Source organism: Bacillus rossius, chromosome 2, assembly GCF_032445375.1.
Source record: "Bacillus rossius redtenbacheri isolate Brsri chromosome 2, Brsri_v3, whole genome shotgun sequence".
NCBI lineage: Eukaryota > Metazoa > Arthropoda > Insecta > Phasmatodea > Bacillidae > Bacillus > Bacillus rossius.
The window spans coordinates 95,065,641-95,295,875 of NC_086331.1; the positions used below are offsets into that span (position 1 = coordinate 95,065,641).

At 35.9% G+C, this 230,235-nt stretch overlaps 1 protein-coding gene and 1 long non-coding RNA gene across 5 annotated transcripts; one reads left to right on the forward strand and one right to left on the reverse strand.

Moving 5' to 3' along the window:
* Nucleotides 1-20,205: 20,205 nt before the first annotated feature.
* Nucleotides 20,206-193,409, reverse strand: LOC134529485 (CTTNBP2 N-terminal-like protein). 4 transcript variants are annotated; one of them, XM_063363621.1, is made up of 13 exons: nucleotides 192,994-193,409; nucleotides 172,793-172,894; nucleotides 156,233-156,472; nucleotides 155,786-155,890; nucleotides 149,524-149,703; nucleotides 140,943-141,103; nucleotides 129,511-129,761; nucleotides 113,570-113,725; nucleotides 97,732-97,865; nucleotides 95,755-96,325; nucleotides 49,977-50,103; nucleotides 49,798-49,894; nucleotides 20,212-25,798 (listed from the first exon to the last, which is right to left on the reverse strand). In XM_063363621.1, exons 1-13 carry the CDS (start codon nucleotides 193,114-193,116, stop codon nucleotides 25,763-25,765), a joined length of 2,283 nt encoding a protein of 760 aa, XP_063219691.1. In that variant the 5' UTR covers nucleotides 193,117-193,409; the 3' UTR covers nucleotides 20,212-25,762. The 4 variants fall into 4 exon arrangements, with proteins under 4 accessions (XP_063219692.1, XP_063219691.1, XP_063219694.1 ...); XM_063363622.1 differs by lacking the exon at nucleotides 155,786-155,890 and having other exon boundaries at nucleotides 20,206-25,798; nucleotides 192,994-193,406; XM_063363624.1 differs by lacking the exons at nucleotides 20,212-25,798; nucleotides 49,798-49,894 and having other exon boundaries at nucleotides 49,991-50,103; nucleotides 95,903-96,325; nucleotides 192,994-193,380.
* On the forward strand, nucleotides 107,660-109,221 carry LOC134529486 (uncharacterized). Its single transcript, XR_010074612.1, has 3 exons — nucleotides 107,660-108,097; nucleotides 108,184-108,501; nucleotides 109,113-109,221. It is a non-coding gene; the product is annotated as an uncharacterized LOC134529486 (long non-coding RNA).
* Nucleotides 193,410-230,235: the final 36,826 nt, after the last annotated feature.

The following is a 230,235-nucleotide window of genomic DNA, read 5'->3' on the forward strand; positions in this document are numbered from 1 at the left end:
GATGGAGGTTGTACCATCGTCTACGGAAACCTTGACGACAGCTACGACGGAGAAGGAGCAGATTCCGTTGACAACGAGAATGTCAACATTGGAGGATACTTCATTAGACGTGATACCACCAGCAGAAGAGACTTTAATGCCGGTAGTGCTGGCTGTGCAGGAAAACTCGACGAACTTTGTTTCGCCCTCGATGGAGACTTCAATGGATGCCGAATCGACAACAACTAACGAACATCGGTGCTGTTACTGTGACAAGATTTTCTCAAACAGCAGCAATGCTCGACAGCATGAGAAGAGAGTATGTGCCAAGAACCTATATCGTAAAATGTTTGTTTGTGAGATATGTCATAAGCGGTTTGCCAGAAAATATAATATGAAAACGCACATGAAGACATGTAAAGGTCCTACTGTGCGGCAGAAAATAAAGGTTTCGGTGCAACAGCGATGCATCGATGTTCGTAAGAGTATGCCTGGAAATGGTACTACTACTGTTGCAACGTCCATATTTGGATCGGCTCTGAAAGGTTCGTCTTCATCACCACGGTATCCTTGCAGCTACTGTGATACGTCATTCGCATACTCTCATGATGCACAAAGACATGAGCGGAGCAAATGCAAAAAGAATCCTTCTCGTATAAAGTTTCGATGTGATTATTGTCATGAATGTTTTACTCGAATTGATAGTTTGCGACGACATGCGAAAATATGTAAAGGTGAAGTCCGTGTGCCTACTGCTGAACTACCTGCAGACATTTCGACTCCACGCTTTAGACTGAAGGCTCGTGAGCGTACAATCAAAGAAACAGATGCGCAGCAACCGATTGCTATGACGTCTGAACATGGACCTAAACCTAAGACTGTGTTCGGAGCATTACAAGTGAACGATAATGGCTTCTACTTGGCGCAGACTGCGTTTCGTGGAACATTGAAGGACTACTATTATCTAAATACGTTCGGTGAGTCGGAGGACATTTGTACTTTTCTTGATGATATCAGACAGGACATAATCAATCAGCTTACTGATGTCGTAGCAACAAACGGTCCATTAAAATATAACTTGTGGTTGGACTGTCTATATGGAAAGCCATATCCATTCGCTGACAAAGTGAAAAAGTGTGCATTTAAGACATCAGCTGCAGTAATTTACAGTTCTAACGATGTGAAGCAAACTGTTAAACACGGTGTCCGGAAACTGTTAAGAAGAGGAGAGTAGTATAGGAATGAGGCTACTGGGACTGGGTCCTGGGTGAGGATTGAGGATTGTCGGTCCGCCATATTGGATTGTGACGTCACGGCGGCCATCTTGGATGGTTGTGACCTTGAACTTTGACCTTGACCTTGACCCCGGCGGTCATTTTGGATCCGCCATCTTGGATCCGCCATTTTGGATGACGTCATTTTGTTTTCTCGAAAATTCCGGTGATGTGTTTTCCGCCATATTGGATGATGACGTCACCGTTTCAATTTCCGTTACGGCCGCCATCTTTAACTTTTTTATTTATTATCCGATTTTAATGAAATTTTTTTAAAATTTATAAAAAAAATTAAAATAATAATAAAAATTTAATAAAATATATTTAAAAATTGTACTTACGACACGGAGCTCGGAGTCCGTGGTTCGAACCCGGTGAGGGTAAAAAAAATTAAAAATAGCGACCGATCCTTCCCCCGTGGTGGATGCTGGCAGACTGACTCCCACCACTTTTTGTTCAAAGCATATATTACATCATCTAGTATGACGTCATGACAGCCATCTTGTCTTCGATGCTGGAAGCCATCATCATCATTGTATCGTCGGCTAGAGTGCGCTGATGACATGTTAGTTTAATTCTTATCCGCTAGAGTGCAGTAATCATTTATTATTATTGCTGTGACACCAGCCATCTTGAAATTTGGCCGTCATCATGAAAATCCATAATTTTTTAGCTAGGAATTCGGGAAAAGTTCCAAAATTCATTAAATAAAACACTCATTAATTTACATATTGATTCGATCGATTCCCATCCTCGGTTCGATACCCGATCGATGCAATAATGTTTAAATTTATGTAAAAAATAATAATTTCAATAAACCACGTTCAACATTCGTAAAGAGACTTTAAATCCTCTACTACCATCATCCTATCAGACATCAAGACTACCATATTGGAAATTCGTAATTTTAATGCTAGAGATTCGGGAAAAAGTTCAAAATTCAGTAAATAAATTTGTAATCTATATAATGAATTATTAGATCGACTAAGGTCCTTGGTTCGATCCCTGGTCGATAAAAAACAACATTAATATTTTAAAAAAGTACCACTAAAGTGTAAGGTTCGAGAAAATAAAAACACCACAAGTTCTTTTAAAAAATACTTTCATTACATAAATTCTACACAACTACAAGTACAAAAAAATACAAAGTACTAAAGTCTTGTGGATTTCTCGATTTCCGCATCAGCCACCCACGAATTAAAGCGAGGTGGAAAGCCCCACCACTTGACGTAGGACCGTCCATTTCTTCGTTTTATAATCTTCTCCACCAAGTACATATCGGGATACAACGTAGGCTGAATCTCTTCGGCATAGAAGCCTCCATGGATAGGTTTGTGGTCCAAATCTTCGAGGTAGTAGGTCCTAGGCTCTGATTCACGAACATGTGTCACACGGAAAAGTTCGGGACTCCAGTTTGCAGTGAAACCTTTCTCGAAGATACCTTTCTGCTTGGAGATTCGCACAACGTCACCGACGTTAGCTTTACGCTTTCGTGGATCTTTCTTCTTCGTGTTGGAAAACACTGTTTGAAGCAAGCGATTGTCAGTTACGTCCTTTGGCTTCATTTTCGTGGTAGAATGCACCGTGGAATTATACTCGCTTAATAGTTTCGGCAAGATGTCAACCCACTTGTAATTTCCGTTAGCCGTGAACTGCCGCCACATCTTGGAACGCAAAGTTCTGTTAAACCTTTCGACAACGGAGGCTTTGACGTTACTAAATGTAGAGTAGTGTTTGATGCCATACTTCTTCATCAAAGCCTTGAAGGTTGCATTGTAGAATTCTTTCCCGAGGTCCGTTTGCAGGTGCGACGGTACACGTCCATCACGCAAAATATTGTTCATGGCCTTGGCTACGTCAGTTGCAGTCTTTGATTTGACAGGTCTAGCCCACGCGAACTTGCTATAAACATCGATGACTGTCAACATGTACTTGAAACCTTTATTCAATCGGGAATACGGTATCATCTCAACAAGGTCCGCCTGGAATAAATCGTCAATTCCACGAACTGTGGCTTTGCGACGAAGGTATTTCCGTCTAGCAGGAGCATGAAGTTCGCGAGCGATTCCGGTTCGACTCATTGTATGTAGCCGGCTTCCTCAGTTCTTCAAGTATGGAGACTATTTCTTTGATGTGCGAATAGTTTCCTACGCTAAGCGAAGCATGTAGAATTCTAAGGCGATCAACTAATTCATTAGGGTCGTCCCAATATACATAGTCAAATATCTGACCACTTTCTAGCTTTTCTAAACCTTCGCCATGTATTGTTAGTTCACTGAAGAGATTAGCGAGAATGTCGATTTTTTCATGATCTACATCTTTATATACACCACTATCTGGATCGTTATCGCGAAAATGTGCGTTGGTTAGCTCTAGCAGTTTTTTGTACTCTTGTAAGTCTTTGTGAGAATATCCTTTAGGCTCCCTGCGAAACAGCATTTCGTACAGACCCGGAGTCCCGCGCGTTTTGAACTCTGCTACGCGAACGATGTTTCCTGGTAGAAAGTCTATTTCTTTAGCACCGAGGGACCACTTATTATATTTTCTGTACACTCCGTAGGTCGTGTCATTATTCCGGCTCGTAAACGATATCAGGTATGGTCGGACCATTGCATTAACTTGATGTCCCTTTTTCGGTATTTTTTTCTTGTGCATGGACTCTGTACTTGTTAAGTCCTCTTGTTCTCGATCTGGTTCATACTTTCTCTTCTTTACAGTCGGCATTTCATCTTCAACTTCTGTCTTCACAATGATGGCTGGTTCTTCCTTGTTTTTAAGTTCGCCGAGGCGACTAGTGATTGGTTTAAATATCTCCTCATTTTCCATCTCACGTGCAAGTCTGGTTCGTCTAGCAAGTAAATATTTTTCACGAACAGACTGTATAGCTCGATGAAGGTCACTGGCCAGGTCCGTAATTGTACTGGCTGAAAACTTATTGCAAGACCTCCTTATATACTTTTTTATTCGTTCGCAGAAAATTCTTTCTTGTGTTTGGCTAAATCTGATTTGTTGGCAAGTGAGATAGTGATGCTTTCAGACTACTTTGAAAAGTTCTCAGATCGTCACGTCTTTTTGCATTCGATACTTCGATCATGTTGCGAATGCGAGAATCCGAGGCTTCCACACGCTGGTCGATGGCAACGAGATACTCTAGTAATTCGTTTTTTACACTTTCCACCTTTTGAGCCAGTAGCGAAATGTATTTGCGGATATCGCTGTCATGAGACTTGAGAGCAGTACGTAAGTCTCGACTGCTGCGTCCAAATTTAGAAATGCTATGACTCATGTTTGGCGATAAACTGATCGAAACCTCGTCTGTACCTGCCCTTATATAGCGGCCAGTCCTTTACAATGACTAGAAATCCGTGCTCGTGTTTCCAACACAAGGAGCACATGTCTTTGAATTCCTGGAACGTCATATCGGTGTTTACGTGATCGTCATAAGCGTGGCGTAAATTAAGTTCGTCCATGCGAAAAAGTACTATGACATTCGCGTTGTCTCGTAGGAGATGTTTTGGTATTCTACTGTACGTCTGACACAGGTAAACGCAGTCTACCTTGGCGTGTCTGCCCATGGAAAAGTACTCTTGTATTATGCCTTGTTTCTCGCACATTACATCGTCGAAAACAAACACGGAATTGGCTTTTGCTTCGCTTGGAGGTACAACATCGGTATTATCGCTAAACGGAAAATACTCCAGACCATCCACCGAGCGTAGAACAGTTGCTAGGCGCTGGTACTTTGGCTGTTGCAACGACTTGGAATACAAGTAAACGTTCTCGAACCGAAGACCGTTTGGTTCCTCCAGTAAACTCAGTAAAACACACGTCTTGCCGCAGTTTGACGGACCCGCCATTATGCAACGTACGGCAGAAGGCAACAGTAAGCCATGTCGTGATTCACGCGCACTAAATACATCGTCTTGCGTAATGCGTACGGGCAAACACACGTCTTGCTTGATGACCTGCATTGTACTAAAGTAATTGTATAAAATCAAACACATTTATACTTTCCGGTCAGTTGTGCGTAATGACTCGAAGAGGAAAGAACAAAAAATACGTCGGCGTGGGACTTGTGAACTCGCTGATAAACAACCTACCATTCGAGCTACACATTCCCGGCTACAGATTCTGCGGCCCCGGCACTAAACTAGCGAAAAGTTTAGCTCGCGGTGACGTGGGCATTAATTCACTCGACGAAAAGTGCAAGCAGCACGATATCGCATATTCATTAAGCAAGGTTCTGGAATCCAGACACCGGGCCGACGAGATATTGGCACAGGAAGCCGAAGATATAAGTAAATCGTCGAACGCGGGACTCGGAGAGAAAATCGCAGCGTGGGGCGTATCTAAGATCATGAAGGCAAAGACGAAATTAGGACTGGGTGCTCGTCGAACCAGCTCCATCAAGTCAAAGACTAACTCACGCAAGACCAAGAAGCGCAAGACTGGTGCAGGCGTGCAAAAAGCCAAGCAAAAATTACAGACTCTCGACAAGAAGATTATAGGAGGATTTCTTCCTTTGCTTTTGCCTGCATTGGGTGCTCTCGGCGGCCTCATCGGTGCAACGAGCGGTATAGTGCGGTCAGTCAACACTTCGAAGAATGAGCGCAAGCAGTTAAAAGAAGCACAGCGACACAATGCCAGCATGGAAGCCATTGCCATCGGTAAAAAAAACGGCGCAGGACTCTACTTGCAACCTCACAAGACAGGACGAGGCATGAGGAAGAAACGAATGAAAAAATCCTAAGTTCTTTGCCGAAACGTCCGCTCACCAATTAAGATTTAATAAAGTACGCACGCAAACTAAAAATACCAAATTTCCGCGGCGTGTTTATGCGAGATACTTTGCCCAGCAAGCCAAAGACACGTGAGCGCGCCATAATTAATTTAGACACGTCGGCGGGTCGAGGCACGCACTGGGTGGCCTATGTAAAGTCTGGAAAAATGGCCGAGTACTACGATAGTTTTGGAAATTTACGGCCTCCGCCTGAACTGCGACAGTACCTGGGCCGGTCCACTACGTTGTTTTACAATTACGAAACGGAACAGAGGCCTAATCAAACAAACTGCGGACACTTGTCTTCGCTTTTTAACAAACAAAAATTAGCTGACAAATATAAATTGCTACTTAAAGGTTGTGCAGTGATGATAATTTATTAGTCATGTCGATAACACTTACCCTGACAGGTCACGCATCTGAACTGCGGGCGGTTCATTTCCCGCCTTTGGATTTAGACGGTGAATGGTGTATCGGACTCGTAGACTTTCAAACGTATAATGCCATACCTAATATCGACGAGGAAAACTGCAAGATTTGCTTCCTGAAAAGCGATGGGTCCGCTCATGAAATACAGTTACCTGTTGGCTCTTACGAAATTGACGACATTGCAAATTACATCAGGGATATGTTACCACAGGATGTAGACTTTCAACTCCGTGGAAATCCAAACACTCAAAAAAGTATTCTAACATGTAGTGAAAATGTCGACTTTACGAAACCTGGGACCATAGGTACGATGCTCGGATTCGAATCAAAGGTGTATGATACAGGAAGAACGTACGAATCTACGCGCGCAGTAAACATTTTACCTTTGAATGTCATAAGAATAAACTGTAATTTGGCAAGTGGAACGTACCTCAACGGAAGACTAAGTAACATGCTGCACGAGTTTTCGCCGATGGTCCCGCCAGGATATAAACTGGTAGAAGTACCGCAAAGTATCATTTACGTTCCAGTCGTCGTGAAGTGCGCACACGAAGTCGTCGTCAGAATTGTTGACCAGCGAGACCGATTGGTGAATTTTCAAGACGAAGAAATTACATTACGTCTGCACTTGAAGCGATGGGCATAAAGTTTGTAACACCGAACAGTTATAAAAGAAATCGTATTGTCGTGAATAAGAACAGTTCTCTACCAGACATCGGTGCATTAACACCTGACAGCATAAAGTATCTTCTCAGTATTGGACAAGTGCCGAATAAATATGGAAGACGAAATCCTCAACGTGGAAGATCCGGTCATTTTTGAAGACAGCATTACGAAAATGGAATTGCACGAGTACCAGCCTTTCCTGCTCGGACCGTACGCACTACCATCGGAAGTACGCATTGCAGTACAACACCAAGATATTTGTACTTTACCTTCGCAGTCATTTCTACGTATAAGAGGCACGCTTACAAAAGCGGATGGTACGCACCCGACAACGACATCAATATCCTGCAATGGTATTCTTCACCTAATCGAGCGCATTACATATGTACTCAATGGCGTCGAGGTAGACCAGACGAGAGATGTAGGCATAACATCTGCTATGAAAAATTACCTTTCGCTCACGCCAAATGAACTGTCTGCTGCAAAGATGGCCGGTTGGGCTCTCGAGGATGAATATAAGCTTCCGGTTTATGCCGAAGGGAAGTTCGAAGTTTGTGTTCCTCTGTCCATGCTTCTCGGATTCGCTGAGGACTACAAGCATATAATCATTAATTCGAAACAAGAGCTCGTACTGCTTCTAGCCAACACGCACATTAATGCAATTGTCGTCGCTGCAGAAAACCCTCAAGATGTCTCGCTAACACTACAGTCTATCGAGTGGATGCTGCCCCACATCCAAGTGAGCACCGTTGAACGAGTCAAGATGTTGAAGAACATAGAAAATGGCAAGAACTTCGATGTGCCATTCCGATCCTGGAGCCTGGAAACTAATCCTGGCTTGCCTTATAGTCAGCGTATCAATTGGATAGTAAAGTCCAGCTTCGCTACGGAAAAACCAAGATACATCATCGTTGGGCTTCAGACCGGAAGACAGCTCAATGCAGGAGTAAGTCGCTCCGTATTCGATAACTGTCAAATACGCAATGTAAAAATATTTTTAAACAGCGAAAGTTATCCGTACGTTGACATGAACATGGATTTTGAAAGTGGAAGATTTCTTCTAGCATATCAAATGTATGCCAAGTTTCAGCAAGTTTACTACGGGCGGAGACAGTCACCGATACTAAGTCCCGACAGTTTCAAGAACAAGGCTCCGTTAATGGTGTTTGACGTTTCCAAACAGGATGATCGAATAAATTCAAACATCATCGACTGTAGGATCGAGATAACGACTAGCGGAAATATTCCACCAAACACCTATGCTTTTTGTCTGATACTTCACGATCGGCTTGCATCGTACAATTGTAGAGACAAACTTGTGAAAATTCTGACATAAATACCGTTTCGTTTTCGATATTAATTTAGTTACGACCAACCGTTGCTAGCGACAAGATGTACTGCAACCTGCAAGGTTTCCAGAGTCAAAATGGATTCGTGCTCAAGGAAATTAGCATCACCTCCGGAGACAAGACTCGAACCCGCAGCTTCCGACCTCCGTATCCGTGGAAACTACTAGACGAAAAAAGTAAACGGTCGAATGAATGGCTATGTAAATATTATCACGGACTAGAGTGGGACGAAGGAAAAATTCCGTACCACCAAGTGAAAAACACTATTGAAGATTTACTAGTTCAAAACGAAATAATCTACGTTGCCGGACTTGAACAGAAGAAATTTCTGAGCAAGTTGTGTGATGCGTCAGTTGTAATTGTAGACCTACAGACCGACTACGGCTGTCCTTCCCTGCGCAAGCTTAGTGCAATATACGATGTGCAGTCACATGACAAGTTTTATCGTGTCTGTGCCTGTACAAACTCGCAGTTAATGCAGAAATGGCACACACAGTGTTAGTAGGAGCCTGCATATATAAATGGTGTACATCCGTACGTGCCTTCAGTTGACGTTCGACCTGCGAGAAGATGTTTACGTTTAATCCTGCTAACGTGTACGTGAGTGCAAGACCTAGCTTCAGCAGTGTCGAGTACAGCTACTGGGATTCCGGGTATCTACGTACATATACAGAAACCTGTGATGGAGGCGCTCAGCATTGGCGGTTTGCGCACTTTCCTGTGTCCTACGAACCGACTCAGCAGCTGGTAGATTGTTGCGAACCTGGAAACTGTGCCGTCTATCACATGAGACCACACACAATCCTTCCTGCTAGCATCGCTGAGGTAGTCGCCTCGTCTGCATGTGCAACACCAAACATGGACGTGTTGCAACCTGTTGCGACCTGTGATGCTTCTACGCAGATTTCCAAACAGCGTGCATCTCGTCGGCGCAGTTCAGGCAGTGAATCTGTCCCAACTAGCACTGAGCCTAAGCCCAGGCGTAGACGTGGTCACAGACGTCACCGACCATGTCTTGTCGGAGTTGTCGACGTCGCAGAAGATGACCAGCTGGAAACCTGTGTTCCTGATCGCGTGACCGGCGAACCAGTTGGAACCAGAGTCAACGAACCAGTTGGAACCGGAGTCGACGAGTCAGTTCGTGCGGCATTAAAGACTTTGCTTGTGAAAATGCTTGATTCCTTAACCTAATTTGTATTTGTGTACTCTTTATAAATAAATGTGTAAAACTTGAACTCGTGTGTTTTTTATTTCTACAATTTTTAGGTACCTAATAAAAAAATTTTTAAATACAGACAATATTTTGACTCATGTGGTATACCAGAAGACCACGGGTATATAAGCGAGGTTCAGACGACTGGACCCGCAGTTCACCTCTGGCCGCGGTGCAGTACGGACGTTCTCTCTCCATTAAGTTTCGTGAGATTTAGTTATGTCGACCGGGATAGACTGTTTACCGACAGCAGCAGGGACCTCGATGACAGCAACGATGATGGAGTCGGAGATTCCGATACCGGATGCAGAGGAGACCACGACAGCGAAGATCTCAATGGCTGCGGTGTCGACAGCTGCGGAGATTTCGATACCGACTGCAGAGGAGACTTCAATTAATGAAGAGCATTCATTGCGTCAGTGCAAATACTGTGGTACATCATTTTGTAGAACTTCAAATGCGCGCAGACATGAAAGAAGCAGTTGCCCAAATAATGTTCAAAGAATACAATTTCAGTGTATAAAGTGTAATAAACGAATTTCACGTCTCGATAACTTAAATCAACATAATATAAAAAGCTCCGAGACAGTTAAGTGCAAGTACGGTTATTGTTTTGACTCATGTGTTGAACAAGCTAATGAGAATATATAAGTGAGTCCCTGTCGATGAGAACTTCAGTCCGTCTCCGGCTGCGGCGATCAACGGATCGGATAGTCAGACTTGAATAATAGACCAGTATCTAGCTATTCTTGAGAACTCGATGGTATCATTACCAGTATCAACACCGACCTGGATCGAAGGTCTACCATCATACGTGCAGAGCCCGATGACAATGTCGTCTACAGCTACACCTACTCTCTCAGCACTACAGGATATTTTGACGCGTGCAACATCTTCCGCAGAGCAGAACTTGAAGGCTTCAGAAGTTAACATTTCGGCAATGTTACAGTGGTTGTCAACAGTACCAGTGTCATTGATGAAGGAAGGAGCTTCCAACGGTGTTCCATCACCCAGCTGTACGTACTGTGACAAGATCAAAAAATTGAAATTACGTGATTATGTAATACACAATTGTAATAATAACTCTGAATGCATTAAATATCAGTGCAACAGGCGTTTAAGACCGTTTATACACTATGGAAGATTAAAACGACACCTCAGGAATTGTGATAGACTGGCTGTACATTCATCAGAAACTAGCTGTATATTTTGTAACAAAACATTAGCAAATATTCAAATTGTAAAACATCATGAAATATATCACTGTTCTTTTAATGAAGTCGATAATTCGTTATTGTGTGTAAATTGTGGTGTACCAATGTGTCGACCTGATAAACTGAATAAACATTTACAGACATGTAAAGGACATAGTCCGTATAGTAAGAAGACTGTTTGAATCGAGAAATCCACAAGACTTTAGTACTTTGTATTTTTTTGTACTTGTAGTTGTGTAGAATTTATGTAATAAAAGTATTTTTTAAAAGAACTTGCGGTGTTTTTATTTTCTCGAACTTTACACTTTAGTGGCACTTTTTAAAAATATTAATGTTGTTTTGTATCGACCAGGGATAGAACCAAGGACCTTAGTCGATCTAATTAATCATTATATAGATTACAAATTTATTTAATGAATTTTGAACTTTTTCCCGAATCTCTAGCATTAAAATTACGAATTTACAATATGGTAGTCTTGATGTCTGATAGGATGATGGTAGTAGAGGATTTAAAGTCTCTTTACGAATGTTGAACGTGGTTTATTGAAATTATTATTTTTTACATAAATTTAAACATTATTGCATCGATCGGGTATCGAACCGAGGATGGGAATCGATCGAATCAATATGTAAATTAATGAGTGTTTTATTTAATGAATTTTGGAACTTTTCCCGAATTCCTAGCTAAATAATTATGGATTTTCATGATGACGGCCAAATTTCAAGATGGCGGGTGTCACAGCAATAATAATAAATGATTACTGCACTCTAGCGGATAAGAATTAAACTAACATGTCATCAGCGCACTCTAGCCGACGATACAATGATGATGATGGCTTCCAGCATCGAAGACAAGATGGCTGTCATGACGTCATACTAGATGATGTAATATATGCTTTGAACAAAAAGTGGTGGGAGTCAGTCTGCCAGCATCCACCACGGGGGAAGGATCGGTCGCTTTTTTTAATTTTTTTTACCCTCACCGGGTTCGAACCACAGACTCCGAGCTCCGTGTCGTAAAAGTACAATTTTTAAATATATTTTATTAAATTTTTATAATTTTTTTATAAATTTTAAAAAAAATTTCATTAAAATCGGATAATAAAAAAGTTAAAGATGGCGGCCGTAACGGAAATTGAAACGGTGACGTCATCATCCAATATGGCGGAAAGCACATCACCGGAATTTTCGAGAAAACAAAATGACGTCATCCAAAATGGCGGATCCAAAATGGCCGCCGGGGTCAAGGGTCAAGGTCACAACCATCCAAGATGGCCGCCGTGACGTCACAATCCAAGATGGCGGACTAACAATCCTCAATCCTCACCCAGGTCCCAGTCCCAGTAGCCCCATTCCTATACTACTGAGGAGAACTATGTCAGTAAAGGTTCTGGTTGGACTCTGCCCAGTATAAACCGATTGGAGCTAAGAATTAGTCATTTCACACTGATGCGGAACTAAATGATTGATTATAAATTTGCTAGCTTTCGTGAGTGATCCTGTAGTAGAATAGAAATTATGTAATAAATATTATGTTTGTAAAAGAACTTGCGGTGTTTAATTCCTCGAACCTGTTACTATTATTTTAAATTGATGTTATATTTAATTTTTTTTGCATCATCCTAGATCGTACCAAGGGCCTTAGTCGATCTAATTAATCAGTATATTGATCGGAAATTTATTTAATGATTTCAGAACTTTTTCCCAGATCTCTAGCAATATAATTACGAATTTTCCAAGATGGTGGTGTTGATGGCTTATAGGATGATGGTAGTAGAGGTTTTAAAGTCTCTTTAAGAATGTTGAACATGGTATATTGAAATTATTTTTGTTACATAAAATTAAACATTATTGCATCGATCGGGTATCGAACCAAGGACTGAAACAGGTCGAATCAATATGTATATTAATGAGTGATTTATTTAATGAATTTTGGAACTTTTCCCGAATTTCTAGCATTAAAATTACGGATTTTCAAGATGGCGTCGAAATGACAAGATGGCGGGTGTCACAGTAATAGATGATTACTGCACTCTAGCAGGTAAGAATTTAACTAACATGGCATCAGCGCACTCTAGCCGACGATACAATGATGATGGCTTCCAGCAACGAAGACAAGATGGCGGACATGACGTCATACTAGGTGGCGATATATATGCTTTGAAAAAAAGTGGTGGGAGTCAGTATGCCAGCACCCACCGCGGGGGGAAGGATCGGTCGTCATTTTTATTTTTTTGCCCTCACCGGGTTAGAACCGAGGACTCCGATCTCCGTGTCGTCAATGTTTGTTTTTTATTAATTTTTATTATTTGAATTTTTTTATAAATTTTAATTCTTTTTCCCGTTAAAATCGGATAATAAATAAAGATTTTAAAGATGGCGACCGTAACGGAAACTGCAAGTGACATCATCTTTCAAAATGGCGGTCATAATCCTAGATGACATCAGAGGCTTATAAGCGGCTATCTCTTAGGAGTTTTAAGCCTCTTTTAGGACTCTCTAGTCGCTGGGATTTTTAAGGAGTAAAAACGGGAATTTTTCCCTCGAAACGGGAAATTTTTCCCTCGAAAACAGGAATTTTAAATTTATCAAAATTTTTGAGATTTTTTGGCGGAATTTGTTTCCACAAAAATTGAAATTTTGGCGATTTTTGAGGAATTTTGGGCAATTTTTGCCCAATTTTGGCAAGTTTTGAGGATCAAATTCAAGGTCAAGGTCACAACCATCCAAGATGGCCGCCGTGACGTCACAATCCAAGATGGCGGTCAACACCACCGACACCACACCCAGATCTCGGATGCCCTATTATATACTACTAACGTACCGTCCGGACTACCACGTCCAAATCACTAAATTCGCCGCGTGCCTTTATCGTCGTCGCCGTCGCTCTCAGGATAGCCTGCGCCCCTCGAAGTGGTAGTCTCCCGGAATACCGCCAGACGCTAACCAGTACCGCCAATCGAGGGCCGTGTGAGCGGAGATGAGAAGGTAGACGATGATATGGCCAGTCACGTGAAGATGTACTGTACCAGGTGAAGTACTGTAACGTGTGATGCAGCAATAAAACCAGTTACGTTTACGTGTGTTTATCAATAGTACGGCGTCCTGGGTGGCCAAAACAACCCGGGGGGCCCTTTGTAGACGCGTCCCTGCCTGCAGCCACAAGGCAAAGAACCCCGCCCTCGAGACCAAATTATAGTTAACGTAATTTAATTATAATAATTTCAGGACAGGCAGCAGGGACCACGTCACCTTGTAGTAAAATTTCGCTGGAGTAGTCGGAGTGAAAGACAATTGTAGCCTACCATAAATATATGATCGATCGCATCGTACTGATTTGGATGTTTGTGCACATGTACATCCTTTTCTTTAAATGCACATAGTCAAGTCTGTAGTATCATATCCCTGTGATGAGATTTTATGCCTGTGGCGAGATAGTATCCATGTGGAAAGATAATATCACTGTGACGAGATCGTATCCATGTGACGAAATCGTATCCCTGAGACAAAATCGTACATCATTCCAAGTTGAATTTTCATCCAAATGTGCGTCCTTTTCGTTAAATTTGCTTCCTTTGGTCGAATGTAATTCCAAAATGAGCATCCAAAATGTGCTTCCAAATGGGCTTTTTTTTTTTTTTTTTTTTATAGAGAATTCTTCCTTTTTTGAATGTTGTTTTGACTCGTGTATTAATGTAAATGGTTCTTGTTTAAACTTGCATATTATTCCAGCACCCGCGGGGATATAAACTAGTCCCAGACGAGAGGAATTCCAGTCCACCTCTGGTTGTGGTACAGTGTGTATTGGCTAGTTTGACTCATCTGATATTATTCTTGAGAACTGTATGGTATCTTTACCATCTTTAACGACAAACTCGATGGAAGTTGTACCATCGACATCTGGGACCTTGATTGCAGCGGCGACGACGGCGACACAGATCCTGTTGGCATCGTCGACAACTACGCAGACCTTGATGGATTGTGTAACATAGACATTGGAAACTCTGATGGCAACGAAATTGACATAAACGCAGATCCCATTGACATCGTTGACGACAACGAATACCTTGATGGATAACTATTCTATTTAAAAATACATTATAAAAAAACCACTTAGTTTAAAGCGTGGTTTAAATCAGCCAACCCTGCCAGATGCGGAGGATGGCTTCACAGCATAGACAACAGCACACTGTTTCCTGTTTGGGACGACAAACAGGTTGAAGGAGGAGCAATGTTACGAGAGTTTATGGGAAACAAGGCCGCGACGTATAGCTGGTAACTGAGTGGGCCTTTCCGCGGTAATCAGGCCTGGTGGCCCGGCACAGGCACTGACATCACGAGTGCATACCTTTGGGGTTTAGAGCGGCCCAACTTCGCCGCTTCACCTGCTCCCACTCCCTCCTTCTCGGTGCTGTCATCTATCCCTTAGTAGCCTGGGAATTCTGGGAGCTTACAGAGAACGCCCGTGAATTGACATAACTCTGACGCGTTCTGAATTCTTGGGGTATCGGATCGGCCTGCGATGACGTGACATGTCACAACTCCAGTCCATTCCAGAAAGACGGCCAACTGGTATCGGGACACACTGGCCTCCGCAGGAGTTTAGAGAAAAGATGAGTGACGTACAAGTAGATGAGTGACGTACAAGTTCAGCGAAGAGGGAGAGAAGTCCCTCCCCCCCCCTCCTAAGCGAGCAGCACGACCGCAGAGCGACGGGACCATGCGCATGTGACCGAGTAGCGCGAGAGTGTGTGTGGACAGGTGTGACGTAAGAGGCGAACCACTGTTGAGCCTAGCTCCAGTGATTTGTGAACAGACATTAAATGTGGTGATTTAATTAGTAATGTAAATATTAGTAACAAATAAAACTGTATTAAATTAATTGAGCTACCCTTGTGAACCCGTTTTACCCACGCGTAACAATATTAAGAAATCATACTTCAAGGCTCAGTCCCAATATCACTGACTCAAGGCTGTTGTAAATTACAACTCTGTGTTCCCATAATAACATGGGACCTGCTACTCTTCGACTGGTTATTTTGTAAATTTGTTGTGGCACTTGTTGACAAGTTAATGAGGATTCATCCCCGATAGGCTGCTTCATAAACTTTAAACTGTAGTTCATTTATAAACTATTTCTCACAAACAGGAACTTTAAAGGTTGTAATGACACTTGTCTTGCAATTTTTAAATTCAGTAATTTGGATGTATCTTAAACCCATTGCATATTAGTTTATGTAAATAAGAGGCGATAAGACTACCTACAGTATCATGCCGCATATTTTTATTTGAAATACATCACATAATACAACAAGGTGAATTACTTATTGCTGGTTTTAAATGTAACTAACTTAACTTAGCCATCCATGATATTTAAAAAAATTTAAATGTAGCTAATCTAACTTAACCAGCCATCCACATGGTTTTAAAGTATTTTAGAACCACAATGGAGCCTCTGTTTTCAACAAATCCAAATTCTGAAGAACAAAAATCTCTCAAATCTCTAGCGGAATTGCGATTCGGTCAGCAAAGGCGGTACTAGTGGAATAATTCCAACAGTTTGTGGTATAATTCGGCTAGCGAGCGTTCAAGAATAGGGTTTAGCAAATCTATGTTGGATATAAGTCATTTCTCTAGACAAATTATCTGACAGCATCAAGAATAGGGCCCGGGAATTTGTAACTGTTTTTTCAAATTAATGTTAGTACCTTGTTTTTTGGTGGTAAAAATAAGGTAAACATAGCAGATATTAAAATTGATAAACTTAAAGGTAATGTTCAAGTTAAGGTTACATGGGGGATTAAATATAGTAAACCCTCGTTTTTACATATTTCAAGGGATCAGGTTAAAAATATATAAAGAGGGAAGTTAAAATTTTATCTTTAATTATTTCACTATGATGAAAACAATAAGAAACAAATATACACCACAATAAATAAAATGTCAGAGATGTAACAGTTTTATATGTTAACTAGAATTTCATTATCTCACTTTGAAAAAACAATATATTTATCCAATCTTGCAGTTCTTCACAATCATTAAAAGTTTAAATTGAAATTTTCAGTTCTTGAGTAAGAGATGTGTTTGTCAAAGCATTTCAAAATGCCCTTTTTTATGATATGATTTTCTTACACAATTATTTTTGGACTTTGCAAATAATCAGTTGTTGACTTCGAATTAATTTCAGATTTTTATTAGAAACAATTCTATTAAACGAACACAACTACTTTAAAAATTATTGTTTATGTTTAGGAACAGAAAAGCTACAAATGTTTCCGTAGCAATGTATGGAAATTCAGTGCTGCCAAATGTTTTTCCAAAATATTTCTAATATGACAAAACGGGCATCGCCTAACATGCACAAAGATACCATTTTTACAGGTATTTAGTTATGTTGCTTTAAAACTTATTTTAATATAGGCCCAGTAATCCACTATTTTTGTATAAAACTGCATTTATAACTATTTCATACATAATACATAAAAATTTGAAGGGAAGAGAGATAAAAATGAACTTATATTTCAAACTCACGTCACCAAAGTTTTTGTACATGGTCGTATGGTTTACCAAGGCTCAAAAAAAAGTTGTTTACAATGGCAAATAAAGTTGCCATTACCAATAAGTATAGAAGTAGCGAGATTTCACTCCCAGGCTAAACATAATTCCTTATTCTTTTCTCTGAAATCAGTCACTACTGATTCTTACACTACCAATGACATAGCATATATCCAAAAACAATTTAGTTTTGTCCCAAATTATATCAGGATCTAGGTCTCGTTCAGAAATGCTCAGGTTCAGGTTCTAGGTCTTATTCAAAATTGTTCAGGTTTAGGATCTAGGTCCCTTTAATACATTTGGATCTTCTCCTATGTAATACATTTATGCATTTTATTAAAATATCTTATAATTTGTATATTAGTGTTTGATATTAATAACACAAAAATTAAGGATTTTTATAAGATTATTAGAGGCGGAAGGTGGTGTTCTTTGGTGGTCTAGAACAATGTTAGGTTAACCAAGTTGTTTCACAATACATAAACTTTCTTTGGATAAAATCGCCATATTAATTTACATAAATGCCCATCTAATGCAATACACACAAATTGGCTTTATTTTAAGTGGTAGCTACAAACACTGCAAATATGAATATAATATTAACTAGTGCCTCCAAGAGTCAACTGATACATTCAAACACACATGGTCACACAAAATTAACATTACTGTTGGTATTTAAACCTAAAAATTTACTGAGATCTCTCAATTCCTTTACATTTAGGCGCTACACATTATTTAATAGCTATGCATCCTACTCATTATTTTTAATATAAGTATTAGACAAGCATATGCAAAACCCAACGATCTTTTAACAAGCGCAATTTAAAAGACAAGGACTCCAACCTGCAGGTGTAACATTTGTTGATTCGCAACTTTATTTAAAAACAAATTTTTTTAAGTGGTTCCTCAACAATAATATGTTGTACGAGTCAAAATAATTATATTAATAAAATAAAACCACAGTTTCTTCACAAGTCACATTATTAAAAATTATCTGTAATCCAGCTCTGAATAAGAATGACATTATGATGTTTGTATAGATGGAATCATTAGTGTTTAATATGCCAATCGTAGGCCCTATCTGGTGACAAAACTCAGTAATGTATAATGAATAACTTCATACTATTTATTTTCAACTTTTATTGTTCCATCTAAACTTTCTGATGGTTTGCTATTAAATGCAGTGCTGGTGCAACGTAAATTACGGGAATTGCTTTTGCATAAAACATTACTATATTGGGAAAATAATGGTGCAAGTGAAAAAAAAAGAAGTTAATTACAGTAATTTGTAAATCTTGGGTACGTAACAATAAGACTATACTATATGTCAAATCAGATATTTGAAACATTAATGAGAATTATGCAAATTAAACAGGAAACTGCACAGGGGCAACAAAAAATGGAATGCATGCCGCAGGATCATACTCGAAAATTTGAACAGAGACCAATAGAATTAAAACAGGACTTAAGGAAAAAAATACTCTAAACACTAACCACATTGAACAAATTGCACAAACATTTGAACAATGCCAAAGTGAAATTGAACAGCACAGGAACAACAAAGTCTCACACAAAGGCAACAAGAAACAGCATATTTATTAGTTTTTTCAACTGAGAAAAGTTCATTTGTATGTGGAGTTTTGTATTTGAATGGTTAGCCGAAGTCAACTAGTGACTTAAAGGGGTTCAGTTGGGCGTCCCTTACCTTTCAGCAGCTTGGGAGTTAAGATGATTTTGAATGATTACCCAAGGTTGACTAGTGGCCCAAAGGCTAGTTCAGGAGTTAGGAAGGGTAATTCAGAGGTATATTTTTCATTAATAAAGAAACTTACTTTTTAGATTATTTTGAACTTTAATATTTGTTTTCATATTTTCAAGAGTTTTGAGCTCATAAGGCGAGGTGATAATTTTTTGAATTTTACACTTTTGAGTATTTGTTATAGTTATTTACATGTGTAGTAGGGTGGTATTTCATATGTTGATGTATTGGAGGAGTCAGATAAGCTATTGGAGAGGCCTACCAATGCCTTAATTGCCATCCATACTGACCAATTCATTTTTGCAATTTGCCATTTTTAATAGTTAAATAATTTTTTCTATCCTTAATTATGTACAGATTTTTTTTTTTGGTGTTGTGTATTTTAAATAATATTGTTGGTTTTTGAAGACTAGGCAATACATAGCTATGCATTTATATATATATATATTTTATTACAATTACTTTTCAATAATTATCTTTTGTATACAGAGATTTGGTAAAGTCTATATGGTTTAGTGAACATGCTGAAGACACATCTTTTACTTTTTTATTTTGTTGTTTGGGGTATTGGCAAGGAAGTTTACAGTTTATAGGTTTCAATGCACATTTTATAAAGAACAGCTATGCTTTGTTTGGTTAATGTGTCATAGGAAAATATTAAATGGAATTTATTATGAGAGACTTTTTTTTTGAGGAGAAGCAAGAGAAAATAAAAAAGATATAGGAATGTTTTAAAAGTCCCATGGATGTTTTTGAAAGAAATATACACGAGTTGAGTTTTTTGAACATGATAATGTTGATGATTAATAGTTTGTTTTTGTGCTCAGTGTAAGTTGTATCTGCTATTTAAGTACATGTTGGAGTTGTTTTCTTGAAAATGCAAATTGTTATATTGAAGTGTTTTCACAGTTATGAAGCAGCATGAAATCCTTGAAAAGTTTTGCAGTGGCATACGTTGTAGTGTTCTTTCTTTTTTGTGAGGTAGCTGGGGGGGGGGGCAAGGAAGTTAAGTTTACATGTGTTTTTTTTTTTTGCAAGGGTGGTTGAGACCCTTCATTTTTAAATCTATGTTGCAGAGATGATGATGTTGCTTGCAGTACAGAGAGGAAGTAGTAACGAGTAATTAAGGGAATAATGTAGTGTATCACAGTTTTGCATCAGAGGATTAATTGACACTTTTGTGTGTATAAAGGTAACATTCAATGAATTTGAGAGCACAGAGCTGGAGATTGTTACGGTATTTAAAAACATCTTGCTATTTGATACGGAATTAAGATGTTTTGAATTAAATGACAAGAATTTCAACACACTATATTAAAGATGTGTATTGTAATGCTGAAACATACAGGGATATATTGTTGGGTTTTGAAACTGCAGGATCAGTTGTGTGCTCAGGGTGGCCAGAGCTTAGGTGCTTCCTGCTAGGAAGCATTTGTTTTTCTGATGTCGTTTGTGAGGCTAGCTGGGAGGCAAGGAGCTTAACTTTAAATACTGTTTTTACATGATACCGATTTATTTTTGCAAAGGCACAGAGGTCACTTTTCCTTCGCCGCTCCCATCCCTCATCATTGTTTTTGTGTATTGTTCGTCGCTACTGACCAGGAAGGTCCATTTTGAATCATAAGCAAGGCCAGTTGTTAAAGTAATATTTTTTTTGCACAACAGAAATGTACAACCATTTGTGTTTGAAGTATTTGCCACACCATGACTATAGAATTATATCAACTTGTTTATGGAAGATTACACAAACAAAATGTTTAGACATTTTCCAGTATTGGCTGATAGGTCGCACGTCGGGCGTTGGCTCAGATTTAACATAATAATGATGATGAGAGAATTTTGTGACTGTGGTATGAGCTCCACCGAACTTGAAACATTTTCAGAACTTTTTAATTAGAATTCGTTAGACCAGTCTGTAATAGTCCAAAACAATAATCAAGTAACTTCGTCTTTGTTCCGAAGACAGAGTCCTTCAGCTTGTACAGCGGGATTTACTCGTGAGCAGTATTTAATATTCATTTTTCGGTACCTACAAACAGTAAATTTATTTTGCATCAATGAAGTTTTTTGTGTGACCAATTTGTACTTTCACAATGTATTTATTTTATGGTCAGAAAATGGAGGCCATTGTGAATTGTGACTTTTTGTAAAGGAGAAATAAAAACATTTAAAATCAGTTTGTCTGAGAGACCTTGTTTCAGGAATCAATCATGAGCAGTAATTGTTATTTTGGAAATTATGTTTTTTTAGCACACAACTAATTTTTTCAAGTGTTCCTGTATGTGCACTCTAGACCAATAGCTAGTCGGAGGCTTGGAGTACGACATCTATTGTAATGTTATACTACAAAGTGTGTTTGTTTTTATCAGTACGTAACAAAAAAAGTTTTCTTTCAGGATCATTGTAAGGTTAAAATTATGACTGTGGTTTTGTATAATGATTAAATATTCATGAAATATTTCCACACTTGAAAATGGCACATTGATCAACTGTCTTGTATTTTTAATTTGATATATAACACTCTAAACAATAGGTTCGGCATCAAAAAACTGGAGATTAATATGGTGTTACACTAAGTAATGTACAAACATAACTTAAATAAAAATCTGACTTACAAAATAGACCAAAGAACATAATCCTTTTACAGTCGGGAAGTTACTGTGCAGAGGAAAATCTTATGTGAGTAAATGTCATAACCTGATGGTAAAAAAAATGTTTTAACACAGTACCTCAAGATTAAAAGACCTAAAATATGAATATTCCTTAAGTGATAAAAGAATATGTTTATGGGTAAAATGTCATAAGGATTTAGGTTGTACATTTGCAAAGTTATAATACGTATAACTCAAATACATAAGGGATTATTAAAAATCACTACTGAATTCAACTCAACTTATTTAATGTTAAACATTTTATTGCACATACAACAGTAATTATAGATACTACGCAATATTACAAGACTCAGAAATGAAATTCAATAAATGTAATAGATAAATATTAAAGCCTTAATAAACATTGTTAAACTATTAAAAGTGTTTTAGAGTTAAGGCCATAGCCAGCTAAGTAGGGGTAAGCGGCCCCCACGCGCATTTGTTCCAAATTTTGGCCAAAAGTTGCATCTGATGGGTTATAAACTCACCCCAAATTTCAACCTTGTAGCTTCACTAGGAACAAAGATAAAAATACTACTAGTATTTTTGGTGAAGATTTTTTTCCTCAGTATCTACTGCACAGATTTTTATGAAAAAAAAAAAATATATTTTGTAAATATATTCAAGGCAATTCACAGAACAAATCAAGAACCTAATCCCACTAACGTAACTACCAGAAAAAAATTATTTTAGTTTTCATTATTGACGTGACGTCTAATAAATTGATGAACGCCGGCTGCACGCACGAAAAAGTGTCTTGTAACGCACATTGTCCCACTACGATGTGTCCCGTTACACTCATTGTATGCTTGCGCCGCATCTATCTCTCTTCCACTCAATTGGAACAACCATCGATTTGACTTTTCAATCATGTTTTCGTCGTTTGAATTATTAATATTATGTAATTTAACGATCGTCCACCGATTTTCAGCACAATCAGTACGGTTATTTAAAAGTAATGTTAAATTTTCAAATACGTTTTTTTACGATTAATGGTGTTTTACAGTTACACATAATAATTTAAATTACACCCGGGATCTTTTGCACAATGTTTTAAAAAATATTGTAACACATTATAAATAAGTTTGGTGTATTTGGGATGCGTATTTGTTATAAAATCATATTATAAAAACGTAATAATATTATTCCCCTACGGTGCTGTCATCTACGGTGACGGACGCGAACCGAACGAATCGCGCTATCTATTCGCTTCCGCGACAACCAGGCACTCGTTAATACATATTTTCCTTTGTTTATCACGAGGGGCGTTATTATTAAACAATTATAAATAAAATTTCATGCCCGGGGCCACAAATGCATATCATTTTGAGCACTGGAAGACATAAAAACGTAAAATATTCTCGACGAATTTTAATCTCGGCCCCAGCGCACCACGAGCGTCTGGGTTGGAGATAAAAGCCTAAATTCTTTCTTAAACTTACTAATACTTATTTTATAACTGCAAGGGCATTTTTATTAAATTCTACGTTTAATTTCACGACGAACAAACTTCGTCGTTAAATGTGTAATTGCGAAAAAGTGTAAAACATTCTCGACGATCTTGAAGATAAATAGCTAACATGTATAAAATGTATAGTTAAAATAATCTCTTCGTTAAAGTAATAAACATATTTGAATAAATGAGTGAAAATAAAAGTAAATTTATCAATTAAATTGTAGATTTCATTTCACTCCTTCTTTGTATCCATACAAAATAGTGATAATTCAATAAATATGATTCAATTTTATTCATAAAAGTATGCAATCATTTCATCAATGTTTTGTTATGACGTTGTCACGTTAAACTACTGTCCGTCAACCGACTTCAAAGACAACCAATTTATTTTTTCGGTCACTCGCTCTCAAGATGCAATTACCAGTTTTTTTCTATAAGACAATTGGACTTCTTTCTACAACATATAATTTTTCCAAGTCAATCGAAGAGGTGGAGAATAGTTAAAAAAATTAAAATACACTTTCGTTCTGGATCATGGCTTTCATGATGTGAAATCTCACTTAGAATCGAAAGGTTTTTGAGTACTGATGCCAGCACTTAAAGGAAGACGTTCTCAGTTATCAGTTAAAGAATCGAATGAGTCGTGCTTCGTGACAAAAATTTGTTCGCCAGTTGAATCTGTTCATGGTATAATCAAACAGAAATATGAACGCCTTGATAAAAAATTAGATAATAAAATGTGGGTAGTTACTTTAGAATCACATCATTTCTGAACAATAAGTTTGGGAAGCGTTTAAGATCCCATGCAGAATGTGCAGATGAAGTCTTACAGAAAAAAGAAAATTCAGAACAGTGTCGAAAATATGTTAGCAATTGAGGTCGAAGAGAAAGGATGGTTTCGTAAGAAAAGTCCTTTTCAAAGTATTTCATCAGAGGATCTACTAGATATTCCGTAAATTACTGTGAGAAAGTTAAAAATTATGTTCACCGGGTCATACCAGTTTTCACAAGCCATATCATATCTTGCAAAAATGATTGACGAAGCTTGGAACGTAAATATACAATTTTTCAAAGATAAATCAAACATTTTGAAGCTTCAAGTTCAGTCTCGCCACATATCCAGGAAGGTTTATCGCTGCTTCGTTGAATATACCCATCACAGTATTGGCACAAATGAAATCACAAGACATAATTGTGAATGCGCCAATGGGGGGAGGACATTCGGTTGCTGTTCTCATGTAGCTGCAATCATATATTACCTGGCACATGGAAGATATCTGTCCAAGATTTTACGACCAGCTGCAATTCTGAGTAAATTGTTCGCAAAGAAGAATACAACCGGCATCATCAATGATGATAGCGATGATGATTAAGGGAGGTAGTGGAAATCTTCATCGGCCAGTAACGTAAATGACAGGACCAAAAATTGATCAAAAATATAATTATATTGTAAGAAATCTTAATAAAATTGAGATAAAATGTGCAAAAAAATTGTATTTTAATTTTTTAACTATGCTACACCTCTTCAATAGACTTGGAAAAATTATATGTTGTAGAAAGAGGGCCGATTGTCTAACAGAAAAAAAACTGGTAATTGTATCACATGAGCGAGTGACCAAAAATAAAATGAAAACTAAAATAATTTTTTTTCTGGTAGTTAAGTTCATGGGATTAGGTTCTTGATTTGTTCTGTGAATCGCCTTGAATATATTTACAATATATATATTTTTTCAAAAAAACAAGTTCAGTAGATACTGAGGAAAAAAATCTTCACCATAAATACTAGTGGTATTTTTATCTTTGTTCCTAGTGCAGCTACAAGGTTGAAATTTGGGGTGTGTTTGTAACCCATCAGACACAACTTTTGGCTTAAATTTAGAACGAATGCGCATGGGGGCTGCTCACCCTTACTTAGCAGACTATGGCCTTTTGGCCCATTCTACACAAAGCTAAGGTGAACATTGTTGTGTATGTATGTACACTGTAAAAAATTAACATCATTTCCCTCATAATTTACCATTTAACAATAAAAAATAATATTATGCCAGGACAGTAATAATTTAGGTAGTAATATTTAACACTGTTCGCCACCAACATAAAACAAAAATGAACATAAACTACTTTTAAAATAGAAAATACCATATACTTAGGAAAAAACACATTAAATAAGAAAACTTGCACTAAAATTATTTTTTGGATTTTTACACAAAGCAAATATAAAATTGGACATATTCCTGTGATCTAAATTATTGTCTTGTTATGCACACTACAAAACTATGCATTAAGGTAGCTGTTCAGCTGCCCTTATATAATTAAAGCTTTCCTTTACACAGAAAATATTAAAGTGCATTGTCACTGATCAATTACAGTCATGCCACTGACACCTTGCATATTTTCAAGTTGCACTTCAGATGCTGAAATGCATCATCATGTGATTTTATTTTGCCATTTCTTCTTTTGCAGGTAAACATGTCTGAAAAAAATATATTTAAAATTTAGTATGCACATATTTTATAACATATTTTTATTTATTTAATTTAGTGCCAGCCACACAGGTTGGAAGAACACATACAGAAAGAAACAAACAAAACATAAATAAAAAAACACACATAAAATCCAATTCTAGAGTAATAAGTGTAATATGATGAACTAATGCAAATATACAGTCAGCTATGCCACATTGAAAATAAAACCAAATAAAATAACATACACACAAAAATAATGCTTGTAGGCACATCTTTTCAAGGACACCAAATAACACTATATATTTTTTAAATTAAGGCTTGGCCTCACATGTCATGTTGGGTATTTCATTTTTTTGTCATTACTGTTATGATTTTTCCTGTACATTGACCACCATAGCTCTCTTGTACTTTATGTTTGGCCTCAAATGTTCTCAACAAATTTACTAAAATTTATCTAAAAGTGGTAAAATGTCACGCGAATATTCATAATTATAAGAACTTGTGTGATCTGTCACAACTTGAAATTAGCATTTAGTAAATATGTTGGTGAATAAATTTGTAACTGAGCAACAAATCAACAAGTGGAAAAGAGCTACTACACTAAATCTATAGAAAAATCCCTTAATTAATAGTAATAATAACTAACATGGGTTGTGTGATTGAGATTTAAGTTTATGAAATTAAACTTTTGAATGGAAAACAAGTCAAATGAACCTATGCAATGAATGTATCAATCATCTAAAAAAGGAAACATTCTTATACAGACATTTATTTAAATTCTGATGTATTAGTGACACATCTGAAAGACTTGCTTGCTTGCATGCCATTGATAGGTTATGCTTTTTATGGTGATCTGAGAAGTTCATATATGTCTTTTAAGACTATATTTTATTCATAAAAGTATGCATACTGAAATTAATGGATATTTTCTCACTGCCTACATATCTTGGAAAAAGTTACATGCTGCTTATTGTTTTTACATATTTTGTAAATGGGTGATCATATATACCCTACAATAGGACAACATTATAATTGGATTAAGTTTACCAGTTAAAATAAATATAGTTTTATATTTAAAATCTCTTACAATTCCTTACAAGAAAGAAATTGTAACAGGTGGTTTTAAATACCCTTGTCATACAACCCATTACACTAAATATGCATACCCAGTGACATAAATTAATATTCTGGAATAAAACATCTTACCTTTCTGCAAGAAACCACAAGAAATAGAAATAATGGGTGCATCTTGCTGAGCATTTGACAGTAGTTAAGCACCACAACTTTCTTTTATGACAATGGTAATCATATATATCTTCTGAAGTAACAATTAAAATAGACTACATCTGTTAACTGAAATAGTATACCAAGAATAAAATGTCTGGTTTCACCTTAGGAAGCCACTGAAAAATCATAGCATGCACATATCGCTAAATGTTTGGGGGCAATTTGGCATAAGTGAATTTTTTTGCTTCAATTGCAAGGTCCTTAACGTACAGTGGAACTACTTGAAATTTTTCCTGCTTATAACATATTTTCAAAGTCCCACAATTTTCTCCATAAGAACAAAGTATTTATTTCCTCCATATAACGTTTTACGAAATCCTGCTTATAATTTTTTCTTTATAAATTTTAATATATGCAAAAAAAAGTTTTAAAAACCTAACTATGCCAACACTTATATCATCTGTGAAGTTTAACATGTTAATTTTATATTCTATGTGCATTTTTGTTTACTATCACTGCTGTACCATAGAAGTAGATTGTTCAAATATGATTGTATCCAAAAACAAACTGTAAGTGTGCCAGAACACTAGCGGTACACGTTAGTAGTAGCTAATGCTGTGTATTCAATATATCAAAGGTATAAAAAGTTCGCAGTTACGTGTTTGTTGTAACCTTGTCTTGAAGAAAAAAATTACAAATCCTTCCATTCCTTGCCATTCAAGTGTTTTCAGATGTACGTATGTAGTCCTACAATACTTTAGTTTGCCAACTATCCCACAATGAAAAGAATAAAAAATTAAACGTTTTCTTTTGCTGATAAAGAGTTTAATTTATTTCATAATCATCGTCACAAAACCTGAATCTTTTACAGAAATGTGGCAGTGTGTCTTTAAAAACAAATAAAATAGAAGCTAGAAGCACAATGTAGTTGAATAATTGTTAGCTTGGTTAAGCATATTCAAGCATAGAGTGAATCCATCAGTGGTTTTAAATTTAAATTTGTTTATATAGATTGATGAGTCAATTGGTAAAAATTTCAAACACTGACAAGTGCTAAATTGATAATTCCTGCTTAAAATGTTTTCCTGCTTATAATGTTTTTTTCCTTACGCCCGCCCCTCCCCCCCCCCCCCCTTTTCCAAACTGAAAAACATTATAACTGGATTATACTGCATTTAAATGTTAAATGTTATTATTTCTGTCTAAATATGCCGGTGTATAGTACTTTCAGCAAAAATTTACAAGCGGAGGTATACCTCTTCAGGTGTCATCATTGGGAAGAGTGAGAGGAAGGGATGTGAAAATCTGTGTCTGTTTACTGGTGCTGGGAATAGAAAATGTTGAGCACTATTTATTCCCGTCTGTTGTTATAGTATTTGAGTCAACAATGTTAGCAATGTAACGTAAAATTAAAAATTATTCAGCACGTAATAGCTGAAAATTTACTCTGCAAATGAAAGAACATTCAAAAGTTAGTGCTAGTCATGAGTGACAAGAGCAATGTATCCATAAAGTTAACAGTCAGAGGTCTGTAAAAAGAGAAATATACATACAAAATTTGTTGAATGAGTTGAAGTATGTAGGGCTATATGATAATATTAGCAAACACATGCAATTAATCATAAGTAGAGTTGTGCATTTTAGTAGTTTTTCATAGACAAGTTTGAAAATTATATTGAGCCCATGTTATGTTTACAGGTAAATTCTTTAATAAAGTAATCATTACTGTCTCCTAATGAAAAGGTACAATTAATTATTAAAGGTCCAGGCCTCAGCAAAAAAACTCTTTTGTTTATGTTGGGATACTTCCTACCTACTGACGTGGACCGGGGCTACGCCCTCCCTAAGCCCGATGTGCCTCACGTCTCGCGCTTGCCGGCCCCTCCCACCACCACCACCCTCTATGACCCGGGTGTTTCAAACCACCCGCCGTAGTGCATGTATGTGTGTGTGTGCCTGTGTCGGCCCGCGCCCACCAATGTGACGTGTGCTTCACTCCCGAATGATGCCGAGCGTGGACGAACATTCCCGAGGCAGACTTTATTTAATATTAAATTAATTATGTCATTTTATTGTTTTCAGCCAGTAAGCTAAGTTAATTCAGGGTTTATGTACGCTTTATTTAAATACATGGTAATAGCCGTTGGCCGGATGTGAGTGTTGGACCTGCCTCGAGGGCTCGCCGGAAGGTAGTAGGTCACTGTCGCTGCCTGAGGAAGGAGTCTCATGCGCCCGTCATCTGCAACTCTCGACTATTACCGATCCGCGTCCATCTGGCTATTTCATTTGTATAAATCATTTTTCTTTAACTTCAGGACTTACCTCGAGCAGCGGATTGTTTTATTTACGTTTTATTTAATTAATATACCAGTGTGTTTGTGCGTGTGGCCACGCGGAGAGAAGACTGAGGCGTGTGGGCCACCTTCAAGAGCCTACCTTATTGTGTGTTTAATAAATAGCGTGACCCCCGCTGAGAGGGGCCGTAATTACGTATTTTTTTTGATACTGGGGGAAACGGACCTCGCTGCACACGGGCGACGTCACGGCCCTGAGAATAGAGTCGCCGGGTCTGCATGCCCGTAACACATGTGGTGGCGCCTTAGGCATAAAGCCAAGTACGTAAAATCGAGAATCTGAACCCCCTTTGCGACAGCAAATGGCGCCCAACAGGGGGCGAGGCACAACACGAAGCGACATGGGAATCAGGAGCGTGTGAGTTGTGGGGTTTTGGTTTGGGGTGATGTCTGAATTGTTACAGATTAAATAATATTTTTGTGTTTAGATAGGTTCACTACTCGATAAACTGCAATAAGCCAAACCACGGGTTAAGTTATGTCTTAAAACAACCACATTTTATTAGAATGTTACTGCATTTATCTGTCTACTGAAATATTTAGTGAAGTGACCCACATATTTGAAATCAATTTTAACTCGTTTCTTGCTGGGGAAAAAAAAGTATTTATTCTTGCTAAACTGAATTATTTTATAAGTATATAAGTCAAAGGTTTCTGGGATGAAATGCCAATTATTAAAAAAAAATATATTATGATTTACAACACCTATTGCCACCAAAAGTCAGTTAACATTAAGCAAACTCTTTATCATTCCTTTCTTGCAGCAAAATCAAAGGATTATTCACATAAATTTATTAGAATAGACAATTGCCTTCAGAATAAACTAATAATAAAAAAGGGCATGAATTAACAATCACCCAAAACACCAAAAAAGTCTAACCGAAACCACTGAAGCTTAAGCAGGTGAGATGCATTAACTATTATTATTATTGAAATTTAAATTTATTTTTATAAGTAAATATATATGAATATTCTAAAAAATTAGTTATTTCAATCTGTTTTGATATTTTCACCTGCAATGTAATTGGTGTTTGAGCTTTATGAACAATCAAAAGGTTTTTGAAGGTTTTGTGGTCAATCATAGTTGGGCAAAAACTTACAGCCTTGACTTCATACACTTAACTAAACTGAGGTGATATTATTTCTTGGATTAGATGGTATGAGCAGTTCTTGCATTACAAAAGATGGAAATTGCTTTCATTTCAACACATTAATCAATTTGAAAAAAGTTCCAGACATCAGACTTTTTATCAATTGACAGCATTATTAGTTATTATTCTAACTAATAAACTCAATACTAAATATTTCGAAGGAGAAACAATTTTTTATTGGATAGTCATTATTAATTTCAGGCATCCCATTAAATCATGTGCTATGCTTAGAGCCAAAATTTTTATATTAAAATTTTTTTCTGGAAACCAAGATCGGTTGTTTCAATTCCATATCCTTAGCTGCAAAAATTGAATATTAAATAAAGCTTTTGATAAAGTATAAGAAGAAATTCTAATTTAAGATTTTCCTACAATGTTCAAAGAACTTACCGAGACATTAAAGTGTCTACTAAGGGTAGTTGCTCCGAAGGTGGATGTGGCACCACATGTCTATAAAAAAAGGAGGGGGGGGGGGGGGGGGAGGTTGGCTGCCCGGCCACGTGGCGGCTCCTCAGGTGGTTGTGTGACGTGGCGGGAGCTGTCTGCTGTTGACGTCAAGGCCAGCGGCGGCAGCCATCTTGGTTCATATTTTCAAAGCTAAGGAGTGCTGGTGTGGAGCGCTGGTGTTATTTTTAGCAATAAAAATCTCTATTGCGGTGCGCGTGCCCTCAACCCAGGGACGCTAATCGATAGGCTGAGACGTTAGCGACTAGACCAGAGTGACTGTTGGAAGAGAGAGAATTAAATGAGGAATATATATTATGGTTGGAGGTGCCAAATTACAAAATAAAATACTGTCGTCTGCTAGGGACTGCCATATTGTGTACTGGTGCCAAGTTTAAACACCGCCAATTTTCCTTTGATACTGGCAACGCCTAAATGAAAAAAATATAGTGTCATCAGCTGAAGGCCACCATCTTTTTTTAATAGTGCTGGATATTTCGTCACTTTCAGTTATTCCAAATAAAAACAGCCATTGAGTTCATTTCCATCTAAATCCATTAAATAGTAGATCCAAGTATAACATGTATCTTCATAGCCTTGAAAATCTCATGAGATCAATTCACAGGATATCCTTTTTAAAAATTTCTTATTTCTAGAGATCCACACATGATCGCCTATGCGAGCCTTAGGCCGCCTAGGATAAATTTTTTTCACAACATCGTAAACGTGACGTCGCCCTAAGTGCTCCTCCCAGTCGCTTAGACCGTCGTTGCACATTGCCACCTCTTTGCCCCGATGTGCACGTGTGTGGAAAAGTGTTGATAAAGGGGGGAAATGAATGAAAAGAGGCGTGGGAACGTGGGCAAAAGATGCACGGGGAAGAGGGGAGTGATGGGGGGAGAGAGAATCTTGCGGGCGGCATTATCGTGTAGCAGCAGTATCGCGGGAGTGGCGAAAGTGATCATGTCGCGGGAAGTCGCGCAGCTGCTGCAGGAGTGGCAGCAGTGTTGCTGTGGGCAGCAGAGTCGTCGGACGCACCAGAGGCGCGTGCTCGCGGACGGACGCCTTAGCTGACGCGGGACGCAACCACGGCAAGGAAACTTCTCAGGTTTGTCATCTCGTTCCACGACGATAACCTGCGGTACTCTCTGGGACAGTGACACACAGCGGGACAGTGACACACCTGCGCTAGGCTAGATCCCCCAGGCCATGAGGCTCGAACCACTCTACCAGCCATCTGAGCAGCCGGGACTTCCACCACGCCAAACGGGATCAGCCCCAGTGACATCAAACTTTTTACCTCATTGGGGCTCATGCCAATAGTCCCACGAAATCTGCCGTTGTACATTTTCAATAACTTTTGACAAAAGCTTCCGGCATCAGTAATTTTCCAGAGCCAACATTTCTGTTAACAAAAGCGATTTTGCACTTCTACTAAAGCGTTCAACCATCAATTTCAGCTCACCGTTGGTAGAAAAATGATTTAATTCCATGTTTTTTCATTAAGGCCTGGAACGGTTTATTATAAAATTCCGTACCTCTGTTGGACTGCACATGGTTGAACGTATCAGAAGCCTTTAAAATACTTTTCATAGCTTGAGTCACAAACTCGGCAGTCTTCTGCTTGACTGGAACGACATAAGCATGCTTTGAGTATCAAAATATACCTGAAACCTTTATTCATACAATATTAAGGCTGCATTTCAACTAGATCTACTTGTAAAAGATCACCAAGGCCACGAGTGATTACCCTTCTCCGAGGAAACACTTTGTGTGCACCCTTGTGCAGTTCAAGTGCATCCCGCATCAACTAGTCTTTTTTTAAAAAGCTGTACTCATATTTTTATATACCCAGCTTCAATCAATTCTTCAATAATAGACAGTATTTTGTTTGTGCGCGACGTATTACCGGCTTGTTGTGATGCCAATAATAATCTTAGATGATTGACCAATTCATTAACCAAATACCAAAAAACATATTCTCTTCTGCGATTTAAATCAAGTTTTTGAACCAAGCCGCTGATTGATGTGTACCAATGTTAGGACAAAGGTCTTAAATAAGACAAATTTTTCATGATTAATGTTTTTATAGTGATTGGACGCAGGTTCGTTCCTTTTAAAACATGCTAATGATGACCAATTTAGATAAGGTGGTACTCAAAATCAAAATCTCATATTTTCGTGGAATATTCATGAGAGACTACTTACCTTTAAAACCAAGATGTTATGCATGCAGGATTATTAATTGGAATGTAGCTTCAGGTAAAGAAACCCATTGGATCCCCTATAAAAAATTTGGCTGCACAGCGGCACATCACACAGTAACGGCGATCTTAAACCGCCTCCAGACGTAAGAAAATATCTTAAAGGCACAAAGTTAAGTTATAATTACGACAGGAAACAGACAATTAACTAGTGGAATTGCAGGCATCTGTGTTCAAGATTTCTAGAGTCTGTATATAGGAATCAAAACATCTATTCTATACTAGAGTGCAAGCTAACCTGGCAGTTTATACTAGAGTACAAGATAACATGAAATGTCAATTTCATAGTATTAAAAGGAAAAAGTTCCAAATTGTGAGAAGTACACTTTCCACCCCTAGATCTTACAGATGGAAATTGGCAAATAGGGCTTATTGACTTTCAAACATACCATTCCATTCTGAACATTGATGGAAAAAAAATTTAAATTTTGTTTTTCAAAAAAATAATGGACCTTGATCTCAAATTACTATTCCCATCGGAAGTTATACGAAATATCTGATTTGGATTATTGGGTTATTTTATTTGTAGAGACTGGAAAAATTTGCGGATTCATTTTGCGATAGACTAGAATCCAAAGTTACATCAAATAGCAATTCCTGCTGATGCGAAGTTCGTTTTGAGAGATAACCCAAAAAATCTAAAATACATTTTGCATTGTAATTACGACATTAACTTTACGGAAAGATATACCCTGTGTCAGACATACAAATTAATAAGAATGTTGACAGCTCCAGCTATTTAAACATACAACCGAGCACAAGAATACGTGAATTTTATTCGAGCGTTCCACCTGGTTATAAGGTGATTGAAGTCCCAAAATCTATCATATACGTTCCTGTCATCATGAAACGAATAAACGAGTTATTGGTGAGAATCGCTGATCAAAACGGGAACCTGATTAAACTTCATAAATGAGGTAGTAACGTTATGCCTGCATTAAAAAAAAAAAAAATATGGTATTGAAATACTTTGGCATTCATAAAGGCTCTGGCGGTGTCGAAGCTAAATCCAGTAGTCAGCGAGACACCAAGCAGTTAACATAAAAAGCTAGGCTTTAAGGTGACATCGTTCGGGCCTATGACCATTCTAGCCCGATATGCCACCACCGTCCTACCCCTCTTTCTTCCATCCCATACATTCAAATCTCCCGCGGCCGACGTGTGCGCGTATGTGAACGCCCGGCAAGAGGCAGAGTCGAGCCAGTGCTTCGTTCCCTTCTAATTTATAACTAAGTATTATTATTGTATTTATTTATTGTGTGTTGTGTATTTAAGTTCAGGGCCTAACCCTGTAATTCATTTGTTTCTTCTCAGCAAAAATGCCAAAGGGCCGCTACACTCAGACTTGCCGAAGGCCATCCAGTAACTGTTATTTTATTTAATTATTTCTTGTGTAAATCAATTATTACATGGTTGCGGTTCATGAACCGCCAGGGTATAATGTTAAAGGGTTTTTTGTAATTTAATTAGTTTTATTAAATATGCCACGGTGCAATACGGCTCGGAATAACGGCACTATCCGTCTTGGCGCACAACGCCATTGTCCTGCCATCCTGGCGGCCATCGCTCGCCCCAGTCGTTTCGCATCACCACCCGAGGTAGGACGCGCTCTGCACGCCGAGGACTTCAACTTTGTTATACTGACCCGGTAATTCTGTTCTTGTAATTTTTTCTTAATCGTTTTCGTTATCCTCGGAGCCTACCTCGGGGGTCGCCTGTTTAATTAATTCAGTGTAATCCGTAAGGAATTCAGAAAGCAACACGAACGCAACGTCCGACCACGTGGTGGCCGGAGCATCCGTAAATCGGTCCGCCGCAAGGCTTTTCAGCAGTTAAAATCTATTTTGTAATTCTTTATGTAACACGCTCAAGCGGGAAGTGTAAGGTGTAGACTATAATAAATCACAACGTATCGGACTTGTCCTTTTTTCTGTTTGACCACGTGTGCACTCCAGGTTGGCGTGTGGGACGCCCTAAGAGCCCACGACGTTATTTCATAGCATGCCCGTCGCTGAGAGTGGGTCCAGGTTAATTATTTTGTAGGTAGCGTACGGGGATCGAGTTATGTCCCCACATGGGCGACGTCACGCCCAGAGTTACGAGTCTCATTCGGGTCCGTGCACCTTAGACATGGTGGCGCCCATCATAATTAACATTTCTCTAACGCGCAGACAACCCACGGCGACATCAAAGGTGTACCAAAAAGGACTCGAGCATTCTTCAAGTCGACCAGCCGGTATAGTTTGAAAATGATATTACTAAATCAGAAAACCACAGTTGTCGTCCTTTTATTTCTAGCCCATATAATTTGAGTTCTGAAGTAAGAATCACAATTCAAAATTATGATATTTACTACTTACTGCGGAAGTATCCTACGAATTCGCGGAAAATTCGTTAGGCCAGCTGCTACGTACGAAAAAATTATTAGAAATAGAATTTTGCACATGTTTAACACAATAGTGTACAAGGTTAATAATTTACAGATATACGAGTGTTGTGATGTCAAATCAGTGACCACGGTGAAAAACTATCTATTACTCACGCCCAATAAAAAGGCCATTTTCAAGATGGCCGGGTGGGAGTTGGCCGAAGACTACAGTGTACCCATTAATGCTAATGGGAAGTTTGAAATATGTGTGCCTTTGAATATGCTCATCGGATGTTTCGAAAATTATAAATATATTTTAGTTAACGTATGACAAGAGTTAGTGTTATTGTTGTCAAACTCTCAGAACAATGCACACATGACGGCGCAACCATTGCCTGTGAGACTGACACTCACAACCATCGATTTGCTAATGCCACATGTAACCGTTTCCACTGCAAAGAGGATTCGTTTGCTTAAGCTCGTTGAAAAAATGTAAAAATATAGACATTGCATTTCGCTCCTGGAGCTTTGAAACTTATTCGCCCCTGCCGGAATCTCAAATCTGTCCACTGGTCCATAAAAACATCATTCAATACGGAAAAGCCTATATAGTACACTAGAGTCCCGTTATAGCGAGGTGTCACGGTTCCGGGTTTGATCCTCACTATAACCGTGTCCTCGCTATAACTGAATTGGAAAAATTTTGGTCCCCAAAAATTAACTGAAAATAGCATAAAAATTGTGTTTAAACCTGTATAATTGGAAAATAACAGGTTATATTAACGAAATCTCTATTTCTGTGAGCAGATGTGTGAATTCTCTTTAAAACGATACCCCACAAGTACGGATGCGATCACCAATTGCGTCAAAATAACCAGAATACCCTACCACGCCACGTAAGTATAGCATCTCAGCCCGCGGCCGACGCAGCATTGTCCTGCTATCTATTGTCGACGTGGGCTGTCTGCTGGCGGCCATGTTGGTTCGGGATGTTGCTAACAGGTGGCGCTAGTATAGCGCGACGATTTAATTCCTTACAAAAAAGAAGGAGTGCGGCGACGTACCTACGCCTCAAACGAAATAGTCGCTGGAAAACTATACTTTTTTCATTTAAAGAAACCTGTCAACTTTTTTAGAAAATAAATTTGGGATTAAACTCAAACCATCACCACCCCTTTCCCGGACAGATACCACAACAACTGACCGAAACAAAAGTTACAAGAAAACTGTCCTAGCAATTCGGAAATAAATACGGTAGTGCCTACTATTTGTGAGATAGTAAAATAAATAACGTGACGTGTTTGTAAACGTGTCACGACTGAAATAATTCCAAACAAGTTTATAAATATTTGTGTATTATTAACGCGACCAATTAGCAACAAGTATAAAGACGGCTCTGACTTTTTTGGCCTAACAGTTATAAACAATGTTATTATTCGTTAATGAAAATGTCGCAACAAATTAATTAAGAGCATTTATATTAAAAAAAAGTGCACATTGTTATGTTTAATGGCGGGAAAAAATAGATTTTGTCTATTTTCTAAATAATAAGAAATGCGTACAAGTATATGTATATTCAAAGGCTTGGTTTATTCGACTCGAGCATACCTTGGCCTTGAAGCCAGCCAGTGATGCTGTGACTGTGAAGTCGCAGGCACAGATAACTAACGTAAGTTTGATAAAAGAAAGAAAGGATGGGATTCTATTTTTAAAGCCACGTACTTAGGTGGCGACTGCAAGGCTGAAGAATGTGACAGGCGTCAATGGCAAGATGTCTAGTAATGAGCCAGAGGGGTGGAGATAAAGCAGACAAATAACCAAAGCGCGCTTCAAGCGATCACGCCGTAAATTCCTCAAAAATACCTCGTTATAGCCGTGTTCTCGCTATAACGAGATTCTACTGTATATATAATAGTTGCCTTCCAAACCAGTAGACAAAATACTGTCGCCGGTGATAAATCAAGTTTGATCATGTTGAAATTAAGAATAAGGTTTTTTTTTTGAATTTTGAAAGTTACCCTTACACGAACCTGGAAAGTAATTTTCCAAAAGGTAGTTACTGGCTTGCCTATAAAATGTACACAGAATTTGAAAAAACCTATTACGGCCGTCAATCATCCCCATTTCTTGATCCGGAAAAATTAAAAGAAATGGTGTCTCTGTTTGTCTTTGGCGTTTCTAAACAGAATGATAAAATTATAAGAGGCTTTTTGGACCGCCGAATGGAGTTTACTGCAAAAAATATTCCCGCTAGCACGCAAGCATTTGCCATAATTCTGCACGACTGTTTAATTTCTCATGATCAGAGATAAATTTATTAAAATTCTAATGTCATGTATGTGTTAACTCAGTCTTCCCTTGGACGCCATGTTGTATGCTAATCACCAAGGCTGTAGCTCTCAGCAGGGGTTTATCTTAAAAGAGATGAGCTTGGCAGAAAACGAAGATCAAATAATTAGAAGAACATTTCAGCCGCCATTTACATCAAAATATCTCAGCATTAAACATCAGAATACTAATTCATTATTAACTAGAAACTTTCACGGCATTTAATGGGACAATGAACTTTTTCCGTATTCTTCGTTGCCAAACATCTTGGCTGCACATATTACTCACACAGTACTTGTGGCAGGTATCGAGCATAAAATGATGGCTTGCAAAATTTTTCAACAAACATGTTAAAATAGAAGACGTCCAAATGGAGCTCGGCTATCCGTCACTGAATGAATTCAATAAATTTTATACCCAAGATAATACCAGCGCACGGCACGTCTCATCGAGGCATAACGCTGCTCTTCTTAGGGTTTGGGCCCTAGAACATTGCCAAGTGTTGCCAGAACCGTTACAGACCCTGGTGGTTCCTATGGAGCTACAAATGGATGGCGTTACTCCTTGGGAAGCTAGTCACTATACAAGTCTCGCCTGCCAATGCAGTTCAACCCAGTTACATTTTATCAGGAAGTGTTGCTTGACTTTCGCCAGGTCAGCTTCACGACGGCGGATGGCCGAGACTGGCTTCACGTCTGCACCACTTTATGGTATGTGATCATCGGAGAACTCGACAATGGCACGCCCGATTACGTCGAGCTGCCATGCACTCGGCAGGAGTGTAGCGTGAGTTTACTGAAGCCAGGGACGTACCACCCCTGCTTCCTGGCGACGCTCCGGAACGAGGCTGCAGCAGAGACCATCCAGGGCCCGGCCAGAAGAGGGTTCTGTTGAGTGCCAGTTACGTCGCCCCAACGACATCGTGGTTGCCTGGAGCGAGTCGTGTGATGCTGACACACACACACACACACCCTTCCTCGACGAGGGCAACCATTCGTGGACTGCTCTCTGCCACGACACCGTGTGCAGAGCCAGTGACGTGGAGCCTGTGGTGGATGCCGACGACATCCACGAGGAGCCCGAGGACGCCGACTGTGGTGCAGTCGCAGCAGCACCAGCTAAGTAACCCCCCCCCCCCCCTCCCGCACCTGGTAAGTGACGCTGCCATGTTCCTGCCAAGGAAAAAAGCGAGTGCAGTACGCGGACCATATCCTCCAGGCTTAAGGCTTGCATCCGGTGAGCACCTAGACGTTGCGTGATTTAGATTACTTAGAACTCGTTTCAGGTGATGAGAACGATCATAACAGCACTGGTATGCTGCTATTGTTTGCTTCCTGTGTATAGTGTGGAAAGGCAAAGAGACAGTGACTTCCAGATCCCAGGCGTACTGAAATATTACCGCAAATAATGTACAGGAGACTATATACGTTCACGTGCACCCAAGCCTAAGTTGTGTCGAATATCGGGTTAGATATTACGACCTGGACAGAGACTGTGAACACCTGCTGGTGAACTTTGAATCATGTCCGAGAACATTCATTATGTCTTGAGATAAATCAATGACATATACTTAAGAATGGTGATTTTTCGTTTTCGCAAAATAGATGCGAAAATATGCTAAATTATATTTTTTCCGCTATAAAATGCGAAATCTAGACTATTCCGAGTTAAATGTGAAATCAAGGTAAAACACGTAGATTCGTCTTCACTCTACAGAATTTATTTACCGATTGTATTAAGTTTCAGTTCAGTATCAAAAGAAACCATCATTTTATGGTGTATTCAGCACAAGTATCTCATTGTCACGTCATTCACAACTATTGTTCGTAAATATGAATGAAGAATGGCCATCCGTGCCTCGCGATTGTAAACAAAGCAAAGAACAACTAGCTGGAAGATTGTTCGTCATCTTGCAGAGTACAAGTTTTTAGGCCACCATATTGCGACATCTCTGCTTCGCCGCGCCCATATTCTGGCTGTGTTTCACGTGAAAGCCGCGTTCTTGTGTAGTCTGTGGAAGGTGGTGTGTTTACAAATACGTGCATACTGGTGAATGTGTTGTATACTGTTATTTCTTGTGGTAAAAATGGGACGAAACGTAATTTCCATTCGCGATCGCAGAAATGAATACATAAGTGAACAGTTCTACGAAAGTGATACAAATATTTTAATGTGCAATTTATGTAATCGCCGTCTGGAATGGAAAAAAAAAAAAGATGTACTTGAAAAGCACATTAAATCTGAGGGACAACAGGCTGCAAAAAAAAAAAAACTCACCGAGAAATCGGATGAAGGAAAAAAGTCTGTAAAACGGCAAGCAACGGTTTCTGGCATGATCGAAAACCAAAAGAAGGCGAAAATTGAAAAAATGTAAAAAAAAAAAAAATTGAAAAAACAAGTTTCAATAACATTATTTGTGCACTCTACATCAACAATGGTCATGAACACGGCTAAAAAATATTTATTGTAATTTTAGGTATTCAATTTATTGCACTCATAAGTGCTAAAATGTTGTTTGGAAACCTGCCAAGATAGGCTATCTTTGTAGTTGTGCTAGATCTTTATTTCTGTGGTTGTTAATAATTAATATGTGGATAATTGAATGCTTTTTAAAAACATACTTTTCTTCAGTAATGTAAAATGAGAGAATTGGCTAAATCTTGTTTTTAAAAATGTTACAAAATGCTCAATTTCAAACTCAAAATGCTCAATTTCAAACTCAAAATGCTAAATGTTATTATTTTAAATGCTATAAATCACTATCTCTACATATACTACAATGAAACTGCTAACATCATTTCACTGTGAAGATAAAAACTGTTGTGTGCACTTATGTCACCCGCTTGCAATACTTCCCTGTACTGTCGATGAACTGAGAACGTCTAGATAACTTTTTTAATTCATTGCTGGAAACTCTCGCTGGCAAGCTCATGCCATATCAGTTGAAAATCACCCGTTCAATGTTTCCAAATGACGCACAGTTTGAGTTAGCTACAAGGAAAGGAGTTTTTCCTTATGATTTTGTGAAGTCCATGGAACATTTGCAGACCGCCTCACTACCTCCTAAGGATGCATTTCATAACATACTAAGTAGCACAGACATGAGTGATTTGGCACTACACTCTTGCCCAAAGGGCTTGGGATGTATTCCAATGTGCAACATTGCAAGAGTATGCACTTAATTACCTAAAGGTGGATACTTGTTTGCTGGCTGACGTATTAGAGTAATTTCATTCCGGTTGTTTACCGTATTAGTCAATAGATCCTGCTCATTATATTACCGCGCCCTTGCTTGCATGGGATGCGCTTCTAAGTAAAACTGGTGCAAGACTTTAACTCATAAAAAACGTAAGTCGGCGCCACACAAAAGTCAACAATATTTATATGTCCAGTTATGAACCCAGCCTTCCATCATCTTACATTTACAGTCAAACCTCTCTGAAACGACCCCTCACGGTTCCCAGGAATAGGGTCGTAATAGAGGGGGGGGTCGTAATATATGTTTTCCGAAATTTTCAGTTCATTTCAACCCCCCCCCCCCCCTTCCCAAACCGCTACTCGCTAACCAGCCGTACTATGGCAGGATGCTGTCACTCACAATGCTAAACGGCTTTGCTTTAAACCCACTTCAACCTTCATGACAAGTCCGTCGCCCTACATGCCACCTCTAAAGAAAATATGTGTTAGTTTACATGTATGTTTTCTGCTTTCCGTAGTTAAATACACTAGAACCCCGATGTCACGAACCCCGGATTTAACGAAGCTGTGATTTTACGAATACATTCTCTGGAACCGTCAAAAAATTGGACATTTTGACCAAAATGTGAAAATCAGAAAAAAAAATAATAAAAAAAACGAAATGAAAGATCATTAAAATCTGTTAATTTTAACACACAGCGTATTTTTGTGTCGGCTTTAATACAGTAGAATCCCACCGATGCGACCCCCCTCTGATGCGTCCATTCCGTTTATACGACCGTTTTTTGAGAAACCGTGAAAAATTTTAGCAGAGAAAGTTGAAAATTTGAGTAAAATCGGCTGAAAAACAAGTCTGTTACACTTTGTTGTGCGCTATGTGTTCACGTTTATCTTGGCAAGAGCTGTACTGTAAGCAGGCAGGCATACAAAAGACGGCTAAAAATAGATACCACCCCTCTAGACTGTCCACGCGGCAGTGTCTAGCCGAGCTCGGCGCGTCCACTATCACACGAAAAGCCGTCTCAGTTGTCATGTTATCTTACACCTTCTGCGTGAGAAACTGTCCGCATCCTCCTCCCCTCCCACACCGCGTGCGGCAAAAGCCAGGTTGTATAGTCCATTCTTGGTAAAATAAATATTTTTAGGGGCTTATAGGACTGTCCATCGCCGTTAATAATTACTTTATAAGTTTAAGTTATTATGATACAATTTGTTTATTAGTCACACAGCAGTTTCTGCTGAAAAATCATTAATACCTCGAATTTTATTGAATAGAAAAATTTAGCAGGGCAGTAAATATATTTATTTCACTGCATAGTTACTATTCCATCTGCATTCGAACGTGTTTTTTTTCTTCTTTCTTTTACGCTGTGAAGGGTCGTGGAAAAGATAATTGCTTGAGCTGTCAAAATAAACATCGCTGACGGCAAGGGCGGGAGCGCATCCTGTCGGTCTGTCGCTATGATTATCTACTCCAAAAACATGTCACAGCATTTCAGGATAGCATTGTTCTTATATCTTTCGTTTATAGCCGAATGTTTTCTACCTGATCCACACAAGTTCCTTCGCCACGTTTTGAACGAAAATAACAACCAGCCGGCTAGCATAGCCGAACTTGCGTGACGTGAATTCACTTAAGGAAATGGGTGTCGTGTGGGGCTGGCTTAAGCGCTGACAGCGGTCGTAAACACGTTGCCACAAAAACCTTTATCTGCACCCTGCCGGCAAAGGGACGTGGAATGGGGGTTGTTAAGCGCTTCAGCGGTCGACAGGAAGTGGTATCTATTTTTAGATATGCGCTGCCTACGGCTGTACAGCACTCGGCAAGAGAAACACAATAACACACTACTCACCACAAGAAACTTATTTTCTGTCCGATTTTCTTCGGATTTTCGGCAATTTTTCACGGATCCTCGAAATCGGGTTGTAATAGAGAGGTGGTCGCAATAAATGGGGTCGCAACAAAAAGGTTTTACTGTATTATGATATAAATGCAATGTATGCTCACACAATGTTGGACAAACTTCCTGTGGGTAATTTCCAAAAGGTTCCCAAGGATGAATAAGCAAATTGGAATTTCGGCACCAAGGACATAGATGGTGAAACATCATAATTTTTTTAAGTATATTTGTCCTGATGATTGTCATGATCGCCTCTCAGATCTGCCTCTGGCTCCCGAGATTGGCATACCGCCAAATAACTGAATGAATAAATTACTGTTAACACTAGTGCCAAAATTACGTTGTACATGCTAAAACACTGCAGCACTACATTCATTATGGGGTAGTCATCGGTTTTAAGGTATGAACAGGCGGCCTGGATAAAAAATTAAGTAGTCTTTAATGCTGAGTGCCATGCCAAGGCTGCGAATCCCTTCGAAAAATTGTTCTTCAAATTACTTTCTAATGCTGTTTATGGGAAAAGTTAAAAAATTTTCGAAGCATAATTTATATTTATGTTTTGCGGTATGAGTCAATTTATGGGGCAGCAGAGCTGATCGGTCATCTGACATACAAGGCCTGGCAAATCAGAGATGAAAATTTAGTACTCAAAGCATTGCAAAAAGGTTAGATAACCTTTGATAAACCTTTGTACACTGGCGTCGCCATTTTGGATTTATTAAAATTAGTTTTATATGATTTTCTTTATAATTACAAGTAAGAAAAATTCCCTCTACAGTCTTTGCATCTCATGTATTCAGATATTGATTCCTTAATTTACCACGTTGAGTGTGAAAATATTTATAATTAAATCTGTCCCAAATTAACTTCACGTTTAGATACCTCCAATTATACGCCAGGTAATGATCAACACTTCCCTTTCATCAACAAGGGTGTAACAGGAGTTATGAAAGATGAAGCCAATGGAAACATCAAAACCAAATACGTAGGGCTCCGCCCTAAACTTTATGCGTACAGATGGAGGATGGTTCTCGTATGCACAAAACTAAGGGTGTCAAGGCCAACGTACTGCAATCACTCCTGTTCCCTCAGTACCTGAATTGTCTCCTTCAAAATTCCCGGATACTCGGTAGCCAGTATCATTTGTGAGGCCAAACCATGATTACTGAGCGAGTGAACAAGGTAGCATTGTCTTCAGGAGACGATAAGCGTTGGCTTTCTGAATATGGTGTCAGCACATTGCCTTGGGGGCATAAAGATCTACGCCCTTCCCCAGCTCGGGCCTTGCCTTATCCCAACTAAATTCTATTTTTTTTTTTTAAATTTTTTGTCCTGATTTTACATTCAGCAGTTAGAAAACTGCTGACGTTGCCTTCGAGCAGTGGTTGTAGGAACACAACAGCGCTCTCCCATTCTCCCCTGCTAGGAGGGATAACTGGGTTGAAGGCACCCACTTACGCTTTCTTTTGCCTCCCCAGCTGACTCCTGAGGGTGGTTGTACGAAAACAACAGCGCTCTCTAATCCTCCCACCCTCGGTAGTTAGCCTTGTGTCACTGAATCCCTCAATTACTCACGTGGAGAATAAAATCATGTAAGTTTAACGTGCATAGACATTTTACTTGCTGGAACAAGTTAAACTTTACACGATAGCTTGCATTAAATGCTGCCCTGATTTTAAAAAGTAAAATTTACACAGGCTAGCTTCTTTTAAAGTAACATAAAAAATTTAAGGATAGCTTGTTTTAAATGCTAGCCTGATTTTAAAGTAATGTAAAATTTTACAGAACAGCTGGTTTTAAAGTACAGTAAAATTTTACAGGACAGCTTGTTTAAAAGAAAAGTAAAACTACAGGATAGCTTTTCTGAACGATAGCCCTATTTTAAGTAATGTATAATTGACAAGCTAGCTTGTTTTAAAGTTAAATGCTAGCTTGTTTTAAAAGCTAGCCTGCTTTAATGTAACACTTGCGATGCATCACCTAAATGATGTTCTACAGGTCTCCCAACAACATGGAGAAAATTCCTGACAACACTGTGGCATCCTTCTTCGTGGAGGAAGTGGAGGAGGGTATTCCACCGGACATCACGGCCTCCTTCATCACGGCAAACGTAAGGAAGGCTACATCGTCCTCCACAATAGTCGCCGGGCAGGACGCGGAGATGGAGGTGGTGGTGGGGCCCTCGGGGACTTTTCCCTGGGAACGGCCCCTCACCATGGAGGAGCAAGGGGGATACCGCCTCACCTCCAACATGTGCATCCCACTGCCTAAGTCTCCGGGTTTGGGGCGTGCCCGTCGCAATACAGATTTTCATTCTTAAAAATAACAGCAGAGCTCCACACCAGCTTCAAAAATATGAATCAAGATAGCCATTGCCAACTGTGACGTCAATAGCAGACTGCTCCCGCCACATGACACAAAAACTTGAGGAGCCGCCACGTGGCTGGGCAGCCATGCACACATGGTGCCACGCCCACCTGTGAAGCAACTTGCCTGAAGCAACTACCTGTTGATTTGTTTACGTTCGGTCTCAGAACTCTGGTGCTTACCCTACTTGTAACCTATTTAGGATGCCTAAAATTCAAAAAGTAATTATAGGCTAGTGTACAGTATACATTAAAAAATTACTAGGTATTCAAAGCTGAATAAAAACTAACAAAATGAATGAAGATGTCTGGTAAGTGGTAATGGACAATCATGATTGGACATAAATCCACTAACAAAACAGAACCAATTCTTTTGGTGGCCGATGCTAATTCCATCAGTACATTAAAAAATCAAATCAGTAAAACCAAATAACCAAGAACCAACTATGCCATACTTAGTTTTCACATGTTTTCTTTATTATATGCGTAACATTTTTTTTTCAGCTGTGGCACATTATCTAATTTAGTGCACAAGTTACGTGTTAGCATTTGTCATCAAGGGGTCCACTTAAATTACAAGCATTAATTTATAGATTTTTTCCTGCACGCACATTTATGAAATAAATATATGAATTTAAACACAACTTTAATGTAGCTCACCTTTTGCTGTTTTTTTTATTTTCTATTCTTAAAATGATGCTTTAACAATGGGTATAACAATGTATTTTTTTCTTTTCATAATTTTCTTGATAAGACTACTTTAATACACTTTCCTGTATTTTTTTTTTTAATAAATTTGTCACAGTTTTGACCATTTAAAAAATGAAATACTATATTTTATGTTTTAAAATATTTTTATATCATTTTAGAATTTAAATTATGTGCTAGTTTTTATCACATTAAATTTTGAAATCAAAAATTAACAAGAAAATGTCAATGAATGCCATCCGGTCCATACATGGATAAATAACTATACAAAAATATGAAGCTAAGTTTTGAGAACAATAAATTTTTCTCCCCCAAAATGTCAGATTTTTATTTTATAATTTCATGAACTAATGTCTAATGCTAAGAAAATGAAAAATGCTCCCCAGCTTCTAAATAATGATTTCTTGACTTCAATAAAAAAAGGTGAACAATCATAACCAAAAAATAAAACTCAAATAAATAATAGTGGAAATCTTCCCATCGTCACTAACATAATTACCACATACTATCCTCAAAATATAAGTGTCTGAATATAAGTGTCTGATAAACTGCAGGTTTTTGTTACCAGGACTTTAAATGAACCAATACATAATTTATCAGCCCATTGTTAGTTCCTTTACAGATAATGCACTACATTCTGTCAAAATATTAGGATTTTCTTTCAGCTCTACTTTATTTGAAGAGTTCATTTTGAGTTTATAAGTCTAAATAAATTTTTATCAGTAACACAGCGACCAACTATAAGGGGAAAATAACAAAATAACAGACTGGTAGAAATAACTGAAAATATCTGCTACTCTCAGAACCACTAATCAGAGAGCCACTTATCCTCCCCTTTCTCAGTTGACCTGAACATGAATGATTCCTAGAGATTTAATTTCATAAATAATTACCTTGCATAATACAACCACGCAACACCTTATTTCTGTGTGCACTTAAATTTTTCAATAGCTAAATTACGTGAAAAAATGTTCAATTTTTTAACATCCCTGTAAACAATGAAAATGACTCACTATTAGCACTAATTAGTGACGTAACAGTACATGTGGCTAAGCAATTATTGTTTGATACAGCATGGAACTTGGGTATGTGTGGCCATATTATTTGCAGTTATGTTTTAGTAAGTGGTAAAATTGGTTTCTCTGTGAATCTTAAATAAAAAAATAAATGCTCCTTAAAAATACACACCAGAAAGCAAGTTTATATTATCAGTAAAATAGCTTACAGCAATTCTGAACAGAAAGCAATTGGTTTGTAATTGCTGTACGGTCTCAAACATAATATTGTAATTATGATTCACTGTCGTTTACACTTTGAAGATCAAGCTACATTTTTGTGTTTATTTTTAATCTAACAAATTTTGTTCATGTAAGAGTAAAAGTAAAATGCTGAGATATTTATATTATAAATGAATGGACATGGTTTGTCCATAATAGAAGGCTAAATTTGAAAAATAGTGCATAAAACTGGCCATATTTGTGCTGCTATCTAGATTCAAAAATAGAAACTAGTCGAGCGAAAGCTGCTATCAAGTAACGGACTATCGAAGCTCAACCTATAGTATATGTTTTGTGCAAAAATTTTTTTTTGAGATGAAGAGTAATAATTCAGACATTTATTGAATTTGTTTATTTAAAATCATATATTCTACCTTGCATGAAGGGCGAGCATGTGCATATGAATTGTAGACCTAACTATTATTCTGTACACGTGCAAATAAACAACCTACGTTATTATACTGAAGTGTAGAAATTTAATGCACCACTTTTAAATATTATTTTCAGATTGAATTAAAAATATTTTTCAGTCTCTTTTGGTATTAACATCAATATAAGTGATTTACATAATTAACTGTAGTATGTTGCAAGTTGTCTTCCAGCATTTTGTAATTCTCAGTAAACACAATGTTTTATCACTGTGCATATCATGTTAAAATAACTTATTGTTTGAACAGTTTTTCACAACAGTAGAACATTAATACCACTTATGTGTGTACACCTATCCCTCACTTAGCACGACTAATTCGTTCCTAAAAATGCTCGTGTTATTCGAAATCGCGTATTCTGAAGCATTAGTTTTCATAAATAGCGAGGCTAATTTATTTAATGTGTTCCAAAATTGTGTAGGAAAATATATTTTACGTAATATAAATGCATTGAATAACACTCAACTATAAATGTCACACCATTTATCTTTATATGGCTCCCATCGCCCTTTGTATGACAAATACGACACAGCGTAACGGGAGATACGTGGTTATGTACTTTATTGTCAGTCGGCTGGCTGACTTGCCCGCCCGGGCGTGACTTTCAACTCACGTCGCGTACCTTTCCCAACCATCCTTTACTGACAGTTAAACCGATATTGCTGTCCGAGTAATTACATTTTAATTTTTCAAAAATTAAAATGCTTATTCGCGTATCACCACCTGGTTCACACTAATCCTGTCAGGCCAATGATTATTTTTTTTCATTGCAACATTCATTTAACAACCTTTTCCATGTGAATCATCTGTTCATTTCTGTTCTGGTATCTAATGTCAAATATATTCCCGCTAGTACAACCAACAGCATCAGACTTTCATGAACGTTTGGTAAGAGTCCTTATTTCGTAAGATTGTCGCACAGTTGACTTGCTTAAAACGCCTTATTGACAATCTGCGCGCCGCAATACTTCTAGTTTTGTCTCAACTACTTGAACACGATGCATTATGAGTGATCAAGCACGTACAGTTACCAGCAGCTGAATGGGAAGATGTTGCTTTTGTTTGAGTGAATTCCCTGCCACTGGCTAGACTGAGTTAACGGCCCGGTCTGTGGCCAGGCGACAACGGTACGGCATGGCGGCATACGCGCGGACGAAAAAACATTTGGTCCTTTATACTCCATAGCCGCAATTTAGCTTGCCATAGCTGATGTTTGTACAACAGCTGATAGCATAGTCAGACCTGCGCGTGCATCTCTTCCCCCCTTGTTTAGCTAACTGTATCCCACGGCACATCTGTGGTATACAGAAGTTAAAACAGACTTCGTGGCGTCGTGCCCGAATTTTTTTTTTTGGCATGCGGAAATTTCGTGCTAACTGAAATTTACAGACGTGTTATTCAAGACTGGGTCAGTAAAATTTACATTGCACTAAATGAATCCGCGCAATATGAAGACGTGCTACGTGAGGAATAGGTGTACATTGTTTAGGCCAGTGCACCTAGGAAATTACAGAACTGAATGGGTTTACAGGGCAAACAACTAGTTACTCGGATTTCAACCTGACTGTAAACATGTCCTCTGATGTCACTGCAACAAATCACGTAGGTGTCTCATTTCTTCATCATAAAACTGTACTGTCTATTTACGTATATATATATCAGGTTCTATTCACATGCAAAAAAAATTAATATAACCTGATTCTTACAAACTATCAGACATTTGAATGGAATAGAGAAAATAACATAGGAATTATCCCTATTGCTGCTTTAGTTAGGAGTTCCCTTTTATTTTTACAGGCAGTGCCACAGTTCCACAAGCAGTTCCCTGTAATACCTGATGTGTAGTATACGAGACCTGTTATTTTTTTATGAGTTTTTAAAATGTTTGAGAAAATGCAAAACATAAGGCACATGCACAAAATGAATGCAATGTCTCAATATTTTAATGTACAAGCACTCTTAAGCCTAGTAACTACTAGAAAGAAATGATTACATGATTTCCAGAGTCAGTGCCTGCTGCCTCCTCACTAGGCTGCTTGCAAAAACTTGCCACGTCAACCCCTGCAGGCTCTCCCAGGATTGGTCCCGCACTGTAACAGGTGGCCAAACACAAATAAAAACCAGAACATGCAGCTAACTTTCAAATAATTACTTTACTACATTCATACGTACTCATCTATAGGTAAGGAAGAACCATCACAAATTTCTTCTTTAATGCACAGGGAGGTAGAATCACCTAAAGAGCTGGCAGCTGAAGTAAGTGAGGAGAACTTTGTCGAAGCAGCTATGACAGGGGAACCTAGAAATATTATTACACAGTTATTCATTTGCAAATCTGTGAACTTAATTTTGTAACAACATTGCCTAACTGCACAGACATGAAATAATTTATTTAATATCAAAAACATTAAACACATTCAACTACATAGTTATGAAAAGTTTCCAACAAAAAACGGATTTCGTTTTCTGAAACTAACTCCATTTACAACCTTGTATGCATGCAAGATAAACGGTTACTTTTTTTAGATGAATAAAAAGTAATTTTTTAACATCTCTGTAAATTAATATAGTTACTGCAACAAAAATTATACTTTTAAACTTAAATAACCAAGTAAACAACCCATTCATGAATAAAAAATTTATTGTTTAGGAATAACTGCTCAGTTGTCAGTGAAATAAATTGCAGAGATGCAAATATACTTGCATTCATTTACAAACTTTATTTTTTGGAAAAAGAAGATATCTGAAAAGTTATAAACTGTCATTACAGTGAGATAATGGAAACATTAGTTAGGTTATTACAATCCTGTGTTATATAATAACCCTTTAATTAGAACAACCAAGAAGCTACAGTTAAAATTAAAATTAAGCACTAATAAAAAAAACTTTGTCACCAATAGGGCTACCTGAAAGGTAAAAATTTTCTTTTTTATTTAAGCCCTGAACATATTAATTAGATTAGAAAGAAAGATTATTGATATTTCCTAACTTACAAATTCATACTTAGTTAATGCAATGCATATACATTGAAGTCAAGTTAACATACAACTTCAGTCATTGCTATATTCAAAATAATGATGAATCAATTCGTGATCACTTTGTTTATTTACTTATATAGTTTGAAACTTTTTTTTTTTAAGTCTGGTATGCCTAGAAAAAATTCTAGTAGTAACATGTCAGTCACAACAGTTTAACAATTAGATTTATAGGTGGAGGCAAAATTCCTGAACCCAAATTCATTAAATTTTTAAAACTGAATTTGTAAACCTATCATACTGCATCGCATGCTTTATAAAGTTCACACACTCCATAAATATGTAACATTTGTTAGTTACTGTGAGCACTTCCAGCAAAGAACTGTTGTAATAATAATTTAAATGTTTGAACTATATCATAAAATCAGAATGTTTAAAATAATAATTCTAACAAATATTCCCTTATGAATAAACATGAATATGAATATACAAGGCTAGATTTAAGAAATTATGATTTAAAACAACAGCACAGTACATTTAGTTCTATTAGTTATAACCACAACCTGAAATGTCTATTGCACACCTGCATATTCATATTTTTTTTTTCCTATGTCATCTTAGACAAAATTGAAAAAAAATTTGGGTTCAAAAAAAACTTAATTTTATATTTCTAGGATCTGAGAATTTGTGTATGTTTACATTCCAAAAGTTTACAGCAATAAATGTAATTGGTGCTAGAATTATGTACATTTGTAAAAGATTATAATGGCTGGAAATTATACAAAATTTTAAGAATGAAGCAATGAAACAAGCCAGAGAACTACTTGCCAGAGTTCCAAATCAAATAGTTATTTGTGAAGGAAGTGGCATAATTTCATTTCTCTGCAATATAAAAGGTTTTGAAAAGAAAGTTTAAAATAAAATAAAATCATAATTTATCAATTACAAGCTCACAATTATAAATGTGGTATAAAATGTTTTACTTTGTGATGAGGCATTGTTACAGTGAATACGTTCATTATTTACATCTCACCTCAAGAAATTTACACATATGAAAATATAGAAATTAATTATTTTTGGCTATTTATATATTTATAGACAGTATAAAAGCAGTATAAACATGTTGTGTATGACCCATGCAATTATAAAGTACCAATGAAAGATAACTAAGTGCAGTAGACTTCCGATTATTCAGGGTAATGACTGGCAAGGGGTCCACCGATAACTGAAAAAGAGGGTTACAGCAATGTTGAAAAAAAGTATAGTTAAAATCTTTTTATCCAGACTAACATAATTCATAAATGTACAGTTACCCAAGTACATCACGGCAGCTTTTTCGGCATGACTCACAATGAAAATTATTATAATACCCTGATACATATGCACAGTACATCATAGCTAATAGGTACTAAAGTGTTAGACATAATTTACAGAAACAGTTGCAGTACATATCACTAAAACATAGCCGTATTGTACGTCCCCATAAAAGTTACACAGCAGCAAAAGAAATCCTTCAATTAAGTCTGTTTTTTGGTTTCTTTTTCCTTCTTAAGAAAATTGGAAAGAATTCTCTGTAAAACCATTTTGTCCATTAGGAGGCTATCTTCATCCGTGTCCAGGTAGTAGAGAAGACCGTCGGCATAACTGTGCGTAAGAGTGTGTGACACTTTTACGGGCTGTTCACCTTCACTCTCACTTCCAGTTCCTCCCTCATTCTCTTCCTCCATCATTTTCTGAACGATGTCATAATCAGTTCGTACAACACAGCCAGGCTGGTTTACATCGCATTCAACCATTTCACAATATCTTGCTCACGTACTTGCTCACCACCTGATACATTATTAGCAATTTGTGCTAAATGTGTAGCTGAAATTACCATTTTGCCATTAGTGAAACCTACTAAATCATCGTCTTTATTTAGAATAATTGTTCTTCAGGATTTTACTCGCATTGATGGCTAAATTTGATCCCATGCTGCAGAAATTTTGTAAATAGCATTCAGAACCCTTAATTTTTCTAAAATTATTTTGAATCATTTTCATTGTTAATGGGTTTTTGGTAGGCCTGTGAGAATATTCGAATATTAGAATTTTCGAATAAGAATAAAAAACTATTCGTATTCGATTTGACCTTAAATACTTACACTTTGAAATAACGAATCTTCATTTCCTGATGAATATTTGGAATAGCATACTTCATGAATTTGTTGTATATAATGTTCACGGTTGAGGTTAAGTTATTAGTGCAATATAAATCCCCATTTATGATGTTTTAATGAGACTTCATAATCAAAAACATGATCAATAAGCGATGTTTTAAACATGCAACAAGTATTAAAGTTTTTTTTACTACTGTCTCGCTAAACAGTAATGGAACAATTGTGTGAATACTTCAAAAAAATGTAATATTTATTATTTAAAACTTGAAAACGAAAAATTATTTGTATTCATTTCTTCACACCAAATATCATGGTCACACTGTGTTAACAATGAAAACTCGTGAATAACTAGGGTTTAAGTATATGAATATAAGTTCATTTTATTTGTAAATACAGAAATAAAAAAAATATTCACTTTTTTTTTTAAATGGATTGTATTGTATTTCATGTTATTTTGCCATTCATGAAAATTTTCTTGATCAACATGTGGAATAGCAGGTTCTAGAAAATGAGGCAAATAGGAAATGAAATAAAAGGTTGGTTGGTAATGTTAAGATTGGTTAACAGAAGTTAGCTGCATAATTAAAAACACAATGTTTTATTTCATAGTTAAAATATTTCAACAAATATTGTTTGTCAATATAATTTTTTGTCCCCTTTACTCTTCATCCGAGTTAAAAGTGACAACTTCCGCACATCATAATAAATACAAATCTTTATTTAACTTCATCAACACATGTAAATTATCTGATGTATTAAACCCTTCATTAAGGAAAAACAATTCAAAATTAATAAAAACCTTTTCAATAAAAAAAAAGATAACGATAGGTTCTGAAGTAACAGTTCAAACTAAATAAAGAACTTTTTTGCAACTTTATTTTGGATTTCATTTGTTTCCAGACAAACTCTATCCTCACTTAACTGTATCATTTTCAAACATCAAAAAAAAAAGGAGGCGGTTAATCAGGAATTCCTATAACTGGAATTACAAAAATAAAAAAAAATTAATTAAAATTTACTTTAACGTACTAGTTCCAATGTAAACATAATGCTCATATCTTGAATTACAAGTCCTTACAATAAGCAGCTGAACTTTTTACGTGTGAGCCGGTACCAAAAATCATCACCGTTTATAAAGGCAATTCGGGTCGCAAAATTCAACACTACAATTTCAATAGTTTATCTGTCTAATTAATACACGCCAACCGACACCAGTATCCTGTGGGACGTAAATATTGATGAATGTTCTTGGCCACTTACTTGTAAAACTTCATTCCACCTCTTACCTGAGCACGTCTACAGCTCCGTTTTAAGGCTGATCAACATAAAAATGTATTGCATGCATAGCTACGTAAAACTCCTGCTGTGTAGGCATAGAAGTTTTCAATCACTCTATACATCACAGTTTCTTTTTCACACGTAAAGATTATGCATCTCGGCGCAAAGTAGCATAAACTCTTTTGTGGTTAATGCACCAAAATTATACTTCCTGGTGCCCGACACAACAGCCGGAACGCACCACACTGCGCGCGCTGAAGTCATCCGTTTCCCGGTCACGTCACGACGTCCTCTTACAGCACGCCCTCAGCTAAAGTCTTGTCTCAAATTTCTTACTCAGTGAGGAGGCCTAACATTTAAAGTCCATTTAAAATACATCCAGCAATATTAAGACTAAAATATTACAAAATAACAACATAAATATTATTCCCAATATTTTATATAAAATACAGCCTTACACTTGACTACTCATTTATTTGGACGAACTATAACCTTCTGGAAACCAAGGCCTTCTGCCTGTACATAACGGCCAAAAGGAATTCAAAAAGGGAGAAAAACACAAAACTTAAATTTAAAAAAATTACAAACCATCTTAGACAATAAAGCTACCAAATAAATTAATAAAAATAATACAAACATTTTTAAATAAAAATAATACAAACATTTTTAAAGACATAAAACCACCAAGGAAAGAAAATGGGGCAGAAATGCCACACTGTAGATAACTTAACCTAACCAACATTTCACTTTATATTATTTGTCTAATTTTCCAGAAGTTATTATATGATGTGAAAAAAGAATTCTTTCAATTTTACTATTCAAATTCAATATTTGTACTTGCGAATAATTTGGTATTCATATTTGTACTAGATTGAAACTGTAAAACTGATATTCGCACAGGCCTAGTTTTTGGAGCAAACTTGAACGATAGATTTGTTTCAAGGTAGAAATCACACCTTGATTCATAGGCTAGATTACTGCAGTGACATTTGGTGGCAAATATTTGATAAAAATTCCACCATTATCTAACACAAGCACTACTCTTTCTAGTAACCCTTCGCTTCTCAAAAATTAACTGACTTCTGAAACAAAAGGTTATCGAACAACTTCTTAAATATGACTCTATCCACCCATGCTCTCTTCTGGTTGAAATACTTTACTGGAATGTACAAGTCAGTTCTTGCAAGGTAAAATATTGAGGCTTTTTTGCCTTTCCTATGAAGAAATTTTTTTTAGCTTGTGTGTCCTCAAAGCATTTCAGCAAAACATAACTGTCAATCTTCCTTTCCTAGCCTTATGGCCTGGCACACACTGTTCACTCTTGTATGCTAGGGTTCGTGTAGAGAGACATTTCCAGTATAGCCCAGTTCCATCGGCATTGTAATTTGATATGGGATTAAATTCTCTCTTTCAATGAGTTCCTGAAACACACCGCAAAATGCATCTGCAGCTGTTTGATCCTGACTTAACTTTTCACCTTGGATACTAATTTCGCAAATTCCATGACAATTTTTGAATTTTGTTAGTCATCCAGAAGATTCATAAAAATTCCCTTCCAGACCCAGAATTTCAAAAAATAATTTTGCATGTATGCTGCAAATTATGCCTGACAGGGATCTCTAGAGCCCGTTGTTGATTAAACCATTCTTCTATGACCTTGTCCAGATCTTGATACATGTAATGCTTAATGGTTTTTTGTTTCTGCAAACCACTTGTAGTAGTCAGACATGGATGCAAAATTTAACAGCTCATCCTTTTTCTTTTGTAAATCAAGTACAGTTAGTTCCCCAATGCCATATTCTTGGGACAGCTGTTTTGTACTTCTTCCTTTCTTTAGCTGGTTGCTCATTTTTAATTTTTATTAAATGTCAAGTACCACTCGTTTGTATTTATCATTAGATATTACTGTCTGAAGATTACAACAGAAAACAATACCACGCTATGTGACTGCTGCCTTGAAACTAAGCAGGCCCATTATCGCATGCGTGTCACGGAACAGCTCCATGCCAGCGCCAACCTGAGCACGATTCACAAGGGCATGTGGAACACAAGCACACACGACTTACAGGGGTGCGTTTATAATTTACCCTAGCAGTTTCGAAGTTCATGATGCATACTAACTAACACTTACCAACTATGTATGTACTACTATTTTAGCAGAATTTTTCATCTTGAATCACAGCATAAAATGCTCTATCACATAAATTGATCACAAAATAAAATTAATAGTAAAAAGTTATTTTTGTGTTTAGGGTTTATGGAAGTGAAATATGGCATGGTTAACTCGTAAACCAAATAACCTGCATCCGGATAATCTGTAGTCTACTGTAACATGAAAAAAAAAAATCCCACCTGAAAAGGTCTTTGTGCTATGCACCAACAAAACCAAAATTAAATATTAAACAGTGTGGCAGAATGATGACAGAAAAATACTTTTTTAAACCATGCAAATAAACTGCATAACCGGATGATTTGAGAGCTGTCATTGAATATGCAAAGTTATGTTATCTGACAATATGGAGTACAAGTTATTCATAGTAAAAAATGTGCGACAAAGAAGCACAAAAGAAAAATCTATTGGTAAAATTTCAGAAGGTAATAGAAAGAGCTTCAAGACAAAACATGTCACCAGGTCAATGAAATTATATTAAATATAACAAGCAAAAATATTAAACCTGCCCAAGAAAATGGAACCTATTTCCAATGAAACAGCATGCATACTAAAGCAAAAGTGACAGCAAATGTTTTTGTAAAGGTGCTAACATTAACCAACTTTGTGTCCGTGATTTGACTGTACTAGACTGTATGGTGCTCAACAAACTGAGAGCTCGGTAGCATGACATCTGGTTAAATTAGTAAACATTACAAAAATAACTATGCCGAAGTTGGAAAATATAACACAAAACACCACCAACATGAAAATAGATTTTCTCAATGATTTAGCTGATCACACTATCCATAACTAGATGCTAACCAGCAGCTTCGCTCACATAATTTCTGGGTATTGCTGATATTTTGCAATTGTAAGAAAAGCATGTGTTTAATTCCAAACATTTTTACTAAAGTACACTGACGTGTCTCGCCATCACCTACATGTACCCTTCTCAGCTAGAACATATCCCTACCACAACAGGATAATGGAACATTAGAGAATGTTCCAAAAGATTCTGGATTTCTGTTTGCAGTTTCTAGAACATTCTAGAACTTTCTATAACATTCTGGAACAGGATATCTCTTTGATGGTAAAGAACTGTCTGGTACTTTCTATAACATTTCAGAACCTTCTATAATACTCTGGAACATTCTATAATACACAGAAACATTCTGGCACATCTAGGCCACTTCGGAACTCAATTCCCGGCTGCTTCACCGACTTCACATCAGAAGTCTTTTGTCACCCATATATTTGAACTTAACCACTGCAGTTACAAACCAATACCTTCTTCATGGATGGGGGATGGAGGGCTACCCTATCATATAATTCCCCCCACCCCCTCCTGGGACAGAGAGAGTGGGTTGCGGAGTTATAGTGGCACGCACTGACAAACCACGCTTACATTTATTATATATAGTAATTTGATTTAGAAGTAATGATAACTTATACAACAATCTTGAAAGCCAAAATAAATAAATCTAGGATTGGCACAGTAAATGAGAAAAAAAATTAAGTGCAAATTGATGGGATACCATATATCTAAAAAGAAAACACAAAAAAATTGGTAGTAAAATTAAATTATAACATTAATAAACCCATACACTGAATGATTAAAATTATTGCTACAGTCAAATAAACTACAGCAATATCTTTTCCAGGAAATAGGCCAATGCAGTTAATGAACTAGAAAACTAAGATGCTTTTGAAAAGTTATCTAATAAATTTGTGATTAAATTGTTGTGAGAAAGTTCTGGTGGCAGGAAGACTCCTGGTGTCCACGAGACAAAGTGCAGGTGGCTCATCTTCTCCTTCGGAAATCTTCTTAGAAATAGGAGCATGCATTTTTTGCGAAAATATCTAGAACTTGCTGTGTGTTAAAAAACCGAAACACAATCTTTGCTTCATGATTGGTTAAATTTACTACAGATGCACATCTATTGTCAGCAACAAATTGCATAAATTTTGATCCGAAGGAAACTCATCCTAAATGGCTTGACTAAAGAATGAAATGGCTTCTTTAGAAGATGGTCATTTAGTTTTGTTGGAAAAATATAAATACACCCCTCCATGATCATTCTGTCTTATATCATTAAATTCTTTGAATTCCATTAGAAATATGTATGCTTCATTTTAATTTATGGCTACTTAAAAAAGTAATTAATTATTGCAAAGTTTTCTTTTTTTCTTTTTGAAATATGTATCACTATCACTATTCAAGGTGAATTGTATTACATAATTTGTGTAACTAGTGGGTTAAAGGTTGCATCTGCATTGAGTCCAAAAGGATTTTAAAAGTTTAAAATCAAATGAATAATAATAACTGCATTACTTCAAAATCTCATACAAATCTCCATAGGAGATGAAATGTGGATAAAAAAAACCATAGTAAAAAAAACAGCACAGGTTAAAATAAAACAGAAATTAAAGTGTAAAAGTACAATTTTTGCTCAAAAACAGAATCCCATAATAAATAAGGTAGGTGCTGTAGTATCCAGAAGCATGAAAAGAGTAACGGGTTGGGTCTACTTGTAGCACTCCACAAAATGTTGAAAAAATTCAAAGGAGAAAGGCATCACAACTATGTATCACCAATCTGCCAGAAATGATGAGCTAGTTTAGAGTTTAGTACAAAATCCTCTCTATGGGTATGCAAACTATGATCACACACCAATGTCCAAAAGAGACAAAAGGGAGAGAACGCAACTCTTGCCAATCAACCAAAATGTTCCTTCGAGTTGCATTTAACAAATATATGATAAGACATAATTATGAACCCGTAAAATTGACACACAGTAAGAGTATAAACATGAACGGTATTTATGTTTACTCAGGATAGGTGAACACAATATTTGGTCATTTTACAGCTTCAGTCACTACGATGACTTAAATATGTATGCTTGTACCGTGGCATTCAGTATATATCCTGTTGGAGCTAATGCGGAAAATAATGGCGCAAATTTAGCACAGCTTTAAATGGTAGATTTATCGATGGCCCGATATCAGTAAACGAACAAAACTGAATTAAATAAGTAATTACAGTGCCTTTAGAAATTAGATTTTGGCAGATTTGAGAGTATTTGTGAAAACACAAGACAAATTTTAACAATGGTTCAAGAGTTTCGAGATACTTTTTTTTCTATAGCAACTGATCTTGAGTAAATGTGTTTTTTTTTTATTGTGTAGGCTTTAACAGTTAGGCACAAGTTACATTTGGTAAAGACACAACTTTAAAACAAATGTTTAATAATTAATTGGCTTTTAAAACCATACCCAGGACCATCAAAAGGGGAGTGGGGAGCCCTGGGACCCGGTCAACATTTCAAGACTTTTTAATGCATGAATTTACCCTAATAGCAGGATGAAAATTACAGATCTGGGAACCTTAAGTTATGTGATATGCTCATATCACGTTAGTCTTGGCCACGGTAGCTTTGTACAAGAAAATCTACCTGGAAGAAAGTTATGATAATAGATTACAAGGGGTAACAAATATATATATATATATATGATTTTTTTTTTCATCTTAGATGAGGAAGAGGTTTGGTCATGGGATCTGTAAGTTCCCAGGGGAGGCCCTCCTGACCATCCCGAGATCTATATACATGGGCTTGGTTATCGCTGATAAGGCAATGAAAAACGACGACGACACGTGGATGTTGCATGAGGGAAATGTTATTTTAAGATAATGATGGGACAGCTTCTGTTGCAGCAAGTAACTTATTTATTTACGCTCCTTGATTTGTCTCCGTGTTCATTCAGTTTTAGCGTGTTACAACGGGCACAGCGCACACATACAGTTGGCAAAGCATAATCATGTTATATATGTGTGTGTGTGTATTTTTTTCCTCAATCTGTCTCCAATTTGCTTGGGATATCAATTAAATGACATGAAACTACAAATATCTGAAATCTCACGCACGAGACAGTGATATGTATCATTGAACATATAGATAATAAGAAGGGTAGCTTAAATAATATTTATTACATGACATTAAATATACGTTGAGTCTAATTTTTTTTGAAGGTTAGAAATATGAGAGAATATTTCTTAAGCTCATTTATATGTGTCTGCAAAGAGCTTAACAAAAATGGTTAAATATAAATTTTGTGTTAATATTTATGCTCCAAAGTAGGTCTGCTTTGTTATTTAGCTAATTATTTTAAACAGCAATAAAAAGCTGAAGGTAGAGAATTGAGTATGTTCTCCACACTCAGGAAAGCGGGGTAGAAGATTTTCAATAAAAAAGCTTAAATGAAAACTCAAAAAAAAAAAAAAATAATTTTTTGTTGGATAGTTACAAAACATAAACTATTGTTCAGTTACATAATTTCGGTCTTAGTGACAATTATGTTAATTGGTTTTCTAGTTACTTTAAAAATGAACTTTTTTTGTATCTATCAACAACTCCAATTCTTCAAATTGTATAGCTAGTTCTGGAGTTCCTCAAGGTGGTACCTTGTCTCCTTTACTTTTTAACATATTTATTGATGACATTACTCAAATTCTGAATCATTCTTCTGGCACTCTATTCGCAGATGATCTAAAAATAAGTAGAAAAATTTTCTCTTTTAATGACTGTTTATTATTACAAACTGACATTAATGAAATTAATAACTGCTGTAAAGCAAATCTTGTGACCCTCAATAAAAGCAAAACAATAATAATATCCTTTACTAGAAAATACCTTCCTATCAAATATGATTATAAATTAGGCAACACCTTAATTCAGAAATCCTCTTCTCTCAAAGATTTAGGTATCATTCTAGATTCTAAATTGTTCTTTCACCAACATGTTGAACATTTAATTTCTAGTTCCCGAAGAACATTAGCTTTAATTAAATATGTCACATATTATGCTACAAAAACTGATTCTATCCTCTCTCTTTATTTAGCATTAATTAGGTCAAAACTAGAATACTGCTCAGTAATTCGGAACAACATCAATATGTACGATAATATTAAAATCAAAAACATACAGAAAAAATTAATAAATATTATTAATTCCTCTACCCAATCTGATATCTCTCTCAAGTCGAAGAGAATTACTTGACTCTATTTTCATTAAAAACTGTTATACTAACAAATTGAACTGTAAATATATACTTGACAACACCAGTTTAAGAGTAACTCCTTTTAATAGTCGTTTAACTTCCACTTTATGTACAGTTAACAGAAACAATGATCTTATCTTTAGGCTAATAACCAACTTTCATAAATTTGATAGACTTTAATTTTTTCCTTAGTTCTTTGATCATGTGTTTTTAGTTCTGTGTTGTCTAATTTGTAACATTTGAATTTTGTTTTATTGTCTTTGTTATGTGTGTTTTGTTTTTATATTGTATTGTTTTGTGTTTTTCATTTATGTTTATTTTTGTGAGTGTATTTGTGTCTAATTGTGTGCCTACCATTAAAGACTTTGTCCTGTTAGTTGGCATGTTACAATTATAAATAAATAAATAATTACGTATTTCGCAATGAGTGCCGATCGTAAATTTTCTAACTTTGATTGTGTAAAGTAGCTGCTTTTTGAAAAAAATGTGAATCAATCACAAAATACTTTTTGTGGCATCTACCATTACCACTATCTTATTTTCCCATGCAGTATTGTGATGTTATGACTTATGAGTATTGTTTTAACATGCAAACAATTATAATATTTGTAGTGGCTAACAAAACTGGAGTCACTGCTACAAATGTATCAATATAAAAAACACTCTAGGCTCTAGTAAAATATTAGATACGTTTTCATTCTTTTGTTGCCCTCGTCCATTTGAAACAAAATGGCAGATGGAGACAAAAAAAACCTAATGAAATTCATTTTATAGATTTTTAGATTATATGTCAATATTTTTCAAAGCTGTACCTTTCAATTTGTCAATAGATTTTGATTCCATTCTAGTATTAAATTTAATTAGTTTTCTTTAAAATGTTTCCAAAATTCTCATAAGCAATGATATTTTACGAACAAGACAGTGTTTTAATGTTTAGCAACAAAATTAGTTGTTTACTACCGAAATGTTGATATTTAAATTACAAGCAAGTTTTAATTGAAAGTGATTTGTCAGAAATGATAAAATTAAAAGTGATTAAAATAAAAACTAAATAAAATCAAATTACATGACTGTGCATGAGCATAATACAGCCTATTTTTTGTACAATAAAATCTGAGTTAACAACTATCAACAGGAAAATAAGCCACTTTATAAAAATGAAACAATAAAATTTTAACAGGTAATTTTCCCTTGAAAGTTTCACCCTATCAGTACCGATAAATATATTTATATTCAAAAATATTTATAAACGTGCAGAACAGCACCACTTTAAACTAACTCCGAATTCAAGTGCTATTTTTAAACATGTTTTTAATGAAATATTGATTTATTTTTAATTGTATGCAAAATATATTAAAATATGTACACTACTTCCATTGTAAATACTAACATTGTAAATTTTTATTTGTATGGCTCAAGTGTGCATGTTTCCAATTAAGCTGCTAGAACAATAATAACAAAGCCACACTATGCACGTGGGTTTAGAAACGCAACCCATTTCACAATATCTTTTACAATCAGTTAAATTGAAATAATTACATAACTAAATAATATTATTGTAAAAGAGTCTCTGCTTTTTTATAAGGATTTTATTGAAGGATTTATTATGTTTTGCCCTTGACACAGTTTTGGAATTGACCTAACAGACATCTAGTTCAGCAGTTGGATGCCTTCCTGTGGCCATTGTGTGCTGCACTCACCCCAGTCTCTCGAGATTATCACTTAAAAAGATGGATGCTCATCGCACTCTGAGGACTTCAACTTTTTCGTCACTAATCTGTTACATTCGCAGTTTGCCTAAGTATTTATAAATCTTTTTCATCTTTCCTCGAGGCTATTTCGGGTGGTAGACTGTTTAATTTACATATTTTATTCTCGTTTTGCTGAATTTTTTTTCTTCAACGATGATCAACTAACTTAGTCCACGAACTTGGTGTCCTGGACCTCATTGTATTCCAATTACATGCTGGTGTGTATTTCGAAGAGTTTTAATTTGTCGGTTAACTTAATTTCGTATGAGAGCTGTAGCCAATAAACCCAATCCTGCCAGTTAACATAGTAAGTGTATCTTTTGAATGGCCACGTGTTGATGCAGGAACTGCGGCATGTGGGATGCCTAAAGAGCCCAATGGCAAGCATCTTCCTTAAGCAGTAAGTAGCACGCCGACGCTTAGAGTAAGACAGGTCCTGTGGTCGGATGGATTGGGGGAAATTCAAGTATTGCACCCACAAGGGTCACATCATGTTACCTAGAGTCTTTGCCAGGTCCGCGTGTCCTTCCATGTGGTGGCATCCTATAGATGCTTGTCACAACCACCTCGATGACAACCCCCAAGACATCACTTCTTTTTGGAATTCCAATCGCAGTAAATAAATAAATGCACAACATACAAAAACCAGTATATTAAAAGTGTCATTGCAGTGTTTCATGCTGTATGCCTAAAAAAACAAGGATTAAAAAAAAATTGCTAGCAGCTTCAAGCAGCCACAGGGTACACCCACCCCTCGAAATAACGCTGTTCGTTTAGCACAGTTTTGAAGTGACGACACCAATAAATTAAGGAATGATTTGAAGAAGCGCAGTCATAGATTCGAAGTAACATTGTTATCTTTCACGTATATTTTTATTTCTGTGTGCGCACAATGGCAATGTTAAGCATTAAATCCATTGATATGAATTAATAATGTCACAAATCAACAAACAATATTTTGCTTTTTCCTTAATAGCTATTCGCTTCCTTCACTGTGTATTTATCTTTGACGACGCCTGTGTGTTCTGTGTTCAGCCAATTTATTTTACACCATCCCACATGTCAGCAGCATCTCTGGAGAGTAAAGATAGAAGCTTTCAGGACTAGTTTACCTCGTGCCTATTAAGGTGTGCTAGTAGCAAATCATGGCAGACATGCATATAGTAAACAACAGAGTCGGGAATTACGTTAACAGGTTACATAATATTTTAATCATAGAAAATTTCAAGTTTATTTTTTTTTTAGTTATTATTAGAACTGAAATGAATATCTTATATTATTAGCATTATTACTTTGTAACTCCAAAATGTTATCACCTACTTAGGAATGCTATGACTAAGATCTACTATGTAAACAATGGGAGAAGTGAATTTTTAAATTTAATTTTAGGTCGTTAAGTCTGAAAATGTCATTTAACATTTGTTTAAAAGTACATTAAATGTATTTAGACATATATTTTTACTGTAAATTAATGTCAACAGGAGCAGTGTCTTAATTAAAATAGTAGTCAGCAGGTACACTTACCTGATTGGAAAAACAAATATTTTAATTAACATACATCTTATGGGAAAAATGTATTTGATTAGCGCTGTTTTGATGGGCGCTCTGTTTTCCTGGAAAAAATTAGAGCATTACTTCGAGGGGCGGACGTATTATGTGCATTACAAGCAAGGTGCCGACATTGGCAAATATGAGAGAGATTACAAACATTGCAGCTTGTGTATCTCACAATGTTACTATACTACCAGCAGTTAGCTACAACAGTAAACCAAACTGTACAGATGGTATAGTCTCATTTCCCATAAAAAAATGCAAAGTATAGTTTTGGCTAAATGGTGCACAAATATCAGAGGCATAAACACAATGAACAGTGATGTTTTTATTACTGAAAATATTTGTAAGTTGAGTTATTTTCTCTGTGGCCGAAAATGGGAAAAACATGTCAATAGGAGGTGGAATTTACAAAAGTTAAGAAAATAATAACTAATAGAAAATGTGACAGCAATAAGTAAAATTTTTTTACTTAACATGTTTCACCTACTGTAAGAGTGGCCCCTGCGTATGGGTAACTGCTATAAATTGGGTCATAAAAATAAAACTTTTCCATGGTAAGGATAGCCCTCGAAAATGAATCACACCTATATCCGTCTAGAGTAGAGTAGGTACAAGTGAAGTCTTTGTTCCGTGTCTCAGCTAATTGATGCGTAAGAAATATGGCACTGGTGTTAACCTTGGAACCTTTTTTTGGTCTGCTTTCTGTGCTACTTTATTACTATGTAGAAGGGAGTGAGGCCAGCTCACTTTTCTCTGCCTCTCCCCTACTGATTTACGACCCCTCCTAAAAACGAAAGACAGCTGTGTATCCCTTCCCAGCTATATATGGTATTTTTTGAACCCAATCCTCTTCCAGAATAGAAAAAAAAAAAAGGCACAAGCTACCCTTTCTTGATAGTTTCTTTTATAAAACTAGCACCCACCTCAGGCACGTCAGTGAGACGTGCCCGAGCTGAAGAACTTAAAAAGCCGGGCTTTGAAGTGCGGCTTTCAAAGCATCATGGAATGTTGCATTTAAAAGCTGAGGAATCATACACAAAAGAAGATTAGAGAGAGAGAGAGAGAGAACTGTCACCCACTGCTACATGGCCACAAGCTCTCACTTAACGCACACACACAAACTCACTGGTTTATGTTTAGATTTCCCCTCCTCCAGCTTAATGCCAGTCAAGCAAGTCACCTCACTTGCCGGAGCCAGCTGCGGCTGGGCAACTGGTGCGGCGGTTGGGTAGACGAGCACTGGCACCAATCAAAGTGCTTTTTACACACTGCTGCAATATTTTACTAAACTATTTATACTTACTCATAACACACTTGTTAAAAACCAAAACAGGAGTGTTATTTACACACATACTAAAGACACACTGCAATTATAATTATTATTTTTTTTACCCAAAGTTATATTTTTGCATAAGAATCACACTACACTTTTTTTAATCTAAAAATCGGCATAAAATATGCGACACATACGCGGGTAAATACGGTCATTCAAAATAATAGCATACAATAGGAAAGTAGGTTCAATTTAATGTGTAATGGTGATTTGGTGTCTTGAGCTGGTAATGTCAAAGATAAGTCTGGATACATATTCCCACATAAGATTTCACTCACATAATAACCAATTGGCCAACAGGACTTTCTTAATAATTGAGTTATTAAAAAAAAGCTTTCAAATAACTGGTTTCAAAGAGCCAACCAAATGTTTATGAGCAGATAACAACAACACTGCACTAAGCCAGGTGAGAAAGCCAAAGGTGTGAAGTATGACTGTGAAGTAAAAATAAGAGGTGGCGCAGCAATGTACATCTGGAATGACTTCAACGCTAATATTTTTAAATCTCCTAGTCAGTACTCACAAAATATGAAATATTTATTTTTAGATATAATTGTAAGCAAAAGTAAAATTCTGCTGGTCGTAGTGTATAAACCTCATGTGGTTGATATCAAATATTTTTAAAAAAATCTATCAATCACTCTAACACACAATTGTTATAGGTGATTTTAACACTAATGTGTTATCAAATTTCACTGAAGTAAATAAGTTTTGAAACATGGTCGATTCCTACAATATGTCTATTTTCCCTCTCAGTGCTGCCCTCCACATGGCCACATTGCATACCTCCTTAGATATAATCACCACCACTGACACTGATACAGTAAGTAGTATGTCATGTAAAGTCCCGGCTCCTGTAATGTTTTGTCATGACTAAAATTTATGCTAAAGTAAAGTTTTTCTGTAATACCTTAAACAATTTGCTTAGAAAAATGTTACTTTTAAACGCGGCGAATAATTCGCCCTCCTTCCCCCTGAATGATCGCAGCTATCCTGGCGTTCATGTCATGAAGAGATGCCACATACAGAGAGTACAAGAGATCTTTATTGAATAATATTAACTTAGCGGAACAACCCTTTGAAACATACCATTTAATGAGAAATTAGTATACTCAAGAGGTCTGCAAAGTAAAATTGACTCATGTACTTTCAGTAAACTCTCATGTCCTCGCCTGCCAAGCTCAGGAGAAATTTACGAAGATTAGAGTAAGTAAAAAAAAGAGACCATAACAATTGATGATGTTAATACTGACGACTTAAACTTGCAATTCCTGAATAATATTCCACGTATAGCTGTGTCATTAATGTCTTCTTAAGCACTAAAAGGCAATGGAAATGTCATATTTTGTAAACTTTTAACCAAGATAACCTATTTGTAATATGGGGACATGCTGATACTTAGTCAATACAACATCAAAGATCCAAAAGAAATCTAAGCATTATGAATTTATATCTTCTCTCAAACAGGTTAAGTTTAAAGATATCTATAAAGCAGTCTACCTTGTAAAAAGCAATGCTGTAGGTGTAGATAATTTGCCTATTGGAGTAGTGAAACAATTGCCTACATATTTACTCATTCCCCTCCGATATATTTTCAGTTGGGTCGAGTTCTTGAAAATCAGTTGAGCTCGAATAATTGCAAAAATTTTAGATTTTCATTGTATGTTCCCTGCGTTTATGTAAATTAATCGAAACATTATATTTAAGTTCATAAATGTCTTCAACAAATGAGTCATGTGTGTCATTTGTGTGTAACATATAACTACAAATTATAACTATTTATAATTTCTTTTAAAATTGAGTATTTCATTCCCACTACATTATGGAAAACTCAGTAGATGTAAAGGCCTTTTTAATCAAGAAAAATTGTGAGGTTAAGTGAATTGAATATAAGAAAATATTGATAACAACTTAAACAATGTTTTTCTCATTTTAAATGACTTTAACCTTACAATTTCCCAAGAAGGTAATTCTGAAGGACAGCGCCTTTTGTAGAAAAAAAAATACAAAGTTCTCTTTTGAAATTTCTTAACATGTTTTCGAAGTGTGTGTTGTGATACGTAAAGTAGTCAGTTTACTAGTAGTTCACCTTTTGAAAGAGTAGTTAGGTTAGGTACATTACAAAATGTGAGAATGGTTGGCTGTGTTAGCTATAAAAAAAATATACAACTTTTTGAATGATTTGTTAGGTTAGTATAGCTACATAAAAAAAAAAAAAACTGAAAAATTATTTGAAGGTTGGCTATATTAAAATTACATAAAATAGTAATAGGTGAGATTAAAATAGCTGCCTTATAAATAAATGTCACAGTATTCTTAATGTAACTATTCCAACCTTACCGATTTATCACAATTTCACACTATTTTTTCATGTACCTAACCTCATAACTCATTAAAATGGTGAACCACTTATTAACTAATTAAAGTAACACATCATCCTCTCAGAGGAGGACTCAAAAACTTGTCATTTATATTTTTGAATTAACAATGGTTTTTCTTCAGGATTACCTCTCTAAACTTCATAGCCCTCCTGACTATATAACGTTTTTTTTCCTTAAGAAACCTGTTGATTTTAAAATCATTGCCATTTGCAGCATAATATAGCAACATTTGTTTAAAATATACATTTTTTTAATATTCTCTTATATTAAAAAAAAATCTTCTCAAGTATTTGATTAATGTCATTAAATTGACGTGCCCAAAATCACGCACCTTACAAAAATGAAAAATGTAAAGAAACAGAAAATTAACTAAATATTATTTTCCGTTTTCCTACCATTTTCTGGTTAGAAACGAATGTACCGACTTAAAAAACAGCAATTAATACGCATTTTCAGACTTAACGTAAAAAAATTTATTTTAAAAATGTCATTTAACTACGTGTAAAATAAGTAATAACTATTCTTGTTAACAAAAATAATTACATCCGCCATTTTACTAGACAGTCAAAGATATGAATATACATGATGTATCATTTTCTTGTTTGTGCCGAACAACAATACTATTGGTTGCTGTCCTCATGGTTCTTGATATGATGTAGACACAAATTCTCACAGAAATAGTTCTTTGCTCATACCTCAATATAAGACAGCTGCATACACAAAATATTTTTCTGTGGTTACTCTATTTTCCAGGAATGAACTACCCAAGTAATCAGGCTTCCAAATTCCCTTTTCATTTTTAAGAAAGCATTATTAAGGGGTAGGTATTTATTAAATTCCCAAACTCAGGTTTAGCTGCGGTAGCAGCAATGTGTGCCTGAATATGCATGAATGATTGTGAATAAGTATAAATTATTATTAGAAAATGATTTTGTACCAACTTTTAGGATACCATGGTGGCCACTCTGAGTGGAATTCCAAATTCCTGGTTATTTCAAGGTTTTTAAAGGCTCTGAATATAAAAATTCCAGATTTTGCCTTCCATTAATTAAAAAGAAGTCTTGCTGAAAAAAAAATTGGGCAATTTAAAAAATTTAATAAGCAAATTTATTAATTGATGTCATGCATGTATTACAATAAAAATAACCATAAGAATTTCTTACTTATTTTTTATCTCTTAGGAACACTTCTTGTCACCATGCATACTCACATAAGATATTCAAAGACATTAGGAGTAAAACAAGCAATTTAAATTCTTTTACGAAAAATTAATAAACAGAAGAGTTAAAATTTTAAGTATAATTTGGGACATAACTCAATTTTATGCAAAATGATTTAAAATGTTTGTTTTAAAGTATCCAAATATTCCTCTCCGTTTTCTTAAATTTACAGTTCACATCACAAAATTTAAAAATATTATTCAGTTATTTACTTTGAAGGAATAGAATCTAGCTATTATTTAAAAAAATAAAAGTTCTATTAGAGCAGGAATAGGTTAATGATAACCAAATACAAACTATTTGTGTTCAGTGACAGCCACTTAACAATGAAAGCTAGTTTTAGTTTGAATGGCATATTTTTTGATAAGTTTACAATAATAAAACCCAAAGTTGATATGCCTAGAGAAGCTCTGTATTGAGGTAATTTGCCCATAAAGTCGGAGAAGTTGACTGATGTACAAAACTGTGTGTACTTATCCAGATCTATTCAAAGTTACTACCAGAATTTAACAAGTGACAACAGGAGTAGGCAGACTGTGGTAACTAGTAGATATATGTTTTTTTTACCGGAACAGTGCAAAATATCAACACATAGTGCTGAATATGAACTTATTTTATTTAAAAACCACAAAATTTGGTTCAGTTTAGTTTATTAATAATAATTATTTTGTCGATCTTGACCATATACCTTTCTGTCATAGGGCCCTTCTTGAAATCAACTCTAATATGTAAATTAACATTAAATTTTTGGAAAAAGTGACAAAATATGTGAAAAGTTTTCATGGTAAAAACACAAAATTTTAATTTGCACTAAGCAATGCAGTAAAAGTTTGGTGCATAAATAAAACAGATTTTTTTTGCAAAAGTTCTGTTAAGTGTTCAGCAGTGCATTCATTAATTCATACATAGGCCTAAATAAATTTTATTAAAAAAATTATGTATAGAATTTGTTTGGTTCATATTGTAACGGCCTAAAATACTGTAGGATACCAGTGAAAGCTTTTTTGTTTTTTGATATAATAAAGAATAACTAGCCAGACGATCAGGACCAGCGGGACACGATGAGGAAATGACTAACACAGCAGGAAACTTTGAAGGACAGGTGAAGCGAGGGTTGCGGAAACAATGTTTGCGAACGATAGCATAACACGGTCGCGGAAATAAACAGGTTTGTTTGCCACGTGCGCTCAGCTGGCGCGACCTTGGTCACAGCGCAGCGAAACTCGTCATAAGCACAGGGAAGGAGGGGGAGTGTGTAATGACGTCAGAAGCGGCGCCGAAGCGGAACTGTTTATGTTTTTAACAACAGACACAAACAGGGTCAGGAGGGGCTTCTTATACCGGGAGATTTTATTCGAGAAGGGAGAGTCACAGAGTCAGTGGGAAGCCACGCTACTCCGCTGCCAAGACGACGATGGGTGAGTGACCAGCCACGATGCGACGATGGTTCAATACTAGACAGCAGCACAACGGCCTTAGGCCCATGTAGCTTTAATAGTTGGTATCTCTCTCTCTCATTTCAAACCTAAAAATATTCACTTTAACAATCACTCTGTCGACATTATTAATAATTTAAAGTAAACCGTCACGTAACTTGTGATTAATTAGTCTGCAACAGTTGGTAACAAGGGAAAGGCACATACGAATCACGAGACAAATGAGGTTAAGAATAAGCTCTAGGAAATGGCCGACAGCACAGTTTATTTATTAACGACAGTATCCCTGATAGGAACGATTATGGTTCAGTAATTATGTGTTATTAATAGAAGGTTATAAATTGTACTTTTAAAGACCCAGAAAGTAGAGAATAGAATATGTGTTGAATAAACTGTTAGTTGACACTTCTGAAATAAACATGTTCTTGTGGAAACGTTCACCCTTAATCTCTTTATTTGAAATGTTTTGCAAATAGGGAATCGTCACCCTACCTTAAGGACTGTTTAAGGAAAAACACGAGTGGTGGAACCGCCCCCAGAACCAGATACTCATGACAGGGCCATCACGATATCAGGAACACATACGATCCTGGTAGATTCACTTCCATTCCCTTTCCCCATCATCCTTCACGATTCATTTCATTATCATCATTTCATGTACATATTCCCTTCATTTCCATCTTTACGGTCGACGGCCGTAACAATATTATCAAATGGTAAATTGCTAATTACACTTCTAATTAAATTTTTGTCTGGGTTAGCCTAAATTCTTTTATTTATTACCTTAAAAACACAAATATAAATTTTTGTAACTGAAATGTTGGGTTGTGCGAATAGTGAATTTTGATGGAGGAATATTTTTGAATCAAATAGTAAAATTGCAAATAATTTCAAAGTTGAATATTTGCCATATTTTTCTTTGATGTGTAACCTTAAAGAAATAAACTATAATAAACTATAAATGAACTATAAATGAACAAAATTCTCAGAAATATTTGGGGTATCACTGCTAAATTAATTATACACCATTTTCTGTTTTGACTTAATTTGAAAGAATATCCATACCACAGTAACCATTTGTTATTCTTTAATGTTGAGTAAGAAATTTTTAAATCTGTTGAATTATAATAATTATCTGAACAAATTGACAGTGAAAAATAATGGTATAACATTTTTCTCCAATTGTTTTTGATATCAAGCTATGCATCACTCCAAACTCAGTAGTAACGAGATTGTGTTTGATGTTAATGTATGCCGAAGTAGCACTTCTTAGTATTTAAAAAATTAACAAGTAAACACTACAAATATAGTACAGTCAAACCTCTATCTATCGTTTTTCAGGGGACCAACAAAAAAATTCAGTAGATGCCCACATTCAATAGATGTGGACTTCACTTTTAGATTTTGAAAAAAAAATATTACAACCTCAAAATTAGTGTCAGAAATATATCAGTTACTTGTCATTAAAGATTAATCGGTTGAAAAAAATACAAATTGAAGCATTTTACTTAATTCAATTTACACTTGCAAAAAAAAAAACATATGCACAATAAACCTACATGGAAATTAGTCTTTGTCAATATACTGAAGTCTGAAATATGTTTACTGTACTGAAGAAGCCGATTTTGCCAATATTTAGTTGAATCTGCATTTCTGCCGACTTCCGATACGCTTGTTAATTTTCGGCCGATATTACAGAAAAACGAAAAAGACTGCCATAACCTAAAAATCCACGAGTACCATTTTCACTTTTCGTAGTAGTACTGCATTCTTTCAGATCACATTATTTCTTAGCAACATGTGCCAACCGTACATATCAAAATTTAACATCCTTTTTTTTCTTTCAATAATGTTCTTTAATTTTAATGTCATAAATAAATACATTACCATCACGGTAAATATACATCATCTCGGTTGTTACGGTAACTATAGTGCAAATGTGGTAGCTATCGTGCTTCTGTAGTATTATGGTATCTACAAAGAATCTTTAGTTCTTTTTACGGTAATTATCGTGAGATAACAATTGGGTTTGTACTGTAGTTATGGTACATCATCCATATTTCTTCTTAAGTTGTTGTTCATTTGTCTTTTCTTCATGTTTACGTGCTTTATTACTTGGCTGCAGATTTAAGGTGATTTTTAGTACTTCTGTATACAATCGTTACTGATTTTATGACGTTTTCTGTCTAAGATATGGTTATTTCTGCAAAATCTTTATGGTTAAACGATCATCTATTATAATTTATAGTGACGGGACCACATATTTTGTACAATCAATGCGGACAAAACGATAATTCGAACATCGGTACAAGCGGACTTTTTTAACCTTAGTTGTATGCCAATTTTGCCGGGACCGTAGAAAGCATATGATAAACACGGACAATCGATACATGCGAGTTCGATAGATAGAGGTTTGACTGTATTTCCATTGTCTTCAAATGATTTATATGAACACTATTTATAAAAAATAAAAATAATTTTGCACTTTAATTAGTAACTAAGATTCTTTTGAAAACTCTTCAAGGACTCATTTCGAAATCAAGAAAAATACATTTTCATTGATTATAAGTTCAGATTAAGTAATACATTTCACTCACTGCAGTTCACTTAAGTTCACTTTTTTTTTACATTTATTTATTTTGAAAATTCTCATGAAGGAAAATTAATTCTTCAACATGGCTGGGAAGTAATACTTCTCGTCTGCTACTGAATACATTTCCATCTGTTGAAAAAACTCTTTCACTACTGACTTGTGTAGCCGGTATAGCCCAAAAATGCTATGCCACTTCAGAAAGTAAGGGAAATTGTCAGGAATTTTCATTCCACCACTGCAGTAGACTTGCTGATCTGGTAATCCTGGGTATGATTAGAAACTGTTCAATATTATTCTCTAATTCAGTCTCGGCAGGCATTTCTTTTGTCTTGATCGGAATGGATTCCACCCATCCCCAAACAGACTTTGTGCACGTGTTTCTGTATTGGTAACATTTTTTTCATGTACCACTGTCTGTGTTTCTTGTTCAGATAAAGTTTTTGCCTTATTTTTCATTTATCTTAATTTTTCTTGTAAAAATTATTTTGCTATCACTTTACTTTCGTCTGACATTGCTTCCAGCTTAAGTCATGGATCAACAGCTCTACTAAGAGAAATCTCGACTTTATAGAGCTTTGCAAAAATTTTGTGCAAGCACAGTTCCAGACTTGTGTTATTGTGTATGATTTTGCAGCACATAATGCATCCCCTGCAAAAGTGGTATTACCATTCCCAAAGTTGGATAGCGTTCGGAACTTGTTTCTTGAGTTGGCTGAGCAATTGGTTCCAAGATTTCAACCACCCCACCAATGATCTTCCATTCACTAGCTAAAGTTTTGATGGGTCTGAAGCAAGCTCAGTTGCAATTATGTACTTCTTTTTAAAATAGCAGTCTTTTCAGCATTCGAAACTTAGTTCCAGCCCATTTCCCTATCTTGAATAACTTTAAGGACAGACTCAAATCCCCCCTGACGTTGCCTCTGTTGAAGACGATATCTTACTGTGGAGCTTTTTGAGTAATGCCCAACAATTTTGCTGGCTCTCTTGCATACTTTCTCAATTCCTGGCATTATATTTTCTGCATCATGAATGCTAAGTTGTAAAGTATGGGTAAAACATGACACTGACTTCCATTTCATAAAATTCATTGCAGTACAGATATTGTGTTGTTGTCAGGTACGGAATCTCCCCCTCAGTAAAAAGATTTGTGAGCATAACCTTGATGTTCTCTGCAGTGTGAGACTGACATGTGAGAGCAATTAAGCATTTTTGATTTAAACTCAAATTTATCTGTAACATAATGTCCTGTTAAAGTAGCATAGCTCTTATTTGCCCAGGAACTCCAAAAATCAGTGGTCAGGGAAAATGATTGCACATTTTTACCCATGTCTTCATGTAGTTCTCTCTTCAGATCTGCCTTGCTTGACTGAAATAAACTTGGCACCACATTTCTTGAAAATGTTGTACGGGAAGGTACAGTATATCATGGACAAGCATCTTTAATTAGGTCCCAAAATTAATCTTCCTCAAAGATGCTGTATGGATGTAAGGTTGAAACCACAAATTTTGCAATCTTAGAGTAACTGGCTATAATTTTTTTTTGACCTGGTGGTCCTTTTTGGCATCAAGTATGATGTGATTGTTCCTTTTCTTTCTTCAGAAAACGTTTCTTTTTATGGCTGACCAGCAGTCATCTTTACTCTGCTCAGCACTGTAAAGGGTTATTGCTTTTTGTGTCTTGCAGATAAGATAGTTGATCAAAGTGGTTGAAGTACCTAAGATAAAAAAAATATAAATATATATGGGTAAACTAACTAAAAACAAGTCTAAAAATATATGGGTAAGCTAACCAAAAAAAAATTCTGGTTGAGAAGTCACTTTTCTAGAAAAACATAATAAAATATTCCAATTTTTTTTTAATTTCCTAACATATTTTTCAATTATTTACTAAGAGGGCATTGTGATACTTCAAGTAGTTAACAAGTAGTTTACCATTTTAATAAATGGTTAAGTTAGGTTGGGTTTATATATTACAAATCTGTTATCTTGTGAGAATGGTCGATTGGATTAGGATAATAGTAGAATTATTTCAATGGTTGGAGTGGAATTACCACTTTTAAATGTAGCCAACTTAACATAACCAATTGGACTTGTTATTTTATAGAATTTTTAATGTAGCTAATTTAACCTAACAGATTAATGACACAATTTGACAGTATTTTTTAATAAAGCTAAGCTAACCTAACCCAACTAACCATCCAGACTATTTTAATGTAATTTATTGTAACTAACCTTACATAACCAAAGCCCACAAAATTTTTAATGTATCTGACCAAACTTAACCACTTGTTAAAATGGTAATAATTAGCAAACTACTTGAAGTATCACATGCTATCTTGGGGAATGATTAAAAACAAGTTGGATGATGAAAGAAAGGGGGGCTGTAATTAATAATTAATATTTTCCAGAATTACCCACAAAAACTTGAATTTAAGTATAATTATAAATACATTTTATTTTACTTATGAGTAGCAAAGCCTAAATGTGAATTTAAATGGCAAAATAAAAAAGTAACCTTGCAGATATACTAGTTACAATAAACTTGTTAAAAAATGCACAAAGTATAAGTTAAGTATTTTACACAATTTTTTTGCACAGATTATAATTATACACCTGATTATTTGCATTGATTATTTCTTATTTTAACACTGCTTTTTATCAGTTTTATTTAGTTTTTTGAGGTACTACCTAAGTAGGGGCGACTGAAAAGTATCCAATCGGAATGGTTACCATTCCGTAAATTATACATCCTCATGTGCCCAGAGCAATCCGGAATGGTTACCATTCAGGATTTACTGGCAAATATCGTATAATTGCAAATCCTGAAAAGTATCCACTGTATGAATGGTTACCATTCCGGCTTTTACTGCAGATGTGCTGCTAGAAAAAATCCGGAAAAGTGTCCGCAGTGTGAATGGTTACCATTCCGGATTGGATAGTTTTCCGTGTTCGTCTGCAAAAAACGGAAAAGTATCCACTGTCGGAATGGTAACCATTCCAGTTTTGTGTGCGCAGGTATAAAAGGGGGCGACTGAAAAGTATCCAATCGGAATGGTTACCATTCCGTAAATTATACATCATCATGTGCCCAGAGCATTCCGAAATGGTTACCATTCAGGATTTACTGGAAAATATCGTTTAATTGCAAAACCTGAAAAGTATCCACTGTATGAATGGTTACCATTCCGGCTTTTACTGCAAATGTGCTGCTAGAAAAAATCCGGAAAAGTGTCCGCAGTGTGAATGGTTACCATTCCGGATTGGATAGTTTTCCGTGTTCGTCTGAAAAATACGGAAAAGTATCCGCTGTCGGAATGGTAACCATTCAGGTTTTCCTTGCCAATGCACTTAATTTAAAAATACGGAAAAGTTCCCGCAGTGTGAATGGTTACCATTCCGGGTTTATTTGACAATGCACTTACTTTAAAAATCCTGAAAAATGCCCGCAGCCTGAATGGTTACCATTCCCGTTTTCGCCGCTGTTGCACGTCTCATAATAATCCTGAAAACTATCCATTCGGAAAAGTATCCGCTAAGGGCGTGCAGTTGACTCATTTACCCGTTGCTAGATGGCAGCAGTGTTATCTGTACACGAGAGATGGCGTGCACAAAACATGTGTATATGAATTTATGATCAATTATAATATATTTTCTTTTAGAAAGATTTACTACCCATATCTGTGTTGCGAATAACTGGTTAATGTCCACTGAAAAGAAATATTTAGTGTGAACAATATGTTTTGTAAAATATCTCTAAAAATGTATTTTAATTAACGGGACTGGACTTGTCTTTATCCTAAAAACACGCAATTAAAAACATTGTACATATTTTAAATTTAATTTTTTATATTTTAGAAATAATATGCCTACTGCCAAATTATACTTGAGTGTTCATGAATACAAAAATATCTACACTAATGGAGTTCTTAAAATCAATTTTGTTTGGGCAAAGGCAGAAAGTACATAAGTGATAATAGCTGTATCCGAATAGTGGCCTAATGGATCCCTTAGCTAAGGGATCCATAGATAGTGCATCGTAATGGAAGCGGCCATCTTTGAGTTGTATCCGAATTCTCACACGGGATGTCGATGCATCCTCTCATGCGTCCATTAGTTCGAGATTTTAAGGGACGCGACTCTCAAATCCACTGATATGTCCATACATCCCTTAGCTTTGTTATTGTGACCATAACCCTTTGAAAACGAGAGTGTGATATGAGATAATTAATAAAAATGGATTTTGAACTTGAAGATAATCACGTAAAATGTAACTATGGTACTTATAAATACTTATACTATAAGTATATGTTACATAATTCACATAAACAGTAAATTAATTGTATTTGTAGGAACAACAAGTGCCCGATTCAAATTTTCTTCTATATTTTAATTCCTAACAATAATTTAAATCATCTGAAATTGTTTAGAAATTTGAATGTTCATTTACGTTTTACTTGCCCACCTTTAGATGTCATGAATATAAAAGGCCAATCCACATTAGTACAATGACAAACCAACAGGCAGTGCTAGCTGTATAACTATTCGGATATCGTACATACTCTAGAATGAACCTTTAAATTGTGGGTGCATTTGTTTTGGGATGTAGGGACGTAAATTTAATGGACGCATCCCTAGGTATTCGGATACAGCCAATATTTCGGTCATCAATGTAATAACAGTGCTAGCACACACAAATCTGAGCACGTAAACTATTGTTTACTTAACAACGAATTTTTTAAAATTTCATTTGAAGGCTAGGTAACAGAAAAAACTCAATAACAACTTGCTCATCAACACATATATTTTTGACGTGACGTCTTATAAATTGATGAACGCCGGCTGCACGCACGAAAAAGTATTGTCCCGTTACGCCCATTGTCCCGTTACACAATATTGTCCCGTTACGCGCATTGTACGCTTACACCGTATCTATCTTTCTTCCACTCGATTGGAACAACCATCGATTTTGACTTTTTCGAGGCACATTAAACTTGAAACACTCCCATTTTTTTTTCCTACTATTCCTATCATCGTCCTATCCTTAACAGAATAACACAGATTGGAAGAAGTTAAATAGCAAATATGTATAAAAGTTATAGTTAAAATAATCTGTTCGTTAAAGTAATAAACATATTTGAATTAATGAGTGCACATAAAAGTAAATTTATCAAATAAAATTGTAGATTTCATTTCACTCCTTCTTTGTATCCATACAAAATAGTGATAAAACAATAAAAATGATTCAATTTTATTCATAAAAGTATGCAATCATTTCATTAATGTTTTGTTATGACGTCACATTAAAAACTATTGTCCGTAAATCGACTTTACAGACAACCAATTTTTTTCGTTAAAACCATTACTTCCTACATTGTAACACTTGGAACTGGTCTGAACCTGGGTCTGGAATGAGTTAATCTGCAGTCTTGTCACCAAGGTTGTCTGTGCTGTGGAATCTGGGTTTAAGGCTTGCCATTAACACTGAGAATCCTACTAGCCCACTAATACTATAAATGCAAATGTGAGTTGGTTTGTTTGTTATGCTTTTACGCCTTAACCACTCAACCGATAAACATCAATTTTTCTTACACGTCAGAGGTGCAGAAAATGACATAGGATACCCGTCATCAAGAAATAAATTATAGTTTAAAAAACAAAAAGAACTTTAACAGCAAATCTAACAAATATATCACTGGACGTAGTTATTTTTTTTTTAGTTTATATTTTCACATTGCGTAATGAAAAAAATTCAATAGCACTACATATTTTAATTTGCTTTTGACGTTAGCACTGCTTCCAGATTAATTGTCATCAGATTTCTGTGTGTAAAATCTTGGAAAGTAGCCTTAATTACTAATACTTATTGCCAGATATTGGTAGGTCAAACAAGTCTTCAGGATTAGTTAAAAAAATTATTATTATTTTAATTTTTGATACACCCGCGCCCAACTTTCACCTCCTCTGGTGTTTATTTTCGTAAATATGTTTTCGGAAAACTGCAAAAATATAATATTACTTTTTTTATCCTTCTTGTGTATGTATTCCTTTGCAAACTTTTAAAATGTACCATCTTATTAGTATGATCAATTACTTATTTAATTAAAATTAAAAAAAATTAAATACTTCTACAAATGATCACAACGGAATTGGTAATTTAACTGACGTTTCACTTAACTTATGTTTGCTTTAATAGGTGAATGTGGGGATACAGGGGATGATTACTTGTCATAATAAACATAATTAACAGTTTAATATTGTAATTAGATCTTTGTATAAATTTCATTTTCAAGAAGTAATGTGAAAATAAAAAATATAGATTAATATCAGTGGGTTTTTAAATCTTTGTTTTATCTTATAACACTAATTTCTTAACGTTTAATAAAATATTCTCAAACCTTTGGCGGATGTCTTCTAATTTCGTTATTACTATATTTCAGCATGTTTTCACAATCAATCCACTTGCTTGATTTTTTTTTGTTTACCGGTAAGTTACTGAAAAGAGTTCAAAGTTTGTGGCACACAATGGAACAGTTAAAATTCTTTCACGAAAGTTGAATATAATAATGCCACGAAAACGATAAAAATATGAACGCGTTTTGAAAACTGGCTTGACTTCCGCTAGTTCATAATATTTTAGGCGTATGGTAAATTAATATTGACAGTTCGTTGGTGTCGTTCCCTTAAAAACATTTGGAAATTTAAAATGACCTGAAATAAATCTGTAACTTGTGGTTAGATTAGACATTTTTCCTTTCGTCAATATGTCCACCCAGGGATTATGGCAACGTCGCTGTTAGTTACCTCTACTATCCTTACTATATTACCAGTTTCTACAGTGCGACTAGTTGCCTAGACCCCACCTTGCGAATTGTCATTTCCGGCTGTTGGAAGGAGGTGCCAGTGACGTTCGACCATACGATTTTAAACCACGCCTCAGTTACTTGTAGCAGCCAACCGAAGGCCAGTCGCACCCCTCACCAACAACCTCAACCACCAACCAACTCTTCTTATTCAATGGCATTTCTACTTGCAAAATGCCGAAATATCATCGGTTTCTCACTTATTCCGATCAATGGAATTAAAGATTACATTTAATGTTCAGATTAAGGTGTTGCGCCTTGTTAGGGGCTTGTTGTTCTTTTATTCATACAAGTTCTTTGACGATACAAGCCCATTTTTTTTTAAATTTATGTGGGGTGAACAAATTCCCGTTTTCGCCGCTGGTGCACATCTCTTAATAATCCTGAAAACTATCCTGTGATGGGAGCAGTTGACTCATTTACCCATCGCTAGATGGCAGCAGTGTTAACTGTACACGAGAGATCGCTTGCGCAAGTCAGTTGCATATGAATTTATAATCAAATGTAATTTATTTGCTTTTAGAAATCCATAATCCATTGAAGTATCAAAACCGTTGCATTACTTTTTCTCTCCCTACCTCCACCCCCCTCCCCAATGGGTCTTAAATAAACAAGAAGTCAGCATCTCACACAGACCTGTGATTTCACACGAACATTGTTTGCATTTCGGAGATACCTGGATGGGGATGAGTCACGTAATTGTTGCACTAATTCGCTGCAAGCCTCGTGTTTAAAGTGTTGGCGAATAAGAGGTTTGGGAGGGGGGAGTGAAAACAAGGTGGGGTGAACTTGCTGGCTAGCACAAAATGACTGTTTAGTGTTTGCAGACCAGCTAAGACTATATCTGCAATGTTATTATTTAGCATTAACACATCCTCGTATACCAAAATCACAATTACATAAAACTTCAATAAATCACAATAAGAATTACTTAACACGTGAAGTAGCTATGTATGTACAGTCAAACCTCTCTCTATCGAACTCGCATGTATCGATTGTCCGTGTTTATCGTATACTTTCTACGGTCCCGGCAAAATTGCCATACAACTAAGGTTAAAAAAGTCCGCTTGTACCGATGTTCGAATTATCGTTTTGTCCGCATTGATTGTACAAAATATGTGGTCCCGTCACTATAAATTATAATAGATGATCGTTTAACCATAAATATTTTGCAGAAATAACCATTTCTTAGACAGAAACCGTCATAAAAACAGTAACAATTGTATAAGTAAAAATCACCTTAAATCTGCAGCCAAGTAATGGAGCACGTAAACATGAAGAAAAGACAAATGAACAACAACTTACGAAGAAATATGGATGATGTACCATAACTACAGTACAAACCCAATTGTTATCTTACGATAATTACCATAAAAAGAACTAAAGATTCTTTGTTGATACCATAATACTACAGAAGCACGATAGCTACCACATTTGCACTATAGTTACCGTAACAACTGAGATGTATATTTACCGTGATGGTAATGTACGTATTTATTTATGACATATTAAAATTAAAGAACATTATTGAAAAAAAAAACATGTTAAATTTTTATATGTACAGTTAGCACATGTTGCGAAGAAATAATGCGATCTGAAAGAATGCAGTACTCGTGGATTTTTAGGTTATGGCAGTCTCTCGTCTTTTCAGTAATATCGGCCGAAAATTAACAAGCATATCGTAAGTCGGCAGAAATGCCGATTCAACTAAATATTGGCAAAATCGGCTTCTTCAGTACACCTCTATATTTTATGACATGAGTAAACATTTCAGACTATAGGATATTGAAAAAGATTGTCGTGTCCTGCGATTGCCCTCGGCCTCCTCTTTCTGCAACCAACATGGCCGCCCGCAAAGAAAGCCGTATCCCAACAGGCTTCTCTACACCAGCCGTGGGATATAGGCTACGAGTGGTGCCGCAAACATACCATAGATGGCAGCAAGCATTTTATGGACGTTTATAACAGTGCATATGGATTTATTAATGACTGTATAATATAAAATGTATGTCAGTGCTATGTATGTTAGAAGTAAATAGTATCCTGGTGTGTGGATTACTGGGGAGGGCACAGGATGACCTGTATTCTGTATTGGGGAAAATCTGTCATTCGTATCAGTGACCAGTGTATGGAGGAGATCTATATAAGCTGGGTACATGTTTTACCTAGCTAGAGCTCCTCTCGAAGTAAATGACAATTAAAACTTGGAACATTGGAAACAGAGGAAAAGTTATTACTCTCCTTGCTCTCACCCCTCCTACCTCCCTCCTCTGGAGCGGCCCTTGGGTGCTCGCTCTAGATTCTCTTCCCTCCTCCCTCTGGAGTGGCCCTCGGGTGCTCGCTCTAGGAGTCCCACTTCCCCCTTGGAGCGGCCTTAGGGTGCTCGCTCTAAGGCTTCCGCTAACCCCCTTTTCCCCGCCCAGTAGAAGGGCTGGTTAGACACGGCCACCCAGGCCCGACCTAGCGAACCACCGGCCCAAGGCCCCGCGGCACCAGCACCTCTCCGCCGGACTCGCTGCAGACTCCAGGAGCTGTTCGGCAGCAACGACGGAGGTCACCCAGCCTCAGGGAGTGTGCACTCCCACCCCTGGCCTCTCCAGCACCAGCCCCGGTGCCGGGACACGTCAAGACTTTAATTTCCATGTAGGTTTATTGGGCGTATGCAAGTGTAAATTTAATTAAGTAAAATGCTTCCTGTTTTATGTTTTTTCAAATGATTAAACTTTAATGACAAGTAACTGATATATTTCTGACACTAATTTTGAGGTTGTCCGCATCTACTGAATTTTTTTGTTGGTCCCCTGAAAAACGATATATAGAGGTTTGACTGTAATAGTATTATATGGATTTAAAGTGATTAGCCTATAGCTTAGAAATGGCTAAGTTAATAATATAATGGTTTATTGTACATTTTTAATTATCTGTTATGGTGACTTCTTTGTTATGGCTGCCGTTATCTATCTCGGTCTCTGCAATGCCCGTTCTACAATTCCACGGATGCGGAACACGGATCACGTAAGCCGAAACGTAAAGTAGTCTGTGTTTATTCCACAGTGGGACGTATCCGGTCACGGAAACATACGGATTCGCGGAAGAAAGCTCGTCAACTCTCAACTATTGCGTGCCCGAGAATCCGTATATAGCCAATAGGAAGCAAGTATTTCGGCACCATTTTGGTTTAGAGGAAAACAGTGGAGATAAACAACTGAACAAAATAAGTTTTCGGAACTTTATCTTTTTTTAAAATATTAATAACTAATAAGGTATACACATTAAAAACATAAAGTAATATGCATGGTTTTTGATGTATTTTGTAATCGTAAAAGCATTAACATATTAATAACATATTATTTATAATTATAAAACAATAAACAAATATCAGAAGCACGTTGAATATTTTATAAAACGTAGAATTTGTTTGTTTTCAAAAACAATTATCTTTGGTTTTTTAAAGGTTGCCATTCATTACTTTTGTGTTGTAGAAAACAAATTTTTGTCCCAGCCGTCTAGTTTGCTCCGCTTACGTGTTTCGTGTCGGAGCTTTTACGTGTCTGTGTCATTGTAGAACACGCCTTAGAATGAATCGGGCTACGCCACGTGTTTCGTATTTTAACATGTATGCTCATCTACGGGGCATTTACGGCCACATCAGTATCGTGACACCTGATGTAGTAATGAAGGGATGGCGGAATGGAAGAACCGAATCTATTCACTAGTTAACAGCAGCCTATACTACTTTTGCTAAAAAGAAAGTCGGGAGTGACCCAAAAGTTAATCGCACTCCAGTTTTTTTTTTTAAATAAAGTGAACGGTATGACAGTTTGTGTTTCAAAGTTAAGTAATTCTAAGCACCTAATTATAGTATCATTATTATAGACCCACTGTTTATGATAGTAATGTGTAAGAAATGCTGAATGTAAATTATTTAATTTGAGAAAAAACGGCACAATTGAGGTTATGTGGTTATTTTTTGCGTGCGAGGTATTGGGACGAGGGAGCGATAAGGCGACACGGTTATACGCACCAAGTGTACCTTCGCCTCAACACGCAAGGCTCTGAACTTAGTGTTTTTTCAATGTGTTGTTCTTGCCTAATATGTGACTTTCAGTAGCAACCAAATAATAAAATATTTATTTATTTGTCTTTGGAATGGCGATGTTAAGGCATAGCCTTCTCTTAATATTTATAAAAGTTCAATGCAAGACAATTAAGTAGTTTAATGTATATATTATTGTTATATTTTGAAATAGGGCTGTCTGAAAACACAGTTTTTGACTGTTTGAGGACTCCAAAACTTTATTTATAATATGCGTGATGTCTTGAAAGTAGGTCTACATACTCGTTCTCGTCTGAAGTACACAAGTTGTTGACAATAGGTAGAATGGTCTCGTAAAGAAAACGTGTATTTCGTACACATTTCTGTACACAAACGTACTTAAAAAAAGAAAATTAAAAGGACTGAACAAAAATAAGAAATTAAATACCCTGGGCGCTTGTTCAACTATAATACTGAGCAGGGAAAACCATAGAAATGACATACAACAAATGTTAATTCACTAATAAATATGAAAGATTTATTTTATTGATTAAACAAATCAAAAGTACAATCAGTCTCCAGTTAATAAATATGAATAAATTAAGCTCAAATATTAACTATCTAATGTTGATCACAATCTATAGAACAGCTTGTAGAAAGTCAATATATTTCAGAAAACAAAAAAAAAATTAAATTAATTATTTAATTTATTAAAATATATCAGAGTCTAATTGTTAATATTATAAATGTTCCGGTTAGCTCAAGCATGAGATCCTAGCACTCAGGACCTCTAGACCTGTGTGAATAAGACTGTTTGTGTTGTAGAAAAAAAATTTATTAAAGTTAATGTTTACTCAATGCACATCACTTATTTACCATCGGATAGTCAAAGTTTACTGTCTCGGCATTACGATTACTGCAAAAATATGTTGGCGTCCCTAGTAATTAACCACGACAGCCATACCTGGTTGATAGTAGAAAGTTGCCAGTTATATTACCGTCGTAACTCACGGTAAAATGCGTCCCGCAACTTGCCTTAAATTGTTGTGGTGACTCACGTTTTTCTCTTCGGAAAAACGTATAATTCGTAGTAAAATCACTTAATAATAGTCCGCCAAACTATTATATTCCCAGAGGGAACTATCTTGAAACACACGTGGCGTCATTTAATCACTCTTTTTGACGTGACGTCTAATAAATCGATGAAAGCCGGCTGCACGCACGAAAAAGTGTCCCGTAACGTACATTGTCCCACTATGGATGTCCCACTATGGATGTGTCCTGTTATGCTCATTTTACATATGTGTGGCATCTCTCTTCTACTCAATTGGAACAACCATAGATTTGACTTTTCAATCAAGTTTTCGTCGTTTGACTTATTAATATTATGCAATTTAACGATCGTCCACCGATTTTCAGCACAATCGTTACGGTTATTTAAAAGTAATGTTGAATATTCAAATACGTTTTTAACAAACAATGGTGTTTTACAGTTACTCATAATAATTCAAATTACACCCGGGATCTTTTCCACAATGTTTTAAAAAATATTGTAACACATTATAAATAAGTTTGGTGTATTTGGGATGCGTATTTGTTATAAAATCGTGTTATAAAAACGAAATAATATTATTCCCCTACCGTGCTTTCATCTACGGTGACGGACGCGAACCGAATGAATCGCGATATCTATCCGCTATCGCGGGAACCAGGCACTACTTAATACATATTTTCCTTTGTTTATCGCGATGGGCGTTATTATTAATTAATTATAAATAAAAACAAAAATATTCTCAACGGATTTTAATCTCTGGTTTTCATTGCTTATTACAACAACAATTTTGGCAATAAAGATAAATTATTTTTGCATTTTAAAAATCTGATTGCTAGTAGAATTTCAAGTATTTATTCTTTTATTACTAAAAAAAGTAGCATCTGTCGGCGAGTGCAGTGATAATAGGTTATGTTAGATATTTGATTCCACTTATTTATATGAAAACTTGTTCATAATTAAATTTAAACGAAAAGTTAATATGGTTTTCATTGCTTATTTCAACAACAATTTCGGCAATAAAGGTTAATTATTCTTGCATTTTAAAAATCTGATTACTAGTATAATTTCAAGTATTTATTCTTATATTATTAAAAAATGTAGCATCTGTCGGCGAGTGCAGTAATAATAGGTTATGTTAAAATTGACTAAAGAATTATGGTGATTTATATAATTTATGATAGATATTTTATTACAGTTTATTTATATGAAAACTTGTTCATAATTATATTTAAACTTTATAGCTGAATGCCAGTTTTTAAAATTAATTACAAGTCATTTACATGTGAACTGTTTCGTCGACAGTTTATAAAGTGAAGTGAAAACTTACTGTGGTTTTCATTGCTTATTACAACAACAATTTCGGCAATAAAGTTTAATTATTCATGCATTTTAAATATCTGATTACTAGTATAATTACAAGTATTTATTCTTTAATTATCGAAATAAAAATGATTAAATTTTATTCATTAAAGTATGCAATAATTTCATCAATGTGTTGTTATGACGTCACGTTAAACTATAGTCCGTAAACCGACTTTACAGACAACCAATTTTTTAGAAGTCGCCACACTGAGAATTACAGCATATATTTAATCATTTAATTCATACATAATTACTAGGTTATTAGATATATCAAATAACATTTTCACTTTGAAAACGCAATAAACAAGCTACTCGGCTAAAGGAAATGTGCATATATGAAGAAAAGCTAATGCTTATACTGAAGTCCAGCCAAAAGTGTGATAATTTTGCAGCACAGAAACATGATATTTAAGATTTACAGAGCCAATTATTGCTCAACTAATCTTCAAGAATAATTGCTATCATACAAACTGCTATGCTAAAAAAATCTCATTGATACACAGAGCAGCTTTGTTTACTACTGCAAATGGCTATTGCTTATTGACACTGTAGCATCTTGTGGTAAAAATATAACACTGAATATGATTTTTCAGCAATGGTAATTATTTATTTCAAAGGCAAATAAAAAAATTTATCAGATTAGCATTAAATAACGCAGTGCTGTTGAACGTATTACAAGAACAGCAGGCCGCACATACATCATGTCTGCCAACATTACACAAGAAGTACGAAAATTTGAGCACGGGCCTTTCAGTCACGTGTAAATTTTGAATTCCCACGGTAATTTGGTCTGGCATGAACGTCATACGCGATTGACCAATAACAACAAAATAGCGGGATGAAATGACCTGGTTATATAGACCTTGATTGATTACAGAAATATTATCACTAACTTTCTGCCTTTGCCCAAACAAAATTGATTTTAAGAACTCCATTAGTGTAGATATTTTTGTATTCATGAACACTCAAGTATAATTTGGCAGTAGGCATATTATTTCTGAAATATAAAAAATTAAATTTAAAATACGTACAATGTTTTTAATTGCGTGTTTTTAGGATAAAGCCAAGTCCAGTCCCGTTAATTAAAATACATTTTTAGAGATATTTTACAAAACATATTGTTCACACTAAATATTTCTTTTCAGTGGACATTAACCAGTTATTCGCAACACAGATATGGGTAGTAAATCTTTCTAAAAGAAAATATATTATAATTGATCATAAATTCATATACACATGTTTTGTGCACGCCATCTCTCCTGTACAGATAACACTGCTGCCATCTAGCAACGGGTAAATGAGTCAACTGCACGCCCTTAGCGGATACTTTTCCGAATGGATAGTTTTCAGGATTATTATGAGACGTGCAACGGCGGCGAAAACGGGAATGGTAACCATTCAGGCTGCGGGCATTTTTCAGGATTTTTAAAGTAAGTGCATTGTCAAATAAACCCGGAATGGTAACCATTCACACTGCGGGAACTTTTTCGTATTTTTAAATTAAGTGCATTGGCAAGGAAAACCTGAATGGTTACCATTCCGACAGCGGATACTTTTCCGTATTTTGCAGACGAACACGGAAAACTATCCAATCCGGAATGGTAACCATTCACACTGCGGACACTTTTCCGGATTTTTTCTAGCAGCACATTTGCAGTAAAAGCCGGAATGGTAACCATTCATACTACTTTTCAGGTTTTGCAATTAAACAATATTTTCCAGTAAATCCTGAATGGTAACCATTCCGGAATGCTCTGGGCACATGAGGATGTATAATTTACGGAATGGTAACCATTCCGATTGGATACATTTCAGTCGCCCCCTTTTATATCTGCGCACACAAAACTGGAATGGTCACCATTCCGACAGCGGATACTTTTCCGTATTTTGCAGACGAACACGGAAAACTATCCAATCCGGAACGGTAACCATTCACACTGCGGACACTTTTCCAGATTTTTTCTAGCAGCACATTTGCAGTAAAAGCCGGAATGGTAACCATTCATACAGTGGATACTTTTCAGGATTTGCAATTATACGATATTTGCCAGTAAATCCTGAATGGTAACCATTCCGGATTGCTCTGGGCACATGAGGATGTATAATTTACGGAATGGTAACCATTCCGATTGGATACATTTCAGCCCCCCCCCCTAAGTATTGGTCATTCACTGAGTGAAGTGTATTTACTAGGCCTGTGCGAATATCAATTTAGTTCAAATCGAATACGAATAAGAATACTAAATCATTCTCAAATACGAATATTGAATTCAAATACTAAAATTTTTTTTTCACAACTATAACAAAATACACAGTGAAAGAAAAAGTAAAAGTGTAGTGTAGTGACTTCTGGAAAATTAAACAAATGATACTAAAATATTTAAATTATAAAATAAATTATGCAGATAACCTAACTTCCCCAAACTAACCTAACCAATGAACCTTTCATTTCAGTTCCTATTCGCCTTATTTTTCAGAACTTGTTACTCTACATGATCCAGAAAATATTTGCGAACCACAAAATGTCTGAAATCTACTGCAATCTATTTTATGGAAAACTTGAATCTATTTTTAAATGCTGTATTCCCAAGTTAGTGGTTGAATGAGCTAATATTTACATATTTAAACCTAGTTATTCGCGAGTTTTCGATGTTAATGGCAGCCAGGTAAACTTTATATTAGTACAGTAATAAATATAATTCCTGCTAATTTCACCTGGAAACTGAAACCGTTATTAACATTTTATTTAATAGATTTTTTATTACAAAATTTCTGTTTTATCATAGATACAAACAGCAATTTAGCTGCTACTGTGTTGCATGGTAGTTGACTGACTGTGACTACTGATTTATATGCCATTAAAATTATGGCGTTTACTTCTTTTGATGGCCATCACAATGATGTGTCTTGTGTTTTGTGTTTTTTTAGTCTATGGTTGTTGATGTTTAGTTTTTTTCCCACTTCTGGTGCATGTTATGAAATGATGCAAATAATATTTTATTTCCAAGTTTGAAATGACAAATATGCAGATTTTGAATGATTCATGTGATTTTTCTGTTAATGTTTAGCAAGACAGTAATGAAAAAAAAAAACTTTGAATACTTGTTGCATGTTTAAAACAACCCTTGTTAATTTTTTTTTATTATTAAGTCCCATTAAAACATCAAAAAAGGATATTTATATTGCACAAATAATGTAACTTATTTTGTGACTATGAATTAAATAATGACAACTTGAGATTTCATTACTTCATGAAACATTATCTCGTGGTTGGAAAATAAGACATTCTTGTTTCAGCGACTATGGATTGAGAATAGTTCTTCAGTATGATTTCAAACAATATCATTTTCAGTCAATACATTTGAGTCGAGCAGAGTTTAGTAACAATACCGTCAAGTCAAGCCAAGGAGTCGAGACCATGCTTGATAATTTTTTAGTCAAATAGAATTGAGCCCTTTAAAATCAAGTTGAGTTAAGGTAATTGCAGAAATTTTCAAGAAGAATTAAATTTTCCTGTTGTTTATGTTAATGTACCATTAGTATCATACTAAAAATTCCACATATGCATTTGAGTCTTTGATGAGTTAGCCATTTCTGTCAAGTGAATAAATAAATATAACTATCAATTGTACATATTTATGATTTCTTTTAAAATTGAGTATTTTATTCCCACTGGTTTCTGAGACAGTGAGTAATTGTGAAGGCTTTTGAAGCAAAGGAAAATTGGATGGTTTAGTGAATTAAAAATTATAAAATATTAATAATAGTTTTTAATAGGGATGGGCTGCTTGAATCCTCGAATCCTACCAACCTATAGTAATGAAAAGATTCGAGATTCGAGGAGAGATATTCAAAGAAAAATATCGGAGAAAATGTAGTAAACTCATAAATTCAACACTGGCAACTATTAATTTTACTCGGCTTATTTCTATCGCTGTTACCCAAAATATTCTATTTTTATAATATATGTCTTAAGTAAATAAAACTACAACAAATATCATGTACCTATCTGGAACATTTAGTTCAGGAAATTAATATAGATGTGTAAGTTGCCATATTTAGGGACCCCAAAATATGGTGAAGCATTAAATTAGTGGAAAATGATGAAATTAAGCTGTTTTTGAAAGTTTTTCACAAAATTTCTCAACACTTTTGTGGAAACTATAAGTTTGGCACTAAAACATAGCTGTTTCTGCGAGTGGCGATGCCATTTACGAAAGCATCATGTGGAAGGTCATAGATCTTTAACACAGGAAACAACAACAAAGTATTTTGATACATTTCGACCGCAGTATTTTTTTATATACTACTGCACCCATCAATTTTATTTAGAATGCCACAAACTTTCCTCTTTGTGCTGTGTATATGACAAAATGTTACACATCTTGTATCTTCATATCTTTGGTTATTTAGTGAAAAAGCAGGATATCTTTGTTTCCAGGAGAAACTGCTATGCATTTTATATTTATACCTGGTTTTACTTTGCTTTCTTTTATTACTCGATGTGACATAAAAAATTTAAGTTTTCAAGTGAAGAAAAATTATGTTTCCTGGTAAACATCAGAACAAATGTAAAAAATAAAATGGTATTAACCTATTTTCTCTGTTTTTACCATCAACATTTTTAACATTTTATGTTAAGACATATTTAATGTGTTTAACAAACGTTTAGTTCCATCCATAGGTTTTCATTTATTTTAGTCATTATTACAACATCCAGAAATTTACAGACAGTGTAGGATCAGGCCTGTTATACCAAATGATGGAGTTGGTATGATGTCTTAATGATTCAACAGTAAGTTTAGTTTTTGGTTGAATTTATGAAAGTAATAAAGATGACCCTATGTATGTATTTTGAGATGGTTTCTGAAACCCACAATTGGTTTTACAAAATAAAAACTAATGGTAATTCTGAAGAAAAGCCTTGTTTCTGGGAGGAAAACCTTGAAAATGTTTTTTTTCTTAGTTTCATGGCATGTTTCCAATAATTCTGTAAGAATGCATTTTGAAACTTCAAGTAGTTAATCATTATATAAAATTGTTAATTTAGGTATAAAAATAATGTGATATTGTGAAATAGGTTGGTTGGTATAGGTTAGCCAAATTTAAAACACTGTAAAATCATTAGGAATACCGATTTAAAATGTAACTAACTACCTCGCCAACAAAAACATGCTATGAAGCAGCATTTAACGTTAAGTTAAACAATTTTTATTTCTAGTACATTATTTCATTTTTTTAACCTTTAGACCAAAATTTGGATACGAGGGGTGGATTTGAGGAACTCTTAGAGATTCGGATTTAAGATTCAGATTTGAGAAAATTGAGAGTCAACCCATCACTAGTTTTTAACAATGTTTTTCTCACTTTAAATTATTTTACCATACAATTTCCCTAGATGGTAATTCTAAAAGAGAGCTCCTTTTCCAGAAATCAAATCAGATTTTTTTTTAAATTAATGTTAACATATTTCCATATTGTTTTCTAAGAGAGCATTGTGATACATCAAGTAGCAAACAGTTTTAACAAGTAATTAGGTTGGCTTTGCTACATTAAAAGTGGTAAGAATGGTTGGCTGGGTTGGGTTGTATACATTTTAAATACTTCAAATCATGTGGACTGTGGGATAATTAAGGTGAGCTACATTAAAATAACTGAAAATGGCTTGAATTGTTCGCTACTTTCAAAATACTATAAAATAGTAAGTAAGGACAGTTTCTTAGGTTAAAAAGCGCTTTCTTATAACTAAATAGTTCCTAACTCGGCTTCAAAGTATTTTTAATGTAGCTATCCCAACATAACCAAATGTTCTCACTTTTTAATGCAATTTTAATGTACCTAATGACTCGTTAAAACAGTAAACTACTCAATGTATCACAACACCCTCTTATAGAATGACTCATAAACATGTCAGAAAGTAAAAAAAAAAGTTTAATGGAGAAAAGGTTTTCCTTCAGAATTACCTAACTAGACATCATAGCCATCCCTTCTATAGTGTTTCTTCAGAAACCAGTCGTATTTAAAAAGTCCCTTTGTAGCATAACTGAGCAATACAGGAAGCACTGAAAAAAGTTTTTTTTTTTCAGAACTTTACTTTTTTCTTCCAAAAAAGTATCATCATTAACAATTTCAACACCATTAAATGGACGTACTAAGTACTGTGCTAAACTATAACCTTACAAAACATATAAACCAACAGAATATTAAATCTGAATTATATATTTTTTTTGCTTTCATTTTCTGGCAAAAACTAATGTCCCTACTGCGAAAATGGCAACAGACATTTTCCTACATCAATTCAAGCATTTCTTTTTATAAATGCATTTTACTACGTGTCAAATATGTAATAACTTAAATTGCAGACAAAACTAAAGTCATCTGCCATTTTGACTAGCTAGTCAAAGATATGAAGATACATGCTGTATTACTTTTGTGTGTGCCAAACAGTGATACTTTTGATTGCCATTGTAGTAGAAAAAACGTACATATAAAAATATTTTATTTTCGTAGTTTGTTAGCTGTATTACAAATCTATGATGCATAGCAAACTATTCCAAGATGGCATATTTTTCAGTGTTTTGAAACATAATTAGCAGAATCTACATTTTACATTTTTCAAGCAGTGTAACTATGTAAAATTAACCGTACTTCAAGGATACAACGAAAATGTTAAATATGAAATAACACTGTGAAGTTTTTGCAAAATAATAGTCCATGATTGTATATCCGTAGCATATGTAAAATATGTATCGCATTAAAATAAAAAGACAATCGAGTCTCGTCCTGTCAAGTACAACAAACTTTACTTTCGAGTCGAGTTGAGCTTTAGCTACTTGCTTGAATCTGCTAGAGTTTTCGAGTCTCGGCCCATCTCTAACAACAGAAGCTTCATTAAACAAGAATCTATAAAAGTAAAAAAAAAAAAATTCTCACAGTAAGGGTGAACAGATCAGAATAAAAAGAATAAAAAATTTAACTGTATAAAAAGCAGCCAAAAATACTCACTTAAGTGAAGCAAGTAGCAGTAGCAAGTATTACAAAATTACCAGTGTAGGTATACAAAGTGTATGCACTTAAAATTGGAGAGTACTGTAATCATATGATATGACCACATACATATTGGGAAAAAATGTTATGAAATTTTAGCAATTTTTATGTACACCTGCAAAATTTTAATGATGGCCTGGCAATGGTCAATATTAACAAATAATGTGCGCTTGATCTCATTAAATCCAGTGAACATTGGTTACAAAAAAAACAATTGATCAGATTCTTTTTAGCTGCTTTTATAATATAAACCTAACACAGTTTAGAGGGAAGAACAAATAAACATTCATGAGAAAAATGAGGCTTACCTTCTCTAAAACAGAAAGAATACATTTTTTTTTTAAAACAGCCATGTTAAATATGCAACTTTTCTATTACTGCACTACACTATATTTACTGTAAATTTGTGAAAATCATATTTGTCAACCTGACTTCTAGTTTGAATTTTTAGTGATTGTAAGAATGGTTTTATTTTTTTTAAGAACCGAGGTTGTTATATACATATGTCTAACATAATTGTATTGTCCTATGTTTCCATATTAGACATTACTTAAATATTGTAAACTTTGTGCCTATGTTCTTTGCTTTATGCTTTTTTTTTTTTGCCATTGCGTTGAACACTTCACAATAAAATATAGAATGTAAAGATTTTACAACCACATGCTACCTTCAAAACTACAACACCAACAGAACATGCACGCACAACAAATAAACAAATAAAATTGAGACACGCTGCAGTGTTTTCATTTCTCACTGAATGTGGTGGATACGAGCACTAGGAGAATAATGGTGCCATATGCACATCTTTCTTAAAAATGATAAATTACTTAAAAACTCTGCATTTGTTATAATGGTATTCAAGGTTTGACAATAATATTTTAAACCAACCATAGTTAACACAAATACAAAAATTAATAGTAATCTCAACTAGTTAACTGAACGATTTTTTATATATATAAAACATGAAAATTTAAAACACTTATTATTTACTAGATTTTTTGTAAGTTGTACTCGTAGAAACCAGATTCCAATTAATTTGTAAAAGCAACATATAAGTGCCAACATATAATATAGACTGCTATAGCCAGATATTTTAAACCATTCACAAGCATCTCTAAATGGTATGAACATGGGCTTTTACCAAAACCTCGAACTGCTTAAGGGTTAATGCATTTGGGTCTCAGCATTTACATAACAGTATGAGAAATCATGCAGTCTACAATGTTGGGTAGGTAAAAAATAGGGTAAATAGCCAAGTAAAGCACTGCTCATAATGTAAAAAGTAAAAGTGATGCTTATGTTAAGAAAAGCAAATGTACAGTCATCTAGCTTCCAAATACACACAGAATTTTTTTTTTACTTTCTTCGTATATTATAAGTAAATAATTTGTTGTGAAAATAAAAATTACTGCAATGCAAAATTATAACAAAAATTTTACTGAAATATTTTTTTTAATAAAAATAATCCATTCTCAAGACATACCTGGTTTTATTTCGTTAGCACCTTTGAGATTCAATTGTGACTTTAGGCAACTTCTACAGAAATTAAAAATAGTAAAAAACAAATGACCTAACAATTAAGTGCAACATTCATAAAATGGCTATCAACAATTCAACAATAAAAGTGTGGTCACTAATATACCAATTTAATTATACCTACCATAAGGATGAAAATTTCTAATTACACATAATCAGGCCCTTTTACCTGCAGCCATGCTAACAAACAGTTGTTGGAAATCAGCTAACTCGGGTCCCAGCATGTCAAATCCTTGCCCGTGCCCATAGGCTGCAGGGGCATGTGCAGGGTCATCATGCAAGCTTGCAGGAGCAGCAACGGGAAGCCCTTCACCCACCTGGGGGTCCCCACCCTGTAGAGGGCCCTTGGATAGAGCCATGCCCAGCTTTACCCCTGCTGTAGCTTTCACCGCCTCGAATGGGGGCGTGGCCTCCGGCCGACGAGCTACCACCGCCTCCTTTTTTGGAGGTACCACAGGCTTGTTGGGGGGAATGGGTGGGGGGACCCCCCGGCCAGGAGGGGCCGGTTTCTTCAGAAGTTGCTGTGGTGACTCAGAGCCTCCCATGTTTGCTGTCACATGGAACGTCACCTTTCCTCCCTGTGATGTTGTGAACACCTTCGTGCCTGGAGATGCTGACAAACTGACACGAGGAGTTACTTGTACTACTTGTGATGCCTGCTGTTGAGATGGAGGAGGGGAGGACTGCTGTTGTTGCTGTGGCTGTTGTTGAAGTTGCAGGTGGCTTCTCTTCTCTGCCACCTGCAATATTAACACCTCTAGCTCGCACCATAAAGAAATTCTCAAGGTGATTGCATAAAAAAAAGTGAATTAAATTTTGCGAACTCTACAATTGCTGATTAAATTTTCTTAGCATGCTTAAATTCCGTATATATATGTTTTCTAAGCAAATGCAGACTAAATAAATGAATCACCAAACTGTTTCTCACAAGATTCCCCTTGTGAAAACAGATGCAATTTTCTACAAACTTGCGCTCCAAATGTATTCTTTCCAGACTGTTTTCAATTGCCCACTGGATCTACATAAAATTCCTACAAATCTAGTCAGCCCATTTTAATAGTAACTATTCGCCAGGTGCTTACAAAAGAGTTTGCATGAGATAACACTAAAATACAAATTATGAAGCTTTTAACTATATACAGTCTTGATTAAGGAACTTAAAAACTGTCAACTTTCACACTTGTGTTGCACTCTCTTTTACAGACAGTCTCAAAAGTGAGCAAAAAGTTACTATTTATTTTTTAGGGCTTGACTGGTTCTCTTCTTGGAATAGCACAGCTAGGTGTTATAGTAGTGCAATAATTATATTACACAACAATCAAATTAAATAACTAAGCCTTCTATAACACTTTATTTTGTGATGCTGTATGTCTGCAGGTTCAAGTTTATGAGGGAATATTTGTCAAGTTTCTTATTGAAATCTACATACACATGAAAAGGTGTTTATAGAATTTTTTTTCTTTATAAAAAACTTGTGTGTTTACAGAAAACTCCAAAATGTCTTGGTGAATGCCTATTTTAATTTAAATATGCTTTTCATGTGCACTCATAACTTTGTTTCAAATTTATTTTTTACTTAATATAAATGTTATGTCATATGAGATATGGGTACAATAGTGAGAAATAGCAATCAAAAATATGCTTGTGGTAGTTATTGTTGTCAAGATAACATTCACCTCTGATCTGCCCCTCTGGTAGGAGGGCACTAGGCTGCCAAAAGCAGACATTATGGCGGGTATAATATTACTTTTTTGTACTGAAAACAATCATATACTATCCTATGTTTAGTTCCGTACTTTTTTGACTACCTCAAGCTAAAAAAATTCATGATATGTTACTAAGTGATGTCATAATGACCATCACATTGATTAAAGTAAGAATTTGAAGGGGAAAAATTGTTTTGTCAGTATGTAAATGTGCTAACAATATAAAATAAAAATATATAAATAATTGAGGACTCTTAAACTGAATAGTCAAAAAAGTACAGTAAAAAGATGTTAATCTTTTTTTGTGTTTAATCGGATACAAGCAATGTACAGTCACGTCACAACTATAAGAAAATCTTCTCCAATCACATTTTTATCTTATTCCCAGCTGATGAGAACAAATAAGGTAAGGTATCCAGAGGAGAATGTGGATCTTGTACCTGCTCTGTGCTCGGAGCGGATGTGGAATGACTAGAGTGACCCCAAGTAGTAGCTGCTGTTGGTGTGGTCGTAGGTGAGTAAACCAAACTGCGAAGGCCTTGACCAGGTGAAACTGAGCGAGCAATGCCAGTGGCTGCAAACACACAGTTTATTCCTTGAAAACATGAGATAAAAATGTCGGTCATACATTTAAAAGGGAGGAAAGGAAAATTGGTTACAGACTGTCTGCAACATGCTGATTAATACACACTTCTGCTTATGTTGTTTGAAGGTGCAGATATATTCACACAGTGCTTTCCCAGACACAATTTAATATGTTTCTACGCAACTTAAGCATGATTTTATGTGTGATTTCTAGACTTTGAAATAATAAGGTCCAAAAATTTCATGGATAAAAATTTTAACTATACAACATCCAGTTATGAAACTCATTTCAACTTGCAAAGTTGATAAACTGTGAATACAGAGATGATCAAAATGTAAAGCACATATTACAGTATTTATGGCCTACATAACATGTTTGTGCTTATGATCAAATGCACATAATTATAATAAATATCTCTCAAACATAATATTTTGTGGAACTTGATTGAAAAGGTGCAAATTGACTGCGCTGTATAAAAAAAGGGGCGGGAGACCAAACACACACACAAAAAAAGGTAATCTTACTAACCTATTCCTTCATTGTAAAAGAGCAGAGAGGATTCCCTGTTCCCTGTTCCGATAGTTTAGTCCTCTCTCCCCTCCCCTTCCAACAGCACATACTGCTACAAAAGCTATCACAACAGGAAACCATCACAGAGTTTTACAAACAGTTGATCTGTGGCTAGCACACTGCTAAGTGAAAATGAGAACAGTAGTAGTTGTGTGACATAGATCAATGAGCTCTGATACGTCAATGTTTCTTAACAGGATTTCTCATTAAAAAAAGTGGCTTGGAGTTTCTTGAATAACATGAAATATCAGATTACTGGAACTTCAATATTTCATGATTGGTAAACTTCCAGGACTCCTCCCAGTCAATTTATTAAAAGTACTACATATATACTCATTCACAACTTTTCATATTGCGTGTTGTGTCATAATAGCAATGCTGGAAAATGCCACAAGAAGGGCAGTTAAGGGGATTGGTTCAGGATAAAGAACAGTCATACATTAGAATAAGCTGAAAACTGGCTTATCTTTTTAATAAATGCTAGCTTAATTATAATATATAGTAAGCCAGATAGTATATAAACTAGTGGCTCACATACAACAAGTTAATGGCGAGACAGCTCCCGCGAGGTTGTCAAAGGTTGCAGCTCTGAGGCCTACCATCTAGCGGGCAACGCTGGAAGGTATTACAAAACTACTTCAGTCTCTCTCCACAGTTTTCCTTGGGAGCAGATGACAAAGGGAAGCAAGCCAAAAAAAGAAGCCTTCTCCCCTACCCCTTGTCCATAATCCTTGCACCCACAGCCATGATGCGTTAACCGGTACAAGCCAGACTTTCTTACATTCAACCTATGCAGGAAACGAAGACCTAAAAACGCACAACTTGTGAAAAATTGTGCACAGCTGAATGTTTGCACTGTGGTAGAATACATTATGCTTAATAAAATACCGAAAGTTTACCACTGCAGACCATGTGCATATCACCGAAAACATGCTGTTTAGTCTTAGATGACAGTAACATCTAGCAGTCCATTAAAATACTTCCCATTTACGCAGATTTAATAAAAAAAAATCTCCACAAATCTACCAAAGTAATATAGAAACAATATTATACTGTTACGAACGCAGACAGGACCGCAATATGTGCCAGTTTCGGAGCTGGCTGGCGGCCCTGCAGGGCCACTAACGTAAGGCATGCCACGTGAGCCTGGCCGGATTACAAGGGTTGTTGCTACCTCCTCCCCCTCTGCTCCCAACACATCGTCCTTCCTCGGCACTGTTATCTAACAGTCAGCGGCCTTGGGAATTCCGCGGGCCGCCGTGCGGAGTGACACGATTGGCAACCGCCTTTTTGGACTTTTCAGTCATCGGGTCAGCCCGGGATGACGCAACTTGTCACTGCAGCTCTCGTCGGTTCGTCGCCAGGTACTTAAGCAGTGACGCCGGCCTCCGTGGAAGTCCCATGACGAGTTCCGTGACAGTTCTGAGCGAGTTCCGAGAGTGAAGGGAAGTGCAGCATCAGCGAAGAGGGTTTGAGACCCCTCGAGTGTGGCATGACGCAGAGCGACGGAATTGAGAGGGTGCGACCGAGTGGCACGAGGCAGTGTATGTGGACAGGAGCGAACCACTATTGAGCTTAGCTCCAGTGAGTGCAAACTATGGAACTTGACAAACATTGAGTGACTTGCGAGTAAACATTTTTAAGTGCCAGTGATTGGAGATAGGACACTTTTAAGTACAATTATTTATTAGTAATGTAAATATTAGTAATTAATAAAACTGTAATAAAACTTAATTGGGCTATCCCTTATGAACCCAGTTATCCCCACATTAGGTCATAACAATACACATTTATGTTGAAAAATGTTTAAAGTGTTAATATTAAGTTATCAAATAAGATTTTATCTCAGTCCAGGACATGGAAAAACGATTCACATTAAAATAAAGGTTCCGATGTAATAATCACTTTGTTGCATATTTCTTTAGCTTTAAACTGACAAATTTTTCAAGATAGAGTAATTGATTGAATCGCTAGTGTTCCAAACATAGCAGTGTCATGTACATACTGTAACAGTGCTACAGCCCAAGGGCTGAGGTGACTTTCGCTCACACCAAATTTAGGTTTTTTAATCTTTGGGAAATATACCCCGAACTGAAATTTAGTACATTGGTAAAATTGTTTTCTAGTAACACATGAAATTTTATCTTCAAAAACCTTGTGTGTCACACAGAAAATGTGCTATTGAGTCCTAAATAATAGTTCTTGCAGTGCTCCACATTAAGGCATTCCGTAAACATAATTATTTTAGTACAACAGTAAACCAAAAAAATAAATACGTATTTAATCGTGTATAGCGCGCCCTCGTGTATAGCGCGCACCACGATTTTTGCAACAAATTCCAAAGAAAAAAAATTTGTTTTTCCCGTAAATAAATTGTACTAACATTTTGTGGTACCTGTTAAGTAATTACGTATGAAACAAATGATAATTTAAATTGATGTGTGGTGATGCGTCAGGAAAATACTTAAACTCTGCTGTGTAGACGGAAGATAATGAAGCGCTGTATCGTCACAACTGGTACGTGGGCGGGAGGAAGGGAGGGAGGCAGGCAGGAATGTGACACGGAGGACTAGATGACTCACCGGTAGCAGCTGCGACAAAGCGAAGGAAGTGGAAGGGGGGGACTGGTGTCAACATTCTCTCTCTCTCTCTTTTTTATTTTACTAGCTGCATTGGCTTTCTGTAGAGGGGGAGGTCTAAAAATAAACAGGAGACCTGCGAGCTTGTGCGCGCACGTGTGTGTGTGTGTGTGTGTGTGTGAGAGAGAGAGACCAGGTTGTGTGCGTGAGTGTGTGGGTGTGAAAGAGAGGCCTTGTTGCTTGTGCGTATGTGTGGGGGGCTGGCCAGAAACGTCACCCGTCACCGGCAGTTAACGACTTCCACTCCCCTGCCGCATCTACTCACTTTTTTATTTTTTCCCGTGTATAGCGCGCATCCTTATTTTTTTCCTTTACTTGAGGGGAAAAAAGGGCGCGCTATACACGAGTATATACGGTATACATATTCTCAGGGGTTGAAAAATTGTTCGTCTGCCCGTCCGTGACAAGTGAAAAATTGTAATTGACGAGTGGAAAAACCACAAGGCCTACGCATATGCTTATATTGTAAACAAACTCGTCACCAAAGATCTTTAAAACTTATGATTCTCGAATGGTATCGACGGTGAATGATGATCAAACTCTACCGGTGAAGTATCTGCGGTATTTATGCGAATATTAAATATAATACCACCATAAACATTGTAAAATTATTCTTAGAGTTTAAAGAATAATCGCTTCAGTGGGAATAGCTGACAAATAAAAATAAACATCATAGATATGTGATAATGCGTGCACAAAACCCTACTTGGTTAATTCTATGGGATATGGAGCATGATCTTGTGTTCTTCGATATGCTCGCGTTAATAAACATCATGTCTTTGTGATGATTGTATTCAGACTCAGCCTTGGTTCAAAATCGAAAATATTTATTTGTATTGTGTGTGATAAAACTAATTATTCTTGTGGAATAGTTCAAAGAAATTGTTATAATTAAACTATTCCTTGATAGTATAAACTTTCATTTCATTAAATTCACGCTATACATGTATCGATCACGAACGAATTATAAAGCGCACAAAAGTCACATTATTTGCACTTAAATTGATGTTGTATCTCTGGTGAACTCAACTAAATATTTTGATTATGGTTTTTGTTTGCGCGAGATTATGTTACTTGCAAACGTGTTGATAGCTACGATTCGATTCTGTGGTACCGGTGAGAAACTGTAATATCAACAAATATGTGCAGACTTGGATTTAAGATCGATAAATATTTGTTTACAGCAATGTAAAAGCATGGCTCAAGTGGTTTTAGGGCAATTGTGCGATAACTTGTGTTGCCGAAATTTGTTAGTAAGTTAACGTTTGGGGCGTCTATTGCATATATGATACATATCTTGTTCGTTTATATGCGAGGGATTAAGAAATGGAACAAAAGAGTCTGTTGAGTTTTTTTTTAACAACCTCATGGCACAAGATTGGAGATCAATGACAAGTGTACAACAGCAGAAGCCCCACAATTATCAAACCTTTGTGTTTCTAGTGCTGGATCTTATACTGATAGCCAGAAGAGTGGAAAAAGGAAATTTTTGCAGAAGTGGAATGATGAGTTTAAATGGTTGGAGTATGACATTGTGACTGGTGTAGCAAAATGTTCAGTGTGTCCACAGTTCAAAGGATTGTGCGATTTATCATCACGAGTTGTAAATGGGTTCAGAGAACCATTTTGTCATGAGACGTTCAAGTTTCATAACGTATCAGCTCCACATAACAGATGTATGGAAGCATCAGATGTTCAAGGACACCCAGAAAAATCTTCAATGGCAAAGTTTCCAAAAAGAATGGACGAAAAATGGTTTACTCATTTGGAAGTGTTGTTTAACATAAGTTATTATATTGCCAAAAACAATAAACCCTTTACAGATATCAGAGGACTTGCAGAGCTTGTTGATAAACTTAATGTGGAAGTACTGTAAGAATATACCAACAATAAACAGTGTAATGAGTTTATTCATTACATTGCACAATGTGTGAAGGAAGATGTTGTGACTGACATAAAAGCATCAGAATTTGTTTCTATTTTATTGGATGGCTCCACAGACAGGTCTAATGTGGAGGAATGTATTATTTATGTTAGGTACATAAATGCCAGTAGTGTCAAGGAGTCATATTTAGCCATTTCTCCCTTAGCACATGGCACTGCTTCAGGCTATCTAGAAAGCATAGACAAAGTACTCCAAAATGTGAACTTGGATTGGAGAAATAACAAATGTTAAGTTGGCCTAGCTACTGATGGAGCACCTTCTATGATAGGGAGTGCCAATGGTTTGACAAAAAAAATTGTTGATTGTGCAAATCATGTCATAACTGTTCATTGTGTTGCACACAAGCTTCAGTTAAGTGTATTGAAGTCACTTAAAGCAGTACGTATATTGATGAAATTGACCAGTGCCTAATTTCTGTTTATAAATTCTACAACAGGTCAAGCAAAAATCAAAAGGAAATATCACAAACAGCAGAAGTTTTGTCAAAAAAACTGCTGAAATTGCAAAAATTGTATACAGTACGTTGGGTAGCCAGTAAAGTGGGGACCATCAGAGCTACTATTAAAGACTGGAAATCTCTTGTGATTCACCTTGTAAATGTGGGCTGCGGAAAAGACAGTGACAGCAACAAAGCCAAAGGTATTCTGAAGACACATAAAAGGTACAGATTCATTAGAACCTTGCATTTTCTCCATGATTTTTTGTTGCCTTTGAAAAAACTTTCCTTGATTTTTCAGAAGTCTGATTTGCTGATGAATCAAGTGCAGATTCATGGCAGAAACACAATGACCACACTCGAAGAACTGAAAAGTAATCCAGGACCTATGGAGAATGAATTTCTGACTGGTACCTCAGAGACTGGGATGTACAAGGATATCCAGCTTGCTGAAATTGTAACTGGACAAACCCATTTTCAGTGTGACAGAAAAGCAATCATTGTAAAGGGAATAACAGACATGGAGGGACGATTTTCGAAAACAGCCTCAGATGCAGTATCAACATCGTTGTCGATATTTAGGGACAGGAACTTTTCGGTGAGTAAAATTAGTGAAAAGTGGTGAGCAAAAATGCCAAAAGCGGTGAGGAAAAATGCCAAAAGCGGTGAGGAAAAAAAGCAGCGAAATGTATCTAAGCATACCCTTTTTTTTTAAGAAAAAGTTAAATGAACTCAATTATGAATGATCAAAATGTTTAAAACTAACATTTAGAAGTGAAAACTCTTCAAACTCAAAAGCTTTAAAGACAAGATTAGCTACTCTTCCAGAATGTCAAAACTTTTGGGTTTAGAGGGAAGGTTTGTCAATAAAATATATTCCTAACTCAGGTGGTATGCTAGGCCAAAAAAGTTAGGTTTGGTTGGTTTAGGCAAGTCTTATTTTATATTTGGTAAGTTTAGCTTAAGTTAGTTTTAAAATGCCCATTTCCAAATAGCTTAAGTTGGGTTTGGTTTTGAGAGCTTCTAAATTTAAGCCACTCCATGATTACAGATATTGATGTAGGCATAAATACAAACCAACGTATTTCTTCATCCAGCTTAAAATACTGGGGTCCTGAAGTTTATGAAGTGGGATGTTTGCTTTGAGGAACACCTCAGTGGTCTCCATAGCAAAACAATGCGCTTGTTTTCCTTTTTTTTTACTTGCTGCGCACAAGCACCAATAATATGCTGCAGTGGTACAGTATAAGTGGAAGAAATGCGTGACTTTTTGTGCTTTTCACTGCTTATGTGCTTAACAATTGAGTCTCTACGGTCCCAACTGACGTTGCAATTACAATATTTACAAAATAAAACTGCCTTATCTGTCGAATAGAGACCATCAGAAGAAAATTCTTTGGCCCTATCTAGTGCGTTTATGTCATACTTCGGCATCGCGAAGCATCGAGAAAACTGTCAACACGATATTCGTTCAGTTACCGCAACGAATAGCCACCGAACATTAATAAATGCACGCATGTGCAGTAACCTAACACAACTGAAGAAAAAAATTACATCCATCAATTTGTTTGTTGCAGTTTAAAATTGCCTGAAGTATTTTATGGTTAAGTAAATGATGAAGAAAAATCACACTTGTAATTTTCGTTGATATCAAAATTTACGCGTTCCAAATGTGGTATCGTTTTTATCTACCAAACACGATTGATTGTATGATTGAACAACAATTTATTATTCGTAAACGTTCGTGTTATTCTCGCATTCTCGTACTGCTACGTTGGTAACACGTTTATTGAATAACGTGTTTTGTTTTGATAACTTCATGGCACGAGAAACAAATGTTGAAGCTTGTAATGTTAAAATGCAAAATATAAACGGTCCTGGATTACCGTCATCTGTGGTCGTTAACCTCGCCGTGATATTATTGCCACAAAATGTGGTTTTTGTGGTTATGGCTGGAGAAAATAAATTGTTTACCTAGTTTTGCCTAGTAATGTTGTCTGCACGGTGAAATGTATTTTTATGTAGTGTTGTATTGTTTTCTTTTTTATAGAGGTGGACGGGAATCAAGACTGGTAGAGAAGAAGGTTGGGCCGTCTCGCCTGTTTTGAGTAACGGTACCCCGGAGGGTCGCGCGTGACGTCACCGCGGCGCATCCCTCTCCGAGTCTAGGGCTGACTGCCACGCATTGCCAGTTCCAGACCGCGATTTTTACCCGCCTTACTTCGGCATGAGTTCGTAGTTAGATCGGAGTGGTTTAAAATTATATTTATTTATAGTAGTTTCCTTATCCTACTTATGTTTCGGAGTTTAATGGTATTACAACCGCACAAACGGGAGAGCTGCGAGTTTTTTGTTGCTGCGATCAGTAGTCGCACGCCGTAGTGGATTTTTTTCGTGCTTCGTCGTGGATGTGACTGTGTAATAAAAATGCCCGCTTGTGCAGTTGCGACCTGCAGAAACGTTTCAGGTCGTGGTGACAGTGCGTTATGTTTTTATAGATTTCCTGAAGATCCAGACATTTCAATAAAGTGGGTGTTAGCTTGCAAGAGAAAAGACAAGTTCAATCCGAGGAATGTTAGCATTTGTTCGGATCACTTCGTTTCCGAGGACTTTGAAAGAGACTTACAAGCGGAACTGACCGGTCAGAAGAGAAGAAAAGTCTTGAAAAAATGTTCTGTGCCACATGCAAACATACCTAATAAAACTGAATGCACTTCAGACTATAGAGGAAAACGTCTTCGTTCGCGAAGCGTGAAGAGGAAGCTTGTGGAAGAATTACACAAATCTGTAAAGGCACGAAAATCGGACGATTCGGTGCATTGTAACACTGTACATGATGAACAAAAAACTCCGAATTGTCAGTTAGTTGCAGAAGACGATGTGAACTCAGAGGCTTATTTGTCAGCGAAAATGCAAGCCATGGAAAATGAAATAATGATATTAAAAATGAAAGTATCTGACCTGGAAAATGAAATAATACGGAGGCGAGAATCTGAAAAGCGCTTGGAAATGGAAAACAAAATGTTGAAACAACAGTTATTGAAAATTAAAATTCTGCATAAGCGATGTCCAAAATTAGTTAAAACTGAATTGCGGAATATTTTGAAAAATGTTTTCACGCCAAAACAAATTGAAAGATTCATAACCAAAAAGAAATGCTGCTGGGGAAAAGAAGACATAGCAGCAGCAATTACTCTAAGATCAATTTCTCGGAAAGCCTATCTTTACATGAAAAATAAAGTAGGCTTGCCACTTCCGGGATTGTCAACTCTTCGAAAATGGACCAGGAATTTAAAATGTATGCCAGGAATTCAAACTGAAGTGTTAGCAGTCCTTGAAGCTACGACTAAAATCATGACTGAAACAGAGCGCATAACAATTCTGTCATTTGACGAGATGAGTGTAGATTCAAGATTATGTTACGACCAAAGTGACGATAGAATACTTGGGCCAAATATAAACGCACAAGTAATAATGGCTCGAGGACTAGCTTCAAAGTGGAAACAGCCAATATTTTACGACTTCGATAGAAAGATAACAAAAGATCTTCTTTTCGATGTTATAAGAGCGCTCGAGGAACGGTCATTTTGTGTCGTTGCGATGGTCAGTGACATGGGCGGAAGTAATATAGGCTTGTGGAAAGAACTAAATATAACACCAGCTAGTACAACGTTTGAAAATCCCCATAGTAGCCACCCTGTGTGGGTTTTTGCAGACATGCCACATGCCATTAAGTTGTTGAGAAATAATTTTTTGGATTATGGAATACAGCTCCCTTGTGGAACAGTTATTAGGAAAGATCATGTGCAAGCCATAATTGAAAACACAGAATTGAAATTGTCTCCAAAACTTACTCCTCTTCATATTCAGCTAAAAGGGAACACTCGCCAGAAAGTAAAATTTGCTGTTCAGCTGTTTTCGCATCACACAGCGACACGGCTTTCCTTGAAATATCCTGAACATCCAGAAATCTGTAACTTCTTTGAATTAGTTGACAAGTTTTTTGATGTTATGAATTCAAGATTTATTCACGATAAATGTAAGCCGTGGCACAGTGCTTTTGGTTTTCGAATTGAAGAACAATTGTCAATAATTACAGAAATGGAGGCGATGGTTCTTAACATGAGAATCGTAGGTCACAAAACATTGATGCCATTTCAGAAAGGTTTATTAATTTCTGTACGATCTGTAATTGGTCTACACAATTATCTTCAGAAAAATAACTCACTGAAATACATCATAACTTGTCGCTTAAACCAGGACTTACTTGAAAGTTTTTTTTCGCGCCTCAGAAGCATCGGCGGTACTTACGATAACCCTACACCAACAGATTTCAAGTACAGGTTCAGACAAATGTTACTAGGATCTGAACTTCCTCTGCCACAAGGCGCATGTGTTGAAGACGATAGTTTGAAGCAAAAACCATATCTGACCAGCCAGATGTTCACCGAATTGAATTTAAACATTCCAGAAAACAAGAACGAAGAAAACGAGGCGGTTCAAGATGATTTGTTCACGCCCTTGACTACGTCATGGGAAGAGAATGAAGCATTAAGATATGTAGCTGGATATTTGATTCATGCAAGCGAGGACGCTAATCTAAAAAGTATTGAAGAAACAGAAAACAAAGGTAATTATCATAATTTTATTTGTTGCTATGATTTATTTTATTTTATTCTCTGTTTACTGTAGGATTGTGTGTTTTGATTTTTATAGATGGATGGATAGAAATACTGAGTCGCGGAAAATTGACTGTCCCGTCATCAAAATTTGTGAAAACTGTACAGCATGCTGAAGAAATATTTAAAACACATCACGGGTTAGGATTACAGAACGGAAAAGGTGTTGTGCGAAACTTTTTCGTGAAACTAGTAGAACATTTTCCAGATGTTAACAAAAAAGTTTTAATGAAGTTTGCAAGAACCAGAACTTTTATTAGACTTCGGCATTTAAATCGTCAAGCAAAAATTGCAAGCACGGAAAAGAAAAGGCAGAAGAAGCTTGCACAGCTTGTTCAGAAAACCAGAAATTAAGGTAACTGATATATTAATATTCGTCAATGTGCTTGTTTGAGTGACAAAATGTTATAACTGCATGCATATGAGCAATATACAATGGTATGCGCATTTTTCTAGCCATGGTTTATTTCTTTTTCTAGTCAATTTATGCACTCCCGTCTCGTGTTCATATCAGTAAGGCCGAATTGGTAATAAACACAGCGTGTAGTTTCTACACTACTTAAAAATGAACGTCTTAGTCTACAATATAGTAAATTATTAGATTATTGGTATTTGTATGACCGTCTTCAGAAATGCTCACTTAGTCACTTTGGGAGTATCCTTAAAATAAGTTTCAAACATACATAGTATAATTATAATATAATATAATTACCTTGCAAACAAAAAAACAAATACGAGTAGGTATTATTAGAATTTGTCCGACGAATCGCTTGCACGAGCATGAAACACGATGCGCATGAAACTGTTATTATGTATATATACTCGTAACAAAGTAATTTATTTTTCCTCTCCAAATTGTGACAGCCACATAACTGTGTGAGATATAAAGAAACTGTTTGATATATGTTCCAACACAGTAGCTGTATCGGCGTGAAAACGAGTGAAAGATGTAGGTTTTGCCCTTAGCTGAGAGCTCAGCTGGCCGGTTCCTGCGCCGCAGTGACGTCACGAGCAGCCCTTGGAAGTACCGTTACTCAAACCGGCCCTCTCGGGCCAACCTCCTTCTCTACCAGTCTTGGACGGGAATAGCATTTTTACTTCGGGACGGGATTCGGTCGGGAAATACATCAGATTTTCGGGATCGGGATCGGGATCGGGAGCAAGAGCAGTAAATTCTCTTAGCTTTATCTTACAAAAAATGTTACTTACTTTTAAAATGTGCGTATTTTTAAGTCTTTTTTTTATAAACCATCCACATTTATAGTCCAAATCAGTGGAAATGGCACTGCCTTTTTTTAGCATTCAAACTGTTGACAGTTTCTTCGTACAACTCTGGAATTATTTTCCTGCTGAATGTTTTGCTCGATGGCAGACTGTACAGAGGCTTAGCCAGTTTTAAAACATTTTTTAGGCCTCTTTCGTCAACAATGCTGTATAGATGGCAACCATTTGCTAACCATTTACCTACTTCATTTGTCAAAGCCTTTTGCTTGGGGTGGTCAATACCCCAGGTGACAAAATTAGCTAGCTTGGGCTGATTTGTTGGTACATTTGATTTAACTGACTTTTTCTAACTTCTGCTTGATAATTTGAAAGATGTGTTTTTTTCCTGAAGAATGGTCAACTCATTTTTTCCCTTCGGATGTTGTGTTAAGTGTCTGTGCATACCTGTTGTGGAACCATATTCCGTTTTCAGGACAGAAGGGCACAAAGTACATCGCACCTTGTTATTTGATAATTTCTTAAAGAACTTCCAAATAGGCGCAGAAGACACACCCAGTTTCACTTTTGCTACTGCCTTGAATGCCAGGCTCCATCATTTACACAAGTGTGTAAACTACCCTTTTTTATTAAATGAAATTTACCGGAAATAATTATCTCACGTACTTTAAAAATACCACATGTTTCAGTTGTTCACTTTCATTCTTACATAATGACATAAACATGTGAAACCAAGATGGCGTCTTTCAGTTTAATAGCGTTTCGAATATTACGCGCTTGGCAACACTGCTTATTGTTCCTCTTGTTAATTTTCAAGACAAATTATAACCTAAAAATACGGCAAAGATGTTAACATTCGCCAAACTTTAAAATAATATTCAACATTGAGTTCTTTATTTAGTCAGAGATTTATTTTAAACTATGTTTATGAAAGAGTGTTGAATTTACGTTAATGTTTATAATATGTAATTTATTTTTTGTGACGTCTTTGTACTTTATTCGTTTAATACGTATACGAAGTTGTTACGGGACGTATGTATACATAACGTATTTTTATAATATAAAAATTAGTACGACGAAGGTTTTTACTATTTAAAAAAATTGTTTTCCCGAGGTATTATCCCGAAGATAAAAATTATTTTCCCGAAGTTCGGGAATGGTTTTTTTCCCGACTTTTATCCCGAATTTCGGGATCCCGTCCACCTCTACTTTTTTATTAGTGCGCTGGTGTTACGAACGGAAGATGAATTATATCTAAATTATGTGTGTTTGTGGCAATTTAAGCTTCAAATAACGAAATTTTGACCAAATTCGCGACGAAACAGTGGAAAATCGCAAAATTTGCATTTTCGTAAAAAAAAAAAGGGCCAAATTCGCAAAATAACGACGGTGATTCGCGATTGCGAAAAGTACCTGTCCCTATTGATATTTGATACTTTCACATGGCCGGAAACTTCAGAAAGTTTTGGTAAAAAAGAAGTGACAGTACTTGTATCTCATTACAAAGACCTTCTACAACATGATGACAAAGAAAACATACTTCAAAAAGCCTTGGATGAATGGTATGAATTTAAGGTGTGGCTAAAGGATTGTCATCAACAGATTTATTGGGGAAGGCAATGTCAAATGGTGATAGGTTTCCTGTACTTTTGAAGCTCCTAAAAGTCGCCTCTGTTCTACCAGTTTGAACAGCTAGCTGTGAAAGAGGTTTCAGCCAGATGAATCTAATGAAAAACAAACTCAGATCCTCTTTAGAGACAGAAAGTTTAGATGAACTTATGATGGTGAATCTTAATGGACCACCAATATCACAATTTATACTTTCTAAGGCTATAGATAAATGGTATTTCAGTGCCAAAACTACCAGGCATGTTCAAGGACACAAACACCATGCCTCTGAGAGTCCATTTGTTAATAAGAAGAAATAGGATAGTGTGGTACAAAAATTTCAATTAATTTCTTATTGCGTTACATTGTTACACAGAAACAAAACAGACTGGTGCAGTACTATAAATATAATATGTAATAATATATAAATATAATATGTAATAATATATAAATATAAATAAATGGTATTACGGTATTAGCATAAGATTACGATCCGTGGTGCTTCTGACTGGTGAACTTTTTGACTGACTGGTGAGCCATCCAAATATTTTTCAAGGCCTGCATATTCTACATAACAAAATTGAAAAAACATTGCAATATGTTTTACTATATATGCAAAATATTCAATAATATTAGGAAAAAATATTTTACTCAAATAAACAGGGAATGAAAATACACATTACATAAACATGATGGGCCCAACGTGAAAATCACTATAGCAAATGTTGTTATATAATTCTAAAACTTTAAAATTGTACTTTTTTTTAGGTGTCTGGCACAATCAATTTGATCTTTGAAGCTTTCCAAGCGGTGCAGTTTACTGTACTGCAAGGATGCTGAAGTCGCTTTGGCTGGGGTGATTTTCACGCTTAAGCAACAAAGGTTTTTAAAATATGGAAAATTATCTGAAAGCTGACCATTTTACAGTGGAAGAATCAACGTTTCTAGTAAAATATCAAAAGTTTACCATGCAAACCTTGTGCATCATACCGAAAAATTGCAATTAATATCATACATTCATTGGTCCTATGAGAACTATTAGCATTTTGTTTTCTAGCTGACCATGTAGCCTGGGTAAATTAAAATTGACAACATTACTAAAGTGATAGCATGTGTCAGTAACTTTCAGATTACACTTATTTTTTAAATTAGTATTGGTATTGATTTAAGTAGTTAGTTTTATAAATCATGAATTTTAATCTTCAATATAGTTATTGTTCTTGATAATTTACATACTGAAAACATATTTTCATATGATATGATGCCTCATTCCAAATGTGACATCATATGTTCCAAATGTGACATCATATGTTCCATCTCTAGACTATGTGACTTTAAACCTCATTAGTGATCCCGTTTTCATATTCCAAACAGTTACCATTATAATTAAAAAGAAATTCTTAAATCGTGCTTTATGAGAAGGAATGCCTAACTAAGTTTTTATAGATATTTACATACATAATTATTGAAATTGAATTTTATTGTGTTCTGTTGACAAGCTCTAAAAAAAGGTTAGTTGCAATTTTATGGAGCCATATTCAAAATCCTTCAGAAGAGAAAAGTGGTTGAAATATGATCTTACTTGCATTAATTTAACTCAACTATACTAAATCAAATAAAGTAACATATTCACAGCATTCCCTAAACCAAATAAATACACTATCTTCTAAACTTGCTTGCTTGCTGCGACTGGAGCACCATCACAGGATGGTACACACTCGGCACCTAGGCTACTCTAGCAAACAAACTAATTGCTATACACACTTTATAATTACACAGCCTTAAAGCCTAATGAATAAGCAAAAACCTTTATGAAGATAATTTTCACATTGGGCATTTTATTTGTATGTACAGAATTATTTTATTTCTATGACTGATTTAAAAAAAAACATAATTAAAATCTTTAATATTTTTATTTCATCATTATTATTCAACCTTGAATTTTTTTACATAGTTGTATTAAATAATGTTTCAAGGTTATTTCAATAGTTTAATCGATAGTCTACTATATAAACTGCGTTCATGAGAAAAATTTTAATGGATGCCTGCAAGATGCTATCATAAAACTTTACAGCATGTTTTCAGTGTGATGCACAAGGTGTACGGCAGTAAACTTTTGGTATATTATCACGCATAGTCGACTAACACTGTGCAAAAATTAAGCTTGGGAAAAATTTTTCACAGGTTTGTGCCTCTAATGATCTCTGTTTCCTCGTGTTCGGCCCAAGCAGGAAAAGAAGGGCTAAACATATACAACATGTGGACAATTGTTCACAGCTGAACTTTTTTCAATGTGGTAGTCAGCTGAGCGTAACAACATACCAAAGTTTTACCGCTATATATATTGTGTGCCACACAAAAAAAGCATAGTTAAGTACTAGATGACAGCATTTTATAGTGTTCTATTAAAATGTGTCTTATTAATGCAATTCTACAATTCTTCCTCCACAGTGTGCAGGGACTTTTTCTTTTATTTCTTGGAAACACAACAGCCGGTCACATTAAATTTCAACATAGTATCTTGGTCTGCTTATTTACATGAAAACATTATAATCCTTTTCATATTGATCAATTACATAATGTATGTAACTTACTAGGCCCAGAAACTGGTACACTTGAAACGGTAGCAGTTGGCTGCACCACTTTGGCTACGCTGCTCATCATTGGTAGGCCTGCTCCCGGAGGGGGCGACATGCTGCCATCTGGCCTTGGCGATAGAGGAGCCCAACCACTCACTTTGGACATTCCAGCTGGAAGTTAAGAAAGACAAAAATATTCATTTTTAGTCAATCAAAGATTTTTTAATACAAACACTAAATATTGAACAGGTATGTGATGTAAAGAATAATTTTCCCAAATTAAACAAAAAAAATTAAGTACAGTAAATTTACAAAAATAATATAATAATTAATAAAAATGCTTAAAAACACATAGTAGAATAGCTTTACACATTATATTCCCAAATGTGTGAATGATATTTTTCAATCATAGTTAATGAATTATAGTAAAGTGAATACGAATTAAATAATAAATCTGACCTCACATTTTACCATCTGACCAGTTTGGTAGACTATATATAACGCTACGTAACATCTTACAAAGCTCCCACAATTTCAAAACCATTTCAGTCTTGGAAACCTAATGGCAATGTAAAATAAATGCAGTATGTAACAGTATGAAGCACTTGGCTATGTTAAAGTAAATATGTAATGATTTTGTTAGTTTTTTTCCCTTTCAAAGAACATATATTTCTTTCATTGTTTATCCACATATGGGCTCATGAAAAATTTTCAGCAGACATTTTTGTTCATAATTGTCAAGTCTTATTTACCACCAATGATTACTTTGTTTTCAATTGGACTTTTAAGTGTAGACATTTTGTGTTGTACATACATAATTTTAGGATAAAACACATTCTTCTATCATGTTTGGTATCAAATCCTAAATAATACGCAACCCACCTTTACTTATCACAGATTACACTATTAACTGTAAATATAACCCATACTAAGCCGGAGCTCTCATGTTAACAAAATATACCAAATATTTAATAAAATCAGTACTAGTGTCTTCAATGTTATCCTTTATAAGAAAATTTAAATGTAACTGAACCTTTGTTGATTAAATCAACAATAGGTACAGTGTTGGCCTGATGTTGTAGCGATGCATGTCCTTACCCTCATAACATATAAAACAGATATATAAATATTTATAATGTGTTATGATTACATTGATACGTGGTTAGATTTCTTGGTATAACATAAATAACAGCTGATTATATGGTTACGAAGGATTCGTGGTTTAGCAAGGTGTTTTTGTGATCATATTTTACAATTAGTTCATTAGTACATTAGTAGTTGAAAGTTATTTTTATGTATTTTTTTGCTTATTGGTTAAGTTTTAATGTGTATTCATATATTTTTTAGTTATCATTTGCTGTGGTTATTTGTCTGAACACAGGCTGAAACAAAATGTCTAAATTAAATCAGCATAAAAACAATAGTAACAGCTTGGGAACAGGACTTGTGGTAGAAAAGGTTGTGTTGGACGGAAGTTGCAAGGAATCATGGTACATTTTCATTATTGGAAACTGTTTTGTTATTGTCTAAAATTGTAAGGTTAGCTGTGATTGGCCTACGATTCCAGCTTCTTCCGTGGGACAGAAGGTGGAATCGCCAGTCGCTATTGTTTAGTCATCGCTTGAAAGTCAACAGAGATGGTTTCGTTTGTAGTGGTGGTTCACTAAATAACATTTTTATGTGAGTGCAGGGAATTTAACACCTCTGGTCCAGGCTGTACTGATGGACATTTTTTTGGACATTGTTTAATCTTTAATATTCTGACCACAGGCGGCAGCATAGGATTAAGTGGAGAAATTGATAATTGGTAGCATTGCCAAGAAAACAATGGTCTCTTGGCCATTTGTACAGTGAGTTACAATTGACCACAGGAGTTAGATAGCATCGTCTAGAAACAATAGCACTGAACAATTATAAAATATTCCCCAGCGATTAACTTTTTTTGAGTAAGTGAAGTTATTTATTCTGCAAGTTTTGTTTTTCATCATAAAAAAGTTTCTTGGTCAGAAGAAAGTGCCACTGTCCTCTGTGAATTTTCTATAAGGAAGAATAAAAAAACTTAAATAGTAAATGTTTTGAGAGAGTTTACCGTATTTGCCAGCAGAAGGGTTGCCCCTGTGAATGGGTCGCACCTTTAATTTGGGTTATAAAAATCCCAATTTTTCGCCGTAAGGGTCACCCTCGAATATTGGTCGCACCATATATCTGTATCCAGTAGAATTCCATAGATCATAGATACAAGTGAAGTCTTTGTTACATATCTCAGCTTATTGGTGCGTAATAAATATGGCACTGGTGTTAACCCTTGGTCCATTTTTAGCCTGCTTTCTGTGCTACTTTATTACTGTAGGAGAGAGTGAGACAGAATACTTGTGCCCACTTTTACCTCTCCCCCTTTATGCTTTAAGATCCCTCCTACTAAAAAAAAGACACCTGTGTATCCTTTCTCAGTTAATGTATTTTTTTTAACCAGTCCTCTTCCAGAATAAAAAGAAAAGGCAGCATGCTACCCTTTCCTGTCAGTTCCTTTTATAAAAACTAGCATGCAAGTTAGTCAGCAAGAAATTCGTGTGGGAGCTGGTAGAATGTCAAAAGCCATGCTTTGAAGTGTGGCTTTCAAAGCACCAACAATGGCTGCAGTTTTGTCATTGAATGTTGCATTTGAAAGCTGAGTAATCTCATGCAAAAAAACAATAATGTTGGGTCACGGTTGCATCTTAAAAATCTGTCAAAATAGACACGTTGAGATTGTGTACAGTGCCAGTTCACGGTCATTTACAATGCTGAGGGAGGAAGGAAGGGTGAATCGTCAACACTGCTACATGGCCACACGCACTCACAGTCACAGAACGCACACACACACAAACACTGGCTGGTTTATTTTTTGATTTTCCCCTCCTCCAGCCGAATGCTGGCCCAGTAAGTCACGTCACTTGCCGGCACCGGCTGGGCGACCGGCACGATAACTGGGCAGATGAGCACAATGGCGCATTCACAGTGCTTTTCACACACTGCGGAGATATTTTAACTGAACAATTGTTAATTACTCATGATGTTATACATATTAAAATCCAACTCAGGAGAGTTATATACACACATATTCAACTACACACTGCAATTATAAATTTCTTTTTACCCTAACTTATAAATTCATGTAAAAATAGCACTAACTTTTTTTAAATTAAAAATTGGTGTAAAATGTGTAGTCCATAAGCAGGTCAATACATTTTTTTCCTAAAGTTGATGAGAGTATGTATTTATGAAACTTAAAACAGGATTTTCGGCACCCAACAAATTTTTTCAAGTATCTACATGTAGTCTGACCAACTGAGGTAGCCATGCGCTGTTTCATGGTCTGTGACCTCGGCAGTGGGTGGAATAGGTTGGTTGTGGGGTGGTGTAGTGTGGTGTGGTATAGTGTTGGGGGGTGTGGTGTGGTATGGTATAGTGTTAGGAGGTGTGTTGTGGTGTGATGTGGTGTGGTGTGGTGTGGTGTGGTGTGGTGTGGTGTGGTGTGGTGTGGTGTGGTGTGGTGTGGTGTGGTGTGGTGTGGTGTGGTGTGGTGTGGTGTGATATGGTGAGGTGTGGGTGGTGTGAAACTGAGGCAAAGCTTGGTAAGACAGGAGATGGCTGCTAATATGTTTTCGGACACCATATATTGTGTAGTATTTGTGGTGAAACATTTGGATCATTTTAGTATAAATTCAGTGATTTCATAAAAGCCACTTGACAGTGGTTTTATACTTGGGAAATTCATAAATATTAATGAGAGTTTGTATAAATTATTTTTTATTGGTGTTACATTCAAAGAAGAATAAAATTATTCACAGAAGTGCGACACAATATGATAAGTCATGTTAAAGGTTAGTGCAATTAAGAAGCAATACATTATTCTCTCTCTTTCCTGACATCAGCAATACCACTAAAAAGTCAATATGCATGTAAACAAAAGACAATGATTCAGACCCAAATGGTTAATTACTCCAGGGAAAAAAATTACCAAGTAGGCCACAAAATACTGTAGTTTCTGTAGATGAGTTTGACTGATACTTCGTTAGTAACATTATTCATGATTTTTATGTGTTACTATATTTTTTTATTTTTATTTATTTACAATTTGTTACATGCACACCAACACTCATTTATAGAGACTGCAAGGGTGTTCAAGACCAAAAAAAATATTGTAAATACATAAAAAGCAATACAAAGCACGAAAATCAAAACAAATAATGGACAAGGACATGCAAAAACATCAAAACACTTCAAGAAATGGTAGTTAAAATTAATAATATTTTTATAATGCTTATAAAAATAAAAATAGCTTTCTATGGGGAAGAAAGTCACTAATTAAGAGTATTAGAAAGAATTGTGATTTATATAGAGAGAATGTAAGGTGACATTATTATTTAGTGAAATTAATAAATACCCTTTCGAGAAACTAGCCAACAAGACGATAGCAGGAACTTTACATTTTCTATGCGTTGGCTTTGGCAACACAATTGTGTTCAGTGTGCATGCTAACAGTAGTGCAGGAAAAATGACTCACTGTGGCACATGCAAGAGGCAGGAATGGTTTCATTCCAAATACACAGCTTTGTTCACAGTGCTGGTTCTGTTAACAGTGACTAACATTGCAAGCAGAATTACCAACTTTGAGAAGTATGTAACTAGAAAGCTACTTTCCATCCTGCCAGAAAATGAACCAACCTTACCCAGGTTTTCAAAACACTTTTATTTCAGCAAATTTACTTTTTTACTTTAACCAATTCCTTTGAGATTTTTCTGTTTTCCCTGCCTCACCTAACATTTTTCCATCTCATTTGTCTATCTGGCAAAGTAACAGACATACTACACATCATATTATCAAAACATATAAAATTATTATTGAAATACACATAAATTAATATTGAAACACATAACAGATATAAATAATATGCAAAACAACGTTGGGTATGGTCCCTTCCACAGTTGTTAAAAACTTCATTTAAATTTTCTTTAACACTGGATTTCACAAATACATGAGATCATCTATGCTCTACTGTCTGTTGACTGATTTCTAGTACTGCGAGACAAGTACGCTGTAACAATACTCATACTCAGTTCGCCTGTGCCATTACATAATCTAAATCATGCTTGGATACATTCTGTATATTTGTTTCACTGAAACAACTGTAGCTTTAATGATGTTTCTTTGGGTAAGCTTCTCCCATACTTCTAAGAGTTAAAAGATTTTTTTAACTGGCCAGAATATATTACTCTTTCTCTGTACAACTCACACAAAGTTAAAATTAAAAATTACAAAATAATTCAGCGCAGTTATACACAATGATTAGAACATTTTTGTTAGCCTGAAACAACTCCACCAGTCACTGGAATGAAAATCTTCCTATTTAAATTAATGTTTACATGTCATAAAAACACCCTAATCTAAAGAGATAAAGTAAAAGTCAACAATATGTGCTTCTCTATCCTTTCCTACATTAGACTTTTACTCTTTCCATCATCTTTCTTGCAGTTTTTGTGCCAGGATTATATAAAATGTTTCCTTAATGGACTTCCCTTTGCTGAGATAAGGATCTACAATTTCAGGGAATTATAATTCCCAGTAAAAATTTGAAAGCTTAGGAACCATTTCATTATTCCAGAACACACTGTCTTTCACAAACTTTTCCATGTACAGAGGTCATTAGTCATGACAATAAAGTAACAGAAATCACAATTGGTGATATTCATTGTATATTGCACTTAATAATATGGATTAGACTTTTTAGAGTAAGTTTTCCAACATGTACTGGTTGAAAGAACTCTTTTCTGTATGGCCTTTTCTTTCAGTCCTTTTATAGCCGAAGATACACATTTAACTTCAACGACTGCATTTACATCCTTCTCTATTATTCATTGGGACTAGTAACCAAAAATGCAAGTTCTAAATCAATGAAAAACCACGTTTTTTTACTTCAAATCACTTTATGACAACACATTCATTTCTACATCCATTTTCAGTTCCTACTGTTGACATATTTGGTCTGTAAAGCAGTAAGTCACTTTACTAAGTTTTTACACGAAGTTGCATCTTTACGGCAACATACCTTACCAAAATTACTGGCTGTAAATCGTACAAGTCAGAGTTCATGCCACTATTGACAATCTATTTGTACCATAGTTTGTTGTACAATTTGGTCTCATTCTTGTGGTGACACTTTCAAGGATGCGAGATATTCTGAGCACTTCTTTTAGGACAAGGAAGAAGCAAGAGCATCGTTTTTGCAATCGGAAACTTGTTACACAGTAGGTCCATAGTCTGCATCGTGCAAGGCAGGTCCACACATTTATAGTCTCTTCTTCATTGTTCCATCTTATTGATACTATAGTTTTCATCGGGATACCATGTGATGTTCATGACTTTTCCCTTGGACAAACTATTTGTGTGCTGATCCATGACTGTTTCAAGTTAAATTCATGTAAGGATTCAATTGCCAAAAATGCACCTTCTGAAATCTTAATGCAGCCGCATGACATCTCCTCTGAAACAATTGTCTTTGTGTGAGGTTAATTCTCAATTCTGCACTAAACTTTGTTACTAAGCTCATATAGAACTCTGCTGCATTGCTTGTGTTCGCAGTAATTTCGGAGCTTTAGAAACAAGTCTTCTGCAAGGCTCGTTAGTTGCTGGAAAATTCCTGATCCTTGTAATTTCATCATAATATTTTCATAGTTATCCTTATTACAGAAGTAGTCTCTAAAGTTCTTATGCTCACCAAAAACAATATGTGGACCATTTCTTAAGTCTTCAAAGAGATTTCCAACATTATCTCCAGTCTTTCTGCAATAACGAATAGCACCTCGTGCAGTTGCAGTCAGTTGTGGTATTGCTTGATTCAACAATTTTCTTGATTCTACGGAACAGTTTGTATCTACAGAAAGTTTATGGAGGTATCCCGTATAATTTCTTGCACAATGATTGGCACATTCTTATTTGTGAACTGTGTGACGATATGATACATTTTGCATTATACCTTTGCAGACACTCGACTATAAAATACTTGTAATGCAAACCATGCATTCTAACACTGTTCCTGAAACCTTTCACAATCACTTTCTGTTTCATTGAAGTGGAAGGTTTGTTGGTTTTACAATCTTTGAAGCAAATGTGGTCGATGTTGCCTTCATGATTCCTTGAGTTTTCCCAAATAGAGCAATATTTGATCTCACTCCCGAAAACCAGTGTTTTCCTATTATCACTGCCTTCAAAATGTAATAATAATAATAATAATAATAAATCACTATATAATGAGCATTATATTCGCTAAAAGTAATTTCTTTCAAAAAATCTGGAGTAGAATAACTTCTGTAATATTTTAATAACTTAAACTTATAATGCTGGAGGAAGCATTGTATTTATGGCTGTAACTACGTTTAGTCTAGCCTTCATCAACAGTAACTTTTGTGAATGGTATACAATCTTCGTCAATGTCTCCATTTTGCAAAAGCCAAATGATTCTGATGCTTTCCAGCATTAGCAATACTTTTATCAAGATGCTCTTTCCACACCTACAGAACAAAACACATTGTTGTTAAAACATGCATTGTTTGAAATATTCTGAAATCTATTGAAAAATTTATAAATCTATGTAGGTTTTCGATTTCCACCTCCTTTTTTTGGTATTTGTTCTTGCTAATAACAGGAGCATTAAGAAGTCCAATGTATTTTCTATTTGAGAGAAGCCAATCCCTGTAGTTAATGCTGCCTATGCTCCACTATCAATCAGTTCACTTTTATCTGGTTCTTGGTTACATAATTTATATTCACGGTGGCATGTATCAAAATCTAAAAATCACCTGCAAACCATTTGTTACCACTCACCACCTCCGGCTAGCTCAAATTAGGTGATGAGTGGAACATACAGGTTGCAGGTCACGAAGAAAGAAGAAATTTATGCAAAAAGTTCGATGTATTACCTGTTTTATTTACTTATGTAAAAATCACACTATATTCCGTACAACAGAGCACACGAAAAAAAATTAAACTGTACGTTCCGAAAAGAATAAACCACGAGCCATCGCCCGGCCACGGCATGCTCGGCCCGCCGCCCGAACAACGACTGCTCGGCACGGTGCTCGAACAATGACTGAATTTTACAGCCTTCCTTCCCTTTGTGCAGGCAGTGTTCTGGGTTCGCTGACGTAATTTTCAGCCATTCACGGCGCATGGCAACAGGGGCTTTCACGAAATGCTTACCTCTGTTCCCACAACGCAGCGATTTTGTCTCTTTCTCACACTCCCGTGACCGTGACTCACACGCCTAGCATGTAAACCAAGCCTAGGTCGTGGAAATAACGAAGGAAAATCACGTCAGCATGCCTTCCCACACAAAAAAGCCAGCAAAAAAAAAATACTAGAAAAATAAACTTATGAATTTTAAAAATAAAAACAATAAACCCAGAGAATTACGTTTACAATAACTTCGAAAAAGAAACAACTTTACATCATTTGAAAACCTAACCTGAAATTTGACAAAAAAATTTATAACAAATTATTATTACTGGATCGCATGAGGAAGGCTGGTAATCTGGGTTGTTACACATTATGAACTTCTTTTTTAATTGATTGTTACATGCAGTCCAGCACCTTGTGTGCTTTTCTTGTAGGTTGAATAAATATGGCATAACCAACAAATAACTATCATTTTGGCTGCTTTCAACAAAAATTAGTTGTAAATCCTTAAAATGACCAAACTGGAAAATAAAAATTAAAAGAGCTGAACAATAATAAAATAACACAATTGTATGTTATCACAATAAATATTTAACCAATACTGTCAATCACAAATTATTATATAAGCAGGGTGGCCACTGTTCTGGGATAATAAAATTCCTGGTTTTTTCCAGATTTTTTCAAGGGTGGTTTTTATCAATATTTGCATACAATTTGCATTTTTGTTACACAAAGCACACACAATATGATGTTTTATTGGCATTAAACAATAGACAACTTAACTATAGGATTAAAAATTAAATCAATGAACTTGCTTAAAACAAAAACTACCACCAACAAAAAAATTTATAATCTCACGTCACCAAAATTACTTGACACCAAATGCACGTGTTTTGCCCCTCTTGCGTGGCTGGCTAATGCTGTTCTTCCCATGCTACCGATATTGATTTTAACATTACACAAATTGCAAATGGCGTTTGTCCTGCACTTTCGATCTTTCTCCACCCATTCAAACTCTTCCGTACATTTGTCATTGTATGTGGAGACCGAACTCTTTGACATTTTGATAGTCTGCGCAAATTACATGTTAGATTAAAAAATTCAAAACAACGTCCCGCACAACTAAACTTTTAAAAAACTCGAGAAAAGTATCCATGATACCGTGACACAACAACATGAGCGCAAAGTAAAAAATATATATATACAAAACTAGTGCTACCAACATGCCGTGCGAGAAATTACTAACACCCTACAACAACATTTTCAGCCAAAATGCTGTTGATTTTGAATACAGAAACATAATATGGAAGTCTGAATTGTTAACGGTTTCTTACGTACTACAAAAGTTTTAAAATGCAATATGAACAAATTAACTTTTACAAAATATAGCTCACGAGCATACTGTCGTGCTTCGGCGGGTGGTGAACGTGCTCACATTCAAGTTTCTCCATCATAGGCTTTTAACAGCCGTATGTTATTGCGATCGTTACTTCATAAAAAAATTCCCGGTTCTAATAAAAATTCTTGGTTGATTCCTGGTATTCCTGGTTTTTTTAAGAAATCCTGGCTATTTCCCACATTTCCCGGTTGGCTGGCCACCCTGATTAGTCATATTTTGCCCATTTGTTTGTTCAGATTATATTGTTCAAAGATATAAGTATGTGGAAGATTATGTATGATACAAGGGCAAATTAAAGCAAATGTAAAACATTAATATGTAAATGAAAATGTGTCACTGCAAAACCTATTTGATTTTGTAACATCCTATGGTCTCATTGAAAAGTATTTATGAAAAAGTATTTCTTATGAAAATTATTATTTTTTTTAATTTATTTACAAAACCTTTATTATTTATAAAATGCTCCAGATACATGCTACCAAAATATAGTTTCACATGTTTCATAATGACCATGTGAAACCTTCATTATGTAAACCAAAATTCCTTTTATAAAGTTTAGAGATCTCGTAATTTGTGCTTGAGATAAAAAATGTTTTAATTCCTAGTGCATTAAAATAAAATTTAAACTTCAGCATTAAGATGATGGGTAAGATGTAAACCAATTAAATTTTAAATCTTTTTAACATAACATACGTATTTTTTAATTGGTGGACAAAAAAGGGGACACATTCGACTCTGTACAAATATAATATTACAAAGTGTATGTCTTTGAAAATCATACTAATATTTACATATTAATTGCTTGAGTTAAATACTTGCAGTTATAATTATTTGACACTAGAAAGACGAATGTTGGAACAGGAATAACACAGTAGCAATCTGTTATAGCACAGATCATTATGTTATGTTACTCCTCTCCTTCCACAGTTTTTCCACCACTATGCCGGAAGACATCAAGAACTTACAAATCAAAGACAAACCATTCAACTATAACTAACTTCACCCCACTTTTTTAAAATAAAAGAGAAGGTTTTTTTGTGAAAATATTTTTTGTAAAATATTTCAGTTTGGAAAAAATTAAGAAACTGCTGTTCCACAAAAAAATGTTTTAATGTAATAACTTTACAAAAATTCTTATTTGATATGGTCGGACATATATTAAATACTTATTGTGCACCCTTACTTGACTTACTATATACAACGTTTAGTTGCTTAATCATTTCTGTTAGCTTGTGAGACGAGGTATAATTATAGTGTCATACACCCTGAAATTACAGTTGGTTTTTAAATCCTCATTTAACATAACATTTTCATAAATAAAAATGATCAGTAAAATAATTCATCACTTTTGTTTTCTTAATAATGGTGAATAGCATTCTCTACAAACATAACAAAATATATTAAGTTATATATTAATTTGAAAGGAACGATGGAACTGTTCAATTTACCGATCCATCAAAATACTTTTAAAAAGTTATTTCTCTCTTTTGTCTTATACGTCGTACGGATATTCAGGATTTATAACATGATTCATAGACAAAGAATTTTAAAAAATAACTGTTACCCAACTAAATGTCATAGCAACTAGCTGCTCTTGTTTACTCATTGGTCCTCAGAACAGCACGGATCATTGTAGCTGAAATTATTCAAACCTCAGCTAAAGTAAGAACTAGATGTTGCCACAAAAGTTCTCTGATGTTGTAATTCACTGCATTGCGGATTTTTGCTCGTTTAGAAGTTTGGTGCAAACTATACTGTAGATTCTGAAAGTATTTTGTAGTGACTAAGTGATCAATCCATGAGATTGGCCACAGGTGAGTCTCAAAACAATATTATTTAAATAATCTTACACTATATAAACCAACCACACTGTTTATTCTACATCCCAGCCTAATGAACCATCTAAATGGTGTGGACTTGTTTGCCATTCATTGGCTGGCACTAACTTGCCCAAAATTATTCAAACTGGTAAGTATATCTAAAAGAAATGTAGTTTTTTCTAGTCTACTTAGGCCCTATAGTTACCATTGTGCACCTTCGTTTGGCCATAAAAAAATAACTAAGCATACATAAATAGAATCAATATGGAGTGTATTCCATATAGGCAGTTAATAAATCAGTTACATGTAATTAAAGTTATTTTTAATGGACTGTCAAATAATATTGCTGTGTAAATTTAATTTTCATTGTGAACATTTTTTAAATACCATGGAAAGACTACGATGTATGAAGAAGCAGAAAATATTTTCTGTTGTGTTTCAAGCCAAACCCAACTCTACTAAAAAAACCAGCCTAATAACATTCCATGTATTATATTTGCAGTATTTGGCATATCAATAAAATTTGCAATAATTTATTACTTTATCTTGTTTATATACACTACAATGCAATTAAAATGAATAAACATTTTACCAACTATTCTAACTTTTAAAACACCAAATACTTCATCTTCAGTTAGGTAGTTCCACAATTTTTTTATTTTAATTTTTTTAACACCTTTGCTTTATTTCATAGGTCATCAATGTCCCCACCTTATGCCAGCTGGCTTTTTAAGGTTCAGCATGTAAACAAACTAATCCTCAGACTACCAATGTCTAAAAGTCAATTCATGCTATCAGCTCGAGAGTTATAAGCCCAAAGATTTTTGAAACTTTAAATAGTTTAGTCCCACTGTTTTGTTTAGCAATTTATGAAATTGCTGCTTTTTAATGCCAAGTTAACCTGGGGCAGGCAACCAAGGAAACTAGATTAAAAGTTATAAAAAATATCACCCACATTTATGGCATGCCTAAAAATTCTAACCTGAGCCCGTCAAAAGACGCTTAGCAACATAACCATATGCTACATACGTCGCCTAAAACAATACTGCAAAATATTGTACATAGTGACAATTAATTTTGTAAGTTTACATTGCATTGCCTATAAGCAAGGCCATAGAGAAAAACCATCAGCCCAGAGAAAAATAATTTTCCTGGGGCCCCTCCCTTTTATTTAGTGTACAATTTTTTAGGGCTGGGCTGATGCCGATTCTGATTCTTAAGTATTGGCCGATATTCAGAGTATCGGCATCGGCAGCATCTGTAAAATATTTGCCGATACTTCGCGCCGATACCTCAGTCCAAGTTCTTAAACTGTGTTATATTGTTTTTGTTAGAAAAAAAATACTAAGGAATAGTATTTCACGCAACTGTTTTTTTTGGAAGTCAAAACTAATTTTTAAAATAATTGCCTAATTTTGTAATTTACGCACTATTACCCTAAGATTCCTTCCCACAGCGCTACTGTTTTCAAGAAAACTGGCCGTGTTGATTGTTTTAAAAATACAATGGAGTCCGAGAACCATAGAGACGTGCATACTATAAATGTATAAATGTCCTAAACTTGAGTTTATACCATTTCTTATGTACCAATGTACTCTATAATGTTTAATAATTGTACTTATGCAGTATGTATGTATGTATGTATGTATGTATATATGTATTATCTGTATAAAATTGACATGACTTGTTCTATATCCCGAAGCCCTTAACTCCATATGGGATCCACTGAACAAAAACTAAATAAATAAATAAAAAAATATTCATTGCCAACTGTGGAGCAAAGACAGCCTCACGTTACGTTTACCAGTGCTCGCAATAAAGTAAATTGCACTCGTGATCACGTTTACAGCACTCGCGATCATAAAAAACAGTTGCTGAAGAACGTCTGAGTAGCTTGCCCCATCTCCATGTTATTTATATATCTATGGCTTGGCTGATGTTATGTTGTGTTTGTTTACAATTTAGTATTTACGTTAGCTTGAATTGTTAAAATCTAAACCTAAAGTGATATTTTAAAGATTTTTCTGAGTGTGATGATATGGATGGGAAGAGAAGTGAATTTTGGAAATACTTCACTCTTCAATCAAATGAAGATACCAAGGCTACATGCACTTTCTGCCATGTAGAAATATCACGAGGTGGGGCAATGCTTAAACATGTGAGCTGAAAAAAAAGTATTTGTGTGTGTTTTATTATTATTGTAAGATGCATGTTAGTAAGTGTTTTGACAGTTTGATGGTACTCTGTCATAATATGAAATTAAAAAATACTTTATAAGTAAAATATCCTTTCATAACACAAACATTTCTTTGGTTAGTATCGGCATCGAGTATCGGCAGTATCGGCCCATAAAATCGCTATCGGTGGAATCGGTGAAAAGTGGTATCGGCCCAGCCCTACAATTTTTCAGATCCCAATATTTAAAAAAAAAAAATGTAAATGTTACTGTGGCCATAACTGTAGCCGTAATTTGTGCGTATCAAATTACTTGTAAGGTTTCCTATGGTTTATATTAACAATAGAATTATCATTTTCATCCTATCATGGTAAACCCAAGATTAAAAAAAACTATAAACTCAACTGGGGCCCTGGGAATTTTGCCCCAACTGCCCCTTCCCCTCGATGACCCTGCATGTAAGTCTCTTATAAAGGCTTACTGTATTTAAAGGCTAGCAAAATAATTAACTGTTTAATTCACCTAGAAGTTGGACTGCATTATTGTTTGTTTTATGTACTGCACACTACCTATGAGCTTAATAAACATTGTATGTAAATGCATAACATTCATTTTGATACTTAGAATCTCACACGAACATCAATCACTTCCTCATCGATTTTCTACGATTAGATAAAGGCAGACTGCTCTTGGAACACTTTCGCCATTTTCTTCCCATAGCTGTAGCGTAGCAAGTATAGTACTGATCCGAAGAACACTATCACAGCAGTGATGTAAGGGAGACTGGTAAGGGAGGTGCAACGAGCGTAGTGGCAACAAAGCAGTTCCCCCGCCACCTCTCAACCGCTGGAGAACATCATATGACCGTCGCACAACTGTTGCCTATATGTCACGCAATGTTAAAAATTACATCAAAACAATTTGCTGCTGTTACTATATTTAAATAGACACAATGTGATGCCACTGACTTTTCTTAATATAAAGCGTGACCAAATGTGCTACGTTGTCTTTAAGGCGGTACCTCAAATGTCCTAAAAACTGTGACTAACGAAAACTAACTTCACATATTCAAAAATAAAATAAATTAAAATTTTGTTCATATTGCAAACTTCTTGCGAATAAAACCTACAATTTGGAATTCGTTTAAAAGTCCTATCATAAATACTGACAATAAGATGGTTTGGACGTGAACCAAGCCCTTAATATGGCATGTTTAGGACAACAGCCATGCCGGATTAACGATTCTGCAAGATTATTGAATTACAGTTTAAATGGGAATACCAAAGAAAAATTAATTTACAATACAATTATATTTAAAGAAGTTGTAATAAGGTGATCTATGGCACATACACTATACGTACAAAGTTGTAATATTGTGCGAACAGGTTGTTTAACCTGCTAAAAGATTGGAAAAGGAAATGCTGTACTGAAATTAAAACTGAAGGTCATGATAAACACTCAGTGAACTAAAAACACAAGCAATGCAAAACACCTGACAGTCCGGGTTAATAAACACCCGAATACACCCAAAAAGTTTTGAACACAATCGGCATGATCAGTTCTGGATAACAGAAACTACTGAACTGAAGAATGCTAGATTAAAGAGTGCAAATTTTACATGCAAATAGACCAGCCAACTACTATATATTATTTGCATTGTGACATGATCACATAGCTAAAAAAATAGATTCCTTGTGCCTGAAAATGCAGCCAGTTAACTTTTAAAAACTGGTTGAAATGAAAAAAAAAGAAAAAAAAAACAATTTTAGACACGTAAATCTTGCAGCTCATGGCTACGCAGTCCTCAGACTACCTTTTATACATCTGCTACCTAAACATATATGCGCTAGCATGATCAAAAATAATGTCACGGTGACTTGTCCTTTAAGTGTTTTTTCAGAGGAAGAATTAGCACAGCCCATTTGAACTGAGAGTAATTCTTTTTTTGGAAAGCAAACTAGTCAAACAGCCTTCCAAGCTGGCTTGGCGCTAAACCCTCTCCTTCAAATGCAGTGTTGCGAGCAGCAGTATCTAGGGAGGTACTTGAAACCTTTTCCCGTATTTCTTGCAGGGTTAGAGAGGGCAGACTCATACAGTAGAGGCAAAGGATTTCACATATTCATTCAGTGGCACATAGAAATCTGCTTCACTTCATTACCATTAATGACTTTAATTGACAGATCCAGGACAAAGTTGAGACAACATTGAACTGGAAGAAGCAGTGTGACATAATCATGTACAACCCTGTCCAAAGGATGAACACTACATGCAGATATATTATAATCCTAAATTCTGTAGTAAGAAAAAAAATTGTGTCAAAGAAAGCTAAACTCAAAATATGTTTACTTGGAGCCTGCTGCAAAGCTGTCCCTGAAATGCGTGGCATTCCCTGGCTTGTGACCACCGAAGGCTTCACTGGAGGTTGAGGTGGTATAAGCGTCATGGCTGCTTTCGGAAGTCCAACGCTGACACGTGGAGGGCTCATGCTTGCCGTTCCAGCTTGAAACATTGCTACTTGATGAGCTTCTGCCAGTTGTTTTTTTAAGGAATCTGCTTCTGCTCTTGCTTTCTCCAATTCACCCAACAAATCTTTGTATCTGTGAAATAAATTATAATTTTAAATGCTTGCCTATAAAAATTGTATTAATTTTATTTGTAACATGCCTGCTAACATTTGTAATAAAAACCTCAGAAGACATACACTAGAACAAAAATACTCTAAATAAAGAGAAACATGTACAAGAACAAAACTAAACAAAACACGAATATAGTTGGTGGAAAATATATGCTAATTAAAATAATGGAAACACTACAAACGAGTTACAATAAAATAAAAAAGCTCATAATATCAATAAACTAAAAAAAGAAATGTAAGTAACAAATAAATTTGTTTCAATATAATGCTTTAAACCTATATATGAGATACTGACTCTTTTCAACAAAAATGGGCACATTCAATATAAAATTAAAATAAAAAAAGTTTTTTCTTCCCCTAATTCATAACTCTTTGTTCATAAAAAAATCTGACTCAATTTGTATTATTATAAACTTCTAAAATAAGAATAAGTAAACAAAAAAACATCACACAACACAAAACAAGATCCTAGTACAGCAAAACTTCTTTAATTCAAACTTGAAGGACTGAAAAATAATTTAGATTTTAACCAAAAATTTTAACTAATAAATATATCAACCATGACAATTTTTCATAAATATTCATATTTGCCCCTAACAAAAGTATTACTTCAGCTCCACTAAGCTTACTAATACTGCATTGCTTATTTTAGAGACAGAATTTTGTCTGGTGTACTCAAGAAAAACAGTACTGTGGCATCCAGTTAAAAAAAATACCCAGGAATGGAAAATGACGGGCCAGAAGCTTGGAAACACAAAACTAGGTGACAGTCACACCACTGCACAATTGACGGATGAACGATGGAGGGAGCCCCAGAACTTAATGGGCATGGAAAATATCTAGTTTCTTTCGTCTATCTGACTCTCGTCTGCTTTCTGTTAAGCCAATCAGATGACTGCATTTGGTTTCCAATTGAGTAACATGGTGATTCAAAACTGTCTAATTCGGGCAACAATGTTTACGAATGACCACTGCAGCAAGTATATTTTAACCCAAACAAAGGAAATTTTTTTTCATTCACAACTGTGTTCCTTGTGTACCATTGGAACTTTTTTTGACAATGTTAGCTATTTTAATCTTGCTCTCTTTGATTGCCTGGTTGGCTCTTTCTGCTACTTCTGCTCTTTTCATGATCTTTCAGGCTATCTTCTATTCATGTCACAGAAAAGAGATTTTTCACGTGCCATTCTCGTTGCAGCAGGGCAACTCTTTCCACTCTTGCTCGCTGAGGTAGAGCAGAAAAAGCAATGGCAAGAACTAAATCTAACTTATGTTCTAAAAATGGTCTTGAGTTGTGCGATAAAATGAGTTGCTCTCAATGGAATCAAAGATGAATGCTAAAATTGTAAACTAAAGGAAGGCATGATAATGTTTGGTTTAATACTTAAAGAGCTATGATATTTTTGATATTACAAAAGAGTACTATAAAAACAACTGATATTTATAAAGTTTAAAGTTTAAACTATTTTTTTTTGGAGTTTGTGAATTATGTTTTACAGTAAAATCCCAAACAACATTGCTTTTAGCCATTAGGAGAAGCTGGCCAAGATCCTTGCATTGCGAGAATAATCAAATCTAGATGGAAAAATAAAAAGAATTTCAAAATTCTTTGCTGATTAAAAATCCATAGAATGATTCTGAATTAACAGTAACAAAAAATCAATCAAATTTATTGCTATTGCTAAATTATAAAATTTAGGTTAACAAAATCTTTACTGTTCCTGAAAAATCTCACATGCTCCTAAGAGCAGAAATAGCTGACCACAAAAATAAACTTTTGGTGTCCCATTCACACTCCATTTATGCTTAGTTGTTGTAAATTTTTTTTATGTGTAAACATCTTAGCTCTCAGTATACGGCATTTGGTAGGAATAATTCCATTATGGGAAATGCGTAAAAACGGTGCGCCTACACAAAAGTCTCAGAAACATCAAAAAGATGGACCTGCATAATTAAATCATATACACATACACACATATATATATATAAATAAAGAGAGAGGGAGAAAGAGAGAGACAGAGATGGACAGGATCCTGAAACTGGTGATAAGAGCCAGAAATGAGACCATTTATAAACTCCGGGAAAATAATTTTTTTCCTCTGGATAATACCTCAGGGGAAAATTTTTTTTAGTAGTAAAAACCTTTGGCAAACAAATTTTTATATTATAAAAACATTAGATGGTCACCATCTACGTCATATAACAAACCACAACTTTGTACATGTATTAGACAGACAAACCACAAAGCTATCACAAAAATATACATAAGACTTACCTGTGAAAAGTAAAATCAACACGAGTTCCTAAACACGTTAAAAATAACTGATTAAATAAAGTATTCAATGTGATTAAACATATTTTTAATTAATTTATTTTAGTTTTAACGAACATGAACATCTTTACCATATTTTTAGGTTATGTTTGAAAATGAACTTCATAAGAGAAACCATGATCAATGTTGCAAAACACAAGATATTTGAAATGATACAAGCACCGTGTTTAAGAAAGAAACCAAAAGATGCCAACTTGGTTTAAAATATTTTATTTTCAATTTTTAAGATTTTTTAGTTGGTCATCATGTATGATCAAAAGTAAATTGTTGAAAATGAGTATGATTCAAACGTGGACGTAATAATTGTTTCCAATAAATTTTATGAATAAAAATAAAAATAACTGCATCATAACTGTTCTGAAACTACCAGAGCGTATAAAATGCACAGACTTTGAGAAAAATGGTAGGAAATAAATAAAAATTAGCCTAACCTAACATATGTTGGGTTCGGTTTCGTTCACATAAAAGCATTGTAGCTGTTCTGAAACTATCTGTAACATATAAAGTACACTAACTTTACTATTAGTTTTTTAAGCCACGCTGCCTACAACCATGCATAAAATGTCTATTAGATGTTCCGAAGCTACCCAAAGTGCATAAAATGCACTGACTTTGAGAAAAATTGTAGGAAATAAAAATTAGCCTAACCTAACCTGGTTTGGATTGGGTTCGGTTCTCACAAAACCATCACCTGTAGCGCATCAAGAACACTGACTTTACTTTTTGTTCTTTTAAACCACCTTGCCTACTCCAGTGGACAAACTGGATCATAACTGTTCTTAAACTACCTAAAGTGCATAAAATTGACCGACTTTGAGAAAAATTGTAGGAAATAAAAATTAGCCTAACCTAACCTGGCCTGGATTGGGATCAGTTCAGTTAAGTTATTACCAACTTGTTAAACAGAATTATAGCTAGGTTTTAAAACTGGGAAAATTTCTTACCATTTTTCTTTAAAATGAATACATTTTGTATATTTATTATGCTCTACATTATTTTAAAGAATTCTTAAATTTTGTGTCCGAGTTTCTTCTAAAAAGTTAATTTGCAACGTGAACAACATGAGAACACATGAATTGGCTCATTACCATGATTACATGTTTACACATTGTAGCATTGCAGGCCCTTACCCTCCCAACATATAAAACATTGACATAAATAAATTTATTAGATTTTTTATCATTTTCAGTAATTTTTTAAGTTTTCTGACTCAATGTAAATAATGGCCAAATATATGTTTCAGAGGTAATCATATGTTAATAATGAGTTGTTTTGCTCATATTTCTAATAAGTTCATGTTTTTAAGTATGTCTGTTAATATACTTAACTTAAACTTTTAAATCTTATGTCTATTTGGCTGCTTTGTTATATTTTCAGGTGTAGTTATATATTTTTCTTTACTTCCTTTCAATCATGTTGGTGCAATGTGACAGTAAATTACATCAGGGTTACAGAAAGAATGAGAGAGGTTGGTGGGCCCGGAAGTGCAAGAGAGAGACAGAAATGGTGGTTCCCCGCTCAGTGTGGGAACACAAGGACAGGTGTATCATCATAATTGGAAAGAGACAGAGAAAGGAAAATCCCTAGTTATATGTATATGCTCAGTTTTTTCATGTCTTGTAACTTATGCTCAGATTGGCTGATTTTGGAAAGTGTGGCTTAAGCTTGTAAGTGATTGGTTGTGGGAGACACGTTGTTACCAGTTGCCTAGTAACTTTTTCCTTAAGTTGGCAATAAGAATTTATATACATTTTAGTAGCTTTTCTAATTACTATTTAATCATTTTAGTAATGTTAATTTTTATTTCTGTTAATTTTATAGTCTGGTTAAAGTATTCTTTTTTTTGCAATTTTTTAAATAATTTTATTTTCCTGGTTGTAATTTGCGCTTCCCGAGGCACGCTTACTAAATATTTATTCCCACTTCTGTTGTTTTCGGAACAAGCTGAGTGCGCCCGAAGACGTACAAGAACAAATGAGCAGTGGCAGAGTATGCTTCGGTGAAAACTATCGGCAGCCCCAGAACTTTTAATTTGGCCGGTTACGAGTGCGGAGGCACGAGCTGCCTGTGGTGGATGACGACGGCAAGGAACTCACACCATGATTTACGAGGGACACTTCTGGAAGCCTACGTCGTAAAGTAAAGTAACTTTGATGACATATAAATAGATTTAAGTTGTTGCAGCCAGAACTACGCAAATTAGGAAGGACGAATTTTAGTGTGACAAAGCATGCATGCTGTTGATTTGAATGGGTCAGCTACAAGATTTAACATGTGTAAATTGGTTCCTGAATTTGGCTACGGACGTTTATATCTAGGGTGAAGAATAATTTGTCTTGCAAATGGAAAAAGTGTGAGCTATTATATTAAATTATTTTTTCTGCCTTTACAAACTGAGACAAAGTGGAACAGTTAAATGAGCAGGTAGTATGATTTCGGGTTTATGAAAATACTGTGTGCACAAATGGTAAATTTTAAGTCTACGAATCAACTTAACTATTAATTACGAATTATGCGTGAAAAAGATACTTGCGCAAACTTGCTAATAATTGAGTTGAACTTTCATGATGAACAGAAAAGGCCTTATGAATTTTGATGTAGAAGCGCTCCATTAAAGTTGTAGTATTTTACATAATGTGGTAGATTTTTTTTTAACTATTTAGACGTAATGAAATAAGAGGTTTTATTTTTACATCTCGTATTTGTATTAACGTGAGATTTTCTTAACTGTATTGTGCAATTTTGAAGCATGCATTTTATTTACAATATTTTTATTATTTTGTTAATGGTGGTTATGAAGCATAAGGACTTTAGAAAAGGTTTAACATGTGCATAAAATGGCATTGTAAAGTATCTCGCAACAGCCATGGTCGGTTTCACTATTGTAATTTAATTTAATAAACTGCAGAGTTAGCTTGAAGTTTAAATGGTTTGTTTTATTTTTGTTATCGCTTTCTAATTTTATTATTAATGATCTAATGGGTATTAGATGCTTTTCTATAAGTTTTTTATGATGATAACATGTTTGATAAAATTCTATAATCTCACATTGCATGCTGAAGGGGGTGGGGACTCAGACTTCGGGGAAGCAGGTGCAAACAGCTTGTTTCGGGCAGCTGTGTGATTGACCCTCTTGGTAGCGTACATGTGGGAAAGTTTTGTCGGCCTTGACCGTGGAAGTATGTCTGGGTCGTGACAATGTGACCACCTTCCTCCTTCATGGATGGAGGTAGTCAGGTCGATCGTTAGTTGTGTTGTGGTCTTGGTACTGAAAGGTCACGGTCGGGTGATGTCTCAAAAAACAATATAATTATGTAGTTGAGAAGTAAATTTCGCAGCTGCTGTCCAGGCAGCACCGATCTATAAACATTTTTCGACTTTTTATTTAGAATTTGTAGACTGCAGTTGTCAGTGCTAAACCTCCAATGAGACTTTAAAATTTGTTTTTAGTCATTGTTCCAAAGACAGAATCCTTGGCCTGCACCGTGGGTTCGTGTTTGTGTGTAACACAGGATATTAATATCAGTAATGAATCTTCGTTACGTCAGACTTTTTGTTACCATTTTAAAGAAAATTGTTTTCTTGAAGCAACAAACTCTTTCGTAATGTGTTGTGAATTATCTGAAACAGTGTTGTGGTAGGAAGATGGCAGCCTTTGTGCTAATGTGAATTTTCGGTAATAGATAATAAAAATGCCATAAAAATCATCATTGTTCTCTAGAGACTTTATTTTTATCATGAATCATTTAGAGCAATGTTTTTACGAAATTTGAACAGTATTTTTGAACTTAACAAATTCTTCAAGTGTTTTTATGTTTGTGCAAGTCAGGCCAATTTTGAGCTATTCGGAGGTTTGGATTGTTACAACATCCCTGGCGAGTACTGAAAGGCTGGCTCCCATTTTTTGTACCACACTTTTTAAAACCATGTCACTAAACACTTGCCCACTCCCGGGTATTCTAAATCTCTTGTTTTCTCCCTTCGTACTTCCCACTTCAAATTACCACGTTCAAAATGTTATCTTTGTTATAAAGGTAGATAAACAGTGTGGTGCAAATCCAAAGAGAATATGTTGCTTGTGCAGAAATTCAGATCTTTTACTAGATGTTCTGGACATTTTACTTCAAACTATTCAGGAAAAAGAAAATTTTTTCAACTAATCACATTTTCAAAATATATAAATTTTAATTAGAAAGTTCCACGTGACTCAAAAAGTGATAATTGTCTCCTTGATTTGCATTGTCTGGACAATCCCAAAATTAAGACAACTGCTTCAATATTATTGTTTGAAATAACAAAAACAGTAACTAGACTGTTTGTAGACATGGAAAAAAATTTAAATTAATTAATAAATTATGGCTGATAATGATGAGTACATCTTTAATATTTAACATATTTTACTACCAATAAATTTATTTAACATACACAATTATGTTAGTAATGTGCCGGAAATTTGGTATTTCGACACTTTTTTTTTATGTTTATATAATTTTAAATTATTTTTAGAAATTTTATTTTTCTTTATAATTTGGTTACTTTGGGTGATTTACTCTTTGTTAGGCTGGTGTACTCCCCTTAGTTAAACTTTGTGCCAGTAGACTGAAGCACCTTTCTCAGAGACCTATCTGAGCTTTTGCAAATCTAAGACTTTGTTGGCAGCCCGTTTAACATTTCCCTCGCTTGCAGGCACGTCCCAGGTCTGTAATATTACTTCACTTCATGACTAAAACTGCATACAACAGCTCTGGATGAGTCGTTACCATTTCTCAGAGACGAGCTGAGCATAGCCTTTACCTTCACGCATATGTCTTAGGTTCACTCTTCGAAAGTCACGACTAGGATGCTCGTTCCCAGCCTCGTTGCACCCCCACCCCTCCCAGCTCACTCCGGTTCTCAGAATTTAGTCCAGGACCAATGACCGGTCGTAAACCCCGCCAGGCAGTGACAGTCTCCAAGGACGACTGGCATAAAAAAATGTGTGTGCAAAGATGGACAACACACGACTTCTAGCGGCAGAAACCGTAACGTCTTCTCTTGGCGCCAGCTCGTGGAGCTGACGCCCGCGACACCTGTGGGTGAGCTTGCTAACTCCCCCCTTTTTGTCCCCTGTAGGCCGCCAAAGTGCTGCACCAGACTGCGCCCTTTATCCCCTTGTTATAGCAGACGCCTTGGGCGAGTCGATTCTTTTTTACTTCAGACACCCCTCAACAGGTAGCGCTAAAGTCGGCCAGTGCTACCAACTTCGAGACATCAAAGTCAGAGTTTTTTATGATGCCCACTTGGGGAACTTCGGAACCTTTCGGTCCGGACGTCCCAGTCCCCCCCCCCCCCACCTCCAAATTGAACATTTACTTTTAATTACGAGACGCGGTTCTCCGCTAGACACTTCGCGTCACGACTGCAGACGGACCATTTGCGATTATCGGCGAGTTGACGAGACACTGCAAGACTTCCATCCGGCCGCAACCGACGATATAGTCCATTAAATAAGGGATGCAATCCCTGTAATCTGCTTTAATCCCTGTAATCTGCTTTAAGTAGTTTAGTCCGTCTGCACAGTACAAAGTGTAATAGTTAGTTTTATTTTAAATTATTTCTTTTGAAATGGTGGAAACGTCCGCGCTCAGCCGCGTATTCGCGGGATCCAGTTCCTGGCTGGTGACGCATCGAAAAATAGAAGCCAACTTCCCTGTCTGGTGAGTTATGATCCGCGACTTTCCCCAACCTCCCCTTAACTTTTGCGGGCATTCTAGCCCAGTTTATATTGTCTGAGTTCTAGTTCTGATCAGTTTTGATTCAGACTGTTCACAGACAGGGTCCGAGAGCCGGACGCCGAATTGGCATTTTCACCACCCTTCCTCAACAACTCACAGGCGCCCTGGCATCATGTTCCCGATGGATCTCCGGGAAACGAAGCCCCAACCTCTGGTGCTACTGTATCTATTAACCTTTTTCTGAACTTTCTTAAACTACGCCGTCAGACGAAGTTCATAAGATAAACATCATTTCTGGACTTTAAGTATATATACTGGGATGGTTTAAATATATTTGTATTTTTTTATTGGTTAATGTTTTTTTTTTTAAATGAAACCTTTTTATAATTTAATTTCGGGTCGACCCATTTTTTTTTTCTTCTTTCTGAATATACCTGAGAGCTGTTTAAGTACGTAATTGATGTTGTATGTTTATTTTTTTTATACCTGTTATAAATTTTCCTTTAATAAATTTGACGTAATTATATTCAGACGGAATCACACCTTGTTTCTGTTCATTTTATTTTAACATTGTGAAACCTTAAAGATCCCCAGCTCAGTAATGAGATACAAAATTAATTACTTTCCTTCCAAACAATAAAATTCTGCATGCATTTGTAGCATCCGATACTTATTCATATACTTTACTTTCATGACAATTTTAGTATCAGCACACTCAATCCAAATGAAGCTGAATTTTCATATTTATATTTTCTTATGATTTTCACAAATTGAAAAATGTACAGTACCAAAACACATTATTTTTGGCAGTGTTAGTGAAAAAAATTACATGTTCCATGCTACTTCCTGTGTGATAGTTGGATTACTACATACATACGTCACACTAAGTCTTCTGCACATCACTGCAATCCGGTATATAATTTCAAACACAGGCAGAGAAAAAGAGTTCAATATAATATTATTGCCTCTGGCTAACACAATCTCTATATTATATTGGCACCACTACACATATCATATTTAAAACTACCAGGTAATAAGTTACGAATTAAACTGTTATAGATCGTACAGCAATGACGCATTGCAATAACTCAACCCTTGTGCCTTGGCACTGATTTCTGCCAAATAACACACAATATACCACAGGACAAAACCATTTGAATAAAAATTTCACCCATCTTGCATGGAGCACCTTAGTTTTTAATATAGCTTGCCTAATTATGGAAGAACATTAAACTCATGAATACACAGACAATAAAATTTCTAGATACAATTTGTCGTGCAAATTGCCAAAAAGTTTCTTTTTCTATCTGGCAGAAGCATTCAACTGAAGTTTACAGTAAGAATACAAGATAATATTTGCAAACATTTTGCTGCAACAGTAATGTATCTATGACAATTCCAGATTTTCAGGCACATGTCTGCATGAAAGAATGAGTAAAATTATGTGGCAGCATCCTAATATGTTTTGTATAAAAATATATTCTTTATGAAAGCTTAATTAATACTGCCAATAGTCAATATGTAAATTTTGACATTACCATCTTCACTTTTTTTATTGTTCAGGCATCCTGTTTGAGTTTCAACCATTATTTTAAAATATTAAAACAAAATAACAGCCTTAATTAGGCTATGCATTAAGCTAACAGCCATTTTTTAAACTATTAAAATGGTGTTCAATATTAAACAGTTATTTAAGTTTAAAGATATAATAAACATATAAACATCTTTTTTCAGTAAGCCTGGAATAACAGTTAGTGATAAATTGTATTTACAATTAGCTTTACATGAATATCCACCTGATTTTTGTTTAGATTTTGCATTTGCAGATTTTCTGATACCAGAAATTTGCTATTTAAACCTGCTACAAACAATGATAAGTAAAAAATCTAAAGGGATCCTGAAAACAAAACCTTTAATAAGTCTTTTAAAGTACCAATTCTAAACTTAGTTGGTATCAATACTTTAACTGTAATGCTAGTAAATAAAATTGAATGTTTTGTACTACATGACTGCCATTAGACTTAGAAACTAGTAATAGAAATCATTTTTGAATATCAAGCTCATGCAAGTAACATGCAGCAATAACACACAATAACAGACATTAATTAATGGTCTCACAAAAAATGTCCGCAGCATACTGCATGTTCATAAGTTGCAAGTGCAAGAATATCTTTTTCTTTATGAATACACTAAAAAGAAAGATCTATTTATTACACTTATAATTAATTTGCAAAAAATAAAAAATACATTTTTGGAAGCCTAGTATTAGCTAGAAAAAGGGCTAACTCACACAACTCCTTGGTTGTAGGTGAATATTGCAAAATATATGTTTGCACCAATCCCTCACTTCTCCACAAAATATTTTAATGTATGCCTAAATTATGTAAGAGGCTCCAATTATTCTATAACTAAGGTATGTTGCACATATCTGCAAGTGTGGTTACATAATTACTGTATGAAATTAAAAGATTAGTGGTTGCTAACTGGTCTCATGGATCAGCTAGTTGATTTCAAAGACCACCCAGTATACACTTTTCTGAAAACACAGCATTTTAAACTTTAATTACTAAATAAAATAATTATTCCTTACAAGAGTCTTGCCCACATCTCACCAACCAGTAGCAGAAAAAAAATTAATAGAACACCCTGAGCCATGGACTACAATAACACAAAAAAAAAACAGCGAAATTTTGCTACAGACATTAAAAAAATGAACATGATAGTTCCACGACATACAATACAATATCCACAAGTGACCTACCACTATTTCACATAGAAAAGCAATTCATTTGTAGAAGTAATCTGTGACAGTACAAGACCTCATTGAGACTTTAAAGCTATAGCTAAAAATGTATCAGACTTAAAAGTAAATTGGCCACTTAATGTTTCAAAGAACAAGATGAAAAACGTTGGATTAAATTCACTGTAGAAATTATAATTCAGGTGTTTATTAATTAAAACTGATTTTAATTCATGCAGATGTGAACACAGATACATTTTTTTTGCAAAACTAGCACTGTTTGAAATAATCACAATGTTCACACATTTATTTTAACCCGAACCCTTTGAAACTACTGCTTGAAGATAAATATCTAACCTGCTTTCTTCTTTGGACACAGCAGATTTCAGCTCTTGCCTTTCCAAATCAAACTGAACAAACTGTTTCTCAAGTTCAGCTTCCATTTGTAAGGACTTCTTGCTTTCCTCTTCCAGTCCTTCAGCCATGGTATCGATACGGGTCTTTTCTTCAGTTAAAATCTAAATTTTTGGAATAATATATAAACATAATATTAACTACAATTTAATAAAAACTATTTACAAATCTATTTATTAGCCACATACAAATAAAAAATTATTACACTTTATTTACAGGCATGATTTTGACACTCCTGTTGAAACTGTTTAGATGGAAATTACATAAACAATTTTTAAGAAATGGCTGTATTCCAAGAGATTTCACAGCAAAGAAATGCAACAGGTATTTTCACATTCTGGAATAAAAATAATTTAGACACACTACTCACATTAGTATGTTACTTGAATCACACAATAAACAAAATAAACATACAAAGAAACTAAAAAGGTAAGAAATATTTAAACCCACAGTTCCCAAATTGTGCGCCGCAGTCAGTCCCAGGGGCACCGCTAAGCATTGCAAAATGCCACAGTTTTTTTGCAATTACACACTCAATTGACTAAACAGTGTGAACTACTGATGCATAAGAGAGCATAAGCTTTCAGGCATATAGTTTCACTAACAATATACGTATTCAACAAAGATTACGGTAAACTTGAGGGAAATTTTGATGCATAATGGTTCTGACTTATTAATTCCACTGGCTGTGGATTATTGTTTACCAACGAGGCATAACACCTACTGGTTGTTTGACAACATTGTCTAATATCATTCTTATGTTTTTTGTGTAATTTGTGTGTGTAGCCAGATTTTCTTCTACATTGTTATTCTGCTAATGCAATTAAATATTTCACAGTAAATGTCATTAATAACATGAGTATAGTGAGGAACTTTATTCCCAATACACACTACCTTATAGCAGTCGCCATCTACTATGAAAAAAAGAAAATGCTCAAAATCCCAACTTCAGAGCATAACTGATACACAAGGGGTTTTGGGTTTAGAATTAACAAAATTACAAAGATTTGTATACTCACCTATTAGAGTATAAATTTGTATATAATGATTATTTAAACTAGATGATATTAGTAAATTGCAAGGGCATGATTCTTGTCAATGGTTATCGAACATGTTTATGGTCGATTGCTGATGTTTATGAATACGAAGTGAATTCAAGTGTTAGAATTATAACTGCTAGGTATTAATTACTCTTTGTTAAACAAATAATAGTTAAGTATAAAATTATTACGGTATCTCTTTGTGATTATGTATTTTTATGGATATTACAGCAACTAGATACAAACACAATCATGTCAAGCAGCGAGTGAGTTGGTTGATTACAATGCTAGCAAGTGCAGTTAACTTACAATTTTTTATGTAAATGGTTTTAAAAAAGAACATTGTTATGATGATTGAGAGTGAAATATTTACGGTGTACAAGTGAATGATGAGACATGAACATGGGATATCTACAGCTTTGTCGGAACTGAGTTTTGAGAACGTCGTGGGGTGTACTATATCATACGAGATGTGAGGTACAGCAGCATCCTACAGCATGTGGCTGGAATGTCAACAACACTGCACACAGCAGAGTTCAAAGCAGCCAATTTCCACATCCGCTACCATGTCGTCGGACAACAGCCAGGCGTAGTCGCATGTGTGACTCAGTTGACAACATTGGAGACATCCGCAGCAGGGTCATGGTGTACATGACGAGGCAACACTTGTGGATGTGTATTCTCAATTTAACACGAAAGTATTCTTTTCCTAAAAGTTAATTATATATATTTGATGTTATGTGCTCTAATACTCTGAGGTACCTCATAGTGTACACTCACCTTTTTTTGTTTATGTTTTCTTTTTTTTTTTATTGATGATAAAGTATTTATTTGCATTAGTCAAGGACCTAGACTCAATAAACTGTCAAATGTTTGCAATTGTGTCGTAAAAGTATAAATTGTGACTTTACGAATGGCAGGGTTTTGTTTATCAATAATAGTTATTGTATAAGGATGCAAAAATATAAAACAGAGTGCCTACCTCACAAAGATGACTTTTTCATTCACAATATAAAATGTCTTATTGTTAATATGCTCCTGTTAAGCAACATATGTATTTAACAGTGACAGTCTTGGTACGGCATTCTGTTCTATTCAGAATTGCTTACTGACACAAGCCAGTTATGGTATGAACTTATTTCCTGTTCCACATAAATTGATGCAAATATTTCATCATAGGTATAAAAACATTATTGAAAGTAACTAAAAGACTGAAAAATGCATTGACACAAATAATAACTTAGCTAACAAAGCCAAACTAGTAGAAGCACAGTTACCAGTCTTTTCTACATAAAATATTAAATATAAAAATTAATTACAAAAATACTACTAATATTAAAATACTAATAACAAACTATATAATCAGCTGACCCCTCTGAGTAAATAAAACACCATATAAATTTCTCAAAAAATCTTATAAAAGCTGGGAAGGCAGGGTCCTGCAACCTTACAGCTGTTGCTCCTGAGCGATAACGTCAGACTTGAAAAACCCCAGAACATATTCTTAATGTTCCATCAATATAGGCAAATATATCCCAAAGGAATCTCATGTTCTACAAAAATGCTTTAGAATTTTTAAGTTTTATTACCATGTAACCCTTGAAACAGTTCCAAATTTTCTAAATAATAATTAATGTCAATTAAGATTTCATCATTTCAAATGGTAAGACAGTTGATGCCTTCTCAGCTGCTAGATGTTAAGAAAAAGGCCATTGCACCAACCAAAACAAGAGATAACTGCATCTGCTTAAGAACCACTGCTGGACCAAACTTTTTGCCTAACATATCTGATTAATTAACCACAGATAGTGGCATTAAATATTTAATGGTAATATTTAAAAATTTAAGTTTACCAGGGACCAAATATGTTTTTATCCTGAAGAACATCCCTCCAGTGCTGGCAATGAAAGCAACCTAGAAATTACCTTCTGAAGGGACTGATCAAAAATGTTACAACAATACAATACAGCTAGCTTGTAATCAAAGTCGGGGCTGCCATCAATCACAGCAAAAAATGGCATATCCTGCAAACTACTCATCACATCCATTGTAGTATCAACAGCAATATCATTAATAATTACAGTGGATTTGGTTCTGTCACAACTATACGTCTTGGCAACATCATAAATAGAAACATTTACTTAATAATGGACCTGCATAATCCGCAGCAGTCCAATAAATACTGTGTTCTGCCAAGATAAATGTTAAACAAACATTGGTGCACGTGTTACGTCTTGTCCATAATCACCACCAAAATAAAGGAAATGGAACTGAACTGAGCTTAACATCTTGCAGACACCAAGGTCAGTAGAGACAGTGAAAGGTGACGAGATGCTAATATGAAGCATTAACAGAATTAATTGAGGGTGAGAGTACCCATAGATAAAAAGATAAAACCCATCGAACACGACCAAATGTTCACGTTTCCGCTTGCAAAAAATCTGACTTCGACCCCACTGGGAATCAAACCAAAATCACCTTGGTGGGAAGCAAATGGTCTGAACACTCACCCAAAAAAAAAATCTTGTATGTGTTAAACACCAAGATAGTAATAAAAAAAATTCAGAATTCCTGTAAAATCTTAAACCAGATATAACTTCTGTAAATTTTATGAGTAAACCTACGTTCAATAATTTTCATACTTAGATTACAAGAACTTTTTAAGACTATTGCTTGATAGAATTTTGAATTACAAAAACAAAAGATTTCTCACTGTCGTCGTTGCACACACAAATCCCCAACAGAAAAGAAAACCCAAATTTAGTTTCCAACGTTCTAAAGATTAGTGACTTTATAAAAATTTTAAGAAATCAGCATGACCCAAAACGTTGCAACCTAATAAAAAGAGAACCAAAAACTTATTAGAGATACAAAATTTTGTCAGTTGTAACTAAGGGGGGACACCTGCGATAATATGAACACTGATCACTTATTTCTATATGAGGGACTACAATATCCAAAGTCCCTGGTTCAGCAAGTAAAACTGACTGACCATAACTGAAAATGCTTTACAATGCACAAATTAAAAAAAATTATCAATTACTCAAAATTATCACCCCAACTTTCCCAAATATTCCATTAGAACTTATGTGTGTGTGATCACAGCCTGAGATTCATATGGCACATGAAACCAAGGCATTCAAGAATTATTTATTTAAGTCAATACTTTAATGAATGACAACATTTTTATTGCTGAAAAAAATTCTGCTTTTTTTATTTTCCTTTTAATCGGGTGTTCTTTCTGTATGAGTAGAGTAGCATTGTCCTAGAGTATTTTACGACTGTTGTCCCAGGCATTTTCGTCAAGTCTAGATTTTTTAGTTTCACCTTTCTTTATATTGCTTTTGTGTTCTTGAATGCAAGTTAAAAGGGCTCTGCTAGTTTCGCCTATGTATGTGCAACTGCATTCACAGGGTATCTGATAAACACAGTTTTGGGATTGAAACTTGTCTGTGGTTGGTTTTACTCAGATGAAAATGCTTTCAATCGTGGAATTTGACTTGAAAACTACTTGTAGATTGTGTTTGTTTCACAATTGTCTTCAATTAAAATGTAAATAATTTACTATAAAACACAATTGCAAACTAACTACCCTCTACAAAGACACCAGCCAATAACATCAGTTCTCAGGTGCACAGTAATCAGAGGACTTCTCGCCTGTCATTGGCCGTGCCAGGAGACGGGGTCGAAGGCATATAAACCACTTGTTTTTCAGTGTCCTCTATCAGTCTGTTTGTGTTTGATGACGGGAACAGATCGCATTTCCCAAAATGTTGCAACTCTTTTTGTCTTGGAAAGCCTACTGTGCTTGTCTGTGCCGTCATTATGTTGTCAGAATATCTGTTTAATTACACAGCTGGGTTTGCATTTGCATCACTTTATTGTTGGAGTTTTGTCCACATTATCTGTTTTTATTATCATTATTGGGTTCCTTTGTTTGTTGCTGTATTGTCCAAAGTAGTTGTTTTCTGTATTTACTGTATTTTTTTTTTGCTGCAACTGTGTCAGTCCATAATGTTTGTTGGTGCTGTGATATTGTTCTAATTCCTTCATGGAATTCTCTGTGCTGTCTTTACATTTAACATGGGCTGATTTGGCATGATTTATGTGGGTTTTTTCTCTATGCCATACAGTTTAAACTAGCAATGGCATATGTCTAAAATAAAGACTCAATTTCCCAATATCATGTTACAATAACATTTGTTAAATTGTTTGAAGTGTGTTGGAACACCTACCAAAAAGCTACAAAAATTACACCATCTACCTGTTATGATAAAGACCAAAGTTGACCTTTAAGTGAGTCAGCTAGTATACTTAAGTGTGAGATGGCAAAAGTCCTGACATTGGCTGCAGCAGTAAGCTGTGAAGTGAAATTAAGCTGTTATTTTTTCCCTGAAGTATTTGGGAATGAAAAAGGAACTACACTGAGAAATCCACCCATTCACTGCAATGTCACCACGTTTCCCACTTGCAAAACACCCATGTTTGACTCAGCCATGAATTGAAAGTGGAACTGCCACATGACCAGCAAGGCCCCACTATCAATAAAAGTTAGCATAAGAAATACAGAATAGTAACAGATGATTGTTTTAGTCAATATGAAATACCAGCTTACTGCAACAGCTGATAGCAGAACCCATATCTAAGACCTGACCTGACTGATATAAACTCAATACAAACAACATGCATGGAAGAGTTAAGTCTGAAAGTCTTCAAACCTGGAAAATTTTTATGTAAAATATTATAGTCCAAATTTTATAAATTTGCAGTCATTGAGGGAAAAGCTTAAGAAAATTATATTAATAGTAAATTAATGTAAGGATATCTGACCAGAAAATAATTGTGTGCTATGAGCTAGCCATTCATGTACATTCTATCATGACTTAAAAAATTTAATTTTTTGAAATTACTGTACAAGATAATTATTCAAATGGCTACACAATGTAACACTACTTTTAATAAATGACATTTATTTTACAGGTGATGTGAAACAATGCTAACAGAAAAATAACAAGCAGTCACTGTACATGATATCTTGTAACAAGTCACAATCATGTCCAGCTAAGACGATGACTGTTTCTTGCACAAACAAAAACACTTGAAAAATAACTCAACGACTGTTGCAGGTATTTGGGTGTAAAATTTGGTTAGTAGTTATTTAATTATTGAAAGACTGTTACTCTTGGCATTTAAATATAAGAGTTTCACTGAATCTTTACATGTATTCTTTTTACGATGATAAACTAACATATTCTTTACAAAATAAGTCTGGCAGAAAACACTTTCGCCGATTGTTTCTCACTGCTCTGTACCTTCACGAAATAATGTCCCTAGCGACTCCACTGTCTAGATATCTGGATACACTGGAAATTAAATTCCGGTGGACCAGCGGACCACCCGGGCCTACGCCGCACATCTGGGGCATAAAAATTCTAAATAAAAATTGTCGAAAAATTGAAAAACCCACGCTTATAAACAAAATTGCGGCACAGACCCGGCACTCAGACGTGAAAACTATCCACACTTATCATCTCTTAATATATTATATGTGAGCCACCGCCTTACATGTCCTTCTAGCACAGTACTTGAACAACGACTGATGAGACAAAAGCAAATTACCAAGCTTACAGACAAATGCACTTAGCTGGGTCTTCCCCGAAATACTGCTTTACTATTGGCTACAATACTTATTCTTACAACTATTATTCAGTGATTTCCCTCTCACACATCTCTGTCTTTCTCTCACACCTTGGTCTCATTCTAATCTAAAACTTAATTCTGGGATTCCCCAGTCCTGGTGAACATCTGCCTGTCTCTTACACAGGATGCGATAAATTATTGTCTATCATTTCAGCGCCACTGTGTCACCACACGTCTTTCTTTATTTATTTTTTCCCCAACGCACTATCTTACGTTCTATACGAGTAACAAACATGCCATAATTAATACCTGTAAAATTATCATTATAAATATAATATTTAAAGGAAACAAAACATTACAATTCATTCTTGCATACTGTCACCTAGCCAACCAAATGAAAAATCAGTAAAAATATAGTTAACAGACTTTTCTAAATAAAATAATTAAATATCACCATTAATTACCAGAATATTACTAATGATAAAATATTAATACAAAACTAGGTCACTGTCACCTAGAACTTACATAACCAACTGATCCCTTAGGAATGAAGAAATATAATATTTATTTCTTAAAATTTCTATTAAAAGCTGGGGAGGGCAGGGTCTTGCAACATTACAATTTTTCACCATGAATTCAGAAACATGGTCTTCCCAGGCAAGTTATACAGAATTTGGTCAACAAATTCTAATCTAACAGAAATGTTGCAGGCAAAGAACATTTCGGGAGGCCAGCCATGTCAAAACATACAAACCATACAAACTGTGATCACATGTAGCCCTAATACATTACTAATATTGCGAACACACAAACTATATCCAGATTTTGCATTGAAGTTGTGCAAAGGCCTGAAGGTAAGGACCATGCAACTCCTTTTTCCATTCTTCCTCTTTCTTCTTTGCTAGACAACCAAGCTCTTGATGCATGTGCTCTGGCAATGTTGACAATGTACTAATTCTTGTGCGAAAATTTTATTTGGACTTTTCTTGCCTGCATCTGATTTTCTTATGGTTATTGCTTGGGTATTTGCAATACTTTCAGCCCTATTGTTCGACTTGTGCTAGGATTGGTTATGTATCAAGCTCTACGACTGGTCTTAGTGTGGCTGCAAGGATTTAATATTTACACCCATGATATTACAATAAGTGAATATATGTTGAAAATTTTATGATAGAGCAACAAATGCAAGGAAGTATTGATTAAAAATTTTGAAAATAGCCCTTAAAAAATGTAATATTGTAAAAATTAAAAAACCAACGTTATATGAGAAACCAAGCCTTAATGTATAAAAAAAATCCATAATTTCTGTCTTAACCTCTTACAGCATGAATACTTAAGTCGATTGAGTTGTCACACATATAATATTTATAAATGGATCTGTAGGACTTCCACTACCTTTCAATGCTCCTATTTGAACTTTTTTATGTTTTACAAACAGCTTAACTGAATACTACTTTTATATTCTTGGTTTTGTTTATATTTCATTTATTCATTATCAACTAACGACACATCTGAAGTGGGTTAATTTTAGCACACCTAATACTATGATCACTGGTAAACTGAATTTGTGCACGACACCAAAACCCAACAGTACTTTTTTTGGATAGGTCTGGTTTCACAGGTCCACAATATACTAAACAAAGGCCTATTTCTCACTAATCTGATTTGCCCAACAATGTACACTACTTGAAGTGTACATATTTATTCAGAACTATGCTATTTTTAAAACAATAAACAAAATAATTTACACATCAATACTACACTTAAGTTTAATAAAAACATTTTACTAATAAAACCTCTTTTTCAAATATAAAACATGCAAACACTGTATACAAAATCAATACCTGAGCTAGGTCTTCTGATCGTTTTCGTTCTTCTACGTATTTCATTATTATTTTTTTCCTTTCTGCCAGCAACAGAAGAACTATTTGTTTCTGCCTGCTTCTTTCATCCTCTAAAATATCAGAAACTTTCTTTAAATCCTTCTCAAGTTTCTTGTTTTTTTGTTTCTCTAACTCCAGTTCCTAACCAAAGAAATACAACATAAAAATATAGTGCATGGAATGATACACATATCAAGATCAATCAGTATGCTTATTTAGCATTTTAAACACGTCTTAAAAGAAACACACAGTTAAAATTTCTGGCTAATCAATTCTTAATATTTTGATTACATTTAATTATTTTTAAGCTGAAACCAAAATATTTATTATGAAACCTGTACACAATACCTTATTAAAGGAATATCAACTAACAAAGAGAGGGCAGGGTATACAGGTCTCAGAATATCTTCACACTTGGCATACGGGAGGGTCATATCTTGACTACTAAATGCACAAAGCCATTGTGTATATATTAATTATATTTAATTATATTAATTCATAAGTGTAGATTTTCTTTTCAATTTCAGATAAAATGAAATATACAGTATTTTTCTTGCTAAAATATTTTTTTTTGTTTCACACCCATTTTTCTTCCATTCCAATATTTTTATTTGAAATAAATGTATGAAGCAAAGATAAAGGGAAAAAAAATTGGTTGTCTGTAAAGTCGGTTTACGGACGATAGATTAACGTGACGTCATAACAAAACATTTATGAAATGATTGCATACTTTTATGAATAAAATTGAATCATTTTTATTTTAATAAAAAAAGAATAAATACTTGAAATTATACTAGTAATTAGATTTTTAAAATGCAAGAATAATTAACCTTTATTGCTGAAATTGTTGTTGTAATAAGCAATGAAAACCACATTAACTTTTCACTTCACTTTATGAACAGTCGACGAAACAGTTCACGTGTAGATGTAAGTTGTGTGCTGCCGCCGTCTTTCTTCTCCTCGGACGCACAGGCCAATCGAGTGGAAGAGAGATAGATGCAGCGCAAGCGTACAATGAGCATAACGGGACAGTGTAATGGAACAATGAGCATAATGGGACACAGCGTAATGGAACAATGTGCGTAACGGGATACTTTTTCGTGCGTGCAGCCGGCGTTCATCAATTTATTAGACATTGTCACGTCAAAAATAGAAAAATGGAGAAAAACAAAAAAATTAAAAACCATGCAATGAGATTTGATCCAGCGACCTAGCGGTTACTAGATAAGAATGGTACCGGGTGGACTATGGGCTCGCTCAAGTAGGGAACAACATTCAGTCTACTTATATCGCTTCACATTTCAAAAAGGCATCTTCCTTTGGTATGCTTCGCTATCTAGACCAATTGCTTTGTGCCCTTATAGTCGAGAGGTGACTTCCCCTTTGCCAAGTATAGAGATATCTGAGACACGGATACCCTGCTCTCTCCTCGTAAAACAAAACATAATACATATTTCTACAAAAATTGCTGATGGAAAAGTTTTCCACAGAGCTTGTTTTATCTGCTCACATAATTTTCATTATGGTTAATTGTGATTATAGCCCCTACTAATGAAAACAATATAAATATAATCCGAGTGACAATATTATAACAAACATTGTAATTCCCATCAAACTTTGTACCTTAGGCCTTTCCTTCTAGGCCAAACTGCACCAGAGATTTCTTTCCTGAAATTTTACAAGAAAACCCCTAGCTGACAGAAACCAGCCCTCCCAAACATTGCAGTGTGACATGACCATTCTCTATACCAATGCAAAAGAGGAACTAAAGGGTACAGAAATAATTCCAAATATATAAACTACACTTACTACAACTACTAATATAAATAATAATTAATTTATGAAGTGTCTCATTTACACAAACTATCAACAAATATTTTATTTGCAAAAGTAGACTTTAATCCATCTCCACTCTGATTTCCAGGATTATGATAACAAAGATTTTTAAAATCTTAATCTGTACTTTCTAAGTCATCAACATGATGTTTAACATATTAAAACCTTTAAACCTTCATCCTATCATCATTTTACTTTTTTTTTTTTCACAAAAAGGGTTGAACTGCAACGTTGTTTGCAACTCTTACATTTTTTTCTATGGTTTCCAAACAGTAGGGTATTATTTAATAATTTGGAAAATTAATTACATGCAATTAATAAGATTTTTATAGTTTCGAATTGTAGCATGGTTGTCATTTTATTTCACATCTCGATTACCAATGATTACACTTACATACAGATAGTTTTCATACCCATTCTCTCTGTAATGAATATATAGTGTTAATTAGGTGTCTATCTTATCTGCAAATATTTGCATCTTTATTACCTTCTTTTTTCTCATAACACATTTGTTTGTCACCAATAAATAAATCAAATGTGCCATGGATACAAAACTACTAAACTTAAAAACAACAGTTATGAAAGTTCTTAACCAGCATGTTGGAAGCTTGGGCATCTTGCATGTCATGGCACGTGTTTACTTCTGCAGCAGCATGCCACAGTCAGCATGTTATCATTGCATAACAAATGATGAACATGCAGTCTGCTGCAAACATTTTTCACTATTCCTAAACGTTCCCCTGTGAAACTGTTTGCTAGGGTTTAATATCCAAAAAAGTATCTGCATAATGGGCTTTTAAGCCAACTGGTATTTGTGAAGTAAAAATTATTCAATTTTCTTTAATAGCTACAAACAAGATTGATACCAACTAGAATCAAAGACAAAAAATGTGTTTCCTTAACATGTTTGACAATATTCTCACTCCAGCTGGGTGCACTAGTACTAGTATTTACTTTACTACTACAATAACATTCACTACAAACCAAAGTTTTAGATAGTATGTTTTTCTGGCAGTTTACAAAATTACTTTCAAAAAAACTAAAAAAAAAATTAGTGTTCTGATATCACATCACATTTTCAAATCACAGTCAAAACAACTTAAAGCAAACTTACCTCATATATTTCAAATAATTAAATTGTATTCATAATACATTTTAGTGACACAAAATCACTTAAGCCATTACAGGCAAATAATCTTGTTTAATTTGAACCAGAACATATGAGATATAATTGTGAACCATCCAAATACAGAAAAAAGATAGCTATCAATTACTGGAATTTTTCAGAACCATCCATACCTAAGCTTACTGACATTGCACAGCTCAATTTTGAAAGTGAGAATTTTGTCTGAAGTACACTTAAAAAACAGTACCACCAAGTCTGGATATCAAAAAGTCCCAGAATGGAAAGTAAACGTGGTGTGTCAGACGCCAGAAAACCTCAAACTTTCAGTTGCACCACTAGACAATTTACGACTGGGCGACGGAATCAGCCTGGGAACGTAATAGGCCCGGGTAAACAAGAAAAATATCTACCTTCTTTCCACCCAACTCTTGTCTGCTTTCCACCAAGCAAATCAAGTGGCTGCATTAGCTTCCCAATTGTACAGCATGGCAATAGAGAACTGTCTCGTAATTCAGACAACAAATGTGAACAAATGACCACCAGATCATCTCATCTAGTTTAACCTCAATAAAGTTTTTTTAAATATCCTTTGGGCTACCCATTCTCATCTTGCTATTGGTACCTTGAGTTCCGTTATCCCTATGTTCATACTTTGTTGTCAGGATTTATTTTTACAGCACTTGCTCTGACCATTTCACCACACACTCTTTCACTCTCGTATATTCTTGTTCTCTTGTTTTATTCATTATCTTTGTTCTTTATGTAGGTAGAATCTGCGATTTAAAATTTTTTAGACCCTTTTTCAAATTTTCAATGATAGCATTGTTCTCTAAAAATATTGCAAGCAAAGGTTTAGATAAGAACACTGCAAATGTAACACACAATAGAAATAAATCACAAAGTTGATTATAACTACTCATGAATTACAGTAAAGAAAGCACATTTAAGGCCTAATCCAAGAATGTTAGCACACTGACATGATAAAAACTATGTCCACAGGCCTTACTGCATGTATGTATTCAGGCAGTTACATAGCCCGAGATTTGAGCAAACAAACAATAAGGGAATTGGGACGGCTGGTAAACTGGACATTCCCCACTCGCTGCTACTTAATATCAGGCTATTGGCAGAGTAGCATAGACAAAAGGAAGACAAGTTTGGACAAGTTTTGACAACAGTTCATTTCTTTGTCATTAAGAAAGTCTAAAAAAGATGTAAACAGTAATCCTCTCCCCCACCATTAAAACAATAATCTGTTACATCTGCATAAATTCAGCATGTTTTTCTAGACATACTGGGCATTTTGCTTAGAACCATTCAAATACAATCCAAACAATATACAAATGTTTTACATTGAATGAATACAAAATTTAAGGTACCAGCTAAAATTATTGAACTATTAAAAATATTTAAATACAGAAAATAAGACAGGTTCTATTGTATTGGATGGAAAAATCAAATTTAAAAAATTCAAAACAATATCTGACACAAAAAACTTTGAAGGAATCACAAGATTTAATTTCTTGAACATCAAAAATCAATCATTATAATAAGTGATGTTATGTACCATTCAAGTCATTAATGTGATACAAAATTACTTTTGTCCAAAGTTAAATTTGACTGATTGACATGGACTTTTAAACATCATATGAAATGTAGAGCCATAAAGTACGAACCTATAGCTTTACTTTCTGTAACAAAAACTACTTAAAAACTAAACTAATAAAGATTACTTTACCTGTAGTAGTAAATTAGCATGATCTAAGCAATTGTACAATGATACTAAAAAAAGGCAACAACAATCAAACATGTTGCACTGTCAATGAAAAAAGTTTTTCAATTTTCATTACGAAAAAAAATGTGTTCTTTAGGTCTATCTTCAAGGAATTATGGGTTGCTCCCACCACCATGACAAGCATTGAAATCACATGCACAAAGTATGCAGAAACAAAAATATCCTTCTATTAGCTTCAGCATGCACAGCCAGCCAATACTAAACCTCATTCATCAAAACGAAACTAAGCAGGCAACTACACACCGAAACACAAATAAAGATTAAACTTAAGCAGATTGTTATGGTGACTGCCGGACTTTGGTGAAACTAAAACCTCCTGATTTAGAGCTTGAGCTGTCAAAACTGGCTGTATATTAAAAATAATTTCATGTTTTAAAAACACAATTCTATTCAAGAAAAACTTTAACCCATACAAAAGTATGAGAAAAATGTGTAAAATGTTGACTATGAAGGTTGGCATACAGTAAAAAACTTCAGACTACGCATATTTTTATTCTCTATACAACCTTATGCCAACTTATTATTTCATAGGCTCCCTGAAGGCATTTATGTCTCACTGACAATCTTCTGGAAACTGATCAATTTTTCTCAGAAAAAGCAAACTACAGAATTTTGGTCCCCCTTCCCCCTCTAACATTTATATGCCCTGTATTCACTTTTATTATCTTGTCAGTACAAGTTCATTTTGGTACATCCTTAAATTTTTTACTTTAGAGGCAAGTATTTTATCTTGTAGCACTGAGAGCATGTGTCATTTCTGGCAGCATGAAAAAACATGTGTAGAATTTGTTTTATAGCTTTATGATGCAGGTTAAAATAAATGTTTACCACTAGTTCCTACATATATTTTATAATCAAACATTTTTCCTACATGTATAATTGGATAGCAGTAATCACAATTAACAAATTAACCAAATAAAGTTTCCATGTTTGCAGTTAATTCAATTTCATTTTACATTTATTTTATCTAGTTGAAGTATCTAAAATATTCTGAAAGCTATTCCAAAATCTGTAAAGAATGTTGTATTTTACCATCTATAATCAAATGTAAGTTATTTCAAGCATATAAAATTTTATTTTAAAATAATTTTATAACAAAGTGAACACTTTAATAGTTTATAGTAAAACTTTTCATGCATATTGTACACTGGAATTAAAATAACATAAAATAATGTTAATAATTTATTGCAGAACTATAAGATGTAACTGTGTTAAAACAAGACTTCATAATGTACTACTTGTCATGAATTTCAATACATCTACAGGAGCAATGCAGCAAAGATCACTCATACAAATTACTTTCAAAACCAAATGAATCATGCATATAAATGACTGATTGTAAATCCACGACATTATAATAAAAGTATTTTTTTAATGATTTTTTATCTCATTTTGTATCACATTCAAATATGAACAAATATGCTGCAATATGTTCTTATTTATGACACATGACATATCCTTTGTACCTGCTTTAATCTGGATCTTTCCTTTTCTAGGCCGTAAGTGATATCATCCCCTTGTGCTGTATCGTGCTCGTGCTTTCGTATTTCCTCATCAAGTTCTTCAATAACCTAAAAGTTTAAATTTCCAATAACACCAATTTCCAGCCACCAAGCTAAAAATATCTGTTTGCAAAACCACAAAATAATTTCAGAACCAAATGGTGTAATAATCACACTCAAAGAAAAATACTACCTTATAAGGTTACTACAAGTCTACAAGGGATGTTAGATATGAAAAGGAACGCTTCTTAAGATACTGTATGTGACACAGCAATTTAATATTTTAGGTTGACACTGGGGGAAAAATCAACATGGAGAAAATATCAAACAAACATTACTTACACGTTTCATTAACTTAGAGAACTGTACAACACATACCCTATCAGAAAGTATCATTAAAAAAAATCTTACCTTTTTATGCCTTTCTTCTGCATCTCTAAGAATTCTACTTAAACGCATTTGGCCACGTCTGTACTGGAGAACAAGATTTTCTAATGAAGCCATTTGTTGATTTGCTATAGAGCGAATTTCAGCTTCATCCACACGAGACTCTGCTGAAGCAAAGCTGTCCCTCTGAAGAGCTGCATGAGGATCATTTAGAAGGAGAGGCTGGTAGCGACCTTGGTTGAGAAGTTGCTTAACACGTTCACACTAAAAATATTTACAAAATTTAAATGAACATCAGTGTTATGAAATACTTTCACATAAGCAAAATATTTTATTAGTAATTTTTGAACTTTAGAACAAAATCACCCTCAGAATGAGTGATACATATGACATGACAGTTACTAAACTCCCTTGCCTGTTTCCTTCATGTACACATAATTTTCTCAACCTTGTCCATTTCATATCTTTCCAGTGTCCTTCACATATTGGTTTTTGCCCATGGTTGCCGAAAATATTGTTTATACTAAGCACGAGCACATATTTTTTGTGAATAGTGCCTGCAATGTAAGTTTTCTATGGCTACAAATTAGAAAATGAGTTATTTAAGTATTTAAAAACAAATTTATTTAAATAGACAAACATATTAAGAATAAAGAAATGCACATAGAATGTCATTTACAACCCCCTAATTTCGTAAAAAAAAGCATACACAAAGAGTGCCACATTTTTTGTATAAGATGCATGTCCGATTACCACATTTATTTGTCTCTTGCAGCTAAAATATATGATTGTACATGGACATAGTTCCCTGGGGGCCAGGGGCCTGGTCCCCCTGGAATTAAGATGCCCCTCACTGAGGGGGCCTACTTGCACTTGCAAAAGCATGACTGTGAAACGGGTTTAAGGTCAAAACTATGTTTTAAGGAAAAATTTCTAAATATTTTTAAGTTTTCTGCTTATTGCTTGCATGTAAGCCAAAATATGGGCAGTATACAAAATACCAGCACAGTATCCAGAGATGTTTTGTATAGGTTAAACCCGCATGCAAAACTCTCGACATGCACGGGCTCACCCTGGATATTTTCCCGGGCCCACGTTGCGAATCCTACAGATTTGAATCCCTGTAGGTGTCTTTTTTTATAAATTAATACCCTAATATTGTTTAGGGTCTTATACCATGGGTACCATTTTTTTGGAAGAGAACATTACATTATTTTTCTTAATCTTTCAAGCCCAAAACCATCTTTTAGATATTTTAGTCGACATATGGCATATAGATGAAGAGTTACTTTATATATATTGGCTAAAACATAAAGTGTTCAAAGTTATTGTCTATCTGCCCTATATTTAAAAGATTAGAGCCAACAATAATTTACTGTGAACAAAAAAGCAAACTAACTTAGTGCCTAAAATAACTAATAGACCATGTAATGTAAGAAAACTTATTTTAATAATTGCAAGGAATTTAAACTACTAGATGTGCCTTTTTATGTACACAAAGAAAAAATTATTAAACGACCTTTCTAAGAAAATAAAACAATTAACTATAAATACAGAAAAGTGCACAAATGTTGTACAATTTAACAGCGTGATATGCACACTTCCCCATTATATATTAATTTTATTCTTCATTGTCACACACAACTCAGTTAACACTTCTGTTTTACCCCTTGTTTAATCTTATTTAATCTTTTATGACATGATGTTATTCCAGAGATGTCTTTCTAATGAACTAAATTTCCATTTAATAAATAATAATTTTAACTTTCTGATCAGAAACCTCTGAAAATGAATAACTTAGCATGCACATGTTGCAAAAATTATGAGTCACTCAGTGCTTTCGCAAAAAAAGGGTTGAAAAGAGCAGTCGATGGTGAAGTTTTGTTTAGAAAACATATGAATTATGAATTTTTTTTAATATTTTGGCAGATAAACTTCTAATTTTGTTGCAACAAGCCATTAACATGGTCTTAGAAGGATATTCTTTGTGCTCGTTGTTTATTAACGATAGGCACCAAATTTTATAATTTCATTTAGACAAACAAGCAAATATTTTTGCACACATATGGTAATATTTTACTCAGCAGACATGAATTTAGTGAAATAAAATCATATCTCAAAATAGAGTATATTATTATTTTTCCATAAGAATCTACCAAAAATAAATTTAGTGCACAAATTTCGCTAACCCATAAGCATAATTCAGTTGTTTTTTTGCTGTAACAAGACACCGTATTAGCCCTTCTGTGGTGTTAATTTGTTTTCAAGACTGATGAAACAAGTTTATATTTAAACTATAATATCACTTATTTTCTTACAACAACCATTGAAAAACATTTTCATACGATGCCACTAAAGGAAAGTGTAAAAAAACGGATTATCCACAACTTTTAACTGTCAGCTATTTTGAATCATCAGTAATATTCTGAATAATCCACTATATCGCTCCCTCGATATGCATAGATTGTAGCGATTTTACTATGTACGTATAGAATTTAAAAAAAAATTTAATTAAGCTTATTGTCTCATGGACATCAAAGTTATTAGAAACAATGATGGGTAAAGTGATGTAGATGGAGCACTGGCAAAATGCATTTGTAGGGAAAGTGGAGCATTCTTGCAAAAACCCACCAGCTCATTGCAACATTAGCCACGTTTCACACTTGCAAAAATTTCCGGATCACCGTTTATTTTAAACAGCTTAATAAAACATATATCTCAATTACGTCTTTACTACTGAATCAATTTGCAAAATAGTTTAAAACGTGACAGCCTATATATCTTATATCTTTAAACGAGCAATTCTTGTATATATATAATCTGAATCTCGGAAACGGCTCCAACGATTTTCATGAAATTTAGTATGCAGGGGGTTTCGGAGGCGATAAATCAATCTAGCTAGGATTAATTTTTTGAAAATGTCATTTTATCCGTTTTTTCAATAATCAACTTTATCGATATTCAACTTAAACATAAATGACTCTTCCTGGCATCTATTGGCGAGTAATAATACCATATTTTTTTCAATTGGGAGCAACTGCTTTAACGACACAACAACACTAAAGCTACTCCAGTAGATGGCGTTGTTAAGCAACACTAAGCCAATGAGTAGAGACCTGCAAAATTCGCGGTTTCGATGGCCTTCAGGATAGACTCCTGTACACTCGAGCAAATAACGCAAGTTCATTGGCTGCTGACTTATAAGTCGTCTCAGCTGTTTTGTCTGTGATTCAATCCTACTTTGGTTGAGGGTTTATAACTGGTTGAGATTCGTCCAGATGAACAGTAAGCCAATAGCAAAATTATCTAAGAGGTATATGTGTTTGAATTCTAGCCTATCACCGAATGAATCTGCGAATTTTGCCGGTCTCTAACAATGAGTGTTTGGTTTGCGGTTAGACCAAGAAAATCAATTGTTTACTTATATTATTTGTGTCTTTTTAACTCATGTGTTCACTTAAATATGCCTAAATGATCTTTGAAAAAAACGCTTATAAACACTCTAACTTCACGAAGCCGCAACTCGTCTCAAGAACACCTTGAAGAACATCGTCATCAAACTGGTAAGGTTTCTCAAACTTCACACAGTGAAGACTCATTTCAAGAAAACCTTCATGAAAATAATCAGGTTTCCGCTCATCCCACACGTGCTGCTAAAGTAAGATGCTTGCAAAACTTGACTAACATTATACGAGCAGAAAGGTCTTATGATTTAGATGTTTCACGAGAGCATGCGTCACGTGTGGCCGCTGAAAAAAAAAATATTATTCATATTTCATAAGTATGTAATTAGTATATAAAAATAATTTCTAAAAACCACAATTTAAAAAAAAAAATACCGAGCAAGGCTCGGTCATGCTTGTTTCTCAATTACTTCTTTACTACTGAAAAACTTTGATGAAGTTTAGAATAGAGGTTGCTGATATATTTGACTGAAACATACAGTACATTTTATCACATAAAAACACAGCTAATTACAGAATGACTATTAAAATTTATTTACAACAATAATGATTAGCAACATGGGCTGCAGTACAGATAGCAACACGGATTAGCCTACTGCCTATGCTTAAATTTTCAATAAATATTGTTTGCTTTATTTAGTTTAAATTTTATAATAAAATATTTTCCAATTTTTTTTAATTTTTCCTACCACTAGAAGGTGATGATTCTGCAGATATCAGTTATTTTCATATTGATATAGATAAATATTGAGTTGAGCATTAGAATGCTTCGCGACAAAACCGAAATATAACCCAGCACACCACATGAGAATCACAAGTGATTTATATTTAAAAACAGAAAATGATATAAGATATGCCATCTGTATTGTCTAATTAATACCCCTGATAGCAGTTTCATAAAAAAATAAACTAGTTACAAGAAGAAAAATTTATGCAAAATTAAGAAATAGAAACTAAATTTTACTCCGGCTGATTGAAACTCAGTATCTATACTAATATTATAAAGCTGAAGAGTTTGTTTGTTTGTTTAAACGCGCTAATCTCAGGAACCACTGGTCCGATTTGAAAAATTCTCAGTGTTGGATAGTACATTTATCGAGGAAGGCTATAGGCTATATTATATTATCAATAACATTAAGGATCCTTACTAAAAGTCCAATTTAGAATCAAATGCGTTGGAGGGGGTTAGATACAACATGCAGTACACGTACGAAGTGTGTGTTGACAATGCCGCAGGCGCTAGAAGTTTATTTCCTATTGCCTATTAACATTGTTGCCACGCACTAGATGCCTTATCATTCTTAATTTTCCCATACAAGTAAAAAACACCCCTGTGATATTAACAACGAAGCAATCAGTACCCTCATAAGAGTTCAATTAGTATTTAAATACTTTTTATCACTTTAAATCGCAAACCTAAACTATTGTTTTTTTTCCTCTCTCTGTGTTTAATTTGTTTTTTTTTTTTGCCCTTTTTTTCAAGTATATATATTTTACAGACTTGAAACTTCACAGTAATGTTCCTTATGTTACGCAGGATGACATTTTCCAAAAATTAGATCCCATGGGTGGTTAAAACCAGGCAACAGTGGGTACTTTGTCTGCATGAGAACAGGATTTTGCATTGTTCATGCCTTCTGCGTCTCCATGGCAACGGGCATCACGCGGCAGTGGCGTACCCACAAGGAGGGGCATGTATAATGAGCGGCGCAAGAGTGATCTGCCTGTAGACTGCCGTAGCGAAGTACGGGTACATCAGTTGTACGTTGCGTGCACGAGTCGGGAAACCATCGGTGCTATTCATTTTCTCTTCGGTACATTATACAGCATTGTAATAAATTTTCACTGAATTTGTTATTTACCATTACTGTAAATGGGAGATTGGCTTAATTTTTTTCCATTAGTATGGCCGTGCGAAGCCGGGTCGGGCAGCTAGTGACTTAATATATTCAGTTAAATTCTTCCCAACAATAACTTTGTGTATTCCTTTCTTAAGATAAACTGTTGTGTTACTTTCTAGATGTCAACTTTATCAAGTCCTTCTTTACGAACACACGCACTCGAGTGCACTGAAGCTTACTCTCTGTAATTGTATATTTTAAGGTATTAGTTTTTTAGTATGAGTACATTTTTCAATGTTTATCCTTGTTTTATTTATGTATGCCTATATGGAATTTACTTAGATATAAATTAATATTTTTAAAACATTAAAAACCACAACGTTTATGATTATTTTCAATAATCAGGTAACAGATCACTTATGTTAAAAGTCAGCATTTAACAAATTTTGGTACTTAGCATACATGAAACTGACAGAAGGTAAGTATGTAAGTATCCAATTGGTCCTTGGAAAACGTTATCCCTGAGGCTTCGTGCTTATGCAAAGAGGATCGTGAGTTCTAAACCACATCTTGGTATGACTGAAACCATGTCGGTATCAAATGTGGTTTGCAACCCACTGTAATTAAGTAGATCCCATCTGTGCATAACTAACTGTGTGAAATACATCTTTTCATTCCATAGCCTAGTGTGTATTAAGTTGCTGTCAGTGCTGTACGGTGGTCAAAACTCAGCTGTAACATCACGCATGTACGAAAACACGTGGCCCACTTACATCTCCCTCCCTCCTTTACACATAGTGACATTATTCTCGACCTCGCCTTTACATTATTGTTTTAAAGGTTTAAAGTAGCACAGCCATGTAATCCATATTCCATATGAATCATCATTTAACCTACACATTTTGTTCATTTCATTTTACTTAATTTTATAGATAAATAAAATATATTTTCTGAATGATTAATGGAGAAGGAACCAAGGGGAAAAAACAAAACATCTAATTATTAGAAGAGATGTGACCCCCCCCCCCTCCCCCCCCCCAACCACCAAAGGTTGCAGTGCTTGTTCTTCTACTGTATCAAAAATGCACAAACACCTTCACCTAACATGCTGCATAGATATGGATACTGAGTGCATTTTCATTTATTAAAAAAATAAGAGAATTCACTTGTTTTTTTTATTTTATATAATTTATTTTTTATATTTGTAAATGAATCATTGACACGGAGACCATTAGTATATACCAAATAAAATAATTACATTGAAGGGCATGTATGAACTCCCACTACTGCTGAAAAGTAATCCCACCTAACTTAATGAGATATGCATCTGTGCAATGTCAATTTTCAGTGTTTTCTTACATGAAAATTATATATTTTATTATTAACATACTAAACAAAATATTATCTATAGACTAATTTCTAATTATAACAAGCTTGGGTAATTCTGTTTAACTAACTAATTATCATCAAACTTCAAATATAATTTCTTTGTTTACTATTAACTTCTACATTCCTAACTTAACATCCAGTGGTATGTAGGTGTTGTTTTATTATTGTGTCTAATTATGTTATGTTATAAGTTTTTAGGTGTCATAGTCTATTGTCTGTTTTTAGTCCGGTCAATTTAGACATCCGAGGGTACAAAAATTTGCACCCAGCTGAAAATTGGTAAGATTGTTCAAAACACCATCATAAATGACATCTAAAAAGTCCTCATCGATCCGATACCTGGAAAAAAATTTACTTGTGGTCAAAGGTCACAAAAACAGGGTTTTTTTTTTGCAATTTTCAGCAAAATGGTAAGTTTTATCATAATTTTATCCCAGATAAAAATTGTAGATCAGATAATTATCTATAAAAAATGTCAAAATACTTTTTTTCCTAAGAGCCACTGTTTTTGAGATATAACGATTCAAAAAGTTCACCTGTACTTTATGCAAGAATTGCAGTAAACTACAGTACTGCGGCCACCGTTTTTGAGATATAACGATTCAAAAAGTTCACCTGTACTTTATGCAAGAATTGCAGTGAACTACAGTACTGCGGCTGAGTGTCATTCGGGGCCGAGTGTTGATTCACGGCCGAGTGTCATTCGCGGATGAGTGTTGATTCGCGCTCAAGTGTTCAGAGCTAACGGATGTGTTTCGGGTGCGTCCCCTGTCTTGATATTTTTGAAGTGATTACCTTATTTTAACTTCCTTGTTAGTGCTCAGAATTAATAACAATTAATTACTCAGTACTTGATCAATCAGATTGTGCGGGTTTTACTTTATACCTAGTGATGTACCTATATTAGATCTAGACAATGACATTAGCACGATCATGTTTCGGTCACTAATTAAAAAAAACTTCTAAATCTTCGTTAACTCAGGATCAACCTTCGAATAATACCCTTAATTTCAAAATAACCAACTTGGAACCAATAAATATGGAAGATTTATTCAAAATCATGACAGCCTTATGTGAAAAGGTTGACGAGCTGAAGAATGAGAATCTCATCCTGATAACCCTACTCATGGACTCTAGTGCGGAAACGGCAGAAATAAGGCAATAACCGATTCATATTAAAGAAAAACTGTATTTCAACAGAGATCATGAAACTTCATATAGTCAATCCCTCAAGAAGCCTTTCATCACCAAGCCAGCTGATCGCACGGATTCTCAGAACAACTTCGATAACCGCAGTTCACCTCACGAACTACATTCCATTCAGCGCAATTCATGCAATGTCAAGAGCACAAAAGACAACCCACGTGATGACAGCGATGGCTTCACATTAGTAAAACACGGGCGCAAACCCAAGACTATTTATTAGTGCAACCTGTGTATGACTATGGGTGGTATTTATATTCACGTCTTGAGCAATTCCTTCGTCAAAAAATTCTTATATGCATTCTTATTTAACATTTGTGTGCCATAGAGGTTGCTTGAGATGATCTCAAGTGATCGCAAACAAGACAATCTTGATGAAGACCATCTTATGATAGTCACATATTTCTTATTTATGAAAGGGAATTCTCCTGTCTCATAGTCGTTGCTTGAGAACACCATCGTAGAAGCATGTTTCATAGTTGCTGAGACCGTGCTTAAGAACACGAATAAGATCGTCTTTGCCAAGACCACTGCAGGCATGTCTCAAGCAATTGCTTGTTCTGATCGCAATGTATAAAATGGCGGATTCTCGTGAACCTCGTATTTTTAAACTTAAATAAATCCTGTATGAAGTACTGAAGCAATTTTATAAGTATTTTAAATGAGTTTAGTGTTTGTTTGTGACCAGTGGTTACATTTTCAAGTGCTAAACAGACACGTTTATTTACGTATCGATCACAGAACGAGTACAATGGATGTGGAAAACGATGCGTTTAATGATGGTTGATGGTACATATCACAATCAGAAAATTTAATTCTACATTCGTGACACCCAAAATACATTAAAAATAATTTAAGAAAAAGTGGCATTACACTGTTGATATACCATAATTTTCCACAAAAACTCGTTAGAGGTTTTGTAGTGTAATGGTTAGGGAGATGGGTTTCAAGTCCGTAGATTGAGAAAACAATGCGAATGTGGTTCAAATCCTGGCACTGACAATATTTTTTTTTTATAATTACAGTAAATGAAAAATGCAAACATAGCTTTAAGAGAAATTTTATTAGATTAATTTTTTTAAATCTAATTGTTATAATATATTTAAATAAATAGCTCAATTTAATGATTTGGTTATTTCATACGCAGTAGGCTTTGAGACACACTGTAGTCTATATATTTTACTTATAATACGATTAAATTATAGAATTACAAGTAACTTGAACAAGAAAAATTAAACTATTATATGAGGAAATTAATGTCTTATATTATTGATGAACAAACACTTTATAAAGGGGTTTACAAAATTTTAAGTTCCTTACTATGTACCCTTATCAGATTCGTTCAAACTTATTGTTATGATTCTAAACATACATTTTTCTTACTTAAATTAAAAATTTTCTTTTACTGTGTAGTTAAATCTGATATTTTTATTAAACTAACATTTACTGTACCTTATCCTGAAGCTGAAGCAGAGTGACATTTTCTCAAAAAAAAAGTTTTTCACTACCTGAAATATTTTTTGATAATTCTGTAAAGACAGGTAGCTTTTAAACAAGTAGTAATTCAGTATTAACAGTTCTGAAGATGCTAACTTAATTTTATTATTTTTTAAAAGGGTATTATTAAATCGTTAGATACATAATTTCTTAATGTTAAACTTGCACAAGAAAGACAAAAGTCTATAAAGTTCTTAATTTCATTCATCTCAAGTGACACAAGCTGAGATGTACTAGAAGGTATGCATATTTGTGGTCGCAAAACATCAATTTTTCCATGTGTGATTCAAGAGTATTAAAACAATAAACAAATTCCTCACATCAACGTACAAACGCACTTCGAATGTAGTGATATATACTCACTAAATCTTGTTACTATAAATAGCCTCAAATTCTGGGGTTTCAGTGCTTGGTGTGAATAGTACCAGAATATTTAACGAAAACAGTTCAATCGCCAAAGTTCGTGTATGCTCGTGTCTTTTCGGCTGTCTCAAGTAAGTGCTTCGTGAAGCCATAAGTACGGCAAACAAGCTCTTGCTTGAGCATGCAGTCTTCATGAAGCTCGTCTTGTTCGCGGACTATGAAACATGGAGATTGAAATCGCTGCCTTGAGAAACAAGACCGTCTTCATCAAGACGGTTTCAAGACATTGCTCAAGATGCGACTATAAATACCAGCCTATGTCTTTCCCAGTATTGAAGCTGTCTGGCTGAAAATAAAATTAACGTTTACCAATTAGATAACCATTGGTACTATCTACTAAACTCCAGATATCACTCCGAATAATTACTTGGAATATTTAGAAGCCTTGGAAGATAAACTGCTATCCTGTGGTGATGATATAGTGATCCTCTGTGATTTTAACATTCCTGGTATTGACTGGATTAATACTCAAACTGATAATATTATACATTCACATGTGAAAACTAAAGCCAATTATTTACTAACTTTACAGCCCATCTTGGTTTAACACAATTCAATGATACCCAGCCATCTATAATCTCTTCTACCTATGTCTCTCTAATCTTTCATACTGTATACAGTAACACATGCTATTGATGTTCTTATCAAAGATCTATATCATGCGGCCTTAAATATCAACATCACATTAGATACTTACCTGAATAATATCAACCCTTCAGTATTTAGAAATTACAAAAAAGGCAACTATTTTGGTCTCTACAACTCTATTAAAAACCATGACTGATCACATTTTTTTATAATTCTACTAATGTTAATGGCCTCGCTGATCAACTAATGAACTTTATTTAACTGAAAAAATTTATAATTATAATCCACTAACTTTAAAAACCAAGTTAAAATATTCTCTTTGGTTCTCAAGTGAATTAATACCTGCTCTAAAATTTAAGAAACATTTCACAAGCTCTACAGAAGTAACACTAATTTATTCTACTATTCACAGTTCTCTCATTTTCTAAGATTAGTGAAATCTCTAATAAAGTGCAACACAATCCATTCGACTCAATCTACAAACAATAATATTAAGAAAAACCCTCAAATTTTCTGGCGATATGTAAAATTAATGAAAGATAGTTATTATAAACAATTAATTCTTAAAGTAAATGGCAATATTACTAACGATCCTAATGTAGTGTTGAATGTATTTACACAGTATTTCTCTACTGTATATGTGACTTCAAATTCTATTCCCCCCCATGACTACCTCTGTCATGTCTTCTGAGTCTATTTTGTTCCTACTATTTCTGAAAGTCTAATATATTTATTGGGCTATCAGGCTTTAAAATGAACTAAATTCACAGGGTCCGATGGCATACCTAATTTTATTTTAAAAGGTTGTTCCCAACTTTTGGTACCTCTTCTGCATTACATTTTTAATATCAGTTTGAAAACAAAAGTTTTTCCCAATAAATGGAAAATACCCAAAATGATTCCAAATCATAAAAATGGTACAAAATTAGATGTCTCTAACTACAGGCCCTTTACTGAAAGGTTCTCTAAAATTTGTGAAAAAATTATATCTAAATTCCTCAATTTTCAACTTTTAATACACCTATCCCTCACTTAGCACGACTAATTCGTTCCTAAAAATGCCTGTGTTATTCTAAATCACGTATTCTGAAGCATTAGTTTCCATAAATAGCAAGGCTACTTTATTTAATGTGTTCCAAAATTGTGTAGGTAAATATACTTTACGTAATATAAATGCGTTGAATAACACTCAACTATAAATATGTTGTACCATTTATCTTGATATGCCTCCCATCGCACTTTGTATGACAAATACGATACAGCGTAACGGGATATACGTGGTTATGTTCTTTATTGTCAGTCGGCTGGCTGAAATGCCCGCCTGGGCGTGACCTTCAACTCACGTCGCGTACCTTTCCAAACCATCCTCTACTGACTGTGAAACTGATATTACTGTTCAGATAGTTACATTTTAATTTTTCAAAAATTAAAGTGCTTATTCGCGTATCACCACCTGGTTCACACCAATCCTGCCAGGCCAATGATTTTTTTTTTTTCATTGCAACATTAATTTAACAACCTTTTCTACGTGAATCATCTGTTCATTTCTGTTCTGGTATTTAATGTGAAATATATTCCCGCTAGTACAACCAACAGCATCATACTTATATAAAATTTGGTAAGAGTCCTTATTTCGTACGATTGTGCGCACAGTTGATAGGCTTAAAACTAAAGTGCGACCAACATAAGCGTGGCCTTCGTGACAATCTGCGCGCCGTAATACTTACAGTTTTGTCTCAAATACTTGAACACGATGCATTAATTAGTGATCAAGCACGTACAGTAACCGGCAGCTGAATGGGCAGACGTTGCTTTTGTTTGTGTGCATTCCTTGCCACTAGCTAGACTGAGTTCACGGCCCGGTTTGTGGTCAAACAACGGTACGGCACGGCGGCATACATGCGAACGTAAAAACATTTGGTCCTTTACAATCCATAGCCGCAATTTAACTTGCCATAGCTGATGTTTGTACAACAGCCTATAGCGTAGACAGACCTGCGCGCGCATCTCTTCCCCCCTTGTTTGGCTAACTGTATCCCATGGCACATCTGTTGTTTACAGAAGTTGAAACAGACTTCGTGGCATCATGCTCAACATTTTATTTTTGCCTGCCGAGATTTCATGCTAACTGAAATTTACAGACGTGCTATTCAAGACTGGGGCAGTAAAATTCACATCACGCTAAATGAATCCGCGCAATCTGAAGACGTGCTAAGTGAGGGATAGGTGTAAACTATCTAGTAATCAACATGATTTCAGGTCTGGAATGTTTACTGCTACTAGCCTACTTACTTTTTTTAATCCTATATATAATATAGTTACCAATAGGGGTCAGGTAGATGCATGTTATTTCCACTTAGCTAAGGCCTTTGACACTGTAAATCATTCCTTACTTTTAAATATATTATCCCATTTTGGCCTATACGACAATTATGTTAATTGGTTTTCAAGAATAATCATAAATCTTCTCTGTACATTGCTTGTTCTGGTGTACCTCAGGGAGGTATACTTTCACCTCTCCTCTTTAATATACTATATATTAATGATTATTACCCAGGTACTCAGCCCCTCTGTTGCTATACTTTTTGCTGATGATTTAAAAATCTATAAAATTATTTCTACATTAAATAATTGTCTATTATAACAAGAAGGCATTACTTAAGTCAATAATTTATGTTTACAAAATCTGGTAAAACTTAATGAAGATAAAACCAAGGTCATATCATTTACTAGGAAATATCATCCAATTGAATATGAGTACAAATTAGATAATTCTTTAATCTCTAAATACCCTTTCATAAAGGATCTTGGTGTCATTATAGATACTAAATTATATTTTCACAACATGTTGATTATTTATATTATCTTGTTAAAAGAACTTTAGCTCATATAAAATTTATTACTTCTTATCCAACTAACTCAAACTCAATTATCCCACTCTCTTTTGCATTTACAAGATCAAAGTTAGAATATTATTCTATTATCTGGAATGGCATCAACCTAACTGATAATTGAAAAAATTGAAAATATATAAGGTTATCAAATTAATTATTTTGATTAATTTGCCAAGATCTAATTTAACTCCCCTTGTAGACAATAGGGCATACCGTGATAAACATTTTGTTCATAATTGTTATACAGTAGAGCACCCCTCAACCGGAATCATTGAGGGGAGGTCTATTCCGGTCATGGAAAAATTCCGGGTAAGGGGAGTTGCGGTATGGCCGGCCTCCGGGCCGGTTGAATGACCTTCATTCAAGCAAGCTGGCAGGCACGTGTTTCTTATCTCTGTGGGTGGGTGCGTGCGTGAGCGAAGAGGGCAAGAAGAGGGTTCGGGGGAGGTAGTAGGACTACAGCTGCAGTGTTGTGTTACTTCTGTGTTGACGTGCTAGTGATTCACACTTCCGGAAAGTGTATAGTCACTGCCACGCACAGTTTACATTTCACATACACAAGAATAACACTTCAAGCATCTCGTTTAAAAACACAGAGATCGAGAAATACAGGTAAATATAAACTGTATAACCATATATTAACGTATAAATATGTACATAATACATATTTGTACACTAAATTATTGTCTACAAACTGAAAGCAACACACGTTGGAAATAAATATTACTCGCTATCACGTGTGTCAGCGTGTGTAATGGGAGACGGTGTACATACTCTCGGGCCGGCCGGAATTTTCCGTTTACTTGACATTGTGAAACAATAAAACTACTTATAGCATAAACATATTTATAGTAATTCACGTCCGACGCGAAAAACAGCGGTGTATTTACGCAATGCGCGGGAAAGACTGGCAATAATTAGCTCTCTGACAGACATGCGCGCGCGCGCCTTCAAGACATGTACAGTCAGGCAAAAGCAAAAACGCCTCGTTCCAGTGCGGAAATGTTTTGGAGATGTTTTGTAATGTTTTAATATTTTTTGGAAAATTAGTTCCGGATATCGGGAGTTCTGTTTGTTGGAATTACGGTTGAGGGGTGCTCTACTGTACTTTTAAATTCAGTTGCTTATATCTTCTTGACAATATTGGCTTGAGAATCCCCCAATTTTTCCCGCTTACGTTCAACCCTGTGTACTTTTTATACTAATAATATTATTTTCAGGATTATAGTAAATTATAATAAAATTTATTTGAATTCTAATAGTGTATAACTGCAAGTGCAAACTTCAAAATTTTTTTAATATTTTGCTAAGTTTTAAGTCGACTGTTATTTTTAGAAATTATGAATACGCAATTTTTGTGTTATTTTGCATCCTTTAGGTTATTTTGTGTTTTTTTGTGTTTGTCTTTATTTACTGTATTAGAGTTTTTGGGTATCTGTTGTTATCACTGCTAATGTGTGGTATGCTTGCCCTCATGTGTTGGCCACCTGCAGTTGTTCTGCCTGCTGTGATACCAACGGTGGTGGGAGTTCATACCTTTTCAATGATAACTATGTATTTGTCGTTATATATCGTGCCCACCATTAAAGTCTTATGACTGTCAGTGGGCATGTTACAAATTTAAATTTTAAAAAATGCACAAAATTTAAGAAACAGGAGAAAACGAATAAATAACACCAAAATCTCAACAATTTTGAATGTGATGTAATTTTTATTAATAGAACCAACTCACATGAATGTTTTTTGAAACAATTTACAACGCATCATGAAATCACACCGTCACAACTTCGTAAAATCAGTATAAAATGCAGCATTATATACTTTGCATTCACAATTGAAATTAAAATTTTTGCATTCAAAAAACTGACCATTGATAGCAAAAACAGAAACCTATGATCCATAAAACCACATGCACATGCTCAAAAACTCTTTAAATTTTTGAAAATTATTTAGCAAAATAAAAACAATGAACACAATAATATATGTACGAAACGTACAATGGTAGACAACTGGTATCAAATGACACCATGGGACCACAATTATTTGGCAATATTGCAAAATGTATACTTTATAAACAACAAAAATCTGATTGTAATATCACAATGTACCACAGCAAAATAAAATAGTAGTAATTGAAAATCAGAACAAATTATTTCCTTTTTTTTTACTTTACCTACTTTCAAAAGAGTAATCAAACTTCACAGTTATAACAGAATATTCAAATTTGGAAAGTTAATTTTTCAAATTAGCATGTCTCGATTTGGAGCATAATCTTGCTTGTAACATACGTAACACAAGGTAACCTTGCATGAAAAAAGATTTTTATAAGGCTAGTTAATGGAATGCACAACTCTTTGGCATCTGCACACGTAAAAATACAAGGAACTGAAAAATAAAATTAATCTGAAAAACCAAAATAGCTAATAGGTTTTATTAAGTTGTGGTAAAATTTCTTGAATTCCCACAAAACAGCATCACACAGATAAACTGTGGTGCTTGGTTAGCATAAAAATTACTCAAGGGAAAACATAAGCCTGGTAAAACAAATTAAATAAAGTCTAAACCTGAAAGTACTCCAAACACATTAAAAAAGAAGCATTCACCTGGAACAAAAAACACTAAGTACATACAATTTTACTCCACCTACTCCTTTTTGTATGAACTTTCCCTCACAAAACCAAAAATACATATATATTTTTTGCGAAATCTTACTGTACTATTACAAATTCTTCAAACAATGTCATGGAAATGTTTTAGAGCTGATAATCTCATAAATACAAGGTTACAGCAGGAAGGGAAAGGATGTATTTTTTGTTTCGTCTGATGACGTGGACCAATCAATAACCATTTTCAGGCAAAGCTAAATCTGCGCTGTTATTTTCACAAAATAATTTTACTTTGCAAACCTCTATGAAAATGTTTAACAGAAAATTCTTTGCAATGTGATCAGTTCACATTTTTCCTTACTTGTTGATAATAGTTTAAATTATATGCAAGGGCCACATTATTGCACTTGCTAAATTTTTACTCCAGTTTTTTTCACACTGATGATTTAGAAACACTTTTTACAAACCATTACATTGAAAACTACCTCCAAATATTCTAATCTGATGACCTGATTTGTTACCTAAATCATGAAAAATAATGTCACAGAGGAGGAATGGCAATCATTTATTTGAAAACCTTCTTAAAAAGGTTAAATTGCTTGTTTTTACAGAACTGGTAGAATATTGTAATACATTAAGAAAAATTTCTATAAAAAGCTTTGATATTTTGAATACAGACCTTTAGAGTTGCAATTACTATGTCTCTGGCCTGAAGTTCTCCTTCTAAATAACTGAGAAGTTTCAACAAATCAGACTTTCCCAATTCCATTTTTGGGTTTCTCTGAAATAGACAAAAAAAGAAGAACAAAAGATTAATTACTCACATCTGCCTTGCTTAAATGTTATTAGAAATACTACACCCATCAAGACCATAATGTATGAAATAAATGTTCAATTCCAGTAATTTTTTAATACTCCATTTCTGAACACATCACATACGTGTTCACACAGTGTCATACTCTGGAGATTCATGAATAGCATAATATAGGTGCAAACAGGATGTAAGAGGTGTTGGTAAACTATTTAACTGAAATGGTTGAAAGTCATATATTATGCTCACACATAATCAAAAACCTACAAGAATAAATCACATCTGCTTTTTCTTGTCCATATATCAATTATATGCATAAAAACATTTGTTTGTTCTTGTCCAAGAATACACAAGCATCCTCCTAGTTCAAATTTACCTTCCCACTGCTTCTTGTAATCTCTGACAAGAGAGCGTGATGTGCGGAACCCAACCGTACACAGCATTAGGAATTAAGTTACAAACACTATGCAATTTCTTTTACTAAGCGAATATTGCCATCCATTTCTACCAGATAACTGCAGAAGTTTTGTATATTTTCTAAACTAAACTTAACGATTTAGTGTAGTGATTTGTGGACAAGGTTCTGGTTAGGAAGGCACCTAAGTGGTTCTCAGGCTTAAACGAGTTCTTTAACCATGCAGGGTGGGTAGCATGTATCATGTGCTTTGTTTGGAGGTTGGCCAAGCATGGCAATGATTAATGCCATGACTAAAACCACTTACTTAACTTTACACTTATTCTAGCTTAGGTAGGGTGTCTAGCAGATGAAGCAAACCAAATTCCTGTACAATAAATCTGTACATTCCTGTACACTTCTGGAAAGATTCCCATACAAAAAATTTTCAATTTGGTAACATAAAAGAAATTGAACTGTAGTGATTTCTAAATCTAAACCATTTCATTTTTAACAGACTTTAAAAAAAAGGAGGGGTTCACAATTTGTCTGTATTTGTGTGTATATATATATATATTTTTTTTTGTGTATGTTCGAGCATAACTTCTTGTTTATGAACCAATTTTAATTATTCTTTGTGCGTTGGGTTCAATATAGCTTCAAGGTAGTCCCATTTCAATTTCATTGTTATTGGACCTTGTACTTCGAGGTTACACTCGGGAACTCCTTAAAATTAAAATGAAATCATGGTGATAGAGATATTTTTAGGTTTATGACAATCCCAAACAAGATAGGTGCCTAACTAAGGTCAAGGATTTGCTGGACTGGACTGGACTGGGACTACGAAGGTTAACGACAAACCACGAATGTGTAGATTGAGTTATTATGGATATTACATCAATACTATAGGTACCTTACTACAGAACTAAGCAGAAACACAGCTCTTTAGCCAGCATAAAAAAGGTGAATTGATTTATTGAGCGTGAATTATACAATTTTTGATATATATTACAAGTAAAATGGATAATGTCAATTACAGGATAAAGTTAGACTTCGCAATCGTATCATTTCTGGCAATGCTCTTTCGTTGTGTGGCCTACTCAATGATTTATTTTATTCTAAATCAGACAATGCTTTTCCTTCCAAGGTTTTCACACAACTGAAAGCTTGTTTCCTAGGTCTATAACAGCTTTATCAAGTGTAGTGCCCTGTAACATGTGCACCGTGACTGCCCAGCTTAGAATCAAAGGTAACATTTGGCACTACACATTTCCGTATCCTTTAATCGCCTGAAATGTTGCAACAACAGGAGTTATAGCAACCAAGCCAAATTCATCTTTCATTCTGCTTCCAATCATATTTTTCAAATATTCCAATCAAATTTTACGAATACACATTCAGGTAATTTGCCTTCTTTGATTTGTTCTCTCGGAAGAGCAGGCCACTAATTTCTTGACAATCCCCATTGTTCCATTTACAAGCCCATCTGAGACAGATATATTTCACCTAAGCATAACCATGGATCCTTCAGCTAACTTCAGCATTGATAATAAACCTTCGCAGTTATAGGCATCTTTTGGAACTACAATGTTTGGCGGCATCTTTCCATAAGTAGCTATTTAACATGACTCATCTACAGCGTTTATGGTATAAACTCTACCGTGTTTTCACATTTTCTGCTGTCATGTTATCATTGTAAGCATTCACTTGTTTCACAGTGGGATATTCACAATAGGGTTAATTGTTCATGTGTAACTGTTACATCTCAAACAAATTTAAGAAAAAGGCATTACCGACCATTGTTCAACATCATTTTATGACATGTCAAATAAAAATATGTAACTTTTCAGAAAGTTTCAATAATAACCTAACTCTGATCATGTTACAATAGCCAGTTGAAGGAAACAGCAATTCACTACAAGGAGTGTACTGAAAAATCTCATATTTTGAGTTGTAACACTATTTTACTGAGGTATTGATATAATTGATACTATGAATAATAGACATTAATAGGAGAAAAGAAACACCCCATTTAATTTATTTAAAGAAGACTATCTAAATCAACAAATATTTAAGTCATAAAAGAAATTTCTAGAATTGTTGATAGTTTGTTGGATGACTAAATTACTTCAAGGCTTCACGAAATGTTTTAATAATACCAAGTCCTCAGTATCACAGAATACATTCATTTGAACGTTTTCTTAAATAATTAAAGTTATATAACACTATAATGTTCGTGTGACTTAATTTTCTACATTTGAACTATTCTAACAGAACCTTGAGATTTCAGTTCACAGAGATATCTATAATTGGCTACAATTCTACCAGAATTTATGTCCAGTTTGCAGAATAAAAAGGAAGTGCAATTCCTACTCCAGCAATGAACTGATGTCCTAGCTCAGGATTTGATTTATTATTTCATTCAATAGACCATACAATGGTATAGAATATGTCAAAAAAATTACAAATAAACATAAATACAAACACATAAACAGGTACAAGAACAGTATTAAAAGCATTACAAAATTAAAATAATATAATACAACAGCTGCTCTTCCATGAATAAGCACCTATTATATATTATATATAAAAGAAATTATATATAAAAGAAAAGTCATACATAAAAAAAAAAATTACGATGCTACCTCCTGTTCATAATCATCTATATTATAAAAAGCCTTATGTGATAAGTAAAAAAATAATTCCTTTTTAAATAAATTATATTGGTTCATAATTTTTTTAACTGATGGTAATTTATTGAATAATCTAATACCAACATTTCTAACTGACTTTAAAGGTTTTTTCTTATTAACCCTTTGCAGATGAAAATCTGCATTAATTAATTAAAACAGGATCCAAATTGATTTTTCGTACTATGGTATTTACAAATTGAAGAGGGATGATTGATTACTCCAACTACGTTAGGACTAAGGTAAAAGTTATAGTGTAAATGTATTTAGTGTTTGTGATTTATTAGTTACACATAGTCTTTTGAGTAAGTCATAGTCATGCTAGTCTTTTGAGACTATAGCTGTGCCTAAAATTTCTGCAAGTCTAATACTTTGGGCAATTAAGGACTTAAAATCAACAAAATCCACAGGTCCTAATGGCATTCCCAATTTTATTCTTAAAGGCTGTGCCCAACTTTTAGTACCTCTACTTTATCACATTTTTAACACCAGTCTGAAATGGAATATATTTCCCAATAATTGGAAAATAGCAAAAATGATTCCTATTCATAAAAATTGTTCAAAATTAGATGTCTCAAACTACAGGCCAATATCATTACTTAATGGGTTCTCCAAAATCTTTGAAAAAATTATAGCTAAATTTTTAAATTTTCGACTTTGTAATATTCTCACCAATAATCAACATGGTTTCAGGTCTGGTATGTCTACTACCACTAATCTTCTTACCTTTCTTAATCCTGTATATAATATAGTTACTAATAGGGGTCAGGCCAATGCCTGTTACCTCGACCATTCCTTACTTCTTATTAAATTATCCCATTTAGGTCTTTGTGGAAACTATATCAAAAGGTTCTCAAGTTACCTTTCCAACAGAAGTTTTTTTGTAACGATCAACAATCATAGATCTTCTCAGTATAATGCGTGTTCTGGTGTTCCCCAGGGAGGTACTCTTTCACCTCTTCTCTTTAATATATTTATTAACGACATTACACAAGTACTTTGCTACTCTACTGGCATTATTTTTGCTGATGACCTAAAAATCTATAAAATTATTTATTCCTTAGAGGATTTTGAATTATTACAAGAAGATATTATTAAAGTTAATAATTGGTGTCTAAGAAACTTGGTCAAACTCAACAAAGATAAAACCAAGGTCATATCTTTCACTAGGAAATACCATCCAATTAAATATTCATACAAATTAGCGAATTCTATTATCTCTCAAGCCCACTACACAAAGGATCTCGGTATCATTCTTGATTCAAAATATATTTCCATAAACATGCAGATTACATATATTCCTATGCACGAAGAACTCTAGCGCTTATAAAATTTATTACTTCTTATGCAACCAACTCACTCACTTATCTCTCTTTACATGGCACTTATAAGATCAAAATTAGAATATGGTTCTGTTATCTGGAATGGCATCAACTTAACAGATACTGAAAAAATTGAAAGTATTCAAAATAAAGTTATAGATTTAATTATTACGAGGAACCTCCCACACCCCACTTGGACACCCCTGGTAGACCGTAGGGCCTATCATGATGCCCATTTTGTTCATAATTGTTACATTCATAAATTCAGATGTCCTTATTTTGACAATACTGCCTTAAGAATTCCTCAATTCAATTCCCGCTTACCCTCTACTCTGTGTACTCTTCATACTAATAATGATATTATTTATAGACTTATAACAAACTACAATAATCTATATTTTAATTCCAACAGTGTTTAATTATAAATTCTGATTTATGTCTGTCATATCTATATTATTTTTCCTTCAATTGTTCTCTTAACATTTAATAATATGATTTTACCTATATGTTTTATGTGTTATGGTTCTTTAACCTTTGTTAGTGTTTTGTCTGTTTTGTTATTATCACTGCTAGTGCTCTCGTTTGCTGGCCATCTGTAGATGTTTTCCTCCTATGGTACCGAAGGAGGTGGGAGTCCATACACTGGTAGTGATAACTGTGTTCCTGTTATTGCATGTAGTGCCCACCACTAAAGTCTACGACTGTTGGTGGGCATGTGACAAATTCCAAATAAATAAAAAATAAAAAAATATTTGCACACCAAATTGAATCTGTCCTGATATTTTTATGTCAATGATATTTTGATGCTAGTAATGGAATCACCAATGAATTTACATGATTTTAAATACAGTAATTCAGTTACGTGACTAGCAAACCAGAGTCCTGTCTAATTACCTTATATTACTAATAAGAGATTCATGTGTTACTGAGCTACCTTTCTTTGATGAACTATTTAATTTAAATGTTTTGAGTTTCATTAGATCTGACACTCAAGTTTCTTATAGATATTACCAGAATTCAAATTGGTTAATAACTTAGTTCAACTATAATTAACTTTAAATACACACATATTAAGAAAAAAGTATTTGTTTATCTGCTTATTTAATTTGTTGTCATTATATTATTGTATTTTTGTACAACACAACTTGTACAAAGTCTTTATGAAAATTTGCACACATAGTAAACTGAACTAAAATTAAAATTTCAAAGGCGTAATTTTAAATGTATTTATATACATGTAATATATATCTATTATTTCTAAATGATTTTACTGCATCTAGTATATTCATTTAGTAAACAGTCTGAAATTAATATTGTTAGTCAACTGTTTGGCGTTTGAATTGTAGGAATGTTAGCTAGTTTAATTGCTTGTGAGTGGCATGTTTGGTTGTATGTATTTTTCACTAGTTGTTTCCATGTGAATTTTATCTTTTCACAATTTTATAAATATGTTTTTCTGAATTAGTTATTTATAAAAGATTGCCATAGTAACCACAAATTATAAATATAAAAAAGGGTAAGTTTTTGAAGCTGTTGAGAAATAAGGTGAAAAGTAACTAAAGTGAAAGGTTTCAGATAGAAATAAAAATGCAATTATGCAAGAATTTTATTATTTCAACAATGATTGTATGTTTTAGTAATGTGCTTACCTAACTTTCACTTAATTATTGTTTACCTTATTACCCAGAAACTGTGGTAATACTATACGAGAAGGGTTTTTCCATTAATAAATAATTATGAATTGTTAATTTTTTAACTGACCTTTTAAATTATTTAATAAAAAAGCAGTGCAATATGTCAAATACTTTATTGTTAGTTAACCTTTTAATAGTTAGGTAAACTAAATTATAAATGCAGTAAGAGTGTGTTAAAAGTTGGTAAAGTCATGTTAGCTAAATTTAAAATACATACTGTAAAATTGTGTGGACTGTTGGTTAGGTTAACTACATTTAAAATAGGTAATTCCTAATCAACATTTAACAATATTTTACAATATTTTAAACATAGCTAGCAGTACTTAATAACGGATACATGCTGCTTCACATAAAAAAAAATTCTAAAAATCTGAAAAGGTACATATTTTCTATAAATATCCCTCATGATTGTGTAAAAGGGTGTTGCATTATTCATAGTTGTTTATTAGCTGACACAAATTTTATTTTCAGGTACAGTGGACGTATTGTTGATTGATTAGCGCCATATTTATTATGACAGAACAAATGTAATTTTAAAGATAGTTTCTTAAAATGTGTTCAGAAATGTTTGGCAGTGTGACCATGTAAGCATGAAAATGTGTTTCCCACAAAGGATAGTCAACTGGGGTAAGTGTTGGAATTTAGTTCTGATATATGATTCTGTTATATGTAGTAGGGTTTTTTTAAGAGCTATGATTGAACTTTTGGTGTGGGTTTGTTGTTTTCATAGAGCGCTCATTTTTTGTGGATGAAATACATTGTGGTTCAGGGACTGTGCCAAGGAATGCTAATAAGTTATGTGGTGTTCCATAAATGTTTGTAATTTTTTTTGAGTATAGTGGAAAAGTGGAATTTATTCGAATATTTACTTTAGTATGGTGATTTGTCAAGTTAAGTAAAGTGTCCAAAATGTGGGGTAGTTATTGAATTGGCTCAGAATAGCGAATGGTTTTGTGTAGGGAAGAAACTACAAACTGTAAAATGCAATTTCAAAAAAGCATTTCGACATGGTACATGGTTTTTGCAGAGACATCTTTCAGTTGAAACTGTAGGTATTAAAGATGACTTTTTATTTACTATTCCACATCAGCGATGCAAATACATTGAGGGAAATTATAATGCAATTGATAAGAACGTTACAGTTAGATGGTCATTTAGCCAAGTGTTTATTAAATGGAGTAAGAATATGACTGTAGGGAGATTGGGTGATGAGGAACTGTTGTAGAGATTGTTAAAGTAAAGTTTGGCAAAAAGGAAGGTGAAAAAAATGGCAGAGTCATGCAGAGACAGTGGCTTTTTGGGGGCATCCAAGTATATCAAAGCATACATTCTGCCTGGAACAACAACTGTAAGTGACTGTTGATGAGCTCACAACTGTTTTTCTGATCAAAACTAAGTGCACCTTCGGGTAAATGGTAGCATGAATTTTGAAGATCAGAAAAGTAGGGCAAACACACAAAGAATGGAATGTGTGTGACAAGATGTGAGGCAGGGAATGCCACCTTATGTTTGGGGAGTCCTTATTTCATTGGATGTTTTGCTGACTTAATGTTTTGCTGAAGATATGCAGATGAAATGGACAATAAATTTCCTACGTTAGGCCATATAGTAAAGTTCTTAATTTAAGTATAACAATAAATTTCCTAGGTTACATGTAACAATACATTTTCTAAGTTACATAATACAATAAATATCTTAAGTAGGTAATACAATAAATTTTATAGGTTACGTAACACAATAAATTCCAGGGTTAGCTGCAACAGTAAATTCTTTAGGTTGGTTTTAACTGTAAAATACTTACGTTAGGTATAAAAACACATTTCCTAGATTATTTGTAACAGTAAATTTCTGAGGTTGGTTTTGCTATTGTTTAAGTAATAAAAAGAAGGTGCAAGATTGTTTAGGTTATGTCAGCTAAATAATGCCTTGAAATTGTGTAAAAAAATAATAATTTTGCTGAAAATTGTGTTATATCAACTGATTTCTAGGAAACTCTGTACTATAAAACAGTTTTAAGTCAGAAGAAACTGGTTCTTTAGCAACATATTGATAGGAAATTATTTAATTTGTTGTAAATTGTTTGTTGTAGAACTTTTTTATAATTTTCAAAATCAATATTTGTCTCAATTTTAATGGCTATTAATTCACAATTTTGCAAAGCTGCACTCCTTGAGGTTTACCTAACTAGCCTAATCTACCAAATATCGAAACTATTTACAGTATATTAAAGGTAGCTTTTAAAGTAACCTAAACAACCATTGAAACATATTTATTAAGTAAAATGTAGCTACCCTAACCCAACTGTTAAAATTGTAGGGAAAAAGAATTTTAAAAAAAAAGTATTAATTGAAAAATTATCAACATTCATGAAACAATGATATTAGAGCAAATGTACCAATTTTACATCCATATTTACTCATTGTGAACTTGATGAAACACAACTTTCACTAGCTTCAAGGCCATTTTCCAATACCAAGTTACCAAAAATATCATGCATTCAGGATCAAGTGCACAGGATTTTAAACATACCTACTAAATTAAACAGTATACATAGTTTACAACAGGAAAAATGAATAGAAGGTCATGCCATAAAGATGAAATGCAGATACATTATATATCTATAATAATATTATAAAGCTGAAGAGTTTGTTTGTTTGTTTGAACGCGCTAATCTCAGGAACCACTGGTCCAATTTGAAAAATTCTTTCAGTGTTGGATAGTACATTTATTGAGGAAGGCTGGCTATATTATACTATCAATAACATTAGGGATCCTTACTAAAAGTCCAATTTAGAATCAAATGCATTGGAGGGGGTTAGATACAACATGCAGTACACGTACGAAGTGTGTGTTGACAATGCAGCAGGCGCTAGAAGTTTATTTCCTATTGCCTATTAACATTGTTGCCACGCACTAGATGCCTTATCATTCTTAATTTTCCCATACAAGTAAAAAACACCCCTGTGATATTAACAACGAAGCAATCAGTACCCTCATAAGAGTTCAATTAGTATTTAAATACTTTTTATCACTTTAAATTGCAAACCTAAACTATTGTTTTTTTTTCCCTCTCTCTGTGTTTGATTTGTTTTTTTATTGCCCTTTTCTTCAAGTATATATATTTTACAGACTTGAAACTTCACAGTAAAGTTCCTTATGTTACGCAGGATGACATTTTCCGAAAATTAGATCCCATGGGTGGTTAAAACAAGGCAACAGTGGGTACTTTGTCTGCATGAGAACAGGATTTTGCATTGTTTATGCCTTTTGCATCTCCATGGCAACGGGCATCGCGCGGCAGTGGCGTACCCACAAGGAGGGGCATGTATAATGAGCGGCGCAAGAGTGATCTGGCTGTAGACTGCCGTAGCGAAGTACGGGTACATCAGTTGTACGTTGCGTGCACGAGTCGGGAAACCATCGGTGCTATTCATTTTCCCTTCTGTACATCATACAGCATTGCAATAAATTTTTACTGATTTTTTTTTATTTACCATTACTGTAAATGGGAGATGTGGCTTAATTTTTTTCAGTTAGTATAGCCGTGCGAAGACGGGTCGGGCAGCTAGTTACATATAACAACAAAACAGCAATTTTGTGTCAGTTCAATTACCTTGTTGACCTCACCAATTCTGATTACAATGAAATTTGGTACAAAGGATACATAAAGATAAGTAATTTTCAGATTTTTATTTTCAAACATTTCCATAATACAGACATAAAAATTATATTTCAACCATTTCAATGTTATTCATTCACTGTAACTTTTGACAATGAATATCACAAAACACGCTAGCTCAGACAATTATCAAAAAATATATATTTTATAACTACAACCTTCTTCTAAACAACAAATATTTGTGAAATTATTACATATATGCACCTGAAAAACAGTTATATGTACTTTACATATATCTCCATGCCTTACTAAAGGATTAAGTTACTTCAGCACTACCTTGCCACTGCAGTGCCAGATTTATACTTGGCACATGGGTAGAAGAAAAGTGTAGCTATAAAATATTTATATATTTTTTTAATAATTTTCTGAGGTAGCATGTTTTGAGATATTCAAGGTCAAAAGTTACAGCAAATGACTTTAAAATGGTAATCCATCGCAAGTAGGCCATGTAGAATACCCATAAAAACCTGCTTTTATTAGCTTTTCAATGGTTTTTGAACTTTTGCTCTACTACAATTAGGGAAAAGTTGCAGCCATTTAAGACTGTGTGTCATTTTTTATGAAAAGGTTGATTTATATTATGTTAGCATCTTAAACAATTTTGAAAATAAAAATATGATATTTGGCACAATAACTAACCTTGTCATATAGGTATGTCTTTTATTTCATACAAAACTGAACTCGTGAGATCAAAAATTTACTAATTTTTATTGATCAAACATGGAATCTCTCAAAAGTGTAATAACAGGAACACTTAGTCTATGTACCTATATTGAAAAAACTGTAGCCTACAATCATTTCAACGGTTGGTAAGGAGTTACCAATTTAAAATATGTAGCAAACTTAACATAACCAATTGAGATTATTTTATAGTATTCTTAATGTAAATAACTTAACAAAACAAACTTTTTACATGCTTTCACAGAATTTTTAACATAGCTACCCTAACCAACTATCAACAATAATTTAAAGTACGTATTCTAAAAGTAGCTTAACCCAACCCAGCCAACCATTTTCACAAAATCACAAATTGTAATGTACCAAATCTAATCTAACCTAACTACTCATTAAAATTGTAAACTGTATTTATCAGACATTGAGGCTTTTTAGAATGAGAAGTAAAAAAAATGGAAAACCTCACTTTTACACTCTACACACATCCCTAAATTTACCCTGACGGGATGGTTTCTTCATTCCTACTAGTTTTTTGAAAAATAGTTGTTTATAGCTTACATTACTATGCCAACCTCGGACATTGCGACTTCATGGAACGAAAAGTAAATAAAAACTGAAATATGTTTTTCGAGTACTAAAGACGTCCCTACATTTACCCTGAAAACATGGATTCTTAATTCGTACTGGTTTGTGAAAAATAACAGTTTAAAGCTTACATTACAATACCTGCATTTTCACACTGCAGCCACCAATCATTGTTTACCCGCAATCATGTACGTATCTCTTTGTCTAGCACAACTTTAGCCAACTTTGGAGGATTAAAAATACAATTTCTTCTATTTCATATATTGAAGTTTACCTCTGGATCCTGAAGGCTTGATCCTGTGCTACATGATGCTTGCTGTTTTAATTCAGTACGTCGAAAGATCCTGATGACATGATCCTGATGCCTAGATCATGTGGTACATGATGCTTGCTGTTTTAATTCAGTACGTCAAAAGATCCTGATGCTGTTTTAACTCACTACGTCAGAATATTCTGTACATAAAAAAAAATATTGTTATATAATAATGAATTATGATCATACATTGAAAAAAAATGATTTTTTTTTTATCAACCTACAATCATAATTCTTCCTTATTTTGCAATTTCTTTTATATGCATGATCATCTGACATACTGAACTAAAACAAGCATCATGTACCACAGGATCAAGCCATCAGGATCAAGCCTTCATGATCCAGGGATAAACTTGGATACATGAAACACCAGCCATATCCAACACAGAATATACAACGGTTGTACACAAAGAATTCCCTGGAAAGACTGAAAAATTCAACGTGTCAGCTACTTCAGTGAATAGCACGTATTCCTCACAGAAAATGAAAAACGTTAACAATTCAATTCAAATTTTTGTCTCCCGTTAGACTCATTTATTACAATGTGACTCAATATATAACGTACTTTAAATGCAATGGAACAAAACAAATATTTCCTAATACAATTACTTATTCTAATAAATAAACAAACCTGAAATATAAGCATTAAAAATTCCTTACAATTACAATACAAGTTTCATTATTACAACACATACATTGATTAAAGTTCTCCAACAAAAAAATTTTTTAAAAACCCACACGAGTAAACAATGAATGTCAGCAATTGCATGAATACATATGTATTGTAGTGTAGGCTGTAAACTGTTATTTTTTCACAAACCAGTAGGAATTAAGAAACCTTCCATTCAGGGTTGATTTAGGAACATCTCTAAATATGGAAAACATGTGTACCGTGTGTACCTGCGTACACATGCAAAGGTTAGTGCCCCTGACTTGTCAATGAATACCACCTGCGCAACAATGAGCGTGCGGCCGTTCAAACCCTGCGGAAGGAGGTCGGCCGTTGTCGGACGAGTTCGTGCGCCGTCAGCTGCGCGCGGATCTGGAGGAAACGGAAGTTGGGCTGGCTTCCCCCAAATAGACGAGACTGTTCTTCTTCCAGCTCGTCAGGGGAGTCAGCGCGTATAAAAGGGCATGCGCCAAGTCAACCAATGAGCAGAACAACTGGACATCAGCGGGCAGGCTGCCAAGCTGCTCCGACACCGCTCGCCGGCCTACACCGTCAAAATACCACTGCCGCCAGAGGACCAAGAAGACTTTGACTGGGTGAGACCTCTTCAAGTTGTAAACAGGAATTTAGACAGTTAAGAAGAAGCGGCGCTGTTTTTGGCATAAAATTCTTCAGAGTGGTTATTAACTAAATTCGAAGGTCCAACTACCAGGCCAAGAGGGCGCGCGATAGCAACTTCCGTGAGGGCCGAGCGAGCTGGTGTAGCAAAACTATCACGACCCAATCACGTCACTTAAAAACTATACGGACCTTAACTCACCACAGAATGTAATGAAGAATCGTAGCCATAACGACCCGAAGATAGTACATACGGCATGACTATTTGCGGACACAAGGGATGGCGCGCACGATAAGAATTACGTGTTACGGAAGCAATGTGTAGGAGGCTTCACGTGGTAGCGGCGGAATAGAAGCATAAAACTGATTGTATAGACATAGTCTCATGCTATGTTACGTTGTATTAATGTGGGTGTTGGGTCATTCCATGTCAGTTCAACCACACCATGACACCCACCGTCTCAGATTTTGACGAAACTTGGCATGGTTGTTCTATTCATTGATGTAAGTAACCATACCAATTTGTTTTGCTCTATCTCTAATAGTTTATATTTTACAGCCCTTTAAAGTTTATGGATTATTGGCATTTTAATCATCTGACCGCCATTAACTAAATTTGTTGTCTGATTGAAAAAATTCATTTTTTTTATTTACTAACCATTTTGTCTGAAAAATTTTTAAGTTTGGGTCAATGTAGCAGGAATAATATAAATAATGAACAAAACTACTAAGTGTTTATTTGGAACCATAAAAAAATCTCAAAGTGTAATTTTTATGATTATCGAAACAAAATGTAGAGTTTTACGGAAAATGGTAAATCTCATAAAGGGAAAAGGATAATCATTAAATCTCTGTTTTGTTTTTGTTCTAAAAGATATGTTCTACCACATTAAACAGTAAGATTCGTGTTTTTTTACTCCTTTGATAATTTTTTTCACTTCAAAACACTAAAATCAGTTAATTATTTAATTTTGGTTAAAAAGCGGGGCTATTTGCCTGCCTGCATGTGTTTCTGAATTATATACAGATGATTAAAATACCATATTTTCATTTTGGTATCCCACACACCTTTTTATAAAATAAATTGCCTTACTTGCTGCTTCCTGTTTCCCATGCTGTCAAATTCTGCATTCCTGCCATGACATCAACCTGTTCCCTTTACACTCACAAATACGAACAGAACTGACCTCAGTAATGAGATTGCAGTTCAATTTAAATATAATTATTAAATTACAGTACATAAAACATTAGTGTGTTTACTTACACATGCAATACTCCTATGTTATTAAGGCTTACAGTTATTGCGGTTGTAACACTGTTAGGTCATTGTAGTTCAAAATTCTTCTAGATTGTCAAATTTTGATTGGATATTTGTCATACATTCTTGTGAAAACTGATAGGTTCTTCCAGTCATTGTTTTTGGCGGTTCCACCATAGCAATAATATGAGGAATGGGCACAGCACATGTATCTTATTTCTTGGGCCAAAAAAAGGATGGTGATGGTCCGCGGGGATGAAGAAACTGTACCGTGACATCTTGTTGTTCAGCATTTATCTCATTCACCATGCCAAAGTACCAGAATCTGTCATAAACACAAGCAATAAAACATCCAGGGTACAAATCTTCTTATTTCACGAGATAGTTTTGCTGAATGCTAAATAAATTAAAAACAATAGGTGCTTTTTCATCCTTGCTAATTCTTCGAGCCTCAATTGTTTGTGAATCATTTTGTGGCTGAAATTTGTGAAATGATCTTGTCCCTGGAATAGTTTGAACATCTTTGAAGCGACTTTCCATAGCAAGACGAGTCAATTTAACTGCTTCTTTAGTAATAAAATGGAAACTGATATTTTCAATTCTGGTCTTGCAGAAGTCAAACAGTTCAGCCACTGTTATAATTTGTTTTTCCAGAGGTCATTTAAGACTTTCCCTCTGAGCTATGCGTTTTACAGTACCTCCTATTCCGTCGCATTCCGTTTAGCCATGGCTGGTCGCAAAAAATGACCACTGAGCTCTCAGTAAAAAATCTCTCTCATGTAGACACAGGTTTACGAAGTTGTATTTATTTTTATATTGTGCTGCTCACCCATCACTAAAGTAATGAATCTCTTTAATGTGTGGGTGGTTATCTTTCAAAAAGGCAGTCATAGTTTTTTAGATTCCGTACACCATACTTACATCATGTTTGAGGTCATCAGATATGATGCAAACAGGTAGAACAAGCTTGTTGCCAATTGCATCCTTGCAGTCAATGATTACCGGATGAATAGTGCATGAATCTGAAGTCCAGTGGTAACCTTGGGCTTCCTCTTGTATTGTGAAAGCATAATTTTCACTGAAGTCCATTGAAATTACAGCTACATTGGAAAGAGCTGTTTCCTTTAAAATTTTTAAAGTAGATGCTTGTGATTTGGCAATGTAAGAATGAGGTAATTATTAATTTGTTTAGTTTTTCAACTAATGTTTCTATAAATTCAACAACAGAGCTGGAACACCTTATCATTTCAGTTCGATCTGTGGAAACCCACTGACTGAACTCAATAACGTCTTCATTGTCATATTCTTTAAACTTTGTCTGTAAAAAATGGACAAGGTTATCTTTTGATGAACATTTGTCACAATGCCTTAACATACATTATCTTGTTACTCCTTCACAAACCATGAGCAATATCAGTTCTTTGTAATCTTCCTCTATACCGGCTCCATGAATCAATAAAATAACATTCTGGTGTATTGTGCACACGCATACTAAGTATGTGCCAATAGAGGCAGCTAAAACGCACCATTTAGGTCTCAAGAAACAGAATTTTGAAAAACCTATTTTCAAATGAGGATGCTCCCATTTAAAACTTGAGTATAGCTCAGAAAGATTACATACACAAAATCAAACGCTTTCTCTCATAAACCTTTTTTCCTATACTCACGACATCCTTCATCCCTGGCAGAATTCTACAATGTTCATCACTCTGATAAAATTGTTTCACTAAATCAATAGTTTCAATGCTTAGCTGTTTTCCTTGCTTAGGGTCTGGTTCGCCTAAAAAAACCCTTGTCTTTAAACACATGTTGAGCCTTACGAACAGAATAATCAGATGTGTTAAAAGTTTCTTTTATTTCTTTTCTTGACCACAACAGAGAAGCTGGTATTGTTAACATTTGAATGTGTTTTTTTCTTGATGCACCTATAATTTCCTTTTTAATAATGTTCACTAGTTTATCCATGTCTTCACTGTTCTGCAACATACTTTTTTCCAACAAGTTTTTTTTTATGTGGTAGATCAACTTCAAGAACAGTTTCAATTTTTGATTTTACTTTTTCATGAACTTTTTGTAGCTTTTCTTTAGCATAACTTGATTTGCTATGATGACCAAGTGCATGTAATTTCATTGGTGAACATCCAATTTCATGAAATGAGCAATTTAGCTCGTCAATTACAGTATTCTTTTGAAGTTGGTTTAGTTCATCTCTAAATGTTAGTCCTATATCCTTTGTTTGTCCATTCTCGTGCTCATCATTACTTTCAACCTTGTCAGCTTCTTTATCTTTTAAAAGTTTATTCCTGCAAAGTTTATTCCTGCAAAACGCACAAAGTTTCTGACCAGGTTTAACCTTGTACCCATTTGATAAGATGATTCTACTCTGCTATACAGTTAAAACACGAAGTGCTATTTTAATAACAGTTTTATGTCTTTTGAAAGGATCACAACACACCTTTTGTAAAAATTCATACTTCTTTAAAAACACACTTTCATGGTGAAGGCAAACAGTTGTTAACTTGTTGGATTCACATCTTAATGTCAAAAGATTCAAATCTTCTTCAGAAAGTTTTTCAATACCTTGTATAGACTTGTCCTTGACAAAGTGTAACAGATGGCAATCACTTTCAGTAGTTTCTCCAACACTGCACTTTTTCTCCATTGTTCAACAAAACATAACAACAATGCACTTTGGTACTCACTTACTTTAATAAAAACACATAAATACTATCAATAACACTCATTTACTGAAATGCTTAATTGACTGTTATGTATAAGCACCAATCTTACTTCTTTCATGGCAACTTCCTGTGACGGACTGACGTGGAAGCTATATTAAATAATGCTGCTGTGAGGGGAAGGCAGGTTTGGACATGCACAAGGTCACACACAGCCCGCCTTGTTCTCTCTCTATGCACGGATTGTATCAGATGCTGGCCTTCATGCTTATCTCCTGGGAAGATCTTGCATATGGATCTGGAAGAGGGTGAGCACAGAAGACAAGGGAAGGGGTGTGTGAAGTCCGAAGCCAGGCACAAACACAAAAAAATAGGTAAACTACACTGACAGTTGTTTACGTATTTGCAAGTGGAAAAGGAACAGGATGGTGTCATGGCACGAATGCAGGGCTTTGACAGCATGGGAAACAGGAAGCAGCAAGTAAGGTAATTTATTTTATAAAAAAGCGTGTGGGATACCAAATGGAAAATATGGTATTTTAATCATCTATTTATAATTCAGAAACACAGTCAGGCAAATAGCGGCCAAAGCAGCTTTATAATCAAAATTAAATAATATGGTAAATATGTAGAGTAGTGGTATATGGAAAAAAAATGCTAAAAATCCAAAAATACTTTTATTATATGCTCTTTCACTTCCTCTTTTCAAAACAATCGGCGGAGATAAGAAATTCCAAATACTTTAGGAGATATCGAAATTTTTAATTTTCATAGTTCGGCGATATTTGTTAAAAAAAATTCAAAATTCCGAAAATACTTTTATTCTATGCTCTTTAACTTCCTCTTTTCATTAAACCCGGCGGAGATAATAAATTCCAAATACTTTAGGAGATATCGAATTTTTATCACAATACCTTGCATTCATGCGGCCTCCATTGTTTCTTGTTTACGAGAATGATTTTTTTTTTTTTCCCCGCGACGTAGGTGAACGACTAAATCATTTTCTACTAATGGCAAAGGAATTGTACCCACCTCTAACTTAGGTGAGTTTTTAACGTTTCAAATTTTAATGTTTTATTTTTGTTATTTGGATTTGTTGCGCAAGTAATAAGTAAAAAAAATATTACGTGAGTTCCTACTGTTCATCCTTTGTCCCGGTTTATTTGGTCAGGTCAGTTACATTATAAATACTTTAAAATAAACAACCAATGAAATGAATTTACATTATTTTTAATGTCCGCTTAGTTTGAAAGTATTTTTAATGTAACTGACCTGACCTAATCGACCATTTTAGTTCCTACTGTTCATCCTTTGTCACCGGTTTGTTTGGTCAGGTCAGTTACATTATAAATATTTTAAAACTAAACAGCCATTAAAATTAATTCACGTTATTTTTAATGTCGGCTTAGTTTGAAAGTATTAATAATGTAACTGACCTGACCTAATCGACCATTTTATTAATTACGCATTCACGAACACACAGCAAAATAACAAAAATTGTGATGTTCCAATGGTTGCACAGGTCTTGTATTGCAAAATTAAAAAAAAAAAAATCTCCTAAAGTATTTGGAATTTCTTATCTGTGCCGGTTGTTTTGAAAAGAGGAAGTGAAAGAGCATATAATAAAAGTATTTTCGGATTTTTAGCATTTTTTTTCGCATATACCGTTTCTCTATATATTTACCAATAATTAACTCATTTTAGTGTTTTGAAGTGAAAAAAATTATCAAAGGAGTAAAGAAACCACGAATCTTACTGTTTAATGGGGTAGAACATATCTTTTAGAACAATAACAAAACAGAGATTTAATGATTATCCTTTTCCCTTTATGGGATTTACCATTTTCCGTAAAACTCTACATTTTGTTTCGATAATCATAAAAATTACACTTTGAGATTTTTTTTATGGTTCCAAATAAACACTTAGTAGTTTTGTTCATTTTGTATATTATTCCTGCTACATTGATCCACACTTAAAAATTTTTTCAAACAAAATGGTTAGTAAATAAAAAAAATATGAATTTTTTTCCATCGGACAACACATCTAGTTAACGGCGGCTAGATGATTAAAATTCCAATAATCCATAAACTTTAAGGGGTTGTAAAATCTAAACCACTAGAGATAGAGCAAAACAAATTGGTATGGTTACTTACATCAATAAATTGAACAACCATGCCAAGATTCGTCAAAATCTGAGACGGTGGGTGTCAAAAATAGATTTTTTTGGTTGATTTGGTATGGAATGACCCTGTTGTTAATCTTAACCAAGGGTTGTGTGCTAAAATAAGGTTAAAGAAATAAATGTAACCACCTGTAAAGTACAATGTACATGGACTAAGGAACTGGAGTTAATGATAAGAGAATTAGTTACCTATTAAGGTTATGAATGTTCGTTGTGACTAACACTTTGTATTTTTCAAGCCTCTGCAGGTTAGATTGACGGCATACTGGTCGTAGGCTGTGACGAGATCACGCCTCGACAGAATTAAGGCTATTTGGTTTGTACATGTTTCATAATTATTCACAGAGTGTTAATTCGTCTGTCTTGTGTTGCAGTGGGATCATGTATCAGCCATTCGACATCACAAGGACCCGGCTTATTTACGACACATGTCAGTTTGAGGTTCAATGAAATACGTGTGTGTGTTATTGGGCTTGTTAATAAATTATCATTGGAATGAATTCTACTTAACAGATAATTTACGAACCACCCGCAAAAGTTCTTTTTCCTCCTTGTTAGGGTTTTCCTATGTTTATAGTAAAACCCGTGAAACATGTATTCCTATGTATCGTAGCTAAACAATGAATGGCATCGGCATCGTAAAAGCACAGGTATTGCAATGTAAAATTTCAATTTCTTTACAAACCAGTAGAAATTATGAAACCATCTCTTCGGAGTAATTTTAGTGTGTGAAAACCATATTTTCCTATGTTTTTCCTTACCTACCGTTCTAAAAAGCCACGACGTCCGATAATTACCTTGTAAACTACAGGTCAACTACTTGAAGTATCAAAATCCCCTCTTAGAGAATGATTGCAAAAATTGTCAATAAGTAAAAAAGCATTTTTTTAATTTTTTTTATAAAAGTGGCATTTCTTCAGTATTACCACTAGCATTACCCAAACAAATATCCACACAACTTGAAAGTTTTTTTAATGTATCTAACCTAACCCAACTGACCATTCTAATGTTATTACATTATTTGTAATGTGGCTAACTTAACCTAACCAAACCAGGCATTAAAACTGTCCACTACTTATAAACTAATTGAACTATGACTCAAAAATATAATTGGTTCCCTTCTGAATAATTTCTACAAGAATATCATCCAACCTTATTACCTATTGCAAACAATAAGCTACAATAAATACAAATTAGATTTTTTTTTTCCTACAGGATAGCCTTTAAATTATAAACTTACCCCTTTCTGTAAACACTCTGATCAATGCAGACGGGTCTACCAGGTGCAGAAAAATAAAAACGTTTACTAACCTTAAGAGTATTGCTAGGTTTATCCAAAGGTTCGAATGCCGGCATTTTATGTTGGTGTTGCGGAGATTTTGACGTTTCCTGTATCGGTATTTTGGAGGTGTTCAAGTTGGAAGCCATTTTCATTTAAATCAAAGTATCCTACTGCCACAAATAATATAAAGTACATGCATCAAGTCAGATTTTTATTCCTAATGTTCCTTCCCTTTGTATTTGTCGTATCTTTAGAAAAACCAAAATTAAAAATAAACACTCAGATTGTTACTAATAATTCGCTCAGTACTAAATAGCTCTAGTCGTTTTAAAAAATAAAAACTACAAACAAACTTCATAATAATAACCAGTCAGCATACAATTTCACAATACCAGTATAAATACAATAAACATCAATTCTATTGCACAGAAAAATAAGTTGTATTGAAAGTAAAAACCTATTTCTTAAAGCAGAAAACAAATTAAAGTACACTAGCACTACCATGCGGTTGGAAAATTAACTATGAAAACATATATGTCTAAAACTTGTATTAAAAATTAATAAAATTGACGATTAAATAGCATTCACCAATTTCAGAAACTATTAATACTATATTATGTACATGAAACCACTTTTTGGTAATAATAGAAACAAAAAGAAAGAAAATATTTAGTTATCTATTTTTAATTTTTTTTTTGTTGAAAACATAAATAAGGACTTTAAAATATTCAAACGAAAACACTAAGGCCTACCACCTTCTGTCATTGTGACTAGTGATGCTAGTGTGGTAAAGGCATCAGCTAACATTATTTATGACTGACTGGCTTGACATGCAACCGTGTAATACTCTTTATTTCTCTTTATTATCTTTATTTAATTACTCTTTATTTTATTGATAGAATTTCGTCACCTAACATGAACAGCTAGTAGTGCATGTTAGTGCAACCAGCGAATACTGAATGCTGAAAAATGTGATTATTAATTGTAATTAGGTTTACATTATTAGCATTTATATGAACTTAATTTTAATAATATTGTTAAATTTATTCTAACAATTTGACGCCGACCACCGGTGCTCCCTCTGGTTCGCACAGGCCGTTATGTCACAACAACACTTTCTCTTAAGTGCGCCGAACACGCCCGAGCGTGATGTCCGCCGAGTGTGTGAAAGTGCGCCGCGACGAACACCAAAGCGACGTCAGCGCCCGGCCGGGTGTGGCAATGCGCCTAATTCATTATATAATTATTCTGTCAAATTAAAACAACTAAATTAATAACAATTTAAAAGAGGATTCATGTAAGGGAAATTATGTCTAATTGTTTTATAAGCATAAGTCCAAAACTGGCCGGGTCGGTTTTCCCGCGCTCCATGTGTTTAGGCGCGAGGCCGCAGGGCGGTCTCGAACGCAGTTACCATCAGGAGCTCGAAGGGGTCGGGCGCTCCGCGAACGTCGGGCCATCAACTTTCGCGCTTCATCTCCATATCAGCAATAGTGTAAGTCTTTTAAAATTCTTTAACTTGATCGGCGCCGACCCCACCTCAGTCGCACGATATTTCGTGCGACTCGTAACTTATCAATTTTTATCCCGACAGGGAATTCTCTCATGTTCTACGTAATATCATGTCCAGTTTAAGGACAGCGTATAGTGTTACGCAGTTTTCGGCTTCATAGCCAGTTAATTGTTATTACCGTAGGCTTTTTGTAACGAGTGTTGTATGCTACTGACTAACTTTCGCTTTTTAATTATCATCATTCTAAACGTGTAATTTGTAACGTGTATTTTAACTAAATAACTTTCATTTCCAAGAGACTTTTACGTGTACGTCTCCAGCTGGCGTGTCCACGTAGTTTTAGAGACATTAATATTTCGTCGCAGGCTAGACTGCAAACAATCCTGAACATAGGAACTTCTCTACGTATTTACATGTCAACCTAAGTTGTGGCAACGCCAGTTCCATGACTATCTGGCAAACCTTTCATAGGGACGAGAATCCACCGTTTCAGCTTGTCGATATTACTTTGCAATCTATCTTGGTCGCGCGCGCCGTTACGTTCAGGGATACGCGTGTCACAGCGGTCCGACAACGGACGCGGCCAGTATCGGGACGAATAAGTGTATCAATACTGAATAAAGTGCAGTGTCCTGTAACTCGTTTACCATTCATTTACAAGGCGTCCTGGGTGGCCTGAACAGCCCAGGTAATTTCCGAACCGAGACGCGCTCCTGCCTGCAGACACGAGGCCGAACCCCCGTTAAAACCCCTGAGATCTTTTACAACGCTAATATTCAATTAAAAAACTAAAACAGGCAGCGGGAGTGGCGTCAAATTTAGTTTTGTTTAATTGTTTATGCTGCCCAGTTTTCAAGTTGTGTGTGCATGCTAGAATAGTGCGCACGAGGTTGACAGGAAGTAGGGATACTGCAGTCAGTCTGCTCTTGGACTGTGAGAAGAGACTGACGCCACTCCCGCTGCCTGTCTAAGTTTTTAAATTGATTATTAATGTTGAAAGTGATCTCAGGGGTTTTAACGGGGGTTCGGCCTCGTGGCTGCAGGCAGGAGCACGTCGATGTTCGAAACCTACCCGGGCTGTTCAGGCCACCCAGGACGCCTTATACACTGCACTTTATTTAGAACCGATACACTTATTGGTCCAGGTACTGGCCGCTTCTGTTGTCTAACCGCTGCGACACGCGTATCTTTCTACGTAAACGGTACGCGCGACCAGGATAGGTTGCCAAATGGTGTACACGGACTTATACAGTGGCCGATTATAAATGTGAATGGCTTGGTGGATAGCCACAGACCTCCTGTGCTGCAAGAACTTCTACAGGCAGTTATGTTAGCATTGAAAACAGCACATACAAACGGACGTTCCAAAGTTATTTGCAATCTAACCTATGGCGAAATATTAAGGTCCCGAGAAAGTACGTAACCCGGTACGCTGGAATCATACATGTTACAGTCACTTATTAATCAGAAGATAATTGGTTAGATTGCATGTTACAAGTGACACATTTACAGACGATGAAAATTAAAAGGCGAAAGTTAGCGAGTAAGAACTCGCCACACGTTGCTAAGAGTCGTCGATGATAACAATTAATTGGCTGTGCAGCTGAAACTGCGTAACACAATTACGCTGTCCTTAATCTCTGGACACGAAATCACGTAGAAAATGTAAAGTTCCCTGTTGGGATAAATTTAATTAGTTACAAGTCGCACGAAATATCGTGCGACTGGGTGGGGTCGGCGCCGAGCTGGAAGAAGGATTTTAAAACTTACACTATTGCTGATATGTGGATGTAGCGCGAAAGTTGATGGCTCGACGTTCGCGGAGCGTCCGACCCCTGCGAGCTCCCGATGGTAACTGAGTTCGAGACCGCCCTGCGGCCTCGCGCCTAAACGCGTGGAGTGCGGAAAACAGATCCGGCCAGTTTTGGGCTTAAAAGACATGTTACACAATATATGATTATACAATAATTAGACATGATTTCCCTTAAATTAATTATGTTTTAAATTGTTATTAAATTGGTTGTTTTTGATTTGAACATAATAATTACGTATTTAATTCGGCGCATTGCCACACCCGGCCGGGCGCTGTCGTCGCTTTGGTGTTCGTCGCGGCGCACTTTTACACACTCGGCGGAAATCACACTCGGGCGTGTTCGATGCACTTAAGAGGTGTTGTTGTGACATAACGGCCTGTGCGAACCAGAGGTAGCACCTGCGGTCGGCTTCAAGACTGTCGCAACTCGACGATGCTCAGCAATGATAGCTTACTCGGAGTGCATCTACAGGCTATAAATGACATTATGCTGGCACAAAATCACATAATTTCAGTAACTTGGGGCATGTTCCTTGTTTCCACAATGTTTTCAAGCATAAGCTTACTTGAATGATTTGTCTATAATACATTGTACATCCTATGGTGGAAATGCCCAGTCCCCACCCTGCCAGTATCAGTCCCTGCTGGCAGAACACACCTCTCTCTCACTCCGCACGAGTCAAGAGTGCGATTTTGCGAATTGAAAATCATGGACTAAATGTACTAACCACATCAGATAATATTATAAAGAACTGCCGAATTAAAGTAAAGACAAACATTTGACAACAAATGGGATAGTTACAACATTAACAGACAGTCTCTGACTTGAGTCAGTTTTAAAACATATATTTTTAATTAAGAGCAACTACCACATAATTATGCCCTTAGCAAAGTATTATAACATCCCAGTCTTTATTAAAGGATTTTGTGTTATGGTTAGCTTGTAAGTTTTATGTTAATCATTTTTATGATGTTTTAGCACAGTTTGGCATAGGGTGGTGCTGCACTCTCCTCACTGGCAGCTAAATACTTCTAAGAAGGAGTCGAGAAGCTTGTGTTACGATATGACAAATGTTTCGATAGTTTTGGTGATTATATAGAAAAATAAGTAAGACCCTGTCAAAATTTTGGTAGTAAAATTATTAAGTTACATAAATTTGTCTTTCTTTATTGCCCATTGGAGGTTGAAAAAAATACAGCACTAGTATTACCTACTAATGTAAGTAAAAACCTACCTCTTCAGAATGACCAATCATGAATAAAATTTCTAAAATGTAAGAAAGTATGCAATTCTCACATAAAAACTATTGAATTAATGAAATAAAAAATCAGATTATGGTAAATTTTCTGAAATAATTATGCACAGTAACGTGAGTTAGCAAGATAATGCATCACGAAACTATATTTGTCATAAAATTATTCTTTTAAATATTTATTTGGTATATTTATACAATAATCAGGACATAACTACAAATACATATGAAATAAATAAAAATGATTATTAAAAATAAAAATAATAATTTTATTATCAACTCAGCTTTCTTGGATATTTTTTTGAGAATTCTCGCTCTCGTCTGGGCTAATATCATGCTATCAGATGTATTTTATAGTTAATTTTTTTTTTTTCATCGGAGGATACATCCCTGAAATACGATCAGAAATAATTATAGTAAAACATAATAATGTTATAACATTTTAAAATGAACAAGCCAGAATGACAAAAACAGAAACAAAATGGCATTACCTACCCTAACATTTTTAAAGTTCATAGATAAACCAAGTTACTATTTACAGGGTACCAGCTGGAGAAAAATATACAACTAACTGTGCTTAGGCACACAATCAGGACACGAGACTACTAAGGGTCAGGACTTCGACACCTAAAGGCCAAGTTTGTGTGTTCTGGAGGAACGATGCACGACGAGTTAACTCAGACAGTTCTGGCCACTGGAATGCCACCCTGACAAATAACACACAAACCGAGATTATGAAACACTTTTATTACTACCGACCTCACTATCAAAACTACAACGACTACTTGTAGAATCACCATTCTGAACAATGCTACTTCAGTGCAAATGTCCATATCTCACAAAAGGTTAGCTACATGGTAGAGCTAAAAGCCAGCCCATTTCCCAGTCTCGCCACTCCAGTGCCGAGCTCCATCCACACAGCACCAAGGTCAGCAGCCGACTGACTCGCCGCTACTAATCTGCTCCTCTTCATCAGGCCACCACCAATGGCGTGTGAATTTTCCTGAAGCCTACCTTGGGCAGCTCACTTTCTCTATACAATACTAAGTTGTTTTCAGAATACACATACATTTATAACCATACAAATAACCTCATGAACGTACAAATATACAGTTAAACTGTGTCCCTTTATTCTACTACAGGCATATACATTGGGTGGCTATGCTCCATGGAGGTTTCAAATGGCATTGCATGTTATATGCCCCCTCCCGAAAGACGTCATGGTGATCTACCACCCAACCATAATGGTCGACAATTCTTGAGGCCCTGCATTTCACCACACTCACATGCTGCTGAGAGTCCCAATGTATGGACACCCTTTGGCAGTATTTGCATTTAGGATGTAAACTGGGAAACCACGTGAGCCATCACGCAGGTCGATGAAGTGCTGACCTGCTACTATGCTGGGTATGGTTTTCTGGTGCTCACCCAAATCCAAGAGTAGGATACTTCTTACGATGGCTCTGCCTCTCTACTCATTTCGGGAAATATCTGCCATGATGTGGCCCAAAAATAGGCCTCTAGCCTCTATGGTAGGCATATTTTACAGCCCTGCCTTACTGGTGCAGGGTTCATGTCCCCTCCTGTTTCTGAGTGATTTCCTTGGGAGTTCTCTACCTGTTGGGCAGGATGATTAGATAGTGTCCCTATGTCAGGTGTATCACAACTCACTTTTATAAGCTGAACTGCATGGTCGTCCTCCCCACAACAGTAGAGGGTGGGACCAATTCTCCCATGTTCACAGGGAAAGAGAGGAGTGCCCTCGTTTTCAGCCTCATTTTCCTCTCCACAGTTACTGTCCTGGGGTTCCTCCACACTAACTCGGAAAGGGGAGTCTGTTAAAGAGGAATCAAGTGGCCATCTATGATCATTGAGAGAACCTGTTTGAGTTCAGATGAAAAGGTCAATCTGTCCCAATGTACACCATGCCACATTTCTAATAGTGTCCCTGGTGTTGTGGCTGCTGGTCTGTTGTATAGGCGTGGATGTGGACATAGACACTGGCACTGCTTCGTCTCCTTCTTCCTGGGGATCATTACCTTCCAACAGGCTATTTTTCTGATCCTGTCCCTCCTGTTTTTCTGTGACACTGTAACTAAAAGATTTCTTGTCTATGGGAGTATGGGGAATAGTGTGGATACCATGTTCGCCCATTTTTGTGCGGCATGCCATATCCGCCATTTTAAACACTGGTGGCTGCTGCTGCAACACTGACTCAATGTAGGCCTGCTGCTCCTGTAGAGCACTGTGTTTCAGTTGGGAAAACCAAATCCTGACCTCAGGAACTATTGTTTGCTGTACTCCCAAGGCATTAACCATATGGTGGCCATTGGTGCCAGGGTGCTCCTTCCCCCATCAGACATCGATAATTGCATCCTCCTGTGTTAGCCATGGAATTCCAAGGACCAGGTCGCCTTGTAGTCGAGGAACAACAAGCACTGTAATAGTACTCACCATGTCTCGGATCTGGAAAGTGAGTTCTGCATAACCCACCGAGGCACTGAAACCATATGTGTTGCCAGCTGCAATGGCACCCACTCGCACACCAGATCAGCAGGAGGAACCAGGTGTTCTGCAACAAAAAGTGGCTGGCATCCATGTCATCCAATGCCTGGATGGGTTGGCCTCCAAGGAGTAATGGGATGCAAAAGAGATTCCCCATTTCGGGATCCTGGTATCTGGTGCTCTTCTCTGATAGTTTGGTGGCTGCCGCCCCAGCAGGGCCCGAAATGGGAGGTGGAGCTGGTGCCATTGACGACCCGCCCTGGGTCACTGCTGGCTGCCCCTAACATACCCGAGCACCTGGTGGTAAACTGTGTGCTGCTCCAAAAAGCTTTTGGTCGGGGATAGTGGCGAGTGGCAGATGACATTCCCTGAAGTACCCTTCCTACTCTAGTTGTTGGGGTGTGTGGTACAGTATCTTGGCCAGTGATAGTGAAAGTTTGGGCTCCGCTGACCCTGGGGTGACCTACTGTCGCGCCCTGTCGATGCCCCCTTCTCCAATTACCAATCTGCTCTTGAGCCCTCAGTGTTTCTTCTCTCACTTCTGCAGGTTGGGTAGAAATCGAAGTATCATTCGGCGCTGATGTCCTGCTACCGCTACCCTGAAGTACTCCCGGTAGTGGATCTACTTGATAGTTTGTGGTGTACTCGACTTCAGTCATGATCGCCCAAACATCAAAATCAATGTCACTTGCCTGCTCGATAAACATTTCCCAGTCACTTACTGACACTCCCTATAAGAATGGATGTATCTGTGGTAATACCAGTTCCTTGAAAATTGGCACTAAGTCTCCATATCCCACCTCTTGATTCAGAGATCTGAAAAATATACATTTCTTCATGATAAATACATGGACACACTCATTGTGCTCATGTCTGCGGCAGTACAATTCAGTATGACACTGAATACATGCCCTTGCATCATCATACTGTTGCATCAATCTGTTAGAAAACATTTCCCAGGTCATGTCCATTACTCCCAAGCTTTGCTGCCATTATTGCACACCACCTTGCAATCACGTGCTAAAACGATCTACCCATTCGTCCATTTCTACTCCGACCCGATCAAGCCTGTCCCTGCGCTCCATTTAAAAAGTTTTGGATTGTCATGCAGTACAACCCTAAAAGTCTGGAATAGCTATTCGTCCCAAATATTTTGGAAGTGGCTGCAATGTGGTCGAGTTCGCAGTAAGCAAAGACCTATGTGTAATGATATTATTACTCATCTGTGCTGAGTCTGGTTTATGAATACTGACAACTTTTAGATTATTATTTATTTTACTATCAGTGTCGGTCACTCCCCCATTCTGTTGTTCCCCAGACATAATAGCTAAGTCTATGTCAGACCTAATACCTACACCACTCCTACATACTCCCTTTTCTGGTCTGCAAGCTCACGAGTCTCCCAACGATACAACAATCAGAACATTCGCTGTCAATTTAACTTTATCGCACATAGTACAGGGGGTCTCCATTACAGAGATTATCTCAAGTGTCACTCATTCTTGGCTGAAGCATCATCGCCCGGACGCTAGATGTCGGGTTCATGCTTAGAGAGAGCAAAGTGGTGACACTTTCTTCCCCTCGTCCACGATGCTAGACGGTCTCTCTCCCACCGACACGACACTCGCGGAAGCCCAGGTACATTCACAGGCAGGCGAAGGATATGTACTGTCCACTCTTTGTATTTCTTTCACCCACGCAAACTCACTCGTAAACAAACAGTCTCCATGCTATACCAAACATGAGTCGCTGCGCTCCTAGCACTTGTGCGCAAGTTTGGAAACAATCCCGCTTCACTCTTTCTCTCTTTCGTTCCTGTGCCGATGTGAGCCAGCGAGGGGAAGGAGAGAAAAAAATACGAACTGAAATGGAACAACATGTAGATCCATGATAAAATTGGCTACGAAAAACAGCGGCCGAAATAACCAGTGTTGTAAAGTCTTGAATTGTGCATTGTTGTGTTCCGGCTGTATCGCCGCAGAGCTTCATGCCTACCTGTATCCAGTTATACACACTCCAATTGTATGCACCTGCTTCTGCACGGGCGTAGAACTGTCACGACATGCCCGATACCACACTTGAAATCTTCTGTGAGTTACTGCATACATAGGTGTCTGGAACTTTCTGGCCTAATTCACGGCAGTTAACTCATCTCATGTGCTACTCAGTTAAACACTAGTTGGCGCGCGAAATGTCTTTACCTCCCCTAAAGGTTTTAATGTTCCTAGAGGTCAGTTATTTTTTCCAGGGTGCCAGCTGGAGAATAATATAAAACTGACTGTGCTCCAGCACACAGTCGGGGCACGAGACTACTCAGGGTAAGGGGTTCTGAAGGTACGATGCATGATGGGTTAGCTCCGGCTGTTCTGGCCACTGAAATGCTTCACTGACAAATAACACACACGTAGAGACTATGAAACACTGTGCTGTTACTAGTTTCAGAATGCACAGAAAGTAATGATTTATTTTAATGATATTATTATTTATAAAAACTTATTATACTGATTATTATTATTATGAAATTTTATTATTTAATTTGTATATTGTTCGCTCGCAAAAGTTATTAAAAATATATTCTTATTAATTAGGTATATCTACGAGAGCTATGCTCTATGTAGTGGGGAAGACATATATGGACCGGCAATTAGATATACCCCGCTAAGGACCAATTGAACAAAATGTATAAACTGTGTTATTATACGTGTCATTTACGAAGGATGTGGCATTGTTGGAAATTCTATTTTTAAATTTAATTCAGTTTTGTGTTTGCAACTTTGTTAATACCTTTTGTTTACAAGATGTGATTTTGTAAATTTCGTTAACGGCATTCCGCCCCGGCCAATCAGCGGCCATGTTTCAAGTAGGAAGCATCTGGAACGTTTCTATTTGAGAAAGATTTATGTAAGAAATGGCATCCCAGTGAGATGCAAGGGCGCGGAGCCTGTTAAAAATTCAAAAGGAAAAAAGATATTAGCTATTATTTCAGACCATCCGCAAAAATGGATGAGTTTTTCTCGTCGTGTTGTAAAATGTTTACTAGTTTGTTAGGGCATATTCTGACGAATATGTACCCAGGAGTGATTAGTTTATGTAAGTAAAAACCCTCCATACCATGTGAAACAGCGCCATACTAAAATTGTTATAGCAACGTACTAATTGAAAGAACATTGAGTTTAAATTATATTTTCAACATTTTAAAAGACTTTAAATAACCAAAAACAGTAAAGATTATTGTAATTGTAAACAATCTAATTTATCAATTTTAACCCAGAGGTGAAACGAGAGAGATAGTTTTGTGTTCTACCGATCGTAAAACTGAGCTAAAGCCTAGGTACACGAACTCTACAACGAACTGAAATTGTTATTTAAATACTTGATTTTGTGGATTGCTAACTTGTTGATCATGCAAAAGTGCAACATAATATTACGTATTTTTGAATGGACCTAAATAAACTGTTGTATTGTAATCATGTGTGCGACGTAAATATCCAGATGATTAACGAACATGATAGTCATTCCAAAACCCAGTTCAGTAATTTATTGATAATAAATTTTATTTAAATATTTTTATTTATTATATTTGTAATTAATAAAGTTTCAACACATGTTAATTTTCCTGACCAATTTCCCGAGTTATGAATGAACCTGTCATATTAACCTATGCTTTGTGTTCTGTCTAATGCTCATTTGTGTTAAGTGAGTTAGGCCCTTGTGTAGCAATAGGCGCCGATGTAATAAATTGCCACACATGTAATTAAATATTACACATAATTACCAGAACCTGAATAACATCTGTGTTGTTTGACCTATTCTTATATATTATTACAAAATATATATATATATCAATATCGACAGAAAGTAATAGTAACCTACAGTCATAACTATTTAGCATAATAATAGTAGCAAGTAGCCGAGTGGGGGCTGAATCACAGAACTCACTACCAAAACTAAACGACTATGTGTAAAAGCACAGCACGACTGCCCATTCTCAACAATACTACTTCAGTTTAAATGTCCATGTGTGACAACAGAATAGCTACACGGTAGAGCTGAAGGCCATCTAATCTCGTAGTCTCACCATTCCAGTGTTGAGCTTCATCCACACAGTACCAAGGTTTGCTGCTGAGTGACTTGCCGCTACTCTTCTGCTCTCCTCCACCGTGCTGCCGCCGATAGCGTGCAAATTTTCCATAAGCCTATTTCGCAGGGGTGCCCACAAGGGGGGGTAACGACGCAGACTGCGTCATCAAAATTTCAGGGGGGGGGGGGGGTTGTTAAAAGACGAGAAAAAAAATATATTATTTACATACTTATTGCTTCTAATGTGAAAATACGTGTCTGGTGCTTTGATAATTGAAAGGGATTTTGTAAATCAAATTGGCAACCCCGCACTTTCCTCAACAAAAGCAGTTTGGCATCTGTTGGTTCAGGATGGTCCTTATCCCCGCATCGACAATAAGCACACACACTCAAAAGTAAAAAAAATAAAAAGCTTCGCGCCTGCGCAGACCGTGCAACTGAAAGGAGAATCTGATGCATTCTATCAGGCTTGGAAATTCTATACCTCTGTTCAGCTCATGCCTGCCTGATAGTTGAGACCATATTTCCGATTATTCCCCCACACTTTCATTACAAGTCAAAAGATATAAACAGAAAAAGGAAAAGTGTTATCACTTTACACGCATTCCTTCTCATTTCATTGGTTTGCTTGTTACAGCTGGCAGCGACGCCCAGAATTGGCTGGACCACACTGAAGCTATTGTCTGCCATTACCAAATGTATCAGTGCGAAGTCGGGTTGTGCTTGTCCGTTATTCTTATTGTTATCATCTTCGAATTAATAGGTTTTTGAAGTGTAATCGTGATATAATGGTGGTATTGTAGCCATCCTAAAAAAGCAAATGCAATATAAATTTAAATGTTTAGAGATTTTGTGTGAAGGGACTGTTAGACATGATAAGTGGGCAGACCATTGCAAGAAGAAGCATTTTTATAAAGCTAAGCACAATTTATAAATTAGGGAAAAAATAATTGAGGTGAAGTGCAGTGATAGTTCTGCGTGGAAACCTTATGTTGAGGGAACATTGACATCTACTGCTATTTATGAACCAGAACGAGAAAGGTAAGTGTAAATTATAATAAGCAATATAAATGTACATATCGGTATCAGTCACTTATTACAGGGCCTGTCTACGTGCCAGAAAATTGTGCTGCAGCGTGTTAGAACACGTTTTTATACCGAAACTATGTAAATGTGTGTTCACGCAATTTTTCTACGAAAAGAACACACATTTCAAACGACTGCATTTGCTTACGGCGCTCGTCTACCTAGCAAGTGAACAGTGTTACATTATGTTTAAAATACACGTTTAAACAGAATACTACATAAAATTTTAGAAATCGGATTCGGTATGAAAAGAACTCAAACTTTAGGCAAGAACTAAAATATATTTTCAAAATGAACTGTACATGAAAAACAATATTTTACTACCCCTGAACATGGCCAAAAATGGGTTTTTCAGGCTTCTGTATCTTACTAACTATTCATAGGATGTATGTGGCAGTAATATAAGGGCATGCGCTGGACCTTTCTACAGACTATGCAGAAATAAAATTATTAGGTCACCGCATTGTATAAGACGGACGTAGTGTCGGAACAACAAGAAAGGTGGTGGGGGGAGGGATGGAGAGAGATATAGAATTGCACGTGGCATCAATTATCTTTCTTTCCGCCATAAGAGCAGAAGTATTGGAGGTTTGGAAACTCCCTATTACGGTTGTGACAATTCTTGGAAGGGGGAAAATGAATGACACTCCCGCCGAGGGAACGCGGCTGCAGCCTAGTTCCAGCACCTGTCGCCCAAGAAGGCTGCTTAGATAGCGAGTGAAAGTTCGGGATGCGCTCCCAGGTAGGCGGGTGCCTTAAGTACTTTCAAGACAACACGCATATTAGAAACACCTTCTTTGAGCCAGGAGGTGGGCACCTTCAGGGCATTTTATAGTGTGTGTGTAAATTCATTATGCAATTATTACATTTTTTTTGGCCATTAAAATAGGCATTTCAAAATATTCCCAATTTTGCAAAGTATATATATATTTTTTTAGGAATGATGCCACACAAAATGGAGAGGAATATTCAGATATTCTGCAGGGCCAGTCAATAACTTATCCTGATACTTCTGGTTCACCCTCCATCGTTTTTGGTAACACCTACTCTGCTGAGAATCCTCCTGCGACTGATGGTATTCTGTCGATGTCATCCACCACTGACATGTCAAGTGTTCCTGGGCCTTCGCATGGATTTAATGCAGGTGAGAAATTTCAAGATCAAATACCTTTCAGCTTGCCCTCTAGCATTCAGCCTGAGTTAACCACAGAAATAATAATGCCGGACACTGAAGTGGCATCTGCTGAATTGATTTCCGACGAGAATAACAGCGATACTTGTAGACTGAGTGAAATCAAACTGACAGCAAGAGACATAGAGTTTGGCTTGAAATTGGAAAATAATGAGTTTGGTCCTGAATACGATTTTCCATCAGTCAACAACAGAAAATTCTCAATGAATTGGGAGAAGTACAAACTTCCTGATGGCACGATAAAAGATAGAAATATGTTGGTTTACATTTAATGGAATGATTCTGCGTATTGTTTGCATTGCCTTCTGTTTGCACTACCCAACCATCATTCTAATTGGTCATCTGGTAACGGCTATCAAGGATGGCTCACAGGTAATGCACAAAGAGATATTGAGGTTCACGAAACTTCTAAAAACCACTTAGTTTGCCAAATTGCGAGGGTCCAATGGATTGCAGGAAAACAAGTTACCAGTAAATTTTGTGAAAAATAAAATGAGATCATTCGACACCAAAGAGAAGTTCTCTCCGTCGTCATTGATTGTTGCAGGTACTTGGTTGAGGAAATGCTAGCATTCAGAAAAAACACTGTAGTTAAAGGAAAGCTGCCGAAGTTGTTTAAACTTCTAGATAAATACAACCCTGATGCCAGAATGTATCTCGAACAAATTGAAAATTCAAAGATGAACAAACAAAAACTGGGATCAAATTTTCTAAGCTACAGAAATATATCAGACTTGATTTACATTATGACTGGCATGGTAACCTAAAGGATAGTTGACAGTATAAAGGAAAGTAACAAGTTTTCTGTCATTTTGGATTCAACACAAGATGTCGCCAAGAAAGAAGCAACTACGGTCCTTCTAAGATATGTAGAAAATTCAGGAGTATCTGCAAAACCATGCGAGCGACTAATAAAGGTATTCACATCTGCTGATGTCACTGGAGCAAATCTGAAGTCAAAGTTGGTAGACACTTTGAAGGAAGTAGGACTTAACCCCTTAAATATGATTGGTCAAAGTATGGATGTTGCTGGCAATATGAGGGGCACTTTCTCAGAACTTAAAACTTTAATTCAAAATGAGTATGACACTGCCTTTTATGTTTGGTGTACTTCGCACAGATTCGCCCTCGTTCTTGAGAAATCAATTGATTTTTGCCCCCAGATTCGAGAATTGTTTTCAGTGCTGGAATAATTATATCGCTTGTTTAACTCTGGGCATAAAAGGCATGATTTTTTTGTTGAGAAAATGGATTTGAGAACAAAGTTGAGCGACAAGAGGAAGCGACTGAAGAGGGTGCAAACAACAAGATAGTCAAACAATGCCGAAGCAATAAAAGTTATAATATTGTGCTTCGAGGACATTACGTCGGCTTTAGAGGATTTGCAGGACAGTAAAAAAATTTACAGAGAAACCGTGACTCTTGCGAAAGGGCTATTGAGCAAGCTAAACTCTTTTAATTAGCCCAGGAAAAGAAGGTTTTATGTCGGGAAAAATTAGAGACAAGCTGATATTTTCGCAAGTGTTAGGACCTAACTAGAGGTATATTTTCCCAAAAGTCCCCACCCCTCCCCTTTGTGCTTCCCCCCTACCCACCCTTAAACATCCGATTTGCAAGCATTTGGATTATCCTTCATATCTCCGTTGTTATTTATAGCAGTCAAATTTTCTATATATAGTTTTATTCCTTATATTATTATCTACAATAAAGTTATGTACAGTTTTGTTCTAAGATTAGCAGTTAACAAGATATTAGCTGAGGAATGTCAATTTTTTACAATTTTATGTTAAGTTTGTTAAGAATACTTAAGTTTAAAATTTTAATTTGGGATATTTTCACGAAACACTTAAGATAAAAAGTGTAGAATGATTCTTTAGCTTTCCAACGGTATTAATTTTTCATATTTTGGATGACGATAACATGTGTATAACACTAGGTTATGCGAGGAAGGCGCTGCATTTTGTTCTACCCTTGGTGCGTGCTGCAGTGGGTGGCCTCAGGAGGCTAAACAACAGGCTTACTATCAAGAGCGAGGGAGCTGGCGTGTTGAGTCATAGAAATGTCCCTAACCACCAACGACCATAAATTTCTTAAGACATGTTTACTGCCTTGAGTAATCCGTCTTCCAGAGACTAGTTCTTGGAGTGGATTTGAAGTGTGCGGTAACGTTCTAGCGTGTATGTGCGTGATTTTCTAAAACTTCCGCTTACTCTACGTCACATAATAACGTGAAGTACTAGAAAGTACGGTGTTAATTTTTGATAACTGAAGAAATTTTGCAACAGCTTCTCGCAAATCTAAGAAGGTAAGAATGTTTTCAATAACAAAAGCTAAGTATTATTGTAATAAAAAACCACTTCTTCCCGTGGGCTGTTGCTATTCAGTGGTTATAGTGCTGTTCTCCTACCAAGACGATTTGGGTTTGGTTCCCGGATAGGACCACACCTTTTTTTTTTTTTTTTCATTTGTACCACTGCATGTTCGGCTGTCTATTTTTTTCCCCTTCTTCGGAGCCTTGTGCTATCCTCCACCCTAGCACTCCGGCCCTGCTTCATTCGCATATTAGCATCGATTGTAGATGCTTCACGTCTTAAGATCCACCAGGACATCTTATAAAATATTTTTACACAGAAGACTATATGTCGGCTTTATTGCAGTTTTCTTACTTTTTAAATTTGTGTCACGTAAATGTGATTTCTATTGCAACACAAATATCAAACACCGTTAGGCCTATTGATGTGTGTGTCAATACACTGTTTTTTGAAGTTCAGGAAATTAATAGATCATATAACTTAAATATTTTTACATATTTGTGTGAAATTTGTAGTAAAATCTTTTTAAAAATGTAATTTTAAACTGATTCAATTCAACATCGTAACTATTTATCGTAATGTTTTTTATGGTTCTTCAGAATACCAAACTTACATTTTAAGTAAATAAGTATACTATTAAAATGCGCATTTGTCAGTCTATGGTAACTTTTTACTATTCGACAATTGCAAATCAACAACTTTCTAAGTGATGCGTATGTTTCAGGATTGAATCTACCTACCATGTTATAACAAGAATTCACACTAACCAAAATCGAAATGGAACATTTAAGTATACTTTGTATTCTATGCGGTAAAGATACGGAAGGAGATACTGTTGTTGTTACAAAAGGGTTGAAGACAATAACAGAAGCAAGCATTCTACGAAAGGATGGACTCCACAAGAACTTGAAAGAAAAATCAAGTGTTCGAGTACACAAATCGTGTAGGCAAAACTATACGAGACCATCACGAATTAAAGCTGCAACTACATCATCACTAAGTCCTGCTGTATGTATTCCTTCAACATTATCGCCTGTTTTGCGAAGTGTAGGAAATAATTTTGACTACAAAAAAGATTGAATTTTTTTTTGTGGGGAAGAGGCAATTGTCGATTCTAAGATTGCTTTGTATCGTAGGAAAAAAGTTCGTATGGTAGCAACATTTGAAATTAAAGATAGTTTGTTGCAGAGATGTGAATATCGGAGCGATGAATGGGGAGATAAAGCGAAAGCAAGGATTTTTCAATGTAAGTGACCTTGTAGCCCCAGAAGCACGACACCATAAAAACTGTCATGACACTTTTTAAAAGACAAACCCAAGTGAAGGATTTGTAGGCAGACCGATGACGGATAAAGAGTATGTTTTAATGTTGTGCAGTCACATTGAACAAAGCGATGAATGCCAATATTCAATTCAAGAGTTGCAAGATATAATGGCATGCATTTCAGGGGGAAAATATACATATTCCGACAAACACCTGAAAAATCTTCTTCTAGAACACTTTAAAGAACGCCGCATTATGGTATCTAATGTTTCAGGTAGAAAGAACATTGTGTGTTTGTCTGATACTGTCCATAAAATTATTGAGACCTGGTACAAAGAAATAGATAGGAACCTAGAAACGGAAAAACTTAGGATAGTATTGGCTGCAGCTGACATCATTAAAGAAGATATTCAAAAGAAGGCATATGATCATGAAACATATCCAGGTACCAATGACATTACATGTGGAGGAGAACATTTAATACCAAATACATTAGCAGCTTTCACACAAAGAGTTACGAAAAAGAAAAACGTTTCAGAGTTTGAAATGGTAGACAGAAAATGTGTAGTCATAAACCATGCTATTATATCAGCTGTAAGACCCAGATCATTTTTGTTACCACTTCACATTGGCTTAGCTCTGAAACTACATCGTTTATATGGATCTAAGCATCTTATCAACATGCTATATTCTATGGGTATTTGTGCTTCCAATTACGAAGCTTCCGTGTACATTAATACTCTCATAAATTCAGGATCACTAAATGTCAATGAAGATGCTTTCATACAGCATGATTTTGATAATGCTGATGTCAATGTTCGAACACTGGATGGCGTCAACACGTTTCATGCAATGGGCGGGGTCCAAACTATTACCCCAGATTCTAGTTTTGAAACTCAAGTAAAGGTTGCAAGTAAATCTGGAACATTTAATCCAGAATGCATTAGGATACGATCTTACCCAAAGAAAAAAGCCCACAACGGACTTAGTAACATTACTGTGAAAGACTACAACGAAATAAAAGCTGAGCTGAAAAATTCAGACTTCACAGTAGCAACCATGTTTCCTCTAAACTCTATTTGGCTTTCTGGAATGAATGCCCAACCAGGATGGAATGGTTTCATGAACCTCATTAACAGCAGAAGGGGAAAAAGTGACTCAACATATGTCATGGCTCTTCCATTTATTAATTTGGATAAGTGTGTAAGAGAAGCTGGAGGCGAGAGAAACGTACGTAAGCCAATTACCACATCTAAACCTTTTGCACCAAACGATCTGTTGCACATAGTGTCATGTTCATGTAAATCTGCATGTGGGAACTATTGTGGATGTCGAAAGACAGGTTTACATTGCTCAGCTATGTGTGAACACTGCAATGGTCTTTCGTGTAACAATGCAACAGCCATAGATGAAGATAAAGATGCAATTGATGATGTATAATTATGTATATAGGCGTTGAGTCGAAAACGTTATGAATAGATCTGTTTGTAAAATACATTGAAGTACTTTTGTTGTAAGTAGAATTTTTCTATACAAATTAAATAGCATGATGTGTAAATAACAGCAAAGTTTGGAAGTGAAAAATGCACATAAAGAAGTGAATAATTCAGTAAATGTCACAACAGCTTGAAGTGGGTGGGTGGGTGGTCCGTGATGCTGTGGATTATACTGATTGCTCTTTATCACATACTGTGGATAAGCAGTCATGTATTATAGTTCACAGCTGCCGGTTGTTGCCAGTCCGGAACACGGCGGGTCCATAGGTGGTGGATAATTGAACGATCCTATGTGGGTTAGGGTTGAAGCCCCCCCGAACCAAAACTGGCAAAAATAATATAAAAATTAAACCAACTTTGTTTCTGTATTGTGAACTAAAATTGTATATATAATTTATTTAGAATAATTAGGAAGAATTACAAGTAACATTTAAGGCCAGCGGAGCGAGATTGAATAGGGTGCGGCAGATTGCTTTTAAGTCCGGGTTGCGAGAGGTGAGTTCTTGGTTTACTTACGGCCCTCTACTTCATGTTATCTTAATCTAAAATATGAAAAATTAATACCGTTGGAAAGCTAAAGAATCATTCTACACTTTTCATCTTAAGTATTTCGTGAAAATGTCCCAAATTAAAATTTTAAACTTAAATATTCTTAACAAACTTAACATAAAATTGTAAAAATTGACATTCCTCAGCTAATATCTAGTTAACTGCTAATCTTAGAACAAAACTATACATAACTTTATTGTAGATAATAATATAAGGAATAAAACTATATATAGAAAATTTGACTGCTATAAATAACAACGGAGATATGAAGGGTAATCCAAATGCTTGCAAATCGGATGTTTAAGGGTGGGTAGGGGGGGAAGCACAAAGGGGAGGGGTGGGGACTTTTGGGAAAATACACCTCTTTTTGGGTCCTAACACCTGCCAAAAGTTCAGCTTGTCTCTAATTTTTCCCGACATTTATGCATTTTTTCCTTTCATTTCCTGGGCTAAATGTAATCACTGCTATTCATGTCGCCCAGTCTGTAATCACTGTAATGAATCCTGTGACAGTTAGTCTTCAAGGTGTAGTTATAGATTATGGGACTGTTCAAACAATCATCAACAGTGTTAAAACTAAAATCAAGAACCTCCGAAGTGACGAAGGTTGGTATAAAGTATAAAAAAAATCGGAAGATTTTGCGAAAAAACATGACATTCATCCACTTGTACCAGTACCTGGAAGAATAAGGTTAAGGAAGAGGACAATGGACGGGATTGGAGTTGACGAGCCCATAATAGACCTAAATCGTAGACTTAAATTTGAAATGTATTTTAAGCTCTTAGATTCTCTGCATCGTCAGCTCGAGGATAGATTTTCCGATCATTCCATAAAAATGGTTATGCAAATGAGCCACTTTTCTCACACAGGAGTTCTTAATGTAGAGAAAGATAATGTTAAATCTGAAGACATCAAAGAGTTGTATGATTTCTACAAGTGGGATTGTGACTCGGTCGCTGAAGAACTGAACAGCTTCACAGCCACACATCCAAATATCTCACTATCCGATGTGATAAAATAAAGCCCAAGAACATCAAGAAAGGAAGACGAAGAGACTGAAGTGGCTAATAAAAACCTGGTAGATACAGAAGTCGATGGTGATGAAAGGAAAAGGAAGATGAGGGAGATGACAAGAAACATGTTTTGTGGGTAACCCAAGGGTTTCTGAAACCTTATCGATGCCTCAATAAGTTTTCTGGGTTTAAACCTATTAAAGTTGTTTATGCAACTTTACTCTCATTCGCAGTAAAAAGTTGTTCCGCAGAAAGAGCAATGAGTAAGTTACGTATAGTGAAAAACAGGCTGAGATTGTGCATGGGTGACAGATGGCTGTCAAATCTAATGGCTCTGTGTTCGGAAAAAGATGTGCTTGCATCTATTTCAAATGATGAAATCGTTGAGAACTTCTCTCGATCTACATCTTCAAGGAAGAAGCTTTTGTCAAGGATATAGATCAGCATTAATTTTTAATCATGCAATTTTTTATGCTAGTGAAAGTTATTGCAATGAGACACAAATTTAATTTGAGCTAGATTTTCAAACAGGCAGTTATCTGTATTACTTTTGTTTGTTATGCTAATATATATATATATATATATATATATATATATATATATATATCAATGTTAATTGTTTTTAATATATGTCTAATTCAGAATTTTTAAAATTTTACATTGTACTACTGAACTATTGTGAGTGATGCTGCGATACTATTTCATCTCATTTTTAAGCTATTATGGTAACAAGCAAGGATTGAAAAGAACATTGTGACATGTCATAGTATACTTTGATTAAAATATTAAATATTACCTGATATGACCAAAATTATTATTAGAAAATCATTTTTAATTAATGCAAAATGTGGCAAAATATAATACTAAAAAAGTATAATTATATAAAATCATTGAGTAAATCATTGAGAAAATGGCACAATAAATTTCGCTCGATGGGGGACGGGGGAGCATAATTAGTTTAGTGGGGGTCAGTCATAGTGTTTGGGGGGTGGGCACCTTTGTATTTCAGGCATTACTCTCTCTCTCTCTCTCTCTCTCTCTCTCTATATATATATATATATTTATATATGACGTCATACCAACCATGGCCGTTAAGCCCGTGCTCCGCACCGCCAGTACCGTATCCCGTTTTCGGAGCGCACCCTAGCCCAGCCGGAATGAGTCAAGCAAGCGCCCCGGGCGTGACCTCAATTAACTGAATTAAACATCAGGACACGAAACCCCGGGGGCTCGACTACGGAAAACAATTCCCAAACGAGGCATTAAGACAAAGTTAATTAATCACAAGCAGTGAGCAAGTGCGTCGTAGAGGCTCCGTGCGTGCGCGGCACGCACGGAACAGAAAGCAAATCTCGTTACTAGCCACAGCAGCTACTGGCCTTGACTAATTGGCCTGTGATAGTGGTCTAGCCAGACTAAGGGAATTCAAACCCAAACAGTGCACGTTGAGACAATTTATAGTTAAATTTACAGTCGCCAACTTGGTGCCGCTTTTTAAATTAGTAAATCAATTAAAACAACTGTTAAGCCTTAGGCAACTATTTACCAGGTGCAAAGTTTTAATCAAGCACCTGGAGTATGTTTTTTACTCATCATATAACAAATTATGTTATTATAATTTTTTGGCGCCGACTCACAAAGGAGATGAAAGTTGCCTCCCTTGCGAAGCGGCCATCTTTCGGCAGTCTCCAACCACTCCGCGCCCTGAACAAACGTGTGTCCGTGGGCAGCATTCAAGTTAGTTTCATTCATCATTTTTATTCTGCACTATGTTTTCATAACAAACCCTTTTATTAATTCACTGCTGCCCACATCGACTCGGCGCGTATTTTACGGAACCAGGCGTTTCCCGACCGTCTTCATTGTGATACAGCGCTGCGTATCGGATCACGGAACTTACGGTACTGGCCGACTCCAGCGAGACTTTTTTATTTAAGGACGCCGTGCATATGCCCTCCGGCTGCACTCACGTAAGGTAAGTGTTTCTTTCGAACTTAGGAGCTCGCTCATCGAGCATCGAGCACCCCCCCCCCCCCCCCCCGTCAGCACCCGTTAACTTTCGGCGCTGGCCGTCTCCAGCGAGCATCGACCCACGTCCCGCGAGACTGCAGCGGTAACCATTTCAGTGTCGCGTAGTGTTGTGTTTTTTTTTTATCGTTTTGTGACTGTAATTGTGTAATCGCTAGACGCTGCCAAGTGTTGATGAGAGTTTTGTAGCGGGACTGAACCGCGGAGAAAACGTGAAGAGCGTACCGTGTACACCCGCGGACCTCCGGTGAAGCTCTTAAATTAAACGTAATTCTCACAAACTTGTGTATCATTTCCGTAGTATTCCGTCCTCCACACGGCCGAGCGGCCTTCACAGCCAAGAGAAAACCATTCAGGTTAGCTTTCAAGCCGTGTACCTGGCGGGGCATGCGGGGGTAGATTACCCACGACCCGACATCAACGGCCTAGCAGCCTGCTAGCCTAGCGTTCCTCCAGACAACAACAGCATCGTGACGCCCGTAGCGCCCGTCAGGTACCTCCCGGGCCTTTCACAGAGGTCGGGTGATGGCATATATATATAATACTACGGTGCATCACAGTACAGATACATTTATAACCATACAAATACCCTTATAAACATACAAATATACATTTACACTCTTAAAAACTATAGTCTGTGTCCCTTTATTCTATTACAGGCATACACTTCAGGTGGCTATGTTCTATGGAGGTCTGAAATGTCAGTAGGGTAATGGTATTGCATGCAAATAATCACTTATACAAAATATATTTTTAAATATTAAGTAGTATGTGTTAAAATTGTGTTTTAGACGCACCATTGATTGTTTTTTGAGAGGGAAACATAAAATCAAAGAATGTAAAATGTTAAGATTAAAACATACTAAGGGCCGGTTTTATGACCCCCAGCTAAACGTCCGGCTAAAATTTAACCGCAGACTAGCTCTTATTTCGGTTTTATGACTTCCAGTTAACGTCTACCTCCCAGTTAAAGTCCCGGCTAAACTAGCGGGTAGATGAACATGCCGCTAGCTGCTTAACCGGAGGCTAAGCGACAGAAAATTAAATGGCGATGTATCAGGCGAGGTTAGTTGTTGATATTGATGATGACTATTTGAGGAATTCTATTGAATATTTGCAGGATGCGATGGAATAATTTATTACTAAATATAAAATGCTTAGCAGTATTCGTTAAAGTTTTATTAAAAATTACATGAAAGTGTAGTCATGCTTTTCAATTCTCGTCGAGTCGTATATTATTATTTTACTTTAATTGATCACGAAGTACATAAACGTATGCAATGTATATAAACTTAAAAGTTCCTGCTTATGAATATGTGTAAATTAGTGCATTTTAAAATTGCAAAACAAGGGTTATCATTACCTATAAAATGTGTGTTTTCATGGAAGTTGTAGCTGTGAATTTTTATTCGTAATACAGTGGACATATGCCGGGAATAAAATGAACTTCATACGACTTCAGACGTGGTTCTAATTCAATGAATACAATTGAATGTGAAAATAAATGTTACCCAATTATCCCTTCCCTATCTGACAAACCTATAGGTACTTATTATCTACCTGCCACGCAAGTGCAAAACGAAAACAGCACTGGAATTATTCTGTTTCCCTATTCGAATTTATCCCTTGATCCTTTCGGCATGACCCTTTATATGTTGGTCTTGTTTACATTATACTTGCTGTTTTAATTTAGAATGTTGAAAAATCATGTACATAACACAAAATACCTAGTTTTTGTTTAATTTTATTATATATCTGTTACAAGATAAAGTTCGCGGCATATTTCTTTTCTGGAGCTGTAAACCTTATGATTCACAAAACAAACATACAGCTGACTAACATTCTACCAGAAAATAAACTGTCTTGCAACAAAAGTTACCAAATTCTGGTTTATTTCATTACCAACACACCCATTATTACACCACACGCTTCGTCAGGTTCCGGTTAGCCAACCGCAGGCTAAGTATGTGTCATAATACACCCCTCGTTCGTTAACCGTGGCTAGCCTAACCTGAGGGCTAGCTAACCTGAGAATTTAGTCGAGGGTCATAAAACCGGCCCTAAATAAAATACATTTATTAACACAGGTCTGCGAATTTTTTTAAAAAGTTTTTTGTTAAATGGTTAATATTTGTTTAATTGTCTTAAAAGTAATAGAAAATGGTATTAATATGATATATACCACGCAACATTGCCGTCGGCTGCGGTCTCGTGTTCGAGTCCGGGCGCGAGTTCTAGCGGGGTGGCTGGTCTGGTTAACGTTTTATGTTCCGGGAGGGCGCCAGGCTAGCTCGGTGTCTAACCAAGGGGGGGGGGGGGTCGTGGTTCGTTGCCCCAGCGTGGTCCGCTAGAACCGTCGGCGGTATTGCCTGGGAAATTACGTTAAAGAAGAATGCGTGGGATTGCCGTAGTAGCGACGTGCCTTTATTGAAGGGGTTGACGTCACACCATACAATTACTGAGCACAGACATGCCCCTGAGGGCTACTTGTCCATTGCGAGGTGCAGGCCGGTACATGTTCAATGTTTCGTGGCACTGGTTACTCGGGTAGCAGTATGCAGGCAAAGTACACTTGATGCATGAGAGGCGCGCACAGATGACGTGGCGCAAAGTTACATTAACAAAGTACACTTAATGAAAATTAGGCGCGCACAAATGACGTGGCGCAAAGTTACGTTAACAAAGTACACTTAATGAAAATTAGGCGCGCACAAATGACGTGGCGCAAAGTTACGTTAACAAAGTACACTTAATGAAAACTAGGCGCGCACAAATGACGTGGCGCAAAGTTACGTTAACAAAGTACACTTAATGAAATTTAGGCGCGCACAATTGACGTGGCACACAGAGTTTGTGGGTGACTGGAGTCGGCCAGTCCCGTAAGCGATTGTTTCTACGCGGGTGCCGTGCCCACTGGGGTGGTACACGCACCGCCACTAAACTTGGCGAAGTTTCCCTTGCGGGTTTGTGGTCAGCGCGAAGGCGCGTGGCCTTAAGAAAAGTTCTGTGGTTTGCGGGAGGCGGCCCGTGCCGTATGCTGAAGAGCGACCCTGCGCACCAGGTGTGGTGCGGGGCGTCTTTACGTTTACGCGGTCGGATTAGGTCCTGAACCGTAAAAAACAGACCGGGCACGCACGGAGAGGTGAATAGAAAAAGGTTTGGTTTATGCTAAATGACTATATTTACCGGACGTTACTTGCGATGAAGACAATGGTTGTGGTCTCTCCGTGGGACGTAGGTCCGTCCCGGTCCGCGAGTTGAGTTGAACTGCCGAACTGGCATGGCGTCCGGTGGCGCGTCGGCCCCTGCCGCGCCAAGCTTGACCTCATTACGTTAAAAACTAAATGACTGCGTCTGGAAGAGACTTTAAGGTCGCAAAATTCGTAATTAATTGTTTGAGGGGGAATGGGTGTGGTTCGTCTCTAGTCCACTCGGATTTAGTGTGCTTTATAATAATAATGTCTGGTTTGGCCGTTCGGCTCGGTGGCTCGCTTGACTCGGGTGGGCCACGGCCAGGGGTGCGTTCCGTTAGCGGGAGAGTATACTGGCGGGTGCAGGTCAGGCTTAGGGATGGTCGTCGGTCGGACGACGTCAACATTTATCAAATTTAGATGAAATAGTATTTAAATACGAAAAAGAACAAAACAAAAATTTAATAATATATGAATGAGAATCATTTTAAGATAATTTTATAAAGTTTTAATGAGTCTATAGTTTTTCAAATACATTAAGGTATACCTGAAGAAATAATTAATAATGTTTTGTTTTTGGGAAAAAAATTCATTTTGTTGGTTTTCGTTTATGATTTTTTATTTCATCACTGTGTATCATCCAGCAATAGTCCGCCATCATATTAACGTCCCAACGGCCTTAATGTGTTCTTTCCATCTCTTTTATGTCCTGATTAAACCATTCACCTTGTTCTTCACTGTAGTCGCCTAGATTTTTTGGGAAACAATCAATGTGAGACTTCAAAAACTGAATTTTCAGACTCATATTACAGCCAAAATTTTTATAGGAGTTTAACATTTCCTGGGCAATATTTTTATACGCAATATCGTTTGTGTTGCCTAGAAATTTAGATACGACATTTTTAAAGCCATGCCAGGCATTTCGTTCAAAGGCTGTCATCACTTTTTCAAATTCTGTATCCTAATCAGTTTCCTGATATCAGGTCCCGTAAATATTCCCTCTTTCAACTTCGCATCAGTTAAGCTAGGAAAACATGAACAAATATACTTGAAAGCATTTTCATCTTACGGTAATGCCTTTACGAACTGTTTGATCAAACCAAGTTTGATGTGAAGTGGTGGAAGCAATATTTTTTCGGGATCCATCAAACTCGGATTGATGAAACTTTTTACTCCAAATTTCAATTCCTTTATAATTTTCCAATCAGATTTTTACAATGTAAATTTCTTGCTCTGCTGTCCTATTCACAAATATAACAGGAATTTTGTGTAGCCTTGCTGTTGACCAAGAAACATGCATATGATATTTAAGTCACCGCAAATTAACCATTTGTGTTCGGTGTATTTTATTTTCTCCAAAACATTTTTCAAGTTTTCGTAAGTTTCTTTAAGATTAACGAATGAGCTACAGGTATCAATGCAAATTTATTGGTGATATGCAAAAGGACAGTATTTAAGCTTCTTTTTGAAGAATCTATAAAGAGTCGCCATTCTTGTGTATTGTATTCGATTTTGAATTTTTGTATTAAACCTCCAATATCACAGCAAAATAATAAATTATCTTCTTTCTTAAAATACTCCACAAATTCTTGTTCTCTACTTCGATACCAGTAAAATGTAGTTGCAGCATCTAATAAATTGTTTTCTTTCAGTCGAGAACCGAGAAGTTCTGCAGCATCCTTAGGTAATCCAAGATCCCGTACCAAATCATTCAGTTCTTGCTGTTTTAAAGGTCGAGGGTCATTTGTAGGGTGCAAATTTTCACCACTGCTTTGCAGATGATCACTTTGTTCTGAGTTTTGTGATAAATGCGTTTCGAAGCTGTTAGTGTTAGTAGGATCTGGTATGGGTAATTCGGGCCCATGTGGAACTGGCTTTGTTATAGACGAAACATCAGGATACACAATTTTGGCGCGGTTTTTAGAATTATATACTGTTAAATTGGTCAAACAAAAATAACAATCATCTGTATGAATTTTTGTTCCCGCCACAACATAGGAATACCGAATGACAATGATTTTTATTTACCGTAAGTCCACTTTCTTAACACTTCAACACATAGCCGGCGGAACCCACTGTTTCTCTTGGTAATATATCCTAATTCTGAAGTAAGCATAATAAGCATTTTTTTACAAAGTCTGTTATTTTTAATCTTTGCTTAACTATTGTATATTGTCCGCAAATATACCAAAATACATTTGGATTGTTTTTGCAACTCCGAGGAGCCATAGTTACAGATTTAATAAAACAATCTTTTATTACACTTTTATTTGATACTTTTTCTCACAGGGGAAAGGCAGGTTAGTAACAATAGACTTGACGACAGACGTCGTGCCCTCCTAGATGTAGAGACAGTACCTGTCCACTGCCGTGTGCCTGAGGGAGACACCTTCCCCACTGGTGCAGTGCAGTGCAGTGAAAAGTCAGGAACGCACCCGCGTGCGCCCTATGTCATGATTATAAGGAACGCTCACGGAAGGCCACACTTTAGTGTAAATATCGTATCTGTGTAACTCATGTTTTTTTCATAATTAACATTGTATTTGTATTTTGTAATTAATCTTATATTGTTATTCAGTGTTTGTGTAATTAGTTTGTAAGACCTGCCGCCTGGCATGCCGCGAACACGTTGTCTTCTGCGCCGACTTCCCACCACCCCCTGCCACCTGCGTAGCGGGGCGCGCGGGCGGGCGGAGAGCACAGTCGCTGCCTAGCTGCCGCGCAGAGGAGACCTGTGTCGCTCCGCTCCATAAGCAAACACTCGTCTCGAGCACGTTCACGCACGGTCGAGGTATCGCGATTAGCTTCTTGTACAAGGAGTACTCATAGGCTACCCTACTGCACCGTGATTGTTTTCTGTTTATAATCTAGGAGAAACGTCCGTCTCTTGTCGTGGTTTTTCTTAAATATAATCCATCTATTTCATGCATTAACTGCAGTCTGTCTATATCAGACAATTTCCTGAGTTTATTAGCCAACATTTTTCCATAAAGGTTACAGTCGTCTTCTGCCTTTGCATTTCTTTTTAAAGCTGTATTTAAATGTGATATTGCGGTTGTCATAGTCTTCTCAGATAGTAGTTGTTCTGGCGGGTTTTGATGGCTGCGGTGTGCAGCAGGAGAAGACAATGATTGCAGTTCCAAATCCGAAGTAGATCTACTTGCCTGATCTGCAAATAAATAACATTATACATTTATTTATGTAGGTAAAATTTGGTTTTTCAATTTTTTTATTGACTACAAAAATTAGAATCACTAAACGTAGGATAACATCTTACCTGCTGTGATGTTATCATTGCTGTATTTTTGTCTCTCATTTGATTCCCCATCAAAACATTTTTCGTCAGGCTGCCTACCAGAATTCCAGAGAAATTAAAGGGGCTTCTGCATCTGTGGTAAATACAGATAAATTAAGTCGTATAACTCTCCAGTCTGCAGCAGATCAGGTTGTTGGAAACAAAGCACATCTTAATAAGCATGTAGTCTCTTGCTCAAGCTGTGGAAATCATCACAAACCTCCGTGCAGTTTTAAGGAAAGTGATTGTTTTTAACGTAAGAGGAAGGGGCACATTAAAAGAATCTGTCGAACCAAAGCAGCACAGTTGCAATCTAATGTCAAGGTAAATGCTGTACAGGTTGCGCCACAGCCCTCGATAGTCAAAGACATGTTCGAACCAAATGTGTATCACCTGTGGAATATAGGTGTGTCGGAAGCATCGGAGTTCAGCACTACCGTAACTATAAATGGCCTGTTAATTGAAATGGAAGTGGACACTGGTGCGGGTCTGTCAATAGTGGATGAACGTACCTATCAGAAGATATACCCTTGCCCACCCACCACACTCAGTAAGGCAGCATGTGTGCATGATTACAGTAAGAATGAAATTAAGAAGATGGGCTCTTGCAATGTCCAGGTACAATATGGGTCACAACAGTGTACACTTCCCCTCATAATTGCTAAGGGATTGAAGCATTCCCTTCTTGGAAGAAATTGGATGCACGCCTTGGGGATAAAAGTTATGGTGTTTTACATATCTCAAAAGCGTGTAACCATGTTATCAAGGAATTTCCAGAGGTTTTCAGCAAAAATTTGGGTAAGTCCAAGGAGCCACCTGTATCATTTCAACTTGACCCAGGAGTCAGACCTATACAGCTTAAGCCACGTTCAGTTCCATTTGAACTCCTTCCAAGGGCGGAAAAGGAGTTAGAAAAGCTAGTCTCCCAGGGTGTGTATACACTGGTTAAGCACGTGGAGTGGGCGACACCGATTGTTGTTGTTACTAAGCACAATGGGGAGGTCAGAATTTGTGGGGACTACAAGAGCACCTCTAACAAGGCATTACAGCAGGACTTGTATCCCATTCCACCTGTGCATCAGCTGCTAACCAAATTGAATGGGGGCACCACTTTTGCGAAGATCGATCTTGCACAGGCATTTTAGCAACTTGTAGTTGATGAAGATGCTGCAAAGGCTAAGACAATAATCACACACAAGGGTGCTTTTCAGGTTAATTGGCTGCAGTTCGGCGTAAGTGTTGCCCATGGAATTTTCCAGCAGTTTATGGAAGGGTTATTATCTGGCCTATATGGAGTGCTTCCATATTTCGACGACGTTTTGGTAAAGGATGTATCAGCAGAAGATTTGCGTAACAAGGTTCGACAGGTACTGCAGCGTTTCCAGGAAGCTGGGATTCATGTTAAACCAGAAAAGTGTCAGTTTAGAGTACCAGAGGTAATGTTATTAGGGTTTGTAGTGGACCAAAGTGGGTTACGACCCACACTGGACAAGATTCGTGCCATTCACGATGCACCGACTCCGTCAAAGAAGGAAGAGCTACAAGCCTACCTTGTACTCTTAAATTTTTATCATTCCTTCTTGAAGGATAAAGCTGATGTGGCGGAAACCTTGCATGATCTATTGCGCAGTTCAGCGAAGTGGGAGTGGACACAGCGACATGAAGCAGCTTTTGCTTCGTCCAAGCGCCTCTTGTCATCGGATTCCTTGTTGGCTCATTATGAACCTTACCTACCACTAATTCTGATGTGTGATGCATCTCAATTTGGAGTGGAAGCTGTTCTAAATCAGACAAGCGCACGGGGCGAACATATTCATATTTCATTTTACTCTTGTACAATGACTTCCACCGATCACCATTATGCTCAAATTGACAAAGAGGCACTGAGTCAAGGAAAATCATGACTTCTTATATGGTCAGCGGTTTGCGATTCACACAGACCACAAGTCGTTGCTTGGATTATTTACGACAGACAGGGTAACTCAAAACATCATTTCACCACGCATGCTGCGTTGGAGTATCATCCTCAGTGGTTATGATTTTGAGCTTGCTATAGGCCTGGTTCCAGCATCGCAAATGCTGATGGACTATGCCGTTTTCCACGGTTTACCCCTGATGTATGTTCCGTCTCCGATGGAGGTCCTTCTTCTCGAAGCATTAAATGTGCCACCTCTGACCGCATGTCACATCACTGTGATGACTCGAGCTGATCCGATCTTATCACTTATCTGTCATTGGGCTTTGACGGGCTGGCCGCATGACAAACGAGAGGAGGAATATGTTCCCTTCGTCAGGAGGCAACACGCACTGACTGTACACTGGTGGTGCTTCTTGTGGGGTTCCCGGGCCAACATTCCGCCAGCTGGGTGACCTGAGATTTTGAAAACCTTCCATATGGGTCATCAGGGAATGGTTAATACAAATGCTTTAGTTAAGAGTTATGTGTGGTGGCCTGGTCTCGATGCAGATGTGGAGCACAAAGTACAGCAGTGTGACACATGCCAGACATCACGTCACACACCACCCAAGGCACCCAACCAACAACGGGAATGGGACAAGCAGCCTTGGTCTCGCCTGCTCCTGGATTTTGCTGGTCCGATGCATGGCTTGTTGTTCCTGGTCGTTGTTGATTCGTTTTCCAAATGACTCGAGGTCGTACCAGCATGATTCCACAGATGCGAGAAGTGTCATTACAGGATTACGTACCCTATTTGCCACACATGGAATTCCATATGTGCTGGTCAGTGATAATGGCACTGCATTTACATCAGGAGCATTTAAGTCCTTTGCCAGCAATAATGGCATTTAGTTTGTCACAGTAGCACCGTACCACCCATCCTAGAATGGTCAGGCAGAGAGATTTGTTCAGACCACCTAGGAGATGCTTAAACGAATAGAGGGTAGTTACATGCACCAACGAATAGCAAGACTGCTCCTGACTCAACACGTAATCCCCTGTTCCCCAACAGGATCCAGCCCGGCGGAACTACTTATGGGTAGGTGTCTGTGGACGTGCTTGGATAGAGTTCAACCCGACTTTGTACAGGAGATGATGGACAAGCAGGAGAGCAAGAAATTGACTGCCAAACCACGATGTTTCGCACTAAACGATTTGGTATATGCCCTGAATACAGGACGAGGACAAAAATGTTTAGCTGCCACCGTTATGGCGGAAACGGGGCTAGTATCATATGTGTCAACAAGTGGAGGAGAAAGGCTGCGATGGCATGTCTACCAGCTGCGAATGAGGTATCCATCAGCGGTGGAATATGAGAGGGATTTCCCTCTAATGCGAGGGGCTCTCAGGAAGCACCAAAGAAGGGGGCATATCAGCCGGAACCGACAAGGAGTTGCATAGCCTTTGTTGGTACCACTGTCAAGTTAATATGTACAGGGGTTGTTGTGTTGTATATGATTTGTACAAGCTGCAATAAATCGAAAACTAAATAGAGAACAATTATATTTAAGAAAAATAAGCTTACGAAATATTCCTGCCAAAACAAATTACGATCAATTCCTTTCCCCTTCACTTTGTCAAATAAGTCCAGCACATTCATCACACTCTGAGCCAGCGATGACAGAAAAACTTCCACGCCATCCATAACCTGCATACTCTTTACCTTCGGCTTACAGTCAGAGTTCAACTACTTCTCCAATCGAAGGAGTACCTACCAAAAATAGCACAAAACATATCTTACCTTTCACAAAAAGTGCCAGCATCACATTTAATTACCACTTCAAATGATGAAATTACAATTCATCAAGCTTTTTCTCAATCCGTGACCTCACAACACATGACTTTACAATCCGTGGGGCAAATTGGTGATATTATCAATGAAGCATATTATCAAGCTCTGCAATGATTAATTTTCAATTTTTTACTACTGCGACTACTATTTTCATTTTTTTATTACTTTTTTTTAATAGGTACTATTATTATATTTTTGTATCACTTTTGCATTTTATTCACTTTTTAAATAACATTTTTGTACTATTACATTTTATTAATTTTTTGTGATAATAAAGACTTACGAACAATAAAAATAATAGTTTTATTTAATTTTGAATTAACCGAGAGTGTACAGGGTCGCACTCGCTGGGGGGTGCGAGAGGCCGAGAAGTCGCAGCAAGACTTAATAAGAGCACTCGGCTGACAGTGTTTGACTTGACTTCTTGCTGCACATAGTTAGTAAGGGGGGCATTACTACGTGGGTCGCATTATATTCATGAGTACATGCGAATTTATGAATATATGTATACATATACACACATTTTGCACTATACATCATGGTTATGCATGCATATATTATTTATGTTTGATGTTTACATTGACGCCACTCCCGCTGCCTGTCTAAGTTTTAAAAGTAGTTATTAGTTTGAAAAGTGATCTCAGGGGTTTTAACGGGGGTTCGGCCACGTAGCTGCAGGTAGGAGCGCGTCGTAGTTTGAAACCTACCCGGGCTGTTCAGGCCACCCAGGACGCCTTATGAATAAATAATAAACTGGTTGACACGACACTGCACTTTATTCAGAACCATTACACTCACAGGTCGCATTACTGGCCGCATCTGTTGTCTGACCGCTGCGGCACGCGAGTCTCTCTGCGTAAACGGTGCGCGCGACCAGGATAGGTTGCAAAGTGGTATGCACGGACTTATACAGTGGTCGATTATCAACGTGAGAGATGCAGTGGGTAGTCGCGGAGCTACTGTGCTGCAACAGCTTATGCAGGCCTTTACATTAACATGTAAAACGGCACATAAAAACGAATGTTCAAAAGTTATTGGCAATCTAACCTGTGGCAAAATATTAAAGTCCCGAAAAGTACGTAGAATCGGTAAGATGGAAACATACACATTACAGTCACTTATTAATCAGTTATTACTCGGTTAGATTGCACGTTACAAGTTACACATTTACATGCGATGAAAGTTAAGAGACGTAAATTAACGAGTACGAACTCGACACACGTTACTAAGAGTCTTCGACGATAACGATTACTTGGCTGTGGAAGCCGGAAAACTGCGTACCTCAATTACGCTGTCCTTAGACTCTGGGCATGGAATTACGTAAAAAATGTAAAACTCCCTGTTGGGATAAATAATTTATTAACGAGTCGCACGAAATATCGTGCGACTGGGTGGGGTCGGCGCAGAGCTGGTAAAAGGATTTAAAGAACTTACACTATTGCTGAGACTTGGATGTAGCACGAAAGTTGAAGGCTCTGCACTCTCGGAGCGTCCGACCCCTGCGAGCTCCCGACGGTAACTGAACTCGAGACCGCCCTGCGGCCTCGCGCCTCGACACGTGCAGCGCGGGAAAACAGCTCCGACCAGTTTTGGACTTAATGACATATTTCACAATATATGATTATAGAACAATTGGACATAATTTCCCTTGAAATAATTCTCTTTTAATTGTTATTAATATGATTGTTTTTGTTTTAACAGAATAATTACTTATATAATTAGGCGCATTGCCTCCCCGGCCGGGCGCTGTCGTCGCTTGGGTGTTCGTCGCGGCGCACTTTTACACACTCGGCGGACATCACGCTCGGGCGTGTTCGAGGCACTTAAGAGTAAGTGTTGTGACATAATGACCTTTGCGGACCAGAGGGAGCACCGGTGGTTGGCGTCAAATTCTTGACAAGTACATCATATATCCTTATATTATTTATACTTTTAACTTTTACTCAAGATGTTCGCAGACGATGTTATAGGTTTGGTAAATATATATTGTTTTACCCAACAATATACTTGCCCTATTTTGATGAGTTGTGATACTACTTCTTCCATACATATGGGCTGTAGGTGCGGTGCACTTGGTGCTAGTGATATTCTGGCTTAGGTCAAAAAGGTGGCCTTGACAACATTTTAGTTATTTTGGAAATTTGCATAAAACACTCTCAGAGAAGCATACAGATTTTATTGGCGGTTATCGATAGATCGACCATTGTCATGTTTTACTCGATACACTGCCGCCACCCGCGGTCTTGGCTTCGAGACCTGGGCGGGGCCTAGTGGGAAGTGGTGGTGTGTGGGTATGTTCCGGTGGGCGCCAGGCTAGCACAGTCGCTAACCAATGGTTTTGGGCGTGGATACTTTCTGCCCCGGCGTGGCCCACTAGGCCTTCGGCTGTGATTGAATTTAAGAGGGGGGTTTTCGTAGAGCAAGTTATCCAGTATTGACGTGTCCCAGGGTTGAAAACCCCCGAGGTGTAGCGGGTTCAGGCGCTACCGAAGAGTTCCTTCTTATTCGGCTGGTGATTGCCCTGCCTGGAAAGTCGTCTGCCTGCCCTCTTGCTGGGCATGAGCGAAGATAGGGGAGAGGGGGGGGGGAAACAGGAGCCTAGAGCGAAATCCCCGAAGGGCCGCTCCAAGGGGGGGAGGGAGTCTAGAGCATAATCCCGAAGGCCGCTCCAGGGGAAGAAGGATGCTAGATAGGGATGGGTAGTTCGCGAACTACCAGTTCATTTGGAACTGTTCTGACGAGCGAACTAGGTGACTAGTTCGTTGTTACCTTTGAATATATATACTGTATAGAAGTCGCCAGCCCAGGTTAAAATTTATAATACGGTTTTGAGGTAGTTGGTTAATTCACCGCCGCAATCGCCACCATCTAGGGCATCGACTTGTGGTGGTCCCTAGCGGACAAGTGCCGAACTCTTCAAACACCCCTTCCCCCTCCCGTTGAACGACCTCGAGCTGCAGTGAATGATGGGTGAGGGGTGCGGGGAATGACAGCGGGCGACAGTGCTGCATTCTAACGTGTACACAACAACTAAGACGATACAGGGCGTTACGGCAGCGCACTGCAGCGGTGAAGTTCCCAAGCTGCTCATTTTACGCTCTTGAAAAACGTAGAGTAAATCCTATCCACTCGCGACTTCTATACAGTATATATATTCAAAGTTGTTACCAAAAACAATCGTTCTTTCGTTCTTTGCGTGTTTCTCGTCTCCTACTCTGTTTGGTCCTTACTGCGCATGCGCGAAAGATAACCCCCCCCCCCCCCAATCATACCACTGTCACCCAATATGCCACGTCTTTCTTTCTTGCTTTCTTCCCTCTCTTACGTTTGTTCTTTATTTGGTCTCGCTTCGTCAGTTCCAAGCAGAGACGTTCCAAGTACTGATCTGAACTACGAAGACCGAAGAGAAAGGGAGTACATATACACACTGAACTAGCTAGTTCAAAGACATAGATAGTTCACACAGTAAGTTTATTTAATTGTGTAGTTAGGCTGTCGGTCATTATTTTCGTTTCGTTCTTTCTTGCGCAATGATGTATCGTTTGACGATCGTGAACTCTTATTAATTTTTATCTAATATTCTTTAGACATTTACATTACTTACATATTGGCATTAAAAAACGTGTCTCGTAAATAAGTGTAATTACGTTAAATTTCAGATAGCCTATACAATCTGAAATTAAACTTTAATTACACATAGACCACACATTACAAAACTACACTAAAATTTAAAGAAACATAATAAAACTTACCTAATACGAAAAAAATCAGCTTAGGTTGTCACAGATGAGAAAACACTATACTATTATTTTGTTTTGTACACATGTGAAAATAAGCACTTTACTTGCAGAAAATAAATTAATACACATTCAAAAATGTAAGAAGTGTGTGAAAGAAAAACAATATGATAGTCGCTCATTTGTAATGGGAGATATTGTTTACAAGCATCGGATTACTGTGTGCCTCTTTTATTTATAGAAAAAGAAATGCCCATAAAACAAAAAGTCTCTAACGATTGTGTTGGTGTCATGTATGGAATATTTTGTTTAAACATTGGAAACCGCGATACAGTCCGCGACCGATGTAGTTCAATAGAACGGTTCCTAAAGAACTAGTCTTTGAAGTGACTAGTTCTGAACGAACTAGTTCTTTCCAAAGAACTATATTTCCCATCCCTAATGCTAGAGCGTAATCCCAGAGGCCGCTCCAGCAAAGGATTCCAGAGCGTAATCCCGAAGGCCGCTCCGGAGAGGAGAGGAGAGGAGAGGAGGGGAGAGGAGAGGAGAGGAGAGGAGAGGAGAGGAGAGGAGAGGAGAGGAGAGGAGAGGAGAGGAGAGGAGAGGAGAGGAGAGGAGAGGAGAGGAGAGGAGAGGAGAGGAGAGGAGAGGAGAGGAGAGGAGAGGAGAGGAGAGGAGAGGAGAGGAGAGGAGAGGAGAGGAGAGGAGAGGAGAGGAGAGGAGAGGAGAGGAGAGGAGAGGAGAGGAGAGGAGAGGAGAGGAGAGGAGAGGAGAGGAGAGGAGAGGAGAGGAGAGGAGAGGAGAGGAGAGGAGAGGAGAGGAGAGGAGAGGAGAGGAGAGGAGAGGAGAGGAGAGGAGAGGAGAGGAGAGGAGAGGAGAGGAGAGGAGAGGAGAGGAGAGGAGAGGAGAGGAGAGGAGAGGAGAGGAGAGGAGAGGAGAGGAGAGGAGAGGAGAGGAGAGGAGAGGAGAGGAGAGGAGAGGAGAGGAGAGGAGAGGAGAGGAGAGGAGAGGAGAGGAGAGGAGAGGAGAGGAGAGAGAGGAGAGGAGAGGAGAGGAGAGGAGAGGAGAGGAGAGGAGAGGAGAGGAGAGGAGAGGAGAGGAGAGCAGTAATAAAACACCAATCCAATGTTACTGCTGTATTTCCCCAGATTTCTCTGGGGTAAGGATCTCGCCAGGTCAACATTGCTGGAGTAA

Excerpts from the sequence above, each read along its gene's own strand:
- LOC134529485 (XM_063363621.1), bottom strand. The coding sequence starts at position 193,116 with ATGAAAATGGCTTCCAACTTGAACACCTCCAAAATACCGATACAGGAA. Across the intron at positions 97,866-113,569 it reads TGTACCAGTTTCTGGGCCTA|CCACTGGCATTGCTCGCTCA; the intron begins GTAAGTTACATA and ends GTGTGTTTGCAG. Across the intron at positions 50,104-95,754 it reads GTTTGTTAGCATGGCTGCAG|GTTCCCCTGTCATAGCTGCT; the intron begins GTAAAAGGGCCT and ends TAATATTTCTAG.